The sequence below is a fragment of the Rhinolophus sinicus genome, chromosome 15 (genome assembly GCF_057876585.1).
Source record: "Rhinolophus sinicus isolate RSI-liver-muscle chromosome 15, RSI-T2T, whole genome shotgun sequence".
Lineage (NCBI taxonomy): Eukaryota > Metazoa > Chordata > Mammalia > Chiroptera > Rhinolophidae > Rhinolophus > Rhinolophus sinicus.
In genome coordinates, this window is record NC_142515.1 from 63,127,299 (window position 1) to 63,369,089 (window position 241,791).

General features: G+C 46.4%; 1 protein-coding gene across 8 annotated transcripts; it reads right to left on the reverse strand.

The window, feature by feature from the left end:
- Nucleotides 1-8,972: 8,972 nt before the first annotated feature.
- Nucleotides 8,973-221,262, reverse strand: ARHGAP22 (Rho GTPase activating protein 22). 8 transcript variants are annotated; one of them, XM_019730133.3, is made up of 11 exons: nt 220,961-221,262; nt 217,162-217,326; nt 146,962-147,161; nt 115,496-115,583; nt 40,070-40,246; nt 20,456-20,663; nt 17,697-17,829; nt 16,797-16,870; nt 16,083-16,204; nt 13,325-14,228; nt 8,973-9,565 (listed from the first exon to the last, which is right to left on the reverse strand). In XM_019730133.3, exons 2-11 carry the CDS (start codon nt 217,211-217,213, stop codon nt 9,337-9,339), a joined length of 2,187 nt encoding a protein of 728 aa, XP_019585692.2. In that variant the 5' UTR covers nt 217,214-217,326; nt 220,961-221,262; the 3' UTR covers nt 8,973-9,336. The 8 variants fall into 8 exon arrangements, with proteins under 8 accessions (XP_019585692.2, XP_019585695.2, XP_019585694.2 ...); XM_019730136.3 differs by having other exon boundaries at nt 40,118-40,246; nt 220,961-221,260; XM_019730135.3 differs by lacking the exons at nt 217,162-217,326; nt 220,961-221,262 and adding an exon at nt 182,421-182,818.
- Between the last annotated feature and the right edge of the window lie 20,529 nt (nt 221,263-241,791).

A 241,791-nucleotide genomic window follows, 5' to 3' on the forward strand; every position in this document is an offset into this window, starting at 1 on the left:
TTTGCTTTTCTCCCTATATGATGCCATTCCTTCTTCATTCCTCTGCCTTCCCCGTGTTCCGTTCCCTGTCCTCTCTTCTAGACAAAACAAAATGGGGCACTTTGTAGGGAATGCTGAGCTAATTATTGTGGTTTTTCATCATTCATGCCCTAGTCATTAAACATGCACCACTGGAATGTAAACAATGTTATCTAGTATGTTCATTGGTTATAGTATTTTAAATAAAAAAGAAAAAAAGTGGTATGAAAACTATGGAATTAAGAGTGTTTTCATTGAAAACTAAATTTGTGGTAAAAAGTTTTCCTGGGCGATTTTAAGGTATCCTGTGGATTGGGGTAAATGGGGTACTGCTAGGACAGGTTTCTTAGATGTGCGTTTTATACAGATTGTAAGGAGCCTAAACTATTGCTCTGGTTTGTCTAGTCTTGCTTTTCTGGTATTTGAAATCGCTGGAGAAACTTGATCTAAAAGGAATTTGCTTCAATGCCCTTAACCTAGCTCTTGGCGACCATATGAGAGAGCAGCCAGCATGGCCACTAGGCAAAAATAAGTGTTTAAAAAGCATCATATGAAACAACCCTGGGTGTCAGCGGGGAGCGTGTTTCCAGCTTTTGCCACGCACACCATCTCTTAGCCTCCCTTGGGCAGCCTGCTGTGTGGCATCAGGGTCACTGTCCACGTGTGACCGGCCTCTGTGTGATGACCTCCTCCATCTTGCTTCGGGTAAGCCTCAGATCCATGCTGTCCCCACCCTCGCCTGCACTCACACTTCTCTGCCCAGAGGAAAGGACAAGACGGGCAGATCTTCACCACAAATGCTGCCCCTTCAGCCAACGTGGTGCCGACTGGTGTGCTCTGCTTCTCGCCTCCAGTGACAGGTGGCCGTGGAGTGCTGCGTGAGTGTCCACTCGGTCATAACACCTGCCGACACCAGATCACGTTTTGTCCTTGTTCATCTAAATACTGCATTTATTTTAGAATTGTTCCTTAAAAGATCCATTGACTTTATGTGAATGAAAATTAAATTGTACTGATGTTGTGGTTTAAAAATTTTTTTTTTGGCTTTTACAGCTAATCCACTAATACGTCTCTGGATTTCATTTGAAGCTTAAAGATACTTAAAATGTGCTTTTTTAAAAATGTTAAGCTTCTAACTTTTAATTTCATCAGCTAATACATGTGTGTATGTCTAAGACCCTGTCTGTGTTGGAAGCTGGGAGTGAGGAGAGAGACAGAAATAGATGACAGCCTGATTGAAGGAAGTGCTTTGTAGAGAAGCAAGAACCATGCTGGAAGATGCAGACTGGAAGGGTTGGTTAGAGGAAATGAGGGGTTTGCAGAGCCAGTTTCTGAGCCTTGAGTAACGAAGGTTTGTGGAAGAAGGTATTCCCAGGTTAAGGGACAAACAAGGACTTAAAAGTGCGTACGTGGGCAAGGAGCAATGACTGGCGTGGTGTGGGCAAGGGCATGTGAAGACAATATAATGGAAAATAAGACTGAAAAGTTGAGGGTCAAAATCAGAACATTTTGGAGGAATTCTCATTTTAAAGGCAGTGGGAAGTCATAGTCTGTGAAGAAGGAGGAATGTGATCAGACCTTTGTTCTAGGAGAAGCACTGACAGCGGAAGCCTGTTTGGTAAGACGAGAGGTGTGGAGGTTGGTGACTGGGAAGCCACAGAGACTCAGTAGAGAGAGTTGAGGTCCTTTGTGCATGATAAGGATAGAAAATGACATCAGCAGTCGCCAGCATGAGCACTTGGGGCTAAGGGATGGATTTGAGCCCTGTAATGATTGGGCAACAGGTGAGCGACTGCAGGGACACACCAGTGTATTCTCCAGTTTGAATAGTCCGTGACAGACATATTTGTATGTTGGATGTGGCAGCAGCTTGCCAGTCAATGTTTCAGGGGCAGAAGAAAGCAGAAATTGCTCCCTAACTGCCTGTAGACCTGGTCAGTCTTATAGACGACTCCCTCGTGAAGTCTGCCTCTGGTCTGGCCTTGTACCATTTCCCTTAGTGTCATTTCGTGGACAGGGGAAAAAGAAGGGATTCCTGTTGGGTGAAACGTGTGTGAGACTCACAGCTACCTAGACAGGTGGGGGCATAGTTCAGATTGCCAAGGACTGAGTAGGTGGTGAAGCAGTCATAAGAAGTATTTTTGCAACATTGGCAGGAAATATAAAGAATCGTGACAACGTCTTGAGAGGAAAGGGGGAGACTGAAGGATCAGAACAGTTTACAAGGGGGAACTAAAAGCACATGTGCCTTGCAAGACAGGTCCTACAGACAGCGGGATCTCCTGAGTGCTGTGGACTCGGGTTACCCTGAGCTCAGAAGGCAGAGTTTGGGTAATCTTGGATAAGTCTCAGCTTTGTGAAGCCTGGTGCTGCTTCACCTGTCATATGAGGATGGCAGGTAGTCTCTCGCAGGGCTGCTATAATGACATTTTATGTATTTTATAAAGATAATCAGTGTGAAGCAAATGTAATTGCTGACTTTAGCCCTGGGAAGAAATAGAGTTTTAAAATACAGAGAAATGTTGACGAGAAAGGGAGGAATTCTGTGTGGTCTCACATCAGAGAACGTTGGTACTCTCTGTTCCCCAGGTCACCTTCTCCACCCTCAATGGTCCCGATCTTCATGAGGTTGGTAAGAATGGTTCCTTGTTGGAGAGAAATGCCTCAAAGTCAGTACTGAATTTCGTGTGAGAATTAGAACAGTTAAACGTTTTGTTTGGGTTGATTTAATACATCATTCCTGCCATCTGGCCCATTCCCGCTGGACCTCCATGGCATATACCAGCTCTGTGCATGTGGTTTGGGTGTTTGCTCTGCATTTGCCTATTTAAAATCCTTGTTGCTTAAGGCCCAGCTTAAGTAATTCCTCTGATAGACCGTGTCTGCAATGACTTGCTTTCACATACCCCTTGCACGCTTGCTCACTCACTCGATTCATTTGATCACTTTGTTTCACAGAGAGTGTTACAGCAATGTGTTGGATTTCTCTTCGGTTGTCTGTGAGGACATCCTGTATGCGTATCTCCTATTGAGACTTCACTCTGGAATCCCTTGGGTGGAAGAACCTGTCTTACTCCTGGTGAACAATTCCTGGGAAGTAGGCATTGAATAAATGTCGGGCTGCTAAGCTAAGGACTGGGACCTGCCTTCACCGCTTCCAGCCTCTGAAATGCAGTACCATGTTTCCAAGAAAATAAGACAAGTCTTACACCGTATTTCCCCGAAAATAAGACCGGGTCATATATTAATTTTTGCTCCAAAAGATGCATTAGGGTGTATTTTCAGTGGATGTCTTATTTTTCTCATGTACAACAATCTACATTTATTCAGATACAGTCATGTCATTTTATGTCATCTTCTGGAACATTGTCATAATGTACTAAGTGCGTCCGTCTGGCTGACGATCTTAACTGAGGCTTATTTTGGGGGTAGGTCTTATTTTGGGGGAAACACGGTATTCAAGGCCCTCAGAGTGTGGTGTGAGGAACTCAACGTTTGGTGCTATGAAGTGATGATGGTGGTGCTGTGAGCATGCGTTCTGATGCCAGATGCCTCAAGAACAACCCCTGCCTCACACTAGTTGCCTAAACTCTGTGGCTCTGTTTTCACAGAAGGGGTTATAGTGACAGTGATTCTGATCCAGAATGAGAACCACGGCATGTGGGCGGGGATCTCTTACAAGCTTCCCAAGGTGATTTTGATAGGTCCCTCCATCATCAGCTACTTTAGAGAACTATCCACCTCCACACTGAGAGCAGTGACAAACAAGGCAGGGTAAAGCAAAGCATGAGGTAGGCCAAGCTCCAATTGTTACTAAGAGAGAAGGGGACCAGGAAGACCCCAGGAGACCCAGAGTGAATATCATGTTCCCTCCCTTCTGAAAACCCTTCAGTACTCAAAACCTAGAAGCAGTGCCTGAAGTTGGTTACCCAGAACACGAGTTCTATGTCGAGCTACTGACAATATTCCCTGAAACCTTACTCTATGCTGGGCACTAAGTGCTTTGACTACATGAGTTCACAGAGTTTTTACAACTGATGAGTCAGGACTGTTCCTCTCCCCTCTCATCGAGTGATCAAACCGAGGCACAGAGATGCTGAGTAACTTGCTCAGGGCGACAGGACCAAACATGGTGGGGTCAGGATCTGAATCTGGGTAATCTGACTCCACTCTTCATTTTGTAACTGCTCTGCTCTCTGGCCCGAAAAGTTTTATGTAAATACAGTGTTTTGTGTTCAAGTAAGTTTGGAGGCTGCTGCTTAAAGGTAAGCATGCTCATTGTTTCTCAGGGCTTCTCAAAGACCAGTCTGCATTTCCATACACCTGTCTGAAACTACCTGTCCTCTGTCTTCCTGCCTCACGGAAGCCAACTCCCACTTTCTTGTCTGTTTTTCAGATTTGCCCTCTCCTCATTATAAGCGCTCTTTTCCTCATCGCCAATCCCCCTTATACTGGATCATTCTCAGCAGCATACAGACGTGCTCTAGTAATTCTCATCTTTATAAAAACCTCTCCCTTACCCTCTTCCACTTTACCACCCATTTCTCTGCTCTCGTTCACATTGGGACCTCTGGAAAGATTGGTCTGGGCATGACATCTTCCCTTCTTCACCTCTCATAGGTATTCAGCTCATCCTGTCTAGCATCTAGCCAGTCACTCTACCACACTTGGCCGGGACCACAGCAATAGCCCGGACTAGTTTCCCTGCAGTTTTTTTACTCCCCCCGCCCCAATTTATCCGCTCTCCACCAGTGGGCAAAGAAGCCTTGTTGAAATGCAAGTCAATTCATGTCCATTGCTTTAAAACTCTTGAATCCTTCCTACATCCCTTAGATAACTCCTTTCCATGGGTGACAGGGCTCTGCAGTGTCTGGCCCCCGCCTGGCCGCAGCCCTGTGCATATCCCACCATGCTGGCAAGGGCCCTGGCACTCACACAGATGTCCATAGCTCTTCCCCTTCTGCCCGCCGCCACCGCTGTCGGTGTCTATCAGTCTTAATTCAAATGTCACCTCCTCAGAGAGGACTTTCTGACCAATTTATGTAAAATATGGCCCCCTGCAGTCACCTTTTTCAGACCGCTTATTACAATCTGAATGCATCGTGTTTACATTTACTTCTGTTAAACAAAAACAATTCAGCTGAGTACAGTCAATTTCAAGGACCTCACTGGCTTCATTGAATGATTCATGAATCAGGGAACATGCCATCTAACGGAAAGGAGCTCTGAGGAACTGTAGGAAATGAAAAATTCATAGGTAGAAGGGAGTGGGAACAAGAAAGTTACAGTGGTAAAAAAAACAACAAAAAAAGCTTGGTTATTGAAAGGCCCCTTTCCTTTAGGGGACACGGGTCTATAGGGCAGATGACCTCTCCAGTGCTGATCGGGCAATTTGGTTGACTGGTTTAAGACTCCATTTCTGGGAGAGCAGAAATTGTAATTAACTGTGGTCTTGTTTTTAACACTGCTTTATGGTCTTTCTTACTCCACTAGGAGGAAGTTCTAGAAAAGCCAGGACCTATGGTCTTGCTCTCCTCTGTCCCCACGTGAATGGAGAGCCTGTGAACCTCCACAGAGGACATAACGTGCAGTGGGGAAGTGCTGTCCTAAAGCGTGAGGCTCACAGCACGTACCATCCACCAGGACAGCCCTCCACCCACTCCCGCCAGCACATGCACCCCTTTTGCTCTACACACATTAGCATACAAAACTGAGCACAGGTGTCACTTCTGTCGGGGAGACTTCCCTGACCCCTTATAACATTCATCTCTCATCTTGTGCATAACCTCCATCAAAGCATGACTGGGCTGATGTTTTAAAAGTCTCAAGCCAGCGCCTTTTCAATGTGGACTAGTATTTAAGAATATAGGCTCTTACGTTAGACTCCCTGGGATGGAAGCCTGACTTCTCCACTGACTTGTGTGTGATTGTGGACCAGGGCCTTAACTTCTCTGTGCTCCCGAGTCCTCCGTGGGCTGCAAAATGCAGAGAATCACGTCGCCGACACCCTCAGGACTATACAAGATACACCGTGTTTCCCCGCAAATAAGACCGAGACAGACAATCAGCTCTAATGTGTCTTTTGGAGCAAAAATTAATATAAGTAAATATAGTAAAATAACACTGGGTCTTTATAATACAGTACAATACAATAATATAATAATATAATGTAATACTGGGTTTTATATTAATTTTTGCTCCAAAAGACGCATTAGAGCCGATTTCGGGGAAACACGGTACATGCAAGGTGCTTAGGCCCCTGGCAAGAGCCCTGCTCTGACATCATCCTCATTTTCAACATAAGAGAACTGAGACTGTCAGAGCTGTTTCCCCAAGGTCTTACAGCTGCTGGGGAACTAGCGAGGGACTTTGCTCTATGCCAAAATGCTTTCCATGGCTTTCTCCCCCTGCTTTCTCCCAGTTTGGCACCACATGGGTTCTACTTTCATGGGGCTCGTTGGGACATGGAAATGTTAGGGACATGCCTGATAGGACAGGCAGTGACTTCTGGCAAAGCTGGTAGTCCTTGGTGGATACAAGAGTATCAAGATATGGCAGAAGTGGTGTGGATAACTGTCATAGCTACTTAGCTGTGAGCTTGTATTATATGACACGCCCCTTTGTGACAGAGTTACTTGTCCATTTTTGACAGAGCTACTTAGGATATTGGGAGAACTCTCCAGGAGGCTGGGGCCCTGCATCAAAAGGAGGGGGAGTTAATGAAATATGTTGTGAGTGTTACTGACTCCACGTATTACCCACATGCCAGGGGACGTGGCTACACAGACTACGTGCCGAAGCCCTTTTACAATGTGCAATAAACATGGTTCATGCCTGGTTCATTATTCAACAGCCAGGTAAATCAAGGAATATCTTTGTGCGTCTCTCTCTCTCTCACACACCCTTAAAAATGTATTCTAACATCTTTAAAAATGTACATTGTTGTTTTTTGGTATGAGAGTTAAAATTTCCAGTTTTTTCTTTAAAGTCAAACAGAAATTTTAAAGCACTTTGAAATAATCTGAGAGCAGAGTCCTAGATTTTTCCAGTTTTCTATTATTGCGTGGTCAATTCATCCATACTTAATATGACATTTATTTTTTAGCAACTTGCCTTTACTGAGTCTTTCTAAAGAAAACATTCAGGTAGGTTTTCAAGAAATTAATTCCCTATTTTTACACGTTCATAATTCATTGGTTTACTTAATATTAAATAATGTCATTACAGTAATAGGCCAATACTGATGTCAATACAATAATTATAACTTGAATCCACAGGTTCTGTCAGTGTAACTCAATTGGGGAGAACTGAAATGGATGGGGCCAGGGTATGAGGCCCGAGCCCGTCAGCCTTGGTGCTCAGCGTGTTTCACAAGCACGAGTCAGATGTTTTACAGACAGGACGGAGAGTGATGTTTAAATGGAAACTGGAGGACAGAACTTCTATTGAATATTGCCAATTTTCAATGAAAAATTGCAACTGCAGATCCTAATTTTGCCAGCAGGTGGCAGCTGCGGCTCATGAGCTGGTTTAGGCCGAGAGCTTGGCCCAAAGCTGGGCCTTTGCCAGTATTAGCGGCTAAGAGAGGACAGACGACTTCCCTTTGGTTACATGTAACCCCTTTGGTCTTTTCTGTTCCTTTGATAGCCTGGTGGCATTTTATCTCCAGGTCAAAGTTGGCAGAATTCCAGGCCTGTGGTGAGGGAACTGAGGACACTAGGAATAGACGGGCGTTCCCATCTACCTTCTGCTATGGGAGCCTGTTTCTCCACTGAAGGGGGAGTGTGGGGCCAATGCCTACATTACTGTGTGGTGGTGAGGAATCAGTCACTTCACATTCTTGTCTATCTCCTTGGAATAGAGAGGAGGGCAGTGTTTCACCTTCTGGGAAAGCTGCTCACCCACATTACCTGCTGTGATGGGCCTGAGCGGGCACGGGTGTTGCTCTCCACTGAACCCCCACTCAGCGCTCCTCAACAGAGCTCTGACCCTGATGCCAGCACTTCCTGGGAGCACTGAGGCCCTGGCATTCAAAGCATTGGTGCAATAGTTTATATGTGACTCTAGGTAGATGGATGGTGGTTGGGCCTGTGATTTCTCTGGAGATAATTAGAAATTGGGGCATGTTGGTGACTCCTCACTCCCCCCAAAAACCTCTGCAGGTTACTGCTCCAGGCGCTTACATGACAGGCACTATGTAAGGACACGGCACAGGAGCAAGCGAAGGGACACTGGTGTAGCGCTGCCTGTGCCCCAGAGGCCCGTCCCCTCTGCTCCGAGGCAGCTTCTTTGGTGCCTCCCCCCATCACGAGCTCTGGCCCAGGCCAGGGCTATGTGTGGTGGTGGCCAGGGGGAGGCATTCTGGAAGGATCCGCCCTAACTGGAGCCTCAAAGTCTGAGGATGAATTGGAGGAGGGAGAGGGATGAGCACTGACTCGAGGGAAGCCTGCAAGGGAGCTGGGCACAGCCTGAGGCGTGGGCACCTGGACAGCGAGAGGGCATGTCCCAGCACCTTGGCTCACCTCTTCTTCCCACCTGTGCCCTGTCACCCTGCACAGGCCCAGGTACAGCAACAGGGAGTGCGGCCCCGTCTGAGCTCTCACAGGCTCTGGCCCTGGAACAGAGCTGGGGCCAAGCAAAGGGAAGCAGGTTACGGTGGAAGAGGAACTTCAGGACAGACACCAGCTGCAGAGGGAGGCCAGGTGGCTCAGAGAGAAAAGGAAGGAGCGGGCAACTGTCCCCCTTGAGCACAGAGAGATGGAGCTGACAGCACATGGATTTGCATAAATCCCACTGCAGCGACCCTGACAGCGGCTGGGTGCTCCTCAGAGAGCTTCCGTGGGCTTCTGAAGGCCCCATGGCATTCCAGCCTTGGGGACTTCCAAACCTGACAGAAACAGAGGTCACTCAGTAACCCCTGTTTTGCATGACCATAAAGAAGGAGTCAGGCATCATGCTTTCAGAGCAAATTTAATAAAGAACGCAAAATGGTCCCAGTGGGCTACTTGGATCCCATGTGCCATCTGTTTTGGTAGCCAAGGGACTGTCCCCTCTGATCTTTCCAGGCCCTGTACAGTCACAACAGCATCCAGATCCTGTGGGGGCTCAGGCTCCCAGCAGCCCCCCCACCCCACGGGGTGTCAGGACTCCTCTCTCCAGCTGGCTCTGGAGCAGCTGGCACCACTGAGGCCCAGGTCCAAGCTGCAAGGACTTCTGGCTCCTCCAGAGGCGGGAGGCCCTCTCTGCCAATGGGGGGGGGGGGGGACAGGGTAGGGACCGGCAGGAGGGGGGGACAGCAGCACAGCAAGGTGAGCTCCTTCACTGTGGGGCTTCAGCACTTTTTGCCCCAACAGTCAGGTTTCCCAAGGTTGAAAAAAACTCCTCCATTTCCTTCTGCAGCAGCTGGTTCCTCCTCTCCGCGTCTTCCCGTGCCCTCTCCGAGTTCCTCAGCTTTATTTCCAGCATCGTATACTTTTTCTTTTCCTGGTCCAATTCTTCCTCTAACCATGACATTCGTTTCCTCAGGTCGGCAGAACCTTCTTCGAGTCTTTAAAATAAAAAAGAAAGATATGTTTTAGTGTTTGGCTCTCTGGGCCTGCCAAGCGAGCTCCAGTTTTGGCAGCCACGTGCCTACTGCACCTAATGAGGGGAAGGATCTGGTCAGGCTGGGCCTGGAGGGGCAGGACATGCAGAGGCTCGGGCTTGGCACGGGGCGAGGCTGCACAGTCCCCCTCTGCTCCTCCCAGATCTCGTGCCTCAGCCATGCAGGACCTGCCTCAGCCTGTGATCCAGAAACGCCAGTGTGAGGATTTGGGCCTCTGGCCCTCAAGCCGGGGGTCTCCCTGAGTCATCACTAAAATGTAAAGCCACTTACCTCTGGCACAGCCAGCTGTCCTGCAGAGGGATGGCTGCCCTGCTGGCTGGCGGGAACAGGAAATTGTCCCTCCACCTGTGCTGTGCTCTGAGGCCCCTTGACCTCTGGCTGCCCTCCTGCTGCCCCTCCCCTTCCCCAGCCAGACACAACAACTTGCACTTGTCACTTCCATCCCTACTCATCCTTCACCCCCCGGCTCAGTGTCTCCTTCTCGGAAGCTTGTCTTGATCCTGCCCAGCAGGTCATACTGCTCCTTCGGCCACCGCAGAGCCACACCATGTACTCCTGTGGAGGCGGACACTGCACTGTACAGAAGTTGGCACATCCATCTTTTCAACCAGACGGCCAGCTCCTGTAAGGCCCGAGGGACACTGAGTCCAGCCCCTGGGGACAGGCCTGGCTACTTACAAGGCACATGATTATGGACAGGACACAAACTTCCCTGAGCCCTGGTGTCCTCTTCTGAAAAATGCAGGGACAGTCTCCCACAAGCACTATAGCTGCAATGGACAGAGACCACATGTGCACAGCACAATGCCTGGTATGTGGTGTCCATGGAATGAGTATGAACGCCCTCCCCAGCCAGGGCCAGGCCAGGCCTCCATCTCACTCACTGAACACAGGAAACGTCCCTTCCCCCCAGCCTTTCGTCTGGGGAGCACAGGCATGGGGTCAGAAAGAAGGCCCCCATGGCCCCTCACTGCTCTGCTCCGCCCACACCCCTGCTGCTCTCCAGCTCAGGGCCTGAGCCCCAGCTTCCTCTCCATGCCACTCCTTGAGGGACCTCGTCCCGTCTCTTCGAAGCACATTCTATGTGTTGACAACCCTCAATCTGCATCTCCCTCCAACCAACTCAGAAACAGAACAAGCACCTCAGACTTCACAGGTCCACAGCTGAGCCCCTAACCCTTCTCCCCTAACCACTCCTCCCGCTGCCCCAGTCTCCTCTCAGCGAACACCTTCTTCCATGGGCTAGGCTACAACAAAAATGTGCCTTAAGTCAGTTCTTTCTCTTACCCCCACATCTAATCACTTAGCAAAACCTTCAGAATCTGGCTCTTCTCCCCATCTCGCCTGCTGCCCCTTAGGCCCACAGCCCCCAGTCTGGCCGAGACCCCCACGGTCTCCTAACTGGTCAGGCTGCCCTCATCACAGCAGCCAGGGGCCTGTCAGTGATCAAAGTGCTGAAGGCCTCCAGACACTTCGAATCTCACTGGGCATGAAATCCAGAGCACGCTCTGCCCCAAAGGCCCCACCCTCTGCTCCCACCTGCCCACTCAGCTCCGGCCCCTCTCCCCTCGCACCGCAGCCCCTCCCACCGCAGCCCCTGGCCTGGGCTCTGGCTCTGCCCTCGGCTGGCTGGCACGCAGCACTGACTCGCAATCTCCTCTCCCCTACACCAGTGCCCTCCAACCCTCTACCCCATGCTCCCCTTCCGTTTCATTGCTCTACCCCTTTAGCTAACCTTACAAATCACATGTTTGAAAATCTATCTCCTTCATGGTCTCTGTGTGCCCCCCACCACCAATGAGAACAGAGATTTTGATCAGTTTCCGTCACAGCTGTGTCCCCAGCAGCTAGCACAGTGTCTGGCATATCACAGACACTCAGTGTGTTCCCTTTGGGGGAGTGTAGGAATCAGGGCACAGGCGAAACAGAGCAGAAAGTTGGCCTACCTGCCCCCTCAGACCACACCCAGTGCTGACTCCACATGTGCAGACATACTCCCCAAGGCCACTGGATGGGGCGCCATTCCTTTCTGTGCTCAGAGACCATCCTCGCTCTAGACCATGGCTCCAACTAGGACGATGGCTGGCACCGCTCCTCCAGGAAGGGGACTTCAGGAGCTGCTGCTGCTGTCCCTTTGCCTCTGGGGGACTTATCTTACCTCCACCCCACCAAGCAAGAGGTAATGAGACCAGTGATGGTTTCCTGAGCACTCTGTGCTGTACCCTGCCACCCATCGTGTCACTTAATCCTCATGACAAATGTGTGAGGTCACCCAGCCCAGAAAGCCTGCCGGGATGGACACTCAGTCAATACACACTGGGGTCAGAAAACCTGCCTGGGACATTGTCAGTACTTGGGGGGCAGGGACTCGAGCCCAGCCAGTCTGACCCAGAACCCACCACGAAACAACACTGCATTTCCCAAGCCTGAGAAACCAAGCCTCTAAGAAGGTGAAAGATGACAAGTTCAAGTGCAAGATTGATTGTGACCTCCTGTGAGGCTGTCTGCAGCCGGCTCCACACGGTAACACTGCCCATGCATTCTGCAGCTTTGGTCTGGGCGGTAATCATCTACCTCTGTGCCTGTCAGGTGCTCCCACTGGTACCCCTGCCTGGTAAACCAGTGCTTACATTTGTGGGGTTTCCCCATAATTTTATTCCTCACGTGTCCTTTCTCCTCCTCGCTCAGCTGGATCCCACGGGCCCTTCGAGTCCTGGTTTAGACGTTGCCTGCTGTGACCCTCTCTGATCTCCCTCATGTCAGGGGCCTCTGCCCTGAAAGCCCCTCTCCTGTCATCCACCCGCCAAAGACACAGCACTGACATACACCTGACACATGCCCAGGACATGGCTACCAGCAGAACAAAAGGGTCAGACACCACCGTTCCAGCTCCCGGGGGAAATCCCAGACTCAGAAGCAGGAGCAGAAGCAGAAGCAGGAATCCCTTCTGCCTCCACAGTCTCTGGTGGAGAAAGGACACCCTCAGAACCCACTGGCGCCATCTTCCAGCAGGTGGGAACTGAGTTCAGAGGTCAGACAGCTGGGCAAGATGGACGAAGGAGTCTGGGATGCTGACAGAAGCACTGAGCACAGGCCCTGCTGATGACCTTAGCTGGAGAACCTGGCCTCTCAGAGCTGGAAACAGCCTCTTCACAGGGAGGCTGGGACAACTGAACTCGGGCCAACTGAGCAAGCTCGCAAGCCTTGGAATGGGGCAGAAAGCGTCCTCCTGTGACCAGGGCAGGTGGGAGGGATTGGCTCACAGGGCCAGCTCCCTCCTCAGAGGAAATTGGATTCCAGTCTGGGAAGGACTCCTCAATCCCTGACAAGCCAGCCATGCTGGCCAGGTCCTGCATTACATGTGGACACATCCCCAGGCCCAGAGCACACCTGGGGGCCCTGCTTCCTCCCTGACTGAGGGCCACACAAGGACCCCCAATCACAGCCCCTCCATGGAAGGTGCTCTGAGCAGCTCAGGCTGAGATTCTGACTCGTTCCTTCAGTGGTTACTCATGGCTCTCTGACTGCTGCTCTGGCTTTCCCAGACACACGACCCCCACTCCTCCATCTCCAGCCTGTCCTGGGGGCATCTCCTGGGGTTGACTGCCCAGGGCCAGTGCCTGGTGAGCTGCTGGCCACGATGGCTCTGTCTGGCCAAGGGGAGACTAGCCTCACGCTGGCCCAGCAGCTGTAGCCCTTTACCTTTTCACACTTGTCTCGTACTCAGTCCTCTGACGGCACAACTCCGCCCTGAGCTGCGTGACCAGGCCCTGGAGAGCCTCCGAGCGGTGGGCATGGTCCTGGGCCAGGCTGCCTGGGTCGCTGGGCTCGCTGCTACTGAGGCAGGTGCCCACCTCATCCAGGCTGCGGCTCAGATCTGGGAATCTGTGGTCGTCGCTGCTGCTGGGGAAGGGAGAGGGCTCCAGGCTCTCCTCCATGTGCAGGGAGCTGCAAACGGAGGAGTCGCTGGCACGGCAGGCTGTGCAGCTACTGAGGGAGCCCCCAGCAGAGGCGTCGCAGGACGAGGCTCCAGACCACGCCATGCTGGCCACGCTGGGAGTGCTGGGAAGGAGGCTGAGCGGGGGCACGTTGTCATACGTGGAGAGTCTCTGTGAGGATCCCGAGTCCTTGAGCCGGTCTCCTGGTGAGGCCCGGTGGTTGCCACGCAGGGACGACAGCCCGTTCATGAGCCAGTTCCCGCCGGAGGAGATGATGGGCACCTCCAGGGGCGAGCTGCCCACCTTCAGGCTCCCTGACCGGGACCCCAACTGCCGGAAGGAAGACTTCCAGTTGGGCAAAGTCTGCATCCTCTTCCCAGGGCTGGTGGTGGCAGGGCCGCATCGGCTCTCCGGGCCCAGGGGAGAGTTTCTGGAGAGTGCTGCTACGGTGGCCCCATCCAGAGACGAGGTCCTGTGTGAGGGCAGGCCGGGGGCGCCAGGGCTGCTGGGATCTGCCTGGCTGTCCCTTGGGACCCCCGCAGAGCCCCATCCCACTGTGCAAGGTGTGACCCCGTGCGGGGAGGTTGGTCCTTCCGTAGCCCTCGCAGTGAAGAGCTGGCTGTGTTTGCGGATCAGGACAGTCATTAGATGCTGGACAAGGGAAGTTCCTGCCAAGAAGACAGAGAAAAGCCTGGCTGTGAATGTCTCCAGACCCGGCAGGGGGCACTGCAGCTGGGACCCAGGGTGCCTGGCTCTGCTTTCTGCCCAGCACCGGGCTGCTCTTCGAGAGAGGACTCAACCAGAGCTTTCCATCAGCCATGCTGGAGGAAAGGACGGCCACTACACCCCCAAAATCCAGGCACAGACAGAAGGATTCTGCCCCTTCCTCGGACAGACAGACATGGGGCCTGGGGCACAGAGGAGGCCCCTCCGTCCAGCTGGGCAGTGGAAGAAGCAGGCACACCACCATTAGGGCTGCAGGGTGAGCGAGGGGCGGGCTGTGCCTAGAAACCAGCCCCTGGGTGTCAGAACCCTCTTGGCTGCCCCAGGTCACTCCCTGTGCTGCCAATGGTGTCTGTGCCTGCGTGCCCATGCTTCAGGGGCACAGGGCTGAGCCAGGGCATGGAGATGTCTTACAGGTGCATGAGGGCGCACACACCCGTACACACAGTTACACACACACAATTCCATGCACACACAGTTCCCTTCTCAGGCCATGGCTGCTGAGGTGCAGCCTGTGGTATCTATGGAGCACCCAGTTTTTCAGGTTGTGGGGTGGGGGTGATGTCAGCAGCAAATGGGGCAGTGGAGGGACTACGGTGTCTGTCACCTGCCCCTTTCCCTCCTGTTACATCAACCAAACAAAGACCAGAGAGCCGGGAGGTTTTCGGGTGATAAGGAAGGTGGAGTGCTTGGGTGGACCCTCCCACTGCAGGTACCTAAGAATCCTGGAAAAAATCAAGTAAGGAATTCTTAAGCCAGAAAATTGGGTGAAGCAGGAAGTCCGCAAAGTCGCTGGGGCGAGCTTCCACCTTTGTGCGTTTGTGCAACCTGGCAGGCAGAAGCTTGGGGGCCTGGGGTGCGAGACCCAGCCAGGAAGGCAAAGGGGGGCAGGGGACCTGAACAGGAGTGCCACCCCCAGGGGCCACGCCGGCAGCTTGGGGAGCCAGAATAGCTCCACAGCCCATCCCTACACCCCCACATCTCTCCCAGGTGACACTCAGCAAGGAATGGCAGCTCTGCCCTTAGCTTGCCTGGCGCCAGTGTCAGTGGGCTCCAGCTGGCATTTGTCCTGCATGGGTTCTGCTCAGCCTCTGCTCTCCTCAGCCAGGACTGGCTGTGGGTTTCTTGTCTGTGAGCGGCAAGGCTCACGCTAGCCCCTGCAGGTCTTCCATGGGCTTCCAACAACAGGCTCCCATTTCCAGCCCAGCTTGTACCTGGACCCTCTGGCAAGTCTGGCTGACACCTTGCCTCTCCTGGCCTCAGGTCCCTGATTTGGGAAACGGGTCAGTAACTGCAGCCCGTGAAGATTAAAATGAAGTGAGATAAGTAAAGCTCTTAGTAGAGGCCCTGGCATATGGAAAGCAGCTGATATTGCTGCTATTTGCATTATTATTATTATTATTATTATTATTATTATTATTATTGATGAGAAATTCCCCAGTGTTTGCAGAGCTCTGACATCCAGAAGCAGCCTGTGACAATTACTTAATTGAAAATTATTTAAGTAAAGCAAAAACATCTGTGTGTATTCAAGGGCAAGGGCACTCAGCTTCTCCACCCTCAGCCTCTCCTGCCATTCTAAGTGCACCAACGACCTACTGTTGCCATCCACAGGGCAAAGGTCCTTTGGCCTTTATAGCTGGACCCTCCGGGGGAGGGGGAGTTGGAGGAGGCGGTGAGGAGGACCCAGGGATGGAGCCACCCCTCCTGCTGGCCTGGCACGATGGTTCTGACGACCTGCCCAGGATCAAGGTGAGCCCATCCCAGAGGCACCCAGCACGCCATGTACACCCCATTACCTTCCATTATGGTCACTGGGTCTTCCATTTGTGGCCGAAGTATATTAGGTCCAAAAACAGTTGCCAGGTTCTGGACGCTCATCTTGTTGACGTTTGAGTGGGACTGAACTTCATCCAGAAACCTGCCAAGTAAGGAAGAGACAGTTGGCGGAGAAGCAAATCCTGATGCCAGCTCCGCTAGGAGCTGCCTGGTGCCCACGCCCAGCCACGCCCACACATTCCCACAGCTGCTGGGCACAGCTGCCACTGCCAGCTCCAAGAGCACAGAGCTTCCCCTGAGGTCCAGGAGGGTCTAGCAGAAGCAAAGACCAGTGGGACACAGGCCAGTTGTCAGCGTGGAAAGAGAACACATGACTGTCTCGCTGGCAGTGGGGGCAAATGTCCGGCAAGGCCCAGAGACCCCAGCACGAAATGGATGCGGGCTGCCCTGCTCTCTCTTTCTCAGCGCCTGAGCAGAGGTCATGGTCAGGAGGCAGACCCCTGGGGGCGGGGACGGTGAGAGGCACTCGGAGAAGACAGAAAGGACAGCAGTGTGTCACTTTCCTCCTAGAATGATCCACAGGGGACCTGAACGCTGCCTGCTCACAGTGACGGCAAGCTTTGTGCTCCCAGCAACCGTGTTCTTATATATTCCCTGTTGGCTGACTGATACTCGGGGAGCAGTCAATCGGGGAGAATGAGCCAGCCTCACCACCCTCCACCCCCACCACTTACTTGCAGATATATCTGAGCAGGTTGTAATTAGCCAGGGGAAGGCTGCTCACTTGTTTAGCCAACTCCAGAGTTCCCTTGGTATTGAAAGAGAAAGACAGCATTTCAGAGACCAGCAACTGGCCCTTCTCTCACTGAGGAAGGGGTGGGGGGGAGGTGAGGAGGGGGCAAGTGGACTGGGGGTGGGGGTGGCTGGCACCAGAGGCCAGGTCTCCAGCCACCCATGCAGCCTCCCCAGGTGACCAGAGGGCACCACCACCTCCATCTCCAGGGGGCAGCGAGGCCTGTGACCTCCTGGGCCGACAGATTTGCTTTGGGGGACTGGCGTGAGCATGTGCCTCTGCAGGGCCACAGTGGAATGTCAGGGCCAGCTCAGCTCACTTATCTATCGAGACACAAATATTTGCCAGATAAAGACCCCTCATCTCCCACATGGCTACAGGGAGGGCAAATAGTCCTTCCCCAGCCAGGCACCTGTGGGGGGGTGTGGGGGTGGGAGCCTCTGTCCTGTCTCAAACTCTTTGGGGAGGAGGCAGGATATAAACAGATGAAAGGTCTGGTTGTTTCTGAACTGGGTGCGGCCTGGGTAGGCTGCAGGAGGTGTAGGAGTAGGAGCGCCTACTGTGGGTGTGCTTGGGGCACGCCCGGGACATGGCCTGCTTTAGGAGGTTCCTGCCCCTCCCAGAGACCAGCCCCTCCCACGGGGGGGTTGGAGGGAGTTCATACACAGAGGGAATGCTCCAGCCGCCCACCCCACAGGGCAGGGTGCTCAACGCTGCACCCCACACACACACTCCGAGCAGCCTGCAGGATCTACGTGCCATGAAAAATGGTGCAAGTCAGAGTTTTATGTCCTGATTCCATAGCCCGACCTCCCAGGCCGGGTCCCCATGAGCCACTAACCTCCCCCTCGTCCTTGGTGAGCAGCTGGGCGCAGCTGAGGAAGTCCTCATACCTGGCGAAGGGGACCACAGGCTCAGGAAGCTCCCGCAGGTAGAGCTTCAGCAGGGAGGCCACCGTGTGCACATCTGTGGTGCTGCCGGGGGGTGGGGGTGGGGTAACACACGTGAGGCGTAGCTGCCAGGGACTGCAGGAGTGACCAGCACCCCAGCGCCCCCAGGGCAGCCTCTGCTCTCACGCCCTTGCACACAGTGTGTGTGTGCACACGCAGGCACAAGAAAGCCGCGCAGAGGGGTGGGGAATGCATCTGTATCCACTGTCCTGGTCAACGACAGGCCCAGGCTGCTTCCAGGCGCCGTGCGCAGGGGCCCGAGTCAGGCGGCGGGAGCTCTAGTTCAGAGACAATCCACAGCCCAGGCCCCTGCTCAGAACCCCTGCACCTCAGGTCTGGGTCCGTCCTCAGGACTGGTAGTGTCTCCCTCACGGAGAGTCTGCTTTGCTGCAGAAGCCCCAGGGCCCTGCAGCTACTCTGGGTGGGAAGACTCACACAGGGCCCCAGGCTGGCTCACAGAGAAAGGGTCCTGGGACAGCTGGCCAGGGAACTGGTGGCAGTGAATGGTCCCCTTCTGTGAGCCTCATGGCCACCCCAGTGTCCTCTGCACGGTAACATGGGAGCTGCAAAACTCCTGAGGGGTGGGGGGCTGGAGAGCCAGGGACACAGCTGTCCTAGCCCAAGCCCCAGCTTGCTCCACCCATCACTTGCACTCTGATGGAAGGGGAGGGGCCATATCAAAGCATACAGAGGCCACCAGGGGCAGGGCAGGTCAGAGGCCAGACCCTTTCCCCTGGCCTCTGGGTTCCCATCACAGAATGGATGCCCGAGCTCTGTGCTCCTCACCCCATTCCCAGTGCCCCGGCACCCCAGAACCTCATGCCTCCCGGCACCCCAGAACCTCATGCCTCCCGGCACCCCAGAACCTCATGCCTCCCAGCACCCCAGCACCCCAGCGTCCCAGCACCCTATGCATCCCTCCCAGGCCTCAGTGTCCTGCTCCCAGCTCAGAGCTGCCCAGGCTGACGTGGGCTCCAGGTTTGGGCTCTAGGATCGGGCCCTGGACTTCAGTCTTGGCACCTCATCCAAGCTAGCCCGCCAGGCCAGGACTGAGCCAGCTGGCTCCCTGTGTGCCTGGTGTCCTGGCCCCGAGGGCAGTACCTTGTCTGTCTCGCTCATGGCCACACCCCTACGTCTCAGGGTGCTCTCACTCGGGAATTAGTGAAGTAAGTTGAGTGAAGTAACAAAGGGCTGTTGCAAGAGTCAACAGAGCCAGCTCTGGCTCAGAGGAGATCCTCCCTGGTGGGAGAGCTGCTGGGAGAGCTGCTACAGGCCCAGGGGCCAGGGAGTGGGAAGGGATGGATATGGGACAGCTCTGGTGACTGACACTTCCAGACCAGGCGCTCTATGCAGGAGGCGGACTAGGACCCCCCTGGCTGGAGTTCTTTGTAGTGCAGAGTATGTCTGCACCCAGGGAGTAAGACTACCCTGGAATGCCTCTGCCTGCAGGCAGGTGAGGGGAGCAGCCCCAGGACCCCTCTGTCAGGGGATGAATGAGGAGAGGAGCCTTAGGACCCTTGTGTCAGGGCCAGAGGACCACCATGGAGATGGTAGAAAGTGGGAAAGAATGGTGTCAGATGCCCCAGAGAGCATCCAGAGCCAACGTCAAGGGCGGGTTTGCAGGAATCACAGGAGCCCTCTCCAAGCACAACCTGGGCCATACAGGCATAGGATGGAGGAGGAATGGCTGGCAGCGGCTCAGAACGGACCACATGCTCAGAATAGCGAGACGGAACTTCATTAGGCTCCAGGCAAAGGGACACCTGTGCCCTCCTGGACAGCCTTCCTCTGGGGGATGGTGGTCAGTCCCAGGCTCCACATCTAAAGAAAGGAACTGACACTCTCCTGGCTATGGTGATGGGTTTGGGCAGAAGCTGAAGGGACTGAGGGTGTTCTGCTCCGAGAAGAGACCTGGCAAGGCCGGTGCTGTGGGTAGAAACCCGTGAGCCTCTCCTGGGGCAAAGAGGCCTCATCTGTGAGGCTCCATGGAGGCGAGGGTAGGCTTGATGCAGAAAGAACTTTCTCTGTAAAACTGCCCAAAATGGGTAGGGTCCTGTCAAAGAGAAGAGGCCCCCAAACAGCCCCACCTCCCTGTTCTTAGACCCTGAGCTCTTAGTGAGGTTGACTCACCCTGAGGGTGGAGCTCAGAACCTGGTAAGCCCCAGTGATGGGTTAGGACGGGCCCTGGCCCGGGACAGGTGGAGGAGACTCTCCCCATCCCAAAACCTGAGAGGCTGTGGGGCCACAGGTGCTGCTCCATCCTGGTCACCCTGAGGAAGCAGAGCCCAGAAACGGACCCTGCAGAGGGCCTGGAGTTCTGAATGGAGCAGTAGAGGTTCTTTTTTCCTGCCTGGGTAGAGTTTAGGGGCATCCGCAGTGGAAAGAGCGTCCATGGATGTGGCTGGCCTTATCTGTGGCAGGATCCACCCCTGAAACCTAGAGCTGCTGGGCACCCTGAGTGAGGCCCATTGGGCAGGGGGCTGGTTGAGCACACACGCACCAGTGTGAGGAACAATCCTGTCCACCATCCTGCTGCCAGGGTTCCCCGGTGCCGGCCCACTCCTGCCACTGGAGCTGGCACCTTGGGAGGAGCCCCAGCAAGGGGACAATGGGCAGGTGGCCCCATCTCACACCTCCCCCAGGAGCTCACCTGTCAAACAGTGGCTTCTCCCCACAGTCAAAGGAGTCCTGCAGGTCCCTCACCAGGTTGGCCTGGCCCGGCATGCGGAAGAGGCCCTCCTCGGTGAGCCCGCGCTCCCGGATGAAATCCACACACTGCTCCACCAGCAGGGGGGCCAGGCGGGGGCCATACTTCCGCTCATGATGGACTGTGTCCTCCAGGCGCTGCCCAAAGATCCCTGGGCACAGAAAGACCCCTGGTCACATCCTCAGCTATCCAGCTCAGCAGTGGGGGTGGGCGCTTGAGACAACAGAGAGCGGGGGTGCCATCATTCCAAAGGTAGCTGCTCTTGAGGGAGCAACTTAGAAACTACAAGGGCACACTGCAGGTGGCTGGACCCTGGGCCACCTGGGACAGAGAGCAGGAGGGCACAGCAGACAGGTGGCCTGCCCAGTCCCGTTGAGCTTGTCCAATCCTGAGGAACCATTAAAGGGCCGTCAGGGAACATGCATTGTGCATTTTATTGATTGGTTTATTTATGCAACACTGACATCCAAAGAGGAGAGGCTTCCATTTAAAAACTCAGGACAATGTCCACCAAAAGACAGGCTCTAGAATGTTCTTAGCAGCACAACTTGCAATCCCTGCAAATGGGATACCACCCAATGCCCATCAGCAGAACGAGCAGATACACCTAGTCTGCTCACACAGCGCAACACCAGACAGCAGTGAGAAGAGATGGGGCTCCGCTCATGGGACAAGACAGATGACTTGTTCATGTCAAAACATAATCATGACTCAACATCACTGAGCACCAAGGAAACACAAATCAAAACCACAATGACATACCACCTCACACATATAAGGATGGTTACTATTAAAAACAACAACAACAACAACAAAACAAAAACAGAATATAACAAACGTTGGCAAGGAGGTGGAGAAATGGGAACTCTTGTGCACTGTTGGTGGGAATATAAAATGGTTCAGCCACTGTGGAAAACAACATGAAGTTTTCTCAAAAAAATTAAAACAGAATTACCATATGACCCAGCAATTCCACTTCTAGATATATACCCAAAAGAGCTGAAAGCAGACTTGACCATCATTTATACACCCACGATTATAGCAGCATCATTCACAATAGCCAAAGGTGGAAAGAACCCGACTGTCCCTTGATGGATGACTGGATACACAGAATGTGATGTATACACACAGTGGAGTATTATTCAGCCTTAAAATGGAAGGGAATTCTGACACAGGCCACAACATGGATGGTCCTTGAGGACATTATACCAAGTGAAATAATCCAGTCACAAAAAGACAAATATTGCATGATTCCACTGATATAGGTACTTAGAATAATCAAAATCATAGAGACAGAAAGTAGAAGGGTGGTTGCCAGGGGCTGGAGGGCAGGAGGTGGGGAGTTAATGTTTAATGGGGACAGAGTTTCAGTTTTACAAGATGAAACAAATTCTGGAGATGAATGGTGGTGATAGTTGCACATTACGAATATACTTAATGCCCCTGAGTTGTATACTTAAAAATAGTTAACATGGTAAATTTTATGTTAGCTGTATTTTACCAATTTTTTTTTTTTTAGTTTAAGAAAAAACAACACATTAAAAAACAAACAAAAGACAATGCAGAAGCCCGACCCTGAGCACAGACTTCACGATTCCATTTATGTAAAACGCAAAAGCAGGTCAGGACATGGTTACCTCCATGGGTCAGTGCCCAGAGGGGCCTGAGGCGCTTCTGGGGTGCTGGTTATGCTCTGATTCTGGACCTGGGCACTACGTACCCAGTTGTATTCACTTTGAGAAAAATCATTAAACAACACTTGCGTACATTTTTCTGTATGCTACGTTTGCAAAAAAAAAAAAAGTCAGGAAGCAAAAGATCCAAAACATTTAGTACAAGACAAGAAAGCAAATGAGGGCTACAGGGAAAGAAGAACTTTTGACTGAGAAAAGCTGTGACAACTAAATGTATGACTGGGCTGAGGTTCCTGACAGCTCAGGCAGAGTGGAAGGAGATGAGATCCGCAAAGCTCTCTACCTCGCAATGAGAGTAACCGGAGAAACAGCCTTCTCCAGCTCTAAGCTCTACGAGGACTCTGATGTGCCCGTTATCCAAGAGGCAGAGACCTTCCCTGCAGGGTGGCTTTAGGAGTGTGCCAGGGGCATGATGCCACAGCTCCATTCTGTCTAGGTAGGTCTGTGGTCCCTGAGGGACACGGCCCAGGCAGGTGGTTTCCCAGCACCTGGATGGTGAGCCAGCAGGTAAGAGGTTCAGTCTTTCCCATGGCACTGAGTACTGGCAGGAATCAGGGAGCTTACTTGGCTCCCCACGTACAATGGCTATTTTGAAATAAGATACATCAGTCCCTAAGGTATCAGTAAATGTTCCTTCTCACCCTGCTTGACCCAAAGCCAGAATACCCTGAACCTGGGGGATGAAAACATGCCCTTCTAGAAAACACGCTCACTTAGAGTGCACCCAGCAATGCCATCAGTTTTAGGAAAAATGTGTGTGTGTGTGTGTGTGTGTGTGTGTGTGTGTGTGTGTGCATGTGTGAATGTGAGTGTGGGTTTGTGTGTGCATGGATATGTGTGGGGGGCATGTGTATGCACGTGTGTATGCGGAAAGTGTGCTGAAATAGCTAACACATGACTCGTGTTACCAGGTGCTGTCCTAAGCACTTTACACACATCAATTCATTTAATCCTCACACAGCTTAACAATTTAGGGACTATTACTGTTATCACCACCATCCTAATATTTCAGATGAATAAACTGAGAGGCAGAGGGATTTAAGGGCCTGCCCAAGTTCGCTCAGCATGTGGCAGTGTCAAGGTTCCACAGTGCTGTTTGCCAGGACACTGGTGCGTGGATCCCTGTGTGACGCTCCCTCCCACCAGCCCAGCTCCCCATGTGTCTCTTGTCTCTCCTCACCAGCAGTTCCCAAAGTCGTGGTCACTGGGCACAGGCAGAGGTAAGCAGAGACTACAATATGAACAAGAAAGGAACAGCTGTCTGACCTCTGGGACTTGGTGGGAGCGCCCAGCCGCCCCATCCCACGGGGTAGGGCCAGAGGGGCAGAGGGCCAGTCAACAGCCCTGAGCAGAGGGGCTGATGTGGCCACAGCCCTGCATGGTGGCTGCCAGGGCAGCTCTGACAAGCACCCTGTCTGAGGAGTCCCCAGGGCCACCACTGAGTGGCCTGAGCTAGTCCTGGACACACAGAGCCACAGTTCCCTCTCACTTCATGCAGGGCTCAACACCTATGTTCAACAATGGGCCACGTGGGTCCAAGACACTCTTGTTTAGCGAGGACGGTATTTGAAACATTTTAAAATTAGTTATTTAAAAATCAAGAGATTTCATATAAGAATCTGGATTTTTCAAGCTTAAAAGACCTACAGATCTGGTGGCACCAGGTCCTAATTCCCAAACAGCAACACTGCTGGAGTTCAGTGACATCTGTGCCCTGGTATAGTCCACGCACTTGCTCATCCTCCAGTTCCTACCACACCCAGCGCACACGTCCCACCCAGCGCACACTTCATGTGGCTTTGTCAGGTGTTCAGCTTTTCTGCTTTGACCTGATGGGCACAGACGTCCTTCAAGGGCACTGGGCTCAGGACAAACCAGGAGAGATGTCCCGACGCAAAGAAAGTAGAAATGGGAAGTCATGCTGTCATGACCAGGGGCATCTGCTGGGAACCTTCAATGAGCAGGCAGAGGACATACAGGGGGTCCCATAAGCAAGGGGGTCTCCGAGGGAGGTAGAGAGGGAGCCTTGCATCTTCCACATCCATCTCCCAGCTCATGCACACATCCCTTTCAGCTCCGTTTTCCCCACCACCTGAGCATCCTGGATAGGTCTGCTTTCCTGCTGCCTGGCCCTTGCACAGAGCACAGGTCACTCTATCTGGAAGCCTCTTCACCTTCAGCCTGTGCAAATGCCTTATTAGCCCCTGGGAACATCTCAGATGTCCCCTCCTATGCGAGCTGCCCCAGATCCTCCTGTCAGCACAACCCTGCTCTCACTCTCCCAGGCCCTCTATCTCAGCTGGTATGAAGGCAGTCACCTCTGCCCAGTATCTGGCCAGGGGCCACCTGCCTCTCCCCAGGCCGAGCCAATGCTGAGCTTGGAGCAGAAGTGGAGGAGCACTGAATGAAGGAGGAACACGTGGTCCAGGCCGTCTGCGGTCCCATTACTGCACTCAGCTCCCCACCCTCAGCTCACAGGTGACTGAGGCACAGTCAGGAGAGAGACACTGAGGAAAAGAATTCTAAAATTCTCTCTAGACAGACACAGATCTTGGGTAATTCCATCTAGCCTCTGCTTGGCGCCAGCCTTTCCTGCTCTCCTATCTCCTATCCCAAAGACATCTGTCCTGTCTGTCTGTCCCTCCACTCTTCCATCACTCCCGCACGTGGGCCCAGCCCTGCTCTAGATATTAAAGAGTCTTGGAGCTGCCCAGAGGGCTAGAAACATGTAAATCCTGCCAGGGCTTCTCTGTTGGAAACCTTCGCTGCCTCCCACCCCACCCCGACCCCCAGCCCCCAGGGTAAAGTCCCAACTTGGCAGGCAGGCCAGGCGCTGCTCCCCACCCCACCTCCTCCACCAGCCTCTGGATGCAGAGTCTGGGCCAGGCACAGCACGACTGCCTCAGGGCAAGCCCCACAGCTCACAGGTGCTGAGTCTCTGCTGGGGCCCCTCCAAACCTCAGCATAACCAACGCCTCCCCCAGGAAGCCACTTGAGCACTTTACCCTCCACCCCTAAACAGGACTGTGAGAGCCAGGAAAGGGAGGTACCCAGGAACCCCGAGCTCGGAGGGGGGAGGGGGCCTGGCACATGAGGAGGGGCCCAAAGGCAGACCCGGGTGGGGTATGACACGGACCCCGGGGGTAGGAGGGTGGGCATGAGGAAGCATGCTTGAAAAGGCTGGAAGAAGACCCCATAAGTTCGGGGCTCTGGGAAACGAGGAACCTCCCCCAGAGGCCCTCTAAGGGCTGAGCCTGGCCAATGCCGGGCTGGGGTGGGGGTAGGGACACAGGCAGCAGATGAGGGTCAAAGCCAAAGGCCATAAAGACAAAGACCCCAAGCCCACATCTACATTGATCTAGGTGCCCATCCTGGCTAAGTCGTTGAGGAGCAGAGTGACCCCCTTTCCTGGGCTTCAGTTTTTCCATCCATGACATGGGAATGATCACACCTGTCTTGAGGGGCTGCCCCGAGGCCCTGCCCTCCCACCCCCACCACCAGGCCACAGAATTGAGCCCACATTCCCAGCAAGGCCACGTGGAGCCTTGCACAAGACCCTGTGCAGGCTTCCTGTGCAAGCTGCCCCACTTGCCACCTACTGAGGGGAAATGCCTTGGGGAGCCCCAGGGGGAAGCCCCATTCCAGCTCAGCCTTACAGGCTTCCTTCCCAACCACCCTTGATAGAGCCTGGTAGGGCCTGAAACAGCCACACTGAACTCAGCTCTCTTGGCACATCTCGGAGGGGAAGCCTTGCCAAGAACCAGTTCCAGTAGGTTTGTCAGATCCCTGGAAACCCAGCCAGCGTGCAGGTTCCTCGAGGTCCCGGCCCACGCTCTTCACAAAGCACCGGCTCTGCCATTGGAGAGGAAACTGGCAGCAGCTGCTTTTCCTCTGGATGAACCTGCAGATGGGCTCAGAACTGGGCCAGGCCTCCTCCCATGCCAGCTGCTCTCTGGTGAAGACTGGCTCTCACTCCCCTCTCCCCGGAATCCCATACAGGAGCAGGAAGCCTACAGGCTAAATTCCTGTCCCTGTGACCTCACCCTCTCTGAACCTCCCAGTTCACTGCCACTTCATAGGGCTGTGAGCAGCCATGGGAGCATCTACCACACCAGGCGTGCTGAAGCTGGGCTCTGCCTGCCAATCCCATCCTCAGGGCCCCAGCAGGAAAGAGAGACAGCTGGGATTCCATTCCCTCTTGGAGCTGATACCCTGAGCAGGGCTCTCTCAGGCCTGCTCTAAAGACACTAGGGCTCTCTCCAGTGTCAAGGGACCGAGGAAGCCACAGTCAGAGAACAGACACAATGAGGAAAATAATTCTAAAATTATCTCCAGAGATCCACAAACTCTGGGTAATCCCTTCTTGCTCTCATCTCCCCTTCCCAGGAAATGTACCATTCTCCTGCATCCACCCGAGTTTTAAAAGCACCCTCTATCACTCCAGCACTTGTGTCCATGTGCCAGGTCTGTTCTAGATGCTGGAGAACATTAGAGCTGTTCTGACGGCTGTAAAAATCCAAAGCCCACCGGTTAGTGGCTCCCAGCTGAAAACCTTTCCCTGCGTCCTCCTGCCCACCCAGGTCTCCCCAACCAAACAGGCTGAATGAAGCTGGCAGGAGAGAGAAAACGGTGAGAGGTATCCTGCTTTGGGGGGATCCTGCTCAGGGCAAGCCCCAGGGCAGAGGTAATCCCGCCAGCGCTCCAGGTGGGGACCAGCGCCACGCCCTGCACAGTGGCCTGCATGAGGCCGGGGAAGGTGAGCCCTGGGCTTGGGGTCGGTAGCCCAGGGCGCGCATTCCGCTTGGTCCCCTCAGTGTGTGTGTTGAGGGTGGCGTCTTTTGCAAGCCCTCACGCCCTCCCTGCCTCAGCTTCCTCCTCACCACACGCCGGACGCCCACCCCGGGAGGAGGCGCCCAGCCTCGGCCTCTGCCCGGGGATACGCGCGCACCCCGCTCCCCCAGGGCGACACAGGGTCTGGCGCTGGCACCCCACATTCCCCCGGCTCCCCGCCGGGCCCCACGACGCGCGTGCGTAGCCATCCCCTCGCTCGTCATCCAGTCCCGGGTTCGAAAACACTCCGGGTCCCGGACGCCACTTCCTCGGCGGGACGCCCGCACCCGGTCCCGCCCTACCTGGGGCGGCGGGCGCGCAGCAGGCGGGCAGGCGGCAGGGCGGCCGCGGGCAGGCGCGGCACCCGGAGAAGGCCCGCGCAGCCGGCATCAGGCCCATGGCGGCCCGGGCGCGGCGGCGCGGCGGCGGCAGGAATGCCCGGCACGCGCGCAGGTAGCGGCTTGCCCGCCGCCCGCCCGCCCGCCCCGGGCCCGGACCCTGAAGGGAGGGAGGAAGGGCCCGGGATTTGCGAGTGCCTGAAATGCCACTCCTGAAGCTGACACCGTGGAGGACCTACGGTCTCAAACATATGCTCCCCCCTTGCCCCTAATATCCCATGTTATTACGCACCCTAGGAATACTACCAAGTCCCATTGATGGGTCCCTCCCTCCTTGCCAAGGGCCTGCTTTAGGAGATCTCATTCCCGGTAGACTGAGAGGCAGGTGTTCCAGAAGGAGCAATGGAGGCTCAGGTAGGTCTACCAAGTAACTAGGTCTGGCCCACCTCGCCAGAAGAGTGCTGAGCCCAGATCTAAAGATGGGTTGCTGGCTTTGGAGCTGGCGCTCAGGGCCCCAGGCCTCTGCCCTGCCTGGGGCCAGTGCCCCAACACCAGGGAAAAGTGCTTAGGACTTAACATAAGGTATCTTGTGCAGCCCTGAGAGGTAAGTATTAATGCCCCCATTTTGCAGACAACGCAGCTGAAGCTCAGAGAGGTTGTGTAATTTTCCTAAGGTCACACAGCTAGTAAGTGACAGATCTTCAATTCACACTTCAATGCAAAGCCTATGATCTTCCCAGGGCAGGATTCTGTCCCAGTGAAAAGAGCCCACAATTCCATCCTTCCAAAGTGTGAGGACAAGGATGGGTACACAGACTCAGACATGCATCAGAAGGGCAGGGGGAAAGAGAAGCGAAACTGGGCACTGTGCAACACCAGGCAGGAAGGATAGAGGTCACAGGGACCTACGGGCACAATTCTGCAAGGGAGGAGTTTAAGGGAGCTCTGGGGCTGGAAGGCTTGGGGGGCTCATGTGAAAGCTGAGTGTGCAGGGCCAGGTCACTCTGCTTGCTGTTATTAAGCAGGGCCTGGGCGACGGTGAGGCAAGCAAGCCACTCACCACAGAAGCAAACTTTAAGAGGGTGCCAAAAACTTCAGTAATCGAGATCAATATTTTCTTGCAATATTTTTTAAAAATACAGATTAATGCAAAAAATCCATGATGAACAAAACATCAAAATTTTAACTAGACAGGATCTGACCCTGCACCTGCACAGACTTTGTGAGTGCCTCACTCTAATCCCACCCACAGACCCTCTCTTTATTTAAAATTTTGATATTTTATTCATCATGGATGTGGTAGGCTGAGTAAGGTCTCCCCAAAGATGCCCATGTCCTAATCCCCAGAACCTGTGACTATGTTACCTACCTCGTAAAAGGGACTTTGTAGGCATGATTAAATTAAGGATGGAAAGATTATTCTGGATTATCCAAGTGGGCTTTATAAGAGGCAGGCAGAGGGAAATCTGACTATACGGTTGATCTTTGACACAGTTTGAACTGCCTGAGTCCACTTACACATGGATTTTCATCAATAAATACTGTGTGTTTTCCTTATGATTTGCTTAATAACATTTTCTTTTCTCTAGAGTGCTTTATTATAAGACTACAGTATATAATACATATGACATACAAAATGTGTGTTAATCGACTGTTTATGTTATCGGTAAGGCTTCTGGTCAACAGCAGCCTAGTAGTAATCAAGTTCTGGGGGAGTTAAAAGTTACACACGGAGTTTGGATTATATGGGGATCGGTGTCCCTAACCCCCATGTTGTTCAAGGTTCAACTGTACAAGAGGAGACAATAAAGGGAGGGAAGCAGAGACGGGAATGAGGCCACAACCAAGGAGTGTGGGCAGCCTCCGGAAGGTGGCAGAGGCAGGGCACAGGAGCTCCGGTGGAGCCGCAGAAGGAACCAGTGTGCCGACACCTTGATTTTAGCCTCCTGAGACTCAGTTCTGACTTCTGACCAGAACTATGAGAGAATAAATTTGCGCTGTTTTATGGCGCTAAATTTGTGGCAATTTGTTAGAGCAGCAGTAAGAAACTAACACAGTGGATTTAACACGGGGGGGGGGGGGGGCATTAATTTGCATTTTAAAAACTACTACAATAAAATATTTATCATGATTACTGTTTTTGGTGCCCCCTTAAATTTTGTGCCCCGGACTAATGAGGTTCCTTAGGCCTGACCCTGATACTCATGTGGAGAGGGGGCTGAAGTCCTCCCAAACCCTGGGTGTGTATGGGGGGGGGGGGGCGGGGGGGCTCGGTATTTTCCCTTCCCAGAGTTCAGGTAAATATGAAGATGGGAAGGGGTGGGAAGGCACGTTTGCAGGCCACAAGCCCAGGAATGCCCTGCCCTAAACCTGCCAGAAAAGCCTGGGGCTCCCACAGCCCAGGGACACATTGGGTCTCAGTAGCTCTAGCTACATTAAAGAGACAGGTCCTCAGGTTCAGTGGTGGCACCTACTCAGGTGGTAGGACTCTCCCAGGTGGGCCCCTGTGCTGACTTGCTTTCTCTTCTCCAGCCTCAGTTTCCTCACCTGCTGGTCTCTAGGGAATCCCTTCCACCCTCCACCTGGAACCATCCCTAGCCCCCACCTGCCACCCCGGGGATGGAAGTCTGCAGCTCCCTCCCATTTAGAAGACTCTGGACTGTGATATGTTCTGCCATAATGAGTTCCAGGTTACATTCTGGCCCAGACAACACCCACCACACCTTGCGGGTTGTTTTCAGCCATGTGGCTTGTTGGGAGTTGGTGTGCAGAGGTCGTCATGAAATTGCCCTCTTGAGGCAGAGCCAGGGAGCTGAAAGGCTGAGGATCTGTCCTCTCAAACAAGTACCTGGTGATAGGGCACCTCTTCAGCTGGGGTGCCCCTTATTTCTGAGCTGTGTGTCCTATAGGACCTGGGTCCAAAACCTTAGGGACTGCCTGTGTTCTCAGTCATGACTGCCTCTCCACAAGCACCATCCCCCAGAAAGACAGTTCAGGCACTCTGAAGCCCACCTGGCAAGAGAGAATCCAGGGATGGGCTCATGCTGGAGGTGGGCTGCCTCCTCCCAGCCCTGCGACGGCGTGCTGTTAGGCAAGTTGCTCGACCTCTCTGGGCCTCTCTGACCCCTTCTACAATATAATTTTGATACAACTCCTGGCAAGAGTAGCATATGGCAAGCATTATATCTCTCCCTTTTTCCTCAGCCAGATGTAGAGGACCAAGGCTGCCTGGAAAAATCTGAGGGCCAGAGAACTGGACCATAGGACACTAGGAGGTCTTCTGGCATCCTATCCCACAGACTGGTCATCCAGCACTAGGGCTCTAAGCTCCATCAGACCTAGGTTAGACTGTCGGCTTCCTGCCTACTTCTTTGTGACCTGGACAGATCACCTGGGCCTCCCTGCTGCTCAGTCTCCTCACCTGTAAGGGGATTATAACAAGACTTGTTTTATCAGGCTGTTGTGAAGGTCAGTCCAGATGCAGAGCTCAGCATGGGGACACACTGAATAAACCTTAGCTGTTCTGGTGAGTGGCTACCTCTGCCCAGCTTCGTCCTAGGGCTGGGTTGTCCGGGCATCGTGTGGCATCACTGGCACACACTCTGCTCTGGCCTCATCTTCGCCACGACTGTGAGGAGCTCTTCTGCTCTGTGATCTGAGCTCTCCTTAGCAAAGCTGAAGCTTGGCAGGCCAAGCTGATAGGGCACTCCCATCACACATGCTGGGAGGGAAGGAGGATATAAGGGTCCAGCAAAGTTGGTAAAAAGCAGTTGAAGTTACTGTCCTGAGTTGTACAGAAAGCCCTGGTGAGCAGTCCCTGTAAATCACTCTCACTGACTTGCCAGGCTCTCCCAAGGTACGGCAGCTGTTCCTCCGCCTCTGTTCTCCTGGTGAACAGTCCCAGGCTCCCTGGCCGTCCTGTCAGTGGGGACTGTGGCGGGTGGGGGGGGGGGTTCCCTCTGCCTTGGGGATCCAAGCTCAACAGACTCCTGGGACAGTGCAGGGAAGAAGACCCAGAGAACCAGACCATAGGACACCAGGAGGTCTCCTGTGAGCCAATTCCTATGCCCAGGAGAGGCCATATCTGCCCTTTATGAGCCTGGGGCCTAGATGGGTCCAAGGCCTGCAGGAGTTCCTCATCAGGGCGGAAGAGAATGGGTTGAGGGCACCAGAATCAGACTCAAATGCCCCTTCTCCTGGCTTAGTGACCCAGGTCAGCAACAGTCCTTTCTTTCCTCTTTTGGAAGGACTACCAGGAAAGGCCCAGGCCCCCTGGCCTGCTGGGTCACATTCAGGGGTACTGGAAAGAAGACTCTTCTTGAATGTCCCAGAAGAGTTGGACTATAGTGAAGCAGCACTGGGGAGAAGCGGCCCACTAGGACCTCAGGCTCCGCCATTGCCAGCCTGGGCTGGGGCCAGTGACCTTGCATTCTGAACGTGATTGTGCCTTGAGGGCTTCCGTTTACAGATGCCACTCCAGCAAATGAAGACAGCTACCAGCTGGATTAACACGGTTGCTTTGTGTCCCTCCTAGTTGTCCTGAAGCTGAGATTTCTCCATGTGAGTGTCCTGCTCTGTGGCCTCTGGGAGCTGCATTTGTCCTCCCTTCACACTCCCCTCCCAAGATTTCTGAAGAACCCGAGGGCAGGAGAATTGGTCAGAGGAAAATGTCTCCAAGGGCCTGTAGGAGTCACACAGCTGGGCTCAGGCAGTGGGGCTCTGATGGCCACTGCAGGCCTGCTGCCTGGCCCCTCGTGCCCCTCCCCAACACACAGCAGTCTCTCCGGGCAGGGACACCATTCCCAGGCCGGGCTCCCTGCTCCAGGACTGTCACGTCATGCTGCTGCCTATAAGGCTGGGACAAATAGCTTCTGGGCTTTGCTTGACCGTAGGTGGGAGTTACCATGCTACTGGTTATTGAGCGCTAATTCTGGCCCCCCAGACTCCTGCATCCCACTCAGTATCTCTGTGGGTTTAATGACTAACAGACATTTCAAACTCAAACGTGTTCAAACAGAGCTATGGTCTTGCCGCGACCTCCCAAACCTGCTCCACGCTGAGTCTTCCCCTCTTGGTTCATGACAACTCTGTCCTTCGGGCGTTCAGCCAGACTCCTTGGGGTCCATGTTCACTGTCCCCTTTCCCTCACACCATCACCCACACCTTGTGGGTCCTGCTTTGAAAACAGATCTGGAATCCGATCTCACCACTCCCCACCATATGAAAGTGGCTGTCTCTTGCCGGATTCCTACGTCTGCGTCTCTGAGCTTTCCCCTGTCCCTCTGGTCAGCAGTCAGAGTGCTCCTCTGAAACTGTCAAATCACGTCAGTCCGCAGCTCAAAGGCTGCAGTGCTCCCTTCCCCATTGCACTTAGGAGTAAAAGCTGGTACTGAGACCTGTGTTCACTCTGCCTCTTCTCACACTTCACTGCAACCGGCTTTGCTAAGCACCCTCCTAACACGGGCCCACTAGGCCTCAGCCACCAGGCCCCGCCCCCTCTGGCTGGGCCCCTCCCTCCCTCCTGCCCACCTGCCTTGGTGCTGGTTCAAGACCACATCAGATGTTCACTGCTTTTGCCTGAGCGGCTGCCTCAGTCTGGCACATTTCCAGAATCATCCTCCCGACCCCCTTTCTTGCCTTATTCAAGAATTTGTTTGAATGTCACTTTCATTAGGCCCGCTGTCACCACTGTATTTAAAACGGCTCTATTTTTTTCCTTTCAATAGAACTCATCACCTTCTAAAACAGTAGTCCTCAAAATGTGGGTCCCAGACCAGCAGTACTTAGAAATACAAATTCTACGGCTCCACCCAAGTGAGTTGGAAACTCTGTGGGTGGAGCCAGCAGTCTATTTTTACAAGCCTTCCTCTGGGTGATTCTGACGCTAGCAAATGTTTCAGAACCACTGCTCTATGCTTCATGATGTACTTTCCTTGTTATTGCCTGTCTCGGGGAGTAGGATGAAAGCTTTGTCTGATCTCTTTTCTTCCCTGCCTGTCTCCTGCTTGTACATGGCAGATGCTAGTTGAATAAATAAGGACTATTTAGTACTAAAAGCCTGCTGACCATTTTGCACCCGTTTTCTCTTTTAATTTTCATGACAATCCTGCAAAGATGTTCTTATTCCCATTTTGCAAACTAGGACACAGACAGGACAAATGGCATGTCTAGGGTCACAAAGCAAGCAAGGGGAAGAACCAGATTACACCCAGACCACACCCTGATACTGAAACCTGTTCTCACTCTGCCTCTTCTCACACTTCAATACAACCGGCTTTGCTAAGCACCCTCCTATGCACAGAACAGCCACCTTCGAGGGCTTGCAGGTCTCTCCAGGTAACCAGGCAAGAACTCACCCATGCAAGCCGGGCAGCCCTGGGTACCTGTGACTCCCCTCTTTCCCCTCTCACAGAGAGCTGGCTAGGAGGTGCTGCCTGACAGGGCCTCCCAGAACCTTGTTTCTGGAGCTGGGTACGAAGTCCAGAGATCCACTGGGGAGTGCTGTCTTGTTCACAATATCAAGTCTTCAGATCCATGAACCTGCGATGACTTTCCATTTATTTAGGTCTTTTTTAATCTCTTTCATCAATTTTTGTCATTTTCAGAGTATCAGTTTTGTATTTTTTTATTAAATTTATTCCTAATTTATTCTTTTGGATGTTACAGTAAATGAAGTTTTCTTGATTTTATTTCCAGTTTGCTCATTGCTACTGTATTGAAATGCAATTGATTAGTGTATATGGACCTTTTATCCTGCAATCTTGATGAATTTTTTAAAGTTCTAATAGTTTCCTAGTAGATTTCTTAAGATTTTTCCGTATACAAGATCATGTCATCTATGAAAAAAAGATACTTTTACTTCTTTCCAAATTTTACTTGAATTTCTTGACTAATTGCTCTGACTATGAGTAACTAGTACAATGCTGAATTAGAAATGGTGAAGGTGAAAATCCTTGTTTTGTTCCTGATCTTAGAGGAAAAGCATCCAATCTTTCTCCATTAAGTATGATGTTATCTGTGGGGTTTTTGTACACGCCCTTTAGCAGGAAGTTCTTTCTATCCCTAAACCATTGAGTGTTCTTATCATGAAAGGGTCTGAATTGCATCAAATACTTTTTCTGAGTCTACTGAGATGATCATGTGGCTTTTGTCTTTTATTCTATTGATGGATCACATTAATTGATTTTCAGATGTTAAACCATCCTTGCATTCCGGGGACAAATCTCATTTGAACATGGTGTATAATCCTTTCATATATTGCTGGATCAATTTATTAGTATTTTATTGAGCATTTTTGCATCTATATCCATGATAGATAGTGATGCTCCAGCAATTCTTCTCTCCCTCTCGTGCACCACTGGTCTTTTGCATTGCTGTTTTGTCTCTCAACTTAAAAGAAATAAATGAATAAATAAAACCCTCTACCTGACTTCTCCCTCCAGCTACTGTCCCATTTCTCTCTTTTCCTTACAGCAAGCTTCTTGAAGGAGTTGGCTATGTTCACACTCCAATTCCCCTCCTCTTATCCTCTCTCATACCCACTATTTTCAGCCTCTATCCCCAGTTCTCCACCAAAACCACCTTGTCCAAGTCACCAATGAAATGTGCTCAATGTCCGTTCTCTTCTGATTGATGTATCAGCAGTGCATGCTGCAGTTGATGCCTGCTCCTTTTTCATTAGACACTCTCTCCACTCAGCTCAGGGACCCCACTTGTTCCTGGCTCCTCTCCCTCTCTGGTCCTTCTTCCCAGGCCCTTCTGCTGCCTCCTCATCTGCTCCCTGACTTTTTACTGGGGAGTAGTCAAGACTCAGCCCTGGTTCTGTTCTCCCTGCACTTTCTTGCTGGTGTCTCATCCAGCCTCATGGCTTCAAACCCCAAATATGTGTTGATGGCCCTCACATTTTTTCTCCAACCCAGTCATCTCTCTTAATCTCTAGACTTAAATGTCTAACTACCTGCTTGACATCCAAACTTGAACCTCTGTCTCATACATATCTCAGACTAAGCCCCAAAGTGAACTCTCGATATTCTTTCCAAACAAATATACTTCCTGTGGTCTTTCTCATCTCGGTTAATAGCTAACCCATCTTTCCAGTTGCTTTAATCAAAACATTTTGGAATTATCCTTGACTTCTCTTATCCTCTTACACCTTTCTTCCATTCCAGCAGGGAAATACTACTGTATCTACCTTCAAAATACATCAAAAATTCAATTATTTCTCACCATCAATACCATCATGGGCCAAGCCACCATCATCTCTCACCTGCATGATTGTGTAAGAAGCACCCAACTGGTCTCCCTGTTTCATCCTTGCCTTCTTTCATCTATTCTCAACACAGCAGCCAGAGGGATCCCATTAGAACTTCAGTTAGGCTCTGCCACTCCTGTTCCAAACCTGCAAATAGCACCACCTCACTCAGAGGAAAAACCAGGCACTACTCTGACCACAAAGTCCTACTGATTATTTACCACCCCATTACTTCTCTGACCTGTTTCTTCTTCTTTCCGCCTTCACAGACTCTGCTCTAGCCACACTGGCCTCCTTGCTGCTCGTTCAACATGGATACTTCTGCCTCTGCCTCCAAAACTCGCTGCCCAAAAATATGTTTAATTCACCCTTTCATCTCCTTTACTCAAATGTCACTAACCTCCGACCCCCCATCACTCCCACTTGCCCTCCCCACCTCATCTTTCTCCACTGAGCTCACTACCCTCTGACCGACAACAGGCTTACTTATCTTGTTTATTATCTGTCTCCTCTACTAGGACACGCAATCCATGCGGACAGGGACCTGGTATTTCCTGTTCACTGCTGTATCCCCAGCACTTAGAAGACAGTCTCAAGTGAATGACTGACTGAAGAAATGAATCAATGAACGTCCAGACAAGAGGTACTCCAGTCAGGTCCAGCCCTGCGCAGGCCATCCTCAGTAACAGGCTCCCCTGACCTGCTGGACTACCCGTTTTCCCTGTAGGGATGCCCGGGCTCTCTCCCAACTGCAGCGGGTACATTGCTCATTTGTGTCTGTCAGAGGTGGCCTACTCTCTGCCAGAACAAACATGTTTGAAAGGTCTCTTGGGGTCCATTATTAAATAGTGAAAGAAGCACTGATCCTCTAAGCCTCCTTTCCAGGGGAACCCACTCTAATAACAGCTTTGCCAGGAAACCTCCAGAGGGTGACTGAGCCCATCTGCGAGTGCCCATGCTTGCCCAGACATGTCTGCCGCTAACCCCCAGGATTTCTGCGTTTCCTCTATACTTCTGGCAGAAAGGAGATAAGTGCCTTTGATGAAGGTTCCTGTTTTAATTCTTGCAAGTTCTTCACACAGCACATAGCCTGAGAAGTTTGAGGGAGGGAAGGAAGGACGGCGAATCTGGGTTCTGTGTGGGATTCTGCAAAGGGTCCTCGTTCTGAGCAAGCACGGAGAGAGGGAGGGAGAGACAGAGATAGAGATAGAGAGATAGAGAGATGAGCTAGACAGAGATAAAGAAAAGAGAGACAGCTACAGAGATAGAGATGGAGATAGAGATAGATAGAGATGATATAGAGATAGAGACAGAGACAGAGAGAGATAAAGAAAAGAGAGAGATAGAGACAGAGATGGAGAAAAGAGAGTAAGATGTATGCTTGGGTGGGGGAGCCAGTACACTGAGTGCTAGTAGACCATGGGTGACACTGTCCTGCATGCTGGGACAAATCACAGCCTTTGGGCTCAGAACATCAGCCTTCATCTCTCAGCTCTGCTCCCTCACTAGCTCTGTTGTCTTGGACAAATTACTTAGATTCTTTGAGCCATAGTTTCTTCCTTCCTTCCTTCCTTCCTTCCCTCCCTCCCTCCCTCCCTCCCTCCCTTCCTTCCTTATCTTTTTTTTGGTGAAATATGCACACATCCAGAAAAGTACTAAAGCATATATGTACAGATGAACAAATTATTGCAAAATGAATCCTCTGTAACTATGATTACCACGCTGACTTTTCTGTCCTTCATTTCTTTGTGTTCTTTATATTTTTGCTGCCTCATTATCTATCTATATATAATATAGTGTACCTCTGCCCTGTTTTTCAGCTTTATATAAATGGAATCACAAAGCACGTATTGGGCTTCCCTGATCCCACAGTATGTTTTTAGGATTTAGGCTTGTTGTTGTGTAGAGCTGTAGTTAATGCACTCTCACTGTTGTGAGTTTTCTGTTGTAAGAATGCAGCGTATATACTTACCCATTGTATTGTTGTTAAACACTAAGTTGGCATCAGGCCATCAGAAATAAGGCTTCTGTGAGCATCTGACATGTATGAACTTCCTGGCATACTGCACACGTATTTGTCTGAGGGACATGCCTAGCAGTGGAAGCGCTAGGACATAGGTGGCAGAGCACTGACTTTTGCAGATACTGCCAACTACTTCCCGAGCAATACATGCGAGTGTCTGTAGGTCACCTCTCGGAACGTGCCGTCTTTTTCATTTGGCCATCTTGGTGGGGGAGTAGAAGGATCACATGTGGTTTCCTCTGCATTTCTCTGACCACGGAGGAGGCTGAGCACTACTGCCTACATTCACTGGCCACGGGGGTTTCTTCTTTTGTGAAGTGCTGTGCAAGTCTGTTGCCTGTTTGCACTGGCTTGTCTGTCTTTGCCTTATTGATTTGTAGGAGTTTGAGGTGTAAGTCATTTGATGGTTGCATGTGTAGCAAATCCCTTCTCCCAACCTATAGCTTGTCCTTTCATGTTCTCAATCAACCTTTTAAAGAATAGATGCTCTCCATTTTATGTAGTACACTTCGTCAAACTCTTCCTAAAAGGTTAATGTGTTTTGTAATTCATTTAAAAATCTTTCTCTACCCCAAGATCATGATGATGTGATGCTTTCCCTGGTCTCAAAGGGGCTACCTGACATAAAGCAAAGTCTAGCTGCACAGAAGTCTGCTTCTGGGCTCTATTCTGATCCACCCATTCACTTTCAACCATCCTGTACCAACGGAAGCCTGTGGAGGCTGCAGAAATCCCTGGGTGGGCATGGGTCCTTCCAGATCACTCAATTGGGGCAGTGGGTCATATCTGCTGCAACCATCAGAGAACAGGGAGGGAGGCCATGGCTCACAGTGTGAGGCCATTGATGAAGCCCAGGAGAAAAATTCTGACTTTGAAAGTTATGTCGACTCTTCCACATGAGAGATTGGTGGTTCTCTGAAAGGTGGCCAGGAACTCTGCAGGCAGGAATGGGAGAGGAGAGCTGGTGAGGGGAGGAGTGAAGGAAGGGGTTCAGTCTACATGTCAGGCATGATCTAGAGACAGGCAGTGAGACCCCAAAGGCGAGCTTCTGCCTCTGCCTGGCTGGGGCACCAATCAAACACTGCGTCGGGGCAGAGAGGACACGCGTGGCTCCTGTGGTCAGAACCCAGCCAGCCCAAAGACCCTGGTCTCTACATTCAGCGGGAGTGGGTGGCCCCAGCCTAGCGGTGGTGATCCTCTAAAAGCTGTTTTCACGATGACTTCACAAGGACACTACCCACCGAGACAGCACCACATAGCTGGGAATCATCTTTGCTCTCTCGTACTTCTTGTCTAGACCATGACAAAACCCGCAGCTCCAGCTTCAGAACATATCCACAGCTGACATGCTTCACTGTCCCCTCCACTCCTACACCAGCCCATGCCCCTATGGCCTTGCCATGACTGTCCCAGCCTGCTGCATCCACTCTTGTCCCTCTATGGTCCCTCACATGGCAGCCAGAGGGCTCCTCTTAGATAAATCTAACTCAGGTTGTATCTGTCTCTTGCTCAGAGCCCTCCCTGATGCCCCATCAATTTAGAACAAAATCTGAAGTGCCTACCGTGTCCCCAAGGCCTCGGTGACATCTGTCGCCTCTGGTCCTCTCCTCTCCTGTCCTCACTCCCTCACACCCACTGGCCTTCCTGAGATTCCGTGTTCCCATCACACAATCCCACCTCAGGGCCTTTGTACTTACTGGTCCCTCTGCCTAAATGCTCTTCCCCCAGCATTCCCCTGGCGACGCTGTTAAGCTGGTTAGGCTGCAAACTGTAACCCAACTTCCCCTCTGCCCTCCCACTTAGCTTTATTTTGCCCATTGTGCTTCTGACTACTGGATAACACGTGCCACGTTTACTTGCCGACTGTCTGTCTCGCACAGGACAACAGAGGGGAGGGGAGGGTGGAGGCATCATCTACTTTGTTTATCACTGAATTCCTCGCGTCTAGCACACAACCAGGTACATTTTAGGCACCCAATCGGTAAGTGTTTTTAATAAAGGAGGAAGTGAGTAAATGGGAACGCAGCTTCCTTATCAGGGACAGGGAGCGGGTTTTGTAGGCAGCCTAGGGGCCCTGTGTGGCTGCAGCAGGAAGGACGCTGTACCTGGGCATCTGCTATGACACCATGAGGGCCCACTTCTGGCCTATGTGCCGTCCACCTCACACACCCCCAGCTTCCGGCAGGGGTCGGATGCAGAGAGGCAAGTACGCAAAAGCCACAGGACTGTTTGGTGGAGGAGGGCGTGTGTCTGAAAAGTGGCCCTGATTTCCCTGCCAGGGCTGGCTTGGTGCAGCTGAGGGGCTGCTCCTGAGGGCCTCGTACAGGACAGGATGACAATGCCGTCAGCAGCACAGGGCACAGCCAGGGAGTCCTGAGCAGAGAAGACCTGCAGGCCCTTGTGGGGGAGGGGCATGATTACCTGGAGGCAAGGGTTCTACAGGGTGAGTGTGCGGGCTACGGGCAGTACCTCCACCAAACGGGGCCCAGATGACCCGGCGGAGGGCCTGTACCCAGTCCTCCATGTCGCGCTGGGAGCTGGCCATGAGCAGGAGCGCCTCGGGCTGGGCCGGCACCTTCTCCCGCTCCCCGGCACCACCTGTAAGACAGGGAGACACAGGCTTACTGCAGGGCCCCTGTGCAGACAGCGGTGCCCTTCCCCCACAGCACTCTCTGCAGCCCCCACACGGTTAGCTCTGTACTACCTGGGCTGGGAAAGCCCTCGCTCCAACACCTTTCAGCAACAGCCGCTGTGGCTTCTTATCATGCAGCCCATCCCTCCACACCTCACAAGTCTGTCTTTGGGGCACCATCTGTTTCCCTTTTCTCCCTTAGTCTTGTTATTTTTCCATATCAAATCAGAAATCATTAAAATCATCCTGGGGCACATATTAGAAACAAAAAAAAAAAGCATGCCAGTTTGAAGTTCAGGACCCAGAGTAAACACCTGGGGCCAGTTTGAAGTTCAGGACCCAGAGTAAACACCTGGGGACAGGATTCTGCACCTGTCCCTGCTCACAGCTAGGCATTGGCTCCTTCTCTAAAGGTGGAAGGAGGGGAAAGCTCAGACAGTTGTTTGTAAACTGACTTTTCCCTCCAGTAGCTCCAGTGGAACTCACATTTTCATTTGTAAACGAACTAATCTTTCATGTGTGAATGAATTAGTCTTTGGGATGTATATAAAATCATTTATACTGCACTTCATAAGCAATTTAAGAGATTCTCAAGAATGACCTTGTCTTTATGCACCCCGAACATCCCATAATATGTAACTTCCCCATGTACTTCCTAAGCTCCCAGGACAGTCTGCTGGTGGGGTGAATCCTGGGACCCGTGTTACCAAGGGGGCAGGATGGCAGTGGGGAGAACTGTGACACCCAGGACAGTCCTTGCTGGAGCCGCAGCCCCAGGATGGAGACCAGACAGGAATAGGTGCTTACTGAGTGTTTGGTACCTGCCTGGGACTCTTCTAGATGCTGCAGACACTCAAATGAACAAAGCTGACAGATACACCTTTGCTCCTAGGATACTTTAATCTTCACAGTGACTTTGAGAGAGGTACTATTACTATTTGCATTTTATAGATGGAGGAAACTGAAGCACAGAGTGATTAAGGAACTTGTCTGAACTCACGCAGTTAACACATAGTACAGTCAGGGATTCAAAGTCTCCAGCTCTGGGCTGTGGGCTCTGACGCACCCCATGGCCCTGCTACCTCCCACAAATGAGGCGGCCCACTGGGATGGGGCTGATAGTGCCATCCGTGTATCTTTTCAGTGAAATATCTGTTGAAATCTTTTGTCCATTTTTTAAATGAGTTGTTCATTTTTTTCATTATTGAGTTTTGAGAGTTCTTTACATATTTTGGATACAAGTCCTCTATCAGATATATGCTTTGCAAATATTTCTCCCAGTCTGTGCCCTTTCTTTTCATTGTATAAACAGTGTATTTCCAAGAGCAAAAGTTTTTAATTTTGATAAAGCCCAATGTACCATTTTTTTCTTTTATTGAATATGCTTCTGGTTTCGTATCTAAGAAATCTTTCCTAAACCAAGGTTATGAAAGTTTTCTCCTATATTTTCTTCTAGAATTTTCATAGTTTTAGGATTTTCATTTAGGTCGATGAGTTAGTTTTTGTATATGGTACAAGATATGGATTGAAGTTCATCTTTTTGTACATGGTTGTCCAGTTGTTCCAGTACCATTTGTTGAACAGACTATCCTTTCTTCATCGACTTGTCAGTGCATCTACATAGACGATTGTACCATCTGCAAATTAAGACCGTTTTAGTTCTTCCTTTCCGATCAGAGTGCCTTGTATTTCTTTTTCTTGTCTAACTGCACTGATGAAAGCCTCAGATACAATGTTAAATAGAAGTGGTGAGAGTGGACGTCCCTGTCTTGTGCTTCACCTTATGACAAAAACATTGAGTTATTCACCATCAAGTATATCTGCTGCAGGTTTGTTGTTGATGCCCTTTCTCTAGTAGAGGAAGTTCTCTTCTACTCCCAGTTTGCTGCGAGTTTTTATCAGGAACGGATGTTGGATTTTTGTCAAATACATTTTCTGTATCTATTAAGATATCCCATGATTTTTTTTTTTTTAGTTTGTTAATATGATGAATTATGTTGATAGATTTTCAAATGTTAAACCAACCTTACATTCTTGGCATCACAATTGGTCATGATGCATTATCCTTTTTATATATTGTAGGATTCAATTTGCTAAAATTTTGTTTAGAATTTTTCATCTTATTTATTAAGGATATTGGTCTGCCATTTTCTTTTCTTATAATGTCTTTGTCTGGTTTTTACATCAGGGTAATGCTGGCCTCACACAATAAGCTGGTAAGTATTCTCTCTTTTTCAATATTTATGGGAGAGTTTGTGTAGAGTTGCTATTAATTCTTTCTTAAATGTTGGGTAGACTTCATCAGTGAAGATTTTTCTTTGTGGGAAGGTTTTCTTTTCTTTATATAACAAATTCAATTATATATATATGTATATGTATATATATATATATATATATATATATATATATATAAATAATTTGGTCTTGAGTGAGCTTTGGTAGTTTGTATTTTTCAAGGAATTTGCCTATTTCATCTAAGTTGTCAAATTTATTGGTATAAAGTTGTCGTAATATTCCCTTGTTATCCTCTTAGTATTTGAAGAATCTGTAGTGATGTCACTTCTTTCATTTCTGATAATGGTAATTTGTGTCTTCTTTTTTCCCCCTAATCAGTCTTGCTAGAGGCTTACCGATTTTACAACAGCAGAGTAGATAGTCGTGGCACAGACCATATGATCTTAAAACCTAAAATATTTACTATCTAGCCCTTAAAAAGAGTTTGCTAACCAGAAAAACAAAGAGAAAGACATAGAAAAAGTCACTAAAACAAAAAGCTGTTCTTTCTGAGATTAATAAAATCAGAAATATCCTCACACGCATGTGGTGATGAGTTCCCAAGGGAGTTTTCTCTTTGAGCAACTCTTTCCTCCTTTGTATTTTATCCTGAATACTCTAGATGTTTTGGTCTCCTCAGTCTCTAAGCTCTGTCTCCTTAACTCATGGAGTCTAGGGGTCCACCTGGTTTTCCCCTTCCTGCCTCACAGCCGAGACAGAAACTTTCTCAGGGCTGTAAGCGGGGCATGTGCAGGGCTCTCACATCATCTGTGCCTCATCTCTTGGAGTAGTCAGTCCTTTACTGCCTAATGTCCAGTAGCTTGAAAAACATGTTTCTTATATTCTGTCCTTTTCTAGTGTTACTTTAGATAGGAGAGTAAATCAGTGACCTAGCTGAGACCCAAACCAGCTCATACCCTCTGCTCAAAAGCCTGCAATAGCCCGCCTCTCAGCAAAGTCCTTGCAATGGTCTTCCATGCCTCCCCCCCCCCCCCCCATCTGCAACGTCTCTGACTGCATTGCTGCTCTCCTCTTTGCTCTTTGTCATTCTCGAACAAGCAGGCATGTGCCTGTGTTAGGGCCTTTGCACTTGTGTTCCCTTTGTCCCTGCTGTCACCTGGAAAGCTGTTCTCCCAGATACTGGCACGATTTGCTCCCTCACCTTCTCACGTCTTTCCTCAAATGTTGTCTTCCTGGAGAATCTTTCCTGACCACTCTATTTAAACTTCACTCCACATCACACCCACCACAACCCACACCCCTTCCTGACCTTAATTTTTCCATAGTACTTATCACAATCCAGTACATATATGTTTTATGTATTTACATGCTTATTTATACTTTTTATTTTTATTATACTTTTTATTTTTATTATACTTTTTATTTTCGACCCGCCCCCACCCTGTCTGTTTTATAAGAAACTCCAGCACACAGAGCAGTGCCTGGCATGGGAGGGCATGCACAGAATCTATGATGACAGCAGCAGCAAAGCCCAGGTGGCTGGCACACACTCTAAGGTAAAAATGAACTGCTGCGCCTTAGAAATTTGAACACTCACATGGGAAGTGGTGTCATTATCCCTATTTTAAGAACAGGATGGAGAAAATACTTGCAAATCATATATCTTATAAGAGGTTAATATTCACAATATCAGGGATGCCAAAAGAAAGTATGCAAGTGGACACTTTGGTCAGCGTTGCTCAAGCAGTAGTTTGCCGTAGTCAGAAGTGTCTGGACGCTGATGGTAACCACTTTGAGTACCTCTTGTAATTGCAGAAGTCAAACGTGACTTGTATTCATCTTTTGTTATTGGTATATATTGAGTATTACAATTTTAATACAGTTTTCCTTTCTTAAAATGTGTATACATGTTTTTGGCACTCTCTGTATATAAACGACTTATACGAGGTATGATCAAACAATATGGTGAATGTTTAAATAAAAAGAAATTTATTACAGTAAAAAACACATTGCCATTAATCCCCCTCAAAATACTCCCCCTCGCTTCGAACACACTTATCCCATCGTTCTTGCCACTTTCTGAAGTAGTTCTGGAAGTCCTCTTTCGTGTCTTTAGTGTCTTTCAGAGTGTTGTCATGATGGAGGATGATTTACGTCACACTTTAAAACACACCTTCTCTCAACCATAGCTCACACCCGACTGACTGTACAGAACAAGTTGAAACTTGTCAGACACTGTTACTAAGTTTCTATGCGCTGCTTCCTGTATTGAAGATCCCTGCCTTTCCATTGGATGGCACTTGGCAGCAGCATTCACCGTATTTTTTTTATCACAACGGAAAGGCTCCATTATCACACATTGCTTCTGGTATGGCAATTTCCGTCAAATAAAAACTTTATATTGTGTCCTCATTCACCTTATGGATCTGGCATCATGCAACTTCTGGCTCTTCCCCAAAGTCAAAATGACCATGAAAGGTAAACATTTTGAATCAATTCAGAACATGGAGGCAGTCAGGACAATGCAACTAAAGACACTCACAAAAGAGAACTTCCAGAACTGCTTCGGAAAGTGGCAGGAACTATGGGATAAATGTGTTCTAAGTGAGGGAGAGTATATTGAGAGGGTTAGTGGCAATGTGTCTTATACTGTAATATTTTTTTTTAATTTAAGCATTCATTGTAGTTTTTTATCACACCTCGTACAACTCAACAGCAAGAAAACAAACAATCATATTAAAAACTGGGCAGAAGAGGCATTTTTTCAAAGAAGATATAGGGATAGCCAACAGGTACATGACAAAATGCTCAACATCACTAATCATCAGGGAAATGCAAATCAAAACCACAATGAGATACCACTTCACACTTGTTAGAATGGCTATCATCAAAAAGACAAGGTAACAATATTAGAAAGGATGTGGAATAAAGGGAACCCTTGTTCATTACTAGTGTGATTGTAAATTGGTACAGCCACTATGGAAAACAGCACTGAGGTTTCTCAAGAAATTAAAAATAGAACTACCATATCATCCAGCAAGTCAACCTCTGGGTATTTATCTGAAGAAAGCAAAAACACGAACTCAAAAATATATATGTACCCCCATGTTTATTTCAGGACTATCTATACACAATAGCCAAGATATGGAAGCAATCTACATGTCCATTGATAGATGAATGGATAAAGAAAATGTGGTATATATACAATGAAATATTATTCAGCCATAAAATATAATGAAATCTTGCTATAAGCAACAACATGGATGGACCTTGAGGGCATTATGCTTAGTAAAATAAGTCAGACAGAGAAAGACAAATACTGTACATTCTCACTTGTATATATAGAATCTAAAAAACAAACAAACAAAAACCCATCTCAAAGAACAGATTGGTGGTTCCCAGAGGCAGGGGGAAAATGGGGTGTGGGGAGGAGGAAGTAGGCAAATGGGTAAAGGGAGTCAAAAGATACAAACTTCCAATTATAAAATAGTCATGGGGGTGTATTGTACAGCATGGTAACTGTAGTTAATAATACTGCATTGCATATTGGAAAGCTGCTAAGAGAATTGATCTTAAAACTTCTCATCACAAGAAAAAAAATTCTGTAACTATGTATGGTGACTAATGTTAACTAGACTTGATGTGATCATTTTACAATATAAACAAATATCGAATCATTATCAAACTAATATAATGTTTGTGTCAATAATACCTCAATATAAAATAAACAAATTAAGGAAAGGAAACTGAGGCCCAGAGATGTTTAGAAACAGGCCCAAGCTGTACAACCAGTGAACTATGACCTCAGGCAGTCTGGCTCCCATCCCTGCTCTGCTACCTCAGCTTGTTCAAGGGGACCAGCCCCTGGGTGATGGAGCCAGGACCCTAGCCCAGTTTTTCTTGTTTCCAGATCTGCGTCCTTCCCCTCTGAGCTCCTCAATTGAAGAACTTTCTTTTGTGGGTCTCTTTTCCCACCCACACAAGTGACTTTGGGGGAGAGGAGGCGGCTCCATAATGGAGCAGACTCTGCAGGTGTTCCAGGACCAGAACTCCTAGTTTTCAACTTTTCTACATAAAAATTTCACAATAACAGAAAAAACAGTACATGATATACATGGAAAGCATCTTGTAAACCACTGTAGCCCATCGGACTCATTCTATGACAGGTGAAAAGTTGTCAGTCTGATGTAATTAATCAAATGATCTCTGAATTTGCCTGCCCCTACCAGGATTTACAGAAAATGTTTAAAAAATAAAAGAAGTCACTATTTAAAGGTGACACGGGCTGCAATGTATGATTTGCAGTAGATGCCCACCACCGTTCTACTGGCTGCCCAGGCGAGTGGGAAGCTCCAGGGAAGGCCTCAAACAGCTGGATTCCCACAGGTGAAGGCCAAGTGTGGGGACACAACTGTCTGGAACAGTGTGGTCCAATGGAAATATAATTTGAGCCACATCTACGATTGTAAATGTTTAAGTAGCTACATTAAAAAGTAAAAAATAGGTAAAATTATTTTGAATAATTTTATTTATCCCAGTACATCCAAAATACTATCATTCACTTCAACACTTAATCAAAACTTACTGATATATATAATATATACGATTATACATATGTGACTAAGTCTTTCAAAATCTGGTGTTTGTTTTGTACTAACAGCTCATCTTACTTTGGACCACCTACATTTCAGGTGCTCAGTAGCCACAGGCTGGGCTTTCCTGCAGTCCCCAGGGAGGCCTCCCTGCCCATCCCTACCAGGATGCACCAGGCTGAGCCTGGGCAGGGTCCAAGTGTGTCTTCCTGTCCTCACTCATTTCTCTTAACTAGCTTAGAACCACCAAATGCCACTTGTCCTTCAAGGGTTAATCATCCTCTGGCCTGGTGTCCCCTCGCCTGCTCTTGACTCTGGCTGCCCACTTACCCCTGGGCAGACGCCTGCTCCTCTTCAGATGCCTGGCAGCCCAGAAAGGCATGGTGCGGGAAGTACTGAGCCTGCGGTAGGAGGTGCAGCGGTCGGGCAGAGGCCGGGCACCGCCAGGTCAGCGGCTGACCTAGGCTTAAAGGCTTGGGGCGGCTCAGGGAAGTTGCGGCAGAGCTGCGGCCGCCTGCACACTCTGCTCTGCCCGCAGGCGCTGGGCCAGGCCTTTTTGTCTCTCCTGGAACTTCCACACTTCTCAGTGCCCCCAGGCCGGGACTGTCCCAGGCAGGGCAAGGAGGAACAAGCCGATCTCCGATCCCTGCTGCGCCCTCCCGCTGGTGCAGGGGCTGCCTGGGGTTTCCACAACGGAAATCCCAGCGCAGGTCCCTTGGGCCTGCCACCTTGCCCGCTCCCTCCCCTGCATTCTTGGACCGGAGCGCAGGAAGTGTGGCCTGGCTAACTGGGTCCAGCCAGTTCCCCCAGCGGGCAAGCGGCTGAGAGCTCAGGGTTGACCACCAGCTTTGTGCCTCGGGGTCCTCCTCTCCATGCGAGAAGGCGATAAATATGTAAGTGCTTACTGGCCACACAACCTTTCTGTTTGCACTTTTTCATCGAGAAGCCAGTAATTGGACCTACCTGGTGAGGTTCTAGAGAGGACTGAATGAGAAGAGGAAGCCATGGGCTGGGGGATGTGTGCCCATGCCTCATGAGCGCATTCACACCCTCTACTGTCACTCATCCCTGAGGTACAGACAGGGAAGTGGGAGCCCCAAGAACTCAGACACACTGAAAATGCGTGTCCCCACACCCCTTGGTCCCAGCGCAGAGTTAGAGCCCCCAAGCAGTCTGTGCGCAGTGCACCCCCTGCAGTTCCCCACAGCCCTGCACCCTCTCCTTTGTTGGGTTCTCACACCCACTCTGGGCTTTCAGTAGAACTTCTGGATGAGCTGGAACCAAAAGTGAAATTCTTGCTGACCTGAGAAAGGCAGTGGCCACAGAGTGCACACTGAGTGTTCTGAACTCAAAACCGCCCAAACTCGCAACAACAAAACCCAGTACAAGCTTGGAAGTCATGTAATGTCCAAAGCAGAGTGAAGGCTTAGTAAAGTGGGTACAGAAACATGATGGAGTCATATGTAGCCACTAAAAACGAACACTTATGGGACATTACATTCGATTTTTTAAAGAAATGAAAAACAGCGATACTTTACAGGCTGCCCTGAGACTGCAGATACAGCCCCAGAGACACAGGGAAGGTTCCTGGAGGGGCTTCGGAGACCCAGGAGCTGCCTACTCTGAGTTTCCTAGTCTGTGAGAATAACACATCTCCTTTTATTTGAGCCAGTTACATGGGCTTGTCTGCTTCCTGCAGCTGAAAGCAAAGCACCCTGGTACAGAGACCATAATAACTACCAGGCACCCCTTAAGTGCTGCACTGGCTCCCCCAGGAGCTGCCAGGGAGGGGCCGTCTTGGGCTAGCTGGGGCACACTGGTGGACCTGCAGCCCGGGTCTAAGGAGAAACCTTGGAAGGCACTTGACAACATTTAACATCATTTTGATAGAAATTCTGTTAAATAGGAATAGATGGATTCTTCCTCCACATGGATACACCCAAAGCCAGCACTGGTGGCATTCCCATTCAAGCCCGGCACAACACAAGGCATCCACTCTCACCACTGTTATTTAACATTTTCCTGGAAGTGCAATAGATCAGAGAAAGAATGTGAAACTATGAGAGCTGGAGGGGAGGACATGGCATTATTATTATTGCTGTTATTCTTTTTCAGTTATCTGCTTATATACGTATGCAGAAAACCTAAGTCAATGAACTGAAAAACCATTACAAGCAATCACAGAATTCAGTAAGGTAGACAGACACAAAATTAATATACAGAAATCAAAATCTATTTGTAAATTAGAAAAAACAGAAATGCATACCATCATGTAAGTAGGAAAACTCAACAGAGATGCTGATTCACCCTAATTTGTCTGCAAATTTAACATAATAAAATACTAATAGCACTTTTTAAAATTAGACAAGTTGATTCAAATCAACTTTGCTCATTTTGTTCATGAGCAAAAATAGCAAATATATTTTTGTAAGAATAATGAAGTTAGAGCAGCCCAACAATTATTAAAACAGAGTAGAGTATACAGCTACAATAATAAAAACAGCAGGTACCACATAACACAAACAGAGAGGCTCAAATACATATGGGAGTGCAAAATAAAATTAGGAGTTATTTCAAGTGGGCTAATACAAGATTGAGTATTTAAGAAATGGAATAGGGACAAATGGATGAAAAATTACCAAGTTGGATCCTTACATCACACCTTGTAACAAAACAAAAATTCATGATGGATCAAGGATTTAAAGATGAAAAATAAAACGACAAAAGAACCAGCTAGGATCAGCCATGGGAGAAATTTCGTATCATCTCAAAGTGGGAAAAACCAATCTAAATATGACACAAAAAACAGAAACCACAAAAGAAAATTTTACCACAGAAAAGTTAAAAGCTTTTGCATGACAATGAAAAGAAAGTGTAAAGACAGCTGACAAAAGGAGACCGAAGAATATATATTCAGATTTGGAATATTCTCTGCTAGATACTGTTAAGTGACAAAAGCAATTATATGCTCTCATGTTTTGCAAAGGAAGGGAAGGTGGGAGGGAGGAAGAAGGGAAGATCTACTTATTTGTCCAAATATGTGCAAAATTATCTCTGGAAAAAAGGACATTGGGATCAGTTGTGCTGCGGAAAGAAGTGGGTGGCTAAAGTAGAAGTGTGTAGGGTGGCATTTTGCCTTTTGATATTTGAACTATGTCACCTATTTTAAGAACTAAATGAAAATAGACTTTAATATAAAGTGACAAATGACAGAACCCGTCTTACATCACTGTGTGTGGTGGGGGCTGTGAGTGGTGGGCTGTCGGCTGTGCACTGAGTAGGGAGTCAGCCATGGTATGCGTTTTGGCACCGGGAGTCACTCAGAACCTGGTGGAGACACCAACCTTAGGTGGACCCTGAGGAAAAGGGGGCAGACCCTTAGCAAGTTGGTAGAAGTATATTTTGTACAACCTCTCTTTGCAAAAGAATTTGAAAATATCTATCAAAATTTTAAATGACTATCCATTTCCAGGGAATGTACTCTTCCAATCATTTACACATGTGCATAGGAAGCAGTAAGGACAAACTGGGAACTTAACAACTTAACTGTCCATCATGTTAAATAATAAATAATGCACTGGTTAAATAAATTATGGACATCCAAAAAAAGACGATGAGAATATGTGACAGGGGACCGCACATTATTATGTGGAAAAAGCAAAAGACCGTGTGAAGAGTATGCTGCCATTTGCGCTAGAGTGACATGTACCCACAGGGGCGTGGCTGGGCGTGCCTGTTACTGAAAGCACGAGCAGGACAGGGCGCTGTGCTGGCTTCGGGGGAGCAGGCGAGGGGCACAAGAGGCTTACTTCTCACTACAGACTCCCTGGCGTGTTTTGTGTATGTCATCACGGGCACAGATTACTTTCTTGAATAAAGGCTATTTTCATTGTTAAGAGGTGGCAGCGCATGTGTTTGGCCCTGGAGAAGTTAGAAATGCCCCTGATGTCTTCCAAATGATTTGTTTGAGCTCCAAATTCCCCTTTCGCCAACCCATTCCCACAGCAGAGTTTCACTTCTCAAAACTAGCACCTCCCTGGAAAATCTCCTTTGGTGGTTTTGGGGAGGTTTGGGTTTTTAGGGAATGCATGTTGACCTTGCCCTGGGCAGCACCCGTGAGAGAACTGGGGCTGTGATTTTTCTCACAGGGACAGTTGCAGAAGTGAAGAGTCTGGGGCAAGCTGGGGAATGCTTGGGCGCTGCCAGGGGGTCGTCCCTGAAATGCAAGTCAGAGCTCTCCCTCCCTGGTAAGAATTCCACACCCTCTGCCTTCAAGAGACAACCCAGTTCACTGCTTCCCACTGGGGCTTCTCCATGTTCAGCTCAGGGTACCTTCCCAGCCCAGCCAGCTACTCCTCTATCTCACCAAGCACTCCAGGCACTCTGCCCTACTTCTTGTTCCTGGAATATACAATGCCTCACTGTCTTCACACATGCTGTTCCCTCTTTTTGAGATGTCTTTCCCACTTGGTCCACCTGGTAAACTCCTACTCATTCATCAAGACTCAGCTTAAATATCCCCACTGTTCCTTCACCTTCCTAACCTGTTCCCCCCTCACCCACTCCTAGTTTTCCTTATCCCATTTCTCCCATCCACAAATATTTATTGAAGGTCTATTATGTGCCACGAATTGTGCACCCCCCCCCCCCCGCCCCCCACTCAGCAGTAACAAAACCAAGAGTCCCTACAGTCCCTACCTCTTGGAGAATGCTGCCTGGTGGGGGAGACAGGCCTTAACCATAATCACAAACAAATGCAAAACTGCCACTGCAAGTGGTAGGATGCAGAGGTCTGGGGGTGGGGGCTGAGGCCACACTTGGAGAACTGCATGCTGATGGTCTCTGGGTCCAGTCTGGGTCTGTCTCCTGACCGCCCAAGGAGGCCAGGAAGCCAGGCCTCACCCAGGTCTCAGCAGTAACATAGAGAAGACACTGATTCAAGGCCACCCCCATCAAAAAGTAACTTTTGCATAGGAAAAAAATAAATTAAAAATAGTAACATATTAAAATGGAATATGTCAATTGTCAGATGAAGACCTGGTTCTGAAATGTTGGGGAGTGGGGGCAATGGGGAGGGTTGTGGGGGAGGAGGGGTGGGCCTGGCACTTAGAGTACAAAAAATGTGATTTGTGCTGAGCGACCTGGAAGGAATAATGGTTTAATTCATTTTCCAAGGAAGGGAAAGCAGCCTAACATTTACGAAGCGCCTACTCAGCACCAGATTCCCTCCAGGCTGTGAGATTCGACCTCTCCACTGTTTGTGCAGAGGACTATTTTTTTATTTCTGCAGCGTTAGAAACCGTGGCAGCTGCAGAGCAGTCGCAGGCCCCCCAGCTGCTACCTTCACGACTCCTGCCCCCCCCATGCTAACGAAGTAGCGCTCTGCTAAGCACTTCACTCTTCCCAGAAACTCCAGCAGTTGGTGCTAGTACATATTACCTTCCCCACTGCGGAGGAGGCACGGAGGCCAGTAGATCTGGTAAGGGATGAGGCCTTGCAGCGCATCCAAGGCTCCTCCTCAGTCCACGCCCCGCCCCCACCCCTGGCCCCGCCCTCTCCCGCCCAGGTCCTGCCTCCTAGGCTTCTTGCGGGTAAGAGAAGCATCCCCGTGCTACTCCTAACACCTAAGGGAGTGCTTTGCTTCAGGTGGGTGCTTCATCCGCATCTGTTAAATGAATGACTAAAGCACTATGGGCTCAGTGTAATGAACGCAGGTAACTGGGGCCTTTCACCACTTCAGGCTGCTACTGAGATTGGTTTTCCACACTAACACCTTGTGTCTTAGCCTGGATTCCCCCAAAACAAAGTCTCGTGCGCAAGTCGTGGGTTTGTGAAGTTATCCCAGGGAGGCCTGCAGGCCTGGGAATGAACCAGGGAAGGAGAGAGCCCACCGGGATGCCGGACGGAGCGGGCCGCTGCTTTGGGAGCCTAGTGGCTCCACCCTGCTGGCAAGGTCTATGCGGCCTTATGAAATGTTATCAGAATTTTCAGCCCAGGGACAAAAGCGGGGAAGGTATTCATTAGCTCCAGTCAACCCTGGTCAAGGGTGGTCCCGGGTGCTTTAACTCCTCCCTCTTCCCCGCCACCGGCTCCGGAGGGCTTGGCCTAGCTGCATGTGCAGAGAGGCTCTTTCTTTCAATGAGGCAACAGATAATCCTTGAGACCCTACCCTGTGCCAGCAGTGTGCTTGGCAATGAGGTGGAGTGGAGTGGGGTGCATGAGTGAACCAGACAAGCAAGGCCCCGCCCTCCCAGAGCTGCTCCAGGGGAGAAATGGACAAAGGCTGGAGGTGAGCTCAGATGGGGTTAGTGCAGCAGGGAGGGGTGGGGTTGCTACTCAAGGAAGGGTCCGGAAAGGCCCATCTGAGGAGGGGATCCTTGAGCTGAGGACTAAGTGACTAGAGGGGCTGGCTTTCTTGTACAGATCGGTCTGGGCATGGAGGATTGGAGGAAGGAAAGGGCAGCAATTACAAGGGCCCAGAGGTGGGAGAAGTCCTGAGGTCCTTCGTGAGGCTCAGTGCACCTGGGAGGGCGTGAGGGGGTCAGGAGGCAGACAGGAGGTTCTGGCAGGTGTCCAGAGAGCCAGGCAGGAAGGGGTGCAAGGGGTGACAAGTACCTGGGATCAGGATCTGTCTTGATCTCAGACCCAACAGAGGTTGCTGATAAATTCTGGGGATGGGTGAGTGGGGTTGGGGTAGGAGGGTCCTGGTGGCAATCCAAAGGAAGTGTAAGACAAGGATCGGCTCCACGGGTGCAAGCTACACCCCCACGCCCCAAATGGGTAGAGCCAAGGCAGGCACTGGGGCCCAATGCTGGTGGGGGGGGGTCTCAAGTCCCACTACACCCTGCTCACTTCGACTCCAGGAAAGGCAGACTAAATAAATAAATAAAAATCACTTTGTAATCGTACATATAATTTAAAATATGCTGGTGGTGTCCCTACTTTCCAAATGATCCCCACCTTGAGCTCAAGTCCAGCTGCTTGAAAAGCACAAACCCAGGGATCCCTGCTCTGACTCCCCTTTCCCGGCTGTGGGCTCCCTGTGCCCAACCCCACCCCCAGCCTGGCATCACAGGGTAAAGCCTGGGGTACAGGGCAGGGGCTGACCATCACCCAAGGACACGACTAGATTCTTACTGACACCCGCAAGAATGAGGGCCAGCTCGGGGTCTACATTTCCATTTCTCCTTTTATTAGGGGGAAGTTATTTGCCCCCAGGTGGCTGGATGCAGCCCCCAAGACAGACGCCTTGAAGGGCCTCCCCTAATCCTTTGTCCAGCAACCTCTGCAGGGCACCGTGCTACTAGGAGCTGGAGGCACAAAATGAAGCAGACGTGCCAGGCACCCGGCCTCAGGGCCTGGGGTGAGAGGGTCAGCTGCAGACTGGAAGTAACCCAGGAAGCCAAATTAACAACAACAAAGACATCTGCTCCTCACCGCGGAGTCTGGGAGGATGCAGACAAAAAGTTCCTTCCCCGCCTGTCAGCTCTTTATTATGGAGATAATCGGACGCCCCTTCCCCAATTTTGCATCCACAAAACCTCCGCCTCACAAGAGCTACTCTTCCTGGTGGGGGAGGGGAGAACCCGGCTGGCCGCAGGGTCCCTACAGCAGCCTGGAGGAGTGGGGGAGGGGGAATTCCTAAGGTAACTGATTTTGATTTCCTCCTTCCCCAGAGGATAGTTCAGTCCCCTCCCCCAGGTCAGGGTGGAGAGAGGGGTGGTCTGGAGGGCTGTAAGGAGGTGACAGGCGGCAGATGTGGCCAAAGAAGCCTGGAAGGAGAGCAGGAGAGAAGGGTGGAGTGCAGAGACTGAGGCTAGGGGAAAATGACTTAGCAAATGGCAGAGAAGTGCCCGGCCCGAGAGAGTCCACACCCATGTTCTAGCCAGCACACCCATCTCCCCAGTTCGTTTCTGCCTCCTCTGGCTGGTCACGTGGACATTTGGTAAGCCCCCATCCCAAATCTATGTTGGGCACATGAGAAAATCCCTTAATTTGACATGGACACCATGGATTTCTCGTTGATGCTCTGTTCCTCTTTGCATGGGTCCCAATAAGGTCAAGCCAAAAGTGGACCCACCGCCAGCAGGTGTGTGGGACTTCAGGGTTTTAGCTAATGTCCTCTCTACACTCTTTTCCACCCAAATTCTTCAGATTCTTAAAAAACAACAACAACAAAACACTATTTTTATAAGCTGCCTCCTTTCTGGAGGCCAGGTATAAACAACCAGACAAGTAAGAAGTCTTGCTAGTGCCAGGATGGAAGTATAACATACTTTGCTGTTACACCACTTCCTAGCACAACTCCAGGAGGCAGCTGTTCACCTTATAGTTTTAATAAATGGCACCCCAGGAGGCTGACATTCACATTATAGTGTAAGTGACTGGCAACTCCCACCCCTAGGGCAGCCATTCTCATTATAGTCTAAAAAATGGCGCCCTCCAGAGTCACCTGTTCACGTTGTAACTTACGTGAATCCCCTCTTCCTGGAGTTATCCAATATGGTGGCCTATATGTTCTCACATTTAAGCCTCAAGACAACCTTGACAAAGGTACCATCTTTCCATTTTCTAAAAAAAAAAAAAAATTGCCCAAGGACTCTCAGCCAGAGGGCCAGGACCAAGATTTTATGCCTCATCTATCTTACATTCAGTGCTTTCCCCCTCAGCAGAATCAGCTGAGCTCAGGAACGAAACCTCCATTCTTCCAGCCTGCCTGGGTCTCCTGCCCCCTCAGTCAAGTCTGCAAGATGGACCTTGGAAAATACCTTCTTTGCTAGGGTCTTCATCCGCTTAGCCTTCCTCTTTTGAAGAGTCTAGTTGCATAGCCAGAAAAGCCGCCAGACCCAGGGTGACTGCCCGTCTCTCCCACAAATAGGGCATTACAGAAACACCTTGTTTATCCAGAAATCACTTATCTGACAACCCTATCCATGTAGAGTCCAAGGACAAATGAAACAATGAATAAATACCGTGTTTTCCCGAAAATAAGACCTAGTTGGACAATCAGCTCTAGTGAGTCTTTTGGAGCAAAAATTAACATAAGACCCAGTCTTATTTTACTATAATGTAAGACCAGGTCTTATATAACATTATATAATATAAGACTGGGTCTTATATTAATTTTTGCTCCAAAAGACGTATTAGAGTTGATTGTCCAGCTAGGTCTTATTTTCAGGGAAACAGGGTAGGAAGCCAAAACAGGCTTCAAAACACTAAGAACCAAATAACTGCCCCTCAAGGAACTTACTCAGGGCTTGCTTACTCTTATTTTACACAAATCTCTAACACGCATGTCTCCCTGGCTCCGTGGTACTCAGTGTATCAGAACAGATAGTTAAAGAAGGATTAGGAGAACTAATACAGGCTGCCATAGTGACAGCATCAGGAAGTCACAGGTGATGGCAAGAGAAGAAACAAGACATGAAAATTCAGAAAGATTAGCCTTTGGGGCTAAGGATGAACGACATCAACAAAATCAACTGTTGAAACGTACACACCATGAAAAGTCAGTCTCCCTCCTACCGCAGTGTTTTGTGTGCCAGACCCTCCCCACAGAGCAGCAGCTCAGATCAGGTTCTTATGTCTCCTTTTAGGACAGCCATCCATGCATGGGTGGGTGTGCACAGGACACCAGGATGACAAGCAGTCCATCCTGTCCGCAGGGAGCTCACAGCCCCAAGTTGGGGTGATGGCAGGCAACAGAAACTGCAAAACCTCCCTTTTCTTTGGTGATTCACAAAAGGATAGAATGCTGCCAGTCACAGAGGTCCTGCTCAGCCAGGCACGGTCATCACACCAGCTCCTCATCCTCACAGCAGTCCGCAAACCAGCCTTACAGACCCCACCTTACTGGTGGGGAAACCAAGACACAGAAATGCCATGTCCTGCCTGAAGTCCTGCGGCTCATGAGTGATGTGGGCCTCCTCGTCTCAGAGGGCCTGCTTCCTAGGGCCACCCTGCGCGCCACCAGGATGGGCAGATTCCACTTCAGTTGCCAGGACTCAGACACTGAGGCAGCCATTCTTCTTCACATGGTGGTTCTTCAAGAACCAAAGCCATCCTGGGACATTCATCGGGCACTCATGCCAGATTTGTATTGCTCAACAGGGCCCTTGTCAAAAGGCCCTGCAGTTTGTGCTGCAGGTGTGGGTAATGACCCCACCACTGGTCAGGGAATGGCCCAGTGTCCTTCACCACCAGCTGTAAGAGGGACTTGTCTGTGGGTGACCTGTTAAAGCTTAAAAACCCACCACAGGGGCCTGGACATCAGTCTTCTGGAAGCAGGACACTGCTAACAGATGCTAACGGATGCCAGCCTGTTAGCATCTCATGCTGGCACAGCTGCTCAGTGAGGGAGCTAGTGGGTCTTGGCTGCCGAGCCTTTCCAGGCAGTAGGCAGGGTGGGATCCTGCCAGGCACTCCCAGATACAGAGCAAGGCCCATTGCAGGTGCTTGGCCTGGGCCACGGGCTGGGACAGCTAAGCTGCCTCTTTTTGGAAGGATGTCTGATTTTTCTGTGCAACACATGGTTAGGTACCCATGGTGGAAGACAACAATTGGGAAGTTATCAAACCCTTTGATAATCACACTGCCTGGGGCTCCAGCCACACCCACATCTGAAGAGAACACAGGAAGGTCCTGCTAGAGCATCACTGCCCAGTGTATGGCTCATTAGCATGGGAGAGGCTCCCAGAGGTTCACCAGCAGGAAAACACTCAACTCTGCTCAGCTTCTCCCAGGTACCACAAAATGCACTGCTAATGGTGACACTTACTAACATCCCAAGGGCAAGTGGTCCTGAGAATGCACTGTGGATACTGCTGAGGCTGGGGCAGAGAGAGATGCACATGGTGAGGACCCTGATGAAACTGAGCACCTGGGAAACGAGGGAACGAGAATGCCAGAGTTGTTGAATCTGGACGAGAAAGGCTTTATCCTCCTGGGTCCCCTCCCTGATGACCCCTTATTGATTCTTGGTTCTTGCCCTTCCATCCACTGTAACTGAACAAGCCTGTGTGAGACCTGATGACGGGGTGAGGATGGGAGGATGGAGACCTGTTGGCCATGCAAAGGGCCCCATCTCACCTACAGACAGCTGAATGCCTTCCTGCACTCCCTCTGCCGGCCAGCCTGGGCCAGGGCCACACCAGGCCAGTGTGGGGAACCAAAGTCCGTGCTGGACCACACAGGGCCTAGTAGAGTTTCCAGGTGGGAATTCCTGCCTGTTCTCAGGAATTGTTTTTGCTTTTCCGTTCCTGAATCCCAAGAAAAATTGGTCGGGAAATCGGGAAAATCCACACCTTGAACCCATGGTTGGTAGCATCAGCCGTCACTTTGTGGAAACAATTCATCGTGGAGAACAGAAAACAGTTTATATCTCAAGATTCGGGACGGGGAAAGTAAAAAAAATTCCTGAGAACGGGAATTCCCTCCTGGAAACCCTAGGGCCTAGGCTCAAGAACATCCAGCGGGGAAAAGTGCCAGCACCGCATCCGTGAGGTGGAGGGGGCATCCTCCGGCAGAGGCCAGAACTGGATGCTGAGCACAGCAGAGCTTTGTTCCAACCTCCGCCATCGACTGCCGTACAGACACTCTGTGAATGGCACTGTTGTGGTATTTTAGGGAGATTCTACAAATAGCACTCACGCAGAATGGGCCTTAGAGCCCGCTCATGAATGTTCAGTGGCAAGGGCGGCCAGCCTGGGAGCTTGAGCGGGACAATGGAGCCTCACAGGGCAGGATGTTGGTGACCCAAGCCTTTTCCGGGGCTCTGTGGCCTCATTTCCCCCAGACTCACCCCCACCCCCAGAGTTTATTGGGAAGGAGCAGCTCCCCAGCCTCTCTGAATAAAGGGAGGGGGTCGCGCATCATTTTGGCGCCTGCTACTCCCGGATTTCCAGGATTTCCAAGCTCTGCCGATGTCCTACAGGTCACGGAGGAGGGAGGCACAGGAAGGAAGGATATCCTTAGGTTTTCATCAGAAATCACTTTATTAGGTAGCCAGAGAAACCTCAAAGACCCATAGTCGTAGCAACCAAGGACTCCTAGTTGGAATCTTTCCAGAAGAATCCATTCTTGAGACTTGAAAGACAGTTAAAGGAAGAGCAAAAGAACCCGGGTTTGGGAGTCATTCAGAGCTGAGTTCAAACTTAGCTTGACCAGTGACTTGTGGGTGGCCTGGGACAATTTCCCTCTCAGAGCATCAGTGTCTTCACCTCTAAAACCAACAGTCTTATAGCCACCCTGGCCGGGAAGGGTGGGAAATCTGAGCCACAGCATGCACTCTGTTTGGCACAGGAAGCACTCAGCGAAGGTTAGCCTCTCAGCCTTCCCAGATGAAGGTGGTTGACTTAATATATGAGTGCATCCACCTGTAAAGTGTTTCTGTACTAGGGCTGAGGAACCTGGCAGACATAAAGGGAAGCCCTCTTGACCCTGTGAATCTACAAAGAAGTCAGGGCTCTGGAGTCCATGCAAATGAGCAAGGAAGGGCCACAGAGAGGGCCAGGGCCTGTGCAAAGTAAGGGCGCTTACATCTCCTCTTGGCCCAATCGTTCCCTTCTGGTACTTGGAAAATGTTAAGACAGCAGAGGAAGGATCATTTTTGACAGAGCACATTCAGAGCAGGGGCCACGGCCAAGGGGCTGACTGTGCCCACCTAGCTATCAGAGGTGGCATGAGAGAGTGGTACCCCGACACCAACCTGCTCCCTCCCCCCAACCCTCATCCTTGCCTGGAATAAGTCTTGTATGTCCTGCTCCTTCCCTCAGTTATTAAACGTTTCAGAATAAGGAAGGTGCGATCCCCACTCTGTAAGTGGCCCAGCACAGTTCTGTGCACAGAACTTGCAGTCAATTCATAGGGGCTAAACTAGAGCAAAGTTAGGCAGCCTTGTTCAGAGTCAAGAGCACAAGGACCCTGCTGGGCCAGGCATGAAGCTTCTGGTACTGGACAGTGGGGAGGCCGAAGGGCCCAGGGAAGGCTAGGGGCAATCACGATTTACTAACTGTACAGAAGTGTTTCAGCACCTCACAAACCTCCTAGCCATGTGGGTGAGTGCCATCTGAATATCTGCCTGGCTGCACAAGGTACTTGAAAGCCTGCCCTGGTGGTGTGGGATGGGGGGAGGGTCTGAGGAGGCTGGAGGGTAGGTGAAGTGGACCACACCACTTCCTGACCCACACCTCATGCTCTGCACTTACAGAGACAGTCACACGGTGGGCAGTGGATACTGTGACATCACCGATTATGACAGGGTGCATTCGAGTCATAAAAGACTGAACAGAACCGCCAGGAGTGCCTGTGCCTGCAGGAGCCTGGTGTGTCAAGGTGAGCACAAGTTAGTAAACATCTCTCCCCCTACGGCTGGTGCTGCTGGCTGCTGGGCCTCTGCATGGGGAGCTGGCTGGGAGGGGCTGCAGCAGTCAGAGCCTCAGTAATCACCGGCCTGCAGTCTGTGTGAGCGTGTGTGAGCAGGTTTAGGGAGAGGTGCTCAGGGCAGTGCACAACTCCAGGGAGAGCCTGCATCTCCTGCCCCAAGAGGAACTCCGATGGCGGGTGGGGCACGCAGGTCCTGTGTGTGACTGATCCTCAGAGAGGAACCTGGCCTGGCCAAAGCCACAAAGGAGAAGCTGCTGGTTTGTAACCTTTGACTTTTCCAAAATTGGATGTTGCCTAGGGAGTGTCCAGTCCTTTTGTTCCAAGTTTCACTGGTAAAGGGCATAGCTGCTTTTTGTTTTATTCTCATTTTAGTGTTCTCCACAGCTAGTTGTCAAAGTGAACACCTGGCTATGAGTTGTATGGCGTTAAAATGAAACCCAGAGCACACACTCTGGTGTTAGGCAGCCTATTGAAATCCCAGAGCTGACTGGCCTTGGGCAGGAAACTCCATTTAGAGTTTCCTCAGCTCTAAAATGAGACTAATAATAAAATCCACTGCAGGGTTATCGTGAGGATTAAATGAATTCCTATATATAAAGTGCTTAGGACAGGGTTTGGCACATAGTGAGTGTTACACGTGCTTTTATTGCAATCAAACCACACTGGCCTCATCATTTTTTAGTCTTATCCTAAGTCTCAAGCCAAATAATTATGTCCATTATTGGGCATTTTTTGTGTGTGTCAGCAACCTCACATAGAGAGACCAATTTAATTTTTCTGTTGACATACCTGGTGAGGTTACTGGTATCCCAATGTGCATATGAAAGCATCCCACTTTGGCTCAGAGAAGTAACTTGTCCCCAAGGCTGCACAGATAGTAGGTGACAGAGCCTGAATTCAGACTCAGACCTGCCCAACTCCCAGCTTCATGAGCTTCCAACATTTCACACTGCCTCCCTGACACCAAGCCCTCAGGAACCTACACTCACACCTAAGTCACCACTTAGCATCTAGGTAAAGTTCAGGTAAGAAGGACAGGCCTTGAGGAGAGAAGATCTAATTACCTGCCCACATACCTTGGAACGATGTTAGCATCTCAGAAAGTCCCATCCCCAGAGCACTGTCACAGTCTGACACAATCTGACTAGTCTTGCTACTCCTTGAAAAAGCCCCATTTACAGAGCATATCATTATTTGACCTGACTCACTCTGTAGAAAAGCCCTAGCTCCAGGGCATTTGTCAAAAACTATCAGTGGTAATTCTTTAATATTACAGTGGCCAATTGCGATACTAATTGGGGCAAACAACAGCTGACTGAAAGGAAAGCCTGGGGAAGGAGAAATCTATGGGGGCTCTGAAATGCTCCCACATATTTCTGGAACTCTATGAGGCCATATACACGTGTGTATGTGTCCATGAGCAGGAAAGACCCGAGAGATCCCTAGTGTCTCACCTCTGGCTGAGTTTGAGTCTGTGCACAAGTAGGAAGTAAAAACTAAAGCAGAGTCATAAACTACCTATCACTGAAGGTGTGCTCCAACATATGTGCACACACACACACACACACACACACACACACACACACACTCCAAAGGGTAGGAGACTTAATGGTTCAAGGCATTTAATTATATCTCTGATAAATCATTAGTTGACCACTAAACTAAGGAGACACCTCAGTAGCTATATACTACCAATTTCACAGATTTAGCCGGGAAAGTTATTAAACAGCTACATGACCACCACGACCTGGACAAAAAGGGGAAGATGATTTTCAGTTACCATGCTATATTATCTATAATGTCTACTTTTCAACAAAAGATTAAAAAATACACAAAGAAACAAGAAAGTGTGGCCCATACACAAGAGAAAAAAGCAGTCAGTAGAAACTATCTTGATTCAGGTGTTAGACTTACTAGACAAAGACTTCAAATCAGCTATCATAAAGATGTTTAAATAACTTTAAAAAACCCCACGTCTAAAGAATTAAAGGTAGGTATGACATTGGTATCTTAACAAATAGAGAACATCAATAAAGGAATAGAGATTATAAAAATAAAAGAATTCTGGAGTTTAAAAATATAATAACTGAAATGAAAAATTCACTATAGGGACTCACTAGCTGGTAGAAAAAAGAATCAGTAAACTTAAAGAGAGGTCGACTGAGATTATCCAGTCTGAGGAGCAAAAAGAAAAAAAGAATGAAGAAAAATGAACAGAGCCTCAGAGACCAGTGGGACCATCAAGTGTACCTACATACACATAATGGGAATCCTAGAAAAAGAAAAGAGAAAAAAAGGAGTGGAAAGACTAGCTGAAGGAATAATTGTTGAAAACTTCTCAAATTTGTTGAAAACCTTATACATCCAAGAATCTCAATAAACTCTTAAGTATAATAAACTCAAAGAGATTCACACCTAGACATATCATAGTCAAATTGTCCAAAGACAAAGAATCTTGAAAGAAGCCAAAGAAAAATGAGTCTTCATGTACCAGGCATTCTCAATAAAATTAACAGCTGATTTTCATCATAAGCCATGGAAGTCAGAAGGCAGTGTGATTACATTTTCAAAATGTCAACCAAAAGACTGTTAACCAAGAATTCCATTTTCAAAAAAACCATCCTTCAAAAACAAAGGCGTAATTAAGACATCACCAGATAAACAAAAAGAGAGCATTCAGTTCTATATCCTAACAGACCTGTACTATAAGAAATTCTAACGGGAGTCCTTCAGGTGAAATGAAAGGACATTAGATGGTCACTTGAATCCACATAAAAAACAAACAAACAAAGAATACCAGTAAAGGTAATTGCATAGTTAAAACAAAAGACATTATAAACGTACTTTTTGTAGCTTTTTTCTCCTATATGATTTAAAAGACAACTGCATGAAGCAATACTTATAAAACCATGATGATAGACTTATAATGCATAAAGATGTAATTAGTATGCCAATAATGACACAAATGAGCAGGACTGAATAGCTATATTGGAAAGAAAATGTATACTATTGAAGTTAAGGTAGTATTAATCTGAACCAGATATGTTAAATTAGGAAGATTATAATCTTGGGATTATAATCCCAAAAACAGCCACTGAGAAAATAACTTTAAAAAATACTGTAAAGATAAAATAAGGAAATTAAAATGATACAATAAAAAAAATCTAACACAAAAAGAAGACAGTAGGGAGGAATAGAAGAAAAAAGGCAGAGACTTACAGAAAACAAACAGCAAAGTGGCTGACATAAATCCTACCTTATCAGTAATTACATTAAATGTAAGTGCATTGAACATTTAAACAAAAAGGCAAAGGTTGACATGGATTTAAAAGACAAACTAAATTCTTTCTGCAAGAGACACATTTAGATCTAAAAACTCAAATAGGCTGAAAGTGAAATGATGGAAAAAGACATACCATGTAAACAAAACCCAAAGAGTGGTAGAGTGACTCTACAAATATTAGACAACATAGACTTTAAGACAGAAATATTACTGAAGACAAAGAGGAACATTTTATGATGACAAAAGGGTTGATCCAGCAGGAAGATATAAAAATTATAAACATATATGCCCCTAACAGAGCTCCATAATTCATTAAATAAAAAAAAGACAGAATTGAAGTGAGATTCACCAATAATAATTGGAAACTTTAGCATTCCACTTTCAGTAATCGATGTAACTAGGCAGAAAATCAATAAGGAAACAGAAGACTTGAACAACACAAGGAACCAAGTAGGCTTAACGTATATCTATAGGACATTCCACCCAATAACAGCAGAATACACCCTCTTCACAAATGTACATGGAACATTTTCCAGGATAGACCATATGCTAGATCATAAAGCAAGCCTTAAATATTTAGAAGAACTGAATAAAACAAAATATGAAAGTATATTTACCAATTACATAGGAATGGAATTAGAAATCAGTAAGAAAAGAAAACTTGGAGAATTTATAAATATGTGAAAATCAAACAACTCAGTCCTAAATAACCAAAGAAGAAATCACAACAGAAATTTAAAAAACACTTTGAAGTGAATGAAAATGAAAACACACGTATCAAAACTTATCGGATGCAGCGTGTTGAGAGGGAAACTTATAGCTATAAATGCCTACATTATAAAAGAAGAAAGATCTCAAATCAATCAGGTGTAATCTAAAGTTACACCTGAAGAAACTAGAAAAAGAACAAACCAAACTGAAATCAAACAGATGGAAGAAAATAATTAAGATTAGAGTGAAAATAAATAAAGATTAGAAGAATAGAGAAAATCAATACTAACAGAAGTTGATTCTTGAAAGATCACACATTTGACCAACTTTAGCTAGACTGATCAAGAATAAGAGGAAACTCAAATTACCGAAGTCAGGAATGCAAGAGCAGACGTCACTGCCAACCATAAAGAAATTAAAAAGATTATAAGGGAATAACATAAAAAACTGTACACCAAGAAATTAGATGATGTAGGTGAAACAGACAAATTCCTAGAAGACATAAATTACCAAAATCAACTCAAGAATGAATAGAAAAATCTAAATAAAGCTTTAACAAGAGAATAAATAACTTCAACATGCCTAAAAATGTTTCACTGAAGAATTCTACCAATTATTTACGAAGAATTAACACCAGATAGTACTGGTAAATTCTACCAAACATTTGAAGAATTAATACCAATTATTCACAAACTCTTCCAAAAAATAGAAGAGGGGGAAATGTTTCCCAGCTCCTGTGTAGCCCGTAGTCCTCTGATAACAAAACAAAAACATTGCAAGAAAACTATAAATCAACATCCCTTATAAACACACAAAAATACTAGCAAAATACAATCCAATTGCTCATCAACTGATGAATGGATAAATCACATGTAATGTACTCAAACTAAGACTATATTCAGCCATGAATAGGAATGCGATAGTGATACATGCCACAACATGGATGAACCTTGAAAACAGCATGCTAAGTTTCAGAAGTCAATCACTAAAGGCCATATGTTCTATGAAAGTAGTTTAGTGGCTGCCTGGGGCTGCAGGACACGCGGGGAGGGTTGTCTCAGGAATGGGAAGTGACTGCAATGGGCATGGGAGTTGTTTTAGGGGTAATAAAAATGTTCCAAAATTAGCTTATAGTGATGGTGGCGCAACTGTGAATATACTAAAACTACTGAGTGGTACGATCTAAGTGGATGAATTCTACAATATGTGAAATATATCTCAATAAAGCTCTTTAAAAGAGTCTGGTGATGGGGTGTTTGTGGGAAGAGCCCAGCAAAAGATGTAACTCAGGCAGAATGTGCATTAGCTACATAGCTGGGTTGGGGAAGGTAGGATAAGAACTATTTTAGGGGTTCACTTCATGTGCATGTCCCGCATTTTGGCCCCAGGATTCCTGAAGGAGAGTCTCCTTACAGGTGCAAGGACCACAGACTAACGGGATGAGAAAACTCCCGTCAGGCATTTTCTTTCCCCCTCCCTTCCAGAATTCAGGAGTCCAGCTCTTGGAAGGCTTGCTGCCCTAACTGTCAAGGTCAGGGACTTCCCCAATGCTGGCTCCTCTCAGGGGCCATAAGCCCACCCCTCAGCCCCACCCCCACAACCAAACCTCAGGGGCCAGCAGTGCTGACTGGCTCTGTGCTGGTCAAACAGACCTGCTCAGAAACTTTGTCTGGGGGGGCTGCTGACCTTGCTGTTTCACATACCCCCTACCCAGCCAGATGACCACTGCCACTCAGAGAGGGGCTAGGGGAAAGGCATTTGGCCTTCGAATGCCCTGTTGTTAGGAGCACAGAGCAGCTCAAGTTTCCTCCGTTGTCTGAACTTCAAGCTGACAGGGACCCTAGAGATCATCCGTCTTGCCTGGTTCCCTCTTCACAGATGAGGAAACCAAGGCTCTGAGTGGTAACCCAGCTAGACAGGGGTGGAGCTAGGACTATCACTGAGCCTCTGACAGCGCTTTAGGGCAGCACGCCTGTCCCCATTTACAGGCGGGATGCAGAGGCTCTGAGAGCTAACCAGTGGCCTGTGGTCCCGACTAGGAAATGGAACCAAATCCTCTGCCTAAGGCTGGTTCCTTTTTTGAAAAACCCACAAGACAGATGCCCAGGGCAGTTGAATGGGGAAGAGGTAACAGGGTCACTTCTCAGAAACAGCATGGAACACCCTGAGCTACAGAGGGCAGGCCTAAGGGCTCGTCTCACTGCGAATGCCATTGGAGTCACTGAGCGTTTGTGAGCAGGGAGCGTGAGGTCATGCAGGCAACCTGAGCAGTCACTGGTTGCTGCTGGAGAATGGGCTAGAGAGGGAGGGTCCAAGTTAAAACCCATCAGGAGGCCACTGCCGTGATCCGGCAGCATGCTGGTAATGGGGCCAGACAGCCGGCATGGGATACAGACAAGCAGAGGGATTCAGAGGCACTTTGGAAATAGAACTGGCGGGACTTACTGATGGCAAATCAAAGCAGGATAAAACCAAGAGTTCAGATTTAGCCTGATTAGCCTTTGCATAGCTCTTGTCCAGGAGATACCCAATGGAAGTGTCAAGTGGGTCTTTTGCTCAGAGCAAGGCCTGCCCGGGGAAATGACCAGTGACTCTGAAGTTTGCCAGCAAGGGGGTGGAGTGGGTGGGGACAGAAGTGAGCTGGAGGAGCATCGGCTTGCATAGGTCCCTAGGAGCAGCTTGGGAGGGAGGAGCGCAGCTGGCGCAGCCACTGCAGCTCCCAGAGCGCCTCGGCCGGGCGGGCACACCTCTACAGGCCTGGAAAGCCCTCCCCTATTTCTTCTGCGGGGTTGACTGTTCTTCCTTTAAGACTCAGCTCGGACATCAGCTGGCCTGGGCATTCTCTAAACCTGCAGGCTGGGTGGCATCCCCGCCCCCAGTCCACTCAGAGCACCCAGGTTTACTTGTCTCCCTGCATTTCTTCTTGGCCTGCCACATCACTGACTGTTTCCAGGCTATAAGCATGGTGGGGGCAGACGCTGCAGCCTCCCCAGCTCTTCATTCTTATACTGGGCACAAGGCCTGGGGTAGAGTCAGTACCCAACAAATGATTGTTAAGTGAATGGCTAGAAGCCTGGATGGCAGCTTCCTATTTAGCAATCCTGGAAGACTACGTGAAAAACGGAACCTTCTCAAAGTGGACTCAGAGGCTGTCCAGGAGTTTACACAGCAGGACCAGTTCTATCACCCCCACCCAGTGATGGCCACACCTCTCTCTGCCCACCGCTGGGGGAGCAAGGGGCACCGGGCACAGCAGCCGCAGCCTTCCTGCCCGGTACACTGGCCTCTGCACCCTGGCCGCCAGGTGCCCTGACAAACGCTGTGTCCATCAAGAAAGGGGCATGGAGTCTAGGCCCAGCACCTCACTCCATCACAGCAGAGAGATACACTGAGTGCGGCTGGACTCTCCCAACTAGGCTGCCACTAGGATCCCCTGGGCATCAGTGACATGAACAGGTGAAGGCGAGCATGACCATCTTCCCCGTCTCTACCTATTGCTCTCTCGCCAGTGTTTACTGAGCACAGATTATCTGCTGAGTCTGGTTCCAGATCACAAAGGTGACGAGATGACTGTCAGCTAGGGGTGACAGACCCAGACCAACTGGAGTCTGGTTCCAGATCAGCTAGGGGTGACAGACCCAGACCAACTGGAGAATGAAATGAACTGGGCCCATGGGCCAAGGTATCACAAAGCTCCAGGTATAGGCCACCTTTCCTGGGACTTGACCCCTCTCGGGGCAAATTAAAGGTGCTGTGAGAAGGTGTGGTGTGTACAGGGACCAGAAAGGTCCAGGCTGTGGCAGGGGGAGGCTGAGGGGGATGGAAGGGGGGACACCCAACACCAGCGAGGCTAAGAAGTTGGGTTTTTTTATGGAGGTGCTGTGGGGCCAAGGCAGAGTTTGAGGAGAGACACGTGACCGGAGCTGTGCGTGAGGTGCTGGCTTGGGCAGTGGACGAGAAGAGGCGAGGATGAACTCGGGGTGACCAGTCAGAAAGCCAACAGTCGAGATGATGAGGGTCTGCACAGGTGGCCTTGGGGACGGGTGGGAATACTGCCCTGGGTAGGATCACAGGAGCTGTCAGCCTTTGGCGGGGGGAAAATGAAGCAGAAAGCAGGGCTGACAGCCAGGAACCCAGAAGGGGCAGGTAGGAGTGCAGGACTTCAATTGGAGTTCTGGGCTTGCAGGCTAGAGATGGGCAGGCAGGAGATGGGCATTGCAGAGGATTTGGGGGCGTGTATTTAGAGGCAATCACAATCATCAGGACCCTGGGGGAGATGCCCGGAGGAGACCCACAGACAGAGATCAGAAGGCAAAACAAAGAGAATTCACAGCTGAATGTGGTGTATTAAAGGGGGTGGGGTGGGGGAGAGGAGTGGGCCAAGGAGAGGTAGGAGAAAGACTGGGCAGGGGCAGCCCCTGCAGATCAGGAGGAGGGCAGAGAAGGGGGTAGGCTCTCAGCCAAGACTGGTCACCATGTCCAGCACAGTGACAGGAATAAGTGCAGGAGGAGGATATGGGAAAGGCAGGGCCATGTAGACTGTTTCTGGGGAGCTGGTGATGGAGGGAGGGAGAGAAGGGCAAGGCTTGTGAGCACACTGGGGAAAGAGAATGGCTTTTTCAAAAATGTTCTGATTGGGAGACTCAGGCAGTGGAAGGAAGGGTGAGGGTGCTGGGGAGAGAGAGGACATGACAGGGGGCAAGATCCCAGAAGACAAAGAAGGACTCCAAGTACTGAAACCAGCAGGAAGTGTGAAGGGTGAATTGGGGGATGAAGTGGCAGCAGGCGCCAGTGCTCCTTAAGATCTTAGGGGCCCACCAGTCTGCCCTTTTACCCCACCCTGGTCTTGAACAAAAGCCACCTCAGTGCTGTACTCCTATACTGCTTCCTGAAAGTCTCAGTCGTGGACCACAATGCAAAGTTGAAGAAAATGAAATTTGCCATTGAACAGACCCACCACAGAGCTCTACACAGCAGAAGCATCTGGAAACATAGCCCAGAAACAATAAAATCAGACAGTACCCTCAGAGTTCCGAACAAATCCGCTTGGCCTCTGCTTTTAGGAGGGTGTAACCCTTCTCCACACATCAGATCCTGCTCACTGACCTCTGGCTTCTTCAGATGCACGGGAACCCAGGACTGCTGCATTTGCAGCCATCTGTCTGGCATAGGATGGCGTGATCAGTATCAGTGTGTCACACCCCAAAGTGCCTGTGGCAGTCCCTCCCCAGGTCCATGCTGCCCACCTGCAGCTGGGAAACTACTGGGAGAGCAGGTGTCTCCTGAAGAGAGTGCCAGGCTTTGGATTTTAAAGGCGTAATGACTAGATCCACTGTGGTGACTCTGGCACGTGCTGCCTTTTTGCTGCTCTCTTCATGGGATTTGCGATTTATTATTTGAGCTTTTCTACTTTATCAAGTCCACTTTTACACAGGGACAACATGCTCAAATATTCTGTTGTAAAAGTTCTGATTCAGAAATATCTAAGAATAAAATTGACAATGACAGCTGTTGTCTTGAGAAAACTTAAATTATATCAATGACTAATTGACTTTCTTTTGACCTTTCCTTAAATAAAATACATACACACATTTCTTGTCTGGAAAGTCAGAAAGTTCCTTACATAGGTAGCTTGCAACCGCTAAACACAACACAGACATACGCACAGTCCCCCTTGGAACAGATGTACTGTGTCATTGCTGTGACAACTGAATCGATTAATGTCTAGAGCAGCATTTCTCCAAGTGTTTCCCAAGATATGAAGGCTATGAGCAGCTCTGTGAAAAGCTGGCTCCCTGGGTAAAGGTTTAGAGACTGTACCTACAATTCACCTGACTTGGAGATACACAATCACACCAATGTCTAAAGGCTGATATGTCTTGCAGTGACAAACCTTCCCAACTTTGATAACTCGTGATTTCTAAGGTTATTTGATCAAGGAACCCCTTCCCCTGTTTAAGGCACAACTCATTTTGAACAATGGACCAAACTGTCCACTAACTACCCGGATTGGCCACATGAGTTCAAACTTGTTAAATGAAGTAACCTCTAAACATTTGCAAGTTTTACATCAGAAAACCAACGGCTGCCTTCCTTGAACCACAGAGGCTGGCTGCCCGCTCTGGACAGGGCAAGCATTCTGGCACCACAGTGCTCCCCACCCCCTTTTGTCCCAGGTCCCAGACTTGTCCAGCTTTGCTAATTTACACAGGCTGCAGGACCTTGTGGGTCCTCAGACAGGGTCCCTGCTCCTAGGCTGCTGCGGCCAGCTGTGCTTTTGAAGTGGGTGGGAGGGTGGAGGCAAATTGGGAAACACTCCTACACCAGCTTGTTCTTCACCTGGATCAGTGTAGCCTAGTATCCACAACCCCAGAAGACAAATCAAGCAGGAGTTGCCCCTGGCTCCCCTCTGGGACTGCAAGTTGAGTATGTACCCTTCCTAATTAAGTCCTTGCAAATCCACCCTTGCTTCTGGGACTCAGGCTCCACCCCCTCCGGGGAAGACAAAAGCTGCTCTAGCCCTGCCAGCCCCCCAGGGAAATCTGTCCTCCTCTGCTCAGGGCTCTGACCTGCCCTCAGTGAGCATGAGGCAAGACCCTGCCTTCTTACCCACTGGAACAGCCAAACAGGCCTGCTCTCAGTCCCCTCCAAGCATGAAACCCCCACATGCAACTTCTTTTTAAAATCAAATTCTAAGAAAACTGTTGCTCTGGGACAATGAGAACCACGCAACTGTTCACATTTCCTATTTGGTTTTGGCTGCAAAGAGGCTCAATCACAGAGAGTATCTTTCTTATAGCGGGATTAACTGGGCGCTTTTCTCTTTTTGCTCCATATGTCCTGTTTAAATATAGGGTCCTGTTTAGTGTTTTCATATTTATTTATTATACATGCTATAAGCTACCTACCTCAAACCCTTTGTGAAACAAACCTGTACATTTGTGGCATCATTATCACCTGGAAAAAAGTCCAAGATGCTTGACACATTCATACGCTTTATTTATCTGTATCCAAAATATACTTTGAACCAGGACTTGGTGCCCATTCTGGTAAAGCCTGCTTTAACCTTATAGTTTACAGACAAGGCTTTCCAACTCACCTGGTGACAGCAGTCACTTAAGGAAGTCCTTAAACACACAGCTACACAGGCTCTTCCCCAGAGCCTACCCAGGGCAGGGTGGGGCCCACGGAACTGCATGTTTAATAAGAGGCTGGACGGGGCGGGTGAGTTTTAGGGTCAGGCGAGCTTGGGAAGAGCTGCCGCATGCTTGCAGTATAGGGACGCCCCACTATGTTCCCCCAAAATCAACAGGGATCGTATCAGTCAGTCAAGGGTTAAGTCTGAAGGGCCACTGCCTGAGGAGGCCGGACCTTTATCGGTATCCTCAGCGTTGTTTCTTGGCTGGGAGCTCTCTCCCAGCCGCTGCATTCCATAAGCAGCTCCCCTCACAGGTTCCGGCGCGACTTTCGGAAAACTCTGACTCAGAGCCCATGGGTCCAAGTTTGTGACAGAGGCGGATGAGAATGAATGGATCCGCTCCCTGGCGGTTAAGCCGCAGAGGCGGCGCCGGGCGCTGGCCCGGCTCCCTCTGCAGAGGACCTGCGTGTGGGCGGGGCGGGGCAGGGCACCCGGGACTCCTCCTCCCCAGCGTGAACTTGGCGGACCTGCAGCGGGTGCCCACTGTGCGCCCCACACCGCTCCTCTCCCGCCCAGGGCCCGGCCCCAGGCTCCAGCTGGCACCGCGGAGCAAGAGCAACCCTCGAATGCGCACTCCAAAGTTCGGAGACGCGACCTGAGTCCTTTCCAAGGCTGCGGCAGGTGTCGGGCGGCCCAGGAAAACTGGCAGACAAGTCCGGGATGAGGAGGTAGTAGCCCCCAGCCGCAGCTGGAGGGAGCCGGCGGCGCGCGCTCCGCACCGAAGCGCAGAGGTCCCGAGCCCGCGGCGCACGTGCGCACCGAGAGTTACCTTTGGGCGCTCGTAGGTGTTCCCTCCAGTCCTTGCAGCAGCACAGCCCCATGGCAGCTGCTGGCCCCCCAGCCGCCTGCTGCCGGCACCCCCGGGCGGCGTGGCGGAGGCTCGCCCGCGGGCAGTACCCAGCCGGGCGCGGAGCTGCCGGCCTGGCCTCCCTCGCCCTCACGCTCAGTCCTGGCCCCGCGCCGCGGGCATCCCAGCTCCGGGCAGACCCTGCTAATCAACAGGAGAACGCGCAGATCGCGCCAGCGGCGCCGCCAGCCCGCTTTTATCTCCGCGCGCCGGGGCGGCCCTGCGCGGCTCCCAGTCCTCGCGGGCGCCCTCCCCGCGGCGGGTTACCCGGGGGCGCCGAGCTGCGCGCTAGCGAGGGACCGCCAGGGGGCGCCAGCGCTGTCTCCGCTCCCACCTCCGCCCTGCCCCGGGAGCCAATCAAGGGGTGGGGGCGACATTGACCTGACCCCTCCGCGCAAACCCGAAAGAAAGATGCCCTCGCTGTGTAAGCGTGGCGCCTCCCCGCCCCCGGCCTCTGACCTCATGGGTGACTGGCAGAGCGTATACCAGGGCCACCCTGCTCTCCTTTTCCCAGTTCATCTGCATTCTACAACTATGCAGTTGCGGAAAAACTGTTTGCCCAGGCTATCCCCAAACCTGCCTGGGCTACGTATGGACTGCGTGATTTCAGGGAAGTCACTTTCCCTCTGAGACTTTCTTCACCTGAAAAGTGAGGGAAACAACACCATTTCAGATGTCGTTTAGCACAAATTAAAGGTTTGCTGGTATCAAGTTGAACACTCAGTTTCCCCGTCTATAAAACAGAGAAAATAATAGAACTGCTTCATTGGACCCTTCCAAAGATTACATGAGTTGAGATATATACACTTGCACAGATCCACTTATACATAGATTTTTTTCATTAAATACATACAGTACTGTAAATGTATTTTCTCTTCCTTATGATTTTCTTAACATTTTCTTTTCTCTAGCTAACTTAATGTAAGGATACAGCATATAATACATATGACATACAAAATATGTGTTAATCAACTGTTTATGTTATTGGTAGGGCTTTTGTTATCAGTAGGCTATTAGTAGTTACGTTTCTGGGGAGTCAAAAGTTATACTGGAATATTGGACTGGACGGGGTGGGCTCCCCTAACCCCACCTTGTTCAAGGGATATATACATATAGAACACAACTTAGAACACAACTGGCATGTTGCTAAGTGCTTTGTAAGTGCGAACTATCACCATCATTAAGTGTTGGTTAGGATTTGGGCAAAAGGTGCTCTTGTCGTGAAGGCGCGCTTCGGTGTGATCACTTTTGGAAGGTAACACGTGAGCTGCTTATTAACAGTAAAAGTGCTCATACCTGGGACCAAACAATTCCATTTCCCAGTATGTACCCTACAGAAATACTTGCCCACATGCCCAGGAAAACCTGTACAAGGCTATTCACAAGTTAAGAGACGATCAAATACACTGGCATTTTCCGAAACGGAAATCCTATCTCAGAGGAGGGAGCTGGAGCTGAATGCTTGCGATCTATGGATTCATGGCACTTATGTAAAACACATACCCACAGAATATTCCTCCAGTGTTCACTCTGTGCTGGGCATTGCTCTGGGCACCAGGGCCCAGAGACATACATGGGAGGAAAACAGGAAACCTAGAGTGGTTCCCTCTGGGAAGAGAGTGAGGGACAAGAATGGATTGAAAGTAGGTGTCAAGTGTTCTTATAGTGGTCTAATCTCTTACAAGGAAGGTATATTTATATATTATTGTGTAATTAAACAATCAAATGAGTTCTGATCAAGTGTCTGGCACAGAGTGGGGTTCTTAATACCACGTTCTTTCTCATTCCTCTAGTTTCTAAGATCTCTTCCTGTCCCTGAAACTGGGCTGTGGCTTGACGGAGATTGTCTCCCTTCCACCCACCCTCTTCCCATCTTAGGAAACAGCAGTAGTCCAGGGTGAGAGCTTGGCCAGGCCAGGCCAGAGGCAGAGGCTGCCTGCGGCCAGGAGCAGAAGAGTTAAATGGCTTGGGGGGAGGAAGGGAGGATAGAATGACTTGGAGCGGGAAGAGGTTTTCCCAGGAGTTAAGTCTCATTCAAAGGAGAGATTAACAACGGTGGGGCAGATTTCTGCCACCCTCTCCTTTAACTCTCCAGAAAGACCAGCGTGAGGCTTCTTTGGGGAGAGAGAAGGATTGTCCTGCACTAGACCCGGAAAGAAAGATATTTTCACTTCATGACACGTAGGCGGGGGTTACGAAGAGGGAGTAACTGAGAAAAAGCGGAGAGACCTGACTTCTGGTTGCTGCCAAGTCATTTTAAACAGTTTTAGCACCAGGCAGGATGACTTAGTCACAGCGGGCTTAATGAGGCCCCAGGAATTCTAAGCTAGGCTCCTGCATTCTGGGAGTGCATGTGTGGGGAGCGAGCCCCCGGGTGATTATCCAACGGCCAAGTCCTACATTTGGAGAGGAAGATTTAAAAGAAAACATCACAGCGGCCACTGTGGTCTGTTGTTTATCTTTCTAAGAGGAAGTAGCAAAGCGGGATCATTTCAAATGAGCCTATTATGGAGGGTCAGCACCCTCGCTGAACTGTTCAAATAATTTTGGGATACTTGACTTTTCCAAGTGGCTTTAAATAGCAACTCCCAGGGCAGTTTAGGAGGCAAAAAGCAAGGCAAGAGCTTCTATTAGTGCCTTTGGTTTCACACACTTTAATTCCTGATTATACATTGTGTTTTTATAGTTTTCTAGCTGTGTGTTTATTCCTCAAGAAGGAAAGAAAATAAAGTTCACTATGTGCTGCCTACCATGGGCCAGGCAATTCACAAATGCTGTGTTCTCAGTTAACCACCGGACAAACCTATGAGGCAGTTGCCATTAGATTTGTCTTATACTAGAGGAAGAAGCTAAAGTTCAGGGAGGTGAAGAGACTTGTCCAAGATGAATGAAGTAAGTGTAGAACCAAGATAGATGGTGGGTGGGTGGGTGGGTCGGTGGATGGATGGATGGATGGATGGATGGATGGATGGATGGATGGGCAGATGGCATTTCACCATAGGCTGCAATTGGCAAAGCACATACTGAACATAGAATTTGCCTGAAAAATCAAACTTCTTGAACATAGCTCTGTCCCCTGAATTGATCATGACCCCCAACCATTTTGAATTGAACCAAAATGTCAGGATGAGTCAGTGTTGCAAGGCTCCAGCTGCGCTCAAGCCATCCCACTCCAGAAGAGTGATGGGGAGGTAGGGACCTCCGGGACATCTTCCTGAGCTGGAGGGCCGGCATCCTGCAGGCCACAGGGAAGCAGTGCCAGAACCCGGGGCTGTGTATGCAGTGACTGCAGTAGGCTCCGGGGGGAGCTCGGAAGGACAAAAGCTGTGGGGGGCAGGGGTTGCCTCCAGCCACCCAGAGCTCCACCTCCTGTTGCTTTATTCCATTTCTCTGGGAGACCCCAAGTGTGACAGTGAGGATATGGGGTTATTTCTAGGGAGGCCACTGCTACTGCTGGGATCCTGGCCTTTCCAGCTACGTCCCAGGGCACTCGAGGATTTCCTTAAGAGACTCAGGGCCTGGCCTGATACCCCTCTGCAGGAGTTTGGTTGCTCTTCCCCAGACATATCCATAACCTTATGATACCATCTCAAGGCCTGAGCTCAGTCCTGGGCAACTCAGGGGAGGGGAAGAAATGGAGACATGGCATCTTAGTCACAGGTGTAGCTTTGGGGGCTATGATGGTAATTCATTCATTCTTTCATTCATTTATTCATCCATGTACCACACGATGACTGAACACAACTGCATACCTGAGAAAGCCCAGGGCCTGAGCTCTGGGGAGGCCCGGAGGGCACCGTGGGAGCTCCAGAGACAGTGATCCAGTGACAGAGGAGAGGTCTCTGAGGTGAGAGTTGAGGTGGAGAGGTGAGGAGTCCAGCACTTCAGGGGATAGAGTAGGGCTGGTCCTCTAGTAAGCAGTGTTTTTATGTTTAGGAGCTGACTTTTGGGGTAGGGCAGAGCACAGGGTGTTTCGGGTAGGGGGCTATGACACAGCCTGTGATTCTGGATGGTCAGCCTCGTGCTGGAGTGCAGTGGGAACTGCAAGGGGATGACCAGGAGCAGGAAGAAAGCTAAGAAGCAAAAGACATAAGCAGATCAGAGATGGAGACCAGGTGGGGCTATGTGCTAGCAGGTTGGCCCCCAGTGACCCATACCTCCCAACTCTCATGCCCCTTGTGTTCTGGCCCCTTGACTCTGGGCTGCCCTGTAACAGGCTTTAACCAATAGATGGTGACAGAAGTGATGCTGGGCCAGTTCTGGGCCCTTGTCCTAAGAAGGCTTGGCAGCTTCTGTTGCTGTCTTCCAAGGAAAGTCACTGCCTTCTGAGCAGGGGGGTCATCCTGAGACTGCTGTGCCCGGGAAGCCCAACCTAGCAATGTGGAGAAACCACATGAAGAGGTGAGGCTCAGGCCAGCAACCGCTTCTTCCAGCCACGTGACGGAGGAAGTGGGTGCACTGGAAGTGGGTCCTCCAGCTGATACCTAAGAGCAGAGCTGTCACAGCCCAACCCTGCTCACACGGCGGAATAGTGAGCATATAACATGTTCAAGTCATTAAGCTCTGGGTGATTGTTATGCAGTAATAAAACTGAAACATGGGGAGTAATGCATATTAATAGCTAACACTGTCCGGCCCTGAACAGTGTACAAGGTTAAGAGATTGACATCCCACTGGAATTGAGAACAACCCTATGTGTCTGGTATCATTATTATCTCCACTTTAAAGAGGAGGATACTGGGGTACAGAGAGGTGACATACTTAACACAAGGTCACACAGCTAATTAATGGCTGAGCTCAGAGTGGAACCAGCCCATCTTGCTCTTAACGACTCTGGTAGATAATGTGGAGGCAGAAGGGAAAGCACCTGGTGATGAATTCAACGCCCCGTGGATCTAAGGCATATCTGTAGGTGACACTCGTGGTAAAAAGACAAACCCTGTGCCGTGCTGGAGGGCACCTAGCAGGAAGGCCACGTGAGGTTCATTGCTCTGTTAGCTTGTCTGTTGTCTGCGTCCTGTTGGCACTGGCACCAGGCAGAGGGAGCTTCTTGAAGGTGGGAGTGATAAGGGTGTCTGTCGACCCCCTACTACAAGCCTGCTTCTTACTGGCATTAGTACCACACAGGCATCCTCTCATTGAATTTGCATAACAGCCCCGTGATGGTGATATGTCATCGCGCTCATTTTACAAATGCGAATGTGGACACTCGCCCAGGTTGTGTGAGCTCCCAGCCACTCAGCTGGTAGGTAAAAGAGCCTGTACTTGAATCTGGGCAGCCTCACCCACCACAGGTCACCTTCCTATTGAGCAGCCCCCTTCCTCCTGCCTCCTGGAGGTAAGGGTCTCCATCTGGGCCTGGCTCCCCCGCCTCATCCACTCCTCCCATTATAGCTCTGACCTGTGTTAGGAGTTTGGCCAAAAGCCAAGCATATGAACAACACCATAGACACACAGACATTCTGGAAGTAAAAGGGCCTCTACATTTTACTACTGCCTCCTCATCTTTCATGGGAAATCTGAGGTCCAGAGGGGCTAGATCCATTCCACATCAAATATTTCTCGAGGGCCTACTATGTGTCAGGCACTGAAAGGTGAGTTAGTGACAAGTTGGGGCTATATCCAGTCAACTTCAGTTTTCACGCGGAAACAAATAGACCTACAAAAGTGATAAGCAAAAAAAAGAGGCTTCTCAACCATCTCTCAAAATAAGTTCTGTGCACTTTTACCACAGTGCATTGAAAGCCAACTGATTTGGATTTAGATATCTGGTTAAACGTGTTAACTTGCACCCTTTTCCCCATATTATCTCTAATCAACAGCACTGTATTTATTACTCACTTTATACACTCATTGTTTTGATTTTTTTTTTTTTTTTTTTAATGAAGTATGTTACTCTGGGGAACGTAGAGTCTGTTTGAAGCAAGCCCACACTACTTGTGCTGGAAAAGGTTATGGATCCCATAAGGCTAATACCGTGTTTCCCTGAAAATAGGACCTAACCAGAAAATAAGCCCTAGCATGATTTTTCAGGAGGCCATCTCCTGAACATAAGCCCTAATGCATCTTTTGGAGCAAAACTTAATATAAGACCCGGTCTTATTTTCGGGGAAACACGGTATGCTTTTTCCTTTCTCTTAATGAGACTTCAAGTCTGATTTCTCTTTTTCCATTGGCTGCCAGGAAGCTCAGGGAAAATTTAAAGTTTGGTTTTGGTAAATAAGTTGACGGCCCTAAAATAGGCCTTCATATTTGTGCTTTGCTTCCTGATTTTGCTTTTCTACTTTTATTTGCATTTCTCAGGTCCTTAATTTTTAAAATTACTATTGTGCTTATTTTATCCTAAATGTCCTCTTTAGAAGCCATTTCAAATCCTTTGTGTCGGTAACACAGGATAAGTAAATAAGTGAATGTAATACATTCTATTTTAAATCAGGAGTTGGTAAAGGTTTTCTAAGGGGCAGAGAGTAAACATAGCTAAGCTTTGTGTGCCACATGGTCAACTACCCAACTTGGCCCTTATACTGTGAAATCAGCCGCAGACAATACATAAATGAATGGGTGTGGCTGTGTTTCAATAAAACTTTATTTACAAAAGCAGGTAGTAAGCCACACTTGGCCCATGGGCTTTACATAGTTTGCAGCCCTCTGTTTTAAAAGAATTGTAGAACATTGGGGAATTGTTTCCTCTGAAATTAGGAAGTACTTAGAAAAAAAATAAATTCCCATCTCTAAGATGTCTAGTTTCCACTTCTGGGTGAGATTGGAGGAAAGCAGCTACACAAACTCTCTGGACAGTTGGCTCTTGAGAGGGGCATGCAGTGCCCAGGCAGAGTCAGTTCCTGACAGAGCAGGCTCTGATGTCTGCCAGCAAGAGTCCGTTCCCACCCCCTCCCCCCACCTCCCCCCACTCTGCCATGTCCACTCCTCAGGGAGGGAGCACTGGAGACAGTGCCCTAGGGGTATGCAGCTAGCTGGGTTCCCCAGCTCAGACCAATGGGTCTTCGGCTGCTGTGAACGTTGTTCAAGGAAGGAATGTGTCTGCAGCTCCAAATTCCCACAGAAAAAGACAAGGGGAATCATTGGGGCGAAATTCCTGGGCCACATTTTTCTTGCTGTTCATGTGGCCTGAAGCCATTGAACTTAGCCAGACTGCCCAGAGCGGGATTTTACAAAGCCCATTGTCCTTTCCCCAAGTCTTCCTCTCATCCCTGCTCCCACCTGCTCTTTCTGCCTGCCTTTCTTTCCCCTACCCCCAGGAGAAACGCAGCATGGGAGAGAGCAGGTGACCACAGCCATGGCCCTGAGGACTCTCACTTCCTGCCAGCCGGGGATGGGGACAGCTTCAGCAGCAGCGCCAGGAGGGAGGGAGGCAAGGCACTTCCCTGCAGCTGTGGGGGCATCAGCCCTTTCCGCGCACTAGAGGGGCGGAAGGCTGTCTCAGCGACTTGACCAGGAGTTACCAACTGGGAGACTTGCCTCAGTAATAAGAGCAACACATAGTGGGCACCAATTGTGCGCCAAGCACTGCTTTGAGCATTTTGCACTCTACATGTATTTACTCATGAATCCCCACAAAAGCCCTTCTACAACTCTCATTTTACTGATGGGGAAAATGAGGCACAGTGCTGCTGAGTGACATACCTGGGGTCTCACAGCTAAGAAGTAGAAGACACAGGATTTGAAGAGGGGTGTCTGGCTCCAGCGAGACTCTTACCTCTCACTTTCAGTATGTGTGACCCCCATACTCTCAGCAGTTCACTTGCAGATACTGCCCTGATGGCATGGCTTTGCAGTTACAGCAAAAATTCAGGTGGGCAAAGCATTTGCATAGATGGACCTGTGCACCTTTGAAGACTCCCCAGCATACCTGCATGCCACTCTAACATGAACCTGGCCCACCTGGCACCTGGTCCACTTGACTGGGGGCACAGCACTGTGACCTGAGGGTTAACCAGTCCTCCTTGCTATTGTCACCATTGTTGCCGCAGCTGCTGACAGTGCAAGGGAATGACCTGTTACCAGTGAGTCTTTGAGTATTTGCAATGTGCCAGCTCCCAGGTTTGGCGATTTACATACATACATTTACATACATTACATGTCACGGACACCACAATGCTAAGACTGAGTACTGATAACCCCATGTCACAGATGAGGAAACGGGCAAATTAATCCGGTAGTTTAATGCTTGCTGCTATAACAAACTACAAAAGCTCAGGGGCTTAACTCTATGAAGATTCTTTCTTTTTATAATGCAGGAACTCAGCTCCCACTCCCTGCACAAGAATGCAGGATATGGTGAGGCCGAAAAGGAACAACAACAGAGCCATAGATAGGGGAGTCCTACCACTATATTCTTGATGGCGGCCGGTGGAGACACAAAAGCAAACATCGCCAGCACCCCAACAGGGGGGTCTTCCTGCACCCTTGTTGCGCTGTCGGCCAGGCAAGACACAGGAAGTAGGATCCACACGATCTGCAATCTGCCATCCACACTTGCTAACCCTATTTGCTACCCGCAATCTGCTTGCTAACCGCACTTGCTAGCTGTGTCATCCGCAATCCACGCTTGCTAAGGTAGCTATGGCAGTTATATTAGTGGCTAATGGCTAACTGGTTACAGCTGATGGCCGTCTACTACCCGAGCCAGCACCTTTCCACATGTAGTCGAGATCCTGGAAACTGCTCTCTGGAACTCTGTCCCTACACTTGATCATGTCACCATCTCACGTACGGGTAGGTCAGCCTGAAAAGCGGGGAGGGGGCTCTGCTCCACATGGTCACTCAGGGACTCAGGCTCCTCCTAGGACCTCAGCAACCTCCATCTGCTTTGTCAGATAAGGGAAGAGGGAGCAAGGTGATCTTAGGGAGTTTTAGAGGCTATGATTGGGCCTATATCGGCACTCCCACCCATATTCCATTGTCCAGAGTTCAGTCATGTGACCTGTCATACTGTGGGGAGGCTGGCAAGTGGAGTCTGTCTGCATGGCCAAAGGAAAAGGAACCAGGCTTGGCTGCCACTCGGGTTCAGACGAATGAGGTGCTATGAGGGGCAGCTGGACCATTTGATGCCCAAGCTTGTGTTTTGCCACCATATTGTCTTGACTGAAACCAATGCCAAAGCTGTCTGAATTGAATTTCAGTTTCCACCATGTTAAAAGCTCCCCAGTGCTTCAATGGACAATTGTAAGGGTGACATTCGGTAAATCGATAACATAATTAGACTTAGCTAGTTTACAGTTTGACTCACTGCACAGCTTGCTATCTAGCCACCTGTAATTGGACTTACTAGTTTGCAGTTAGATCCACCCTGATATTCAGCTGTTCTCTCTTTGTTTCTCCCCTCACTGATTAACGAAAGAACTCTGTTCCCTTTCTCAAGGCTATCCATACATTGTTAATCTATTTAATTAACAAAATCCTAAACTGGAAAAGAGCAATTTCTTAATCCTCAGGCGCCCAGACACCGGCACCCGATTTACAACTCCCTTGCAGTATTTACTCGTGATGCATAAAGTCCCAGGTTGCTGTCCGAGTCTGAGTCTGGAGTCCAGAGATAATATCATCTTCAAACAGATCAGACCCCAGGAAGGATGTCAGCCCTCACAACTGCCTGACCAACTCCCCCTTTGCTATATAAGAAAAAGCTAACCTAAAGATCAGCGCAGCTGTCCACTCTGAGACTGCTCTGGCGACCCCACTGCCCCCTCTCCCCACTGGTGTTTCTCTCCTTACTACCCGGGACAGGTGTCCCTATCAGACTCTGCCCTGGCAAACTCCTTTTTGCCAGCATTTCTCTTTCAAGCAGAAACCTGTGGCAGCTGTCTTCTTTAGACACTGCCATGGCATTTTTTTCTTTGCCTGAACTTTAATAAAACTTTCTTTGCTTTCCCATTTTGTAGAGTCTGTGAATTCTTTCACATTCTGCAAATGACCACGGGTTAATTCCATGCCAGGACAGCAATGAGTGGGGCTGAAGTTTCTGAAGTGCTATGAAGATTAACTGGGACACTAAGAAAAGCTAAGAAAAGAGCTTAACACATAGTAAGTGCCCAACAGCCTCTCCTTTCTCAGTAGAGCTGTGTCCCGGGGTGTTGGGCAGGTGGACGGCAGGACTGGGACAGAGGTGTGACAGCAGAGTCCATGGGAAGGTATGGAGCACGTGTGCTTGCTGCTGCTACCTCGTTGTGGATGGAGAAAACACAGGACAACCTGGTTTCCCATTTCTGGTGCTCGTAGGCAAGTGCCCAGGCCACTTTTGCCCCATCCTGAGGCCCAGCAGCCTGCTGAGCAGAATCTGGTCTTGGTTGTGCCTAAAGCACAGATGCTGAGATGGGTGAAGTCCCTGTTCTCCATGGTTTTGCTGGAGAAGCAGCAACTTCTCCAGGGCGATCTGCCCTTGCATGCTGCTCAGTCTGGAGGGCTCCCTGCCAGATAAGGCAGGGCCTGGGGTATGACTGAGTCTCTTACCTGGTCACTCACGCAGGGTGCTGGCTGCAGCAGGGGTGATGGGCACAGGGCTGGCCCCTCCCAAACTAGCCTTGGTGGTGACAATGAGTTTACAGTTGTGTGGTAGTGGGCTGCTGGGTACCACAGAAATATCCCCATGGGGAGGGAGAAGGCGACCAAGTCTCTCCAGGGGCACACAGCACCTCCAGCACATGACTTCCTGCTTGGAAAGAGAATCTATAAGCTCCTCATGCCTCTTTCTCTCTCTCTCTCTCTCTCTCTCTCTCTCTCTCTCTCTCTCTCTCTCTCTCACACACACACACACACACACACACACACACAATTTGCAGGGGTGAGTTGGCCTCCTATGGCCCGGTCAGATCCTGTTCTAACATCTGATGACTCCCAAGGACCATAGTGCCTCACCTCCTTCCTTTCTCAGTACCAGGTAGGGTTCACTGACCCCCAAGGCTTCTACTTCTATGGCCTCAGCACCCTTTCTGTAGCCAGGCCTTGGTCAACCCAACAGATCTACTAATACCAAATTCCAAGATGCATTTTTCAGACTATGGACTCCAAACAATTAGGGCGTCATGAAATCAACTCATAGTGTCTTAGCCAGTATTTTTAAAAATGAGCTAGAATCAAGTAGACTAGAAAATGCCAGTGGGCACCTCATGGAGGAACAGCACTGTTTCATGTAACTTGCTTCAGTGTGTGCCTGGGTCCTGGGATGCAATGTAATGTTTATTTCTTGTCAAAAAAGTGTGAAAACACTGTGCTGGTATGTCCATCTCATTCCTTCCAGAAAACTTGGTCTCTTTGTGAAAATAAATCCACCAATTTTTCCTCGACCCCAACTATCCCGACAAATCCCCTGTCTGCTGCAAGCCTATGAGGGGCACAATCTCTGCCGAGCCACTCACAAATAAAACATAGAGCCATCACCAATAGCCACAAGGGTTTTGTTACACAAACTGACCTAAGGACCACCTGGCTGCTTACTTGTCTGCGTTTGCATACCCAAGAGTGCCACTTAAGTGACCCTTCACAGAACAAAGAAGTTTAGCTTCTCTCAAATAATAAAAAAAAAAAAAGAAAGAAAGAAAAGAACCCTCTGCTCTGCACATTCCTTCAGTACAGGCTCTCTGGAGACAGGCTGGTCTGACAGCATTTTGACACATCTGGTGAATTGTTCTTTCCTTTTCCAATATTATTCCTTTGACAGTAATTTGTGGAGTGCCACTCTGGGCCAGACACAGGAAACCACAGACCAGGGCCCTCTGCCTGATGCCTCTTCTCAGCCCGAGGCCTGTGCACGTGTGATGAGGATAGGCAGCTCCCACCTTCCTATCCCGAGGAAGGCGCTGCCCACTGCAGGTGTGTCCAGCCAGCCCCACCTGCTCCAGTTCTGCTGCAAGCCTGTGCGGAAAGGCCTGGCTCTCCAGGCCACTCGTATTCTCGATCATTCCTACACTGGGGTGAAAGGAGTTTCTCACACGTATTGAGTACCTACTACGTACCAGGCACTGCTGGATCCTGCCATCCCTGCCAAGGCCTCTAAAAGTCGTTACTGTCATCATGCAACAAGGCTCAGGAATATGAGGCAGCATACAGAACGAGGAAAAAGCCAGTTCCTTCCTGAGTCGCTTGTACTCTCACAGCTCTTGGACACATGGTTCTTCCCACTCAACCACAGCCAGCAACTGGACGTCACCAGACCATGCCATGGGCCAAGTGAATGACACACCATAGTAGGGGCGGGGCAGAGAGGAGATACAGGAGGACGGGGAGCTTCCAGGGGAGGACGGTAGGAGTGAGCCAGGTCTTCTGGGAGTTGGCAACTAACAGTGTGGGCTGGATTCCCAAGTTCGGTGAAAGTAGTGTCTTACTGTGAAGGGCGAATCACTCTGGCAGCTTCACAACTGCATTAGGTTCCTAGGATGCTGTAACAAATTACCACAAACTGGATGCTTGAAACAACAGACAGTTGTTCTCTCAGAGTTCTGGAGGCCAGAAGTCCAAAATCAAGGTGTTGGCAGGGCCATGCTCGCTTTTTGAAGGTTCTAGGGAAGGATCCGTTCCAGGCCTTTCTACTAGCTTCTGATGCTGCTGGGAATCCTTGGCATTATTTGGCTTGTAGCTGCATTACTCCACCCCAGTCTCTGTCTCCATCTTCACCTGGTCTCTCCTGTGTATCCAAATTTCCCTTTTCTAACAATACCACTCATTGAATTTAGGCACCCCCATCCCCACTCCTATAGGACATCATCTTAGAGAATTGCACAGGCAAAGACCTTGTTTCCAAATATGGTCACATTCTGAGGTTCCCGGTGGGCATCAATTTTAGGAAGACATTATTTAACACAGTCTAATGATCTCCCTCCTTTCCCAGCCACCATCTCCCCAGCTCTGCTTCCTCCCACTCAAGTCAGTGGAAAAGCATCAAGGACAGCTGTGCACTCAGAATCCAGGAAGGTGTCACCAAACTTCAGAAGAACTTCCAAATCTGGTGTTTCAGTGATTATAACCCAGTTTTTAACATTCTGGTATTCCAGAATAATGTGCTTTTAAAAATGCTGAATTACAGGTATTATTGTGATATATTTTCTAAAAACATGAATTATTTACACTCAAGATATGCTGCAGTAGAAGTTTGGACCAACTAAAGGAAAACTTGGTCAGAAAGTGTTTTTCTATTCCTCCATAATACACATGGGAGAAATAGAACCCAGTTGCCTCTATCATAACATGAGTCCTTATTCTCATTCAAAGACTTTTCAAACAGGTGAATTCAAACACAACAATCTGGAAAATGTTCTAGGTGACCCACAGGGATCTCCACCTACCCAGAAGAAGATGAAGACAAACTAGAAACTTTTTCTTTAAATAAACCTAAAACTCATGATCAATGAAAAGATGTAGTTCCTCGGGGGAGGATATAAGATGACAGAACAGATAAATGTTGTGCTTTCTACCTCCAGTGATGACATTAAAATTACAACTAAATTATAGAAAAATCAACCTGAAGAAGCATCTGAACTCTAGTTGAACAGAAGTTTTATAACTAAGGATATAAAGAAAAACCACATTGAGACTAGTAGGAGAGGCAGAGACACAAAACGGGCAGGCTCCACACCTGCTGGGGCAGATGAGCATCAGAAGGGATAGCTTGGTCACAGAGGTCCCCACCAGAGGAGCCTCACACTGGGCTCCCAACCTGGAGTGCCAATGCTGGAAAGAAAACCCCCCACAATATCTGGCTGTGAAAAACAGTGAGGTTCTGACCATCCTTGTGGGACAGAAGGTTGTTGAAAACACAGATGTCCTCTGAAAGGGCCCTTGCACAGACTCACATGCTCACAGGTACTCACCCTGGGCAACAGTGGAGGGACAGTGACCCAAGAGGCATCAGAGACATATGTGGAGAGACTGAGTTGTGTGGCTTCAAGGCGAGGACTGGACAGACAGTTGCCATTTTCCCTGTGTAGAGTCTTTCTCCTATGAACCCAATAGGTGGGCACCATCTTTCCTGTATTAAACCCTGCCCCACATGGTCAAATCTGAATCTGCATTGTCCTGGTGAGCTCCACTTGCTCCATCCTTGTGACTCCCTAGAAACCTGCACAACCCAACTCATACAACACTGGGGGCACTTTCTTGGCAAGCAGTCAACCCAGCCTGTGCTGCACTCTTTACTGGACAATTCTCAGGGGTCTGAGGGCCTGAGGTGGGCAGCAGCTGGCCTTGGTGTGCTCTGAGACTTTTGCTAAGTAGCTCCAGGCTCAGCACTGGCACCAAACCAGAATCTAGCCTAGTGAATGCCACTTGTCCCACCATGGTGACTCCCTGAGACCTGCCTCACCCAACTTGTATACCTCACAAGGCATTATCGGCAGCTCAGGCTTATGGGGGCCAGCAGGTGACAGCAGGCCTCAGAGTGTCCGGGGCTTTTGGTGGAGCTACCCCAGGCCTGGTACTGGTGGCAACCATCCTTGGTTCGCAGTGTGACCTTTTCCATGTGCCTCTTGGTCTAGCACTGGCAGCGACCAATCATGGATCACTTTGTAGTTCCTACCAGGTAGCCCCTACCAGTCGGTGGCTGACCTGGACCTGCATCAGAGCCCTTCCCAAGAGGTCCCAGAATCAACATACCTGGAGGTTGGCTTCAGACCACAGCAGAGCATGACCCAATTAGCCCAACGAGTGCCATACCCAAAGGGTGGTCTCAACAGGTACCAAAGCCCACTGGGGCAAATCCCACAGCATGGAGTAAGCTCCCCTCCCAGCAGCTCATAGGCTGTGGACATGGCCAGACCCTGCAACCAGTTAGCCTGAGAGTAAATCCCACCCACTGATGTGTCAATAGCAATTAAGTTTCAACTATTACAGAAGGTCACACACAACCCACAAAAGGGACACTCCTGGAGCATCCATTGCAAGTGACCAAGGAGATGGTGTCACTGGACCCATAGGGCACCTACTGGATAAGGCCACCTGGCCAAGTCTGAGAGATGTAGCAGATCTACCTAATATATAAAAACAAACACAGAGAGGCAGCCAGAATGAGGAAACAAAGAAATACCACCCCAAATGAAAGAACAGGACAAAACTCCAGAAAAATAACGAAATGAAATGGAGGCAAGCAAAATGCCAGATACAGAGTTCAAAACAATGGTTATAATGAAACTCAATGAACTTAGGGGAAGAATAGATGAACTCAGTGAGAACTTCAACACAGAGATAGTAAGCATAAAAAAATGACATAGAAATGTAAAAAAGAACCAGTCAGACATGAAGACTACAATAACTGAAATGAAAAATGCACTTGAAGGAATCACCAGCAGACTTTCAGCGGACTAGATGAAGCAGAGGATCAAATTAGCGATTTGGAAGACAAGGTAGTATAAAACACCCAATTGGAAGAGCAAAAAGAAAAAATAATTTAAAAAATGAAAAGAGTGTAAGAGACCTCTGGGACATCATCAAGCATAACAACATTCACATCATAGGAAGGAAAAGAGAGAAAGCAAGGGATTGAGAACCTATTTGAAGAAACAACAACTGAAAACTTTTCTAACTTGGCAAAGGAAATAGACATACAAGCCCAGGAAGTCCAGAGTCCCAAAAAAGATGAACTGAAAAAGACCCACACAAAGACACATTATAATCAAAATGGCAAAGGTTAAAGACAAAGAGAGAACCCTAAAAGCAGCAAGAGAAAGGCAGCTAGTTACTTTCAAGGGAGCTCCTGTAAGATTGTCTGTTGATTTCTTTTTTTTTTCTCCCCCCCACAGGGTACGTTTTTGTTTATTTGTTTCTCTGTGTGTGTGGTTTTTTTTTTTAATTTTATTAAATGTATTGGGGTGACAATTGTTAGTAAAATTACATAGATTTCAGGTGTACAATTCTGTATTACATCATCTATAAATCCCATTGTGTGTTCATCACCCAGAGTCAGTTCTCCTTCCATCACCATATATTCGATCCCTCTTACCCTCATCTCCCACCCCCCACCCCCCACCCCCTTACTTAATAGGAACTTTGTAGGAAAGAAGTGATTGGCATGAAATATTCAAAGTGATGAAAAACAATGACCTGCAACCAAGACTAGTCTACCCAGCAAGGCTATCATTTAAAATTGAAGGAGAGATACAGAGCTTCCCAGACAAGAAAAAGCTAACAGAGTTCATCACTATCAAACAAGTGTTACAACAAATGTTAAAGGGGCTTCTTTAAGAAGAAGAAAAGGGGGGAAAGAACATAAAGATGAAAAATTGCAATAACTATGTATCTAACAATAATCACTTTAATTGTAAATGGATTAAATGCTCCAATTACAAGATATAAGGCAGCTGAATGGATAAGAAAACAAGAACAATACATATGCTGTGTACAAGAGACCAACTTCAGATCAAAAGACACACATAGACTGAAAATCAGGGATGGAAAGAGATATTTCATGCAAATGGCAATGAAAAATAAGCTGGAGTAACAATACTTATATCAGACAAAATAGACTTTAAAACAAAGGCTATACTAAAAGAAAAAGAGGGACATTATATAATGATAAAGGGTAAACCCAACAGGAGGATACAACCCTTGTAAATACTGATGCACCCAACATAGGAGCAACTACATATACAAATCAAGTATTGATCAACATAAAGGGAGGCATCATAGGGGACTTTAACACCCCATTGGCACCAATGGACAGATCTACCAGAAAGAAAATCAACAAGGAAACAGCAGCCTTAAATGACACACTAGATCAATGGATTTAATTGATATTTTTAGAGGATTTCATCCCAAAGCAGCAGAATATACATTCTTTTCAAGTGCACATGTAACATTTTCCAAGATAGACCACATATTAGGCCACAAAACAAGTCTCAATAAATTTAAGAAGACTGAAATCATATCAAGCATCTTCTTGGACCACAACGGTATGAAACTAGAAATCAATTACAAGAAAGAAAAAAAACCACAAACACATAGAGGCTAAATAACATTCTACTAAATAATGAATGGGTCAGCAACAAGATCAAGGAAGAACTCAAAAGATGCCTTGAGACAAATGAAAATGAAAACACAATGACCCAAAAAGCTATGGGACATAGCAAAAACAGTGATAAGATGGAAATTCATAGCAATACTGGCCTACCTCGAAAAACAAGAAAAGTCTCAAATAAACGATTGAAACTTACATCTAAAGGAACTGGGAAAAGAACAGCAAACAAAGCCCAAATTGAGTAGAAGGAATGAAATAATAAAGATCAGAGCAGAAACCAATGAAACATACCAAAACAATACAAGAGATCAATGAAACCAAGAGCTGTTTCTTTGAAAAGATAAGCAAAATTGATAAATCTTTAATGAGACTCATCAAGAAAAAAAGACAGAGGATCCAAATAAATAAAATCAGAAATGAAAGAGAAGTGACAATTGACAGCACAAATATACAAAGGATTGTGCGAAAATATTCTGAACCATTATATGCCAACAAATTGGACAATCTGCAAAAAATGGATAATATATAATCTTCCAAGACTGAATCAAGAGGAAACAAAATCTAAACTGACCGATTACTACTAATGACATTGTATCAGTAATCAAAAGACTCCCAATAAACAAAAGCCCTAGACTGGATGGCTTCATAGGTGATTTTTACCAAACATGCAAAGAACAATTAGCAGAGATCCTTTTCAAACTATTCCAAAAAGTTCAAGAGGAGGGAAAGGGGAAAGCTCCCAAACTCGTTTTATGAGGCCAGCATTACCCTCATTCCAAAACCAGAAAAGACATTACAAAACGAAAAACTATAGGCTGATATCCCTGATGAACATAGACACAAAGTATTGGCAAACCAAATTAAACAATACATTAAAAAGATCATACACCATATTCAAGTGGGATTTATTCCTGCGATGTAAGTTTGGTTCAATATCCACAAATCAATTAACGTGATACATCACATAAACAAAAGATAAAAATCATATGATCATATCAATAGATGCAGACAAAGTGTTTGACAAAAGCCAGCATTCATTTATGATAAAAAAAACTCTTAGCAAAGTGGACATAGAGGGAACATGCCTCAACATAATAAAGGCCATGTATGACAAACCCACAGCTAACATTATACTCAATGGGGAAAAGCTCAGAGTGTTTCTTCTTAAGGTCAGGAACAAGACAAGCATGCCCACTTTCTCCACTTTTATTCAAAGTAGTATTGGAAGTCCTAGCCACAGCAATCAGACAAAATAAATAAATAAATAAATAAAATAAAAGGCATCCAAATTCGAAAGGAAGAAGTAAAACTGTCATTATTTGCATATGACATGATACTACATATAGAAAACCTGAAAGGTTCCATACCAAGAAACTGTGAAAGCTGATAAATGAATTCAGTAAAGTAGCAAGATGCAAAATTAATATTCAGAACTCGGTTGCATTTTTTTATATCAATAATGAATTGTCAGAAAGAGAAATTAAGAAAACAATCACATTTACAACTGCATAACAAAAAAATACCTAGGAATAAATTTAACCAAGAAGGTAAAAGACCTATACTCAGAAAACTATAAGACCCTGGAGAGAGAAACTGAAGAAGATACAAATAAATGCAAGCATATACCATGCTCATGGATTGGAAGAATTAACATCGTTAAAATGTCCATACTACCCAAAGCAATCGAAATATTCATTGCAATCCCTATCAAAATATCAATGGCATTTTTTTTCACAGAACTAGAGCAAATAATCTTAAATTTTATATGGAACCACAAAAGACTCCAAATAGCCACAGCAATCTTGAGAAAATGAACAAAATTGGAGGTATCATACTACCTGATATCAAACTATACTACAAGGCTATAGTAATCAAAACAGCATGGTACTGGCAAAAAAACAGACACATAGATCAATGGAACAGCATAGACAGCCCAGAAATAAACCAATGCATATATAGTCACTTAATCTATGACAAAGGAGGCAAGAACATGCAGTGGGGGTAAAGACAGGCTATTCAATAAAAGTTGTTGGGAAAACTGGACAGATACAGGCAAAAAAATAAATAAATAAATAAACTGAACCACCTTCTTCCTTCATATACAAGAATAAAACTCAAAATGGAATAAAGACTTAAGTGTAAGATCTGAAACCATAAAACTCGTGGAAGAAAATAATAGGCAGTAAACTCTCTGACATTGCTCCTAGTGATATTTTTTTTCTGATTTATCTCCCTTGGCAAGGGAAACAAAAGAAAATATAAATGGGACTACATCACACTGAAAAGCTTTTGCAGAGTAAAGGAAACCATCAACAAAATGAAAAGACAACCTACTGAATGGGGAAGATATTTGCCAATGATACATCTGATAAGGGTTAACATCCAAAATATATAAATAACTCATACTTAAGTGTAAGATCTGAATACTCAATACCAATAAAAATAAACAATCCAATTAAAAAACGGGCAGAGGACCTGAATAAATAGTTTTCCAAAGAGGACATATACATGGCCATTAGACATAAGAAAAAACGTTCAACATCACTAATCATCAGGGAAATGCAAATTAAAACCATAATAAAATATCACGTCACACGTGTCAGAATTCTATCATCAATAAATCAATAAACAATAAGTATTGGCGAAGATGTGGAGAAAAGGGAACCCTTGTGCACTGTTGGTGGGATTGCAGATTGGTGAAGCCACTATGGAAAACAGTTTGGAGGGTCCTGAAAAAATTAAAAATAGAACTACCTTATAACCCAGCAATTCCACTTCTCGGTAATTATCTGAATAAATCCAAAACACTATTTAAGAAACGTATGCACCCCTGTATTCATTGCAGCATTATTGACAATAACCAAGATATGGAAGCAACCCAAGTGCCTATCGATAGACGATTGGATAAAGAAGTGGTACATATACAAAATGGAATATTAATTGACCATAAAAAAGAATGAACTCTTACTGTTTGTAACAACATGGATGGACCTAGAGGGTATTATGCTAAGTGAAATAAGTGTGACTGAGGAAAAAAAAGTATTTGATTTCACTTATATGTATAATCTAAAGAACAAAATAAGTGAACAAACAAAACAGAAACTCATAGATATAGAGTACAAACTGATGGTTGCCAGAGGGGAGTGGGGTTGGGGAGCTGGGTGAAAAGGTGAAGGGATTAAGAAATACAAATTGGTAGTTACAAAATAGTCATGGGGATGTTAAGTACAGTATGGGGAATGTAGTCAATAATGTTGAAACAACTATGCATGGTGCCAGGTGGGTACTAGACTAATCGAGGGGCTCACCGCATAAATTATATAAATGTTTAACCACTATGCTGTACACCTGAAATAATATAAAATAATATTGAGTGTCAACTGTAACTGAAAAAGAAATAAATAATAATAATAAAAAGACGTAATCCCTGCCAACAACAACAAAAAAGGAGTAAAGAAAAAAATCTCTAAAGTATCGAATAAGAAATGGGACTATTTGAAGATGAAGAACTCAAAGGATAATATTTGGAATTAGTTTGAAATTCAGCTTGGAACAATCAATCTTCTCAGCAGTGGAAAGTAAAAAATGTCTTGGCAGCTAGAAAAAAATGGGCCCAAATATATGTTCAAGATTCAAAAATAACATCAAATAGTATTTTACTTCAAGTGTTTATTATTATTATTAAAATTTTCTTTATTTTATATGGTATGGTTTGTTATCTTTGAATATTATTTTACTAATTTCATCTGTTAATAATTTTATTAGAAAAATATTATTTTTAATGTTTATATTTCATAGGTTTATGTTTTCACTTAATTCTTTTAATATGTATACATTTTTATTTGAAATGTATAAAATATTTAGTTTCATTGAATTTAAAAATTTTATGTATTCAGTATGCCTTTTTATGGAAAATATTGATAATGGTGACATTTTAAAAACACAGGGAATCAATACCTGCACTCTTATGTGTGATTTTGCTCTGGCAACTGCAATTACTAATGTCTTACCATGTTTCCCCGAAAAAGACCTAGCCGGACCATCAGCTCTAATGCATCTTTTGGAGCAAAAATTAATATAAGACCTGGTTTTATTTTACTATAATATAAGACCAGGTATAATATAATATAATATAATATAATATAATATAATATAATATAATATAATATAGGACTGGATCTTATATTAATTTTTGCCCCAAAAGACGCATTAGAGCTGATGGTCCGGCTAGGTCTTATTTTCGGGGAAACAGGGTACTAATTATCCACTGCTAACCCTGTGCCAGGCCCATGGCCCATGGTGCTTAATGCTCCACAATGAGCTCTTGGATTGAGACCATTTTACAGATGAAGAGCCTGAAGTTTAAGGGGTTCTATGACTTACTTAGGACCCCAGACCCGGAGAAAGGCTGAGACAGAACTGAATCTCAGACAGTATGACTGACACCTCATCCTTAACCATAACCCCACATGACAGGTAACTGGGGGTGTCACATGATTCAGCCAATACACTATGATTATCATTTAATTTTGAGTGTTTTAGTATCTATTAGGGCTCACAGACTCAAACCCGTATAGAGAGATCAGGCAGGTAAGATGGACTGAGAAAGCAGACTGGGGTGGAGGGGGAAATAGGAAGAGGTGGGCACATGGGCCAGTTGAGAACACTCAAGCTCTGTCTAAAAGGGGCAGCTGTTATTAAGTTCCTGATAATTGTTTGTATGGAGAAAGCAGGCCCACATTTGCCCTACAGAAATCTCTATTTTCTATGGGTAAAATCTTTTGCTTTTACAAATATTTCGTGAGCCAAACAAAATATGTCTTGTGGGCCAGAATCAGCCCAGGTGTCCTCAGCCCTGGTTGGCAGCTCAGTTTGCAGCCTGAAAACTAGACTCAGTTTCTTGCTTTTCGTTGCCTCTCTCTACCATCACTTTCAGCTGTCTTCCTGCTTTTTAATTTTTGCTACTTCATTGGTTTAATTTATCAAGCACCTTTAAGAGCCAAGTCCCAGGCTCTGAGTGCACAGATGCAATCTTTTCCTTCAGGAGCTCACAGTTCAGGGTCGGGTAGCACCAATGTTTCATTCATTAGCAGTGTTTCTCATATCTGAATGTGCACACAAATCACTCGGGACAAATTGCTCTAACAGACTGTTTCGGTAGTTCCGGAACCTGTGTGTCCAACAAGCCCCCAGGAGATGCTACGCAGCCGGTCCATGGACCACAGCGTGAGCAGGCAGAACAGCCTCGAGTCTAAGAAAGTTCCTAATGGAAGGCTCCTGGATGGAGCAGCCTCTGTTCCTGGGCTTGGCTTTCCAGAGGTGACCTGGGTCGTCCTACCTCCCACTCATTAACCCTTTGCCACAATCCTCCTCACATCCTAATTTATCTAGAGATTTAGTCTAGCTGAGATCACTCATAAAGAATTTTATCTACATCTCTGTTCTGAGCTGGCACCCAGCATGCTTCCCCCTGCCCATCGTCCCTTTCCTTTCCAGTGCACTAGCTCTAGCTGAGGAATTTCTGTCCGCACCCCTCCGTGTCTCAGAGCTGTAGTACCCAGCACCCTCCAGGGCTCCTGCTGGCAGCCTGTGTGAGACCCTGGATGGATGCTGGATTCCACATTGTACTAGTCATGTGACTTTGGACAAGGTACCCTTCTGTGCCTTGTTTTTCCCATCTGTGCAACGGGAGCTTAATGTCCACTCACTGGTCTGTCAGGAAGATCGAGCCAATCCATTGTAGGGTGCCCTCCCCATTTCCCTTTCTAAAAAGAAACTCTGCTAATCACTTTAAGACTCTCGCATTGCTTGTGTCCTGCAAAAAATGTCAATATAGGGAACTCATTTGTATTGCTGCGTCAAGAGCACAACCAATTGTGCTTGAAGGAGTTAGCAGTTTTCCCTCTGTGAGAGGCCTTTCATTCTGTCAGCAAACACATACTTTTTTTTTTTTTTTTTTTAATTGGGGAATATTAGGGAACAGTGTGTTTCTCCAGGGCCCATCAGCTCCAAGTCGTTGTCCTTCAGTCTAGTTGTGGAGGGCACAGCTCAACTCCAAGTCCAGTTGCCGTTTTCAATCTTAGTTGCAGGGGCTGCAGCCCACCATCCCATGCAGGAATTGAACCGGCAACCTTGTTTAGAGATTGTTGTTTAGAGATCGCACAGCTCATCGGCCCATGTGGGAATCGAACTGGCAATCCTGTTATTCAGAGTTTGCACTCTAACCAACTGAGCCACCCAGCAGCGCTAAACACATACTTTTTAAAAGATTTAAAACTGCTTTACATTTAGAGGGATTTTTACCTGGAAAGGTTATAGTGGTTAAAGAAAAACAAACGGCACCTATTATTTGAAAAGGTTACTAACATCCGCTTTAAAACTAAGTTTATCCTCTTTTTCTTGATATTGCAGACACCCTGTTTTAACACTTGCTAGACTTTACTGAGCACTTTACACGGACCAGGTATTACCATAAGAGACAAGTGCATAATGTTATGACACTCTGGGGAAGGTAATTTTTTTTAATTAAAGTTTATTGGGGTGAGAATTGTTGGTAAAGTTACATAGATTTCAGTGTACAATTCTGTATCACATCATCTATAAATCCCATTGTGTGTTCACCACCTAGAGTCAGTTCTCCTTCCATCGCCATATATTAGACCCTGTTTACTCTCTTCTAAAGCCCCCCCACTCCGCCTTTATTCTCTGGTAACCCCTATACTATTGTCTATGTTTATGACTTTTTGTTCCTTCATTTGTTTGTCTTGTTATTTTGTTGTTTTCAGTTTTATATACCACATATCAGTGAAATCATATGGTTCTCGACTTTTTCTGTCTGACTTATTTCGCTTAGCATTATAATCTCAAGATCCATCCATGTTGTCACAAATGGTACTATCTCATCTTTTCTTACCACCAAATAGTATTCCATTGCGCATATAAACCACAACTTCTTTTTTGTTTTAATTCATTTTTTAAATTTATTGGGGTGACAATTGTTAGTAAAATTACATAGATTTCAGGCGTACAATTCTGCATTACATCATCTATAAATCCCATTGTGTGTTCACCACCCAGAGTCAGTTCTTCTTCCATCACCATATATTTGATCCCCCTTACCCTCATCTCCCACCCCCCACCCCCCTTACCCTCTGGTAACCACTAAACTATTGTCTGTGTCTATGAGTTTCTGTTTCTAATTTTTTGTCTTGTTCTTTTGTTGTTTTTGGTTTATATACCACATATCAGTGAAATCACATGGTTCTCTGCTTTTACTGTCTGACTTATTTCGCTCAGCATTACACTCTCAAGATCCATCCATGTTGTCACAAATGTTCCTATATCATCTTTTCTTACCGCCGAATAGTATTCCATTGTGTATATATACCACAACTTCTTTATCCATTCATCTATCGAAGGATATTTTGGTTGTTTCCATGTCTTGACCACCGTAAACAAAGCTGCAATGAACATTGGAGCACACATGTCCTTATGGATAAATGTTTTCAGATTTTTTGGGTCGATACCCAGGAGACGGATTGCTGGGTCATATGGTAATTCTATTCGTAATTTTTTGAGGAACCTCCACACTGCCTTCCATAGCGGCTGCACCAGTCTGCATTCCCACCAACTGTGTATGAGGGTTCCTTTTTCTCCACAGCCTCTCCAACATTTGTTACTATTTGTCTTGTTGATGATAGCCATTCTGACTGGGGTGAGGTGATATCTCATTGTGGTTTTTATTTGCATTTCTCTGATGATTAGTGATGTTGAGTATTTTTTCATATGTTTATTTGCCATTTGTATGTCCTTCTTGGAGAAATGTCTCTTCAGGTCCTCTGCTAATTTTTCAATTGGGTTGTTTTTTTGTTGTTGTTGAGTTGTATGAGTTCCTTGTATATTTTGGATATTAGCCCCTTATCACAGGCGCTGTTTGCAAAAATCTTCTCCCATTTAGTTGGTTGCCTCTTTATTTTGTCGATGGTTTCTTTGGCTGTGCAGAAGCTTTTAAGTTTAATATAGTCCCATTCATGTATTTTAGCTTTTACTTCCCTTGTCTTTGGAGTCAAATTCATAAAATGTTCTTTGAACGCAAGGTCCATAAGTTTAGTACCTATGTTTTCTTCTATGCAGTTTATTGTTTCAGTCTTATGCTTAGGTCTTTGATCCATTTTGCATTAATTTTGGTACATGGTGACAGATAGCAGTCCAGTTTCATTCTTTTGCATGTAGCTTTCCAATTCTGCCAGTACCATTCATTAGAGAGGCTGTCTTTTCTCCATTGTATGTTTTTTGTTTCTTTGTCAAAAATTAGCTGTCCATATTCATGTGGGTTTATTTCTGGGTTCTCAATTCTATTCCATTGGTCTATGGGTCTGTTTTTCAGCCAATACCATGTTGTTTTTATTATTGTTGCCCTGTAGTACAAACTAAAGTCAGGGAATGTGATACCTCCAGCACTGTTCTTTTTTCTTAGGATTGCTTTGGCTATTCAGGGTCTTTTGTGGTTCAATACAAATCTGATGATGTTTTCTTCTCTTTCTTTAAAAAATGCCATTGAGATTTTGATGGAGACTGCATTCAATCTGTATATTGCTTTGAGTAATACAGCCATTTTAACTATGTTGATTCTTCCAATCCATGAGCACGGAATGTCTTTCCATTTCTTTGTGTCTTCTTTCTTTTAAAAATGTCTTATAGTTTCCAGCATATAGGTCTTTCACATTCTTGATTAAGTTTATTCCTAGGTATTTTATTCTTCTTGTTGCAATTGCAAAAGGAATTGTTCTTTTTATTTCTTTTTCTGAGATTTCATTGTTAGTATATAGGAATGCAATGGATTTGTACGTTGATTTTGCAGCCGGCAACTTTACTGTATTCGTTGATTGTTTCTAATAGCTTGTTGGTGGAGTCTTTAGGGTTTTCTATATATAGCATCATGTCATCTACAAAGTGTGACAATTTAACTTCTTCATTCCCAATTTGGATGTCTTTTATTTCTTTCTCTTGCTTGATTGCTCTGGCAAGGACTTCCAACACTATGTTGAAAAGCAGAAGTGATAGGGGACAGCCCTGTCGTGTTCCTAAATGTAGAGCAAAGGGCTTCAGTTTTTCACCGTTAATTATAATATTAGCTAAGGGTTTGTCATATATGGCCTGTATTATGTTAAGGTATTTTCCTTCGATACCTATTTTATTAAGTGTTTTAATCATAAATGTATGTTGTATCTTGTCAAACGCTTTTTCTGCATCAATTGATATAATCATATGATTTTTGTCCTTTATTTTGTTTATGTGATGTATCACATTGATGGATTTGCATAATGTTGAACCATCCTTATGCCCCCTAGGATGAACCCCACTTGGTCGGGGTGAACCCTACGTGGTTGGGACGAATAATCTTTTTAATTCATTGTTGCATTCGATTTGCTAGAATTTTGTTTAGAATTTTTGTATCTGTATTCATCAGAGATGTTGGTCTGTAGTTTTCTTTTTATGTGTTATCTTTACCAGGTTTTGGTATCAGAGTAATGTTGGCCTCATAAAATGAGTAAGGGAGTATTGTCTCTTCTTCAATTTTTTGGAAGAGTTTGAGTAGGACAGGTATTAGATCCTCTTTGAAGGTTTGGTAGAATTCACTAGTGAAGCCATCTGGTCCTGGACTTTCAATTTCCTTACTGGTGATGGGTCTGTTTAGATTTTCCAGTTCTTCATGGTTCAGTCTTGGAAGTCTATATGTTTCTAAGAACTTGTTCATTTCTTCTAGGTTATTGAATTTGGTAGCAAATAGTCCTTCTTGGATGATCCTTTGTATTTCTGTGGCATCTGTGATAACTTCCCCTTTTTCATTTCTGATTTTGTTTATTAATGTCTTTTCTCTTCTGATCTTAGTGAGTCTAGCCAAGAGTTTGTCAATTTTATTAATCAGCTCTGTCACATTAATTTTTTCTATTGTCTTTTTGTTCTCTATTTCATTTAGTTCTGCTATGACTTTTATTATTTGTTTTCTTCTACTGACCTTGGGTCTCATTTGTTCTTTTTCTAGTTCTTTAAGGTGCAACGTGAGGTTATTTATCAGGAATGTTTTTGTTTCTTGAGATAGGTCTGTAATGATATAAATTTCCCTCTTAGAGCTGCTGTTGCCGAATCCCGAAAATTTTGGTAGGATGTATTTTCATTGTCATTTGTTTCTATGTATCTTTTGCTCTCTCCTCTTATTTCTTCTTTGACCCGGTCATTCTTTAAAAGTATGTTGTTTAACCTCCACGTTCATTAAATTGCCTGTCTGTGTTTTCTTGCATCTTGTTGAGTTTTTTAAGAATTGCAATCTTAAATTCTCTGTCATTTAAGTCACATATTTCCATATCTTTAAGTTCCTTTTCTGGAGACTTTTCATTTTCTTCCTGAGCTGTCTTGTTACCTTGGTTATTCATGACAATTAATGATTTATTATTTCTCTTCCTAGACATCTACAGGAGTGGGTTCTGCAACAGTTCATAGAAAGAGGTCTTTCTTTTGTTTTCCAGTATGTGTTGTAGAATGTTTTATTTTCTCTCCAAGTGCAGGCTTTTGTTCTGTCTCACACTGTAGTGTTATATTTTCTCTTCACTATTCCGGCTTGTCACACCATGGGGGGATTCCCTGGAAGGCAGGCTTTGCCTCTGTGAACAATTCACCTGGGCCATAGGGTGCCACCTCCGTGGAGGGACGTGGAGAGCTTTTGAAGTTCCAAAGCTCTTCCTGCACCAGCTTCAGAGCTTGTTTTCAGGAGCTCTGTTTACTCCTGCAGGGATCCACCCAGATAGGTGGGGACAGGGGTGGGGTGGATTGTTAGAGGTGGCCCAGGGCAATGGTGGCGACCACCACCACAGCCAGTCCTGCTTCTATGGCTCCCTCCCCTTTGACGGAACTAGTTGGGCTATGAGTCCGCGTCTGGGGACCACAGTTCTCAGAACTGCAAATATTCTGTTCTTTTGATCTGACACTGCTATTGTTCTGCTTCTAGCACTGGGCAGGTGGGGGTGGGGGGAGCTCTGGGAGGGAGGGTGGGGGCAGCTAGGCTCAGTGCCTAATTCTGTTCTCTGCTCAGCAGTGAGGGCTTAAACCACCGTTTTCAGCCTTCTTCCCTCAGTCTTTTCTCCGAGGTCTCTGCCATGAGCGTTGGGTTCAGCCGTGTTATATGCTGCCCCCTCAGCCCTGTGGGCCATAAGCGGAGCCCCAGCAGTCCGAGTTCTTCCCTTTCCCGCAGCTGCGGTAGTTCCGGGAAGCAGCGAGCTTGGAGCACTGAGCTAGGTCTGCATCCTGCGCCCGTGCGGGTCTGTCTCCTCACTTCTCCCTTCCCTCCTCCCCTGCTCGCGCAATTTGCCCACCTTTAGGTGAATTCAGTAGCGAGACTCTTTGTCTTGCCTGTCTGCTGCGCAGGGAGTCCTTTGTGGAGTTATAGTTGTTCAATTAGTTGTAAATTCCAGGGGAGATTTCAAGAGGCCTACCTCACACTGCCATTTTTGTGATGTCATCCCTCTCGGGGAAGGTATTTTAAAAAGACTTTTTATTTTGAAATACTTCTAGGTTCACAGGAAGTTGCAAAAAAAAAATGTATTGCAAGGTCCCCTGCATCCTTCACCTAGCCACCCCAGTGTTAGTATCTTAAGTAACTATAGCACGAGACTGAAACCAGGAAACTGACCCACTACAACCCACAGAGAAGATTCACATCTTACCAGTTCTGCATGGACTCGTGTGTGGGGTTGGGGGGCTGGGGGGGGGCTCTATGCAGTTTTATCACATGTGTAGCTTCATGGAACCATCACCACAGTCAAGATACCTAACTGTACCATCATCATAAGGCTCCTTCTTTTGCCCCTTTATAGCAACATCCAACCCCTTCAGCTCCATCCCTAACCCAAGGTGTAGAGACTTTATCCTCAGAGAAGTTAGTAATGTGTCCATGGTTAAGTAGCTAGTAAGTGCTGGATCTGGCTTTTGAACTCTACCATTAAAGAGACTTATTGTATGGAGGGGGTTGGGAGAGCATTTGGGAGTTTAGCCTGAAAAGGCTTCCTAGAGTAACTGATCATTAAACTTGGTTTTGAAAGAAGAATGAGCAACACTTACAACTGAGGAGTGCTGGAACATCGGACTCCATGAGAGTGGAACAAAACAGCCCTGCTTCCTACAGCACTGAATCCAGATTGTCACAGCTGCTAGCCTGAGCTTCTGTGACCTCACAATGACCCAGTCAACTGTATCCCCAAACTGGTTCTCCTCCTGTATGGCCAGAAGCCTGGCAGTCATCCTGGACTCCATCCCCAGCATATGGTCCCTTACCAGGTCTGGCCATCCTGTTTCCCAGGCTTCTCCTCCCCCCATAATCCTCCCAGGCCCTGCTTGGTTCCACCTTGTCAGCATCTGGTGCTTGGTTCCAGCTTGTCTGCATCTGGAGCCCCAGCTGGTTCCCTGGGCCCCTTTGTTACTGTGCACCCAATCCTGTCTTCTCATTGTTGCTAAGTATGCTCACACCTTTCCCCTGTTCAGGGGCCTCCAGTGGCTCCTCATCACCTATTAAGACCGTCCAAATGCCTGAGCTGATAGATACACAAGGCTCTTCAGTGTCTGACTCCAGCTGACCCTCCAGTGAATCCAGCCACATTCCCCTTCTACCTGACACTACACATACTTCATCACAACGAATGGCTCAGTTCGCCAAGCAGCCTCAAGCCCCAGGACATTTGCACAACGTGTGTGACTCTTCCTAGGCTCCTCCTCTCGGTCAGGCACTGAGCACGGGGCTGAAGTTATAGGCATTAATCTGACATGGACTCTGCCCTTGAGGAGCCTTACGCCTGACGAGGGAAATATCACTGCCACCCAAGAGAAAAAGGAAAAAAAAAGAGGTATTTTCAATAGTGTGTGGAAGCAGTGACCACAGGAGTAAGTTCAGGTTGGAATGAGAACTCTGAGGTGGGAGAAGTCAGTCACCTGGCTGGGATGAGGAAGACAGCAACAAGCCTGGAGTCTGGAATCGGGCACCCACCCCACTGCAGGGCGGGACACCTCCTGGAGTGTCCCCTACTGTGCATATCAGCAGCCTGTGGAATTGGGGAGTCCGGCAGAGTGTCACACCTGCCAAGGTGGTGTGAGCACCCTGGCATGAGGACCGTGTTACACACTCAGGGAGCCCGGCCCCAGCTGGCAGACCTGGCGGGCCGCTAAAGGCTCTTTCTGATAGGAGGCCTCATTCAAGAGAGACGGCTTCAGGTTCATCACCTAACACAGCATGGCCTGGATCTGCAAGGATGCAGGGGCAAGCCAGGCCGCCTGGGGTAACATTCCTGTGGCCTCTGTGGGGGCATTCCATAAGGACCCCTCTCCCTCCGTGGTTAGGATGGGGGAGAAGTGGAGGGAGACTCTAGGCCAGCAGTCTCTGCAGCACGTGCAGAGGTGTTTCTATCACAGCCTGGAGGGAGAAGACAGAAAGGGGAGTGGCTGCAGGCCCAGGGCTGGTGCCAGAATGGGCTGGGGTACAATGGGTCGAGTGTGCTCAGGCCCTGAAGAAGCCATATCCCCTTTTTGGGTGCCAGGTTCGTAAGTGGGTAAGGACTCTGATAAGATGTGGGCTGCATTCGTTTGACTCGAGGCTCTGAGGGCTAGTGAACTTGTAGGGAGAGATCAACATGGGGTGCTAGTGGCTGCACTCACAAAGCAAAGCCTAGGACAGAGACAGAGAGTCAAGTCCACCTTTACATCCAGAAGCCCACAGTCAGGGTCAGTCAGCTTCATGGGGCTGCGACCAGAGCAGGCACAGAGGGCCCCCACTCAGAAGAGCCCTGTGCTAGGAATTTAATGCTCTATGGTTGCTGTCTTAAAAGTTTTAATAATTTTGTCTAAATTTGTGTTTTATATGTGGAGTTTCATGAGCCAGTAGAGTGTGTGCTGGGGCTAGAAAGCTCAGCTCTCCCATGTCCTGCCTTCTGCAGCCTCTAGCCTTTAGGGATTCCTAGCCACCTAAAGCCTCCTGGTGCCCTGAGGCCTCCAGCCCCCTCCCAATCTCTGCTCTGTGACTGCTCTCCCGCCCCATGCTTCCCTGCACCTGGAGGAGGCCTGGGCACAAGTATGGCAAGGGCCAGGGTTGAAGGCACACACCCTGCAGTCTTGGTGTGTGGCACATGGTGGTCCTTGCCCCAGGTGGCAGCACCAGTGCACAGGGTGAGGATGGCAGGCTGAGGGAGGTGAGATGCCTGGTTTGACTTCCTCATCTGGGATAGGGCATAGTGCCTGGGTCCAGTGGATGGAAGGAGAGAGACCTGACAGCTAGTGGGTCTGTATTTGGCAACTTGGGGGACCCTGGGTGCTTGTAAGAGTCTCCTCTTATCCCACAAGTATCCCCGTGCCCAAGGGAATGAATAATTCAAATAGCAAATGAAAGGTACCATGCCTGCTCAACTCCTAGGCCTGCACGAAGTACAGCTACACCTGCCCCTGTATCAGAGCACTTCACATATCCATTAGTGCTTCCATCAAGTCCCTCAGTGTCCTTTTCTCCCATAGCGAAGCTCCTTAGAGCGGCAGAGAAGTATGGTGGCCTCCAGCCTCCCCACCAGGTTGGAGACAACCCCATATGCACAGGTCCCTCCTGACACAGCACCAGAATGGAACAGGCTCAGGGCTGTCACCTTCTTTATTGCAGACTCATGTCTCCATGAACACAGCCCCTGGGCTTCTGGCTTCTGTAGTCGCTCCTCCACTGACCTTAGGACTGGCTACATAATTTGTGGAACCCACTGCAAAATAAAAACACAGGGTTCCGTCTTCGAAAAGCAGGAAAAAAGTGCCATTAAAAGTATTGAATATAAAGTTTTTCCTTTATTCCCTGAACTCTCTTTCGACCTGTCAAAGGGTGGTTCCGAGACCAGCATCATGTGGCAGCTTGTTAGAAATGCAGATTCTAAGACAAATAAGATGGCGCAGTAGGTAAAACGCTGTGTTTACCTTCTCTCACAACCACATCAAAATTACAACTAATCTACAAAACAACCATTATTGAGTGTGGGGGCAGAGCCCCAGAAAGTAGTTTGCAGGCTCTCAGCCTCACGTGGAGGGGTGCTGGCTCGGGTAGTAGATGGCCATCAGCTGTGGCTGATTGGCCGTCAGCTGTAGCCATTGAGCCATTGGCCACTAATATAACTGCTGCGGCTACGGAGGAGAGCGGAGGAGAGCGGAGGAGAGCGGAGGAGAGCGGAGAGAGTCGTCAGTCGGTTGCAGAGAAAACGGACAGCAGGTCGCATGTCCAGTGAACCCAGCCTCCAGTGAGACCATAGTGGTATGACTCCCCTACCTATGGCTCCATGGGTGTTCCTTTCTGGCCTCACCATATCCTGCGTTCTTGTGTGGGGAGCGGGAGCAGAGACCCCGCAGGCCGCCCCGCACAACAAATGGCGCAGCGAGCAGGGTCTCCCGCACGACATTGAGAATCACCTAAAATCAAGCTGAACTGAAGTCTTTCAACTAAGGACTTGTAGAAGAGGCTACCTCCAGATTGGTAGGAAGGTCAGAGACACAAACAGGCTGGTCTCACACCCGTATGTGACCATTAAAGATTGGGAGGGCTATTTTGCCTGTGGGGGTCCCCTCCATCCACTAGAGGAGTGAGAGATCCCAGCCCCACCCCAGCCCAGGGTTCCAGTGCCGGGGAGAGAAGTCCCCATAATTTCTGGTTTTGAAAACCAGCGGAGACTGTGACTGAGTGAGACAGTGCAGCTGCACTCACAGGTGCTTCTCTTAAAGAGACTGTGTGTGGACTTACCCACCAACAGAATCACACACTCTGAGCTCCAGTACTGGGGCAGCAGCTGGAAGGGCAGCAGGGACAAATGGTGGGGAATTGAGTTGTCTGTCTTGAGATGGGGGCTGAAGAAGCGGCTTTCTCCTGGACGGAGGAGCTGGTGGAAGCCATTGTTTCTTTGATGAGCCCTCCCCTTCCCTGCATACAAACATAGGTGGCCGCCATTTCTGAGTCTCTGCCATTCCTTCACCCCACCCTGGCGATTCGAGACCTGGCCCTGCCCAACTTTCGGGCACACCCAGGCTGTTTTCAGTGGCTTTTTCATGCAGACCGCCTGCCTTGGCTCAAGCTGCAGACTTTCCTAGGGTCTCTCAAAGATTCGCAGAACCCAGACAAGCAGCATCTGGCTTGAGGGTGTCCTGTATCTCTGGCTGAGCAGCCCTAAGCCGGCACTATTGGCAGCCAGCTTTGGTTCACAGCTTGGCCTCTCAAGGCACTTCCAAGCACAGCATAGGTGGCAGCCATCTGTGGATTTCTTTCTGGCTCCCGCTAGGTGGACCTGGGTGGGGCATGGGCTATGGTTGAAGTAGACCTACAGCAGAGCCCTTCCAAGGTGGTCGTGGGGCTGGCACCACAAGTGGCCAGCTTCAAAACGAGCTGGAACATTACCTAGCTGCCTCCAAGTACAAAACATCCAAGGGGCAGATTGGGCAGGCACCAGAGTCCTGCTGAGGCAGGCCTGCTCCATAGGATCAACCCCTGCACAACAACCCTTCCACTGTAGTCAAGGCCAGTGCTTACAACCAGTGAGCCCAAGGGTCAGTCCCTCTCATTGATGTGCAATGAACAACCAAGGCTCAACTACAAAAGAAGGGCACACACAACCTACACAAGGGACACACCTGGAGTGCACAGCTCAGGTGACCAGAAAGACTGTGCCACTGAACCCCACAGCACACCTACTACATAAGGCCACTCTACTAGGATCAATAGAGATAGCAGTCCTACCTGATACAGAGAAACAAACACAAGGAGGCAGCCAAAATGGGGAGACAAAGAAACAAGTTCCAAATAAAAGAATAGAACAAAGCCCCAGAAAAAGAACTAAGCGAAGCAGAGATAGCAATCTATCAGACACAGAGTTCCAAACACTGGTTATAAGAATGCTCAGTAATCTCAGGGAAAACTTCAACAGAGATATAAGAAGCATAAAAATGGAGATGGAAACCATAAAAAAGAACCAGTAGAAATAAAGGATACAATAGCAGAAATGAAGAATATATTACAGGGAATCAACAGTAGACTGGATGATGCAGAGGACCCAACCAGTGATGTACAAGATAAGGTAGCAGAAAACACCCAACCAGGACAGCAAAAAGAAAAAAGAATCCAAAAAATTGAAGAGAGTTTAAGGTGACTCCAGGACAATATCAAGTGCACCAACACTCGCATCATAGGGGTACCAGAAGGAGAAGAGAGCAAGGAATTGGAAACCTATTTGAAGAAATAATGACAGAAAATTTTCCTAACCTGGTGAAGGAAATAGACATACAAGCCCAGGAAGCACAGAGAGTCCGAACGAAGATAAACCCATAGAGGCCCACACCAAGACACATCATAATTAAAATGCTAAAGGTTTAAGACAAAGAGAATCTTAAGAGTAGCAGGAGCAAAGCAGTTAGTTACCTACACGGGAGCTCCCATAAGACCGTCAGCTGATTTCTCAACAGAAACTTTGCAGGCCAGAAGGGATTGGCAGGAAATATTAAAGTCATAAAAATCAAGGACCTACAATCAAGGTTGCTCTACCCAGCAAGGCTGTCATTTAGAATTGAAGGACAGATAAGGAGCTTCCCAGACAAGAAAAAGCTGAAGGAGTTCATCACCACCAAACCAGTATTACAAGGAATCTTAGAGGGACTTCTTTAAGATGGAAGGGGGGTTAAGGATGGATGAAAGGGGAAGGGATTAAGAAGTACAGGTTGGTTGTTATACAGTAGTCAGGGGGATGTAGGTTATAGCATAAGGAATATAGTCAATGATATTGTAATAACATGGTATGGTGCCAGATAGGTGCTAGATCTATCAGGGTGATAGTTGGGAATGGGGTTGGGGACAAGGTGAAAAAGGTGATGGCATTAAGAAATACAAATTGGTAGTTAATACAATATGGGGAATATAATCAACAATATTGTAGAGATCATGTAAGCTGCCAGATGAGCACTGGACTTATTGGGGGATCACATCATAGAATATGTAGATGTCTGACCAATATGCTATACACCTGAAGAGCTGAAGTAGAATGATATTGAATGTCAACTATAATTAAATATATAGGTGTATATATAGTCACAAGATGTGGAGTACAACATAGGGAAGACAGTCAATAGTATTGTAACAGCTACATAAGATGTCAGTGGGGTAGTAGCTTGGGGGGTGGGTTATCACTCTATGAGGTGTTTAAATGTCTACTACATTGCTTTGTATAACTGAAATAAAAAAAATAAAATAAATGCAGATTCTTAGGCCCCACTCCAGATCTCTGAATCTGGAACTTTGGGGATGAGTGCCCCCCAGGGGGTTCTGATACCAGGAAAATTTGAGAACAAATGCTGTGGAGCTAGGATCTAGGATTCCTTCTTTAAAAAAAAAAAAAAAAAAAAGCAACAGAACTAAAGAAATTAAAAATCTTACTTGAATCTTTCTTAAATATGGCAGATAAAAGAGTTGCAAGAGAAAGAAAGAAAAAAGAGTGAGCGAGAGGGAGGTGGGGAATGAGCAAGGAAGTGGCAGGTGGGGAGAAGTGTACTCTGCACTTCCACAGATCTTAGTTCACTTGATGGTTACTGCCATCTTCCAAGCAGGTAGTTTAATTTCTGTTAACAGATGATGAACATGAGACGCAGAGAATTTAAGTTAATTGGCCCAAGTTCTCACAATTTAGCGAGCGGCAGAGTTAAAATGTGAATCTAGGTGTCTGTCTGACTTGAAAGCCTAGGCTTGCCCCCAGGTGTTCTTTCCTTTCATCCTAAGGGTACCTGCAGAGCACCGATTCTATGGCAGGCCGTGCACCGGGGACCCTCCTCATCTCGGCAGCATGGTTCCACCAGACACACGGCTGCTGACACTGAAATGTGGCTAATATGACTGAGCATCACAACTGTCAATTTCATCACAGACGTGGCTTGCATTCGATTTTCTACTGAACAGATCTGCCGTAGAACACGATTTTGGCCAAAGGAATGAACTGCACGCTCCTCTTCAAGGTCATCTATTCCAGGGACACCAGTGGGAGTTTCCCACACCTGGGCCTGTGTTTAGTTGGGAAAAGTGAGGTTAAGACAGGAGGGCGACGCAGAGCAGGGAAGCACAAGCACCACTCTTGGATTTGCTGACTCTCCCACTCTCAGGGGTGGAGAGCTCCTGTGAACTTCTCATCTAACTTCATTTCTAGTCATTACCCATCATCTGGTGCTCTGCAGGCAAACTCCGCGGGGCCGCGTGAGGTCAGGCTGATACACAGGCTGGCTGGTACCAGGTGCCGAGACAGGCCAAGATTGGCATCCCACTCTGGAGGCGGGAGATGAGCGATGCTCTCTCTGTAGATGTCAGGAGCAGGGTATCAGTCTACTTCTACAAGTAAGCTGTGCGTGCTGGCTCTGTTTCAAGGTCAGGCCTCAGAGATAGCAGCAGCAGTTCTCTTATCAGCTTCAAGCTGTAGGCCAGATAAGGGCAGACAGCTGTAAGGTCAATGCCCAAGAGTGGCTTCAAAGACGCAGTACAGCCCTAAGAAACGGCTGGCACCCATTCTTTCAGGGTGCCAATTTGGAGGTCATCAAGTCCAGCCCTCTTATCTTACAGATGGGGAAACTGAGACCCAGAGAAGAGGGAAATCTGATTTGATTCCCCCAGCGAGTTAGGGGCTGAGCTGGGTGTGGAACCCCTGAAACAGGCCCCAAAGGCAGAGATGCTGTGTGTGATCTGGCTGCCTTGCCTGAGACCTTGGCACACGAACTTGTAACTGAACAGAGAGAATCAGGGCTGAGCTCTGAGTGGCCAGGTTTCTGAGTTGCTTCCCCCATGGGACCCTGTGAGCAATGTGGCAGGGCCCCTCTTCCTGTTCCTCCTGTGGCATAGAGGTCTTCTCTAAGGACACTGATGGGGGGAGGGGGTGCATAGCACAGATCAACAGCAGTTCACCCCCTGCCACCCCCCCATTCTCCTGGCTGGTCCTTGCAACTTCCATCGCTACCCTAGTGCTCTTTCTAACAGTAGTTTTGAACCATCCCTCCAGCCAGCCGAAGATTTTCAACAGCTAAAGTCCAGGCTCTTCGCCCAGCATCCCTGACCTGTGTGACCTGCCCCCTGCCAACCTTTTCATCCGGTCCTCTATTCTCTGAATCTCCCGTACACCATGTTTCTCTAGGCCTCTGTGCCTTTGTGAACTCGATCCATCTTTCCAGACCACTCTGGGAATATCCTTCTCCTGTTTGCCCATCTGGATAATTTTTACTTTTCTGTCAAGGCTGAGTGAAACCTTTCCTAACCACGAGGGCAAGTCCCCCCATCTCCCCTCCCCCAGGCTCTCACCCTAGGGTCACCTCTGTCCGAGCACTTATCACACAGTATTGGGACTGTTTACTTACAGGTGAGAGCTAAACTATGTTGTTTCTATACAGAATAATGATAAACAGAGAGACTGCAGGGAGGAGGGAATGCAAAAATATGAGCCAGGCACTGGATCTCACTGCCACTTCCCCAAACCCACGGCTCTCAGTTCTGTTATTATCCTGTTCACAAATGATGAAACAGAGGCATGGGACATTCGGTGACTTGTCCCGGGTGGCAGGGCCGGGCTTCTGTCCCGTTCTCCCTGACTGACAAAAAACAGGTCTAAACAGGGAGATGGCTCCTGGGCTCATCTTCCAGTTCTCTCCCTGCAACCTTCCTTTTTGCATGCAGACCCTGGCCTGCCCCACGAAACATCTATCTGCATTCCTGGCTTTCTTGGGCACAGTCAGCCACATCTCCCTGATTTCCCTGGGGTGCCACTGACCACTTTGCTGTACCTCAGCCCCCAACTCCCCCAAGACCTCAAAGCCATCCCCACCTGGCCTACTGCCTTCAGGGTACCCAGCCAGTGCTGGGGAGTGGGCTGGAGGCCCCAGCAGCCTGGTGGGAGGGAGGCAGCCCAAGAGCTGGGTGCAAGAGCAGGCACCTGGCAGACCTCTGGACTGGGTGGCTTCGCTGAAGCCACCAGCACTTTATCTTGAGAAATACTGCCTGTGGGGCCCAAAGCAGACAGACGTTCTGCCATGGGAACGAGGCCCAGGCTTCAGAGCAGCCATTACATCCTCCTTGGAAGATGGCACTTCCTTGGTCTCCTCTTCCCTGATATGCAGGGGGCAATCATGTCTCACGTGCTGGACGCCCTGCACTCCCAGGAGGAAATGCACCCGTCCTGGGGCCCTGGTATGGCTCTGCAGAAAGGGCTAAGACCAGCGATGTGACACTTGGCCTGGCAGAAACAGAACCATCAGCTGCGTCTGGTGCAGCGCACATTGATGGAGACTGCCGCCTGTCACTTCCCCTGCCTTCCTGAAGACACTGACTACCTTTTTGGGGCTCTTTGCTCCCACTGTCAGAAGGCTTGGTGAGAGGGACAGGCCTGTCCTCACCACCACAGTGTCATCAGGGGCAGGCATGTGGCCTAAACATGGCCACTGAGATCAGACCCCCAGCGAGCAACGCCAGGACTGCAGAGTCAGGGGGGATTCAACTTTCCAGCACCAACCCACTCACTGCTTTCTGTTCCTGGCTCCAGGACCCCTGAGCAGCCCTGCGCCTTCCCCTTCCTGCCCCTTCCACAGGCAGCTCTCTCACTCCCTGATGATTGATGATTCTGTGGCCCCATAGCCTCTGGCCAATTGCCCCTGCCTGAGTTAGCCAGAGCTGGCTTCTGCTACCTCCAGCTGGGTCTTGAAAGACATACCCAGCAATGGAGGAGACACCATAGTCCAGCAGTTACTTGCTAGAAAGACCTGGGGCTCTGTCTGAATCCCTGTAGTGAACCGACCTCCTCCCTTTGGTAGCATTATGCTGACACCAGAAGAGGGATGTCACTCTGCTTTACTGATAACCGAATTCTTCCCACCAAACACAAGCACCTAATGGGTTTAGCAACTCTTTTTGTCCAGAGTGCCAGAGCAGGCCTCTACCGCCACCCCATCCCTGTGGTTTCAGAGGGAGGCCTACGTTTTGCTTGGTGCCAGATGCCTGCATTGCCAGGATATGAGAGTCTGGGAGACCAACACGATCCAGTCTGTAAGGAAAAGACGGCTTTCAAAGGGCTGGGTGTGGGCAGTTTGCCAGGCAAAATTCTGGTCACCAATTACAATGTGTGGGGGGGATTTTCTCCACACCACCAAGCAACTTTCAGACACTGGCTGAGTGTCCTACAATTTAACTCCATTCTGACATCATCTACCTGGAGATAGCATCAAATTTCACAGGTCAAGGGTTCAAGCCCCTCTTCCCACAACACAAGTCCAGGTGGTCACCTGTGCTTCTGACCAACCTGCTATTACTGGAACTTCTAACAACCCCTTCCTTAGGTTCGATTAACTTGCTAGAGCGGCTCACAGAACTCACGGAAACATTTTACTTTTTAGGTTACCACTTATTACACAAGGATATAACTCAGGAACGGCCAGATGGAAGGTATGAGCAGGTATGTGGGAAGAGTCGCAGGACTCCATGCCCTCTGAATGTGCCACGCTCCGCACATCTCCACGTGTTCAGCAACCTGAAAGCTCTCCAAATCCTGTCCTTTGGGTTTTTACGGAGGCGTCATTACGTAGGTATGGTACATTGAATCATTGGCCATTGGCGACGAACTTAACCTCCAGCCCTTTTCCGCTCCGCAGAGGTCAGGCTGGGGACTGAAAGTTCCAACCCTCTAATCACAGGATTGATTCCTGTGACAACCAGCCCTCACTGTTAGGTGCATTCCAGGAGTCACCTCATTAACATAAAAAAGGACACTTTTACCGCTCGCCTCAGGTAGGAAATTCCGAGGGTTTTAGGAGCTCTGTACCAGGAACCAGGACAAAGACCAAATATATATTTCTTATTATAAATCACAATATCACAGCAGGCAACTACCGGTAACTGCCCAGGTTGGAGAAGAGGCCCAGGTGTAAAGGTGACTGGCCTATAATCCCAGCTGCTTCCTGGGGCCTGGCTCCTTCCGGCCTGACCTGGAACCAGCCTCAGAGTATTGGTGGAGCGGGGCTCTGCGGCTAGAGCTGGCGCAAGCTGCAACCCCCATCCCCACCCCACACTTAGTGATTGTGGGGCCCAGCAAGAATCAGAGGTACGGCTGCAAAGGTTGGGGGTGGGCAGGAGGCAAGCACCTCCTGTCCTGAAATTGTCAGGTTTCTCCACTAGATGGCACTCACAGTATAACTTTTCTTTATCTTTCTGTCTTGAAAAATTGATTTAAAAAAATATTGTTGAAGAGCACAAATAGAAATATGACTTAAAATTCACACAGTTGATCGTCTGCATCGTCATACCTGGGTTTTCTATCGTATTTCCTAGGGTTGTCGTTTTCCCCTCTGGGGTATGGGGTATGGCAGACATGCCCCCTCACCTGATCTTCCCCAGCCAGAATGATGAGTCCAGGGGAGGCTATTGAGTCTTTCCTCCGCAATGCTCCCCAAAGTCTGACTGAGCTCCTCACGGCCCACACCTGGCCTGCTTTCTCTGAGCAGCCTCCCAGCTGCCTGCGCAGCCCACAGCCCCCAAGGCCCTCAGGCATGTGCAGAGGCAAAGGGTAGAGATGGCAGCACTTGGCACCTGCATGAATCTGGTGCTCAGACCACTGCAGTGCTTGAGACCTTGATGGGGTGCAGGGAGCTTTCCTTCCTACAAGTGCATCCCTAGACCTCACAGTCCCCGGTGGGAAAGATGCTAGAACCTGTGCCAGGTGCCTGTCCTGGAGGGCAGCTTCAGTGTGTGTTTTTGGAAGTCACACTGCCGGGGTACAAGCCCTGAGCCAACTACGATCTGGCTGTGTGTCCTTGAGCAAGTCTCCTATCCTTTAAAGTCCAGTGCCCTTTTTAATAAAATAGCCATAAAAGTACCCCTTGGATGTTTCGAGTACTGTGGTAGGAAAAATAAAGTCCCCACAGAGATGTCCCCTTCCCACTCAGTGTCCTAATCCCCAGACCTGTGAATGTTACCTTATATGGCAAATGGGTTTTCATCCTCCCAGAATCAAGAAATCCTTGTAAATAGCTCTGACCCAGATAAAGAGCGTGCACACTGGTGATTTACCCCATCTGGTCCTTGGGGCACCAGCCTTCCTGAATTTATGACGGGGGCGGGGAGGGTTTGACCTCCACCTTTCCATTCTCCAGGCCAGGCGCCTCCCCAAGCCTTTCCTTCCCTGTGACCAGCTCCCCCTCCCCAGATGGCAGAGCTCTGTCTACCTCCTTGCCCTCCCTCATTTCCTCTCTGTCTTCTCTGCAGAAGGCTTTGCTCCTGTTCCATAGTCAACCAAGCCTGGATCTTCCACGCCCTACCCGGGATCGCTCTGTTGCCACCTTCTAATGTGCAGTTTAGTACCTGCAATAGATGAAATGCCCAAGCCGGGAGTGCCCACAAGAAACCACGGTGCGGGAAGTTTGCCTGCCAGGTTTGCAGCTGGAGGCTTCCCTGTATGTCAGCTTTGCCCGTGCCTCCTGGAATTCCCAGGATGCACAGAGCAAAGATGAACACGGCCTGCCCCAGGCTTACATGTGGTCACTCTGGCCGCTTGCTGCTGGCTGGCCTGAGCCTGGGCTGGTCCGTGGCTCGGTCACCTCATCAGAGTCGTTGGGTTGCCATGCTGCTCTAAAACTATAAACTTTCTGGCTCAGGACCCCAGTGGGGCCCTGACTCAGTCAGTTCACAGCCACCACTTCCCAGAAGGAAGTCTAAAATCAGATGCACACTGCTAGGACACCTGCCCAGAGCCCTGGCACAAGATTCCTATCCACAGGGGTGGCCTCTTCCTCAAGCACCTGTAACTCTCCCTGGAGGTCTTCTCTGTCTGTAGGCAGCTTCGTCCGTGGCCAGGGCAGACCAGAAATGCCAGCATCAGCTACCCAGGAAGCAGTTCTCAACTAATGGCTGGTGGGAGTTGGCAGGTACACCTCCGGCCTCCTCAGTCCCTGGGCGAGACCCCCTGGGGCCTGCTCCCTACAGTCTCCACAAGTCCCCACTGAAACGGAGCCCTGGGTGGCACCGCAGCAGCTGGCTGGCAGCATACTCTGATGGGCTCTCGTCCGTTCCTGTTCCCTTCCCCATGCTTTTTGGGCATCACCTCAGAATAAACTGCTCAGATACCAGCTCAGGCTCTGCTTCTGGGGAAGGTCAGTCTAAATACAACACAGCCTGATTGCAGAACCTGGCCTTTCTGTGAACAGACAGGCTCATCTGCAAGACACATTTACCTAGCTCATAACAATCACATTTTAAAACCAGGGACTTTAAAAAATTGTTTTGTGACTGCTAACATGACAGCAGTTCTTTGGGTTAAATTATTTCCTTTCCTCCCACCACACAGCAATTCTGTTTTGGGATTCATGATAAAGCTTATTTTAATGCTCTGAATCCGTACTAGCGACTTATTTGCATATAACCCAGATTTGTTGTGTTTGGACTTTCACCCTAAAGCAGGGGTGTCCAAACTTTTTTCAACTATTTTACCAAGGGCCATATGTGGTAAAATACACAAACAGCCGGGCCACTCACTCGAGGTGAAATACGTATTGCCTCACGTGGTTTATTTAAGTAAACTAAATATATTTTTGGAATTTGCTGCGGGCCAATTAACAACGGATCGCGGGCCGCAGTTGGCCCGTGGGCCGCAGTTTGGACACCCTGCCCTAAAGTATTCATGTTGATTGGTTTCTTCCCTTGTGTTTACTGTGAATTTTAAAATTTACATTTTCCTCTTTCTCCAAAGCTAATGACCCAGGTAACTGACTGGATTTTCTAATTTCCCCCCAAATTTGCAATATCCTCTAGATTTGGCCCAAATTTCCAAGTCATGCTTGGAGACAGTGCTGGAGCATCATGAAAGAGCTTTGCCCTTCCCAGGCTAGAGGTGCAGTGACATCCCCATCAGGGCCACCAGCGCCAGCACAGCACAGAGCTGCAAAGTGCTCAGGCCTACCTGGGCTGATCTCAAACAGGTGCTTTCCCACATCCTCAGGGCCAGGAAGAAGCTCGGTCACCTGTGTCCCTTGTAGAGAAATAAATCCCTAAAGGAGAGAGACAAACACAAACACAGGGGTATGAGATGGCTGGCAAAGGACTTCTGTGGTCAGGGCCCCTGGAGAGGGAGGGCAAGGCTGTGGGGTCAGGGGCCTAGCCCTCCAGGCCCTGGCTGGGCAGGTTGGGTGCCAGGAGGAGCGCCGGCCTCGTCTTCAAGGCAGGTGTGAGGAGAGCTGAGGCCCTGCGTGGGTCCCGGGTGGAGTGGGGACATAGTGTCTGCATATACCATCAGAGGAGCTCCGCCCACAGGCACGGCCAGCACTGCCCAGACTTGTTGTTCCCTTGGTTACGGCATGGAAACCTAAGTCTGGAGCAGGGGGAAAGCTCCCATCAACCGGAGGGCTCCCCTTTCCAATGTACCCATCTTCAGCCTTTTGGCAGCAGAAGTTTTAGGCTGCAGAGGGCCAGGGAGAGAAAGTCTGGCACACTGGAATTGGCTTCTCCTAGTATGTAATTGTCTCTGAGGTGACATGAGGGAAAGGATCAGCAGAGCCGCGTGGGTCCCTCCTGGCTGGGAGAGATTTCACTTGTCTTAATTGTTTAATGGGAGTCAGCTGTCACACAGGAGGTACCTAGCACACATCATGCCACATGCCTGGTCTACTTGTGTGTGTATGTGATGCTAAAATCTGGCAGCAAGGCTGAAAGATGCAAGGAAAGAGCATGGGGTGTAGGGATGGCTAGGCTGGGTTTGAGTCCCAATGCTGTACTTCCTGGCTGTGTGACCTCAGGGAGATGGCTTAACTTCTCTGAACTTCAGTTTCCACAGCTCTACAATGAAACAGTAACTGCTACTTCTCAGGGATGTTGAGACTGCAGATTCCTGTTTAGGAAGTTCTGCTCTAGATGAGGTACTGTCATAACTATCTTGACTTACCTTTCCCCACCCACAAGGGTAGACCTCCTTTGTCTCCCTTCTCTGTTAGTGTCTGATATCTGTTGAGGCCTTTCTTTATTTGGTTCATGCTCAGATTTGCTTAACTCATACTGCGTGTGGCTCTGACTACACATTTTTTAGCTCTCTCCATGGGAAACCCATTTTAAACTCCATCCCTACAGCCTAACCATCTGGGTTCGAATCCTGCCTCAGCTACTTACTAGCTGTATGATTCCAGGCAAATTGCTTAACTTCTCTGTGCAGCCTACTAAAGTACTATATAGTAGTATAGTAATAGTACTTTGTGGGGCTTTGGTGAGCATTAAATTAATTAGTATTTGGGGAGTCCTTAGAGCAGTGCCTGGAGCATAGTTGTGTGTTTACCAAACAAACCCCAGTTATAATCAAGTGTCAGGGCTTCTGTCATGCAGGATCTCTGGTCCCGCTCCCTACACAAGAACGCAGGATACGGTGAGGCCAAAAAGGAATACCAATGGAGCTATAGGTAGGGGAGTCATACTACTATATTCTCGATGGCAGCTGGGTTGGAGACACAGGAAGCAGGAGTCACAATCTGCCTTCCGCTTCTCTGCCAACCAACAAACAAACCCCTTGTTAACTGCAATCCATGCTTGCTAGCTCAGCCACGGCAGTTATATCAGTGGCCAATGGCTAACTGGTTGCAGCTGATGGCCAACTAGTCACAGCTGAGGGTCATCTACTACCTGAGCCAGCACCTTTCCACGTGAGGCCGAGAGCCTGGAAACTGCTCTCTGGGACTCTGTCCCCACAGCTTCCTACCAGGTGGGGAACAGCATCTGTGGGGGCGGAGCCCCAGAGAGTAGTTTCCAGGCTCTCGGCCTCACATAGACAGGTGCTGGCTCAGGTAGTAAATGGCCAACTGTGATTGCATGGCCATCAGCTGTGGCTAGTTGGCCGTCAGCTGTAACCAGTGAGCCATTGGCCAATAATATAACTGCTGTGGCTACGGAAGGAGAGAGAAGAAAGATGGCGGTTTGAGAGAAGGAGAGAAGAAGGATGGGGCTAGCAAGAAGATGGCGGCTGGGCTGGCAAGCGTGGATGGCGGTTTGCGGACAGTGTGGATCCAGCCTCCAGTGAGAGTATAGTGCCGCCAGAGAGAATATAGTGGTATGACTCCCCTACCTATGGCTCCGTGGGTGTTCTTTTTTGGCCTCACCATATCCTGCGTTCTTGTATGGGGAGCGGGAGCAGAGACCCCGCAGGCCGTCCCGCACGACAAATGGTGCAGCGAGCAGGGTCTCCCGCCTGACAAATGGCGCAGCGAGCAGGATATGGTGCCGGCCAAAGCTCTCCGAAGTGCGGTGGAGCAGTTTCTGCGTAAGTCTGAGGAAGACCAGGAGGAGCAGCTGCCGGAGAGCTGGACCCCCGTGGAGGGGTGGGAGGACGTGGACGGTTCTCCCACCAGCACAGGAAAAGCCATGCAGCTGCTGCAGAGATGGAGCCCCGTGGAGAGGTGGAAAGATGTGGACGGTTCCCCAACCAGCACAGGCCGGAGAAAGCGAAGGTCGTTGCAGCCCTGTGGGCCAGGGAAGTTCCTGCTCAGGCAGCCCGGATGCAGGACTTATAGTCCCAGGAGGTAACGCTTGCTGAGTCCTCCGTGGGAGATAAGGGTGAGGTCAAGGTCATCCCTCACCCCCAGGACAGCCCTGGCGAATGACTATGGACTATGGGGAATTGCCTTCCATCCCTAATTTAATGGACCGCTTGACTGTTTGTTTGGGAACTGTTGTTAGTGGAACTGGGGGATATTTGCTTTTGTCTCTTGACTGGCCGCCATTGAGAATATGTAAGCACCTTGATTGTGAGTCGCTGTTGTTCCAGCAGGGTACCCTGAGAGGCACAGAGAGAGTGGCAGTGCGCTGAGAGGTCTGGCTGAGCCCTGAAGATACCCTGGCTGTGCCCAGGAAGTCGGGCTGTTCCCAGAGAGAGTAGAGCCCTGGCTGAGTCCAGGAAGTTTGGCTGAGCCCTGAAGATACCCTGGCTGTGCCCAGGAAGTCGGGCTGTTCCCAGAGAGAGTGGCAGTGCCCTGAGAGCCCTGGCTGTGTCCAGGAAGTTTGGCTGAGCCCTGAAGGTACCCTGGCTGTGCCCAGGAAGTCGGGCTGTTCCCAGAGAGAGTGGCAGTGCCCTGAATGCCCTGGCTGTGTCCAGGAAGTGTGGCTGTTCCCAGAGAAAGTGGCAGTGCCCTGAGAGCCCTGGCTGTGTCCAGGAAGTGTGGCTGTTCCCAGAGAAAGTGGCAGTGCCCTGAGAAATCCTAGCTGTGCCCGGGGAAACTAGTGGTACCCTAAGAAGTCCAGGAAGTCTGGCTGTGCCCAGGAGTACTGGTGGTGCCCTGAGAAACCCTGGCTGTGTCCGGGAAGACAGGTGGTACCCTAAGAAGTCCAGGAAGTCTGGCAGTGCCCAGGAGTACTGGTGGTGCCCTGAGAAACCCTGGCTGTGTCCGGGAAGACAGGTGGTACCCTAAGAAGTCCAGGAAGTCTGGCTGTGCCCAGGAGTACTGGTGGTGCCCTGAGAAACCCTGGCTGTGTCCGGGAAGACAGGTGGTACCCTAAGAAGTCCAGGAAGTCTGGCAGTGCCCAGGAGTACTGGTGGTGCCCTGAGAAACCCTGGCTGTGTCCGGGAAGACAGGTGGTACCCTAAGAAGTCCAGGAAGTCTGGCAGTGCCCAGGAGTACTGGTGGTGCCCTGAGAAACCCTGGCTGTGTCCGGGAAGACAGGTGGTACCCTAAGAAGTCCAGGAAGTCTGGCAGTGCCCAGAAGCACTGGTGGTGCCCTGAGAAACCCTGGCTGTGCCCAGAGAGCCTGGCTGTGTCCAGGATATTGCATTCACCCCCAGGCTCCTCGCACAGGTCCCCTCGCGGAAGACGTTTGTCGCGTAGATTGTGAGGCGAGAGCCTGTAGGGGTGGAGTGTGGGGGCGGAGCCCCAGAGAGTAGTTTCCAGGCTCTCGGCCTCACATAGACAGGTGCTGGCTCAGGTAGTAAATGGCCAACTGTGATTGCATGGCCATCAGCTGTGGCTAGTTGGCCGTCAGCTGTAACCAGTGAGCCATTGGCCAATAATATAACTGCTGTGGCTACGGAAGGAGAGAGAAGAAAGATGGCGGTTTGAGAGAAGGAGAGAAGAAGGATGGGGCTAGCAAGAAGATGGCGGCTGGGCTGGCAAGCGTGGATGGCGGTTTGCGGACAGTGTGGATCCAGCCTCCAGTGAGAGTATAGTGCCGCCAGAGAGAATAAAGTGGTATGACTCCCCTACCTATGGCTCCGTGGGTGTTCCTTTTTGGCCTCACCATATCCTGCGTTCTTGTGTGGGGAGCGGGACCAGAGACCCTGCACGACACATGGCGCAGCGAGCAGGGTCCCCCGCATGACAGCATCCCTGTGTCTGCACTTGCCCAGGTGAGGGGCGTGGTCATCTGCTTTATCTACATGGCCTCCAGCCCCCCACCCTATGCATGCTTACAGAGCACTCCTCTTCCCACCCCCATTTTTTCCAGGTGATTCCTGGCTTTAAAGGGTGACTGAGCCTCCATGTGGCTGCTGGAGTCTGGTGCTGCAAGCACTCATGGAGATGCCTTTGCTCATTTAAGTGAGTAAAGGTAGAAGATTTTTACCCACAGATGCTTGCTTTAGAGAAATTACAGCAATAAACCAGAGAACTGTCTGGTTTTCGGTGTAACTGAATGACCGCTTACTTTGTTTCTAGGGAATCTGGAGCTACTGGGAATAATTAAGATTGCAGCGTCAGGATGGGGAGCCATGCTTATTTGAAAGTGTGGGCGAGATCCATCACTGGCTAATGGGATGGGTCTTGGTGTTTGCTGTTTCAGTGACTGTCTCTGTGTAATTCTTGGCACTTTGCTCTTTTTTTTTTCTTTTTTCTTTTTTTTGTGCCTCAATATCTGTCACCCAGAAAATGGGAGTAACAATACTGACATTGATATTACTTTCTACCACAGCTAAAGGAAAAAGTAGTAGTAGCTACTGTTTACAGAGCTTGTGCTATATTCCTGGTTCTTTGTCTAAATTATTGGATTTAATCTTTCAAAAGGCCCTGTGGGAGTAGCTACTACTGTCCCATCTTCCTGGATGAGCAGATGGAGGTCAGAGAGATGAAGCAACCAGCCCCGGGTCACCCTGCTAGCAAGGGTGAGCTGGGGTGTGCACCCAGTCATGTCTGATACTGGAGTACTTTGTTCTCCATATTTTTGACAGCAGCTGCTGGCTGGCTTTGTGTGCACGAAACAGCTGCAGAAAGCCAGGCTGTGACTTTGGGACCCACCACTCACCTTTCTCTCAGGTGAACCCCAATGTTGCCCCCACCACTGCAAGGGGTCCTCAGAACTGGCTTGTGGAGCCACCAGGTCCCTCCTGCCTCCCATGGGTCAAGAGCATAGTTTTAATCCCAGCATTTTCTCAGGCACAGAGTGTGGGGGAGGGGCTGGGAGGGACAAGAGCAGAGGGCATCTGCTTTCCTGTTCTGGTGTGACATTGGTTAAGACTGTGATGAAAAGACACGTGAGGAGTCAGTATGAAGCCTCGCTTGAAACACTGTAGGTAGGTCTCACCCTTGAGTGAGCATCAGCCACCCCAGGGCTTGTTAAAACACAGACTCTGAGTCTGGTGTTGTGGTGGTAAAAGTTTAACAACAGGCCCTCCAAGAAACACATGGCTACCTGATCTGTAGTGTCTGCCAACTCCTGTGACATAAACGCATGGCTGATTCCATGACATAATGGAACATGGAGCCGGGACGAGATGCTCCATGGCGCTTCCACCACACAGAGGCAATGAGCTCAAGAGCACAGGTAAATGAAGTCAAACAATCAGGGAGTGATGCATTCTGAGTACTTAAGCCTTTGTTTTTAATACAATTTACCTAATTGCAGGTTTGTATGATTTAATTCCTAACAATGGAAGTGTCTAACCACTGGCTGGCAAGCATAGGACTGATGTTTCTGACTCAGTATGGCCTGGGGAAATAGGAGAACTTACATGTCTAACGAGCTTTCTAACCAGTTTTCTAGGGAGCAACTTTGAGAACTACTGGTGTTAGGGCACTTAGAGAAAGTAGCCAAAGGAAAGTTCCCTTTCCATGAGCTGACTCAGCACCTGTTTCCTCATATGTAAAAATGAGGATAATAACAGTATCTACATCATGAGGCTGCTGTGAGGATTAAATGACTTGATATTTGCTCACTAGCCTTGGAGAGCTGGGTCTTCACTGAGCTTCTGTGCCTCGGACACACGCAGGTCACAGGAACCAGGGCTACCTGCCTCAAGCCCCTCAGACAGTGCCTTAGATGAGAGGCGTTCTGGAATTTCCCTGAGGGGCCCAAAGCGAGTGTTAGCATGTTGGAGAGGTCAGCCAGCCTCCTTACTGCAGTGCTTGGCAAGGGACAGGGCACGTCGTTTGTGCCTAGAACCGCACAGACAGGCACCTAGGTGCAGAGAGAAAGTGTGTAAATTCCGGCATATAAGAGGTTCCCACAAAGGTTAGTCCCCATCCCCCTTCCCTGTGTGTCTGAGCTCACGTGCACTGGCTTTGTTTTACTATTTACTCAGGCTGCGTGTCCAAGTTTGTCCTGAGAGGTTGCAGCTGATTTAATTCTTCTGTAGCTCCACACCAGTGCAGTCCATTGGTGTAAGTGGCTAATGACAAAGGATGTGCCATCCTGTCTGCATCCAGTAGGACTCCACTCCCAGACCGGCTGCTGTCTCACCATAGCTCCACCTCCCCAACCTTTGTGAATATGCCAGCCTGAGGGTTCCCTGAGCAGCAGGTGGAGCCCCCAGCCAAATCTCCAGAAACTCATTTGCTCAGCGAGTAACCTCTGGGAAAAGGGTAAGGTATGCCCAGTAGAGGGGTCTTTGGGATAGAGTATATTTCTTATATTAGTGTCTAATTCACAGGTTTATTCAAAATCCATCACTTCTACAGCATATTAAATGCAAACTCCAAGAACCCTGCAGGGAGGGGGGAGCAGCCTTGTGGTTAGCCTCGCTCCCCTCATTTGACTAAACCCAGCAATGGGGAACCCAGGATGTGGTGCAACCCTCAGGGGCTGGGGAAGATGCTCAGAACCCAAACAGCCTCCTAGGTCAGATTCCGCACATATTAGTTATCTATGGCTGCATTATAAATTATCCCAACACTTAGCTTGAAACAACAGTACATATTATTCTCTTGAGGGTTTCTGTAGGTCAGGGATTTTGGAGTGGCTTAGCTGAGTGATTCTAGGGTGGGGTCTTTTATGAAGTGATAGTCAAGATGTTGGGTGGGGCTACAGACATCTGAAAGCTTGAGTGAGGCCAGAGGATATGTTACTAAGATGGCTCCTGCAATGGAAGATAGAAGAAAAGACTCAAATCAAACTTCTAGGGATGAGAAGTACAATATGTGAATGAAAAATACAGTGGATGGGATTAATAGCAGATTTGATATTTCAGATAAAAAGATTACAAAACTTGAAGATATAGCAATATAAACTATTCAAAATAAAACACAGAGAAAACAGAATTGAAAAAATGAAAAGAGTATCAGTGGGATGAGAGACAACTTTGAGTAGTCTAATATATGTGTAATTGGATTTCCTGTAAAAGGAGAGGGGAAGTGAAAAATATTTGAAGAAATAATGGCTGAAACTGTTCCCAATTTATGAACAGTATAAAACCACAGATCCAAGCAGTCCAATGAGCCCCAAGCTCAAGAAACATGAAGAAAAATACCTGAAGACATATCATAACTAAATGACTCAAAGTCAGTTATGAAAAGAAACTCTTAAAAGTAGTCAGAGGAAAATGATATACTACGTACAGAGGAGAAAGGTAAGGATGACATCAGATTTCTTGTCAGAAACAATGCAAATGAGAAGTTAGTGGAGCAACATCTTTAAAGTATTGAAAGTAAAAACTGTCAACCTAGTAATCTGAATCTAGTGAAAATATTCCTCAAGAATGAAGGCTGAGAAAAGACCTTGTAAGATATACAAAAGTTGAAATAATGCATTATCACCAGAGTCACACTACAAGAACTGCTAAAGACAACCCGGCAGAAGGAAAATAATATTAGGTGGAAATAAGGATCTACATAAAGGAATGCAGATTACTGGAACGGTAACTGTGAATAAGTATATAAAATTATTTTCTTACGATTTAAGTCTCTTTAAAATGTAATCGACTGTTTAAGTGAAAAGAATAGTAGTATAGTGTGAGGCTGATAACATATGTAAAACAACATATGTATCACTAATAGCATAAAGGATGGGATGGAACAAATATAAGTATACTGTTATAAGTTTCTTTTACTATACATAAGATGATATAATACCATTTGAAGGCAGACTATAAAAAGTTAAAGTTGTATACTAAAATCTTAAAGCAACAACTAAAATAATAAAATGGTAAAGCTAAGCCAGCAAATGAGATAAAATGGAATACAAATTTTTTAATTAATGAAAAAGGCAGAAAAAGAGGTGAAAAAAGGGAATAGGACAAAGAGGGAACAAATAGAAAAATGATGATATATTTAAACTTAACCATATCAATAATCACATTAAATGAAAATGATCTAAATACCCCTAATTAAAAGGCCACACTGGACAAAAAAACACTGGACAAAACAAAACAAAACAAAAAACTAAAGCTGAACTGGTTACATTAATATCAGACGAAAGAGATTTCAGGCCAAAGAATATTATCAGTGATAAAGAAGACCATTTCATAACAATAAAAGAACATGATGATCGTAAAAGTTTATGCACCTAATAAGAGAGCTCCAAAATACATAAAGCAAAAACTGATAGAACTTCAAGGAGAAGTTAAAAAAACAGTTATAGTAAAAAAATTTCAATATGTCTTGAAATTTGTGAAGTAGACAAAAAAATCAGTAAGGATATAGATGACCTGAAAAAATACTGTTAACCAACTTTACCTAATTGCTGCCTCCCACAACAGCAGAATACACATTCTTTTCAATGGGCATGAAACTTTTACTAAGATGGGCATAAACAAGTCTCAATAAATGGAAGAAAATTCAAATACATCATATGTTCTACAACCACGATGGAATTAAGCTAAAAATCAATAACAGACAGATTTCTGGGAAATTCTCCAATATTTGGAAGCTAATTAACACACTTCTAAATAATTCATAGGTCAAAGAAAAATTAAAAAGTATTTTGAATTGGATAAAAGTGAAAATAGAACATATACAAATATGTGAAATGCCTTTAAAGGAATACTTAAGAGGTAAATTATAGCATGAAATGCAGATAATAGAAAACAATGAAAGCCTCAAATCAGTGACCTGAGTTTTCACTTTAAGAAGCTACACAAAGAAGAGTAAATGAAACTCAATGTAAAAGAGAAAAAGAATAAAGATTAGAGTAGCTATAAATAAAATGAAAAATAGAAAAATAGTAGAGAAAAATCAGTGAAACCAAAAGCTGTTTCTTTGAGATCAATAAAATTGATAAGGTTTTAGCCAGAATAATTAGGAAAAAAAGAGAAGACAAATGATCAGTATCAGGAATGAAAGAGGTGACATCACTACAGATTCTTCAGATAATAAATGGACAATAAGGTAATGTTAAGTACAACATTATGCTAATAAACTTGGCAACTTAGATGAAACAAACAAAAAAAGACACAAACTACCAAAGCTCACTCAAGAAAAAAGAGCTAAATAGCTCTCTATCTGGTAAAGAAATGAAATTTGTAGTTAAAAACCTTCCCACAAAGAACACTCCAGGCTCAAATGGCTCCACTGGTGAATTTTACCAAATATTTAAGGAAGAAATAATACCAATACTACACAAACTCTTCTTGAAAATTGAAAAAGAGGGCATACTTTCCAATGTATTTTATGAGGTCAGTAATACCGTGATATAAAACCAACCAAAGACATAACAAGGAAAGGATACCACAGACCAATATCCTTCAGGAACATGGATACAAAAATTCTTGGTGAAATTTTAGCAAGTCAATTTCAAAAAAACAAAAAAACAAAACAAAACTATATATATGAAAATACTAATGACCAATTGGGGTTTATCCTAATTATACAAAGTTGGCTAACATTCCAAAATCAATCGATGTAATTCACTGTATTAATAAAAAAGAGAAAAGATACAATCATCTCAAAAGATGCAGAAAAAGCATTTGACAAAATTCAACATCCATTCCTGACGCAAACTCTCAGCAAACTAGGGATAGAAGACAACTTCTTCAATATGATAAAGGGTATCTAACTAATAAATGAGTGGCAAGATTGCAGGGTACAAGATAAATGCACGAAACTAAATCATATCTCTATATACTAGCAATGAACAACTGGACATTGAAAATCAAAACCATTTTAATTGCATCAAAAATATGAAATGCTCAGGGATAAATACAACAAAAGATGTACAAGATCTGTGCACGAAAAATTATAAATCATTGCTGGGAGAAATGAAAGGAGATATACATAAATGGAGAGATATACTATGTTTGTCAGTCAGAGGACTTACTATTGTTAAGATGTCAGTTCTTTCCAAATTGGTCTATAGATTCAGTGCAATCCCAACCAAAACCCCAGGAGGTGCTTTGTAGAAATTGACCAGCTGTTCTAAAATTCATGTAGAATTGTAAATGGCCTACATTAACTAGATAACTTTGAAACAGAGTAACAAAGTTGGAGATCTAACACTGCCAGATTTCAAGACTTATCATAAAACATTTTGATATTGGCAGTAAGATAGATAGATTATGAAACAGAATATAAAGTTCAGAACTAAATATACGAGGTCTGACAATTAGGTTCGCGAACTTGCCACTGTGCACTTACATTGGCAGCACTGTACAAACAGCTTGGTAAGGTTTCATAACCCTTGTATACACGTATATACTGGGGGTGCCAAAAAATGTATACAAGTGGACACTTTGGTCAACTTTGCTCAAGCAGTAGTTCGTCGTAATCAGAAGTGTCTGGACGCTGATGGGAACCACTTTGAGCACCTCTTGTAATTGCAGAAGTCAAACATGACTTGTATTCATCTTTTGTTATCGGTATATATTGAGTATTACAATCTTAATAGTATTTTCCTGTCTTACAATGTGTATACATTTTTTTTGGCACCATTTCTGGCAACCTGGTGTCAAAAAAATGTATACACATTTTAAGACAGGAAAAAACTGTACTAAAATTGTGATACAATGAATGATGCTAGCATTCATTTGATTAATTCCATCTTTTAAGCGAACATCATACTACACATTGCTCCGTAATTCAATTCAACTTTGAAAAGTAATACATAGATAACATCACTTAAAATGTGTATATGTTTTTTTTGGCATCCCTGGTATATGAATAACTAACTTTTTACAAACGTTCAAAGGAAATTCAGTGGAGGAAAGATAGTGTTTTCAGCAAATGGTGGTAGAACAATTCCATATTCATGTGCAAAAAAATGCACTTTGACCCATACAAAGTTATATTCAAAATGAATCATATACCTATATGTAAAATCTAAGACTGCTAAACTTCTGTAGAAAACTTTTGTCACTTTGGATTAGGCAAAGATTTCTTAGACACAACATTAGAAGCACAATTCATAGAAGAATTAATTGATAATTTGACTTATTTAAGTAAAAAAAACCCCTGTTCTTCCAAAGATAAGAATAAAAGAATGAACATACGAGTTACATACTGGAAGAAAATATTTGAAAATCATACATCTGGTACAGGACTTGTACCCAAAATATATAAAGCACTCTCAAAATGTAATAGTAAGGAAACAAACTAATTTTTAAAAAGGGCAAAAGATTTGAACAGATACTGTAAGACAATATAAGGATGGTAAGTAAGCTCATGGAAAGATTCTCCATATCACTAGGGAAATGCAAATTAAAACCACAACGTGATACCACTACATATCTATTAGAATAGGTAAAATTTAAATGACTGACCAAACAAAGTGTTGGTGTGCGTGAGGGCCCAGAACTCTCACACACTGCTGCTGGGAGTGTAAAATGGTGCTACCATTTGGAAAAGAGTTCAGCAGTTCCTTAAAAAGTTAAATGTACATCTAGGACATGATCCCGCCTCGTTATTTACCCAAGAGAAATGAAAGCCTATGTCCATACAGAGATTTGTACATGAATGCTCACAGCAGCTTTATCTTTAATATCCAAAAAGCTGGATACAGCCCAAATGGCCATCAACAGGTGAATGGATATACAGACCTCAGTACAGACATATAATGGAATACAATTCAGCAATAAAAATGAATAAAAATACATGCTACAAATATGGATGGATCTCTAAATAATTATACTGAGCAAAAGAAATCAGAATATGTACTGTCCTATTCCATTTATATAAAATTCTAGAAACTGCACACCAAGCACATCAGTGGTTGACTGAGTTCAGGGGTCAGGAGGGACAGAAGTGGGGGTTACAAAAGGATATAAGGAAACTTTGGGGATAATAGATATATTTGTTATCTTATTTGTAAAGATGGTTTCATAGGTGTATACGTATATTAAAATTAATCAAATTGTACATGTTAAATAGATAGTTTATGGCATGTCAATTATACTGCAATAAAGCTGTTAAGAAAAACTGACACTTGATTTACTTATTGGAAAACTTAAAATATATATTAACATATATAATATATATTTGTTATATATTTTTCAATATATATATTTGTTTCCTAACAAATTACCACCGATTTAGAGGCTTAAAACAACAAAAACTTATTTTCTTACAGTACTGGAGGGCAGAAGTCTGAAATGAGCCTTACTGGGCTGCAGTCAAGAGCTGGCAGGGCTGTGTTCCTCCTGGAACTCAGGGGAGATGTTTCCCAGCTTTTTCTAGCATCTAGAGGCTGCCTGCATTGTTTGGCTCCTGGCCCCTTTCTCTAAAGCCAGCAGCACTGCATCTTGAAATTGCTCTCTGGTGCCAAGCTCCTCTCCTGCCTCCCTTTCCCACTCTAAAGGACCCTTGTGATTATATTGGATCCACCTGGATAATCCAGGATAATTTATTCATGTTAAGGTCAGCTGATTAGCAAACATGATCCCATGTGCAACCTTAATTCTTCTTGAATAGAATAATATTCACAGATTCCCAGGTCATGGACATCTTTTGGGGACCATTATTCTGCCTATCACACACAGTATATTTGGAACAATTTGGGTGTGTGAATCTGCTTCTTCAAATGTAAATTTCATGAAATCCAAATACAGACCAAGTATTTTTGATGAAGACTTTATGTCCAAATTGAGATTGCTGTAAGTGGATTTCAAAGACATAATATAAAAAGGAATGTAAAATATCTCATTGATAATTTTATATTGCTTACGTATTCAAATGATAGTTTTGGATATGTTGGGTTAAATAAAATGTATTATTAAAATAAAAGACAAAGAACCCAATAGAAAAGTGGATAAAGGTTAGTAACAAGAAATTAGTAGAAGAAATACAAATGGTCAATAAACAAGTCATGAGATTCTTAATTTAAAAGGACTGCTATCTAATATTGGGGAGAGCAAGCAGAAACGGGCATTCTCATAAACTTTTGAATGACGATAATTGGATAAAACCTTTTGAAAGCAATTTTGCAATGTCTAAAATTTGAAAATGAAATATTGTTTAATCTAGTGTTGAATTTTGAGAATGAATTTGTTCCAAGGAAAGACAAATACACAACAATATATATAACGATGTTCACAGTAGCATCTTTCTCTACCAGAAAAAATGGAAACCAACTTCCTTGCCCATGACTTAGGGAGTGGTTAAATAATTTCTGGCACAGCCACATCAGAATGAAGTAAATACAAAAGGCTTCTAAGCTGAAATGTTAAAATAAGAGGAGTCTAGAGAATGATTTTAGTATGATCTCATCCCAACTTCTGTTACTGCCCTCACTCAAGAACCCACAAGTTACACATAAATACATAGAAATGGCACAGAAAGCTTACACTTTGGGAGAGAATGGTGGGAGCACTGAGGTAGCTTTTATGTTTTGCCCTAACATGTGCATTAAAATAAGAAACATGTGCATTAAAATAAGAAAATTTAACATAAAAGTATATATATATATATATATATATATATATATATATATATATATATATATATATATATATATATATAAAGGTAGTTAGCTAATTCATGGGGCATGGCCAGTGCCTGAGTAATGGGCTCTTGCCATCTTTCCATTGTCACTCCCCGACTGAATGCTCCCCCACTTAAAGTGTCAAGCGCCAGGCCAGCCTTTCTGCAGCCCAGAGTGCCCATCTATCACTCCCAGGCAAAGGAGAGAGACTTTCCCTCTCCTCTCCCTTCTGCAAACATTTGGAGTGGCAGGCCTCTTCACTTTCAGTGAAAATTACTTTCCAAGGTCTCTAACCAGAGAGCACACAGGCCCCGCGAGGCTGACGTAGCATGTTTGGCAAGGACTGAACCCTCTGGGGACAACTCCCAGGGTGCTGATTGTCTGGAGAGCTCTGTCAAGGGAAACTGAGAGTAGCAATAATAACAATGACAAAGATTTCTGTTCACTCGTCTCCATTCAGATGACTCACACTCAGAACTTACCCAAGTTGTGAAGAACTAAGCAACAACTACATCTTAGTCTGAGATGATGGGGAGCAGCCATGAAAGCTCTCAGGTGCTAGCTTCAGACAGATCTGGTTTCATCCTGACTCCACTGCTTATCGAGAGTAAGCTAAGTGTTTAGACAAGTTTGCCTCACTCAGTCTCAGTTCCCTCTGTGTTCAATGGGATCCTCTGGGAACCAAAGGGCAGAGAGTGAGCAGAGGACCTGGAATGGGGCTGGGCTGTAGCACGCACCCAGGAAGGCAGCACGGTGGAGGCGTCATTAGTGAGAGCTTAGGACTGGGCTCGGGCTCAGACGGGGCCGTTAGTCAATGCCTGTGCACTTGGGCGAGCCTCAGTTTCTTCCTCTGTAATGTAGTATGTTTTGAGGATTTCATGAACTAATGCCCTGACAGCATGGGGTTTAGCACCTGGCGAGAGTAAGTGCTGTTGTTATGGTTTGTGAATTATTACAGAGCCAAGGAATAGAGTCCGCTTATGACCATTTTACGGGAGTTGGAATATATATATATATTCCAAATGTGTGTGTGTATGTGTGTATTATATTTTTAAAAATAATTATAGGGGTTTGTAATTAGGGTGCCATTGTAACTTAGGTGGGACTCAAGCAGGTCCAGGATGGAGGCCTGATTTTCTCACTATGAAAATGAGGATATTAACCAGTGGGCTTCATTCCTCACTGGGCTGCCTGAGCTGGTGCTCTGTAAGTGCTAAAGGCTGGATGAATATGAATACTTGTCATAATTATTCTCTTAGAACCTATTCTGACCACTATATTGGTTTATTTGATTTGTTTCTAGAAACACCCCCCTCTGCCAACAATACCATCGCTTGTGCCACAAAATAAGGTAGGATGTAGATGCAGGAGTCTCCAGGAAGGTGGAGGGCGGGGTTCCTCCTTCCTGGCTTGTGGTGGCAATCCCCTGGGGACCTTCTGCAGGGCCGGGATGCCTGTACTTGTCCCACACATCTGAGTTTCGGGGTTTGGGATAGTTCTGAGATCTTCATGCTTAATTCCGCTCTCTCTCCAACCAGATCAAAGCCTGGCTCTCTGGAAAGTCCATTTTTCACCTTGTGTAGAGGGAGACTGTCTGAAGAACCAACTTCTGAAATGCTTCTTAGCAAGTGGCATGATAAGATTTTCCACTGGGAGCCTCTTGGAAAATTGCAGACACATTTTAAAAAGTAATCACTCAGGGTTCCTTATCTCCTATAATTCTGATTATGGTCTCAGATCAATCTTAAAAAGCTTTAGCCTCTGACACCCAACCAGGAACTGAACCGCTCCAAATTTTAAATAACAGATCAGAATGAAGTTCACTGCCAAGTACAGAAACATCCTCCCTCTTCCTTATCACGAAAGCCTGTAACCATGGTCCATTACTGTCCAAAACGTAGATATTAAAAAGGCAGCCTAAAGTTGGTGACAAATTGTCTCTTGGTTGAGGACTCTCCCTTCGTTAGGAGTTGAGATGAGTCATGTGTCAGCCTCATCCTTTGTTTAGGACTTTGTCCTGAAGCTTCTCCTGACAGACTTCAGTGCACTCCAAATGCCCTTGGGACGCTCCATGGTCTGCCTTCCCACTGTGTCTTGGGCTACACTTGGTGTCTAGAGAACCTGTCAGCATGTGAGCCATGCCCCTTGGGGCAGAGTGTTGGAGGAACAGCACTGTGCCCTGCAAAAAGCAGGGGCTTTGGGGTCTGAGCACCAGCTTCCTGCACCTTCTCGTACTGCCGCAGCTGGCCACAGCCCGAATCCCTCATCGGCAGGGCCACCCAGCCCGCTGGGGCCTGGGACAGACTTGCTGCTCTAAGCCTGGGGCCTGGGCAGAGCCTCTCCCAAACCCCAGAGGGTGGTTGGGTCCCCTTCCTGTGGTCCTGGATTTCCCTTCAGTTAGTTCCGTGTCCCTCCAGGATCCCGATCTAGACTACCCTGGGAGGTTGTGGAGTGTGAAAATGACTGCTCTTTCTCCTTGGCTCACTGGACTGAATAGTCTAAGGCGGCTTCTTTGCCTCCTCAAAGTACCTGGTGTTCCAGGTGGAGGAGTTAAGGGAAAAGCTGAGATAAGCCTAATCCCTCTGGCGCCTTCAGAGTTTGGTGGTTGTGTTGGTCACTACAGTGGAGGGCAGGGGTATGCAGAAGGGAACCAGCCCACAGAGCGCATGTGCTTGGAGCTGGCTAGAGGGGCGAGGTCTTCACTGGCTACACACTTCTTCCCAGTATCTTTTCTGACCCAGGACTCAGGAAGATGTGGGTATTGATTTCTGCCCACATTGAGACTCACCGTGCCCTTGGCTCTTCAGAGCCTGCCTGGAGGGTTTGGAGAAGGCTCTGCTGTTTCTCCAGAATAGGGAACCCTTGGTGGGCCATGCTGCCTGGCCCCTACTCCACACCGTGAGGAGATCAGGGGGACACAGGGCATCTCCACAGCCCGAGGTTTGCGGCACAGACCACAGGCCTGCTCGTGCATGGGTCGTCTTGCCATGTTTCTGGGGCTGCACAGCTTCCAGCCGTCTCCGCCACGATGAACAGGCCGTTCCTCCTGGAGGCTCACCCTGCCTGCTCAGGCCGGCCTGAGCCTCAGAGCACACTCCCTCAGAAGCCTGTTCCTGCTCAGAATACACACTGTTGAGACACGTTGGTGCTGGGTCTGTGGGCTCGCCTTAGATGGCAGGGGCCCTCCCTCAGCTGGAATTGGTTTGGTTCTGTCTTAATGCTACAAGCGAAGCGCTGCAACTAGTGCTGTGCTGTGGGTTCTATGGTGCCGCTGGGAATGGGGCATGCCATGTAGTTGAGAACAGGCTCGTCTGAGAGGCATGGTATAGATTCTTTTGCACTGACCTGTGCCAGGCTGACCTGCTGAGCCGACTGTTGTCAAGAGGCACATGCTGTGTTCTGCTGAGGAAGGCATACCTTGTGATCCTCCGCAAAGCCTGTAGCCATCATGCTCAGCAGACCACGCAAGGCACTGGTCCCACAGCAGCTCCCCCAAATCACCTCCATTTTGCTGATAACAGTAACTCAGTCTTCTACTAATGTATTAAGGAGCTAGAATGCCCCAAATATAATTAAAAGTAAGTTATGCTCATCTAATGAATAAAATGTTTTCCTTGCTGCCTCAATGTCATTCGATTCATTTTTCTGCCTAGTAACTGATAAAACTAGTAATTTACCAACCAGTCTTCCAGCTATTACTGTAAATTAACTGGGTTCAAATGGCAGCCAAACAATTGATCTGTTATAAGTGGAGACATTTAAGTACAGTAAGCTGACTGAAATTAGCAGGTTCTGAGAGAAGCTGATTACATTTACATGAACAGCCAGCGACACCAAAGGAAACACAAAATTTGTTTTTAGAAGGTGAAGACCCATGTTGTAGGCAGTGACACCCGGTGCAAAAGAATTCGGGGGCAACTTGACTTGTGATTTATAAATTCTTGAGTGTGTTATCAGGACTCCTAGCAACTTGGTTTCTTTCCCTATATCAGTGGCAAATGATGCATATAATAATTAGTTGTAGGTATTCATAAGATATTGCTGATGTTATCATTCTAGGGGCCTACTTTCAGAACCACTGGTGGATGGTGCAAGATAAGCTTCAAAACACGTATTTTGGGATGATTACTTTAATTTTATATTTTTCCCTGACATGCCACATGAACAAAAACTATTTTAACTAAATATTGTTTAAAAATTGTTTAAAAACATGTTGGCTTCTACTGCCGATTTGAATTTAGTAAATGAAGTTCTATTTGATTTAAAATAACTTGACTAGAACTTTCATCTTTATCTGTTTAATAGTGGAGAGTTTATATTTCTCAAATATCTGCAAAAATATAAAACACCCCTTTTTAAAAAAAGCCATAAATTCTGATATTTGAACCTAAATAAATGATGACTCTCTTTCCATAAGACTTAAATGAGTAATTCTTCACAAAAGAAGCATTTGAAGTTGCCCCCAAAGACATTTTAAACAAGAAAACATTTATCATTTCATTTTCAGTTCTGCAAGACTAATGGCAATATTAATATCAGTCCCTAATCAACTCATGCTGATTTCTAATGTGCTGTGGACAGCTGCTCAACAGCTGCTGAGGTATCCTGAGGTGGCAAGTGGGGCGGGCCTGTGTGGTCTGCCTCTCCCTCACACTCATGCCTGTTCCTTCTGAGTGCAGCTAGATTGGCTGGAATTTGCTGCACCAAGATCTGTGGTAACAGCTAGGGAGGTAAACTTGTCACTTACTGTTCTGTGGACAGAGATTTGCAGGTGGAAAGTACAGAGAAGGAAGTGACGTCAGGCTCTTCAGGACTCCTCAGGAAGTCAGGAGCAAGTTCACTAAGCCAAATGTGAACAGCTGCAAAGACCCATGTCATCAAGGTCTGTATCCATCAGCTCTCTTGCTGCCAACTGTGTCCCCACAAAGATCTTTGTCAGGTGCCACAACTTGAGCTCTGCACAAAATGGCCGCCTGAGTCCACAAGTGGCACCGACAGCAGGAATTCTGGGAATCTGCTCTGCTCTGGCAAGATTCCCAGAGCTCTCCTGCTTCTTCAGCCTCATGTCTTACTCATCTAGAATGGAACTTCTGAAAACCACGGTGGTTTAGCTGACTCTAGTTATTGGTCCTCCAGTCTTCCTTGCCGTATAAGGGCTCCACTGACCTCTTGGCTTTGAGAGTTGAAAGGGCACTTCGACACCATCTCTGGCCAATGTTCTACCTAACGACTGACTCCCCTCAAAGCCACTTAGTGAACTAATGGTCTGTCCTCGGTGGGCCCAACATTCGGGACTGGAGCTCCCACCTGCCAAGCAGACTACTACTCTGGAAAGAGTGTTCCTCACGTATGGTGGCATGGTGGCCTTAGTGCAATTCCATTTGCCCTGGCTACAGCATCTGGAAGGTCACAGAATATAGTCTTGTTCATATGAGGATGCAGTGCCTGCCCTTCCCAAGATTTCTCTTCACCGGATGATGTATTCAGTTTGTCCTTCATGTGGACAGGAGTTCAGACCCCTCATCATCCTGCCACCCTGAAAATGTGGTGTCTTATGAGACTTTCGTTCTCTAGTTGTGACCTGATCTGACCATGGCAGAGCTCAGTGGGGCTTCCCTTCCCTTGTTGTAATGTCTATGCCTCTCAACATAACCCACAGACTTCAGTAGCTTTTCTGGCAATTACATCTCACTGTTAGTCTGCATTGAACTTTCAATTAATTAAAACTCTTAACTCAACCTCCTTCAACCTACTCTTAAATCTAGGTCTCTCAATTCTATGGAATCAAGTAATTTTTGGAACCAATGGGAGCATTTCATATTTTATCTTAACAATTTCCCATGAAACCAGCCTGTCAAGATTTTGAATCTCAATGCTGTTTTCCTCCTTTGCTGTCCCTCAAGCTCTGTAAATTTGCTAAGCGTGGTTTGGTTTTTCAATGTCATCAAAAACAACACACAATAGCGTAATGATTAAGAGAATGGATTCTGCAGTCAGATTGTTTAGTTTTGGACCTTGGCCCTAGTGCTTACTAGATTTATGTTATCTCAGGCGAGTCATTTGACCTCTCTGTGCCTCAGTTTCCTTGTCTGGACAGAGGAGATAACAATCACTTCTAAGTTGTTTTAGTCATCTATTGCTGTGTAACAAACCACCCCAAAACTTAGTGGCTTAAAACACAGTGATTTTTTTTCATTATTTCTCATGATTATGGGTCCCAGATATTTAGGCAGGGCTCAACTGGCAGTTCTTCTCCACCTGGCATGGTCCAGAGTCACTCACTCAGCTGCATTCAGCTGGTGGTTGGAATGAGCTAGAAGGTCCAAGAAGACCTCATTCGTTTGTCTGGGCCATGTGGTCTCTCTCCTCCACATGTTTCCTCATCATTCTTTGGTCCACCTAAGCATACTTACAGCATAGCAGCAGCTTCCCAGAGCAAAAGCAGAAACTCCTTGGCGTCTCAAAGACCAAACCTGGAACTTACACAGCATCACTTCTGTCTCCTTCAATTAGTCAAATAGTCACAAGGGCAGTTCAGGTGCAGAGGATGGGAAATAGACTCCACTTCTTATTGGGAGGAGGGGGGTGCATTTGTGTAGGAAGGGGAGGAATGGGTGGTGGCCATCCTCAGAGACAATGACATATCTTGTAGAGTTGCTGTGAGAATTACAGGAAATTAAAACATGCAAAGCACTTAGAAGCATGCCTGGCTCACAATGCATGTGTTAGCTTTTAGATTCAACCCCATGAAATAAGGCAGAGCCAAGATCAGGGCCATGCTGCATGCCACCTAGATACCTCTTGCTTGACTGAGCTGGAAGATTTGCTAAAACTTCATTTTGTACACAGTTTCATCCAGAGGGAAGGAAATGCCACTAGGGTATTGCTTATAAAACCTTACTCTCATGGCAGTCCTATACGGTAGGTGTAGTTATTCTCATCTCATAAAGAGGAAACTAGGATCAGAGAGGGAAATACATTTTCTGGTTGCTAGCCAGTAAGCAGTGAAGTCAAAATCCAGAAATCTGCCATTTTTCTCTATATGAGGGAGTCTGTAAAATGACTTGCTAGGTCCAGACACCAGGTGTCCACGGCAATCCTGACAGGCACTGGCCTGGACTCCTAATTGAAAACCTTAATGCAGGCCACACACAGGGCTGCTTTCAGGGAGCTCCTCAGGTTTGGGGGATCCCTGCTTTTTTAATTTGTCACCGGCATTTCTCATTTTATTTTAGAAGCCTTCTTATGCTTCTTGGAGGTATTCTATTTAGATTCCATTCCAAGGATTACACGAATCTTCTCTCTAAAAGCATTGACAACAGCACCACCACCAACCTCCATTTGTCCAACCTCTAGTGCAGTGGAGTCCCAGAATGCCACACCAAAAGTGGGAGCACAGGCCCAAATCTATAGCTGATAGACGGTATAGATGAGATTTGAACCAGGTTCCCTGATTCTAAGTATTATTTTCTTTCCATTATAGTATGCAAGCTTCCATTCCACCTTCCTAAGTATCACTTTCTCCATCTGTACAATGGAAATTAATTTTATCTGCCCTTATAAGGTGGTTGTGAGGCTCAAAGGAAACAGCGAATATTTGTTCAACAAGTATCTATTGAACTTCTACTACATGTTAGGCACGTTCTGGACACTGGAAACACAGAGGCAAATAAAAGAGACAAAATCCTGACCTTAATGCACTTACATTCTAATAGAGGAAGGCAGTCCAATAAACTCCTTGCCAACCATCACAATTTTTTGCACTTTACAAAAACAACAAAACCATCAGGCACTTTACAAAAACAATGAAATATTTTCCCACTGAGGATCTAACACAAGGCTGGGTCAGTGTTCACCCATTCATTCAACATATTTATTTTTCATTCATTCAATCATTCATTCATTCATCCATCCATTCAATTATTCATATAAGCATCAGATATTACTGAGCATCAATTTTGTGTCAGGCACTGTGCTAGGTGGTGGGAAAAGAGAAATGATAAGATAAACTGACAGTGTCACAGTGATCTGGAGACACGAAGACTGTGCCCCAATTGCAAGAAACAACATTTCACGGACAAGCTAAAATGGCATTCAAGAACAAGGCTCCTGGCTTTGGGTTCAAGATGGTGTAGTAGGAAGATCCTGAACTCAGCTTCTCTCATTGACACCAAAACTACAACTACATATAGAACAGGTATCTCTGAGAATGACCTGAAGACTAGCACAACAGAGTTTCTACAACTAAAGACATAAAGAAAACCACCCTGAGATGGGTAGGAAAGGCAGAGAGTTAATCTAGTCAGGACCCATCCTACCCCCCAACTCCTCATGTGGGAGGGATATTACAACCTTGGAGGTCCTCCCTAAAGAGTGAGGGGTCTGAGTCCAAGCCTGGGGGACCTGCACCAGGAAGAGGAGCCTCATAACATGTAGCTTTGAAAACCATCAGGACTTACATCTAGAAGAGCCAGGTGGCAATCACCCATTTGGAAGAGCAAAGGGCTGTAGGAAACCAAGGTTGGGCTCTTTCTAGGTCCCAGAGCAGAGGCATCAATTTGAAAAGTACCTGGGTTATATGTGAAGGTGATACACTGACTAATTTTAGGGTGTGTGCTTGAGGGGCAGGGATCTGTTGGAACTTTCACCAGAGACGGAGTGCTGGTGGGTGCCATTTTTCCCTTTCTTTGCTGTCCTTCATCCTATCTGGTCTGACACTGGCAGGCACCACTTCTGATGTTCTTCATTAGCCTTGCTAACACTGTTCACTCTATGGTGGCATTTCCCTGAGGACCCACCCCAGCTGGCACCCCTCCAAAGTGGCTCCTGCTCTGCCACATCTAGTTAGGTGGCCTCAGCTGGCACTGGTGCCCCCCCCAAAGCAGTCCTTGCCCTTCCACAGATGGCGGGCAGTCTCAGTCAGCACCAGTGCACAGCAGTGTGTCTGCAACAGTTGAGGCTGGGCCTCGCAGTCAGCCACACTGGAGGCCCATCCTGCACACCAGCAGCAGTTGCAGTCAAACCCACCAGCTAGCTGCACTGGGGTGGGGGGAGCTGCCCTGCACACCAGTGTACCCACAACAGTTGTGGCTAAGCCTCAAAGCCAGCAGGATCAGGGACCAGCTTTGTCTGCCAGTGCATCTGTAGTAGTTGTGTCCCAGCCACAACAAGAGGCCATACTAGTCCACACAGGGAATTCCTCTCGAGCACCTCCTCTGGTGACTGGGGGGATAGTACTACTGGGCCCCACAGGACACCGTCTACATAAGGCCACTTTTTCGAGATCAGGAGATGTAGCTGATCTACCTCATACATAGAAACAAACAAGCAAAATGAGGAGACAAGAAAATATGTTTCAAACAAAGAAAAAAAAAGAAAAACAATACAAAACCCCAGAAAAAGAACTAAACAAAATCGAGGTAAGCTGTCTACTAGGTAAAGAGTTAAAAGTGATAGTCATAAAGATGCTCATCAAACTCTGCAAAACAGTGGGTCAACTCAGTGAGAACTTCAACAAAGACATAAATAATATAAAAAAGAACCAATCAGAACTGAAGAATATAACAACTGAAATGAAAAGTATACTAGAGGGAATCAACAGCAGATCAGATGACACAGAAGAATGGATCAGCAACTGGGAAGACAGGATAGTGGCAATCACCCAATTGGAAGAGCTAAAAATAAACAAACAAACAAACAAATAAATAAATAAAATGAGGATAGCATAGGAGACCTCTGAGACAACATCAAGTGTGTAAACATTCTCATCATAGGGGTCCTCGAAGGAGAAGATTGAGAGAAAGGAACAGAAAATCTGTTTGAAGAAACAATGGCTAAAAACTTCCCAAATCTGGTAAAGGAAAGAGACATCCAAGTTCAAGAAGCACAGAGAGTCCCAAACAAGATGAACCCAAATGGACCTACACCAAGACACAGCATAATTAAAATAACAAAAGTTGAAGATAAAGACAGAATCTTAAAAGCAGAAAGAGAAAAACAACTAGTTACATACAAGGGAACCTCCATAAGACTGTCAGTTGATTTTTCAGCAGAAACTTTTCAGCCAGAAGGGAGTAGCATGATATATTCAACATAATATAAGGAAAAACCTACAACCCAGGATACTCCACCCAGCAAGGTTATCATTCAGAATTAAAGGAGACAGTTTCCCAGACAAGCAAAAGCTAAAAGAGTTAATCACCATTAAACCAGCATTACAAGAAATGTTAAAGGGAATTCTTCAGGCAGAAAAGAAAAGGCTAAAACTAGAGATAAGAAAATATATGCAAGAAAAGAAACTCACTACTAAAAGTAAACATAGTAAAGGTAGTAGACCAACCAGCATGAAAACAAAAATGGCAATAAGTATATAAGTATCAATAATTACTTTAAATGTAAATGGACTGAGTGCTCCATTCAAAAGACATAGGGTGGCTGAATGTATAAGAAAACAAAATGCACACATATGCTGCCTACAAGAGACCTGCTTCAGATCTAAAGACGCACAGACTGAAAGTGAAGGGACGGAAAATGAAACGAAAGTTGGGTAACAATACTTAGACAAAATATAGACTTTAAAACAAAGACTGTAACAAGAGACAAGGGTATGACATAATGATAAAGGAATCAATCCAACAAGAGGATATAATACTTGTAAATATGTATGCACCCAACATAGGAGCACCTAAATACATATAGTAAATATTAACAGACATAAATGGAAAGATTGACAGTAATACAACAATAGTAGGAGATTTAAATACCCCACTTACATCAATGGATAGATCACCCAGAGGAAATCAACCAGGAAACATTAGCCTTAAGTGACCTATTAGATCAGATGGACTTAATAGAGATGTACAGAACATTCCATCCAAAAACAGTAGAATACACATTTTTTTTCAAGTGCACATGAACATTCTCCAGGATGCATCACATGTAAAGCCACAAAACAAGTCTCAATAAATTTAAGAAGATTGAAATCATATCAAGCATGTTTTCTGAAACCAGAACATGGTTTTCATGAAACCAGAAATCACTTACAAGAGGAAAACTGGGAAAAACACACATGGAGGCTGAACAACATGCTATTAAATAGCAAATGGGTCTGTGAAGAAATCAGAGAAAATTAAAAAATACTGGAGACAAATGAAAATGGAAACAATGTTGCAAAATCTATGGGACATAGCAAAAAGCGTTCTAAAGGGGAAGTTTATAGTAATACAGGCCTAACTCAAGAATAAGAAAAATCTCAAATAATCTAATCTTACACCTAAAGGAACTAGAAAAAGAACAATTAAAACCCAAAGTTAGTAAAAGGAAGAAAATAATAAAGACCAGACCAGAAGTAAATGAAATTGAAATTGGAGACCTCACTCTCCCTGATTTCAAACTCTACTACAAGGTTATAGTAATCAAAACAGTACGGTACTGGCACAAAAACACACATAGATCAATGGAACAGAATAGAGAACCCAGAAATAAATCCATGCTTATATAATCAATAAAATTAACAACAAAGTAGGCAAGAATATACAATGGGGAAAAGTCTTGAATAACTAGTGCTGGAAAAACTGGACAGCTACCTGCAAAAAAATAAAGCTGGACCACTTTCTTATCCAAAATGGATTAAAGACTTAAAGGTAAGACCTCAAAAATAAATTCAAATGGATTAAAGACTTAAAAGTAAGACCTGAAACCATAAAGATTCCTAGAAGAAAACATAGGCAGTAAACTCTTGGACATCATTCTTAGAAATATATTTTTGGATGTGTCTCCTCGGGCAAGGTCAACAAAATAAACAAATGGGACTACATTAGACAAAAAAGATTTTACACAACAAAGGAATCCATCAACAAAATGAAACAGCAACCTACTGAACGGGAGAAGATATTTGTAAATGATATATCTGATAAGGGATTAATATCCAAAATATATAAAGAACTCATACAATTCAACATCAAAAAAACAAACAATGCAATTCAAAAATGGGCAGAAGACCTAAATAGACATTTCTCCAAAAAAGACATGGTGATGATGAACAGACACATGAGAAGATGCTCAACTTCACTAACCATCAGGAATATGCAGGTAAAAACCAAAATGATACCTCACCTCACAACTGTCTGAATGGCTATCATCAAAAAGACAAGAAACAACAAGTATTGGCGAGGATGTAGAGGAAAGGGAACCCTTGTGCACTGCTGGTGGGATTGTAAATTGGAGCAGCCACTATGGAAATCATTATGAAGTCTCAAAAATTTAAAAATAGAACTACCATACAATTGAGCAATTCCAGTTCTGGGTGTGTATCCTAAGAAAACAAAACAACTAATTCAAAACGACATGTGCACCCCTATGTTCACCGCAGCATTATTTACAACAGCCAAGATATGGAAGCAACCTTGGTGTCCACTGATGGTTGAATGGATAAAGAAGATGTGGTACATATATAACTGGTACATATATACAATGGAATATTACTCAGCTATAAAAAAGAATGACATCTTGCCATTTATGACACATGGATGGACCTAGAGAATATTACACTAAATGAAATAAGTCAGAGAAAGACAAATACTGCATCATTTCACTTATATGTGCAATCTAAAAAACTAAACAAATGAACAAATAAATCAAAACAGACTGTAGATACGGAGAACAAACTGATAGTTGCTAGAGGGTTCGGCAGCAGAGGTATGGACAAAAAAGGTGAAGGGGATTAAGAGGTACAAACTTACAGTTATAACATAAATTAGTCACAGGGATGTAATGTACAGCATAAGGAATATAGTCAATATCGTAATAATTTTGTACGGTGTCAGATGGTTGCTAGACTTGTGGTGATCACTTTGTAAGGTATATAAATGTCAAATGACTATGTTGTACACCTGAAACTAATATAATATTGTCTGTCAACTATACTTTAATTAAAAGACACTTTATGTTAAAAAAAGATAGAGTGAGTTCCCACCTGAATGAAGTTTACTATTTAGAATGGAGAACAGACATTAAACTAAGTGTTGTAAAAGAACAGTAGCAATATCAACAGGATAATAATAATAATTAATAATAATGACTTCTTGGCTGGTTTGAGTGACAGTTTATAATTTCTGAAGGGTGCTCAGTTAGTGTTTGCTAAATCAACTCCAGCTGAGTTGAATTGATGCGGTCTAGAGGTGAAAGAGCATCTGTCACACAGGTTGGACTCTGATGAGGCTGAGGCATGTTAATTATGGCCCCAGATAATGCGGAGATAAGGGCCACGATGGGAGAGCCTGACCCACCACAATAAAGCAGAGTTATGAGGTTCTGTGGGCAGACGATAAGCAGCATCGTCACGCACTTCGTCAGACTTCAGGTGCTGTGGTAGCATACCCATTAACCCCGGCCTAATGCCAGCCCTCCAATTCCCTCATCTGAAAAATGGAGACAATGCAGGCACCTTCTCGAGGAACAAGGACCCAAAGAACCAGTTCATGACAGCACTGTTTTTTCTCTGATGTCCAAGTTTGGGAAACAACAGCCTGAGGAAAGGGATGACTGACTCCAGGCTCAAACATTGTTTGTGACCTTCAAGCTCCGGGGTCAGATGGCCTCTCTTTCCTCCCCTGTGGTTTCCTCTTTCTTAAAGAGTTCTGGTTTCTGATTGTCCGATATTAATGGTCACTCCTAGAAGTGCATCTGCTTTCCCATCCATCTTGTCTTTCCTCCTCCCAATTCCAAGCTTTTACTCTAAATTAAATTAAACTTCAAATCAATCTTCTCTCCCACTACCATGCTTCCCATCACTTATTCTCTGGAAAAAATCAAAACAAAACCCAGCCTGTTCTCAAAGTGATTTTTAAATCTCCTTGGCTGCACCAGCCACACGGGGCATAGATCTGAGACGTCTGGAGGTTGTCCATTGACTTTTGTGCTCTCCCTAGTGCTGGCCTGGAATTCAGTTCTCCCATGTCTGCTGAATTAGCTGCCTCGGTCCATCTGTTTTGTAGCATCCAGATGTTGCTGCTGCTTCCCCTCCTGTCCTTTCCACCTAGGTGTAGTTACAACTTCAAAACACGGCTTTACTGCTCTTTACTGGGTTTGGTGGTTTTTAAATCTGTCATCCTTAACTGGAAGTTTGAATTTAAGTTTGGATTTTCTTATTAATTTAGGAGGTATTATGAAGTGTGTTTGTCTTTTATTTCTGCTTGTATAGATCTCTCTCTCTCTCTCTCTCTCTCTCTCTCTCTCTCTCTCTCTCGCATGCACACCCTCACTCTTTCATTTTGTTCTTAATTTCTAAGTCTGTTTTCTTTTTGCACTATTGTTAATGAATGTGTCTCCATGTCACTTTTTGGAAAAACTTTTGAAAAAGATCGAGAACAATGAGTATTATTTTTCTTTGTGTATCCTTCGAAGCTATGTATTAAGAGCATAAAAGTTCACAGCTGTTTCTGTTTTCTTGGCTGGTTGTTATTTTTCTTATGAAATATTTCTCTTTTGCTCTTATGACTTTGAATTCAATTTTATTTGGTTTTGATGTTGCTAAGTCTACTTTCTTTTTGCTTGCATTTGCTGGCTTACTTTTTTTGTCCATTGCTTTGTTTTTCAACCTTTTTGTTTATTGCTCTATCCTTTTGAAAGCCAATTTTTCATTTTCACTTTCTGTCTTTTAAGAGACAGATGAATCTGACATTTACTATGACAACTGAAATGTTTGTACCTATTCCTTGCTATCTAATTTATTTATTTTTCATTTTCTATTTGTCTCTCTCTCTTTTTTATTTTCCTTTCCCCTCATTTTCTTCCCATTTGTTGAAATGATCACATTTAACTTGTTACATTTTTTTTCTGTCTTACTTGTATGTTTTGGAAGTTACACTTTTCATTTCGCTTCTATTCCATGTCTATTCAAAGCCAAGAAACTCAAAAGTAAAGAACTGGTATAAGCATACTTAAAGTGAGTCCTCAAACAGTGGAAATGGACCAGGCTGTTCAATATAGAATGTGGCAGGAGTTCCATGGCCCAGGAAATATTTCAAGCAGAAGCTAAAACCACTAAGAAGAAAAATACCTGGAATCCTCTATTAGGGAAACTGCAAGTATCTGCTGGAGACTATCAGGGACATACCCTGGGAAAAGCTGGAGGGACAGGGGCACTCGCAGGCTCTGTTTGAAAGCACCTTCGCCTACTCGTTCCATCTGAACTTATGCAAGTCATTTCCTCTTCCTCCATCTCTACGCTCTATGTCTTCTGCTGACTCTCCCGCTAGTGAGAAGGGGGACGGCTTTGGAGAGAGAACAAGAGTGTGGACCGAGAGAGGTCCTTAGCATGTGTTATGAGCTCTGGGTAGCATCAAGGGTGGCTGGACATCCCTGCTGTGGACAATTACATCTGCTAGACAGATGACAGGCCATCTGTCAGGAGGGTGCTGACTGCCTGGGCACGTCTGTCGCTGTAAACAGTAAGCAGGGCACATTTTTCTAGAACCAGATATTGAGAATTAGTCCATTACATGTGGTTCATGCAATTAAATGGAAGTTTGTGGGCTATTTTGCCAGCAGGCATGCAGGTTTGAGATCATACAATATAAGCTAAAGAAGTCACATCTGACTAACAGTCTCCTTGAGATTGGGGACCTGTGCAACTGCAGCGGCCATGCACTCAGGCTCTGCTAGGTGAATGATGGGAATGAATAATGTCCCAACAGGAGCTGGGAGTGTCAGCCAGTCTCAGAAAGCCAAAAGAGGAGCCCTGGGCATGATGCGGCCATCTCTTGGGAGATGCTGGATCCTTTCTGAGATCTGATGCCTCTCTGGGGCTTGTTTCCATTCCTTATAAAACCAGGGAAGCCGGACAAGATCAAGGTTTGCTAAAGTTTAGTTTATTTATATTCACCTTCCTGATTTTTGTCATACCCACCTCTTATTTCTACTATTATTTATGTAAAAGTTTTCCTTAAGCAGTCTCACTTATTATATTCTTTACTGTGGTAAAATATACATAATATAGAATTTACCATGTTAACCATTTTTAAGTGTACAGGTCAATGGCATTAAGTCCATTCACAGTGCTGTGCGACACATTTTATTTTTAACTTAGATATATTTCAGGAAGGAAAATGTGCTATCACTCTCATGAATGGAAACCAGCATTTCTTTCCATAAACAGAAGTTAACCATTAAAATAAACACAGGGAAGACAAAGTTACTCTCTTGTAGTGAATTACTGCTGTCACTGAAGGCTCTGAGATGAGGCCTGCTTCCCCCCACCACCCTCTAATTTTTTGTAACAGAAGATCCCAAGTATTGGAGAAGAGTTAAAGACATGCTAGCACCAAACTGACACCTTCCTCTTGGTATACTCAGAGGGATTGAAAGAGCGGTAAAGTTCGGAGGCATTTTCTCACTGATGTTCCAGGTACCTGTGCTCAGGTACCTCCTCCCACCTTGCCCATCACTCCTGCCCCCTTGTCCATTGTTGAGCACCCTCTGAGTCCCCCAGACCCATCCCCGCACTGCGAGAACTGCTGAGATGAGCACAGGCTCCGCCCACCAAGGCTTTATGACACTTAACCTCAGATAAGGGATCTTTCTTTTCTTTCTATCTGGAGCAGTGACTAGGAGCATCCTTTGGGATGAGTCTACTTTTCCCAAGAGAAATGAGGGCCGCTCCCAGATGTCCTTTCTTTCTCTGAATCCCATGACAAGGACTAGATTGCCCAAGCCTGCAAGCCCAGCTGCCTTGGAAGGCAGCACATCATCATGGCGTGTGCACAGTCCAACAGTGACCAGGCCACACCACAGCACAGTGAGGCGACGAGCTCTGAGTGAATGAACTTCATGTCATTTGGGTGGAAAGGCGGATGTGTTAAGCACCTGAGGTGGCTGTTACAGTGCTGGTGGAAACAGCAACCACTGAGAGGCAGAGGCATCCGATACAAGGGTTTCACAGGGAGCCAGATTTCAGTTGTAAGTTAGATTTATCTAGATACCCATTTCACTGGACAATGGAAGTAATGAAATATGTGTACCTGTGTCTCCTTAGAAGCACAAAGAGGCTGAAAAGAGCACAGGGAAGATTTGTTTTCTCAAGCTGTGCACAGGTGCTATCTATCAACCTCATAAGGAAACATGTTCATTACTGAAGCTGTGGATATGTTTGAGTATAATAGGCTGTGACACCAGGAACATAGGGGCTGAGAACAAAAATTACTTTGGAAACCCTGGTGAAGTGTCACTCTGAGTGGCGTCAGTGGCTTGGGGACTTGAGGGATGGAGGTCGTGAGAGGATCTCCTGGGCACAGTTAACCTTCCCTTGGAGTCCCCCGGGATGCCCACCACAGACCATGCGCTTCTCACCTGGGGTTTGGTCTCATCTTTGTCCTTGTAGTAGAAAAGCTGATCCCCACGCAGCACAAACCAGCGCTGCTGCCAGTTCTTCATGATGCTCCTCTGCTTCTTCAGCCAGCCCGCCTTCAGCACAGGGCCCAGCTTGCGGGGGCAGGGCAGCCGCCCGGGGCTCCGAGTCTGCTCCCCCATCACCAGACTTTTGGAGCGAGCTGGAAGTCAAGAACACATACAGTGAGCAGGAAGGATGCATGCCTGTTGTCAGTCCATGTCCCATCCTGGCATCCCGGCTGCCCTGTGACCAGTGCATGATCATGCTTGGCATACTTTCCCCTTGGGTTCAAAGGGGCATAGGCTGAAGCACCTCAGCAGCAACAGCCTAAGTTTATTCTATTCACCTGGGGTAGGTATATAGCCTGTCTGCCCGGTTAGTTCCTGCTATGTCTCTGGGATCCTAGGTTCTCCACTTCCCCAGGTTTGTTCATCCACTCATGCATCCATGCATGCGTTCACCCATGAATACACATATCTATTCTTCCATTTGTTCACGGTTCATTGATTTATTCATTCAACAACTACTTATTGAGGACCTACTAAGCATCAGCACTGTTCCAGGTGCTGGGGATAAAGCAGTGAAAAAAGAAACATAAGACTTCCAAGTGATGATGGCAGAGTAGGTAAACACTGTGCTCGATTCCTCCCACAACCACTTCAAAATTATAACTAAATTATAAAACAACTATCATTGAGAACCACATGAAGACTAGCTGAATAGAAGTCCTATAGCTAAGGATATAAAGAAGAAGCCACATCAAGACTGGTAGGAAGGGTGAAGATAAGGAATAGGCAGGCCCCTCACACATGGTGTGGTGATTCAGAATCAGGAGGGATATCGTGGCTGCTTAGGTCCTCCCTAGAGAAGTAATAGTTCCCAGTCCCACACCAGGCTCCCTAGTCCAGGATACTAGTGCTGGGAAAAAGAGTCTGCATAACATCTGGCTGTGAAAACCAGCTGGGATTGCGTCCAAATGAGATGGAAGACTGCTGGAGACCTTGGTACTGTAGGTCTTAAAGGGCCCATGCACAGACTCATTGTCTCAGAAACTCACTAACTCTGAGCTCCAGTGTGGGGGCAGTAGCTCAAAAAGCACCATGAATATATGGGGAGGAACTAAATTGACTAGCTTCAGGTAGAGGGCTGGAGGGGCAGGGGTTGGGATGAAAGTGCTGGCAGGTGCCATTGTTCCTTTGTTGAGCCCTTCCCCGACTCAGCCAGCAGGCACAGGTTGTTGTCAAATCTGAGCTCTCCATTAACCTAAGTCACACCACTTGCCCCACCCTGGTGATTCCCTGAGACTCTGCCACACCCAACTGGCATGCCAGGCTGAACTTCTTCTAGCAGGTCCTCCACACTAGCAGCCTGCCTCAGCTTTCACTGTGGAGTTTCCTAAAATCTCAGAAAGGTCCACAAACACCCCAAAAGCAGCATCTTGCCTCAGTGTTCACTGTACTCTTGCTTAACTACCTGAAGCCCGGTGCAAGTGGTGACCGGTCTCCAGTGGCATTGTAACTCCCATTAGGTAGCTGTGGGGACAGAGCAAGGAGTGCAGTTTCCAGGCTCTCGGCCTCACATGGAAAGGTGCTCACTCGGGTAATAAATGGCCATCAACTGTGATTGGATGGCAGTCAGCTGTGGCTAGTTGGCCATCAGCTGTAACCAGTGAGCCATTGCCCACTAATATAACTGCCATGGCTATGCTAGCAGCAAAATAGGGTCTGGCAAGAAGATGGTGGCTGAGCTAGCAAGCGTGAATTGCAGTTAGCATGGTGGATTGCAGTTAACAAGTGGGGGTTGGTTGCTTGGCAGAGAAGCTAACGGCGGGTTGTGGATCGTGTGGCTCCTGCTTCCTGTGTCTCCAACCCAGCTGCCAGCGAGACTATAGTGGGTATGACTCCCAAATCTATGGCTCCGTGGGTGTTCCTTTTTGGCCTAACTATGTCCTGCGTTCTTATGTGAGGAGTGGGACCAGAGACCCCACATGACACCCTGCATGACAGTAGCCCAAGCCTGGCATAAGCTGTGGCAAGTCTTGTCTTAGAACATAGACTCAATTAAGTGGCCAGAAACCCAGCACAAGTGGAAACTAGCCTCAGCTCACATCATGGTGCCCATCAAAGGGTCCTAAGCCCAACAATAGTGGCAGCCAGCCTCAGTTCACAGAATAGCTTCTTCCAAGCACCACCAAGCCCAGCACAAGGAACTATAGATCACGTTGTAGCTTTTACTAGACAGACCCAAATCTAGCACAAGTTGGGGTTAAAACTGACTTGCATAGGAGCCCCTCACAATTGGCTCCAGAAACAAACAAACCTCGTGGCCAGGCCACATCAGAGCACCACCCAACCAGTTCCACAATGATACATCCAAAAGGTGGACTCAGTAGGCACCAGAGCTCCACTAAAAAGACTCTCACTCCATGGGTCAGCCCCTGTACAACAGCTCATCTGCTGTAATCATGGCCAGTCTTTACAGCCAGCCAGTGTTAGGGTCAATCCCACCCACTGAAGTGCTAACAGCAATCAAGGCTCAACTACAACAGGAGGGCACACACAACCCACACAAGTGACACCCTGGAGCACCCAGCTCAGGTGACCAGGGAGACTGTACCACTGAGCCCTACAGGACACCTACTACATGAGGCCACTCTGCCAAGACCAGGAGATAAAGCAGATCTACCTAATATATAAAAACATATACAGGGAGACAGCCTAAGTAAGGAAACAAAGAAACATGGCTCTAGTGAAAGAACAGGACAAAACTCCAGAAATAAAAAACTAAAGAAAATGAAGACAAGCAATCTACCTAATGCAGAATTCAAAAAGCTGGTTATGAGGATGCTCAATGAACTTGGGGAAAGAATAGATGAATGCAGTGAGAACTTTAACAAAGAGATAGAAAACATAAAAATGGAGATAGAAAACAGGAAAACAACCAGTCAGAAATGAAGAATACAATAATTGGAATGATGACTATATTAGAGGGAATCAAAAGCAGATTGAATGAAGCAAAGGATCAAATCACATTCTGGATGATGAGGTAGCAGAAAACACCCAACAGAAACAGCAAAAAGAAAAAATAATCCAAAATAAACTAAGGATAGTTTAAGGGACCTTTGGGACACTATCAAGCATACCAACATTTGTGCATCATAGGGGTACCTGAAGGAGAAGAGGGACAGCAAGGAACTGAAAACCTATTTGAAGAAATAATGATGGAAAAATTCCCTAACCTGGCAAAGGAAATAGACATACAAGTCCAGGAGGCACAGAGAGTCCCAAACAGGATGAACCCAAAGAGGTCCATACCAAGATACATCATAATTAAAATGTTAAAGGTTAAAGACAAAGAGAGAATCTTAAAAGTAGCAAAAGAAAAGCAGCTACTAATGTGCGAGAGAGCTCCCACAAAACTGTCAGCGGGCCTATAAAACTTTGCAAGTCAGAAGGAATTGGCACAAAATATTCAAAGTGATGAAAGGTAAAGACCTACAACCAAGAGTCCTCTATCCAGCAAAGCTATCATTTATAATTGAAGAAGAGGTATAGACCTTTCCAGATAAGAAAAAGATAAAGGAGTTCTACAGGAGTTCAATATCATTAAAGCAGCATTACAAGAATTGTTCAAGGAACTTCTTTAAAAAGAAAAAAAAATATGAATAAGAAATTATACGAAAGAAAAAAATTCTCACTGATAAAGGCAAATACTTAATAAAAGCAGTGGATCAACCAACTATAAAATTAGTACAAAGATTAAAAGATGAAAGTAGGAGATCATGTGTAATTCAACAATAAATTAAAGAATACACACAAATACACACACAAAAGAAGTAAAAAAAAAATGACAAAAACATAAATGTGGAGGAAGTGATTAAAAATTGTAGTGATCTTAGAAGGTGTTTGAACGTAGGTGACCATCAACTTAAAATAGACTGCTACAGACATAGCTTGGTATATATGAAGCACATGGTAACAACAAACCAAAAATCTATAAGCAATATGCAAGAAATAAAGACAAAGTAATCCAATATGACACTATAGAAAATTATTGACATACAAGAGAAGAGAGCAAGAGAATAAGAAAGGGACAGAGAACTACAAAGCAATCAGAAAACAATAAAATAGCAGCAACTATATACCTGTCAATAATTACTTTAAATGTAAATGGACTAAATGTTCCGATCAAAGACATAAGGGGGGCTGAATGAAAAAAAACAAAAAAAAACCCTGTACATATGATGCCTACCAGTGACCCACTCCAGATTGAATAACACATACAGACTGAAAGTACAGGGATGGAAAAAGATATTTCACACAAATGAAAACTGAAAAAATCTGGGGTAACAATACTTACATCAGACAAAATAGACTTCAAAACAAGGGTTGTAACAAGAGACAAAGAAGGGCATTTCATAATGATAAAGAGGTCAATCCAACTAGAGTTTATAACTCTCACAATCATCTATGCATCCAACATAGAAGCATCTAAATATATGAAGCAAATATTTATGGGCGTAAATGTAGAGATTGACAGTAATACAGTCATAGCAGGTGACTTTAACACCCCATTGACATCAATGGATATATCATGCAGACAAAAAAATCAACAAGGAAACCAGCCTTAAATGACACATTAGACCAGATGGTCTTAATTGATATTTTTAAGACTTTTCACTAACGAAAAGCAGCATATATACTCATTTCAAGTAAACATAGGACCTTTGCCAGATAGACCACATGTTAAGCCACAAAACAAGTCTTAGTAAATTTAAGAAGACTGAAATCATATCAAGTATCTTCTCTGACTACAATGGTGCAAAACAATTACAAGAAGAAAACTGAAAAACACACAAACACATGGAGGCTAAATAACTAGCTACTAAACAATGAATGGGTTAACAAAGAGACCAAGGAGGAAATCCAAAGATACCTTGAGACAAATGAAAATGAAAACACAGCAACACAAAAATCTATGGGACACAGCCACCGCAGTTTTAAGAGGGAAATTCATAGCAATACAGGCCTACCCCCCAGAACAAGACAAATCTCAAATAAAAAATCTAACCCTATACCGAAAGCAGCTAGAAAAATAAGTACAAACAAAGCCCAAAGTGAGTAGAATGAAAGCAATAATAAATATCACAGCAGAAATAAACAAATAGAGTCTAAAACAACACTACAGGGTGGCGTGTTTGCACAGTGGTTAGAACGCAGTGCTCATAACACCAAGGTCACCGGTTTGATTCCCACACGAGCCAGTAAGAGATAATGGCTTGAGCTTAGAGCTGACCCACTGGTGGGTGGCCAGTTGGCTCAGTGGTTAGAGTGCAGTGCTCATTAACACCAAGGTCGCTGGTTCGATTCCCATATGGGCCAGTGAACTGCGCCCTCTACAATTAGATTGAAAACAATGACTTGATCTAGAGCTGAGCTGCGACCCCCACAACTGGATTGAAAACAATGACTTGATATGGAGCTGATGAGTCCTGGAAAAACACACTGTTCCCAATATTCCCCAGTAAAAAAATTTAAAAAAATAAAAATAAAATAACAATACAAAAGATCAATGAAATTAAGAGCTGGTTCTTTGAAAAGACAAACAAAATTGATAAAATTTTAGCCAGACTCATCAAGAAAAAAAAAAGAGAAAGGGCCCAAATAAATAAAATCAGAAATGGAGGAGGAGAATTGACAACTGACACCATAGAAATACAAAGAATTATCAGGAAATACTACAAGCAATTATATGCCAACAAATTGGACAACCTGGAAGAAATAGATACATTCTCAGAAACATACGATCTTCCAAGATTGAACCAGAATGAAACAGAAAACCTGAACAGACCTATAACTACTAATGAAATTGAATCAGTAATAAAAAAATCTCCCAAGAAAAGTCCTGGACCAGATGGCTTTGCAGGTGAATTTTACCAAACATTCAAAGAAGAATTAATGCCTATCCTCCTCAAGCTATTCAAAAAATTGAAGAGAAGGGAAGACTCCCAAACTCATTTTATGATGCCAGCATTACCATGATACCAAAAAAAAAAAAAAAAAAAAAAAAAAAAAAAAAAAAAAAAATATATATATATATATATATATATATATATATATATATATATATATACATACATATATACACACACACACATACATATACACATATATTCCAATACCCCTGGTACACATAGATGCAAAAATCCTCAACAAAATATTAGCATACAAAAGGGAGACCACTTTGTGGGAGGTGTAGCTGCCTGACCACTGCACTGTACACCTGAAGCTGAATAACAATGAATGTCAACTATAATTTAATATGTATATGGTCATAAGATGTGGAGTACAGCATAGGGAATACAGTCAATGGAATTATAACAGCTATATATGATGTCAGAGGGGTAGTAGATAGGGGCAGGGGGGTTATCACTTTGTGAGGGGTATAAATGTCTAACTATTACATTGTTTTGTACACCTGAAACAACCAAACAAAAAAAGGAGTTGTGGTGTATATACACAATGGAATACTATTCTGCCATAAGAAAAGATGAAATAGTGCCATTTGTGACAACATGGATGGATTTTGAGATTATTATGCTAAGTGAAATAAGTCAGAAAAATAAGTAGAGAACCATATGATTTCACTGATATGGGGGATATAAAACTGAAAACAACAAAAGAACAAGATAAACAAAAAAACAAAAACTCATAGACACAAACAATAGTTTACTGGTTACCAGAGGGTAAGGGGGGGAATAGGGTGGTAGATGAGGGTAAATATATATATAGCATGTATAATTGGTGATGGAAAGAGAACTGACTCTGGGTGGTGAACACAAAATGTGATATATATAGATGATGTATTGCAGAACTGTACACCTGAAATCTATGTAACTTTACTAACAATTGTCACCCCAATAAACTTTAATTAAAAATATTTTGAATATACTTCAACAAACAATTAAAAAATATATATTACCACACCAAATTCAGCAATAATTTAAAAGATCATACATCATGATCAAGTGGGATTTTTTCCCCAGGAGGTAAGGTTGGTTAAACATCCACAAATCAATTAAAGTGAAGGATAAAAATCATATCAACAAATGCAGAAAAAGCATTTGACAAAATCCAGCATCACTTATGATAAAAAAGACCCACAAAAAAACCTCACAGCAAAGTCACATATACAAAAGGAACATACACACCTCAACATAATAAAGGCCATAGATGACAAACCCAGAGCTAACATCATACTCAACAGGGAAAAGCTAAAAGCTTTTTCTTTAAGATCAGCAACAAAACAAGGATGTCTACTTTCACCACTTTTATTCAACATATTCCTGGAAGTCCTAGCCACAGCAATCAGACAAGAAAAAGAAATAAAAGGCATCCAAGTTGGAAAAGAAGAAGTAAAACTGTCATTATTTACACATGGCATGATACTATATATAGAGAACTCAAAAAATCCACCAAAAAACTATTAGAACTAATAAATAAATTCAGTATAGCACCAGGATACAAAATTAATATTAAAAAATCGGTGGCATTTTTATATACCAATAATGAACTATCAGAAAGAGATATTAAGAAAATAATCCATTTACAATTGCATTAAAAATATACATAGCAATAAATTTAACCAAGGAGGTCAAAGGCCTGTACTTGGAAAATTATAAGACATTGAAGAAAGAAATTGAAGAAGATACAAATAAATGGAAGCATATACCATGCTCACGGATTGGAAGAATTAACATTATTAAAAGGTTCATACTACTCAAAGCAATCTGTAGATTCAATGCAATCCCTATCAAAACACCAAAGGCATTTTTCACAGAACTAAAACAAATAATCCTAAAATTTATATGGAACCACAGGAGACCCCAAATAGTAAAAGCAATCTTGAGAAAGAAGAATAAAGTTGAAGATACCACGCTACCTAATATGAAACTATACTACAAGTCTATAGTAATCAAAACAACATGGTACTGGCATAAAAACAGACACATAGATCAATGGAACAGTACAGAGAGCCGAGAAATAAACCCATGACTACATGGTCATTTAATCTATGACAAAGGAGGCAAAAACATATAGTGGGGTAAAGACAGTCTATTCAATAAAAGGTGTTGGGGAAACTGGACAGATATATGCAAAAGAATGAAACTGGATCACTTTCTTACATCATATACAAAAATAAATTCAAAATGGATTAATGACTTAAATGTAAGACCTGAAACTATAAAACTCCTAGAAGAAAACATAATCAGTAAACTCTGTGACATTTCTCTTGGCAATATTTTTTTGGATATTTCTCCTCTGGCAAGGGAAACAAAGAAAAAAATGTAAATACAACAAATTAAAAATTTTCTGCACAGTGAAAGAAACCATCAACAAAATGAAAAGACAACCTGCTGAATGGGACAAGATACTTGTCAATGATACATCCAATAAGGGGTTAATATCCAAATTATATAAGGAACTCATACAACTTAACACCCCAAAACCAACATTCAGATTTTAAAAATGGGCAGAGGACCTGAATAGGTATTTCTCCAAAGAGGACATACACATGGCAAACAGACACATGGGAGATAATCATCAGAGAAATGCAAATTAAAACCACAATGAGATACCACCTCACACCTGTCAGAATTGCTATCATCAATAAAACAAACAAGTGCTGGTGAGGATGTGGAGAAAAGGGAAACCTTGTGCACCGTTGGTGGGATTGCATATTGGTGCAGCCACTATGGAAAACAGTATAGAGGTTCCTCAAAAAATTAAAAATAGAATTACCATATAATTCAGCAATTCCACTTCTGGGTGTTTATCCGAAGAAATCCAAAACTTTAATTCGAAAAGATATATGCACTCCTATGTTCATTGCAGCATTATTTACAGTAGCCAAGATATGTAAGTAACCTAAGTGTCCATCCACAGATGAATGGATAAAGAAGGTGTTTTACACACACACACACACACACACACACACACACACACACACAAACACAATGGAATATTACTCAGCCATAAAAAGAATGACATCTTGCCATTTATGACAACATGGATGGACTTAGAGTGTATTATGTTAAGTGAAATAAGTCAGACAGAGAAAGACAAATACCATATGATTTCACTTACATGTGGAATCTAAAAAACAAAACACACAAAACAGAAACAAACTCAGATACAGAGAACAAACTGATGGTTAGCAGATGGGAAGGGGGTTGACGGGTTGGGTGAAAAAGTTGAAGGGATTAAGAAGTACAAAATGCCAGTTATAAAAACAGTCATGGGGTTGTAAAGTACAGCATAGGGAATATAGTCAGTAATATTGTAATAACTATTGATGGTGTCAAATGGGTACTAGACTTAATGGGGTGATCACTTCATAAGTTATATACGGTAAATGTCTAATCACTATGTTGTACTCCTGAAACCAATATAATGTTGTGTGTCAACTGTAATTGAAAAACAAAAAAGTTATTTAAAAAAACACATAAAAATCTGGGTTCTGCTGGAGCTTACATTCTAGCAAGGTTCCTGTTATTCCGGCTCCAAGGGAAGTGGCCCCATCCAGAGCCCATCTCTGGTTTCTGTATGGCAACCCTCTCCTGGAGGCATCAGACCTAAGCATCCTTGCCCAGCTTCCCAAAGCCACCTTGCTGCTTTTGTGGATCCATTGTGGCAGGGTGGGCCTGGACAGCAGGGACTCTGCTTCAGCTCTTTGCGGTGATCTGTTGATGACTACCTGGCATGGCCATCTCTCTTACCTCAGAGCCTCTGAGTGCCGTGAGCCCTTCTGCCCCTCAGGCTCCCTCTTCTCCCAGCTGGCACCACTGACCAGCACTCTGCCCTTCATAACGATGACTGAGTTCTTGCCCCTCCTGTCCCTCTCTCCTTTCTCCCCCCCTCTTTCTCCTTTGTCCCGGGGAAGCTTTTCTACTCTTTCTGGCCAGTGTCAAGGATACTGCTGCAGTGATCACTAAGAGGGGCCATCGTGGACTTTGGAGGAACAAACTTGAGTCCTAATGTAATCATATTTGTAATTCTTAAGACCACAAATACTCACTTCTGATTGGAACACAGGGTCCCTGCGACCCAGTTATTATACTGTACCTGTCAGTGTGTGTGTGTGTGTGTGTGTGTGTGTGTGTGTGTGTGTGTGTGTGTGTAAGCTCTTCCCATTATACCAGTGACTGCAGTTCCCTGAGCCTGGCCTTTTCTTGGCCCTCGCAGTCCCACTGGCCTGGACCTTTCTTCCATCCCTCTCCCACTCAACCCCTGGCTTTGGCTGTCAGCTGAGCTCCTGCTCATCCTTCAAGATCTAACTCCACAGAACCTTCCTTCTGAATCTCCTGCAGATAGTCATTCCCTCCCCTACCAGGACACATGGCTGGTAGTACCTGTGTGGCTGTCTTCCTGCCCCTCTAGACGGAGGGGTGGGGATGAGAGAACAAGATGTCTCACCCAGTTTTACACGTGTGGCAGGGAATGGATGCAAGTCATGGTTGTCAAATGTCAGGCTACTTAGGCTTATTCTTATTTTTAGGCATGTCTGTTTCTTAACGACATTGAATGCAACGTGACACTTGGCTGGCATCTGAAGAGAACCTATAGTATGGTGACTGCTAGTTTTGCCTTTAGTGTTATATAGCTGGGATATAATCTCAAATCTACCACTTTTACATGAGCACAAAATACCGAGGCCATGCTTTGGGCCCTGCTCTGGAAGGAGTCGGCTCACTGACCACCGGGGGTTAAGGGAGGCACCCTCGCTTCCTTCTGGCACCCCGAGCAGCTGACTGCTCCGTGGGTACCACCCACCACAAGGTCCTTGCCTGCCCCACCTCGATTCCCGTTGCCATCCCTGGCTGTTGAATGTTCCAGCCCAGCTTCGGCTGTGCTTTGGCCCAGGGAGGAAGCAGGCTGTTTCCAGGCTCACCTGATTAACTAACGATTGGTTGGTGACCCCTAAGCGCAGTAGTTTTTCCCAGAGACCGAAGGAAAGCCAATCAGGGGAGTCAAGTCGGCTGGCAAGGCTCAGCTCCTCCTTCCAGGAAAGGGGCCCACCTCTGAACCCTGCACTGGGGTTGAGCTTCCCTTGTGTTTCTACTTACCAGCCAATCTACATCTTTGGTCCCCGTCTTTCTGCTGTTCCTGGTCCCCAAACATATTGTTGTGTCCCATATGAAAGTATACTGCCTTCCTTTATTTCTATGGCTGTTTACTATCCCTGTGAATTTCCTAAAGATTCCTTATTGCTGGGCACTGAAATTCTTTCAACGTTAGTTTTTCAATTAAAGTGACACTGGCTCCAGTGGAAGAAACACAGGCTTGTTTGGGACGATCGCCAGCTCTGTGGACTCTCTATGCCTGAGTCTGATGGTCAGCAAGCTGGGCCCGTTTGGGATGACAATACCTGACCCTGCAGGGCAAGCTGGAGGGGGACAGACGGCCACACCTGGCAGAGTGTTTGGCCGTACAGGTGCCCAGGAATGGGTTACCATGGCAATGAGGATTATAATGGAAGCGGTGCAGTGGACGTGGCCATGGAGATCTGTTTCCTATGGAAAGATGTGTCCCCAGCAGTGGGCTCATGGGGCAGAAGGGACAGACTTTTCCATGGTTTTTGGCTCATTAGTGCCATTACACACTTCCTTCTAAAACTGGTGTGTGGCTATATTTCACCACAAAATTATACTAGTGTACCACTTTGTCCATAACCATCAACATGAAATATCATAATTTGAATACTCCTGCTCCATAATGTAGTGGGTATAAAATGACACTTAGTTACTGTCCAGCTCACCCTGTTATTAAATTACTAATCAGGTGGAACATCTCTGCATAGGCTCCCACTAACAGCATGAGGCACTGGCTCACTCCCCATGCCGTTTAACGGATTACCCCTGGTGGGAAAGGCTGGGTGAGGGGAGGGGGCGGCAGGGGTCCCTGTAGGCCCACGGGCCACTTGGGCCCTCTTTCTGTTGAATGAGGCTCAGCCCTTCCCAGACGTCTGTCTGCAGGCCTGGAAAGGATGCCTTTTCATTTCCAGGGGCTGCAGCCCCGTGTCCAATGTCTGCATCGCACAACTCGAGCTGCTCTGCAATCTCAGTGGCCAGCCCTGGAGGAAGAAACACCCTGCACGGGCCAGGATGGGCTGAGCTGCTGGCAGGTGAGTGGGAGTCATGCCCGGTGGAACCCGTGAGCATCAGGAGGGACTTTTCAGCTCCTAGGACTGCACCTCCCCCTCCCATCTCAAGCTGACAAGGGGCTGGAGCAGGGCTGGATTCAACAGACAGCTACAGGTCCCTTTCCAGGGCCTGGGCCTGAGTTGGGCTCTGGGGACATGGAAATGATGATGAGATGAGGGTCACTATGATCCCCGTATTCTGGTGGAGTCTAATAGAGGATTAACAGGAAGAGGGGGCAGGTGTGTCCCCTTGGTGACTGAGTTTTCTTCTCTGGGTCTCAGTATCCTAATCGCTAAAATTCCTTTAATGGGTCAAGAAACGTACGGTAAAATTAAGTCATCAGGGTGGCCTAGTTTTTTGTTTTTTATGAGATTCCTAATATGAGCCTTAGCAGAAAGCTGCACCCCTGTGAGTGAAGACTGTTTGGAGTGGGTGGATTGGCTCAGGCCTCCACTGTCTATTCTCTTATTATCCTCTGCCTCTTCTCCAGGAATCTGCAAGGGCTGCTTAGAACCCTCCATCCTTCCATAGACCCTCTGGGGCTTCATAGAATGTTCTAGTACCACATCCCTGGTCCTATCTCTTGTCTTCTGTTATGACAGGGCCCGAAGTTGTTTCATTTGACAGATCATAGCTCTGCTAAGACCAGGGATGCCTCTGCTTTTCCTTTTGCGACCCCTATAGCATTCTGTACAGGGCTGGCACAGGAGCACCACAAAAACTGGGTGGCTCATTAGCATACCCGGCACCAACGAGTGCCAGGGAGCCCTCGGCCCTGCTCTGGCAATGTCTGCAGAGGTGCTCTCTGTCCAAGTGTGTCTGCTTAGGAAGCCAGGACCTCAGAGCACAGGACCCTGGACGCTGAGACCGGCAGAGAGTAGGTGCCCAGAATTCTTGTGCAGTAAATAAATAACCACAGGCGTGACTGGCCCACAGGTCCCTCAATATGGCAAAACAAAGAAGGGGGGACATTTCTGGGCCTGATCCCCAAGCCCTGGGCACCACACTCCTGAGGGCTGCAGGTTTTGGGGAGCCCTGGGCAAGCAGGCTGGGCCGCCCTCAGGCAGGGAGCTGCAGCCAGTCTGTTTCCACCCTGCCCCCTCGGCTTGGCGCCCATGGAGGGGGAGGGGCCGGCTCCTGCTCCCCTCAGTTCACCAGGGAAGCACTTCCTGCACATGCTACTTAGGCTGCCAAAGCAGCCCAGGGTTTTCCCCAGCTGATCAATCACACACATATTACTTATACGCCCCACTGAGTGTCTTGAAATGAAAATAATCATTGTTATGATTTATTAATAACCCCTGTTCCTGTCCTCAGCATTTCCTGAATCAACTTATTCAGTTCTGGAAATATTTAAGCCAAAGTTTCATGTCAAACAGTTCTGACGTTCTAAGGCTCTACAGCCGAGTTTCTGGAGAGGGCCCAGAGGCAGGCCCAGGGAGGAGGGTGCAGGGCACTTCCACTGCGGGCTCCTCTGGTCACAAGCACAGCCTTTCACTCACTCATACCTTCCAAATCTACAGAACTCCACCAGGACAGTGCAGAACCCTGAGTCGTTCGTGTTCCCCGGCGCTCCCAGTCTGTCAGGGGAACTAAATCACAACGGAACAACCACACAGAGATGAAAGCCCAGGCCACGTGGACAGACAGAGGCTGCAGAAGTGCAAACGTAGATGCAGACTTTCTGCTGTCGACATCTGTGGGGCCACCAGAGGCGGGAGCGTCTGGGTTGAGCCTTGAAGGATGAACAGAATTTGGGCCGACCTCAGGAGAGGTGTGGCTCTGATTTGGGAGGAAGAAAGGAGCGTGGCATTTGCTATCTCTTGGCTCAAATCAGCACATGTGTGGGTTGACACTGTCACTTCCTGTCACTGACAAGCATCTTTTGAGACAGTGGCCCATAATCCCAGCCTCTCTTTCCTCAATCCGCCAGTACCTGCCAAGCCCTTGCATTTGGAAAGTTTCTCTTCTCTTGAAACTGCTCTGGTCAAATCTGGTTCTGGTTCTCAGCCTCCAATACCCCTTGGTGCTAAGACAAAGTTCCTCGCCCTCTTCTTGAAGCTCTTCCTCTCACAGCCCAGCTGCCTCATCTCTGTCCAGCCTGTTCTGGCCTCCACGTCCTCTGTTCTCCCCAAAAGTCCTGCTGTTGACCAGGAATGCCTCAGCTGCCCTTCATTCCATCATGAGTCCCACATCTTTATTTCTGCCCAGATCTCTGTCCAGAACTTCAGGCTCACATGTCAAACCATCTGCAGGACATCTCCACAGGGATGGTTCAGGGTCACCTAAGCCAATGCCGGCTCATCTCTCTCAAATGTGTTCCCCCACCGCCCTCATCCAGGGCTCACAGCCAACGTGCCTTGACGGCTTAGAGTTGTTTTGACAAATCTCTCCCCTTCAGGCCTTACAGTCCATTAGTTTCAAAATTCTGAAGATTCTCTCTGTACTTTTATTCCATTTTCATTTCTCGTTTACTGAATCAAGTCAAATTCTTATCATCCTTGCCTGGACTCCTTCCTCTTACCTCCTGCCCCTCACAGGAGCCTCCAAAAGAGATATGCAGCTGCCAAGGAAGTCTTTCTAAACACAGATCTAATCATTTTACTTCTTTTCTCAAAAGAAGTTACGGTATTTACCAACTACTATGTGCAGAGTACGGTCTACCCCCAGCCCGGCAGCGATGGTCCTTTCATGGGACAGCTCCACCAGCTGATCTGCACCCCTGGCCTCCACCCAGCTCAGGGCTGCCGGAGGCGGCTGTCTATTACACTACCTGGGGCCTTAGAAATGCTGCTCTCCACAGGTGCTGAATCAGACCTTCTGAGGGGAAGGACTTGGAATTTGGATTTTGAAGCAGCCCAAGTGATTCTGATAATCACTGTCCTCACCTCATCATCACACTTGACAATGTCCCATCACAATACCCTTTTGCTCATTCTCACTGTTCCAAGTCCTACCTTGCATTCAAGGTGTGGGTCCAGTTTCATCACCTCCATGTGGCCCTCCCAGAGTCCCTCCACTGAAATTAGTTTCTCTCACTTCAATTTCACCTTTAAATCAGCATGAATAACAGCCTGGCATATAATTGTGCAGTTCGAGTACAAGGACAGTGGAGTACAAGGGGACCCAACTCCCTCCTGAGAATTCTGTGTGCATGAGTGTATGTGTGTATGTGAGACAGAGTTGTGTGTATGCATGCATGCATGAGTGTATGTATACAAGTGTGTGAGTGTATGTGGAAGAGTGTACATGCATGTGTGTGAATGTGTACATGTTTATGAAATTTGTGCATGCATGAGTGTGTATATGCTTGCAAATGTGTGAGTGTGTATGCATGCATGAGTATGCAAGAGTGTATGGATGCATGAGTGTGTGATTATGAATGCAACAGCGTGTGAGGGTAGTTTGTGAGTGTAAGAGTGTGTGTACAAATGTGTGTTTGCAATAGAGTGAGTGTGTGTGTGCACGTGCACACCTGTACACACACACCTGCTCTGAGCAACCCTATGTTTGGAATGCGGGGTCTTGGTCTAGGCAGTCAGTTCTGTGGAGGGAGACCCTGATCCAGGGCCTGCTCACGCCTCCAGGAGCCCTGGAGGCCAGGGATCCTCATGTGGACGCCCAGATGTTGGGAAACTGGAGAACCCGATGGGGTCCGGGCAGACGGAGAGGCATGGGGTAGAGGGTGGGGTGCATCTCTGGGGGGGCCTCAGAGACATTTAGGAGGAGGGGGCTGATGATTGGCAGTATGTGGAGATAGGGACTGGAAGGGGGGCAGGACAGTGGTCAGAAGAGGAGGACACTGCAGGGCAATGAGGGGTTCAACTTGTCCACGTTGGATTTTTGTGGTCTCTCTGACATCTAAGGGGATGTGTCCAGGAGGGAGTCAGAGGTGGAGTCCGGCGTGTGGGGCGTGTGGGAGACAGAGCTGGGCTCAGGAGAGAGGGGGCTATGGATCAGTGGCCAGCACACAGGAAGCCTCAGTAAGGGTTTGTTGAGGGACAGTAATAATAGTAATAGGAGTTACTGTTCACCGAGGGATTGGACACTGCATGCTCTGTACTGGACTGAATGCTCCACACGGATTATTTCGTTTACTCCTCACAAGTGTCATTACTTCGGTTTTACAGACGTGCAAGCTGAGGTTTGGCGAGCTTTGTAAGCTGCCTGAGGCCACCACACTGCTAGCAAATGGCACAGCCTGTTTTTGAATTTGAATTCACCTTCCTGTAGTGCCTGTAACCCCTTCATGAAACTGCCAGACATCCATGAGATCTCTCAGGAGGCCTCTAGAGTGAGGAAAGAAGAGCACTGAAGCCAGAACCCCAGTAACTTGGCGGGAAGGAGGGGAAGATGTAGAACAGCTTGTGACCGACTCTGGGAGAAGCTGCCAGAGGGACGGGGGAACCACCAGGGAGAGAGTGCTTGGAAGACCCAGAGAGGCTTGTAAGAAAGAGAAGAGCACAGCCATGGCAGAGAGAGGTTTAAGGTCCCAGGTGGAGGGGTGGGGCAGAAACACCTACAAAGAGAGGGCCAAGCGTCCGTAGGGCATGTGGAGGACAGCCAGAGTGTGGAGAACTCTTCCAGGACTGGCCCCTGCAAAGCAGGGGAGAGAGAAGGAGGAGGGTCTGTGGAGTGAACTGTGAAATGGAGGGCAGGTTGTCCCTTATTAAGATATGGGGACCTGAGCCTGTTAATAGCTGACAGGTGAGGGCCTTTGGGCTGGGAGAGGTGAGGCGATGAGCCAGGGAGGGGCCTGGAGGGTCCAGGAACTGACAAATGTGGGACATGGGCTTAGGTGGCAGTGTTATCCTGGAACAGCAAGATGGCATCTTGGGCTGTGGCCGGAAGCAGGGAACACAGATGAACATGGACAGGGGTCCTATAGTGGTGATGCAGTCTCCCCCTTGCTCTGGGGTACCTGGCAATTGGGGCCTTACCTGCTGGGGGTTAGAGAACCTACCTGTACCAACCTCACCCAACCCCCACCCCCTTCTCTCTGCTCCTGGCCATGACTGTGCCCTCTCGCCACCACTCTATGTTGCTGCCACTTGTGTCTATGCCAGGATGCCACAAACCCTTCGGGTGCCCTGGCCCAAACTGTGCTGGTCATTGTGAGCCCTACCATGTGGCCTGGCAAGAGAGGAGGTGGGGCTCTGAGCTTTCTCAGCCAGCAGGTGTTAGCAGACTTGGCTCTCAGTGCATTAGCACTGGCCCCGCCTTCCTAGAAAAGCGGCCTGAGATGGGCCAAGATGGGAGAAAGAAGAAACTCAATGCACGAGTTTCTCAGGCGAGGGTGGGGTGGGTGGGCAGTGGACAGGATGGACGAGCTCAAGTGCCTGTGAAGGCCAGACCTGGAAGTTGGGGCCAGGCAGCTGACATAAGTAATTTCACTTATTCCTCAGAATGACCCTGATTTCTCAAGATGTTCTGACTGAGACTCAGAGGAGGGAAGCAGCTTACTCAAGGCCACAAATGTTATTGTTATGTGGTGGAGGCAGCATTCAGACCCAGTCAGTCCTGGTCAGTGTGGATGCTACAACTCTTCCCAAGTAGGACTGGGCCTGAGTGGCCCCTAAGTGCTTCAGGTCAGTGGTGCCAGGGAGGAAGGAGAAAAACCAGCTTAAACAGGAGAGTTTTCACGTGTTGGCAAGATGACAGCTTGGTTTCTGTCTGTCCAAGGGCTGCCCCAGATGAAAATATAAGTCAACTCAAACTCCAGAGGTCAGAACCCAGGGCAGAGGAAATGGAATTCAAGTACCCAAAGGTTTATTCATTACTAGAGAAGGGCAAAGGGCTATGTAGCATCAAGGCGTTGCCAAGGCAACATGAGATACAGGGCCAGCACAGGAGACACTGGCTGATTCACACTATTTTCTTATTAAGGAAGCAGGCATCTTTCATTTCTCAGAGTTGAAGAAATTAAAGAAATGAATAGGCAATGTACGTAAGAGGAAGTAGAGATAGCCAAAAAGATGTATAGAGATGCCAAACATCAATAATAACTGGGGAAATACAAATTATAGCTATAACATGATACAGCACTGTGTACCCTTTAGACAGGCACATTTTTTGAAGTTTGGTAATATTATGTGTTGGTGAGGTTATGAGTAATTACAAGCCAGTATGTAGAGGGCAATTGGGCTGTATTTATTAAAATAAAAAACATGCCTACTCTACACCCCAGCAATTCTGCTCGCCTGTCTCCTGCAGAAAGAACAATAAGGGTATAGGTGGTCATACACAAGGACGTCCTGGGAGCGCTCTGTGTGATCCCTAAAAATAGGAAAAACCCAAATCCCAACAATAGGTCAATAGCTAAATAAACTGTGCTATATTCACATTATAGGACACTCTGCAGAAATGAAAAAGAATGAGATGAATGTATATGCTAATACAGTTAGCTCCCCTTTGTAACAAACACCTCAGAAGAGGCGTCTTCACTCCCTTTCTCCAATCCTTCCACTATTCTTTTTTGGTAGTAAAATATACATCACATGACATTTACCATTTTAACCATTTTTAAATGTAGGGCGAAGAGCCATTCGGTATCTTCACAGTGCTGTGCACCATCTCCACCATCCACCGCCAGAGAGTCTTCACCATCCCGGCTGCCTCCTGCTGTCTTTTGAATCCCTCCTCCCCCCAGTGAGGCTCCCCTACCTCTGTCCCATCCAAACTGCTCTTATCAAGGCCATCAATGACCTCACGCTGCTCAATCCAGTCCTCCCATTCTTGGCCTCCTCGCAGCACTTGACTGAGTGGGTTCTCCCTCCTCCAGTACCATTTCTACCCTTAAGTTCCAAGACCACTCTCTCCTGCCCCTCCCTTTCTCACTGGCCACTGCTCAGTCTCCTCATCTTCCTTGCCTCTTGGCATCCAGGGCTAGTCCTTGGACCCCATTTCTACCCACACGCATTGTCTCTGTGATCTCCTGTGTCATGGATTTAAATGCCCTCACAGTGCAGAAGGCGCCTGAGACCCAATGTCCATTACACTATCCACCTGCACCTCCAATGTCTCCCGTCTGAAACTGAACTCCCCGTCTCCCCCCACCCCGAAACCTACTCCCCCATCTGTCCGTGGAAACACTACCCTCGGCCCAGCGCCATCATTTCTCCCCTGAATTACTTCCATAGACTCTTCTTCAGTCTCCACTCTGCCACCTCTCTTTAGTCTCTTTACAGAGCAGCCAGAGAGGTCCTAACGATGAGGGTTAGAGCCTGCTGCTCCCTGCAGGACTCCCCTTCCTGCTCTGCATAAATGTGGGCCATCACTACAGCCTCCAGGCATCCTCAGGACTGGAACATGTGACCTCTTGCACCAACTTGGGCTTCCCCAGTCCTGGTCACACTGGCCTCTGCAGTCCCTCAAACAGGCCAGCCATGCGCCTGCCACCTGGCTCTGTACCTGCTGTCGTTCCCTGTCCCAGAAGCGTCTCCTCAGCCCCTTCATTCTTTACTCAAATGCCGTCTTCTCAACAAGGCCTTTCCTGACCAGCCTTTTAAAGATGTGCCACCAATACTCCTATCTCCTCTTTTTTGCTTTAACAATTATGTAAATTCTATTATAGTGGTGGAAGAAAGTGAGCTGCAGAACAATTCACAAAATATAAAACCATGTAAACAGGGAAGAACAATACAACACCCAAATGAAGACACCATGCATTCTTGGGGTGCATGCATTTGCACAGAAAGAACACCACTAACAGTGGTGATATTCATGAGAGGGCAGACTGAGCTGTAATATAGTGCATTTCATACAGGGAATGAATGCAGTGTTGCTCATGTAAATCAAAACAAAAACTTTAAAGTGGAATGGAGCTGGATCCCTTAGGAGATCTAAAATAGCAATGAAAATATCACACGTTCAATAAATGTTTATGAGTAAAAATCATCACGCTATGCTGTGGACACAACACAAGCCAGACAGGCCCAGCCTCTGCCTGCTCAGAGATTCCAGGTCCATCTGTGCCCTTCCGAGGGGGCCAGGTCAGGGGCCCCCTCTCCGAAGCTGAGCCCCTCCTGTGGGTCTGAGTCCACTCCAGACTCAAGTCCGGAGGGGCTCAGCAAGGGTGTGCAGTCCTGGCCCCCACTGCGAGCAACAGCAAGAGGACCTGACAGCCGCTGAAGCTTAGAAATTGCCGAGAACACATCACAGATACCTTACCCGATGGATCATGGGGGGTTTGCCCCAATTCCCTTGGATCCCTTTTTCCTGTTTGTATGTCCCTCCACTCTGCCCCATGTCACTTTGAACAGCTTACCCTGCAGTGGTTTTTAAGGACTGCTGAGTGTTTTGGAAGACTGCCCTTGGGCAATTGGAGCCCATTGTGAGCAGGCACTGGCAGAACTGGAAGTGCCTAGGAATTTACATCCTACCCCTACCCCCTTAGCCCTTAGCCAAAGACTCCCAGGAACGGGAGCCTGAAAGCCCCTGCAGCCTGCTTTCTAGTTGGAAACCACTCGGAGGGGGAAGGAGGTGGAAGTTACACTTCAAAGTCCCCCCATGGTTCAGGCTGAGATTTCCCTTTATTGGGCTTTGCACCCCAACTTGGCTCTCTTCTGTCCTGTTCTCCCAAGCCCTCACTAATATCCCCTGGAGGCACCTCTTTAACATTACTGCATGGAAATCCTCATCTTAGGGTCTGCTTAGGAGAATGCTAACACACCTGATTGTTTTCAGGGCCTTTTGAATAGGCTGTGGCAGCACTGGCCTTGGGAAGCCACAGGGGCATGTGGCCCTGTCTGTGCTCTCTGGGGTCAGGCACCCTGCAGCGGGCTGGGGTGTTTTTCTATCTGTAGCTCTGTAAGTGCAGCCCCAGAGCGCAGAGGAGTGGCTGCACATGGGCTAAAACACAATTGATTTATAAAAGTCAATGGGATTTTAAAGCTGAGCTGGGAAATAGCAAGATGACTCTCAGAGCCGAATTGATTTAAAGGGTAAGAATTAAGGTTGAAAGATTGATTGAGAAGAGAGAGGTGAGGTAATGGAAGGGGCACTCTAGAGGGGGCTGGACAAAATGGTTTCATCAACTTAATGCAATTTGCAGCCAAGGGCGAGGGGGCCTGGTTAGGTTCCACGCTGTCCTGGGAATACTGTACGAGCCTCGGATGACTTATTACATGATAGTTCCTGAGTGCCCCCTACCACATACTGGGGGTGCCAAAAAATGTATATCCATTAAAGTGTGTATATACCCTCTGTATATATAGTATATGTATATATAATTTAAACTTGTTATTTAGCTTCTTTCTGTGCTCCATTTGGTCATCTGTTCTTTGCTGGGTCCCCCATCCGAGGATAATCAGTGGGGCTCCCCTAATGGGTATCACCTCAGGGCCTGGCAGACAAAAGACAACAAGGGCACAACCTACTCCCCTGGAAGTAAAAAGTGCTGCTTCTAAAACAGTGCTAAGGTAGTCTAGAAAGTTTGGATTTTTTTCATAATGATTATTTTAATGACTTAAAAACATCAATATAAAATATTACATTCTTCAGCTATTTTCATTGGCTTTTCCTGGGTCTGCCTCCTGGCTCAGCTGGTGCGATTCTTCTGCAGACACCCAAACTGCTTGACCTGTACTCCCCAGTGAACAGCCCAGATTCAACTGCACGTAGTGTTCATGCATCCATTCTTGTTGCTCACGGGGCCTCCTGTGCATTCACCCTGTGCTAGCCACTGGCACATGCACAGGAAAGGACCATGCCTGCCCTAGCAGAGGTAAAGAGGGAGCAGAGACACCCAAATACAAGAGGCTGTCATCATGGCAAGTATAAGGGGAAATGGGAGCATGACGACAGCACCAAGGAAGGCAGTCACGGAGGCTGGGAGGCCAGTGGTGAGGCTGAGGCTGGAAGAAAGGAGAGCGAGCCATTACAGGGATCAGGTAATGCCACCCCAAATATGCCACTTTGGCCTATGGATTATTTTAAGCTGTAGGCAACTGAGAAACAGTAAGCACAGGAGGAGCATTCTGCCCTCCCTTTCTCCCTAAAAGCAGTGCATAAATTTCCCTTTGTAATGGTGCCTCCCCTCTCCTGTACCAGGAAGAGGACAGTGAAATTCGTATTGTTGGAGTCAGGTCTGAGTCTGCACTAACTGTACTAACCCCCCTTGTTTACCAGACATTTCCTAGTCACCTTCACACAATTTACTGCCCCTAGCTTTGACTTCCTCTGGGGTTTTACCTCTTTTCTGTGACGTCTCCTTCCCCCTCAAAAAACTATCAATAAAATTTATGTCTTTCCTTCTGTTAATCTGTCTTTTATAATTTGTAGGCCTCAGGCTTAGAATTTAAGAGGAAAATTTTCCCTCCCCTGCACTACGGCAGGTTTGGGGGAGAAGGGGTGTGCTCAGCAGGGGTTACAGGAAGATGTGCAGGGTGAGAGCCTGGGGTCAGAACCAGGAAGTCGGGCTCCCAGGCCCTTATCCCCGATGCTCACAGGACCCAGGTCCTGCCCTAGAACAGACCACACCTTAACACCTCCCTACTAAGACTAATGACAAATGCCCTCCTCTGAGAAAGACAAGCTTGATGGACTTCCTCACACTTCTGTCTACAGGCCGGATCTGCAACCATCAGCCCACGGCAGCATCCGTGGTTGCACCTCCTCGGAAGAGGCTGCTTTAGCCATCATTGACATGGGTATGAAGTTCAATGATGAGAAGGCCTCTGTGAGCCTGTGTACAGCCAGGGCTCCAGCTTCACCTCCCAGTCATACCACACATCTCCCTTTTTCCAAACCAGTGACCAGTCCCCACGTGGGCCATTCTGTGCTATACTACTGCACTTTGTGCTTGCGGCCCGATGAGCCCTGACTCACTCCTGAAGCATCAGCGCATCTGTTTCCTATGAGGTGAAGCCTTCTTTAGTACGTTCCCAAAGCAGAGGGGTTGACTTCCATCCATTATGCTGCCCCTGTAATTGTGCACAGACCTCTAGCCGGACATACGACTCTATGCTGTACTGATTCGTGTGCTTGCTATGGCCACGGAAGGTGCCCTCCTCACACTTGAATACCTAGAATGTAGAACAGAGACTCTCAAAAAATGCTTGCTGAATGAATGAATGAACACGAGACAGGAATCCTCAAGTTCCAAGAAGATGGGAAAGAAGATTGTGCCTCTGTAGGTGATCTTGGTTTGGAAGGACTCTGCCTCCAGGATTTCTCCTACCCATGACCGTTTCCACACGATAAGAAGGTGAAAGGGCATGAGATCACTGTTTCTATGATCAGAGACATGGCCAGCAGGAGACTCAAAACAGACGTACTTTAATTCTCCTTGTTTAGTGGTGGGTGTGGAGAGGCCGCATGAGGTCACGAAAGGAGCACAGGATTTGGAGGCCCCAGGCCATTTAGCCTCTTGGAGCCTCAGATTTCCACATAAAATGGGAGCAAGACGCAAATTCTACCTACTTCCTAAACTAAGGTGAAATGAACGACACTTTGAAAGTGCTTAGTAAAACGAACAGTGCTGAGTGAATGTGGTTAATACTGCTTCTCATTGCCACAAGCTGAGCCCCTTGGAAGCCCCTCTTCCCTCTCCTGGACTCTACTGGACCTTGACCGGAGCAGCTGGCCCTGGGCTCGCCGCCTCTGCTCCTGCTCAGATTAGCAGGCCTCTCACCAGAAGCCTGGGATCGGTGGAGTCGATGTAATTCAATATTGATTATAAATTCCGTTTCTGCCTGCCTACGAGCCATTAGCTTCGATCAGTTCTCCACTCTTGGTTAAGTAATCATTGAGGCTGTCGACACTTTGGCAGAGTCAGGACGGGTACCTGGCTGTCTTGGGCAGGAGGGGGCGGCAAGGTACCCTCCCGGCCCAAGCCTAACACAGTTTAGGCTTGTCTTGCAAATAAGTCATTTATTCCCACCTTCAAGTAAGATCATGGCCAATTCTCCAGTTCTCTGCAGCCAGCAGTCCAGGCTGGAGCTCCCTTAGTCCAGCATCTGGTAGTGCCTTGTGTCCCAGGTGTTGAAGGGTGATGAACTTTGGTCACCTTCTACGGGAAGAACTCAGTTTTCCCATCAGCTGGTATCTGGGACGAGAGGCAGGAGGAGGGAGGGGGCTTCTCAGTGCGTCTCCAAAACACTAACTGCCACCTTCATCTCCTGGCACATAGGCCTTGGGCAACCACAGACAGACTGTCAGTCTGGGGACCGGGGCCACATACAGAGGCAGGGAACCTGGCCGGCAGCTGCTGAGAGCTCTCCGTGGATGTGCTCTGATGATGGCCCCGTTGTCCCATCATGGCCTCTGCAGATCACAGATGGGAAACAGCATGGCTCCCACAGCATCTCCTCAACATCCCTGACCTCAGGGTCACACCCTATATACCCACTGCCCACATTTCAGCCTGCATCATTGTCTAATGCTCCATCCAGCCATGTCACTCCCCTGCTTAGAGCCGTACCTACATGTGGGCCAGGTCTATTCCCTGGCCGCGTTGCCTTGTCCCCCTACTGTTTTCCTGCATCACAGCCACACCCAGCGGCTCAGTCATGCCCTGCGCATATGCCTCTGGGTCTTGACACACAAAGCTTTCTCCCCTGAAATGGCTTTCTTCTCCTGATGCCTAGATAGGTCCTGGTGTGTAAACAAGAAAGTGCAATGATGTTCAAGAGCCTTAGGGTTTTAAATCCCTGCACTGCCACTCCTGGTTGGGTACACTTCTTGGCTGACAAACTCTTTAATCTCTCTGGCACTTATTTTCCTCATCTGAAAAATGGGCAACAGTGGTTTCTTTCTCAAGATTAGAGGAGATTATATACATGGTAGGTGTAACAGGACATTTAAATGGAAGCTCCAACACAGCGCTAGGACACGAGGACAAAGAGGTGATCTAAAGTGAGGCCCAGACCAAAAAACACACTTTCAAAGAGGTGGGTGAAAATCAGTTATGCAGCCAGGCATGGACGTGGAAATACTGAACTGGTCTTGTGTTTTGCAAATGAAAGCGACTCGAGGGCATTTCATTATCCAGGAGTGCCCAGCATTGTCACGAAGACCTGCCAGGCAGGGACAGGGGAAGGCCTGGCCCACTGGGACAGTGGAGGGCACAAATGAAGTTGCTTCATGAATTGCATTTGTTGTAAAGCATTGTTACCTAAGTTCAATAGATGTGAGCTATGGTTACTGCTATGATTAAATATTTGGTCAGTGCATGAGTGATTGTTGTATGTTATCTGACGCTTGATGCAAGTGAGGAGGTGAAGGTATCTGCGTGTGCAGTATTCAAGCTGGCAAATTTTGTCAGAAATGCAGTGAGTTGAAATAAACAGCAGCCAAAGCTTGGGTTTCTCAGTATTACCAGGTGGCGGGGGCCAGGTCTGCCTGAGCCCACCACACACCCTGACACCTATGGCCAGCACTGCAGGCACTCCCTCCCGTGGGCACCTGCAGAGGTGCTCACCCTGCTTGTCCCATCTAATTCTGACTCACTCTCCTTTCCTACTAGCCTGCTGCATAGCCAGGCTGCCTTTCAGATAAACAAATCTGAGGTGAAGCAGGACAGAGCGGAGGACATAAAAAGGTGGGGTTAGTCACCTTCTGTTTCTGCCTCTGTACCTCGTGATGGCCTCGTGAACACATGCCCATGGAGGCAGGTGCTTGAGAGGAATCAGACATCCTGCCTCACTGGAGCCTAAGCCACGCAGGGACACCATCGAGCCTTCCCAGCCACTGGACAGGGCTGCGTTTGGAGGGAAAGTCTTCTCAGACCTCAGAGTCCGATGTTTAAGCTGCTTCCAACCTTATGGTAGTGTGATTTTGGGCGTTTTACTTAAATTACTCTGCCTTCACTTTCTCCCTTGTCTCACAACAATGGTATAAGGATTAAATGGGGTTTGTACATGTCAATGGAGGATCCAGTCCGCTTCTGGCACATTCCAGCTATCTTCTCACTTTCCTTCCCTAAAGAATGTTAGTACTGAGAGTCATACTGTATGATTCCATTTACATGAAATTTAAGAACAGGCAACACTACTCTGTGGTGAGAGAAATCAGAAGAGTATGAGTCTGGTTGTGAGGAGGGCCTGGACAGGATGGAACTTTCAGGGGTTACAGGAAACGCTCTGTATCTTGATCTGGGTGGCGGTCATTGAGCTGTACACTTATGATTTGTGCACTTTACTCTATGTAAATTATGCCTCCAGTAACAAAATAAGACAAAAATATTAGAAATGAACAATGAAAATGCTAGAATGAACAGTACTGATAAAAATCAGGGTGCAATGTACTATGAAGCCACTGTTGTTCGAAGATCCCCAAATCAGGAATTTGTATTTCCTCTGATCAGGTCCCTGGGACTTGTCCCAGACATTTTGCTGATCTGAGGGCCTCTGCAATTTCATTTCAGTTCTGAGCAAACTTCTAGAAGGGAGAGAAAGGACAGAGTTCAGTAGTCTGTGGGCTAGAAGGCCTGGCCAGTGGTGGAAGACGTCCAGCTTGGGGACTGGAGCCCCCAGGGAAGGTATTAGCTCTAAGCAGTGGCACCAGAGTCTGGCCTGGCGTAAGGGGATCACTGGGGGAGTCTCCTATGGCCTTCCTTCTCCACCACAGCTCCTGTCTGTCAGGCCTCCAGTCCCTGCTTCCACCCTCCAGGGACTGTCCTCATATCTCACCTCTTAGTATACCTCACTGACCCCTCTTCTAGCCCTGGGTCCTCTCTCTGAATTTCAGGCAAAGCCAGATGCTGTATCACCTAAGTAGTGTACTGCGCCTTGCTGTCCTGCTGTCAGGGCCCCAGCGGTGGTCTTAGGGAGCCCTCAGTGTACCTGGCAAGCCTGGGCAGGGGCAGCATGGCCACACCACTCAGAACCAAGTAATCAGAGATCCGTGAACGCCCATGGTCACCCCTTAAGAGCAGAAACTTCCCTCTGAACAATCCTCCAGTTTGACCTGGCAACAGGTCACATGACCTCTAGGCTATCATTCCTTAAGCACAGATCCAGCAGTCCTGCATGCCTCACGGTGAAACCTGGCCGTCTCCTTTCCTTCCACCCTTCATTCTCCATCCCCAGAGGCAGCCACTTTCAACTGTGTTAGTTGGTTCCTTTGGCATTTACCTCCACATTTCTAACCAGTATTTATTTATTGCCACTTCTTTGTTTTCTTCCTGATTCTCTGCCATCTAGTTAATTAACACATCCATCATCTCACATATTTATCTTATTATTGTTATTATTTTTTGGTGAGAACACTTAAGTTCTCCTCTCTTAGCAAATTTCACTTATACAATACAGTGTCATCAACTGTGTCACTATGTCTTACATCATTAGATCCTCAGAACTTATTCATCTTATAGATGAAAATTTGTGCCCTTTTACGAACCTCTCCCTGCTTCCCCATCCCCCACCCCCGACAACCACTTTTCTATTCCTCATTTTCATCAGTTTGCCTTTTTTGTTTTTGTTTGTTTGTTTTTAGATTCCACATTTAAGAGATATATGCAATATTTGTCTTTCTCTGTTTGGCTTATTTCACTTATAAAATGTCCTTGGGGCCATCTATGTTGTCACAAATGGCAGGATTTTCTTCTTCCTCATGGATGAATAATATTCCAAGGTATATATAATAATATATCATTCTATACATATATATATATACATACACACAGTTGCTCCTTGAACAACACAGGTTTGAACTGTACAGGTCCAGTTATATGCAGATGTTTTTCAATAAATACATACAGTACTGTAAATGTATTATTTTCTATGATTTTCTTAATAACATTTTATTTTCTCTAGTTTATTTTAATGTAAAAATACAGTATATAATATGCAAAATATGTTAATCAACTGCTGAAGTTATCAGCAAGGCTTCCAGTCAACAGTAGGATATTAGTAGTTGAGATCTTGGGGAGTCAAAAGTTATACACAAATTTTTGACTGTGTGGGGGGGTCAGTGCCCCAAACCCCCATGTTGTTCAAGGGTCAAATACATAAACACACACACATGCACAGGGTGCCAAAAAAATGTATACACATTTTAAGAAAGGAAAAAACTGTAGTAAAATTGTAATACTCAATATATACCCATAACAAAATATACCCATAACAAAAGATGAATACAAGTCACGTTTCACTTCTGCAATTACAAGAGGTGCTCAAAGTGGTTACCATCAGTGTCCAGACACTTCTGATTATGGCAAACTACTGCTTGAGCAACGTTGACCAAAGTGTCCACTTGTATGTGTTTTTCTGGCACTCCCAGTATATATAATATATAGATGTTATATGTTATATACTATATATCATATATTATGCATATTATATGTCCTATATATAGTACATATACTATGTTATACACACACACGTACACATTATATATGCACATTATATAATATATACCACATCTTCTTTATCCATTCACCCATTGATGGACATTTAGGGTTTCCAGATCTTGGCTATTGTGAACAATGCTGCAATGAACATGGGAGTGCAGATATCCTTTGATATCCTGTTTTCATTTCTTTTGGATGTAGATCCAGAAGTGGAATTGGTGGATCATATAATAGTTCCATTTTTTATTTTTTGAGGACTCTCTCCACACTGGTTTCCATTGTGGCTCTACCAATTTACAGTCCCACCAACAACACACCAAGATTCCTTTTCTCCATATCTTCGCCAACATTTGTTTCCTCTTCTCATTCCAACAGGTGTGAGGTGATATCTCATGTGGTTTTGATTTGCATTTCCCTGATGATTAGTGATGTTGAGCACCTTTTCAAGTGCCTGTTGGCCATTTGTATGTCTTCTTGAAAAAAATGTCTATTCAGTTACTCTGTCCATTTTTAAATTGGATTTCTTGGGGGGGGGGCTATTGAGTTGAGTGAGTTCTTTACATACTTTGGATATTAACCCCTTATCAGATTTGCAAATATTTTCTTCCATTCAGTAGGTTGTCTTTTCATTTTGTTGATGGTTTCCTTTGCTGTACAGAAGCTTTTAAGTTTGATGTAGTCTCATTTATTTATTTTTGCTTTTGTTGCCTTTGCTTTTGGTGTCAAATAAAAAAAAAAAATCATCACCAAAACTGATGTCAAGAAATGTATTCCTTATGTTTTCTTCTAGGAGTTTTACAGTTTCAAGTCTTACATCCAAGTCTTTGATCCATTTTGAGTTGATTTTTGTGTATATATAAGACAGGGGTCTAGTTTCATTCTTTTGCTTATGGCTGTCCAGTTTTCCCACCACCATTTATTGAAGAGACTATCCTTTCTTCATTGTATATACTTGGCTCCTTTCTCACAAATTAATTGACCATCTGCATGGGTTTATTTTTGAGCTCTCTATTCTGGTCCATTGATCTATGGATTGTTTTTATGCCACATCATTTCTTGATTTTTCTCTTTTATCTGTTGACTTTTCACTATGGAAGGTGAGGATTTTATTTCTTTCACTCCCGTGCCCCCACATACATAAGCACCCATCCCATCCTTCCAATATAGTTATGTTGTAATTTTGGTTTGATCAATATGCAGAATTTGCATTATTAGTACTATGTGATACCTGGTCCCAGTTGAGCTATATAATACACTATAATATTTTTTCCTTTTATGCACCATATTTTGCTTTCCCTGGAGTTCATAAATGCCTTATTTTTTTCATTTGCTTAGTTTTATACTACATATTAACAATTCAACCTTAAATATTCCAATAGTTGTCTAAATCTAATCTCCATGTGTTCATACGCAGTGGGCATCTTCTGAAAAAGATCACTGCCTCTTATTACTCAAGGAACCTATAGCTCCCCTGGAGACATATAGGCCACGTGCAATGGTCTTTAGATAGCGAATCCCTGTGTTGGGTTAGGGAGAGTGGTCAGAGGCCTCAGCATAAGACAGACATAAATATGAACTGAATTCTATCACTTGTTGGCAGGGCACCCATGATTCTCCTTCTACATCTGTTAAAATGGGAATACTGATGCCTCATCACAGTGTAGTTATGAGAATTAAATCAGTACAATGGAAATGCCTGGATCATGGAGGGCAGCACACAGTCAATGTTGGTTGACTTTCTTGTGGGAAAATCAGAAAAAGTAAGGTCACTGAAAGTACTTTATCTCACTCAGAGCTTTCTCCTCCATCCTCAAAGTACTGACCAGGCTCTGTACGTCCATTGAGGCTTCCAAGACATTGATACTCTTGCTAAGGAAGAGAGCTAAAGCTGCTGTAGCTTTGCTCATCAGTCTAACGATTTCCTCTAAAAGAAGGAGCCTCCTTAATAGCATAGATCAATGTTATTTTGAAATATTTTAAACAAGTGCAGAAATTCTAAAAGAAAATACTGATAGATTGATGACATAAAAATTAAAAACTTATGTACATCTGAGGGGAAAAAACTCTATCATAAAAGTAAAAGGCAAGCAACAAATTGGGGAAATATTTGCAACATGTACATAAGTCAGTCTAGGGAGGGGCCACCGTTCCTAAGGACCTGGACCAGTTAGAGCAGAGACTGCTTCAGCCTCCTAGGTAATGCTTTCCCTTTCATTCATTTATTCATTCATTCATTCATTCATTCATTCAAAATCTATGTACTGAGTGCCCACTAGATGCCTGGCATTGAAGTATAATGATATTAAAAAACAGAAATGGTCCCTGCCCTCATGGAGCTCACAGTCTAGTGGAATGACAGATACTCACCAGATAAAACCCACTTAGGAGTTTATGACTATAATTAATCCAAGGTAAATGCTGTTAAGAAAAGGAAAGCAGGGGGCAGAGGACCCAGCTTAGGCTGATGTGTGTGGGAGGACCTCCCTGGGGGCTGACACCTGAGCTGAGAACTGGAGAGTGAATCAAAGTTAAGGAGTGTGTGTGTGTGTGTGTGTGTGTGTGTGTGTGTGTGTGTGTGTGTCTGTGTCTGTGTCTGTGTCAGAGAGAGACAGAGAGAGAGAGAGAGAGAGACGTTGCAAACAGAGTGTGCTAAGGCTCTGTGGTAGGAGGTCCATGCAACAGCTGTTGAACAGGAAGAAGGCCCGTGTGACTGGAGCTTGGAAAGTGAGAGGAGGCTGGAGATTTGGCCAGTGGTTGGACTGTAAGAGGGGCCTTGTGGGCCATGGTAAAGCTTCGGATTTTTACCCAAAGAGGATTAAGGAAGCCATTGAAGATTTCCTAGTTGGGGTTCAAGGTGGGTGCATGGCTGAATTTACATTTGAGAAGAAGCTCTGGCTTTGGAGTGGAGAAAAGATGGGGTGAGGCAGAATCCTACTGCCACAGTCCACGTTAGAGATGATGACGTCTCAGGGAGGACGATGACTCAGGATGAGTGAGACAAGCAGAGTGCAGAGTTCTTTGGGAGGTAAAGCAACAGGGCTGCTTCCCATACCTCACCCTTGAGGAGCAGGGCAAGGCCAGAGCAATAAACGTTATGCTGGCTGGTGCTAATGGGCACAGAAGAGGCCTCAGTCAAGATAGGGGGAATACGTATTGAATGTCAACTGTAAGTGAAAAATATATATATATATTTTTTTAAAAAAAGATTGGGGGAATACATAAACCTTTGAAGAAACAAGTGCTGTGAGAATGGGATTTCGGAAAGGGGAGGAATCCCACCTGGCTGCAGCAGCATCACGGTCAAGTATCTGGGGGCTCTGTTCTGACTATGGCTTGGAGAGGTGGGGATGACCCAGGTGCCCCTGGGGGCTGAGTGAGCAGAGGAGTGCTGGCAGAGGCCACAGCATGGGCAGACTGTGGTAGTGGGCACCAGGTGTGGCCTGGGCTTTAACTCTCTCCTCACCCTGGAAAACTACACACCTCACTTCTAGGAGAAAGGGCACTGGTCTTATATTTTTATGTTCCATCTTGAAAAACAAATTCAACTTTTAGAGTGTCACAGAGCACACGGACTGGTCACTCGCTGTACTGTATATGATATAAATTCATGGAGTTTTAGTGAATTTATCCTATTTTTCTTTGGGAAAAATTGGCAGGGCAGTAGTGAGGTTTCTCTTCCATTCCCACTCTGGGAATAAGGCAGTGGGGCTCAGTGGAGGAAGAGCCTGCAGGGGTTGGAGAAAGACAGTGACAGAAAGACTCCCTGGAAGGGACCTTCAGAGCCAGGTGGGAGCTAGTGGGCCAGGGCCAGCCACACCTGGTTCCAAATGGCTCAGCCTGGCTTCAACGAGCCATGACTAGCGAGGATGAGTCAGCATGGGTCCTAAGGAGAGAATGGCAAGCTAGAATCATCTGCAGCATTAAGGACCAATTTGAGCTGGTATGAACCAATCTGGATCACTTTTCTGAAATCAGTTTGAATTGTGTGACGTCCTTCAAACCAAGCACACTGTTTACACTTAATGGTCTATTTTGAGCCATTTCCAATTGGTTTGGGTGCCTCCCTACTGTTTTGAATTAGTATTGTCCTCGTGTGTGTGTGTGTGTGTGTGTGTGTGTGTGTGTGTGTGTGTGTGTGTGTATTCACAACATCTGCCTCTAACTACTTCTTGGAAGTTGAACTCACCCAAGACACAACAATTGACCAAAGTTAGTTCTATATGCAGGCAAGTGATAGCAGGGTTTTCCCTAGCAGGAGCTCAATCCTGGCATCTCCCCCTCCCTGGGAAGGAGACAGGGTGATGGCAGCTGTTGTGGGCTCACTCAGGGCTGGCCTGGATGGAAACCTGACAGGAAGCTAACAGCCAACGGGACCTGGGGAAGGGTCCCTAGGAAGCCCCTATCTGCAGAGTAGCCTTAGCCAGACCACAAAGGCTTCTGAGCTGGCGCACAGGGGCGGATTTTATTAACTATCCCAGAAAGTGACCCCAGTCGTTTTCATGAATCTGCATGTATCTGTGCAGTGGTGTAGCCTGGAAGTGTGCCTGGGAAATGCATAGTCTGGAGCAGTCTAGACAAGGCAGTGTCTGGATACCGGGGACTGGAATTTGCATAGTACGACTTGCTGTATTTATAACACATATTTTGCCCAATTCCTAAAAGAGTCAATGGGGGATGAATTTTGATGAAAGTTCTTTCTACCAGAGAGCAATTTCTTTAAAGCACGTATATATAATTTCGGTCTATATTTCTCTTGAATTATCCCTTAAGGAAATTATTCCTTAACAAGCTGCAAGCCTGACCCTGCATAATCCAATTCTTGACCTGGTCTCCAGCCTCGTGCTGTGTCCGCTGCTCCTTTCTGCCCCCAGCTCCAGCCTCCTGGCCCCATGGCACCTGCAGAGGAAATCGGCCTCCTCCCTCCACCACCCTAGTTAGCCGTCCATCATTCCTCAGCTTGCAGCTCAAGCACGCCTGACTTCCTCTGATGCTTCATCTGCAGTCTGTGTTCTTAGAATGCTTCTTGTCATGGAGTATGAGCACACAGTTTTGTGGGTAAGTGATTATGTTATTAACAGCTGATGAATAGCACAATAAACTTATCTTTTAACACATCTTACCAGATAATATCTAGTACAGAAATTTCTCAACATTAGCACCATTGACATTTCGGGCCAGAGAATTCTTTGTCGTGGCACCTGTCTTCTGCATTACGGGGTGTTTAGCAGCATCCCTGGTCTCTACCAACTAGATGCCACCAGCAACCCTCAGTTGGAACAACCAAGAATATCTCTAGATGATACCAAAAGTCCCCTGGGGGCAAAATCATTTCTAGTCGAGAATCACTGACCTAGAACAATTGCTTATAAGAAGTTTGGGTTTTCAAAGGCAGGCATCCTGAGAGTTCTTTACTGAGGTACTGATCTCGTTCTAGACCAGCACTGCCCAATAGAAATATAATGTGAGCCATATATGGAGTTCTAATAATTACATTAAAAAACAGGTGAAAATAATTTTAATAATATTATTTGATTTAACCCACTGTATCCAAAATATTGTCATTTCAGCATATAATCAATGTAACATAATGATTAATTAGATATTTTGCATTTTTCTTCTGTCAAGTCATTAAAACCTAGCATGTATTTTTTTCTTAATCTGGACTAGCCACATGTCAAGTGCTAATACCCACATGTGGCCAGTGGCTAGTGAGTGAGACAGGAGCGGGAGGTAGACCTGAACTCTCTCAGAGGGCCTGGCCTGGTCCACCCATTGGGTCATCACCAGATTGCACCCCATCCCTCAGCAGAGCTATGCACAGCCCTCCTTTGCCCACTGGGGCCCACAGGTTACACTCCATGCCAACACCCCGCGGGGGTGTCATGATGTCTCTGAGAACATTCTGGAGGGCCAGCCTTCCCCCCAAAAACCATCCAGGTGCCTGTGACATGCTAATGAGACAGGTGTGCTTCCAGGGAGTTCGCAGGAGGCTAGAGGGTCCCTGCCACCACCCCAGGGTAAGACTCGCACTGTTTCCAAGCTCCTCAGGCAGATGCTGCACCCACCTCCAGGCCACTGTCCTCATGCTCATTGCTCACAAGGAGGCACAGCCCTCCACAAACATTGGCAACCTGAAAAGACACATTCCATTTTCTTAAGAGACAGATGCTCTCATCTAAAATGACACTTGCCCTAGCCAAGAAGTTGCTGCCCAGGAAGATGCTGTCCCTAGCCCTGGGACTTACCCTGAGTCTCCAGGCCAATCTGCAGGGAGACAGCCTGGCTGGGGCGCCAGCCCAGTCCTGCAGCACACTCCTGCAAGGCTCTCTGACTTCCATCTCTTACTGTGTCTGGATCTGCTCCTCCCACAGGCACCCTCATCTCCAGACCCAGCAGCTTCCAAGGAGTTCTCCAGGGGAGCGCCTGCCAGCCAGCCCCCCTCCCACCCCCCAGCTGCCTAAGGAATTGTGTCCTGCAGCCCAGCCAGCCACTCCTGCAGGCTCTGCAGAACAGCCTTCCAGGTCCCCCATGAGGGCCCTCACTTGGAGCTGGCTGTCTCTAGAAGCCAGCATTGCCTCCCTAGTGGGGGTCACTTTTGTCTTGGCTGCTGAGGCAAATCTTGAGCATCCAGCATTTCCCTTGCAGCAAAAGCACAAAGTTTCCTCAAAGTTGTCACCTAGTCACTTTGAGCAACAGAAGGACTCAGTCAGACAGAATATGGAGTAAAGTCTGCACACCTACCGGGGCCAGATGCCCATGGCCCCTTTGTAGTCTCAGGTCTGACCCCCACTGACCCCAGGATTCTCACTAGGAGGGACGTCAGTCACAGGATGCTTCCCGGAACGCCTCCCCATCTGAGGGTACACACATTCGCCAAAAGACCCACGCACACTGTGCCCAGATCCGCCCCACGAAGTTGGACTTACCCCTCCTGGCTTGCCTGATCTTTGGGCTCAGCATATTCCTGCGCTGGGCCGATCATGCTGCCATCCATTTCCCTTTGCTCTTCCTCTCCCTCAGTTGCCCCTCCTGCCCCACAAGGGCTCCCATGGCCACTGGCGTCCCCGGCGAGGCTCCCTGGGCTCCCTCTCCTGGCTCCGGACCGCCGGCTTGCCTTGGACTACATAAACCTCAATGCATTATTTATCCATCCCAGAATTAATTCCCATCCAAGTGAACCATTAAGAGGCTCAGTAACAGCTGCTGATCAATCACTGGGCCAGGGCGGGGCGGCCCGGCTGTCCCTCCGCCCGGCCGGGAACACGCGGCACTGTTGGTCCCCGAGCCCAGCCAGCGGAGCTGGCACGCCAGGCTCTCCTCCCACCCCGGCGGCGGCCGGCGGGCGGTTCCCGAGCTTGGATCCGCCCTCTGCGCGGGGAGGGCTCGTAGGCGTGCGCCCGACGCACCAGGAGGCCACAGGGAAAGAGCGCTCTTGGAGAGAGGCTGGCCGAGACCCCTGAAGGCGAAGGACCGGTCCAAAGGGACCCGCTCTGCCCGTTGTTTCCTGCCATAAGGGGTCCAGGAGGAAGTTTATGAGCTCATTTCCAACTGTTGAAAGCTAGGTGTGTCTTAGAAGGACCGCGCACCCGCGGCAGTGTTGGGATCCTCAGGGCACTGGAGCAGCAGGGAGATACGCCTATCAGGGATGTTACTCGTCTCTCCTGCCTTAGTGAGGTGACGTGAATGAGTGCCTGTGAAGCAGCTAGATCAGGCCCCACCCACAGAATCTCAAAAACTGTTCACTGAGTAGTGAGTCTCTGCTAACTGTCCTGCTTGTTTAATACCAGCACAATTCTAAAGAGTGGATAGTGGGACATTTTTGCGGGGGGTGGGGTGGGATGGGGTGGGGGGAAGGGGGGGAGGGGAGGGGGGGTTCTGCCTCAGGATCCTAGAACTCGCCCAAGAAATGCAATCACAGTAATCACTATCATTTATTAGGTGCCTACTGTGTGTCCAGTGTTGAGGCTGGGACTTTATATTCAGTGTCTCATTTAATTCTCAGATTCCCTGAGGCAGGGGCCATTATGGCTTTCCAGATGAAGAAAGTAAGGCACAGAAAAGTTAAATAACTTGCCCAAAGTCACACAATACTGTCAGGGCAAGGATTCGAGCCCAGGGCTGTGTGTCTACAGTTCATGATTTTCCATGATGCCAGTCTCTCTAAATACCCAAATTCCAACCACTTCATGTGAACACTTCCTGGCTGGACAGCCCTCAATGAATGTGTCAGATGGTGAGAACCAACCTTTGTGCCCTGACAATCACAGAGGGGCCCCGTTAGGGATTCGCGCCCGGGGCTGGGTTTTTCAGGCAGGTACTGTGGGATCCTTTTAGTTGGAAGACCAGCGATTTGAAAACCTCTCTGCTGTTAACAGCCGGTATCCCTCCCTAATCCTCATAGTGCCCCTTATGTCCCCTGATCCTTAAATGTCATACTGATGTATCATGAACTCTAGCAGCTGGAGGGGAAGAGGGTCTGTAGGCTGGGGGTCCGCTGGAAACCCACCGCAGCAGTCCTTGCTAGAGATGACAGGATCTGGCCAATGGAAAGCAGGGGAGGATTGGAGAGGTTAAGGACTCACCAGGATGTGGTGGATCAAATGACCAGCTTGAAGAGAGAGAGCAGAGTCCATGGAGACAAAGCTGGCTTACTCAGCATCAAGTCACTTATTCTGGCCCTCAGCCACTCCTCAGGTTTGAATAAGTATCTTGACATAACATTCGAGGCCTCTCATGGTACTGTCCAGGCCTGCCTCTGTGACCTAGCTCTTGCTAAAACTAGATACTACTATATGCACGCACAGCCCCTGCTCCTGTGTCTCTGTGCCTTTGCACGTGCCCTTTCCCACACTGTTTCAGCTACATAAGCCTGATCATGCTAAGCAAGTACTCTGTGAAATTATGTTTATTCTACCACCAGAAAGAGACACTAAGTGCTTCTGCAGAACTCTTCTCTGTGTCCCTTAGACTGCCCCAAGAACTTCCTCACTCCCAGGCATGTGCCCCAGGCTGTACTCAGGCAGAAGCCTCACAAGGAATACCGACTTGATGGGCAGATCCAGGACACACCACTGAATGATGGGCTCGCGCTCCTTTTCTTTTTGGGCCAGTTTGAAGCTAGGTCAGGCTAGGACAGAGGCCACCCAGGAGTGGGGAGGATATAGAGCTGGAAAATCTCACGTAGTTATCAGGGTCACAGGGCGAGGTCCCGTGGCCAGTGACAAAATCTTGAGCAATCATGAAACCCTGTGAGTAATGTGGCCTGGACCACTTCCTTCAAGTCAGAGGCAGGAAAATGCCCTGAAGACTTCTTTTGAGTCCACTCACACTTGTTTTGGTTAAGAAATCACCCCCAGGCATTCTTTTCGGTGCAGCTGTTTCCCCCAATGACATTAAGTCACCTCGCCTGCTTTTCCGGGGATCTGCATTGGAATTAGACAAAACCACAGAGGCTCTGGGCTTAAACCCAGAAGTAAAGCTGGGAAAAGGTCAGGAGCCAGTCCAGACTCTGCACTGGAGAATGGTGGGGGTCAGGAAGGGGGGCAAAGAAGGTCTTTCCTTCTCTCTGCCCTCAGATTGTGTTCCCAGTACTTCTCTGGGAACAAGTACTTCCATGGGGTCCGGCTGGTAGGGCCACTAGAGCCCCCTCCTTCCTGAAGTTTACAAACCCTGCCCACCTCTGAGCCTGCTGGGATGGAGGGTGGGGTAAGAAAGAACAGGGTGAAGGGAACTGTTAAAAACAATGGCCTCCTGCATAAGCATTTATTTGACGAAATTGCCCCACTCTCCCTGACAGGCAGGAAACTGAGACCAAGGAGGGGAAATGCAGGTGTCACCTAGCAGGAGACAGAGAGATGGACTCCTTTCCCACTGTCCTGTGCCAGCGGCACAGCACTGCCTCCCCACCCCCAACAGTGGTTCAGGGCATCTCATTGTTTCTTGCCTTGCAACATTTCAGCAATTTCTAAGGGCTGCTCTGGGCCAGGCATCACTAGACACTGAAGGGTGAGTGGAGAAGATTGGAGGGCAGAACTCTCCAGAAGGCATCTGCTGAAATGCACACTTCCTGGTGGGACAGTCACCCACCGACATCGTTGGTTCAGAGCCAAGATAGCTTCACATCAGTGTGTGGACAAAAAAAGGTTCTATGGAAAGTCACCTCACAGAGTGATCCGATCATAAATTCTTAATTGCGTAGGTCATGGTGGGCAGTCCCACCCCAGGAATAAAACTTCTGTAGTATAAGGCTTATCTTTGCCTTAGGCAAGCCCTGTCCTTTGTTTCTGTGCATCTAGGCTAACACACCTTTGAAATGACTCTTTTCAGACCTCTCCTTCTAAAATGTGGCCACCTTCAAAAGAGCACACGAACTTGGTAAATATCCTGTAATCTAATCCCTGCCTTGCTTTCTCCCACCTTCCTGTGCTCTTCCTCTTTAATTCCAAATGCGTAAAAGAAACTGCAAACTGTCATTTCTTGGAGGCATTTATCTTAATCTGTTGAGATCTTGCTTCTAGGCATGTTCTCTTTGGCTCAAATAAAATTAAAAAAAAAATTCTCTAGTTTGGATGTTCTTACGTTGGACCGTAGTTCTCAACTTTGGCTGCACATTGGGGAGATTTGAACACGAATTGCTGTGTCCGTCTAATCCCAGTGGCTCTGATTTAACTAGTCCGGCATGTACACTGGTCACCGGGAGTTGTAAAAGCCCCTCAGGTGATACAAAGTGCGGCTATAACAGAACCATCACTTTAGAAGATAACTGCATGCCCTTGAGCCTGGGCCCACCAGAGGCAGTCTTTGCTCATTGTCACCTCCAGGGAGGCACAGGTGAGCTAATCAGTCTCTCAGTTAGAAAGAGGTAAGGGGGCTTTCTCCCAAGACTACAGGAGATGACAGCTCCGTTCCATGCAGAGGCACAGATACTGTGTGTAGTCTGCACACTGCATATTGGTGTCCCGCAGAGGGGCAGTGAGGCTCCGCTCTTGCCACACATTCTAGTATGGTCAGGGGGATCTGCCACCAGGAGGGTAAGCCTCTGTCTGAATTTTATCAAGGTGCCATAGAAATAGCAGAGCCCTGCTTCCTTGTTCTAGAAGCTGCAGGAAGGACAGAGTGTGCTCTTTTGGAGGCAGAGGGGAAACATTGCTCTCCTGATTCTGAGATGCCTACGCAGGGGTCACCAGCACCAGTGTCCCCCGACTTCCTGCTTAGAGTGCTCTCTGCCTCTATTGCCAGGTAGCTGATGTGTCAGTGACCAAGCATGTCACCACTGTCCATGCCAGTGGTGTGCTGGACCAGCCGGCTGGTTCCAACAGCCGCGAGTGCTATTGGAAGCCAGTTGTGTAACACAGACATCATCAGAAGTTTAATTAAATAAACCTGCAATTAAATAAATTATATTAAAAAACAAAGGTAACATACTTGACACACAGCACTTCCTAATTATTTTACTTCATTTTTCTATTGTCTACATTCTTAGGTTATTCATGTCTATCTATATGGTGAAAATATTATTTGTGATGGTTGACTTTTTTGTGTTGTGTTGACTGGGCCATGGGATGCCCAGACATTATGTCAAGCATTATTCTGGGTGTGCCTGTAAGGGTGTTTCTGGATGAAATTAACATTTGAATCGGTAGACTAAAGAAAGCAGATTGCCCTGCCCAATGTGGGTGGGCCGCATCCAGTCAGTTGGGGGCCTGAATAGAACAAAAGGTGACCCTTCCTTGAGTAGAAGTGTCTGGTGGCCTTAAGCTGGGACATATGTAGCTTTTTTCCTGCCTCTACATTTGAACTGAATATCCTCTCTTCTTGGGTCTCGAGCCTGCTGGCTTTTGGACTGGAACGGTTTCATTGGCTCTCCTAGGTCTCCAGCTTGTGGACTGCAGCACTTGGGACTTCTCAGCCTCCATAATCACGTGAGCCAATTCTATATCTCTGCCCCTACCTCTACCCCGACCCCTTCGCCTACCCTTACCTCTACCTGTATCTCATCTATCTCCTATTGGTTCTGTTTCTCTAAAGAACCCTAATACAACTATACAGAGGGTGCCAAAAAAATGTATACACAGTTTAAGAAAGGAAAGAAAAACTGTGTTAAACTTGTAATGCTCAATATATACCGATAACAAAAGATGAATACAAGTTACGTTTGACTTCTGCAATTATAAGAGGCGCTGAAAGTGGTTGCCAGCAGTGTCCAGACACTTCTGATGATGGTGAACTACTGCTTGAGCAACGGTGACCAAAGTGTCCATTTGTACACATTTTTGGGCCCCCTCAGTCTACTGGGCTGCTACTGCACATCTCTTTCCAACTCCTTATTCAGTGGTTTGAAATTGATGGTGATGGGAGTATATACACCAAGAAGGTAGGCGAATGCTATCAATCAGAACTTAATGTCTTTCCTTCTGGAACGCTGGTTGTTAGACACTTGCCAGCGTGCCTCTGGTCATTCCCCACCATGTTCATTCCCTGTGCCCCAGTCACTGTCAACTCCCTGCTGTGGGGAGTGCATTCGCCACCCGAATCTGTTCTCCCCTTCATCCTGGGCATACCCAGATGCTCAGCGTTTCCCAGCTTCCTTGTAGTCTGGTGTGACGGTGTCCTAGCCATTGCTTATGAGCAGACATGATGTGACACTTCCAGGCCTGGCCCACAGCACTCCCCCCAACTCTCCCCCATGAGTGTCTCACTTTCCTGGTGGACTAGAATGGGACTACCTTAGAAGTGCCATGGAGAAGATGGTAGAGGCCCCACAGTCTAGGTCCTTGAATGACTGAGTGGAACCACACCCCATTGTCAACTCGGAAACACCTTCGATGGTTATGAGAGGGATAGCCATTACACATTGGTTCTCTTTGTCACTGCAGCTGACCTTCCCACCAGATAGACACTCTGCCTGCCCTTCTTCACCTACCAGACTTTGATGCACCCTTCTGGACCCTGTTTCAGCATCACCTCCCTTGCTCAGTGCCTCATGGTTACAGTTTGGCACCTTTAAATCTCCCCAAGCCCGAGGCCACAGGAACCTTCTCAAAGCTGCCCTGCCAGACCCAACTAAGACCTTACCCATAATTTAAATATATAGAATTTAAATTACCCATAATTAACACATAATTTAAAAATTAACCAATAATTTAAATAGTATAGCCCCTAATTTAAATATAAACTAAAAATAAAACTTACAGAATACTGAATTTAAAACATTCTTTTCAGATTTTTTCATTGTAAAACTGTGTGGGATTCATCAAAGGTGAACTTCCTGCCACTTTTGGTGAACTTGCCTTGCTGGTACTCTGGCATGGCCTGAGTTTCTACTTTGGAAACTTGGGAGCTGCAAGCTGCTGTGCCCCAGAGGGCGGGGCTGCTCTTATGGCCCCAGTCCTACTGCCTTAGGCCTAAGGTCTGCCTCTGTCCTTTGGCCCAATGCCTCCTCCAATGCGTAGCGTAGCTTTTAATTCTAGTTTGTCCACACACCACAGTGCCATCCAATATATAGCCCAGGCCCCGAGAAGGGGTTTAGAGCCCTGGATTCCTAATTTTTTTTAGATCTTTTGTGTCCTGGGATCCTGGGCAGAGAGTCAGAAGAACAAAAATGCAGATTCCAGGATTGACCATTGGAAAACCACCCAGACACACCAGGCGAGAACAAGAGGGTTCAGACTCCAGTATGCAGGCTTTGTTTGGAAAGTTCCTGAATCATGACCTGTAGCCCCAGCACATTTTCTAGGCTCCTTCCTGCAGCCTGAGTCTGAGGAGAGGTGGCTTAGGGATACTGAAATCCATTGTAGCACTTGTCACACATCACTTTTAACTTTGCAACAGCTAGTGTCAGGCGGCTGGGGTCCAGGGCATGCTTCCTGTGTGTTGAATGCATGAATGAGTGGTATGGCAGATGATAAGATGAGAGCTTTATTAGGGATTCACACCTGTTCAAGAAAGCGGTAGCAGCATAGGGGTGGGAGGGGAGTGTCAGAGCACCATGCAAACCTGACAGCTATCTCAGCCAGCCCGCCTGGGAGCTCCAAAGCAGATGGCCCAGAAGAGGGGTCTGGCTTTGGTAAAACATGGTTAGGCCCATGTACTACCGCCTTTTGCTGTCATTGGTTGGTGGTCCCCTTGGGAGGAGCATGACCTTGGCCACCACGGCCTTGCGTAGCCATTGGCTGGGGGCCACCTAAGAAGAGCATGAAGTTGGCTTCCTAGTTAAGGCTGACCCCAAAAAGAGCTAACAGCTGGCAGCTGACCCCGCTCCCTGCAGCTGGACGGTGAGTTCTGTCTTGAAGGGGGCTCTGAGCGGTCAGTTGTGTGTACCACATGGGGGTTCTGTGGAGGGTATAGGCCTCATCTATAAGCCTCTGTAAACGCTGGGTTCAGATAAATACAATTCACATGAGAATCTTTGCTCCACTTGGACGACTGTCTGGGCTCCGCATTTAACTGGGCAGCTTTCAGATAAAGATGTTATTTTGCTGCAAAGTCTTATTGTGGGTTTCACAGAAGGGAAAGTTTCTATTCAAGAGTGTGTGAAACTGGCAGTAGGACAGGCCCTGCCATGAGTACATGAGCTTCGCTCAGGAAACTATGGGAGGTGGCAGGAAGGACGCCAGCCCTCCAGGCCTGATACTCTGCGCCAGGAAGGGTCTGCTGCTGTGTTCCTGTTTCTGGCAGTCAGAGGCTGAGGGGACAGAGGAAATATAATCTCACTAGTGGGTTTCTGGGTCCTGGGAACATGATGTACTCAGGTTCCAAGGAGCTGCCACCCTTCCCTCAAAACAGGGGGTGGGGAACCCAGGTGTCAGTCTGCCCAGGCTCAAACGGCAACCCATGTCCTCATTTGGGTCCAACAAGGAAGCAGGTCCTACCCCAAAGAGTCATATTTTAGAAAACGATGAATCACCACTTTGGTCAGTTTTGCATTATTGAACAACAAGTCTTCTCCCTCGTGAAAACACCTGCTTGTTGTGGAAAGGCAGGGACTGCAACAGATGGAAAGAATGGAAATTTCTCAGGTGCCTTCTCTCTCAACTCGCACCTGTCCAAAAAGTCAAGATTCCTCCCCTGCTTCTCTCCTCTGGGCACACCAGCCCTCTGTGGGCACACAACCTTCATCTGCTCTTCCAGTTATCTCCCCTCCTTCTGCATCTTTAATCTCTCCCTCTCTCACTAGTTCTCTTCTCCAAGCTGACAAACACATGCACGTGTTCCCTATGCTCACAATCCCAGCTTCCCTTCATCTCATTTGTGCAGTGGAACAGAGCTTGCTTTGGGGCTATTTTGGAGCAATCTCCCACCACCTCCTTCTTTGAAAGACATGACGAAAGTTCTGCTCTGTCCCTGTAGGCAGTTGGACATGACTGTGTGACTCAGGCTCAGCCCATCAGATGCCCCTGCCTGGGTTTGAGCTAATCTGAGAGTGTCATGAAAGGACTGAGAGATGGTTAGAATGGACCTCCCAGAACGAGCGGCAGTGACAACGCCCTGCTGTGACAACAGTGCCTCTGGCACAGGGGAGGCGACCTGAGGGGCGTCCTGACCATGCATATTTGAGAAAGTGATCCTCATGCCTCTTGCTTTTAGGCCCTCGGGAACTCCCATCATTTTTGTCCATTTCCCAAGCCTGATTCTCCAGCTCCCAAAGGATTTGGTAAATCTCTTATAAACTTCCAATAGATTCCCTTCTTCTGGCTTTTGCTGATTTGGGTTGCCTTTCTGTGACCTCAACACACAGAATTCTGACTCCCACATCATGTTCTCAGCCCCTGTTTTCAAATTCCTCTTCTCTCTCACTTCCTAATCTTTCTAATTCAGCACAAATGGTACAGTCTTTCACTTGTCATTTTCTCACAGATGGCATTTCCTTCCTTATTTCCCCAATTATGCCACTAAACTAATAATTGTATGTCTCAGACTGGAAACCACAGGTGACCCTTCCAGACCAGGGCTGCAGCCTTCTGCAGCCTGTTGTCATATTTCCTGGGAGAGGCTCTTGCTGGTTATAGCTGACAGTCATCTCAGCTCACCGGAAGGTGCTGCTGCATGAGGTCGTTCTGCTCACCAACACTTCTTTCCTTCTAACCTTCATTTCATCCTCACCTATTTCAAAGTCCAACTCCTGCCTGGGTATCACCTCTGCCCTTAGTGAGTATGTCGTACATGTACACTGCCTTATGTTAGCCTGTAGTGGGATGACATAGTCAAAATGCTGAAAGAAACACTGTAAACCAATAATTCAATATCTGGCAAAACTGTTCTTCAAGAATGAAGGAGGAATGAACACATTCTTAGGTAAACAAACGTTGAGACAAATAATTGCTAGCAGACCTGCCCTACAAGAAATGTTAAAGGGAATCCTTCAGACTGAAATAAAAGGACACTAGACAGTAACTCAAATGCACATGAAGAAATAAAGAACACTGGTAAAAGTAATGATATATGTAAATATTTAAGAAACCATTAGTGTGTTTTTTGTAACTTCTTTTTTCTGTCTCTGATTTAAAAGATAACTGCATAAAACAACAATGATAAATCTAGTCAACGGGCACACAATGTATAAAGATATAATGGGTAATGATAACAGTATAAGTGGGAGGAGGGATAAGGGAGATATATAAGAAAAATATTTATGTACTATTGATATTAACTTGGTATTAATCCAGATTAGATGGATATAAATTAAGATGAACTCCACAAGACAACCACTGAGAAAATAACCTAAAATATGCAATTAAAAAATGACAAGTGAATTAAAAGAGTATACCAGAAAATATCTATTTAACACAAAAAAAGTAGTAATTGAAGATCTGAGGAACAAAAAAGATATATGACACTTAGAAAAAAATAGCAAAATAGCACAGGTCTTTTCTTATCAGTAATTACATTAAATATAAATAGATTGAACTCTCCAAATAAAAGGAAAAGGTGGGAAAAATGGATTAAAAAACATGATCCAATAATGCACTGTCTAGAGACTTAAGATTCAAAGACACTAATAGGTTGAAAATAAAGGATTGAAAACAATATTCTTTGTAAACAGTAATCAGAAGAGAGCTGGGGTGCCTGTACTGAAATCAAACAAAATAGACTTCAAGACAAAAATTATTACAAGAGAGAAAGAAGGACTATACATTAAAAAATGGATAAATCCATCAAGATGTAGCAATTATAAATATATTTACCCAATAATAGAGCACCAAACTCCATGATGCAAAAATAGACTAAAGAGAGATATAGACAGTGACCAATAGTAATTGAAAACTCCAAAATCCCATATGCAATAAAGGATAGAACATCAGTAAGGAACTAGAAGAACTTGAACAATACTATGACCCAGCTGGAACTAAAAGACATCTATTGAACACCCCACCCAACACAACAACAGAATATACGTTCTTTTCAAGTGCACATGAAACATACTCCAGGACAGACCAAACACTAGGCCACAAAACAAATCTCTACAGATTTAAAAGGACATCTGCTCTCATCACTTCTACTAAACAGTGTACAGGAGGTTCTAGCAAGGACAACTAGGCAAGAAAAATAAATAAAGGTATCGATTGAAAAGAAAGAAGTAAAAAACTATCTGTTCACAGATGACATGATCTTATATATAGAAAATTCTGAAGAATCCACTAAAAAACTTTTAGAATTAATAGATGAGTTCAGAAAGATTGTAGGGTACAAGATCAATAAGCAAAATCAATTGCATGTTTATATCTTGCTGTGAATACTCTGAAAATGAAATAAAGAAAGAAAACAATTTCATTCATAATGTCATCAAATAGAATAAAATACACAGGAATAAATTTAATAAAACAAGTGCAAACTTATACTCTGAAAACTATAAAACATTTTTCAAAGGGATTTAAAAATATTTAAATAAGTAGGAAAACATCTCATGTTTGTGGATTGAAAGATTTAACATTGTTAAGATGGCAATACTCCCCAAAATGATCTACAGATTTAGCAGATCCCTATCAGAATCCCAGATGACTTCTTTGTAGAAATTGACAAGCTGATTCTAAAACTGATATGGAATTGCAATAGACCCAGAATACCATGTTTCCCCGAAAATAAGACCGGGTCTTATATTAAGTTTTGCTCCAAAAGACGCATTAGGGCTTATGTTCAGGGGATGTCCTCCTGAAAAATCATGCTAGGGCTTATTTTCTGGTTAGGTCTCATTTTCGGGGAAACATGGTAGCTAAAGCAGGTAGCCTGGGGAACAAGGACCAGTGCAGTGGTAATTTTGGCCAGAGCACAGGAAGGCGCCTTGTCACAGATGCTGAAGTCAACATGAAACTTGGTCCTAAATGTCTTTGTTTATGGGCAGAGGGATGCTTCCTACTCTACACCCCACCCACTTGGTTCTTTGTCTCTGTGAGAGAACCAACATTCCCTCTCTCCACCTATATCCTCTGGGCTCATCTGTCTTCCTACCCCAGAGCCCAGCTCATGTCCCTGAGTGGCTCCTGAGCAGGGCAAGGTGGTACTATTGGGGGTATTGGAAGCTGAGAATCGAGCAGGAGGGTTGGGATGGTCTAGACAAGAGGAGCTTAAGGCCCTAACTAAAACAAAACGGAATTGCTTTCCTTGGCCAGATGAAAACAGCCCTGGAGCGTCACAGTGGGAAGCTGAGTGGATGAAGAGCAAGAGACCTGAGTCTGACTCCTGGCTCTATCATCTTGATCTGAGTTATCTTGAGCAAGTCCCTTAACATCTTTAAGCCTGTTGTTCCTCCATCTATCAAATGGAGATGATAATTTCTGTCCTACCTATCCCAAATGGGCACTGCTAAGGTAGGAAAGCTGTGTATGTGAAAGCTCCCTGCAAAAGCTCTTTGCAAACTGCCAAACACTATATAAGGACACATACAAGAGTGTGTATTAGCATACAGTTCCATGGCAAGAACCAGCTAAGCATCGATGACCCAATAAACTGGTGAGAACAACTACTGGTTCATTCTTTCCCAAGATTTTGGCCCAGAAAGCTGTATTTTCATATTGTAGGTAAAGAGATATTCCCGAAATACTGCATATCCTCAAGAACAGCTGTAATGCAATCTACGTTCTTATCAATGAAGGTGCACACTTAATTGCACCACACATTAGAAGAGTTTGCTCACTAGCTTGCAATTTGCTTTGATCTCTTTGGCACGTGAGCTTGTGTTTTGGTCAATTTCATGCCTCTCTAAACATTACTTCTCCCAAACTTTGCAGCTTTGCATAGCTCACCAGGCAGTCTCTTGGTGTAACTACAAGGGTGAGCAGAGCGGGGAGGCAACTTCAGAGGAAGTGAGACAGCAGGCACACTCGCTGTACCCACTGCTTATAGTGTGCAGCCAGGCCCCGTTGGAGCACATCTCCCATCAATCCTCTGCAGACCCAAACGTCCTGGTTCGCTTCTATCACCTGATGAACATTTGGCTTTCTTAGTTTCTATTTGCTGAAGTACAGGAGGTGGTGTGGTGTCACGGACAGAGCCTGGGCTTTGGGATCAAAATCTGGCACCACCATGCACTGGCTGAGTGGATTGGACAAGCCACTTCCTCTCTTGGTGCCTCAATCGCCTCAGCTGCAAAATGGGGACAGTCAGAGCCACTTTCTAAAGTTGCTATGGAAATTAAATGAGATGGAGAATAAAAGCAGCTAGCACATGCTTGATACGTAGTTGACCCTCCACAGAATGTAAGCATGTAACTTCCTTTATGCCAGTTATTAAAGAGATAGCAGGAGAAGCAGGGCTACTGCTCTAAGAGCCTGTAATGTAGTGAGAGGGGAGGCAGACATATCAGACTGCTAACACACACTCACAGATCACACCCTCACGCACATGTGCATACGTATATGCACTTTCTCAGGCACATGATCACACTTAGGTTCAGACACGGGCTCATATTTCCCCATGAACTTGACTTCTTCACCCACACATGTATGAGTGTGTGCAGACTGACGCATACCCATTGGCTCCCCCTCACAAGTGAGCTCACTCTCACAGAGTCGCAGACCAGGAAGGTGGGAGAAATGCTCTAGTCCTGTTGTCTGTAGACCAACTCTTCTACCACCGTCTGCTGCTGCCAACGTGGGAGCTGTGTCACCTGGGGGTGGGCCCCTCATCACCACTAGTGTGATATCTCCCTGCCCTTCCCCATACTCAATGTTTATTCTCATAATGTTTCATGCTGGTCAATAATAAAGTCTAGTCAGCATGTCAGCCCCTTTTTGAAGAGCAAAAGCAGCTGGTCCTAGGGTGGCTACTCGCAAATGTGCCTCTGTGTCCCCTCCCCCACCTACCCCGTAAAGCACCGCCAGCTCACTGACCTGGTCTGGTCGCCTGTGGGGACTCCCTGGTCCTGCCTAGTCCTCCCAGGATGAGCTCTGCCTTCCCGTACGGCCTTCAACCAGCCTTGGGTAGATGACCTGGCCAGAGCTCCAGGGCTTTAGCAGTACCGTTGTCCTTTGCTGCCCTCAGCTGGTCACCCAGCACTGGCCAGAGCAGCCTGGGGTCTCTGTGTGGCAATGTGAGGGAAGGCTGCATTGGAGCAGCTTTCATTCTAGCTCTTTATGTCGTAACTCTCCTACTTGTTCTTCCAGAAAACACATTATCCCTTGTACAGCTTTGTGTCTCCAGGGACCTTACTAACTCTCTGTCAGATGAATGATTCAACCATCTTGGGCACATCCACAATGGTGCCTTGGCGTAAGGTTGAGGTAGGGAGTGGTTGTGGACAGAGCATGCATCGCTTCCACCCCAAACACAGTAAAGTGGACTTAGTGACAGACAGCCCACCAGGCCCCTAGGTTGTCCAAGTCAGGGCATACCTCTATCCCTCTAGAACCCTTCGGAGCAAAGAGGGGACCCTGATTCCTGGTCCTGGGGTTGACATGGAAACTGCCACAGTGAGAATGTTTCAAGGGCACATCCCGAAAAGAGGAACCTGGTTCAGAGGGTCACTGTGACTCATTTGCTGTCACATTTCTTAAGAGGAAGTCAAACTGATCACAAAATACCATTTCCTGAAATGACTCATGGTTAGTGATTTTTTTCTCCATGTGAAATAAAATTCCTTAACATTGGGGCAAGTGTGTGTAGTTTTCAGTTACTTTTCTTGAATCAGCCTCTCTCTGCAGTCACACTTGGTTTCCAAAGCCAGCTCGGCCACTAACGAGGAGCTTGACCCTGAACGAATCAGTTAATCTCTGCACACCTCTGTTTCCTCGGCTTTAAAATGGGGACATGAATGTCATCTGGCAAGGGTTGTTGAGAGGATTAAATGAGAGGGTATATGCACATCTCTTTGTGTAGACCAGAAAGACGTAGCCATTAAATACCCAGTTCCTGAAATTCAGGCCCCACCGAGGGTTCTGCCCGTCCAGCCAAGACAATGCCCCTCTATAGAATGGCTTTCTTTTTTGGAAAAGGCGAGAATAGGACTAGATAACTTCCATGGCATCTGCAGACCTGAGAGAACGTGAGAGATCACTATTCTGAGTCAACTCTGAGAACTAGGAATTCTTGTGTCCTGGAGAAAACAGCATGTTAAGCACTTTGCTTAGGGCGGAGGGACTGCGTGTGTTCTAACCCCGAGGGGAAGCCCTGTTCCTCACAACAGTTGTCATTTCTCTGGCAATAATGTTGATTTTCTAGATAACGACCCCTGAGCCACCCTTGACCGTTGAGTGAAGAGTAGATGAACTATCCATACATGGTGATGGCTCTGATCATTATGTTCCTCTAGCGTATGATGACCGAAGGCCTTTTAGAAACAGTCACTCCAGGGAGGTCTGGGGGGGTCACGGAGAGTACTTAACTCTGGGGCCCATGAGATGAGACCTGAGTTCAAATCCTTCACTAGCCCATGGGTAGCTCTGAGAACTTAGGCCGGTGGCTTGTTTCCTGTGAGCCTCAGCTCCCTCATATGCAAAATCGGAAACTCCCAGGGCCCCTGTCTCCCAGGGCTGTTGGGAAGTTAGAGGAAGTCCCCAGTAATGGACTCCTTTCCCATGACTCATTCCTCAGCAGGAATAAAGATTTATGTCATTATCAAATCACATTTATTGAACACACACTGGGGAGTCTTGCAAGTACTTTAGCTCAAACAACTCTGAGGTAGATGCGACCATGACCTCCTGTGTACCTGAGGGACTGGGGTATGGCTTAACGGAGGCAACATTTAAATCCGGGTCTGTCTGTTTCTTGAATTTGCACCCTAATAATAACACAATACTGCCACCAGGACACACTGCAATGCACGAAATGGCTTCGAAAACATGCACTTGACATTTGCAATATGCTCAATAAAGGGCCATGCCTTCCACTGCTGTTATTCTGCATGTCCACTGTGAAATGCTTTCCTTTAGCTTAAAGATGGCTGATTCTAGCAGGAACTAGACCAATGGTGCTCACGTAGTCCCTTTTCTGTAAAGGAGGGGCCTCCCCCTCACCACTCACACTTGCACACCTGCTTTGCTGGGCTTTCCTTTTGACCCAGGCCAAACCGGGGACAGGAAGATCTGACAGTGCCCCAGCCTCAAGTTCTCAGAAGGTAGTCTCTGCTCCACACCCATTCCCACTCAGCCATCCTGGGACTGTCATAAAGGAGGGATTCATACATACATGGCATGTCACCTAGAACAGAAAGTGTGTCCAAATGCTTAGCTCACCACCAGAAAATCTAGCCCTAAGAGCGACCTAGGTAAACGAGCCTCCAACTCTTAAAAGTAGCCATGAGCCTCCTGTGACTGATTGCAAACATCTCCTAAGTTCTTCACCCTTCTCTGCATCCAGGAGAGACATGTGGCCCTATCCACCCCGTGGCTGCCTCAGCCGACAGCCAGCAACTTCACCAGCCAGCTGAGTGCAGGAGACTTCGTGAGCCTGGGAAAGCCTGACTCACAGACTCAGCAGCAAGAGTAATTACTCACCATTTGAAGCTGTTGAGGTGTTTTTTTTTTTTTTTTTTTTTTTTTTCAAACATAGGGATGAAGGTGGGGTTTTTTATTATAAAAGAAAAAAAACAAAAGTTGGCTGTTTGGGGCTGGTATTCCCTCACTACCACTTAAGGGTTTCTCTGTGCTCTGTCCACGCTTGTGGAGGGGGTGGACACTGGTCAGTTAACGGGTAGAAGCATGTTACAGCAGCAGCAGTCACCCAAGCCCCGTGGCTTTGATTTAAAAGGTACACATGTCCTTGAAGCCGTTGAGTTTTACAGTGGTGTGTTACACTGCAGTAGCTAACCCTACCCCAGCCCCAAATCCGAGTCAGTTACAACACACTCACACAGCCAGGCCTCTTGGTTCTGTCTTCTGTCTTTCTCATGCGCTGATTCCAGTCTGGGAGCCCAGCATGGAGACTCCACCGTGGGGTGGCAAGAAACAGGCTATGTTTGAACCCTGACACATCTTGTCTTAGCCTCTCAGAGCCTCATCAAGACTAACGATATCTACCCCTTAGAGCCATTGTGAAGACTGGTGAAAAAGAGTTGAGCTTCTAAACGGTCCCGAAACTGAGGCTTTCAATAAATGGTGGCTGCTAGGAGGTGCTACGTTGACAGTTATTAAGTTTTTGCCTTTAGAATTGAAGCTCTGTTCCATGGCGACATCACTGGGGCTTCATGGAAGGTGGCAGATACTCGATCCCTTCTCCATACAGACCTGTTAACACCCAATGCCACACAAAGCCGTGCTGAACACTGTGGAAGGACCCAATGCCTTTTAGATGTTTTGTATGATTTTTTGCTGGCAGCCATCCATAATTTATTGGATAATAGGAACTAAGATACATTAGTGTTTGAGGTTTTATGTTAATCTGGCTAGAAGCTGTGCTGTGTTTTACGTTTATTGTATCTGTATTTGCCAGAGGCTTCCGTTTTCTCTAGTATCCTTGTTCTTTTTCCTCCCTCCCTCCCTCCCTCCCTTTCTCCCTCCCTCTCTGTTGTCTTTGGATTTCCCTAAGAACTCCTTAAATAAGTCTGTGCCTTGCAGCATTTTCAGTTGCAATCACTGGTCACCGTTGTACTAGAGCCCTACTGATGAGGTGGTGAGGTGTGAGGAGGGGAACTGTTTGAGTCTTATAATCAATTATCAGCCTTTTTGTGGGCCTGAGTCCCTGGGCTATGACCTTCAGAAGTATTACCTAGCTTTCATCTTTTCCACTTCGCTGGGAGAGGGAGCTGGAGTTGGCTAACTGCCCTTCCACCAGGTAGCTAAGGTCTGGTAAGTTGGTTTACTTGGAGAGTAGGACTTCATTATGGAGAATGCTCTGATCCTATTTCAAAATTGATACTTTTGCCTTCTGCCTGCTCAAAACACATGGGGATTTCTCTTGATTCTTCATCTTAAGAATCTAGTGGAATTTCCGGAGAGAAAAAACCCCATGAAAGTATGGGGGCCTCCCCACTAATACTGGACCCCAGGAGTTTCTCCTTTAGAAGCTAATCCACACTCAGCCTCCATCAAGCAGTTAACTGACATTTGAGTGTTCTTAGCAATTAATGGCTCCAGGGGCTTCAGCTTCAGGCAAGCTGATCCTGGCAGTTGCTGTCTGAATTTCTGTGTTTTTAGATTTGGGTGGTGGTTTGCCCTGTGACCTCGATTCTCTGATCGAGCTAAGAAAAGTCATTTGTTTTAAGTTTGTTAAGCTTTTTCCTTGTTGTAAGGCTGGGAGTGACAATTTCTAAGCTTTTTTACATGTCAAAGATGGAACCAGAGGCCAGGGGCTTTAAATTTTTATAACTTCTGAATAACGACCATTCTTTATCAAACAATTCCTACTGTACCTCCTGCCCTCTACCCCTGGAAGATCCTCCCAGAGGCCCATCCCTTCAGATGCCTCCGTTAGATGGTCACAAGTGAGCTCCAGGTCTGTCACCTGCTGTATCCCCAGTGCCTAGAACAGTGCCTGGAACAACAAATGTGTGCTAAGTGACACATGTTCAGCCCTTCATTAGGGACCCACGGAGTCAAATTCCCAGGCCTGGCCACCTTTAATGGCCCCAGCTGGCTCTCATCTCTATGACAGTCCTCCTTCCTCTGGGGCCTTCAGTTGGCTGCTGTTGGGTTTGCATTTCCTGGACACTGGAGAAATAAGACAGGGTGTATAGAGTCTCTGTGTCCCTACACAGAGGCTCCATCATGAACAAACTCATCATTCCATTTTCTTTCCAAGAATTTCCCAAAGGCAGCAGTTCCCAGCCAAAGATTAACAGTAGGATCCATGGTGTGAAGGGGATCCCTACTCATTCAGGATGATCACCTTGCGCCCTCCCTTGAATTCTGTTTTTTTATTCGATATGTTACCCTTACAACAGTCCTGTGAGATATGCCCTCTCGTGATCCCCTTTTTATAATGAAGAACCCAAGTGGAGAGGTTAGAGCACTCGAGTAAGACCATGGAGTAGGTAAGTGGTGGGACTAAGATCTATACCCAGGCCTGGCTTTCTCTAAAGATTGCTTTTGTCTTTTCAGAACTGGCAACATGATATCAGTGGTAGCATGGGAGGGTTGACCTTCCCTGTGGACTTGAAAGTTGACAGGAACTGGATCATGCCATGGGGCTAAAGGAGGAGAGAGCAGAGATCTGGGCAGAGGAGGTGGGGGGCTATTTCTTAACTGAACCCTGGGCTGAGCTGGTGTTTAAGATGCCCTGACTCTTGGATGGTATTTAGGGCAGGTATCTAGAAGTCAACACCAGGCATCTGTGTCCCCATGTTCATCTTCACCTTCCTCCTAAGCCATCAGGATGCTGCTTCCTCCCACCCTTGTTTCTAGGGTAACTGGCTGGTGGTCTTACCTGCCAGCCATCTGACATGTTGAGAGATGCCAATTTGTACCATTAACCTAGTCATACAGTAGGAAGCCTGATGAGTACATTCAGTTCGGGTGGGGAAGATGATGGCTGTGGCCACAGGATGCAGTCAATGGCCCTAAAGCCAGAGGTGCAGCAATGAATGAGCAGTAGAGATAGGTCAGGCGAGGTCCGGTGAGTCCTGCATCTGCTGCTCTTAGGAGTCAATGAACTTCCTGAATCTCAGCTTCCTTATCTGGCCACTGGGGAGAGCCCCTCCACCTGCAGGGAGCTGGGGCCCCTAAACGAGACTGCATGGGAGGGGAGCTGCAGAGTGCAGAAGGACTGAGAGCCTCGCTGTGGTTTGCCATTTTACAACCATTCTGAGGGTCATGTCACTTCTCCCAGATGTGCAGGAAGAGAAATCATCATAGGAAAATGGCTCCCTAAGGAAAGCCCCTGACTCAGCTCTTATTTGTTTCAGCCGCTTAGGGTGGGTAAGTGTGGGCTTCCGCTTGGCTTCCTGGAGGGCAGTGTGTCTAGCACAGCTTCTGTCTAGACACTGGCGGAGGGCTCTGGCAAGCCTGTCCCTGGCCTTCTTGTTCCTTGGGCACAGACACCTCAGGACCAAGAGCTCAGAACCCTGGAGAGCAAGAGGGCTCTCCCTGGTGTCATGGGCTCAATTGTGTCCCCCACTGCCCAAATTAATATGTTGAAGTCATAACCCCCCGTGCCTCAGGATGTGACTGTATTTGGACACAGATCCTTTAAAGAGGTAATGAAGTTAAAGTGAAGTCATTGGGTGGGTGCCAATTCAACATGACTGGTGTCCTCATAAGAGGAGGTTAGGACATAGACGCACACAGAGAAAAGAACCTGTAAAGACACAGGGAGAAGACAGCCATCCACAAGCCAAGGAGAGAGGCCTCAGAAGAAACCAACTCTGCCAATACCTTGGTCTTAGTCTTTAGAATTATGGGAAAATAAATTTGTAGTTGAAGCCACTCAATATGTGGTACTTTGTGATGGCAGCCAGAGCAAACTACCACACCCATCCTTCCTCCTCACTGTGGCTGAGAGAATTCCAGCTCCCATGGTGGCCCTTGGAGTCAGGGACCCCTCTTGGGACCACCATGATGTGGGACACTTCATCTTGTTCCTGGTTCCCTCTGTCTTTCATTGTCCCCACATCCACCCCTGCACCTCTGCACTGGGTTTCCCTGGACCCTGACTCCATGTGTCCCAGGCCTGTCCAATTCACACACTCCTCTCAGCTTGGAAATAGAGAAGTAATGGGGGTGTCAGATGTACCTTGCAGCTTAGCTTTGGGTGTTCCATGTCCCATCCCCGTGGACAGCTCTGATTTTAGTCACGGAGGTGACAAAGAGTTCCCGCCCACTGATGGGTTCCCACCCCAGGCTCTTAGCCTTGAAGGCCTTCTCTGAAGCCACAGGGACCCCATAGCCCCTGTGCAAATAAATGCAGTCTGAAAATGCTGGGCATCCACACCCCTCAGGGCAGCCTTCTGTGAAGGGAGAAGGGAGCAGAACTTCACAGCCTCTCTCCTTCCGGGACCATCCGGGAGGCATTCCACACTCTTCTCCGATCTCCTATGGAAGTCAGCCTGTTGCTTACAGCAGTGGCCTGGACAACAACCCTTACACTGGCATTGTCTCCTTCCCTGTCTCACTCTCCCATCTCCTAATTCCTGCTTCCTGGCATCACCTCCCAAATAAAGAACCCGCACCCAAGCATTGGTCTTAGGTTCTGCTTTTGGGGAACCCAAACTTGAACATAGCTTCACCACTTCCTGGCTGGGGAGCAGGATGGAATGATTTCACTTTACTCATCTGTAAAATGGAAACATCAATATCTCACAGTCTGGCTACAAGAGTTAAATGAGAACACCATGTTGAAGTGACTTGTAAACTGTATAAGATTATCTCAGTGCTATTATTTGTTATTATTTTTAGTTTGGTGGTAGCATTAGGTCCTTCCTCGATTGCTCTTTCATTTAAAAAAAGAAAAGAAAGAAAACCCCACCTTCTGTCTCATTTCTTAGGGACCCTGTGCTGCCAGGTGCAGGTGACCATCCTTGGGTAGAAATGGGTGCTAAGGTGCTGACACTGCTCCTCCCTTCCCCTTCCTTATCAATGGGCTCGTATAAGATGCTAGTCAAGAGGACACTGTGTGGAAGAGACACTGGAGTGGCTGGATCTTTCCAGCCCAGCTTGCGTTGGTGCTGTCTGTGTGCCAGGATGTCACGGGCTGGGCTTGGTGCTTGTGCAGGAAGCCTGGGATGAGCTGGATGGATGGAGCTCTCCGAACTCCTGATGCAGCCCTGGCCCTCTTCCAGGAATGCCTGCTGCGGTCTGCCTACTGGCTGCTCCGGCCCGTGCTCCAAGGGCTGACTAGGCTGTCCCCTGCTCTGGGACCCCGCTCTGACCTCCCGGGCATCACAGGGCCCTCCTCCAGCTTCCTGCTCTCCTTGTACCAACCCTCACCAGAGCCCTGTCCTTCTGAAGACCAAGATCTCTTTGAGAGGAGGGGTTGTATCGCTACGTGAGTGTTCTAGAACAGTGACTGTTGGTCAACATTACAGGTTCAATAACGTTTGTAGACTGACGGATCAGGCATGCCTTGTGAGAGAATGGGAGGCATGCAGGTAGTCTTCATGCCGTGGAACTGCCAAGAGATTACTGCAGTGGGCAGGCAAAGCCAAATCTGGACTGGCATGCAGAGCCCCAAGTGCCAGGAGGGACGTCAGAAGGGGCAGGACGGGGACAATGCTGCTCAGAGTCAAGACGTGAGGTAAAGAGCAAAGTGCTGGGATGGGGTATCAGGGTGGGCAGGGATCTGAGTGGCTTCCGCACATTGGCTGGGACTTTTGCATAATTCTGAGAGCTCCTTCAGCATTAAGAACCAGAGCGGGTGGGTGGGACAATCAGAAAAGCTGCCCTCCACACACACTTGCCATCATCCCTACCAGATTAGTTCTCAAGAAGCTGATGCCTCCGTCCCCCAGACTTCTGAATAAATGCTACCAAAAGTCCCCTGCTCTGGGCGCTCAGCAGTTCTGAGGCTACAGATGGAGACAGTATCTACAGTGTTGGGTGGGAGGCAGGTGCCATGGATTGTTGCTTGTGTTAAGCTGGGCAGTGGGCGTCACTCTTCACTGACAGAGCTGTTGCCCAAAGCAGCCCACAGGGGACACATGGTGTATGGCTGGCTGGCTGGCTGGCTGGGTGGATGGTGTTGGAGTTGGTGAGATGGAATAGTGAGAGGACAGAGTGTGCTGGGGAAGGGTCAGTCACCAAGCAGTCTTCCCCACACCCATTCTTTCTTCTGTATGCCCAATAATCTATCACCACCTTCCCACTGCTCAAGCCAGAGGTTGGATCTTGACTCTCCTCCTTCCTCCCTCCCTCCCCTTCCACACGCAGCACGCCACCAAGCTCTGTGTATTCCACTTTCTTAGACTGTTCTGTCTCTACTACCACTATCTTGGTCCAGCTTCTCATTAGCCCTTCCCTGGACTATTGAAATGGCCTCCTACCTCATAGGTCTCCCTGCCCCAGCTTCATCTTCCCCTGCCCATCAGCTACCCCTCCCAGAATTTGGTATCTTAGAACAGCCTCACATATTCTATTGGCTTCCCATGACCAAAACCAAGAACGAGGACCTGCGATGGCTTTGTAATGCAACTTGGCTAGGCTGAAGGACACTTCCCAGGATTCCCTTTAGGCTGGGCCACAGGGAGATTCTTGGGAGATTTGGGAAATGGAAGGGAAACAAGAGCCGTTATGCAGTGCATGTACATTGTTGCTGATCAGCTGATTCACCTCAACGGGCTGAAGCAGCAGCTGGGCCTGCCATTGCCCCACCTTCCATGGAGCCCTAGTCAGCTTCTCTAACTCCTTGGCCAGGTATGTGTGTGTTCAGCTCTGTGATGAAGGGCCTGGTTTCTGAAAGACTACTCTGTACCACCAAAACCAACCATCCTGTTAGCCAGCTGGAAATCCTGGATATCCTCAAGCCTCTCCTGTCCAGCACTGCAAGCACCATCCATCTTTCTTTTCTCCCTAGCATCTCTTGACCCTACTGTCCCCTCTATATTCTTCCTGACTCAAGTCCTCAGGAAGGCCACCTGACCTTCATTAGGCCTCTCTCCATGCTATTCGTTCATTCATGCACTCAACAGTTATTAAACATATACTATGTGTCAGGCATTATTTTAGGCACTGTGAAAACAGCTCTAATCTTAACCTTTGCCCTTCCCCTCTGAGTTCTGTTTGAATAGTGACCATGGGTTATTAGCAATAAAGCCTGCAGGATAGAGTCTATATTTAAATAGCAGAGGGGAGACAGATTATAGATACAACAAGTAAGTAGGAGGGAGGACTTCTAGCTATGTCTGAGCAATGAGGATAGCAAAACATCTTCCCAAATGCAACTGTAAATCTGGACAAAATTAGCAAAAGTAACAATTTTTATTCTCTGGAAATTGACCAAAGGCATGCAACAATCTGAAAAGCAGTTATGCTTGAAAAATAGGAGTAAGAGGAGTGGGAGTCTGGTCCTCTTGCCTAGGGATGCTTCTATCCTACTTCCCCAGCTCAGTCATCACAGACGTTCTGTCAGGGTGGGGCACATCATGGGGACCAGCAACTTTGTTGACAAAGTCAAAAGTGGCTCATTCAGTTGTGAGCGGTGGGCAACACCCACAGCCAGAAGTCAGTGGAATGGACAATGGAGGCATCAGGTAAATGGGGAGAACTGATGCTCTGTCTGAGACTGCAGTCATTTTGGCAACAAACATGCTTCTGGCTTAGGCTGCATGCACGGGCAGAGGAGACCAGAGAGGGCTCAGGGTACCCCTACACTACTGCCAACCCTAACAGTGTGGGTGTGTGCAGAGGTAAGGTGAAGGGCCCAGCAGAAAGTAAAAGCCAGAGGAAACTTGAAAACAACCCAAACTTGGAGGGTATTTCCCTACTTCACATGGATCTATTGGCAGAGAATGGAAGCTTTACTGTCTCAAGGTTTGAATACAACATCTGTTCGATCATTGGCTGATCCCTGAATTACACAGGAACAAGGGTAATCCTCTAGGAAGCCAGGCTTAAAAACAAAAGGAAGAATAAAAAACAAATGTAAGTAGTAATATTAGTGACTATATACTGTGGGGAAGACAGATTTATCCCAGCAAGTTACCAAACAAACAATTCAACAACAACAACAAAAACATTATTTAGTGGGTAAATCAGAATCCATAGTTCCTACAATATGTTATCTAAAATGCCCAATTTTTAACAAAAGCATTATGAGCTATACAAAGGAAAAGGAAATTGTGGCCCATGCTCAGGAAAAAAAGTAAATAGAAACTCTATGAGTATTCCCAGATTTTGTAGTTAGTAGATAAATACTTAAAAAAACAAAACACTATGCAAATATATTTAAAGAACTAAAGGAAACATGTTTAAAGAATTAAAGTGATGCATTACAATAAAGAATCAACAAATAAAGAATCTCAGTGAGACAGAAAATATTTTTAAAAGTCCAACAATTGAAATGAAAAATTTACTAGAGGGGCTCAACAGAAGATTTTATATGGCAGAAGAAAGAATAAGTGAACTCGAAGATAGAGCTATAAAAATTATCCACTCCGAAGAACACAGAGGCACTCAGAACAAAACAATTGAAGAAGAGAAAAACAGACTCTCAGACCTGTAAAGAAACATTAAGCATGCCAATATGTGTAATGCAATTCCTAGAAGGAGACAAGAGAGAGAAAGGGACAGAAAAATTATTTGTAAAAAAAAAAAAAAAAAAGAGTGGCTGGAAACTTCCCAAATTTGATGAAAAAAATGTTAGTTTTCCACGTGACAAACAAAAAGCTCGAAGTAGGACAAATACAAAGAAATCTACATTTTGACACATTAGAGTCACTGTTGAAAGACAAAGAGAAAATCTTGAAAGCAACAAGAAAAAAATGACTCATCACAGAGGAAGCATCAATATAATTAACAGCTGAATTCTCATTTGAAACAGTGGAGGCTAGAAGTGGAAGAACATATTCAAAGTGTTGAAAGAGAAATAAAAATTGTTAACCAAGAATTCTATATCCAAATAGCTATTCTTCAAAAATGAAGGCAAAATAAAGACATTCCCAGATAAATAAAGACTGAGAGAATTCCTTGCTGGCAGATCTGCTTTGTAAGAAACACTAAAGGAAGTTCTTCAGGCTGAAAGGAAATGAAACAAGACAGTAAAATATGAAGTCCACAGGAAGAAATGATGTTAGATAAGTTAATATAGGTTAATACGAAAGACTATAAATACAGTCATGCATCACTTAATGATGGGATACATTCTGAGAAATGTGTCATTAGGCAATTTTATTGTAGTATGAAGATCATAGCATGCATGTATACAAACCTAGATGGTCTAGTCTACTACACACCTGGGCTATATGGTATAGCCTATTGCTCCTAGGCTACAAACCTGTACTGAATATTGTAGATAATTGTAACACCATTGTAGGTACTTGGGTATCTAAGCATAGAAACGGTACAGCAAAAATATGGTATAAAAGATAAAAAATGGTAGACATGTATAGGGTATTTACTATGAATGGGGCTTTCAGGACTGAAAGTTGCTCTGGGTGAGTCCCTGAGGGGGTTGTGAGTGAATATGAAGGCCTGGGGCATTACTGTACACAACTATAGACTTTCTAAACATTGTACACAAGCATCACCACAAACATGTGAGTAATGCATTGTGCTAGGACATTATGACAGCTATGATGTCACTAGGTGACAAGAATTTTTCAGCTCCATTAAAATCCTATGAGACCACTGTTGTATACATAGTCCATCATTGACAAAAATGTTGTTATGCAGTGCATGACTGTATATATTTTTCTCATTTATTTGCTGAACATCTTTTAAAAGCATAAATGGGGGGGCCGGCCCGGTGGCTCAGGCGGTTACAGCTCCGTGCTCCTGACTCCAAAGGCTGCCGGTTCGATTCCCACATGGGCCAGTGGACTCTCAACCACAAGGTTGCCGGTTCAACTCCTCGAGTCCCGCAAGGGATGGTGGGCTCCGCCCCCTGCAACTAAGATTGAACAGGGCACCTTGAGCTGAGCTGCCTCCCAGATGGCTCTGTTGGTTGGAGCGTGGGCTCTCAACCACAAGGTTGCCAGTTCAATTCCTCGAATCCCACAAGGGATGGTGGGCAGCGCCCCCTGCAACTAAGATTGAACACGGCACCTTGAGCTGAGCTGCCGCTGAGCTCCCGGATGGCTCAGTTGGTTGGAGCGCGGGCTCTCAACCACAAGGTTGCCAGTTCAATTCCTCGAATCCCACAAGGGATGGTGGGCAGCGCCCCCTGCAACTAAGATTGAACAGGGCACCTTGAACTGAGCTGCCACTGAGCTCCCAGATGGCTCAGTTGGTTGGAGCCCGTCCTCTCAACCACAAGGTTGCCGGTTTGACTCCCGCAAGGGATGGTGGGCTGTGCCCCCTGCAACTAGAAATGGCAACTGGACCTGGAGCTAAGCTGCACCCTCGACAACTAAGACTGAAAGGACAACAACTTGAAGCTAAACGGCACCCTCCACAACTAAGATCGAAAGGACAACTTGACTTGGAAAAAGGCCTGGAAGTACACACTGTCCCCCAATAAAAGTCCTGTTACCCTTCCCCAATAAAATAAACTCTTAAAAAAAAAGGCATAAATGGGTATAAAGCAACAATTATAACAGTGGTTTGGGAATTTATAATATATAGATATAATATATACACGAGAATAATAACACATGGGGCAGTTTCTATATTTAACTGGAATTAAGTATTAATCTGAAGTAGATTAAGATAAAATGCATCTTGTAATCCCTAGAAGCAACATTAATTAAATAAAACAAAAATACAGTAAAAAAATCAATAAAAAGTTAAATTGTACAGTACAAAATATTGAATACAAAGATGATAGTAAAAGGGGAACAGAGGAACAAAAATAGAAGAGACATATAGAAAACAAATTACAAAATAGCAAATGTAAAGCCAACCATATTAATAATTACATTAAATGTGAATGATCTAAATATGCCAATCAGAAGGCTAAGATTACCTTCATGAAATAGCAAGAGCCAGTTATATGCTGTCTGTGAGAGATACACTGAAGATTCAATGACACAATGAAACACAATGAAGATTCAATGACCACTGAAAGGAAAAGGATGAAAAAAGATATACCGTGCAACTGTAAACTTAAGACAGCTGGAACTGGCTATGCTAATATAAAATAAAATAGACATTAAGGAAAAAAAACATTACAACAAAAAGGGATATTTCACAATGATAAAAGAGTGACTACATCAGGAAGCTATAATAATTATAAATATATAAAAACAAGACAGCTTCAAAACACATAAAGCAAAAACTGCCACCAGACAATTGAATAATAAGAGTTAGAGAGTTCAATATTCCAGTATCAATAATTGATAGAACAACTAGACAGAATATTAGCAATGATACAAAATGCTTGGACAATACTACCAATGAATTTGACCTAACATATATATGACACTCCTTACAATGACTGCAGAATATACATTATTTTCATGCACATGTGGACCATTCTTCAGGATAAACCATATACTAGGCCATAAAACTGTAAATCAACTGGTGAGTGAATAAACAAAATGCACATCCATACAACGGAGTATTATTTCGCTAAAATTGAACAAACTACTGATATACATGAGAACATGAATGAGCCTCAGAAATCTTATGCTTTTGCAGATGGTGGAGTAGGTAAACACAGTGCTCACCTGCTCTCAGGGCCACATTAATTACAACTAAACTACTGACTAACCATCATTGAGAATCTCCTGAAGTCTAGCTGAATCAAAGCCCTGCAACTATGGACATATGAGTACAGAAGCCACTTCGAGGCAGGTTTGGGAACAGGCTGGTCCCAAACCTGTGTGAGACTATTAAAAATTGGGAGGGATATCCTGGCTGTGGCGGTCCCTCACGGAGGAGCAAGAGGTTCCAGCATCACACCAGGCTCCCCAGACCAAGGTTTCAGTGCCAGGGAGACGAGTCCCCATAACTGGCTGTGACAACCAGTGGAATTGTGGCTGAGTGAGATAAAGGGAGGCTTTAGTCCTAGGTACTCTCTTAAGGGGCCCACACATAGGCTTATCATTGATGGAATCATTCACTCTGAGCTCCAGTTCTGGGGTGGCAGAGCCAGGGACATATGGGGAAGAACTGAGTTGTCTGTCTTTAGGTTGAGGGCTGGAGGGGCAGCTTTCTCCTGCATGGAGGAGCTGGCGGAAGCTTGTGTGCAGAGGAACGCTGATGCCATATCTGAGTCTCCATTAAACTGGCTATCACCTTTTGTCTGCCCCACCCTAGTTATTCCCTGAGACCACACCCCACCTAACTTTCAGGCACACCCAAGCCACTTCCAGTGGCTTTTCCATATAAATGGCCTGCCTGACTCATGCTGTGGAGTTTCCTAAAATCTCTCAAAGTTTCATAAAACCCAAACAAGCAGCATTTAGCTACAGCATGTCCCGTATTTCTGGTTGAGCAGCCCCCTAAGCCTGGTACTAGTGACAGCCGGCCTTGGTTCATGGCTTGGCCTCTAAGGCAACTCCAAGTACAGTGCAGGCAGTGGCCATCTCTGGACTGCTTTGTGGCTCATGCCAGGTGGCCCTGGTCAGGGCACAGACTGCGGCTGAACTTGGCCTGCAGCAGATCCTCTCCCAGGAGGCCAGCACTGGCAGGACCAATGGCCAGCTTTGGACTGGGTCAGAGCATCACCCAGCCACCTCCAAGGATGGCACACCCAAAGGACAGACTGTGCAGGCACCAGAGCCTTGCGATAGCGAACCCCGCTCGGTACGGTCAGCCTCTGCACCACAGCTCCTCCACTGTAGTCACAGTCAGTCCTCACAACAAATCAGCCTGTGGTGAGTCCCTCCCGTTGATGTGCAAACAGCAGTCAAGGCTCAACTACAACAGAATGGCACATACAACCCACACAAGGGACACAACTGGAGCACCCAGCTCAGGGGACCAGGGAGACTGCATCACTGGGACCCACAGCACACCTACTACATAAGGCCACTCTACTCAGACCGAGAGGCATAGCAGCCCTACCTAGTACACAGAAACAAGCACAGGGAGGTAACTAAAATGGGAAGACAAAGAAACATGTCCCAAATGAAAGAACAGAACAAAGCTCTAGAAAAAGTACTAAACAAAATGGAGACAAGCCATAAATCAGATATAGACTTCCAAACACTAGTTATAAGGTTGCTTGAGATCTCAGGGAAAACTTCAACAAAGAGATAGGAAACATAAAAATGGAGATAGAAAACATAAAAAAGAATCAGTCAGAAATAAAAAATTAAACAACGAAAATGATGAACACATTATAGGGAATCTACAGTAGATTAGATTAAGCACAAGACTGAATCAGCAATTTAGAAGATAAGGTAGCAGAAAACACCCAATCAGAACAGGAAAAAGAAAAAAGAATCCCAAAAAATGAGGAGAGAATAAGGGGCCTCTGAGGCAACATCAATCATACCACCAGTCACATCAAAGAGGTACCAGAAGGAGAAGAGAGAGAACAAGGAATTGAAAACGTATTTGAAGAAATAATGACTGAAAAGTTCCCTAACCTGGTGAAGGAACTATACATACAAGCCCAGGAAGTGCAGAGAGTCCCAAACAAGATGAACCCAAAGAGGCCCACACCAAGACACATCACAATTAAAATACCAAAGGTTAAAGACAAAGAGAGACTCCTAAAAGCAGCAAAAGAAAAGCAGTTAGTTACGTATAAGGGATCTCCCATAAAACTATCAGCTGATTTCTCAACAGAAAGTTTGCAGGCCAGAGGGAGTGGCAGGAAATATACAAAGTGATGAAAAGCAAGGACCTACAACCAAAATTACTCTACCCAGCAAAGCTATCACATAGAATCAAAGGACAGATAAAGAACTTCCCAGACAAGAAAAAGCTGAAGGAATTCCTCACCACCAAACCAATATTACAACAAATGTTAGAGAGACTTCTTTAAGACAACAACAACAAAAACAAAAATCAAAATATGAAATATTAAATGGCAATAACTACATATCTATCAACAATTACTTTAAGTGTAAGAGGATTAAATGCTCCAATCAAAAGATAGGGTGGCTGAATGGATAAGAAAACAAGATGCTTACATATGTTGCCTACAAGACACTTACTTCAGATCAAAAGACACACACAAACTAAGAGTAAAGGGATGATAAAAAGATGTTTCATGAAAATGGAAAAAAAATGAAGCTGGGGTAGCAATACTTACATCAGACAAAAAAGACTTTAAACCAAAGGCTATAACAGGAGACCAAGAAAGACACAGTAATCCCATTTCTGGGTATTTAGCCAAAGAAACCCAAAATGCTACTTCGAAGAGATATGTGCATCCATAAGTTCATTGCAGCATTGTTTACAATGGCCAAGATGTGGACGCAGCCTGGGTGTCTGTTGATTGAAGAATGGATAAAGAGGAGGTGGTACATATACACACAATGGAGTAATGCTCAGCCAGGGAAGGGAATGGGTTCTTGCCATCTGCAGTGGCATGGATGGACCTGGAGGGTATTGTGCTGAGTAGAGTATGTCAGATAGAGAAAGACAGATGCGATGTGATTTCACTTATATGTGGAATCTAAAGAACAAAATAAATAAACAAACAAAACAGAAACAAACTCATAGATACAGAGAACATTTTGATAGTTGCCAGAGTGGAGGGTGGGTTGGGGCTGGGTGAAAAAGGGAAGGCATTAAGAAGTACAAATTGGTTGTTACAAAGTAGTCATGGGGATGTAGGGTATAGCATAAGAATACAGTCAATAATATTGTAATAACTATGTATGGTGTCAGATGGGGATTGGATTTATCACGGTGATAGATGGGAAGGGGGTTGGGGGACAGGGTACAAAAGATGAAGGCATTAAGAAGTACAAATTGGTAGTTAGAAAGCGGTCATGGGGATGTAAAGTAAAGCACAGGGGATATAGTCAATGATACAGAAATAACTATGTATAGTGCCAGGTGGGTACTAGACTAGTCAGGGGATCACTGCTTAAATTACATAAATGTGTAACCACTATGCTGTACACCCAAAATTAATATAAAATAATTTTGAATGTCAATTGTCATTGAAAAATTAAAAGAGGGAGGAAAAAGGTGAAGGGGAATGAGGTTTAAATTTCCAGGTATAAAACAAGTAAGTCTTGGGAATGTAATGTGAAGCACGGGGAATATTGTCAATAATATTGTGGTGGTTGCTGGACTATGATCATCGCTTCTTTAGGTATGTAAATGTTGAATAACTAAGGCGTACTCCTGAAGCTTATATAATATTGTATGTTAGCTATATTTTAATAAAGATCTTTAATAAAAGATTGAAGTTAAAACATAATTTTGAAGGGAAAAAAAAAAGAAATCTTAGCTAAATGAAAGAAGCCTGATGCAGATGAGTACACACTATGTGATTCCACTTATATAAAATGTCCAGAAAAAGCAAATTTATAGATACAGGAGACCAATCCATGTTTTCCTCGGGCTGCAGGTAGGAGTGGGAATTAATTTCAATAGCATGAGGGAATGTTTCCAGATGACACAAATGTCCTAAAGCTGGATTATGGTGATGGTTGTACAACTCTATAAATTTACTAAAAAATCATTGACTTGTATACTTAGAATGGCTGAATTTTATCATATGTAATTCACACCTCAATAAAGCTGTTAAAATATGTAAGTGTATGAGACAATAACAAATACTATGAAGAAAAATAAGGCAGGAAAGAAGGATAGGAGAGTTGGGGTGGGGTTGTAATTAGTGCAGTCATTGGTGTAGTTTGCCAACTACTTCAATCCTCTCCTAAGCCTGTGACAGGGCTACTTCCTGGCCCCCTGGTGGGTAGCTGGGGCAATGAGTGGTGAATGGTGTGTGACTTGTGTGACTTCCCGGCCAAGGATTTAATCACTGATATGAAACGCTTCTAGAGCTCAGTCTCTCCCTTTGCCCTCTGGCCTGGCCACCAGCACCGCTTGACACAATGGTTGTTCCGTCCGCCTGGGTCTTTGAGTCACTATGATGGGCAGGTTACCTCTGACCCAGTTATTGTGTAACCTATATCCCATTGGGACACAGACAGGCAGTCAGTGAAAGCCTCAAAAGAAGATGGCATTTGAGTAAAAGTCTGAAGGAGCGAGTTTGTGAGCCATGTAGATACCTGTGGGAGAGAGGGCAGAAAACATGCAAAGCCTGGCACACCTGAGGAATAGCAAGGAGGCCGGCATTGCTGTACGACACTGTGAATGTACGGATTGGCACTGAATTAGCAGTTCTCCTTAAAATGGCACACCTGAGGGATAATGAGCGGTGGACGGACAAGCAGATGGCGTGATGGGTAATGTGGGCTGATGCAGGAGCCAGTGGCCTGGGAATCGGCTGGGATGTGTTGAGCCAGTGACAGATCTAATCAGCTTTAGGTTTGAAGAGCCTTATTCCAGCTGTAATATTGAGAGGAGATGGAGGGGCCAATGGCAGGATCAACAAGACCAACGGAGAGGTTGCGAGTGGACTTCACAGCCTGCTGCTGGTCCTTCTTCCCATAAGCAGTTCTGACCCGATCAGTCGTATGCTTACAACTTGCTACAGCTCCTATTGCTCATGAGAGAGTCTCAATTTCTTAACATGACACCAACCTACCTTTCCACTCTGTCAACCACCACCCCTCTTCCTACTACGTCAATTCTCCTCATTCTGACTCTTCTATTCTCCCAGGACACACTCTTGCCTCCTTCCCTGGGTTCTCGTGGTCCCCTCACACCACTGCCATCCACAGCAGGGAGGAGAGGCTATGCTCCGGAGACAGGCCAAGTGAGCCCAGCCACAGTGTTGGGGAGGCACAGGGGAGGGTGGTGATGGAGGATGCCCCCTGCGTGGGTCCTGAAGCTTAGCTTGTGGGCCAGGAAGTTGGGGGCCTATAGGAAAGGTTGGATTGAGAGCTGCCTTCTCCTTCATCTGGACACTCTGGCAAGAGGCCACCATCTTTCTCCCCACTATGATTCAGCCACACAGTGGCTTCATGGTGGGGAGCACCCAGGAGGGTCAGCTACAGGGAGAAGCTGCCAGCTCTTGGGAGACAGTCAGGCAGGACAGTGAGCAGGAGTCTGGGAAGCTGGTGAGCAGAGGCCACAGCTGGTCTGAATGGGCAGGATAGGGCTGCAGGAAAAGCCTACAAGTAATGGCGCCAAGGGTGCCCATGGCTGGGTAACAGTTTCAGCACCAGGCTCCTGAGCGAGAAATCCAGACCTGTGCTGGCTGGCCTCTGACTTCCTGTTGCAAGGTCCTGGGCTTGACAAAACTGTAGGCAAAGTGAAGTGAAGTAGGGCAGTACAATTTAACTCCAAAGAATGTTCCATTTGCCCTAATTCCCTGAAATTTTCACTTAAAAACAAGCTCAAGTTCCCAATAATCTCCAATAGAGGGGAGATGGGGGGAGAAGAGAGGGAAGAGGAAAGGGGAGAGGGGAGGGGGTAGAGGGGAAAAAGGAGAAGAGAGAGGGGAGAGGAGAGAGAGGGGAGTAATCTAATCACACTCTTTAAATCCAGGTATCTTGTGCAATGTCTCATTTGTCTTTTTCTTAAAGGATTGTCATCTGTACCCTGAAGCCACGAGACATGGAAATCTGGTGGCTGGAACCTTCCACAAAAGCAAGTGAGTTTTCTGTTCAAACCAGATGATGCTATAAACCCAGCTCAGAGGAAAATATCTAGAGATTTGACAGATACCCAATACATTAGGACTGAACAGAGTTAAAGGCCAATCCCAGCTGCTCCCACCCCTACTGTGGGAAGGGTGGTCCAGAGAGGTTTAACACCCTGAGACGTGTCCAGCCTAGAGTTGGATCCAGGTGACCTGGCTAATGAACATAGAGCTTGAGCCTCACCCTCCAGATACCCGCTCAGACCTCACCAAAGGCTGCCGTGTGCAGTTGGAGGCTGCCCTGGGCTCGGTCTGGAGGTTCCTGGCCCTGTTTGAACATTAGGTTCACCTGGGAATTGAAAAATAAGTTGATGTCTGGGACCCACCCAGACCAAGCTCCAAGTATTGCCCAAATCTCCAGTAGTATTTAAAAGTACCTGGGGATTTTCAAAAGCTCCTTTATGATTCGAATGCACAGCCGTGTTGAGGACCACTGACTTTCTCCCACTAGCATCTGGGATTTCAGCCATCATCCGCAGGTGCCCAGATCCAGAGAGCATGAAACACTGTTGTACAACCACACAACCAATACCTGTGTGACCCAGCCAGCCAGTACCTGCATGGACCCATCCAGACGGTCGTCCGACTTTGTTTACCTCCTGGGCACTATGTGGGGGGCTACTGACCCGTTCTCACTGTTTCTGAATTAACTGCCTGGCTGGACTGCTTCCAAGCAGGGCAGAGCAAGCAGCTTTAGGAAGTACAGGCTGCCCCAAGAAGGACTTGTCTCAGGCACCCAAGGTCTCTGAATGTCCTCAGAGCCCTGAGTCACTGGAGCACAGGCCCCTCAACAGTGGTGATCACATTGAAGGAAGCCTCTACTTTTTCAGGCAGACACGGAGCAGCTTCCTAATTCAGAGCTGAGGGCTGTGCCATTGGCCAGCGCCTGGGCCCAACCAGGTGCCCCTTGGTGCTATCAGCCCACAAAACCAAGACGGCTCTTTTGGGTGGCCTCGCGTGGCCCCTCCCTCAAATGAGAAGCCGCGAGCAAATCATACTTCACACGGAATAAAATAAAATTCTTACCAAAATATCTGGCTGCAAACGTTCTTCTTTTGCTGGAAGCTGTCGGCAGCATAATGAAGCTGGCAGTCTATGTACAAATTTCTTGTGTATCGTTTTTATAAAGAACCAACCACATCCTCAAGCAGACAAGCTAATTCCTGTTTTCCAGTAACAGGAGATCAGCATCTATAGAAAATAAATATATTTAGAATGCCCTTTATCTGGTGTTTTCTTGGATTTCAAATAAGAAGCCTCGCTGTGGGGAGCTGGTCCCTTAAATGTAGACGCACCCAGGGATCTTGGAAAGGCCTTGGGCAACTCGTGGGGCCTCTGCTCTGTGAAAGTCACAGTTCCTCCGGTCTGTGAAATGGGAACAGTGATGACAGTGACCTCTCAGCATAAATGCAGCATCTACGAGACAGTGGGGGTGCAATGGCAATGCCCTCCACATATGTCAGATGCTATGCTTGGTCTTTTCAACGAACTGACCGATTTAGAAGGGGCTGTGCTTTCCAGACAGCTGTGAAAACAGGCACCAGCGGCAACCTGCAAACCTACAGCATGATTTCCAGATGCCATATATAATGCTCGTCTTGTGTGTACGGCAGTCCTGTTAGTAGGGAGATTGGGGACACTGTCCCCACCCCCAGATGGAAAGACAGAGCCCTGTAGCACCCAGTGGCAGACCCTTACTCTGGTCCACTGGCTGCTAACAGCTCAGCTTCTCATTCCATTGCTGGAAATTCAGCATCATTATTGCATAATTTATAGTTGTGGAAAATCAAAAAGAAACATCCCAGTTATGAAACAGCCAAGTGACGTTTATGCAGCCATCAACATCACTGACACAGCGGTTATGGCAACATAAGGGAAAGGCAATTCCAAGGGGGCAGAGTTACCCAACTTAAACATGTACTAGGGAGTTTACAGAGGTGAGGAGCAACCGTTGGGAGGACACACCCAGAATGTTCTCCCCACCACCTTCCTGATCTCCTTTCTCCCCTGCCTCTGCTGTGTTGAACTTGTACCGCCTTTGTGATTACAGAACCAACCACTGTTACACAGATGAAACAAGCATCGCCAATGCTTACGGAGGTTGGATCCTTTCACCCCTGGCTGCAGGCTGTGGGAAAGCAGGGACTCAGGACGCTGAACAGCACTCAGTCAGCAGGCTGTGTGGGGGCCGTGGCGTTCTGCTCCAGGCCTGCGCCATCAGGGGACATCTGTGCTGCTGGTGTTCTCTGCGTGGAGCAGAGAGACAGTACAGAGGACTGTGCCTCCGGAGTCACAGGGGCAGTTGGGAGCAGAAGCCTGAGGGTGACAGCCTAACTGCTTGAAGAGAACAGCAAAGCCCCAAACCATAGATGTTGCCATGTCCTTGGGCCCACACGAACAGTGGTTTGTCTTGCAAAGGGAAGGCAGTGCAAAGTGCAAAGAGATGGAGCCCCCAAATACACAGCAGACATGGAGCCAGAGCCACAAAAAATGGAGGGGTGGAGAGTCAAGTCCGAGAACCTTGGAGCTAGGACAGACTTTGGGGATCATTAGGGACCTAGAGTGACATTTCTCCGCATTCTCTAAGCATACAGGAGTGGGAGGGTGACAAAGGGGAATGGGGAGTGAGAGGAAGGAGCCTGTCCCATGACCTGGTGTAGTAGGAGCTTTAGAATTTAAAACTCCACATTCATGTCCAGGGTTTTCCTTTTATAGTAGTATAAATTTGGACGTGCTCCTAAAACAGGATTATCAGTTTTAGCAAACAAAAATATGGAATGCTCAGTTACATTTTTAGTATAAGTGTGTTCCCAATAATGCATGGGACATAACATCTATTATAAAGGTATTCATTGTTGATCTGAAATTCAGATTTAACTGGGTGTTCTGTATTTTATCTGGCAACCCTATATTTCTACCTTCTGGGTATTCATTTTATTTTTGGTAAAAAGAGGATAATCAGGTAAGAAACTTTCAGTTGCTAGAAACAAACAAACAAAAGAATTAAAATTCGCTTAAAACATAAGGAGAGATTTATTAGCTCTTTTAGTGGGAAAGTCCTCACACATGGGCTTCAGGCATGGCTGGATCCAGCAGCTTGACAATGTCAACCAAGTCTGTCCCCCGCCCCCCAGTTCTTCTGTTTGCTTCCTGGGGTGTCTGCTTCATCCTAATCAAGAGGTTGCCTTATTATTAAAAAATGCTGGAAACCAGCTTCAGGAGCAAATACTTTCTCCTTCATGTCTAACAGGAAGAAAAAACTTTTCTGGTAGTGTCTCTCTCATAAGTTTTAGGAAGCTTCCCCCCCTACTCTCCCAAATATCTTCTCTTGCCTTATGGCCTTGATTGGGCAACCGATCTCTCCCTAAACCAATCCTGATGGCTGGGTAATGAGATGTACTGATTGGCTAAAGCAACCTGGATTCGTCTTAGGAGCTGGGTGGAGTTGGCTTCCACAGGCATCTGGGCTGGTATAAGAAAGAGGGAGATGCTAGAATAGATGCCAGGGAACTAAGACAAAGCGGAGGGGAGGAGGGCTCCAAAAATACAATGCCCACTGCAAGTTTCTCTAAGGGTAAGATAAATGAGACTGACCCCCAAAGGTGTACATGCGTGCGTGCATGTGTGCGTGCGTGTGTGTGTGTGTGTGTGTGTGTGTGTGTGTGTGACAATGTTAGCTCTTCCCTTTGGACATGTTGATTGCCCTACTTTCTTTCCTAGGCCCTATCCTTCTCCTGGCCAGGTCTACAACCCAAGCTCAGCTCTGCTGTTACAGAGCAAAGAGGCCACCCTGGGAGACAGTGAGCTGGGCCTCTGTCCCGGGTGTGCCCTGGGCAGGTCTCTGCCCCTCACTGGCCCCACTACCTGGGCGGGGGGGATGGAGTGTGTGTGTGTGTGTGTGTGTGTGTGTGTGTGTGTGTGTGTATGTATGGGCGGGGGAGGGCATACTGATGCCAGGAGGGCTCTGGTTAGAGCACTGACCTTCGCTGACCTCAGCCTGTAGTGGGGATGCCAAGGCCCCAGGGAGTAGGCATCTACTTTGGGGAGCACATGGATGGAAGGGCAGGTATGGTGGGCTCGGCCTATCAGCTGTAAGAAAGCAAACTCAGGGGCAGAGGGACCAGAAAACTGGTCTCCAATCCCCCACCCCAGTCCTTGCCTTCCCGTCACCCACCTTTCTTTGCAGTGGTATTTAAGGGCAGACCACACCTTCGTGTCTAAGCTAGGCTCAGCACAACTGGGGCAACGCTCCTGGGCCTGCCAAACAGCACTGTGAAGAGCAGTCGTGGACAGCAAGCTGGGGATGACTCAGCCAGGAGCGGCTGGCACGGGACACATTCACTGTGGGGGCACTGCTCTGCTAGAAACACCAGTCTGCCTGGACTTAGGACATGCTGCCCTGCAATTGGCATCACCACACCGCAGGCATGGTCAATAACGTCAGCTAGCACTTAGTAGGTGCCGATGGTGGACCAAACACCCTCACCCGACAGCATCTGAGCTGAGTATTACAGTGGACTTGTGAGCCACTCCCAGTCACACAGTTTAACACGGTGGGGGTGCGGGTTCAAACCCAGGTTGCTCTGTTCCCTGCGGCCTCATCCCTCAAGCATGGGAAGACGGCTGCTGTTGTCCCAGACTGGCCTAGCCACGTGTTTACCCTATGGCTCCTCATTCATCTCCCACAGGGCCCCCAGCTGCGCCCCGTGTGAGCACGGGGTAATGAGCACCCCATCACAGTGTGGGCATATGGACCCTGGCAGGTGGGGGTGGGCCTGGCTCCCAGGAAAGCTGCCTGGGTGTTGCCCCACTGGGGTCTGCTCACCTGGTACGGGGAGCCGGACACCTCTGTCTCTGCTGCGGGGATCCTGCCTGGGGATCCTTCCTCAGGGCACCGCCTGGAGGGAGCGCTCGGGGCTCCCTGCCTCCTCTTCTCACTGGGGCCTTGGCCTTGGCCCTGCCCCCAGATCCCCCATGTGACAAGCGAGCAGGGGAGGCCGGCAGGACCAGGAGGAAGCTGCCCTGGGCTGAACATCATCAGCCAGATTCCAGGCTCACTGGCTCCTCAGTGCCTCTGGGGATGATGCGTTGATGGCCGTTGTCCTTGGCCTGCTAAGAGCCTGAAACAGCTTCAGCTCAGGAAATGTATCCCGGGGAAGCTGACCTCTTCCAGGAAGGGCTGGGGCAGAGCCACTCACAGACGCCGACCTGGAATTTGACTTGGTGCAGTGCGCCCCCTGGCGGCACCATCAGGCACCGCCTCCCACATCTCCAAACCGCGGCCTCCCTTGCATCCAGCCCCATCTCCACATTTCTCCCAGCAGCTGGATCTGCAAGCTCTGACTTACCCCACTCTCACCTGTAGCCTCATCTTCCTTGGGGCCACGCGTAGCTGGCAGGATGTGTGGAAGTGCTATGTATTTCTACACTGAGTCTTCCTCCGAGCCGCTTTATTCTGCACCCCTGGCCCAGTAATGTGTCTTCAGTATGGGGAGGAAGTGGGGCTGGAGAAGTCATTAGCAGGGGAGGGAGCACTCAGGTTGCAGAAGGGGGATCTGAGCCACTTCTTAAGGACCGAGCATCACCCAAATCTCCCCACTTTCTGGAGTGGGGAAACTGAGGGTAGAAAGATCCAGCGAATTTCTCAAGGGGACAGATTACAAGTGGCATTGCTGAGATCTGAAACCAAGGCAGCCGATTCAAAACCTCTTGCAAGCCAAAGCCACGGAAAGAAGCAGGCAGATGGCCCTCATTGGCCTCCCAGTGGGGCGTTGATGGGCAGAAAGCCTCCTTCCCTGAGGGTGGGACAGCCTTCCCCTCACCTAGGCTCAGTGTGGCCTCTCACTCTTGTTTTTCCTGATCAAGGTAAGCATGGCTGGCTATGGACAGGTAGCCTCGGAAAGCCATCTGGACAAGCTGGGGTTGTGATGGAGTCTCCGTGAGTCCTGCCTCAGGGAGGAAATGATGGCAGAGGCAGGCCCTGTGGAAACCTTCTGCCAGCCCTTGGAAGCCCCTGGGAGTGGGGCAGGGCTGGTTGTGGTGGAGAGGAATTGCTGGCACAGGTACGGGAGCACAGGTCCTGCTGCAGGGCTGGGACTCAGGGCTCCTGAGAAACAAGGTGTAGGGTGCTGTTTTCAGTCCCCACTCTTACAGTGGGCTTGACTGGAAAGCAGCACAGCAGGCCTCCTGTGTGCATGCACCAAACAGGGTGAACTCTCCATCCAGGCTTGTGGGGGAGGCAGTGAAAGCTGCAGAAGGAAGAACAAGGGCACTGGACTCAGGCCACAATGAGTTTAACTCCTGCCCTGGATACTTTGTAGCTGGGTCACTGCATAAGTCACACCACTTCTCTGAGCCCCGGACCCCACCTGTAAAATGAGGGTAATGACAGTACCACTGCCTCGAGGGGTCCGTCCCAGGAAGTGCCTGTCCCTCTACCTCCCTCGTCGTCAGCAGCAGCATTAGCAAGGGCAATGTTTGGTTCTCAAACTGGGTGTTAGTTTTGTAATAAATTCTGCATTTAATTTACATGATAAGTTCAAAAGTAAGCCGTTTTTATAAGGTTGGATAACCAGCTTATAATCAAACACTCTTAGGTGGTGGTGGTGCCTGAGTTTGCGTTAGCGTTGAAAATCGAATTGGCAGCAAGTGGCAGAGAATGTCTGTCTTCAGTATTCAGTATGTTGGGCCCTGGTGCAGTGTGTCTCCGGGGGAGCTGGTGGCTATGTTGTGGGTGCCTTTTGGGCCTCTTCTGGGGCCTTTCGGGTGGCATGGTGGGAACCCTCAGCCCTCGCCAGGAACCTGTCACCATCAATGGGCTGACTGGCTTCCCTGAAGTTAGGGTCTTTGTAGGGATTCAGGGGGCTTTAAAGCCCGCAGAAATCAGGGTGGTCACAACAGTCCTCTGGAGGCCTCTGCTCAGTGAGCCACTGAACCCCAGCAGTCAGTCACAAATTCAGCCAGAACCACACCAGCGATCACACTGAATTGAGTTCTTAGGGGACCCTTTGTTTGTTCTTACGTAGAAAAGTAGTTTATAAGTTATAAGCATTGTCAGGTTAGATATTGTTGTATGTGTGTAAATATTTAAGTCGATGCTGGAGCCCAGGGATTGTTTCCCCCTTCTTTTGAAGAGAGCTTCCCATTATTGGGTAGAAGAAACACAGAACTAATTAATATAATATAGTAGATACTGAGCAATCCTGACTGTAATTGGCAGTTATGGCCACAAGATGGCGCTCTCAGCACACTACTTGCGCTAATCGGTTTTCCAGCAGCGCATTTGTAACCAGTCTGAGGAAGCCCTTCGGAGGAGAACGGGCTCTTTGGCCTGAGGGAGCTCAGAGGAGTCACCTCCGTAGCACCACGGGAAACACACTTCTGAGGGGCTCAGGGCTGCCACAGGGTGAGGCAAGAGAGGCATCTAGGATACAAATTTTAAGGAGGCAATGACTGCCTCACTTGCCTCCCCATCTAGTCCAGGCCCTGGGTAGCCCTACTGTATTGCACAGTGCAGCACTAGACTTTCTAAAGTCAAGTATGCATGTCAAAAATTCAAGAGTAGCAAGTAAAGAACAGCAGTACAATGTATAACTTCCAAACCAGTAGAGGGAGATAAAAACAAAAAAAAGAATACTTAAATTCAATATAATGAAGAGAGGGGAAAACAAACTTAAAAGAAAAATTATGGTAAATATAAACACAAAAGAAAAAAGTGAAAAATATGTATAAATATAAAAGTAATCATGGTAAATGTAAACAGATTCAGCTCACATATTAAAAGCTAGAGTTACTTGGCTGGATTAAAAAAAAATTATAGCTGTTTGCCAGGATATCTAAACCATAACAACACAGAAATATTGAAAATGATATACCAGCCAAATAGTATCTAAAAGAAAATTGTTGTAGTAATATTAATACGATATAAGACAGACTAACGAAAAGGCTTTACTAAGGATACTGATTGTTATAAGATGATAAAAGGAACAATTTCCATACATATAAGTCTTGAACCTGTAAACACCTAATAACAAAGCTTGAAAGGAGGAAAACTAGCAAACACAAACCTGTCACATAATGAGGAGATTTCAACAAATTCACAACCTTAGTGGGAATTTTATGACAATACTCTCTGAAACTGATAAACAAGCAAGTCAACAACAAAAAAATTAGTAAAGATTTTGAATAATACAGTAAGCAAGTGATGTGATAGATACACATAGAAGCCTTTGCCCATGGAATGTTTATAGAAGTTAAGCATATATCATTTCACAAAGCAAGCTTCAACAAATAAACACTAAAGAATCAATATTATTTAAAGTTCTCTAAACTTAATGCAATAAAATTAGATATCAATAACAAAAAAGATAGCTAAAAATAAAGGACATACATCTAAACACTGACAAATTTTTAATTTATGTCTCAAAGGAGATATTAGAATGGAAACTACAAAATATTTAGAATTGAATGCAACACATTTCAAGACATGTGTAGCTAACATGGTACCTCAAAGGAAATTTATGGCATTAAATGTGTATATTAGAAAACAAATAAACAAAAATGCTGAAAATTAAGCATCAACCAAAGACATTAAGAAAGAGGTAGCATGTGATGACAGTTTTTTTTCATTCCAAGTTTAGCTTTGAAGGGGGTTGAGAAATGGGTTCTCCATGCTCTACGCAATTTCTAACGGAGAAAAAAAGAGCTAATCTCAAAAATGTTTTATACGGCATGATTCTATTTATATAACATTCTCAAAATGACAAGATTGTATATTTGTAAAGCAGACTAGTGGTTGCTGGGGGTTAGGAATCAAGGGGTTAGGTGGTGGGTGTGATTATAATGGGGTAGCACAAGAGAGATTTTTGTGGTGATGGAATAATTCTGTACTTTGGTGGCTACAGAAATCTACACACATGATCAAACATCATAGAATGATACATATTGTACTAATGTCAGTTTCCTTGTTTTGATATTGTACTATAGTTACTTAAGATAGTTACTTAAGATACAGCCATTGGGGGAAATGAGGTAAAGGGTACATCTTTTTAGCATTTTGCAACTTCCTGGGAATCGACAATTTCAAAATAAAAAATTTAAAATGGAATGCAAAATAGTGAATACTCACTAATAGCAACTATATACATTCCTAATCTATTATGTATACATATAGAAAGGTCTTCTTAGGATATTAAAACTATGTTAATGTATACTATTATTACACTTTGAAAGATTTGTCTAAAAGATCAAAAGGCAAAAGGTATATGATAATTAATGGATATAAAAAATTAAATAAAAATTATTTGAACAAAACTAAATTTTATTGTGAGTTTAGAAGTATAAAATAAGTATAGAATTAAACTATTGGCAGTTCTGGTGTGCATTTTCCATCTCGTGGCTAGTGGGAAGGATCAGTGTCAGACTTTATGCGCTATGTCTAGAACTACATGTGTGCATTTAGGAGTAAGTGAATTGTTTACCTATTATAAGACATTTCCAAGCTTCCATGCAGAACCATTGTGAATATCGCACTGATGTACCGGTACCTAAGGGACAATGAATTTGAACTCTAAGAGAAACAAGAAAATGGATTCTTGGCACTATTAGGAAATTAGATTTTGTTATGGAGAATCTACTACTTTCCAGTGATCTGAGGAAAAGAATTTGAAAAGTTAATTGTATTTTTTTCTGTTGTTTCCGTATTCGGTTCCTCCTCATACACTGCAGCTGTGTGCATGTTGGCAGTGATACAACCTCCAAACTTAACCTGAACCTACAAACAGAATCCATGACATTCAGTTGAGTTGCTTTTCCTTCTGAGGATGCAGGCAAGACATGAGGCTCCTGCACAGAGCTTCCTCCCTGTCTCCATGGGGCTCATTTCTCTCAGTGAGATATGTAGGGCCAGGGCTGTGGGTCTTCCTGGGCCAGCACTGAGTGCAAATCTCAGGGCACAGGGGTGCTCCTGTATTCTTTAATACATGTAGGTTGTGTATGTTTGGGTTATTGTGGGCCCTCAAAGCACGGGGCCCAGGACAGCACCCCCTTCTTGAACATGCAGCACTTTCTGTCAGTGCTGCTTCAGGTACATTAGTGCCTGTCTCAGTGGCAGGTGTTACCAGGCTCATGCTTTCGCCTCCAGGAGAGACTGGCTGTCACAGGACTTGGAGGCTGCCCTGCTCACCTCCGTTCCCCCACAGGACATGGCACACAGATGTTGGGGCTCAGGGGCTTGAGGGTAACAAGCTGGGCAGGGTCCTCCAAGGGTCCCCTGGGTGCCCAGCCCTGTGTGACTGTGCAGTAGAGCACAGCCATGCTGTAAGGAGACTTCTGAGCTTGCTGCTCTGGGGTCAGTGAGCTGCATTGCAGTTAGGCCTGGGGGTCCATGCACTCTGAAAGGAAACAGCAAAAACCTCAACTAATGCTTCTCCAGACCAGCTTAAACTAGTGTTACTTTTTAAAAAAAGTGTCCTTTTTTTTCTCTCCATCAATATCAGATGCTCCAAAGATAGCCTCCAGGTGTCTCCCTTCCCCGTGTACATATGCCCCTCCTCACATGAGGTGGACGTGATGCTGTGACCGTCCTGCACTTGGCCCCTGAGAAGACTGGTAGCTTCTCTTTCTCTCTCTGGAAGTCAACCACCATGTTGGTAAAAGCTTGCGTTAATCTAAGGCCATGTGTGGAAAGAGAGGCCTCCAGGAGCCCACCCATTGTGTGAGTGAAGCCCCGCGAGTCTTCCAGCCCCTTTCAGTCCCCAAGGGAACGAGCTGGCAGCCCCCAGCCCACACTGTGTGGAGCAGGCGAATCACCCAGCCCACCCCTGCCTGCTTCCTGCCCCACAAAATATGAGAAACAATAAATATATAGCTTTATTTTAAGCCACTGTATTTTGTTATGTAGCAGTATATACCCAATAAAACTTGGAAAAACTTGACAGTCAAATGTTTGATTGAGCACCTACTATTTGCCAGGTTCCATGCTCAAGACTGAGGCTGCAGAAGGAAACAAGAAAGGATCCTTGACTTGAGCTCACAGTTGCAAGGAGGCAACTCTAACTGTGTGGTTTGCGGAATGGATGAGCAGTAGGGAAAGTGGAGGGTGCTGTGTGGGGCTGGCGAAGAAAGAGAAAATATCCCAGAAAGGCAAGAATCAGGAGACCTCTTCCCCAGTTCCACCAGCCAGTGACCATCACTAGGGGGCAGGTTGTGACATTTCTCTCCAGGATTTTATGTGGCTGGATTTTGCCATAGATGCTATAAAAATGCTGATTGTCTAGAATTCAGGGGTGTCCAAACTTTTTTCAATGTTTTTTACCAAGGGCCATATGTGGTAAAATACACAAACAGCCGGGCCACTCACTCGAGGTGAAGTATGTGTTGCCTCACCTGGTTTATTTAAGTAAACTAAATATATTTTTGGAATTTGCTGTGGGCCAATTAACAACGGATCGCGGGCCGCAGTTTGGACACCCCTGGTCTAGATGATGACAAAGACTCACCCCGTGCCAGTACTGCGAATCATCTCATTCTTTCCCTCACAGTCACCCACGAAGAAGGGAATTGCTATGGTCCCATTGTACCTATCAGAAAGCTGAGGCTTAAGGAGCTGAGGTGACTTGCCCAAGGTCAGGCATCTAAGGAGGGGCAGAGAAGGTACTCAAACTGAGGGCCTCTGATCCCAGAGCAGGAGCTCGCAGCCATGATGTTGCTCACCTGTGTTTTAAGTTACTATTAGAAATCAAGCATTTCCTCACGTATTAAAAATAACATCTAAAATGACCTATTAATGACTATATAATATTTTATTGTAAAGTCTCCTAAAATTGCACACCTCACATTATTTCCAACATGCAGAGAGCACCTTTCCACGTTAAGGTCTGCTTTTGCATTTATTTATGTCTGCCATCATTGTATTATCTAAAAAGGATTTGAGGGAGATATATAAAAAGCTTTTTCTGAATATTGGGTCATTTCCTTAGGATAGATTCACAGAAGGGTAAATAAATACTTTAAGTTTGGGGTTTTCTGCAAGAAACATCTGGAACAAAAAGACAATCTCTCTGGGTGACAGTCACATCCACCTATATTTAGAGCAATTATTGCCACATTTCATAGTTTCAGAAACACAGAGAGGTACTTCTGCAAAGGACCCAGCTATAATGAATTATAATAAAACTGCTGGTGTATTTTCCCTCAAAACTTGAAGTGAACCTGTGGCTGAGGTTTGAGAATTCAAATGTGCGTCCTGGGCTGGTACCTCAGTGGGTGTGAGCAGAAAGCAGAAGTGGCGTGGTCTCCCTGCACTTCCCCATACGTACTTCAGAGTCGGGCCAGCCCTGCAATGGCTCTCATGCTGGCAGCTTCCTGGGGCTCTGGGGAAGCCTGGCAGTGGGTGACCATCGGTTCTTTGAGCAACCATTCTGTTGGTAACAGGTGGTGGGGATGGGGGCACGTCTCTTAAAGAACAAGTATTGCCACTGGGCCTGCAGCCAGGATATGGTCTCGAGTGTCACAACTGTCCCATGAGGTTGGGGGAAGGGATCAGCAGCCCCTTTATAGAGATGTGGGGGCTCCGAGGGGTGACCTGCTCTGGTGGCCCTACTGGTTCCCAGCTTGTGCTTCCACTTCCTGGATAATGAATCCTAATCATCCACCTGATGAGTCCTATAGCCCCTGGGACCAGGCTGGCCCTGGAGCAAGGGAGGAAGATGTTTCTACTCATTTTCTCTTAATTGCTTATGTGATAGGATGGTAAGATCAGCTGACCTCACAAAATGTGTGCTGGTAAATGCTTAACAACAGGCTCTCCCAAGCCCTCCCTCCTCTCCTTCCCTCCCTCCTATCCATCCATCCATCCATCCATCCATCCATCCATCCATCCATCCAAGTTTATTATAACTTTTATGATATAAAGTATGTGTGTAGCACATAATTTACAAATAATAATAAAACATGCAATTTTCTATTGCAAATTCTATGCAGCTAATTGATTCTTATAGAATATTTTCCTCTCCTTTAGCCAAACTCTTGCATCTGTAGCCAAACTGTGGTCTCAATTTAACCACAATTTGATAAATGGAGTTGCACCCTCACCCACAATGCTTTACCCAATAATTTATAGTCATCGAATCTAATGTGTCATCCCCTGTTAAATCATTTCTCATCCTCATACAGATTATATTTGTTAAACTAAAACCATTTTCCGTTTTCACAGCATGGATATCAGTACTTTACTCACTTTTCAATGGTGTGAGTGACTTTGTTGAATCGGATTATCGGTTTCAAACACTGGGAAAGTGTTTCCTCAATATTCGTGCTATTCACCATGTAATGGCTGTAGACACAGCACAATTTAAATTTAATCTCCGTTGTATTTTCTCCACCACTTTCTAAAGCCTGATCAACAAAACACTCCATCAAGCCCTTGTTTGTAGCCTTTTCCATTTTTCATGGTGTAAATTCTCCCACCAATTTTAACATGGCCAATTGAAAACTACCAACATGCTGTCACTAAATCCAGCTGGAAGATGCTTGGTAGAGCCTCCACCAGTGACACAGAAACAACAGGTGTTAGGAAGCTTAAGAGCATAAGAGCAAATGTAACAAAATAATGAGTAATTTTTGAGCATTCATTACCTTGTTTTTAATATAATTTATTTAATGATAAGGTTGTATAATTTAATTTTAAAGTGTTAATGAGACAGGAGTATTTATCTTCTCTCTGGGTCAATCATGTTTCTTGGTTCTACGGCGAATATTACCTTCGCGACTACAGTATTGTCAATGCCGTTCATTAGTTTTCTAGTTTTTAGAGCCAACCTATCAACAAAACAAGTAAGAGACTTTCAGTTTGCTAATAAAACTATTTTAAACCACGATGATGTGAAAACAATAACATAATAAACAAAAGTAGGGGGAGGAGAGATGGAGAATAACTACACGAGTATCCTTATCTTTCATAGCAGCAAATATTGTCTTAATTTGACATATAGCTGAGTGAATATGCTACTTAAAGTCGTGAAGGCAATTACTAGAAGGAAATATAAAAATATAATGAACAAAGTAGAAAGGCAACATTTAGAAGAATAAAATAAAATAAAATTACAAATCAAAAAGGAGTTTGAGAGAGGAAGAAAATAGTATAAGCAATCATTTCCTTGTCTAAAGGTCTAAAGGTCTAAAGGTCTTGTCTCAAATTAATCCTAAAGGAGGAGGAGGAGTTGAAGTTGTGATGGTAAACACCAGAAGATCTAAAAGCAATCACTCTTCATGATTATTTGGCCAAAGAGGAAATGACCATGGCCAAAAGGGAAGCTACTTTTTATGTTCTTATGCACTGAATTTTGCTTCCATATGTAGGTAAAAAATTTTAAGTTAAAAAAATATCATAACTACTATTAAAGAGCAACTTCTGCTTCCTTCAGCCCAGATCCCATATACTTTGCAGTAATCCTTTTTACAGTATATTTTGCTTTTGACCACATGTGCAAACATCCCAAAAGGCCTAAAGTCACATTTAATCCCTGTTTCCGGTTCCCATGGCCTTGTACCTGCCCTCTGCGAACCAGCGGAATTCTCCAGTTACATTGGGAATGGTTGTATTTTGTGCTTGTCTGTACCACAAACACGGTGTGCTAACCATAGCACTTGACATATGATACATTCTTATTATTTAATCTTCATTATCCTCAATTTATGTATATGAAAAGGAAGGCTCAAGGTGGCTAGATGACATACTCAGAATCCTACAGTTTAGTGGCTTAACTTGGCAGGTCTTGTCCTCTGCAGCAAAGGATTAAGATACTTAAACCACTATTAGCCAGAGCTCTGTCCCCCCAAGGAAATGTGGTGCTCCCCCAAGTAAGAAGTTGGGGCCTAAGGCTCCCACCTTAGAGAACCTCATATCTCACACCCCCTTCAAGGAGAGGGAGAAGTCTGCAGCCTACAGAGATGAGTTTCCTTCCCAGCAATGCAGGTGCATTATGGGCCGAAGGCATCTCCCTCTCGTTTGTCCCGTGAGGTCCCTCAAACTGCAGAAAGTCACTGCTGCACCCCCAGCAGGGCTGTGGTAAGAAGGGGAAGACACTTTTACCTGCCAGCTTTAGACACTTATTCTATTTAATTCTCATTAAAACAAAATCCCTGTGAAATTGCTGTAATTATCTTTATTTTCAGATGAGAAAACAGTCAGTCTCCATGCAGTTAAGTAATGCTCCTGAGATCACTCTTTCCCTTCTGCTCACCCCTTGCATCTGCCCCTGCACCTGCCCCCCTGCAAGGTGTGGCTGGTCCTCCAGCTGTCCCTTCCTCTGTCAGGTCTCATGGCTGCTGGAAATGGTGCATTTGGGAAGGGAGGATGGCCAGGATGCCATAGCCTCCTCTCTGACCATGTGGGCTCAGTGCCTCTGTTGGGAACCATGATAGCCGTGCTCCTACTGATGTTTGGAACTTACACTGATCTCTGGCACTGTCTTTTCTGGCAGGGTGTGGCTGGGGGCCACGCCTGAGTGGAAGCCTGCAGGAACCACGGCCAGCTGGCAAGGTGGCTACTGAACCGTGGAGCCAGCCCCACCTGCAGTGACCCCCTGCTTCCCCTGTAAATGAAAGCCACTGTCCGGAGGGGGATGTGAAAAAGCAGAGGTCCCCAGGATGGCTGTGGAGGAGCCTGCACCTGTGCATGGCCTGGGGGCAGGAGAAAGGTGTTTCCTTTTCTTTACAGCACTTCATTCCATCTTGGCAGGAGTTCGGAGGGAGTCTCCTCCACTAAGAGTCATCTAACTTTGACGAAGCTCATACATGCTAGAACAGCTCGGCCACTTTACTCTTCCCCGCCGCCACCACACCTCTCTCTGCTGTTCTGGGGAGGCCTACTAAACCCATTTAGCTCTTTGAACCCACCAACCCCAGGCTCTCAGGCCTTTGGTTCCCTCTGCCCTCCTCCAGAGTCAAGCATCTCACTCAACATACCCTCATTCCTTTTTATGTTCTTCAGCTTAAGGAGAGAACTTGCTTAGCTGTCTCTCAGTGACTGCTGCAAGGCGATCTTTTTGGGGCATGCGCATCTGGTCAGGTTGTAGGCTATAGATGCATGGAGGAGACAACTTTCTCATGCGTCTCATCCCCCAGACCCTCATGTGGTTGTAGCTGGAACACCCTGGTCCGTCCAATGTGAGCCCAGCGGGCATCCTTCTTACCAGTGATTGTTCTGTGGGGGGCTGACCCACAGTGACCCTATCACAGTCAGTTCTCAGGTCCCGTCTAGGCCACATGTGGTTGGTTCAGGTGTTCCCTGATCCAAATGGAGGCATGAGAATAGAGAGCATCTCTCTCTAGGAGGCTAGACCTCATGTGAAAGACACTCTCAGGAGCCAGGCTGGCCATGTTCTGCCATGAGTGCTGTGAACCAGCGGGGAGCCGGCAGCCTCCGACACATGGCATGATGCAGACAGCAGGACACAGGGACAAGAGGAACAGCCTCCTCTGGGTGTGCTTACTTGCTGCTTGTCCAGAGAGTCAGGCCTCTGAGGGTGCATATCAGCAGGCATTTTTTTCTACTTCATTTTCCTGGTTACAACCTGTAGGGCTGGACACAGTGCCATCTAGCTCTTTCCATGCCCTGTCTGAGCTTGCCTGCATGTTCCAGGTTGGCCTCTAACACGACTCCCTCAGGATGTCTTCCTGCCCAGCTGTTTCCTGTGCTTTTCCAGAGCCATCTCTCAGCACTTTCCATCCTTTCTGTGGTGGGGGAAGGTGTTGCCAACTATCTTCAGGTGATTGATGCTGTTGGTGTTTCCTTTCTTCCATTCGAAGATAAATTCTTTTCTGGCCCTCCCTATGGGGGAAATCTCTGTACCTATTAAGTGCTGAGTATGACCTTTGGAAATGGAAAAGCAGCCTCTCCTGGATTGGGAATAATTTCAGAAGGGCGACCATCCGAAGGCCTTGCCCCTTCTCCCCTGTGGCCTTGCCATGGCAAACTTCTGCTGCCATTTTTGTCTGAGACTCTGTTGGGGCCTACCATGGTTGTTCTGGGCACTGCACATGCAGTATGCTCCTCCCGTCCTGCCCATTCTCCCCTTCCTTCCTCCTCACCCCCACTAGGCAGCTGCTACAGTTGTGGTCGACCTGGTGTGGCAACCAATCCAATCCTTCCATGGCAAATCTCCATGCACTTGTGAAATGAATTCGTGGTTTCATTTGGTTTCCCCAGGCCTGTAAGCAGCCTCTGGTGTTCCATTCCCCACTGCTCAGCTCTGTCAGCTCCTGCTGGAACCACCCTGGCCCCTGGCTCCCTGCAGTGGCCCATCCTCAGGCTCTCACTCATGGTCTGACTGCCTGGCTGGGAGCCAGGCATCTTTTTGGGACTGCGCTACTCTGTGGCCACTTCTCCACTTCTCTAGAACTATGCCCCTACTATTACCTGTCGGGTGCTCTGTAAATTCTCTTTATTTTTTTCTTTAGCATTTGTTTTAACATGTAAACAATGAGTTCACTTGGCTTTTATTGAGTTGTGAGAGATGATCTCATTTTATTTTTTCATATATTTATGTGTATATACATATATATATTTGTATATATCTGATTATCTTAACATCACTTATTAATAGTCCATCTTTTCCCACTGATTTGAGATGTCACCTTTGAGTATACTAAATTTACATGTGTAATTGAGGCTATTTCTGGATATTCTATCTGTTCCATTGTTCTGTTTATCCATGTGGACACTGTTTCCATGACAGATGATTTAGAATGTATTTTAATTTCTGGTAAACCTAGCCTCCCCTTTTTGCTCTCTCTCTCTCAATTTCTTTTAAAAAAATGTTTTATTATGGAAGAAATGTGAAGATATATATAAAGTAAATATAATAATATAATGAAGCCAAGTACCCATGGTTGAACTTCAACCTTGATCAACATTTTGCCATTTTTGTGTCATTTATACATCCACCCATTCCCCACTTAACTATTTAATAGCTTTTTAATATAAAGTTTTATGTATATTGAAATGCACAAATCTTAACTGCATGATTTAAAAAAATTGTTCCGCCTGTGTAAGCCATACCTCTATCAAAACTTAAAATATTTTCATTACTTCAGAAAGTTCCTTTGTGACATTTTCTAGTTAATAACTCCTTCCTAGAGGTAACCACTGTTCTGAATTTTTTCCACTATGGATTAATTTTGCCTGCTCAAGAATTTCATACAAATGGAATCACAGAATGCACCCTGTGTGTGCAGCTTCAGTCAATAATGTCTGTGAGATTCATTCACATTGAAGGATGTATCATAGTTGAATATTTTTATTGCTGAGTAGAATTCCATTGTATAATTATGCCATGATTTTTTTATTGATTATCGAGTTGATGGACATTTGGGTTGTTTCTGAATTTTAGCTATCATGAATAAAGCTGTTATAAATATTCATGCATAATCTTTGTGTTGACATGTGTTTTCATTTATCTTGGGTAAATACGTGGGCATGGAATTGCTGGGACACGTGGTTAGTGTATGTTTAATTTTATAAGAAATGGCTAAAGTGTTTTCAAAAGTAGTTCTATCATTACACATTCCTACCAGCAATGTCTTTTAGGAAGATTAGAAGAAAATTTTAATTTTGATTCCAGTGGCTTTACAGCTTCACTATTCGCTGTTGATAATCTTTTAAATTTTAGCCGTTGTAGTGGGTGTGCTGAGGTATCTCAAAATGGTTTTACTTTGCACTTACCTGATAATTAACAATATCAAGCACATTTTCATGTACTTTTTGACCATTTGTGTATGTTTGTTATATGTGTATATATTTGTGTGTGTATGTATATATACACACGCACACACAGAGAAGGTGCCAAAAACATGTATACACACTTTAAGAAAGGAAAACATTGTATTAAAATTCTAATACTAAATATATGCCAATAACAAAAGATGAATACAAGTCACGTGTGACTTCTCCAATTACAGGAGGTGCTCATAGTGGTTACCATCAGCATCCAGACACGTCTGATTACGGCGAACTACTGCTTGGACAACGCTGACCAAAGTGTCCATTTGTATATATTATTTTTGGCACCCCTGGTATACTCACATATATACAATAGGCCAAAAAGTACATGTAAATATATAAATATATATATATACCTATATATATATATATAAATATACCTATATATCTATATAGATAGATAGATATAAATCTTCTGTCCATTTTTTATCAGGTTGTTTATCTTTTAATTATTGATTTATTGGAACTCTTTATATGTTCTGGATACTTCCCTTACTCGTATGCTGTGTGAATTTTTTATCTCGGTCTGTGACTTGCCTTTCATTTCCTAACAGTGTCTTTTAGGAAGATTAGAAGAAAATTTTAATTTTGATTAAGTTTAATTTATCAGTCTTTTCTTTTATGATTATTGTTTTCTGTCCTGTCCAAGAAACCTTTTCTTACTCTCGGGTTGCCTAGATATTCTCCTATGTTTTCTCCTAGAAACATTATAGCTTTAGCTTTTTCATTTTGGTCTGGGAAACACCTTGATTTTTTTTTTTTTATATGGTGTGAGGTAGGGTTTAGGATTGATTTATTTTCATCATGGATATCCATGTTGTTACAGTACCATTTTCTTGGAAAGGTTTTTGTTTTCCATTAATCTTTTTACAAAACATTCCCTCAGCTTCCTTATTACCAGAAGCAACCCTCAACCAAGATTACTCCTCATTGATATCCTCACTCTGGGTCCGTGAGGTCTCCACTGAAGTTGAGGCTCTAGGGAGAACTGAATTCCTGTCAATGCCACATCAGTGATGTGAGGGTATAATGGCAGTCAGAGTTAAACTGAAGTTTCAGCTGTCTATTCCTACCTCTCCAAAATAAAACTGTTTGGCATGACAGGTGTGTGGCTGTGCGTGGTGGTTGAGCTCTGTATGGTGTGTGTGATGTCCATGAATTACCCAAAGACCACCCCATGTTACCACCCCAGGCAGCTTGCATAGTGTCTGTCATACTGTGGTGTTGAGAGTGGAATAAATGGAAGTATAAATCATAAGATGCCTTGTCCCATCCATATTGATGCCAGTATCTTCTTATTCACCAAAGATAAATGAGCTTAGCCTAAAGGACTTGTTCTCAAGTTGACAGCTCCTTGAGGAAGACATTTTTATGATTTGTGCTTGCAGAACCCAGCTTAGGACTCGGTTCTGGCAAATCATTACGCTGATTGAAGTGGGTTGAATAGAGTACATTTAACTGAATAAGAGCTTATGATTCTTCTTTATCTTCTCAATGGGCTCCTTTTGAGTTTTATGTCAATACTACCAGTGTAGAGTGGTAGACTCTACATTCTAGCTATTTTTTGAAAATTATGAAAGTATTTGCCTATTTCTAGTGTTCCAATCCCTTCTTCCTTCTCCCAGTCTCCTTATGTCACCATTAGTATTTATCATGGTTCCTGCAGGCTCCAGGTGTCTTGGAGTAACTTTCTAGTTGCACCAGTACTCATGTCTTCCATCTCTGAGGAAGTACAATCTGCTTGTTGGATTTATTGTCTTTTCCTGGAGTTTATCATGATCCTCAGAGGGGATGTGGAAATACAAGTAACTCCAAGGAAGTTGCTTTCTCTCCAGGTTTTTTTTAAAAACACACACATTCTTTTGCTATGTAAACAGTCTTCCTTCTCCTTGATCCTAATTGTTATAAAAAATACATTGTGGTAATGATATGGGAAAGTATTTATGATGAATTCAGTGGAAAAAAGAAACCCAAAGGGTATGAAGCAAAATTTATGGCATGATTCTAAATTTGTTAAAAAAAAAAAATGAGACCAAAAATATATTTTGGTAAACATGGAAAAAAAGAATGAAATGATATTCTCATATGTCTATTGCTTAGCTGTTATATTATTAATGAGTTTTATTTTATTCCTTATACATTTTTGCATCATGTACAAAATTAACATGATCTATTTTATTTATTTATTTTTAAAAAATTTATTGGGGTGACAATTGTTAGTAAAATTACATAGTTTTCAGGTGTACAGTTCTGTATTACATCATCTATAAATCCCATTGTGTGTTCACCACCCAGACTCGGTTCTCTTTCCATCAACATATATTTGATCCCCCTTACCCTCATCTCCCACCCCCCACCCCCCTTACCCTCTGGTAACCACTAAACTATTGTCTGTGTCTATCAGTTTTTGTTTTTCATTTGTCTTGTTCTCTTGTTGTTTTTGGTTTACATACCACGTATCAGTGAAATCATATGGTTCTCTGTTTTTTCTGTCTGACTTATTTCGCTTAGCATCATACTCTCAAAATCCATCCATGTTGTCACAAATGTTCCTATATCATCTTTTCTTACTGCCGAATAGTATTCCATTGTGTATATATACCACAACTTCTTTATCCATTCATCTATCGAAGGACATTTTGGTTGTTTCCATGTCTTGGCCACCGTAAACAAAGCTGCAATGAACATTGGAGCACACGTGTCTTTATCTCTAAATGTTTTCAGATTTTTTGGGTAGATACCCAGAAGAGGGATTGCTGGGTCATATGGTAATTCTATTCGTAATTTTTTGAGGAACCTCAACACTGCCTTCCATAGCGGCTGCACCACTCTGCATTCCCACCAACAGTGTATGAGGGTCCCTTTTTCTCCACAGCCTCTCCAACACTTGTTGCTATTTGTCTTGTTGATGATAGCCATTCTGACTGGGGTGAGGTGATATCTCATTGTGGTTTTTATTTGCATTTCTCTGATGATTAGTGATGTTGAGCATTTTTTCATATGTCTATTTGCCATTTGTATGTTCTCTTTGGAGAAATGTCTCTTCAGGTCCTCTGCACATTTTTCAATTGAGTTGTTTGTTTTTTTGTTGTTGAGTTGCATGAGTTCCTTGTATATTAGCCCCTGATCAGAAGTATTGTTTGCAAAAATCTTCTTCCATTCAGTTGGTTGCCTCTTTATTTTGTCGATGGTTTCTTTTGCTGTGCAGAAGTTTTTAAGTTTCACATAGTCCCACTCGTTTGTTTTATCTTTCACTTCCCTTGCCTTTGGAGTCAAATTCATAAAATGCTCTTTGAACCCAAGGTCCATAAGTTTAGTACCTATGTTTTCTTCTATGCAGTTTATTGTGTCAGATCTTATGCTTAAGTCTTTGATCCATTTTGAATTAACTTTGGTACATGGTGACAGATAGCAGTCCAGTTTCATTCTTTTGCACGTGGCTATCGAATTCTCCCAGTACCACTTATTGAAGAGGCTGTCTTTGCTCCATTGTATGTTTTTAGCTTCTTTGTCAAAAATTATCTGTCCATATTTATGTGGTTTTACTTCTGGGTTCTCAATTCTATTCCATTGGTCTATGTGTCTGTTTTTCTGCCAATACCATGCTGTTTTGATTATTGTAGCCCTGTAGTACAAGCTAAAGTCAGGGAGTGTGATACCTCCAGTATTGTTCTTTTTCTTAAAATTACTTTGGCTATTCGGGATCTTTTGTGGTTCCAAACAAATCTGATGATTTTTTGTTCTATTTTTTTAAAAAATGCCATTGGGATTTTGATGGGGATTGCATTAAATCTGTATATTGCTTTGGGTAATATGGCCATTTTAACTATGTTGATTCTTCCAATCCATGAGCATGGAATATCTTTCCATTTCTTTGTTTCTTCTTCAATTTTTTTCAAAAATGTCTTATAGTTTTCAGCATATAGGTCCATCACATCCTTGGTTAAGTTTATGCCTAGGTATTTTATTCTTTTTGCTGCAATTGCAAAAGGAATTGTTTTTCGTATTTCTTTTCCTGAGAATTCATTGTTGGTATATAGAAATGCAATGGACTTTTGTACATTGATTTTTGTAGCCGGCAATTTTACTGTATTCGTTGATTGTTTCTAATAGCTTTTTGGTGGAGTCTTTAGGGTTTTCTATATATAGCATCGTGTCATCTGCAAAGAATGATAATTTAACTTCTTCATTCCCAATTTGGATGCCTTTTATTTCTTTCTCTTGCCTCGTTGCTCTGGCAAGGACTTCCAACACTATGTTGAAAAGCAGAGGTGATAGGGGACAGCCCTGTTGTGTTCCTGAACGTAGAGCAAAGGGCTTCAGTTTTTCACCATTAATTATGAGATTAACTGAGGGCTTGTCATATATGGCCTTTATTATGTTAAGGTATTTTCCTTCTATACCTATTTTATTAAGTGTTTTAATCATAAATGGATGTTGTATCTTGTCAAATGCGTTTTCTGCATCAATTGATATAATCATATGATTTTTGTCCTTTATTTTGTTTATGTGATGTATCACATTGATGGCTTTGTGGACGTTGAATCATCCTTGTACCCCAGGGATGAACCCCACTTGGTCGTGATGAATAAGTATTCGATTTGCTAGAATTTTATTTAGGACTTTTGCGTCTGTATTCATCAGAGATATTGGTCTGTAGTTTTCTTTTTTTGTGTTGTCCTTACCAGGTTTGATATCAGGGTAATGTTGGCCTCAAAAAATGAGTTACCGAGTACTGTCTCTTCTTCAATTTTCTGGAAGAGTTTGAGCAGGATTGGTATTAGATCCTCTTTGAAGGGTTGGTAGAATTCACTAGTTAAGCCATCTGGTCCCGGACTTTTGCTTTTGGGAAAGTTTTGGATGACTGATTCAATTTTGTTACTGGTGATCAGTCTGTTTAGATTTTCCAGTTCTTCATGGTTCAGCCTTGGAAGGCTATATGTTTCTAAGAACTTGTCCATTTTTTCTAGGTTATTGAATTTTGTGGCATATAGCCCTTCATAATATTCTTGGATGATCCTTTGTATTTCTGTGGTGTCCGTGATAACTTCCCCTTTTTCATTTCTGATTTTGTTAATTAGTGTCTCCTCTCTTTTTATCTTAGTGAGTCTTGCCAAGGGTTTGTCAATTTTGTTAATCTTTTCAAAGAACCAGCTCTTTGTCACATTAATTTTTTCTATTGTCTTTTTGTTCTCTATTTCATTTAGTTCTGCTCCGATTTTTGTTATTTCCTTTCTTCTGCTGACCTTGGGTTTCACTTGCTCTTCTTTTTCTAGTTCTTTAAGGAGTAACATGAGGTTATTCATTTGGGATTTTTCTTTTTTCTTGAGATAGGCTTGAAATGACATAAATTTCCCTCTTAAAACTGCTTTCGCTGCATCCCCAAAATTTTGGTAGGATGTATTTTCATTGTCATTTGTTTCTTGTATCTTTTGATCTCTCCTCTAATTTCTTCTTTGACCCAGTCATTCTTTAAAAGTATGTTGTTTAATCTCCATGTATTTGTGTTTTTTTCCTGCTTTCTTTTTGCAGTTGATATCCAATTTCAAAGCCTTGTGATCAGAGAATACGCATGGTATGATTTCAATCTTCTTAAATTTGTTGAGGCTGATTTTATGTCCCAATATATGGTCTATCCTTGAGAATGTTCCATGTACACTAGAAAAGAATGTATAGTCTGTTGTGTTAGGATCAAGTGCTCTATATATGTCAATTATGTCCATTTCATCTAATGTGTCATTTAGGGCTGCTATTCCGTTATTTATTTTCTGTTTTGATGATCTATCCATAGCTGTCAATGATGTATTTAAGTCTCCTAGTATAATTGTGCTTTGGTCAATTTCTCCCTTTAGTTCTGTTAGTAGTTGCTTGGTATATTTCGGTGCTCCCTGATTGGGTGCATAAATATTGATGACTGTTACGTCTTCTTGTTGTATAGTCCCCTTTACCATTATGAAATGTCCATCTTTGTCTCTTGTTATCTTTTTCATCCTGAAGTCTGTTTCATCTGATATCATTATGGCTACACCTAATTTTCTCTGGGTACCATTTGCTTGGAGTGTGAATTTCCATCCTTTCACTTTGAGTCTATGCTTGTCCTTATAGCTGAGATGTGTCTCTTGGAGACAGTGTATGGTTGGATTTAGTTTTTTGATCCAATCTGCTACCCTGTGCCTTTTTATTAGTGAGTTCAGTCCATTAACATTTAGGATGATTATTGATATGTGAGGATTTCCTGTCATTCTATCTTTAGTTTTCTGGTAAGGCTGTGTCTCCATTGTTTCTTTGCCTTTCTGTTGTTGTCTATTATTTCTGTGTGGTGGTATTCTATGATGTTTCCCTCTGTTTCTTCTTTTATTACAGTATATATTTCAGTTCTGGATTTTTTTTGAGTGGTTACCCTTAAGTTTTTGTAAAAGAAAATTTGATATTTAGAGTATTCCATTATCTTCAGCATGCTTACTTTCTCTATTCCCATATTCCAGTTCAGGCCTTTACTCTCCCCCTTTTTATGTTTTGGTTGCCACACATTGTCCCTGTTGATGGTGGTCGAATGGCCTCCTTTAGTATTTCTTGTAGTGCAGGTCGTGTATTAGAAAATTCCCTCAGCTTCTGTATGTCTGGAAAGGTCTTTATTCCTCCTTCATATCTAAAGGATATCTTTGCTGGATATATTATTCTTGGCTCCTAATTTCTCTCTTCCACTCCCTCCTGGCTTGTAGAGTTTCTGCTGAAAAATCTGATGATAATCTAATGGGCTTTCCTTTGTAGGTTACCGTCTTCTTTTCCCTGGCTGCCTTGAGGATTCTTTCTTTGTCAGCTTCAATACAATGTGCCTTGGAGAAGGCCTGTTGGGGTTGAGGTAATTAGGTGTT

Excerpts from the sequence above, each read along its gene's own strand:
- ARHGAP22 (XM_019730133.3), bottom strand. The coding sequence starts at position 217,213 with ATGCTGCCGACAGCTTCCAGCAAAAGAAGAACGTTTGCAGCCAGATAT. Across the intron at positions 16,205-16,796 it reads CTGCTCAGATATATCTGCAA|GTTTCTGGATGAAGTTCAGT; the intron begins GTAAGTGGTGGG and ends CTTACTTGGCAG. Across the intron at positions 14,229-16,082 it reads CCCAGTGACCATAATGGAAG|GAACTTCCCTTGTCCAGCAT; the intron begins GTAATGGGGTGT and ends TCTTCTTGGCAG.